A 243,793-nucleotide genomic window follows, 5' to 3' on the forward strand; every position below is an offset into this window, starting at 1 on the left:
GTTTGTGAAGTGAATAAACTGTTCAACCTTCTCATGGGAGCACAAGGTAGCGTCGATACAGTTATCGATGTAGCAGAGGAACAGGTGGGGAATGGTGCCGGTGTAACTGTGCAAGATGGACTGTCCCACGTACCTGACAAACAGGCAGGCATAGCTGGGGCCCATGTGCGTGCCCATGGCTACCCCTTTGGTTTGGAGGAAGTGGGAGGATTGGAAGGAGAAGTTGTTGAGGGTGAGGACCAGTTCAGCCAGGGGGATAAGGGTGTCAGTGGAAGGGTACTGGTTGGGATGGTGTGTGAGGAAGAACTGGAGGCTTTCAGCATGGCGGATGGATGGGCATACAGACTGGATTTCCATGGTGAAGATGAGGTGTTGGGGGCCAGGGAAATGAAAATCTTGGAGGAGGTGAAGGGTGTGGGTGGTGTCCCGAAATGTAGGTAGGGAGTTCCTGGACCAAGGATGATGTCAAGGTATGCAGAGTTCAGTGGGACAGGAGCAGGCTGAGACAATGGGTCGACTTGGGAAGTCAAGTTTGTGAGTCTTTGGTAGGAGGTAGAATCGGGCAGGGCGGGGTTCATGGACAATAATGTTGGATGCTGTGGATGGGAGATCCCCAGAAGTGATGAGGTTTTGGATAGTCTAGGTGAGGTCATGGTCGAGGGGGCAGTAGGAGGTGATGTCTGTGAGTAAATAGAGTCATAGAGATGTACAGCACAGAAACTGACCCCTTCGGTCCAACTTGTCCATGCTGACCAGATATCCCAACCCAATCTAGTCCCACCTGCCAGCACCCGAACCATATCCCTCCAAACCCTTCCTATTCATATACCCATCCAGATGCCTTTTAAATTTTGCAATTGTACCAACCTCCATCACTTCCTCTGGCAGCTCATTCCATACATGTACCACCCTCTGTGTGAAAAAGTTGTCCCTTAGGTCTCTTTTATATCTTTCCCTTCTCACCCTAAACCTATGCTCTCTAGTCCTGGACTTCCCCCAACCGAGGGAAAAGACTTTCTCTATTTACCCTATCCATGCCCCTCATGATTTTATGAACCACTATAAGGTCACCCCTCAGCCTCCGATGCTCCAGGGAAAACAGCCCCAGCCTGTTCAGCCTCTCCCCGTAGCTCAAATCCTCCAACTCTGGCAACATCCTTGTAAATCTTTTCTGAACCCTTTCAAGTTTCACACCATCTTTCTTGATAATGGTCTGATTGGGCAGAGTCAGCACAATTTGTAAATGGAAAATTGGGTCGGATAACTGTGGATGTTTTGAGGATGTTACTTGCAGAATTCCAAAAGAGGGGTCTGTGGATGTAGTGTGCTTGGAGTTTCAGACGGTGTTTGGTAAAGTCTCCCGCAGAGGCTGGTTAGAAAAATTAAAATCAATGGGATCAGAGGTAATGCGTCAGAAATGGGTTAACAATTGGCCAACAGGCAGAAAACAGAGAGTAGGAAAAAATGGGTGATTCTCACATTGACAGGCTGTGACTAGTGGGGGACTACAAGGATCAATACTTGGACCCAGCTGTTCTCAATATCCTTCAATAAGTTGGAGGTGGGGTCAAATCTAATGTTTCCAAATGTGTGGATGACACAAGGTTAAGTGGGAATGTGTGATGCAAAGACAATGTAAAGCAGCCATGAAATGTTTTGGATGGGTTTAGAGCGTGGACAAGAACAGTGAAGATGGAATATCATGTAGAAAAATGTGAGGTTATTCACTTTAGTAGGAGAAACAGACATGCAGAATATTTCTTAAAGGAAAGAGGTTGGAAAATGTAGATCTACAAAGGGACCAGTGTGTGTCATCAATAATTCACTCAGGCAAATGTGCAGGGACAGCAAACCATGGGGAAGGGAAATGGAATGTGAGTCTTTACCAGAGGGAGCTCTGAATCCAGGGGCAAAATCTTGCTTCAATTGTCTCGGAGTTTGGTTCAACCACAGCTGGAGAACAATGTGCGGTTCTGACCTTCTTATCTCAAAAAAGATATTATTGCCATTGAGAAAGTGCAATTAAGTTGTGGGAATCCCAGATTGGTTCCTGGGTTGGCGGGACTGTCCTATGAAGAGAGATTGAGCAAACCAGGTCTGGATTCTCGAGGAACTCTGAAGAATGAGAGCTGATGTCATTGAAATCTTTCTGAAAACTGAAAGAGTTAAAAAAAACCTGGGGCAGATTTTCAGAATAAGGTGGAAACGATGTAGGACTGACACATGGCTCTCAACAGCTGTCACTGAAGAGGTGGCAGGAGACAGAGACTGCTGTGAGTAACAGTCTGTTACAGGGAAAGTGGATGGGGCAATATTGGATCAGCCACAATCCTGCAGAATGGTGGAGCAGGCTCGAGGGTCTGAATGGCCTCCTCCTGTTCCCATTCCTTCTGGTCTTCTGAGAGGTGACCTCACAAACTTATGAAGATTGAGAAGGGGTGGAGACCAAACAGAACAGTTCCAGTGATGAGAATGGATTGAAGAAGTTGGGACTATTCTCCTTGGAGAGAAGACAGCAAAGAGGGGATTTGATAAAAGTGCTGAAAAGCGTGAGCCGGCTGGGTATAGCAGAAAGGGAGGAGCTGTTCCTGCTCGTAAAAGAGAAAAGAATGGGAAGGCAAAGGTTGAAGGTGACGTTCAAACAAAGCAAGGGTGATGTGAGAAACTACATTGTCACTCAGGGGTTTGAGAGGGTCGAGAGGGTAGAGAGGGTATGGAATCCGCTGCTTGGAAATGTGCTGGAGGAAGACAAACCTCAGTGCAGCAATCATCCTAATGAATGGTACTGCAGGCTCAAAGGGCCAAATGGCCTACTCCTGCTCTTGGTTTCCATATTTCTAGGACAAAGCCAAAAGCTGTAGATGGAACATATATCTCCCTAAGGGCACGGTCCTCAGTGCTTTGCACGGCTTTCCCTGGGATATGTGAAAGCTTCATGGGAACAATCAAATAGAGTTGGGTTCACTGCATTGTTATAGCGCCCGGCATTGTCTGCAGAGACTTGTAGAGCAAGCATCCCATTTCATGTCATTCCCCTGCCTACTCCCCATGACCCATACACATCCTTCCTTTTCAGATCATAAGCCAGTTCACTCTAGAAAGGCTTTGAACATGCCTCCACCATACTCTCAGGCAGCACATTCCATAGAACATGGAACATTACAGCGCAGTACAGGCTCTTCAGCCCTCGATGTTGCGCCAATCTAAAGCCCAACTAACCTACACTATTCCATTTTCATCCATAGATTTATCCAATGACCATTTAAATGCCCTTAAAGTTGGCAAGTCTACTACTTTTGAAGGCAGTGTGTTTCACGCCCCAACTACTCTCTGCATAAAGAAACTGTCTCTGACATCTGTCCTATATCTATCACCCCTCAATTTAAAGCTATATCCCCTCATGCTAGCCATCATCATCTAAGGAAAAAGGCTCTCACTGTCCATCCTATCTAACCCTCTGATTATCTTGTATGTCTCAATTAAGTCACTTCTCATCCTTCTTCTCTCTCACAAAAACAGCCTCAAGACCTTCCCTTCATAACAGGCAATATCCTGGTAAATATCCTCTGCACGCTTTCCAAAGCTTCCACATCCTTCCTATAATGGGGCAACCAGAACTGTACGCAATACTCCAAGTGCAGCCACACCAGAGTTTTGTACAGCTACAATATAAGCTCATGGCTCCAAAACTCAATCCCTCTCCTAGTAAAAATTAACACGCAGTACGTCTTCTTAACAACCCTATCAACGTGGGTGGCAACTTTCAGGGATCTATGCACATGGATACTGGGATATCTCTGCTCATCCACACTACCAAGAATCTTACCATTAGCCCAGTACTCTGTATTCCTGTTACTCCTTCCAAAGTGAATCACCTCACACTTTTCCTCATTAAACTCCATTTGCCACCTCTAAGCCCAGCTCTGCAGCTTATGAATGTCCCTCTGTAACCTACAACATCCTTCTGCACTGTCCACAACTCCACCGACCTTAGTGTCATCTGCAAATTTACTAACCCATCCTTCTACGCCCTCATCCAGGTCATTTATAAAAATGACAAACAGCCGTGACCCCAAAACAGATCCTTGTGGTACATCACTAGTAACTGAACTCCAGGATGAGCATTTCCCACCAACCACCATCCTCTGTCGTCTTACAGTTAGCCAATTTCTGATCCAAACACTAAGTCACCCTCAATCCCATGCCTCCGTATTATCTGCGATAGCCTACTGTGGGGAACCGTATCAACCACTATACTGAAATCCATATACACCACATCAACCACTTTACCCTCATCCACCTGTTTGGTCACCATCTTAAAGAACTCACTAAGGTTTGTGAGACACAACCTACCCTTCACAAAACCGTGTTGACTATCCTTAATCAACTTATTCCTTTCTAGGTGATTATAAATCCTCTCTCTTATAATCCTTTCCAACACTTTATCCATAACCGAAGTAAAGCTCACTGGTCTATAATTACTGGGGTTGTCTCTACTCCCCTTCTTGAACAAGGGAACAACATTTGCTATTCTCCAGTCTTCTGGCACTATTCCTGTAGGCAATGATTATATCAAGATCAAAGCCAAGGGCTTTGCAATCTCCTTCCTGGCTTCCCAGAGAGTCCTAGGATAAACCTCATCCGGTCCAGGGAACTTATCGATATTCACATTTCCCAGAATTGCTCACATCACTTCCTCAGGAACCTCAATCCCGGCTAGTCTAACAGCCTGTATCTCAGTACTCTCCTCAATATTCGCTGCATGAAAAACTTTGACCGTGTCTCAACGTGGCTTCTTTCAGTTAGCACTGTAAATCTGTGTGCTCTCACTCCCTGCACAGCACACAGCAGTTTGTTCCTCTCTGGCCAGATTCCTCACCATTTTGAGTAGCTCGATCGCATCTTCTCTCAGCTTTCCCTTCTTTAATGAGAAAGTTTGCAACTTCTCCAATCAATCTTCCAAATGGAACCCTCCTCAGAACCATTCCCGTAGATCTTCTCTGCTCTCTCTCGCTCTCTCTGATACCTTCGCATACTTTCTAAAGGGTGACACCTCGAACCATACATGTCAGAGAAATTTGCCCAATAGGTTAGAGATCACAAAACACAGCTCAAGGTGAAAATGACAAAGTTTATTGCAAGCGTTATCGCTGGAGGAGAAACTGACCTCGAGAAATTGACCCAGACTGACACAGAACTGACAGTCTGTACAGATGGATTAGATATCTCCTCCCAGAGCTGAGGATGAGACCAGTTTTATAATAATGCTGCACAATGACATTGGTTAAGAAATGGGAAACTACAATGTTTCTGGAAATGGAGTAATTTAGTTACAAGGATGCTAATTGGAAAACAGTTTATCATATGAATGTTCTGTTCCTTCACACAATGCAACATCCTGACAGTATCATGATTCCATTCATCTTCACAGGGAGGTGTTAAAGTCTTTTTTGGAGTGGTGAGGTGCTTCCATTGTCCTGTGGTGCCTGTCTGTCTGTCTGTCCTGCTCTTTGTGTTGCTTTGGTATTGCTGGGTTGTGAAACTGCCTTTGGGGCTTTGAGATCTCTGTCGTCTCCAGGGGAGCTTAAAGCGTATTCCATTGTCTGCGTGCCGTCTGACCCCCGTTTGTGAGCTGCCCAGGGCGGCACGGTGGCACAGTGGTTAGCACTGCTGCCTCACAGCGCCAGAGACCTGGGTTCAATTCCCGCCTCAGGCAACTGTCTGTGTGGAGTTTGCACGTTCTCCCCGTGTCTGCGTGGGTTTCCTCCGGGTGCTCCGGTTTCCTCCCACAGTCCAAAGATGTGCGGGTCAGGTGAATTGGCCATGCTAAATTGCCCATAGTGTTAGGTAAGGAGTATGGCTGGGTTGCGCGTCGGTGTGGACTTGTTGGGCCAAAGGGCCTGTTTCCACACTGTAAGTAATCTAATCTAATCTAAATTCTTGGTGTCCTGGTACAATTTGGCCAATTTGCTTTTGTGGGCCTATCGTGGGTTAGCAAATCTTTTCCCACAGTACACAATACTCCAATTATAAGACACTTGCTTAATCTTAAAAGTTCAATATAACCTCCTTGTCCCTGCAATTTATGGTCCTCTGAGATATTCCTCTCCCACATGGTACACCTCACCCTCAGGTCTACAGCAGCTTCAAGATGTGAAAGGTTATTTTCCCACTTCCCACATGTTAAAATCCTGACCTTGACATCTCTTTCTGATTATTTTCTCAATTGCCTTCGGTCAGCGTCTTTTGAAAGGTAACAAATGAGAAGTTAATTGAACTTTCTAAACAGTTCAGTGGTCAGCGATATCATGATTATGACTGAAAGCAAGATCTCCCTTCTAATTGGGAGAAGGAATGGGCAGACTCTGGAGAAGAAACATCAAGGATTTGAGTGGGCTAACTGGTCTTGAATTTGTGCTACTTGGGTCTAGTAAAGCCCACCAGGATAACAGAGTGTCCTTTCTTCCCTGTGCTTTTCAAATCACCTCAGGGACTGAGAATAGAGCAGAAAGAAGTGATAGCCACACAGCCCCTGTTTGTGAAAGCTTAGCTGTAGGCCAGAGAGTGAGCTGTGAAATGAGGGAAATACATGAAAGAGTATAAGAAATAGAAACAGGAGATGGCCATTCAGCTCCTCAAGCTTATTCTACCATTCAATGGATCACAACTCATCAACATTTCTTGTGTCCACCATTCTGCCCTTTCCCCGTAACCCTGAAATCTCCGATCAACAATCTATCAAGAGAAAGCAAATCCTCGTAGCTGTCAGCTGGGAAGATTCTTAAAGGGGATAGGAATCCTTTCTGAATTCACACATCATGAAGAAGGTGTTTAGCACACTTGCCTTCATTGAGTATAGGAGCTGGGATATTATGTCGAGGTTGTATAGGATATTGGTGAGGCCTCTTCTGGAATACTGTGCCAGTTCTGGTCAAAGTTGAAACTTTATTGCTGGAACAGCACAGCAGGTCAGGCAGCATCCAGGGAACAGGAGATTCGACGTTTCGGGCACAGGCCCTTCTTCAGGAATGAGCAGAGAGTGTTCAGCAGGAGAAGATAAAAGGTAGGGAGGAGGGACTTGGAGGAGGGGCGTTGGAAATGTGATAGGTGGAAAGAGGTCAAGGTGAGGGTGATAGGTCGGAGTAGGATGGAGGCGGAGAGGTCAAGAAGAAGACTGCAGGTCAGGAAGGCGGTGCCGGGCTGGAGGGATTCGGCTGAGACAAGGTGGGGGGAGAGGGGATGAAGAAACTGGTGAAGTCCAAGTTCATCCCCTGCGGTTGGAGGGTTCCCAGTCGGAAGATAAGACGCTCCTCCTCCGACCGTCGGGTTGTTGTGGTTTGGCGGTGGATGAGTCCAATGACCTGCATATCCTCGGTGGAGTGGGAGGGGGAGTTGAAATGCTGTGCTACAGGGTGGTTGGGTTGGTTCGTCCGGGTGGCCCAGAGGTGCTCTCTGAATCGCTCCGCAAGTAGGCGGCCTGTCTCCCCAATATAGAGGAGGCCACACTGGCTGCAGCGGATGCAGTAGATGATGTGGGTGGAGGTGCAGGTGAATCTGTGGCGGATATGGAAGTTTCCTTTGGGGCCTTGGAGAGAAGTGAGGGGGGAGGTGTGGGCGCAAGTGTTGCACCTCCTGCGGTTGCAAGGGAAGGTGCCGGGAGTGGAGGTTGGGTCGGTGGGGGGTGTGGATCTGACAAGGGAGTCGCGGAGGGAGTGGTCTCTACGGAAAGCTGATGGGGGAGCAACACAGATGGCCTCCTTCTTCAAGGACCGCAATTTCCCCCCCGACGTGGTCGACGGTGCCCTCCACCGCATCTCCTCCACTTCCCGCTCCTCCGCCCTTGAGCCCCGCCCCTCCAACCGCCACCAGGACAGAACCCCACTGGTCCTCACCTACCACCCCACCAATCTCCATGTACAGCGCATCATCCGCCGTCACTTCCGCCACCTCCAAACAGACCCCAGCACCAAGGATATATTTCCCTCCCTCCCCTATCAGCTTTCCGTAGAGACCACTCCCTCCGCGACTCCCTTGTCAGATCCACACCCCCCACCGACCCAACCTCCACTCCCGGCACCTTCCCTTGCAACCGCAGGAGGTGCAACACTTGCGCCCACACCTCCCCCCTCACTTCTCTCCAAGGCCCCAAAGGAAACTTCCATATCCGCCACAGATTCACCTGCACCTCCACCCACATCATCTACTGCATCCGCTGCAGCCGGTGTGGCCTCCTCTATATTGGGGAGACAGGCCGCCTACTTGCGGAGCGATTCAGAGAGCACCTCTGGGCCACCCGGACGAACCAACCCAACCACCCTGTAGCACAGCATTTCAACTCCCCCTCCCACTCCACCGAGGATATGCAGGTCATTGGACTCATCCACCGCCAAACCACAACAACCCGACGGTCGGAGGAGGAGCGTCTTATCTTCCGACTGGGAACCCTCCAACCACAGGGGATGAACTTGGACTTCACCAGTTTCTTCATCCCCCCTCCCCCCACCTTGTCTCAGCCGGATCCCTCCAGCCCGGCACCGCCTTCCTGACCTGCAGTCTTCTTCTTGACCTCTCCGCCTCCATCCTACTCCGACCTATCACCCTCACCTTGACCTCTTTCCACCTATCACATTTCCAACGCCCCTCCTCCAAGTCCCTCCTCCCTACCTTTTATCTTCTCCTGCTGAACACTCTCTGCTCATTCCTGAAGAAGGGCCTGTGCCCGAAACGTCGAATCTCCTGTTCCCTGGATGCTGCCTGACCTGCTGTGCTGTTCCAGCAATAAAGTTTCAACTTTGATCTCCAGCATCTGCAGACCTCACTTTCTCCTCGCCAGTTCTGGTCACCCTGTTATGGCAAGGATATTATTAAGCTGGGGAGGGGTTCCGAAGATATTTATCAGGATATTGCTGGGAATGGAGGTTTTGAGTTATAAGGTGAGGCTGGATAAGTTGGGGCTTTTTTTCACTGGAGCATAGAAGGTTGAGGGGCGATCTTGTTAAGGTTTATAAGATCATGTGGGGCATAAATAAGGTGAATGGCTGGTACCTTTTTCCTACAGTGGGGGATTTAAAGATGAGGGGGCATATTTTTAAGGTGGGAGGAGAAAGCTTTAAAAAGGACGAGTAACTTTTTTTTAAACATAGAATGGTTTGTGTGTGGAGTGAAATACCAGAAGGAAGTGGTGAATGTGGGTACAGTTATAATGTTTAAAAGATATTTGGATAAGTTCATGAGTAAGAAAGGTTTGGAGGGATATGGACAAAGTGCAGGCGGGTGGGGCAGGTTTAGTTTGGGATGTGGTTGGCACGGACTGGTTAGGCTGAAGGGTCTGTTTCCGTGCTGGATGACTCAAGTCCAACAGGTGGCACTCTCTTTCCTGACGTGAAATATTGCACATTTGAGCCACTCTTTAGCACTGGAGCACAAAATTTGCTGTAGCGCCAAGGGAGGTTCCCTCTTTCAGATAACCCTCTGTGCCCTCCCTCTGGTGGAACTACAAGTTTACCCAGACGTACTCTGAAGAAAAGCATCGAAATTTACACTAGTGTCTGGGTCAGTGTTATCCCTGAATCAACATCACACACACAAATACGAACAGTTCAGCTGTTTGACTGGGTGAGTGTCGCGCTGCTCCTTGTGGGAGCTGACGGTGTGTAAACGGGCTGCCACACCTCTTACATTCCCCCCCTTTGTGGTGCAGCAGGTGGTATACCTACTTCTGGTTCACATCCCATCCCAGGACACAATGGCACAGACTGGATGCCATGATGCATTCAAACAGGTTGATACTCGATCTGTAAATGCACCTGTGATGATGAAGATGAGTAGGGAGAGCTGGATAGTTTCCTGGCCAGCCTGAGACACACACTAGCTACAGCGTAACAACTTCCCCATGTGACAAGGCTCTTTACAGAAGCATCGCCCACACGTGAGGAAGTAACATACACGCACTGTGGTGATTATTGGCCATAAAGTGCTTTAGACTGTCTGCAGGTTGTGAAAGGTGCTATACAAACGCAAGTCATAGACTCAGAGATGTACAGCACAGAAACATACCCTTCGGTCCAACCCATCCATGCCAACCAGATATCCCAACCCAATCTAGTCCCACCTGCCAGCACCCAGCCCATATCCCTCCAAACCCTTCCTATTCATATACCCATCCAAATGCCTCTTAAATGTTGCAATTGTACCAGCCTCCACCACTTCCTCTGGCAGCTCATTCCATACACGCACCACCCTCTGTGTGAAAAGGTTGCCCCTTTAGGTCCCTTTTAAATCTTGCCCCTCTCATCCTAAACCTATGCCCTCTAGTTCTGGACTCCCCACCCCAGGGAAAAGACCTTGTCTATTTACCCTATCTGTGCCCCTCATGATTTTATAAACTTCCCCTTTATTTATCATTTTTTTTGATTGGATACTGTAGGCTCTTTAGTGTGGCAGGAAATTGTTTCTTTCCCGACACACTCCTCAATCATCACCACCCCATCACCAGCCGTTACCTGTGACTTATGTTCATTGGGATAATCTCAGGTCATTAGGGTAACAGCCAAGAGGGCAGAGCTGATGAAATGCAACTTAGTGTAGCAGATGGATTAAACCATCTGAAGAAAAATAGACTGAAAGCAAAGCAAAATAAAATGTTATCGAGGGAGCGGGGATAACCTCAATCTGAATGAGCAATTCTGAAGAAAGCTCAGTGTAAGAGCAGGGTGGGGGATGGCTCTTGTGGTGCAGTGGTAGTGTCCCTACCTCTAAACCAGGAGGTCAAAGTTCAAATCTCACCTCAGAGATTTGAAATTTCACGGTGCAGCATCCATAGCCTCCTGGGGGGGGGGGGCAGGGTCAGAGGTCACACGACACCAGGTTATTGTCCAAGAGCACTGCTCCAAAAGTTTGTGATTTCAAATATAACCTATAACCTGGAGTTGTGTGACTTCTGACCTTGCCCAGCTCAGTCCAACACCTCCCCATTCTCGGGAGCAGATATAGATTATGTTGCTCTGCTCTTTGTAAAGAAATGCTTCCTGACCTGATAGCAGGAGGAGGTCATTCAGCCCGTCCAACCCATACCATAATTCCATTCAATTGTCACTGAGAAAGTTAAAAAAGAAATGAAAAGGCAGAAGTTGTCAGATGATGGGGAGGTGACGGGCTAATGGTGTTATCACTAGATTATTAATCCAGAGACCCAGACAATGCTCTGGGGACTGTGTACAAACACCTACTGCGGCAGATGGTAGAAATTGAATTCAATAAAAATCTGGAATTAAGAGTCTAACGATAACCAAAAAGCAGTTCTCAACTGTTGTGAAACCCATCACCAATGTCCTTTACCTGGATTTGCCTACATGTGACTCCAGACCCATAGAATCATAAAGACGTACAGCATGGAAACAGACCCTTTGGTCCAACTTGTCTCTGCTGACCAGATGGCGAAAGTGAGGACTGCAGATGCTGGAGATCAGAGTCTAGATTAGAGTGATGCTGGAAAAGCACAGCAGGTCAGGCAGCATCCGAGGAGCAGGAGAATTGACGTTTTGGGCAGGAGCCCTTCATCAGGAATGAGGTGAAGTGTGGAAATGTCGATTTTCCTGCTCCCCGGATGCTGCCTGACCTGCTGTGCTTTTCCAGCACCACTCTAATCTATGCTGACAAGATATCCTAAACTAATCTAGTCCCATTTGCCAGCACCTGGCCCATATCCCTGTCGGATTCTATGAATTCCCTGCAATTTCTCAAGGATTTCTCCAGGACACAGCAATATCACAAGCAGCTGTTCCTGAGAGGGTTCAGGTGAGAGACATGGTTCTCAACGTTCCCCAACCAATGGCCCAAGACGGAGCCCTCAGTGGTTTTCTCTTCCATTGCCGCAGCTTTGTGTCGTGATATGGCAACAGTTGGGTGTTGCCATGGGAACAGAAAGTTAATAGAGTTGGTGCTGACCCTTTTCCCTTTTTAATGGGTGCTGCTTCATTTGACGGCAGCTGTAATTGGATTACTGACCTGCCAGGTTAACCTGGTCAATGGGTTAATTTTCCAGCATGCAAAACAAGCCGTAGGGACCAATAAACAGGTCCATGTGACAAAGGTGAGAGGTCAGGTACTTTTGGTATTTAACAGGAGGATTTGGGACGATTAACTGTTTTGCTCCTGATGTAACTCACTTCACGAGTGAAACAAAAACACTTGATCAACTATTACATACTCACAGAGGTAAATTCTGTTGAAGCAAAAAAAATTTGTTTAGTTTGAAGATTTAATGGGCTTTTTTTCGATTAGATTCCCTACAGTGTGGAAACAGGCCTCTCAGCCCAACTAGTCCACACCGACCCTCTGAGGAGTAATCCATCCAGGCCCATTTCCCTCTGACTAATGCACCTAACACTATGGGGCAATTTAGCATGGCCAATTCACCTGACCTGCACATCCTTGGACTGTGGGAGGAAACTGGAGCACCCGGAGGAAACCCACGCAGACATGGGGAGAATGTGCAAACTCCACACAGACAGTCACCTGAGGCTGGCATCAAATCTGGGACCCTGGTGCTGGGAGGCAGCAGTGCTAACACTGAGCCACCGTGACAACTTAAAATGACCATTAAACATGGTCAGTATTTTGGATACTTGGTCTCCAACACAGGGCAGATTGGGAAACTGTGATTTTCATTTCAAACTTGAATCTCTGTGGGACTGACTGCATCAATTTAATTTGTTATCCTTCTATCACTTAACACTTTAATGCACAGGGCTGGGGGTATGGCTCCATTCATTCTGCACAATCCTGAAGCAATCTGAGTGTTAGGTTCCTCACTGTAACTGTGTAAAGAAACAGGACTAATGCCCAGATGAAACCAACTGGAACATGAGGAGATGTACTGAGGCAGTGTTTGGTTTAAGGTCAAATAGCCCTTTGCTGGCTCAGCCAAATCAATTTGCTTCATAGAACCAGGTCTGAAAATTAAATTGAGCTGGGAATGGGAGGGAGGTGACTGAAAGGTCATTTCAGTTTAACTTAACTGGACCAGAGGCTGATGAGACCATCGCAGGAATACTGCGAGCAGTTTTCATCCCCTTATTTAAGGAAATAAATTTAGGCAGTACGGCAGCTCACTGCTGCTTCACAGTTCTCGGGACCCGGGTTCGAATCCATCCGTGGGTGGCTGTCTGTGTGGAGTCATACAGCACAGAAATAGACCCTTTGGTCCAACTAGTCTACGCCGAACATAATTCCAAACTCAACCAGTTCTACTGGGGCCCATGTTCCTCCAAACCTTTCCCATTCATGCACTTATCCAAATACGTTTTAAATGTTGTAATTGTACCCAAATCCACCACTTCCTCAGGAAGTTCATTCCACACATGAACAACTCACTAAAAATCTCTCTCCTCTCATTTTAGAAACGTGTCCCCAGGTCTTGAAACCCTTATCCTCGGGAGAAGATAACACCATTAACTCTATCTATACCCCTCAGTTTGCACATTCTCCCCGTGTCTGCATGGGTGCTCCAGTTTCCTGCCACAGTCCAAAGATGTGCAGGTTAGGGTGGATGTGCCATGGTAAATGACCCCATAGTGTCCAGGCTAGGTAAATGTGGGTTTATGGGGTTAGGGTGGTTCTGGGTGGAACGCTTTTTGGAAGTCTGTGCAGACTCGATGGGCCAAATGGTCTCTTTCTGCAATGGGGGGATTCTGTTTTTCTTGCTGCCACCTCCCTTCAGAAACACAAAATGGTTAAAAATTAGAGTTTAAAAAGTCTTTTCCCGTGTAAAATGGGGGTACACAGTCCCTGTCACTCATATCGCTCACTCCCTCCAAGGCAAGAGAATACAACCAGAGGAACAAACTGACTTCAACTGAAGCATTGCTCATAAATTTGGGGAATTGCAAATAGTGTGTGCTCCGTTTCCTCCACAGGATGGACAGCTGCAGTGTAGCATGGTGAGAGGAGTTTATATCGATTTCCTTTTAATAAAACTCTGCTCGACAATCAGTCAGTTTTCACAGCTCTCACCTTTCACCAGAACCACTGACACTGCTTTATTTTTAGCATCTGGTGTGTTTGAAATGGGGGAGGGATGGGCTCTTAGACCGTTTCCTTAGTTAGAAATAAACACTACCACAGAGTCCTGGTTTATCATTCAACTCGGGTCATAGATAGGGTGTGTGTGTGTGTGTGTGGGTATGGGGGTGTGTGAAGGTAGAGGGAGAGTGGTTGCGGTGAGGCACGCATGATGGTGATGTGTGTGAGGGAGTGGAGAGGGTGAGGTACGGAGGTGGGGGCAAGGTGTGTGGGTGGGACGGAGGGTTTGTGACAGTGAGTGTGTGGGGGTGGAGGTGGGGAGGGCGAGGTGTGTGGTGTGGGGGGATGTAGATCTGTGTGTGTGTGTGTGTGTGTGTAGGTGGGGAGGTGGGGAGGGTGAGGTGTGTAAGGGGGATGTAGATCTGTGTGTGTGTGTGTGTGTGGAGGTGGGGAGGGTGAGGTGTGTAAGGGGGATGTAGATCTCTGTGTGTGTGTGTGTGTGTGTGGAGGTGGGGAGGGTGAGGTGTGTAAGGGGGATGCAGATCTCTGTGTGTGTGTGTGGAGGTGGGGAGGGTGAGGTGTATGTGGGGGATGTAGATCTGTGTGTGTGTGGAGGTGGTGAGGGTGAGGTGTGTGGGGGGATGTAGATCTGTGTGTGTGTGGAGGTGGGGAGGGTGAGCTGTGTGTGGGGAATGTAGATCTGTGTGTGTGGGAGGGGAGGTGGGGAGGGTGAGGTGTGTGTGGGGGATGTAGGTGTGCGTGTGGAGGTGGGGAGGGTGAGGTATGTAAGGGGGAGGAGTGTGTGGGAGGGGAACATTGGAGCAGGGTGGGTGCAGGGCAGGGGTATGGAGTGGAGTGTGGGGCCTAGGAAGGTGTGAAAACGGTGGGGTATTTGGAGGGTTGAGTATGGGTGGGTGGGCATGGACAGTAGGGGTGTGGGGGGATGGGAGGGATGTGCACGCATGGAGCGGGGGGGGGGGGGCGGGGGGGGGCGCATGGTGGGGAGGCAGGGGTTTGGGAAGTTATGGAAGAAGTTCAAGGGGTCATTAAAATTTCCAGAACAAGGAATAGGACAGAGTATGGAATGGGTCAAGAAGCTAACATCAGACACAGTAGGCAAGGGGACAACTATGAGAAGGGACAGTCCAACACAAGAATGAGGCTTATAGTGTCATACAGAGTGGAGGCAGACCCTACAGTCCAACCCATCCATTCTGACCAGATTTACTGAACTGAATTAGTCCCATTTGCCTGTGTTTGTTCAATAGACAATAGACAATAGGTGCAGGAGTAGGCCTTCGAGCCTGTACCGCCATTCAATATGATTATGGCTGATCATTCCTAATGAGTATCCTGTTCCTGCCTTGTCTCCATAACCCTTGATTCCACTATCCTTGAGAGGTCTATCCAACTCTTTCTTAAATGAATCCAGAGACTGGGCCTCCACTGCCTTCTGGGGCAGAGCATTCCACACAGCCACCACTCTCTGGGTGAAGAAGTTTCTCCTCATCTCTGTCCTAAATGGTGTACCCCGTATTTTTAAGCTGTGTCCTCTGGTTCAGCACTCACCCATCAGCGGAAACATGTTTCCTACCTCCAGAGTGTCCAATCCTTTAATAATCTTATATGTCTCAATCAGATCCCCTCTCAATCTTCTAAGTATAGAAGCCCAGTCGCTCCAGTCTTTCAGCGTAAGGTAGTCCTGCCATTCCAGGAATTGACCTCGTGAACCTACTCTGCACTCCCACAATAGCCAGAATGTCTTCCTCAAATTTGGAGACCAGAACTGCACACAATACTCCAGGTGTGGTCTCACCAGGGGCCTGTACAGCTGCAGAAGAACCTCTTTGCTTCTATACTCAATCTCTCTTGTTATGAAGGCCAGTACGCTATTAGCCTTCTTCACTACCTGCTGTACCTGCATGCTTACCTTCATTGACTGGTGTACAAGAACACCCAGATCTCTTTGTACTGCCCCTTTGCCTAACTTGACTCCATTTAGGTAGTAATCTGCCTTCCTGTTCTTGCCACCAAAGTGGATAACCATACATTTATCCACATTAAACTGCATCTGCCCTGCATCTGACCACTCACCTAACCTGTCCAGGTCACCCTGTAATCTCCTAGCATCCTCCTATTTCACCCTGTTACCCAGCTTAGTATCATCAGCAAATTTGCGAATGTTATTGCTAATACCATCTTCTACATCATTAGTATATATTGTAAAAAGCTGCGGTCCTAGCACTGATCCCTGCGGTATCCCACTGGTCACTGCCTGCCATTCCGAAATGGAGCCATTTATCACTACTCTTTGTTTCCTATCAGCCAACCAACTTTCAATCCAAGTTAGTACTTTGCCCCAGTACCATGCGCCCTAATTTTGCTCACTAACCTCCTATGTGGGACTTTATCAAAAGCTTTCTGAAAGTCCAGGTACACTACATCCACTGGATGTCCCTCGTCCATCTTCAGAGTTACATCCTCAAAAAATTCCAGAAGATTAGTCAAGCATGATTTCCCCTTCATAAATCCATGCTGACTCTGACCTATCCTGTTACTACTATCCAGATGTGTCATAATTTCATCCTTTATAATAGACTCCAGCAGCTTTCCCACCACTAAGATCAGACTAACTGGTCTATAATTTCCTGCTTTCTCTCTCGCTCCTTTCTTAAAAAGTGGTACAACATTAGCCACCCTCCAATCCGCAGGAAATGATCCCGAATCTATCAAACTCTGGAAAATAATCACCAATGTATCCACAATTTCTCGAGCCACCTCCTTCAGTACCCTGGGATGTAGACCATCAGGCCCAGGGGGACTTATCAACCTTCAGACCTAACAGTCTCTCCAACACCAATTCCTGGCAAATATAAATTCCCTTCAGGTTCTTCAGCCACTGTTACCTCAGGGAGATTGCTTGTGTCTTCCCCAGTGAAGACAGATCTGAAGTACCAATTCAACTCTTCAGCCATTTCTTTGTTCCCCGTAATATATTCCCCTGTTTCTGTCTTCAAGGGCCCAATTTTAGTCTTAACCATTTTTTTGCCTTTCACATACCTAAAAAAGCTTTTACTAACCTCCTTTATATTATTGGCCAGTTTACCTTCGTACCTCATTTTTTCTCTGTGTATTTCCTTCTTAGTAATCCTCTGTTGTTCTTTAAAAGCTTCCCAGTGCTCCGTTTTCCCACTCATCTTTGCTATGTTATACTTTTTCTCTTTTAACTTTATATGTTTCTTAACTTCCTTCGTCAGCCACGGCCACCCATGCCTCCTCATAGGATCTTTCTTCCTTTTTGGAATGAACTGATCCTGCATCCTCTGCATTATAACCAGAAATATCTGCCACTGTCATCCCTGCTAAGGTATTGCACCATTGAACTTTGGCCAGCTCCTCCCTCATAGCTCCATAGTTTCCTTTATTCAACTGAATAAAATTCAGTTTATATCCCCTCTTGCAGTTTAATTCATCGGTCTTCCCTCATTCCATGCCATACACTTGCCTGCCTTGGCTTTTTAATTTCTGTACCAGCCTCAACCTTCTCTCTTGATTCACTGTGCTTAGCATTCCCGACCCTCCACACCTCCGTGATACTGGTTTAAACCCTCCCGTGCAGCTCGAGTAAATCTTCCTGCCATAATATTGATTCCCCGCCAGTTTCAGGTGCAACCCATCCCTCTTGTACAGATCTCTTCTGTGCCAGAAGAGATCCCAATGATGCAAAAATCTGAATCCTTGCCCCCTGCCTCAACTCCTCAGCCACACGTTTGTCTGCCTCATCTTCCTATTCCTACTCTCACTCACACATGGTACCAGGACTAATCCAGAGACAATGACCCTTGAGGTTCTGCTTTTTAGCCTCCTGCCTAACTCCCTATATTCCCTCCACACAACCTCATCCCTTTCCCTCCCAATGTTGTTGGTACGGAGTGTACAATGACCTCCGGCTGCTCACGCTCCCCTTTCAGAATTTGCTGCAACCACACAGAGATATCCTTGGTCCTGGCATCAGGAAAGCAACACACCGTCCTGGAATCTTACTCCCTGTGTCTGCGTGGGTTTCCTCTGGGTGCTCCAGTTTCCTCCCACAGTCCAAAGATATGCAGGTTAGGTGAATTAGCCATGGGAAACACAGAGTTGTAGCATGGGTCTGAGTGGGATGCTTTTAAGTTTCTTCTCACAGTCCAAAGATGTACAGGTCAGGTGAATTGGCCATGTTAAATTGCCCATAGTGTTAGGTGCAGTAGTCAGGGGTAAATGAAGGGAAATGAAGGGTGGGTTACTCTTCGGAGGGTCGGTGTGGACTTGTTGGGCCAAAGGGAATCCTTTGGCCACACTGTTGGGAATCTAATGTAAACAAAAAGGGTCACAAGGTATAGAATCTGTGTGGGTAGAGTTGAGAAACCACAAAGACCCTGACAGGAGCTATGTACAGGCCTCCTAGCAGTGGTCAGGATTTGGAGAGGAAAATAAATCAGGAGGTGGAAAAGGCACTTTTACAATAATCATGGAGACTTCAATATGCAGGTGGACTGGGATAATCAGATTGCTAGCAGATTCCAAAAGAAGGAATTCATGGAACGTCTCTGAGATTTTTGTTTTGGAGCAGTTTGTGGTAGAACCATCCAGGAACATGCCATTCTGGATTTGGTGACGTGTGATGAGGCGGACATAGAGTCATCGAGATGTACAGCATGGAAACAGACCCTTCAGTCCAACCTATCCATGCCACCAGATATCCCAACCCAATCTAGTCCCACCTGCCAGCACCCGGCCCATATCCCTCCAAACCCTTCCTATTCATATACCCATCCAAATGCCTCTTAAACTTTTTAGATTAGATTAGATTACTTACAGTATGGAAACAGGCCCTTCGGCCAACAAGTCCACACCGACCCACCGAAGCGCAACCCACCCAGACCCATTCCCCTACATTTACCCCTTCACCTAACACTAGGGGCAATTTAGCATGGCCAATTCACCTAACCTGCACATTTTTGGACTGTGGGAGGAAACCGGAGCACCCAGAGGAAACCCACGCAGATACAGGGAGAATGTGCAAATTCTACACAGACAGTTGCCTGAGGCGGGAATTGAACCCGGGTCTCTGGCGCTGTGAGGCAGCAGTGCTAACCACTGTGCCACCATGCCGCCCGTAATGTTGCAACTGTACCAACCTCCACCACATCCTCTGGCAGCTCATTCCATACACGTACCACCCTCTGCGGGAAAAGGTTGCCCCTTAGGTTTCTTTTATATCTTTCCCCTCTCACCCTAAACCTATGCCCTCTAGTTCTGGACTCCCCGATCCCAGGGAACAGAATGTCTATTTATCCTATCCATGTCCCTCATAATTTTGTTGTTGTCCCTGGGGGCAATGATCATAATATGACAGAATTAACCCTGCAGTTTGAGAGGGAGAAGCTGGAATCAGATGTAACGGTGTTACGATTGAGTAAAGGCAACTACAAAGACATGAGAGAGGACACGGCCAGAGTTGTTTGGAAGGGGAGCCGAGCAGGAAAGATGGTGGAGCAACAATGGCAGGGGTTTCTGGGAGTAACTCAGGAGGCGCAGCAGAAACTCATCCCGAGGAAGAAGAAACATACTACGGGGGAGGATGAGGCAACAATGGCTGACAAAGGAAGTCAGGGACAGCAAAAAGCCAAAAGAAAAAGCAGACAATGTGGTGAAGATTAGTGGGAAGCCTTAGGATTGGGAAGCCTTTAAAACCCAGCAGAGGACACTGGAAATGCAACAAAAGGGGAGAAAATGAAACTATGAGAGTAAATTGGCTCATAATAAAAAACATGAAGATTGCAATTTCTTTGATATTTAGAAAAGTTAAGAGAGAGATAGGAGTGGACATTGGACATTGAAAAATGAGGTTGTACAAGTAGAAATAGGGAGCAAAGAAACAGCAGACGAACTGAATCAGGACTTTGCATCCATTTTCACAACAGCATACAAGAACTTCAAGAGAGTCAGGGTGTGACGACGCTGTCACTTAGACAAGGTTATTTTGTTCTTGGGTTTTTTTTAGAAAGAGAGGTTGTAAATGCAGAGGTGCTGAGGGGCCTCGGAAGAGCCGAGTTGAACAGTGGCAGGGGAGTGGCTAGTTCTCCCAGCTCAGGTTTTCTCGAGTTTGCTTCCGGCTTTGGCAGTCACAAGATGCTGGAGTCCGGGAAGTTGCAACTTTCAGCAGAAGTTTCCCGAGTGACTTCCTCTCGGAAATCTCTTTGGATGTTGTTCCCTCCTGCCTGTAAGAATCTGTGTTTCAATTTACCATTTTGCCAATGGGTGTGTTTATGGGATGTTACTGGATTGGAACAGCTCCTTAGTTAAGTTGCTGTATTGGGTTGGTTGAGTTTTCCAACAGTTCACTTGTTCTAAATTCCATTTCCTTTTGTTTGTGTTTCAACCGTAGTGTGGAAATAAATTCTGTTTTGCTTAAAGCTGGGTGGTTTGACCAGCTACACCACCCCTGGAATATCCACTTCACATCTGCCTTTAAAAATAAGAAAAAGTTTGGGTCTAAGCTACCTTCTTAAAATGCTTTGTGGGAGTCTGGCCTGGCACATAACAGTGGGCAGAGATGAGTGTGGTGGCTATCACTAAGGAGAAGGTGCTAGGGAAGCTGAAAGGTCTGAAAGGGGATAACTCATCCAGACTAATTGGACTGCACCCCAGAGTCCTGAAGGAGAGAGCTGATGAGATTGTCAAGGTATCAGTGATACCTTGAAGGTTCCTGAAGAAGGGCTTATGCCCGAAACGTCGATTCTCCTGTTCCCTGGATGCTGCCTGACCTGCTGCGCTTTTCCAGCAACACATTTTCGGCTTCATCAGTGATGACTCCTCAGAGATCACTGGGGTGAGAGAGGGTCTCAGAGGACTGGAAAATAGCTAATGTAACACCCATGTTTAAGAAGGGAGGGAGGCAGAAGACAGGAAACTATAGACCAGTTAGCCTGACCTCAGATATTGGTAAGGTTTTACAGTCCAGTAGTAAGGATGAGTTTGTGGAGTACTTGAAAGGCATGGTAAAATAGGGCTGACACAGCATGGCTTCATCAAGGAAAGGTCATGCCTGAGAAATCTGTTAGAATCCTTTTCTGATTGGCACAATATCCAGGCTTGGCTGATTCGTGATCATTAATATTTATGTCAGACAATGACCATCTTCAATAAGAGAATTTCACCACCTCCCCTTGATGCTCAGTCATGTTAATGTCAAATGAACAACATCCTAGGGGTTACCGTTGACCAGAAATTGAACTGGCCTTGCAAAATAAACACAATGGCTACAATAGTAGGTTACAGCTGGGAATACTGTGGCAAGTGACTCCCCAGCGCATATCAGCCACCTTCAAGGCACCAGTCAGGAGTGAGGTGGATTATCCCCAACTACCTAGATAAGAAAACTCTAGCCACAGTGAAGTCGTTCAACACCATCCAGGACAAAGCAGCCTGCTTGGTTTGCACCAAATCTATAAACAGTCAGTCCCTCCACCACTGACACTCAGGGACAGCATTTATATTATTCTCAGGATGCACAACAGAAAATCCCCAACACTCCTTAGGTAGCACCTTCTAAACCCATGACTCTCACTATCTCGAAGGATAAGGGCAGCATATACATGGGAATACCACTACCTACAGGTTCCCCTCCAAGCCAGTCACTATCCTGATTGTATGTCCAATCACCGTCCCTTCTGTTTCTGGGTCAAAATCCTGAATTGCCTCCCTAAGGGCATCGTGGATGTCCTTCCACCGTATGTTGAAGACAGCAACTCACCCTGACAGCAATAAGTACCAAATGCTGGATTTGCCAGCAATGCTTACATCTCACGACGAAACAAAAAATCTAATGACCATTTTGTAACAAATATGTAAATATCACAATTTCCCAAAAGATAAATAATATCCTCATATGGCGCAAGTGGGAGCCGGAGAGAGAGAGAGATCGAGAGGCAAATAGAACATTACAGCACAGTAGAGGCCTTTTGACTCTCGATGTTATGTCGACCTGCGGAACCAATCTGAAGCCCATCTATCCGACACTATTCCATTTTCATCCAATGTCTATCCAATCACCATTTAAATGCCTTAAAGTTGGCGAGTCAATTACTGTTGCAGGCAGTGCGTTCCACACCCCTACTATTGAGTAAAGAAACTCTCTGACATCTGTCCTATATCTATCACCCCTCAATTTAAAGCTATGTCCCTTCATGCTAGCCATCACCATCCGAGGAAAAAGGCTCTCACTATCCACCCTATCTAACCCTCTGATTATCTTATATGTCTCAATGAAGTCACCTCTTAACCTTCTTCTTCTCTAATAAAAATAGCCTCAAAGCCCTCAGCCTTTCCTCATATGACCTTCACTCCATACCAGGCAACATCCTCGTAAACCATCTCTGAACTCAAAGCTTCCACATCCTTCCTATAATGCAGTGACCAGAACTGCACGCAATACTCCAAGTGCGGCCGCACCAGTGTCTTGTACAGCTGAAGAATGACCTTGTGGCTCCGAAACTCAATCCCTCTACCAATAAAAGCCAACAGTCCATATGCCTTCTTAACAACCCTATCAACCTGGGTGGCAACATTCAGGGATTTAGGTACATGGGCACAGAGATCTCTCTGCTCTTCACACTACCAAGAATCTTATCATAAACAGATTATATACACTGGGATAAAGTTCAGGATGGGATGGTCAGTGGCTGCCCAATGCTAAATCTTCTGACATCGTTCAAAACTGTGCATTGGAGCAGAACGCAATTTTCCCTCTTCATCTGAAGTCTACTTCTTATGCCAACATCAATAGGTCAAGAAACTTACACATTCTCGAAATAAAATTAATTTCTGGATTGGAGACACGACATTGATATCAGTTCAGAATACCACTTCATAGTGCAATAATTGCAACACAATAAAATGTTGATAAATAGATGCCAATAAAATCACTGGTGATTTGATGAAGCATTGAAGTCTTCACAACTCTTCGATACTCAGGCAGAAGTTACAACTTACTGCCCTTTATCTCTCGAGATTAATGCAGCATGCCTTTGGGAATACAGCCATCATCCACTCAATTCATCTGACAACTAACAAAGTCACTTCTACCTTGGGAGGGGGAACATATTCAGAATTTCTACACTGTCCCATTACCGTATTCAGCGCTCTGTCTGGCGTTGGGGGGATGGAGGTGGGGAGACACCACCCGATATTTGCCCGAGTCAAAGGAGGTGCATGCAGTTCAATCTCTAAGCTCTATTACAAGCTTCCTACAGCCACGAGATAAACAGTTTCATAATAGGCAATATGAGAATGTCTGAAATTGAGACTTCAAGTCAGCTGAAATGGGAGTCAATGCACAGGATGTGAGATAGTCAGAGGGCAGGAAGAGAAATCCCAAAGATAAACTGTTCTTGCTTCTCCAAAGTCTGTGTTTATATCCAGTTTCTCCTAAAAATTGGAAACCTTGGTGGAATTGTAAAATGGCTGAAGATGGTCACATGATTGTATTTCCAGAAGCTTCTGAACCCCCCTGCATTGTATAGGTATTCCAGCTAAAAATGGCACAAAGGGCTTGGAAGTGAGCCAACTGCTTCCAACCAGCTTTGATAAAGTATACCTCAAAAACCAAGTGTGGAAAACTTTTAGTTTATGTTAATGCTTTTAGTTACCTCGCCATTTTGCAATAGAAAATCTGATAGGGAAGAAAAAGCTCTAGTTAGCTTAACCACCTCCCAATCCACACACTGAGATGAGCTCTCAGCATCTCAGACTGAAACCTGAACTGGTTAAGTTGATCAAACGTACAATTCTGGGATTCTTGGTCAGTTGCTGTTTGGGATTCTGGGAAAGGTACAGCTCCTGACTGACAGGTGGAAGAGGCTGCCCAGTCACCTCCAACCCCCACGTGACAACTGGTAAACTTACCCACACTTTGCCTGAAGAGAAAAGGCACCAGCCCCAGCTCACTGCAGAAACTATTACTGGAAACCCACCTCCAGGAGGTTGTAGTTTATGTGAACTAATTTTTAAAATACCTTTGGTATTTAACAAAACCTGGAGCTTCCAAAATGTGTCCTCTCCTGTCATCTTTAATTTCTTCTTGCGTGAGTGTATTAAATAATTTACCGATGTTCGCAACGTTTGTCAATAAACTCTACCTTCAATTTCATTTTAAAAAATTTTACCATGGGGTTTATTTCAAACTTTGTAATCCAAACAGCAGGAGTGGGGATATGCCTTGGCCTATCTCATCAAGGCTTGGGAGTGAAAAGGAAAAGGAGGAATTCAAACACTCTGGGGCTCAAGAGAAGAAAGCAGACATAATTCACATTCACAGTTACTCCCCCCCCCTCTGTAAGTGGCAGACGTCTCAATTGTTGACTAGAATATCTGCAAGTGAGCAGGCAGGCAGAATGTGGTAAAAGCAGACGAGAAGCAGAAATGACCAGATGATGGAACAGATGCCAGCTGGAAGGAAGAATAAGATCAGGCGACCGGATTCAGACGTCCTCGCTGCAAGACAGACGGTTACTCACATTCAGCCTTCACATCCCTAACAGAATGATTCAATCCCAAAGTCAGAAGTCACAATGACACCAGGTTGTAGGTCAACAGGTTTATTTGAAATCAAAAGCTTGCAAAGAGCTGCCCCGTCATCAGCACTTCACCTGATGAAGGGGAGGCACTCCGAAAGCTTGAGATTTCAATTAAACCTGTTGGACTATAACCTGGTGCTGTGTGACTTCTGACTTTGTCCAACCCAGTCCAGCACTGGCTCCTCCACAATCCAGAAGTGAGTGATATGCCCCTGGGTACAGTCAAGGTGGATGGCTGCCTGTACGGTACATCACAACACTGAGGCTGCAAGGACTTGCAATAGAAAATCTTTGGCAGCCATTCACCTCACAAGAAGGCTGGCTGTACCATGGGTGGGGGTCAGCTGTGTGTTAAAACCTACCAGAAGTTGCTGAGGAACCCTGCTCAGACACGTCACTCCAGAGGAAGACCGCGGATTGAGAAGGTGCAGCTGAGCTTTGTTTTCTGTTTCACCCTGTTCCAATGCCCTTGGAAACACAGTCAGGCTCCTGAACCTGTGGACTGTCACAGCCGTCAAATTAATAACTACCATATTTAGTTGATACTTTATGCATGGTTAAAACAAAACTAACATTTGAGAAATAGGCTTGAAGGAGTGTCTTATTTCATTCAATCTTAAATGTAAAAGTCGTCTAGGAAAAGAATGCCCTTTCTCTAGGAACGGGCACAGACATGATGGGCTAATGGCTTAACTCGCAGCTGTTGAACTTTAATAACTGACATAACGTAAGCTAATTCTAAGTTTGTGGAAATTAACTTACCTTCCCTGTTGTAAATGGTATCAAATTTTGGTCTGACGGCCAGATTTATTCAATGGTCTGACCCAGGTTTTTTGTCCCAGTGGTGTGGAGCAGTTGTGCTGTCAGCCGCGCACTCTTGCATTATCTTAACAGTGTGTGCTCAGAGCAACACCTTGCAGGGGCTCAGTGTGGGACTCCGTATGAAATATGTTGATAGTTGCACACAGTGACTGCCCAAGAGAAGTGATCATTTGAAGTTGGCAGTTGCAAGCCCCACCAATAAAGGGCGTTTAATCGTCAGGTTGTTACAAAATGTCTGCTTTGGGTGCGTCAGTTACCCCAAGAGTTGACTGCATTCTTTTAATCTCCAATCAGAGCTCAACCTACACAACTTCTCTTCATATGAAGACTGCTTTGTCTGGTATCCCCTCTCTGGACTGCCTCCAAAGCCCATACACCTTTCTTTCGGTAAGGGGGTCAAAACCATTCACAACAGTGAAGGACTAACTAGCGCCTTTTCCAGTTTGAGCAAGACTTCATTATTTTTTAAGTCAAATCTCTTTGACATTCATGGTCCACATAGGCACCAATGACATAGATCCCCACCTTTCTTCTTGCCCAAGGCAGAAATTCACGGAGCTAGGATGGAAGCTTAGAGCTAGAACAAACAGTTATTTCTGGTTCATTGCCCGTACCACGTACTAGTGAAGCAAGGAACAGGGAAAGAGTGGAGCTGAACACATGGCTGCAGGGATGTTGCAGGAGGAAGGATTTTGGATTCTTGGATAATTGAAGCTCTTTCTGGGGAAGGAAGGTGGGACCTCTACAAATAGGATGGTCTTCACCTGAACCAGAGGGGAACCAATAAATTGGGGGTTGGGGGGGGGGGTGGAAGTTATGCCAATGCTCTTCAGACAGGTTTAAACTAATGCAGCAGGGGGATGGGAACCTGAATGGTAGTTTCAGTGAACAGGAGGTTGAGAGTAGTGAGGTCAGGGATAGGTTTACAAGGTTGCGAGGGGGCACTGGCAATCAGGATGTTGGTGTGAAATGTGTGTACTTCAAGGCCAGGAGCATCTGGAATAAGGTGGGTGAACTTGCAGCATGGGGTGGTACCTGGGATTTCGATGTTGTGGCCATTTCAGAGACATAGACAAAGCAGGGACAGGAATGGTTGTTCCAGATTCTGGGATTTAGATGTTTCAAGAAGAACAGAGAAGATGGGAAAAGAGGGGAAGGTGTGGTGTTGTTAATCAAGGGTAGTATTACAGCAGCTGAGATAACGCTGGAGGACTCATCCAAAGTGGTAGTTTGGGCTGAGGTTAGAAACAGGAAAGGAGAGGCCACCCTGTTGGGAGTTTTCTATAGGCCTCTGAATAGTTCCAGGAATGTAGAGGAAAGGATAGCAAAGACAATTTATGGGGGGCACGGTGGCACAGTGGTTAGCACTACTGCCTCACAGTGCCAGAGACCCGGTTCAATTCCCGGCTCAGGCGACTGACTGTGTGGAGTTTGCACGTTCTCCCCGTGTCTGCGTGGGTTTCCTCCGGGTGCTCCGGTTTCCTCCCACAGTCCAAAAATGTGCAGGTTAGATGAATTGGCCATGCTAAATTGCCCCTAGTGTTAGGTGAAGGGGTAAATGTAGGGGTGTGGGTCTGGGTGGGTTGCGCTTTGGCGGGTCGGTGTGGACTTGTTGGACCAAAGGGCCTGTTTCCACACTGTAAGTAATCTAAATCATGATTCTTGATAGGAGCGAGAGAGACAGGATAGTTGTTATGGGGACTTTAACTTTCCATATTGACTGGGAATACTATACATGATTCGGAGATGCCGGTGATGGACTGGGGTGTACAAAGTTAAAAATCACACAACACCGGGTTATAGTCCAACAGGTTTAATTGGAAGCACACTAGCTTTCGGAGTGACGCTCCTTCATCAGGTGATTGTGGAGGGCTCGATCATAACACAGAATTTATAGCAAAAATTTGCAGTGTGATGTAACTGAAATTATACATTGAAGAATTGATGAAATTGAAGAAATCAATTCTTCAATGTATAATTTCAGTTACATCACACTGCAAATTTTTGCTATAAATTCTGTGTTACGATCGAGCCCTCCACAATCATCTGATGGAGCGTCGCTCCGAAAGCTAGTGTGCTTCCAAATAAACCTGCTGGACTATAACCTGATGTCGTGTGATTTTTAACTGGGAATACTATAGTTCAAGTAGTTTAGATGAGTCAGTTTATGTTCAATGTGTGCAGGAGGGTTTTCTGACACCATATGTAGACAGGGCAACAAAAGGTGGTGTCAAATTGGATTTGGTACAGGGGAATGAACCTGATCAGGTGTTAGGGGAAGGAAACTGCAGAAGATGGACACACTTGAAATGTGGAGCTTGTTTGAGGAACAGTTACTGTGCGTCCTTGATAAATATATACCTATCAGCAGGGAGGTAGTTGTCGAGAGAGGGAGCCATGGTTTACTAAAGAAGCTGAAGCTCTTGTTAAGGGCAGCACGATGGCTCAGTGGTTAGAACTGCAGCCTCACAGCACCAGGGATCCAGGTTCGATTCCAGCCTTGGGTGACTGTCTGTGTGGAGTTTGCACATTCTCCCCGTGTCTGCATGGGTTTCCTCCGGGTGCTCTGGTTTCCTCCCACAGTCCAAAGATGTGCAGGTTAGGTGGATTGACCATGCTAAATTGCCCATAGTGTTAGGTGCTTTTGTTGGACGGAAATGGGTCTGGGAGGGTCGGTGTGGACTGGTTGAGCCAAAGCACTATTTCCAGACTGTAGGGAATCTAATAAATAAAGAGAAAGGCAGTGGTTTATGCGAGGATGAGGCATGAAGGCTCAGTTAGGGAACTTGACAGTTATAAGTTAGCCAGAAAAGATCTAAAGAGCGAGCTAAGAAGAGCCAGGAGGAAATATGAGAAATTTTTGGCAGATTGGATCAAGGAAAACCCTAAGGCCTTCTATATCAGGAATAAAAAAATGACTATGGTAAGATTAGGGCCAATCACTGTACAGAGGTTCATCCCCAAGAAAAGAAAGATTATCCGGGAGGGATTAGACAATCATGGCTGACAAAGGAAGTCAGGAAATGTATTAAAGAAAAAGAGAGATCATATAAAGTGGCCAATACCACTGGGAAATCAGAAGATTGGGAAGGCTACAAAAACAAACAGAGGATAACAAAGAGAGAAATAAGGAAGGAGAGGATCAAATATAAGGTAGACTAGCCAGTTAATATTAGAAATGATTATAAAAGTTTCTTTCAAAACATAAGAAACAAACGACAGACAAAAGTAGACATTGGGCCACTTCAAACTGATGCTGGAAGCCTAGTGATGGGAGATAAGGAAATAGCTGGAGAAATTAATAAGTACTTTGCATCAGTCTTCACAGTGGAAGACATGAGTAATATCCCAACAATTAAAGGGAGTCAGGGGGCTGAGTTGAGTTTGGTTCCCATTGCAAAAGAGAAAGTGCTAGAAAAGCTAAAAGGTCTTAAAATTGATAAATCTCCTGGCCCTGATGGGCTACATCCTAGAGTTCTGAGGGAGTGGCTGAGGAAATAGTGGAAGCGTTGGTTGAGATCTTTCAAAAGTCACTGGAGTCAGGGAAAGTCCCGGATGATTGGAAGATCGCTATTGTAACCCCCTTGTTTAAAAAAGGATCAAGACAAAAGATGGAAAATTATAGGCCAATTAGCCTAACGTCGGTTGTTGGTAAAATTCTAGAATCCATCATTAAGGATGAGGATTCTAAATTCTTGGAAGAACAGGGTCAGATTAGAACAAGTCAACATGGATTTAGTAAGGGGAGGTCATGCCTGACAAACTTGTTGGAATTCTTTGAAGAGGTGACAAGTAGGTTAGACCAGGGAAACCCAGTGGATGTTATCTACTTAGACTTCCAAAAGGCCTTTGATAAGGTGCGTCATGGGAGGCTGCTGAGCAAGGTGAGGGCCCATAGTGTTCGAGGTGAGCTCCTGGTATAGATTGAGGATTGGCTGTCTGACAGAAGGCAGAGAGTTGGGATAAAAGGTCCTTTTTCAGAATGGCAGCCGGTGACAAGTGGTGTCCCGCAGGGTTCAGTGTTGGGGCTGCAGCTGTTCACGTTATATATTAATGATCTGGATGAAGGGACTGGGGGCATTCTAGCGAAGTTTGCCGATGATACGAAGTTAGGTGGACAGGCAGGTAGTACTGAGGAAGTGGGGAGGCTGCAGAAGGGCTTATGCCCGAAACGTCGATTCTCCTGTTCCTTGGATGCTGCCTGACCTGCTGTGCTTTTCCAACAACACATTTTCAGCTGCAGAAGGATCTAGACAGTTTGGGAGAGTGGTCCAGGAAATGGCTGATGGAATTCAATGTGAGCAAATGCGAGGTCTTGCACTTTGGGAAAAAAGAATACAAGCATGGATTACTTTCTAAACTGAGAAAATTCATAAAGCCAAGGTACAAAGGGATCTGGGAGTGCTAGTCGAGGATTCTCTAAAGGTAAACATGCAGGTTGAGTCCGTGATTAAGAAAGCGAATGCAATGTTGTCATTTATCTCAAGAGGGTTGGAATATACAAGCACCATTGTGCTACTGAGACTTTATAAAGCTCTGGTTAGGCCCCATTTGGAGTACTGTGTCCAGTTTTGGTCCCCACACCTCAGGAAGGACATACTGGCACTGGAGCGTGTCCAGCGGAGATTCACATGGATGATCCCTGGATTGGTATGAGGAACGGCTGAGGATCCTGGGATTGTATTCATTGGCATTTAGAAGATTAAGGGGAGATCTAATAGAAACTTACAAGATAATACATGGCTTGGAAAGGGTGGACACTAGGAAATTGTTTCCGTTAGGCGAGGAGTTTAGGACCCGTGGACACAGCCTTAGAATTAGAGGGGGTAAATTCAGAAATGCGGAGACATGTCTTCAGCCAGAGAGTGGTGGGCCTGTGGAATTCATTGCCACAGAGTGCAGTGGAGGCTGGGACGCTAAATGTCTTCAAGGCAGAGATTGACAAATTCTTGATGTCACAAGGAATTAAGGGCTACGGGGAGAATCCGGGTAAGTGGAGTTGAAATGCCCATCCGCCATGATTGAATGGCGGAGTGGACTTGATGGGTCAAATGGCCTTACTTCCGCTCCTATGTCTTATGGTCTAATCAAAGACAGTAGTGGGTGGGATCTGAGGATATAGGGGAAGCACTTAATGAATATTTTTCTTTAGTATTCACATTGGAAAAGGGCAATGTTAGTGACAATACGGAGATACAGGCTACTAGATTAGATGGGATTGCAGTTGACAAAGAGGAGATTTTAGCAATTTTGGAAGGTCTGAAAATAGATAAGTCCCCTGGGCTAGGTGGGATTTATCCTCTGACTCTCTGGGAAGCCAGGGAGGAGACTGCAGAGCCTTTGACTTTGATCTTTATGTCATCATTGTCGACAGGAGTAGTACCAGAAGATTGGAGGACAGCAAATGTTGTTCCCTTGTTCAAGAAAGGGAGTCGGGACAACCCTGGTAATTATAGACCAGCGAGCCTTACTTAGGTTGTGGGTAAAGTGTTAGAAAAGATTATAAGAGATAGATTAGATTACGATTAGATTAGATTACATTACAGTGTAGAAACAGGCCCTTCGGCCCAACAAGTCCACACCGACCCGCCGAAGCGAAACCCACCCATACCCCTACATTTACCCCTTACCTAACACTACGGGCAATTTAGCATGGCCAATTCACCTGACCCTGCACATCTTTTGGACTGTGGGAGGAAACCGGAGCACCCGGAGGAAACCCACGCAGACACGGGGAGAACGTGCAAACTCCACACAGTCAGTCGCCTGAGGTGGGAATTGAACCCGGGTCTCAGGCGCTGTGAGGCAGCAGTGCTAACCACTGTGCCACCGTGCCGCCCACTAATAGGATTTATAATCATCTGGAAAGGAATAATCTGATTAGGGATAGTCAACATGGTTTTGTGAAGAGTAGGTCATGCTTCACTAACTTTATTGAGTTCTTCAAGAAGGTGACAAAACAGGTGGATGAAGGTACAGCAGTTGATGTGGTGTATTATAGACGTCAGTAAGGTTCCACATGGTAGGCTATTGCACAAAATATGGAGTTTTGGAATTGAAGGTGATTTAGTGGTTTGGATCAGAAACTGGCTAGCTGAAGGAAGACAGAGGGTGGTGGTTGATGGGAAATATTCATCCTGGAGCTCAGTTACCAGTGCTATGCCACAAGGATCTGTTTTGAGGCCATGCGGTTTGTCATTTTTATAAATGATGTGGATGTGGGCATAGGAGGATAGGTTAGTAAATTTGCGGATGATACTAAGACAGGCGGAGTCATGGATGCTGCCGAAGGATGTTGTGGGTTACAGAGGGACATAAATAAGATGTAGAGCTGGGCTGAGAAGTGGCAAATGGAGTTTAATGTGGAAAAGTGTGAGGTAGTTCACTTTGGAAGTAACAGGAACACAGTACTGGGCTAATGATAAAATTCTTGGCAGTATGGATGAACAGAGATATCTGTGTGTCCAGGTGCATAAATCCCTGAAAGTTGCCACCCAAGTTGATTGGGTTGTTAAGAAAGCATATGGTGTGTTGGCTAGGCAAAAGTGAGGGCTGCAGATGCTGGAAACTCTGATCTAAACATATGGTGTGTTGCCGTTTATTGGTAGAAGGATTGAGTTTCAGAGCCATGAGGTCATGTTTCAGCTCTACAAGACACTGGTAAAACCGCACCTGTAATATTGCTCACAGTTCTGGTCACCGCATTATAGGAAGGATGGGGATGCTTGGGAGAGGGTTCAGAGATTTACCAGGATGTTGTCTGGTTTGGAAGGAAGGTCTTATGAGGAAAGGCCGAGGGAACTGAGGCTGTTTTTGTTGGAGAGAAGGTGGTTAAGAAGTGACTTAATCGAGACACAAGATAATCAGAGGGTTAGACAGGGTGGACAGTGAGAGCCTTTTTCCTCGGATGGTGATGGCTAGCATGAGGGGACACAGTTTTAAATTGAAGGGTGATAGATTTAGGACAGATATTAGGGGGCTAGTTTCTTTACTCAGACTAGTAGGGGCATGGAACAACCTGCTTGCAACAGTAATAGACTCGCCAACATTAAAGGTATTTAAATGGGTATTAGATATACATATGGATAATAATGGAACAGTGTAAGTTAATGGGTATCAGATTAATTTCACAGGTCGGAAGGGCATGTATTGCGCTGTAACGTTCCATGTTCTGACATAAAAATTCCATTAACTTCTCAATAACCCACTAGTTTAATTTATGCACAGGGATTCCCAAATCTCTCTGCAGTCTGTATTTAAATAATATTCAGTTTCTCTATTTTTACAGTCCAAATGTTTAACATCTCATTTTTCCATTTCATAATCCACTTAACTTGTTGCTTACTCATTTAAAACTATCTACATCTCTGCAGCCTCTGTGTCCCTCTCACAGCTCATCTTTCCATCTCATGTTAGATCAAGGTAGACAATATTGTGTCTCTTCATCTAAGTTATTAATGCAGATTCTAAGTAGCTCAGGCCACAGCACTTTCCCTTGTGGCACTTCACAATTCATTGTCCACCAACCTGAAAATGCTGCACTACACTCTCGACTCTTGAGCTCCAGCATCTGCAGTCCTCACTTCCTCCAAATATATTACCCTCAACTCTGAGCCCTTCTCTTGCCTATTAATGTTGTGTGCCACATAATCAAATGCCTTTTGGAAACCCAGGTTTTATCATTTATACAGGTTCCCCTCAGATTTGTAGTAAGTTTGTCAGGCATGATTTCTCCTTTATAAGCCACGGTAAGCCTGCTTCATATTTCTAAGCGTTTTGCTATAGCACTCTTCATGATACACTTCAGCATTTTCCAAATGACAGATGTTAAAGCTAACTAGTCTACAGTAATTTTTTTTGGTTGCCTCCCCTTTTGAATAATGGCATTACATTGGCAGTCTTGTAAACCTCTGGGACCTTTCCAGGATTTAAGGATTCTGGGCAGACTACCACCAGGGTATCCACTACCTCAAACTGCTAATTTAAATGTCCAAAGATGCAACCCATCATGTCCAGTGTCTTTCGTCCCATTTGTTTTCTTGGTACTTCTCTAATGATAGTTCAGAGTCAGAGATATACAGCATGGAAACAGACCCTTTGGTCCAACTTGTCCAAACCAACCAGATATCCTAAATTAATCTCATCCCATTTCCTAGCACCTGGCCCATATCCCTTTAAACTCCCTATTTGTATGCCCTCTTGTTTAGGAATTTCCTACCCTGGGGAAAAGTCCTTGGATATTCACCCTATCCATACCCCTCATGATTCTTAAACTTCTATAAGGTCACCCCTCAGCCTCCAATGTTCTGGAGAGGCACGGTGGCTCAGTGGTTAGCACTGCTGCCTCGCAGCACCAGGGACCTGGGTTTGATTGTCTGTGTGGAGTTTGCATTCTCCCCGTGGATGTGTGGGTTTACTCCGGTTTCCTCCTACAACCCAAAGATGTGCAGGTCAGGTGGATTGGCCGTACTAAATGGCCCATAGTGTTAGGTGCATTAGTCAGGGGTAAATGTAGGGTAGGGGAATAGGTCTAGGTGGGTTACTCTTCGGAGGGTCAGTCTGAACTTGTTGGGCCAAAATGACCTGTTTCTACACTGCAGGGAATCTAATCTAAAAAATATAGCTCCAGGCTAGTCAGCCTCTCCCTAATAGCTCATACCCACCAACATCCTTCTAAATCTTTTCTGAACCCTTTCAAGTTTCAAAACCTCTTTCCTATGACAGGGAGACCAGAACAGAACACAGTGGCCTAACCAATGTACTGCACGACGTGATCTCCCAACTCCTATACTCAATGCACTGAACAATGAAAGCAAGTGCACAAAATGCCTTCACCACCCTATGTGCGACTTCACTTTCAAGGAACCATGAACATGCACCCCAATGTCTTTTTGTTCAGCAACACTCCTCAGAACCAGATGTCCTAAATTAATCTAGTCTTTTTTGCCAGTATTAGGCCCATATCCCTCAAAGCCCTTCCTATTCGTGTACCCATCCAGATGCCTTTTAAATCTTGTATTATTGTGTTTATTTTCACTCCACTATTGAATACTTAGCATTTTTGGAAACGGCTAAGTGTCTTCTGTTGTGTAGAATCAGTGAATAATGGAATCCCATGAACAAATTTAGCAGTGAGCTTACAACATGAAGTAATTCTGAGTGTTCAAAAGACAATAGGTGCAGGAGGAGGTCATTCTGCCCTTCGAGCCTGCACCACCATTCAATGAGATCATGGCTGATCATCCTTAATCTGTATCCTGTTCCTGCCTTATTTCCATAACCCTTGATTCCACTATCCTTGAGAGCTCTATCCAACTCTTTCTTAAAATGAATCCAGAGACTAGGCCTCCACTGCCCTCTGGGGCAGAGCATTCCACACAGCCACCACTCTCTGGGTGAAGAAGTTTCTCCTCATCTCTGTCCTAAATGATCTACCCCGTATTTTTAAGCTGTGTCCTCTGGTTCGGCACTCACCCATAAGCGGAAACATGTTTCCTGCCTCCAGAGTGTCCAATCCTTTAATAATCTTATATGTCTCAATCAGATCCACTTTCAGTCTTCTAAACTCAAGGGTATACAAGCCTAGTCGCTCCAGTCTTTCAGTGTAGGGTAATCCCGCCATTCCAGGAATTCACCTCGTGAACCTACGCTGCACTCCCTCAATAGCCAGAATGTCTTTCCTCAAATTTGGAGACCAGAACTGCACACAGTACTCCAGGTGTGGTCTCACCAGGGCCCCGTACAGCTGCAGAAGAACCTCTTTGCTTCTATACTCAATCCCTCTTGTTATGAAGGCCAGCATGCTATTAGCCTTCTTCACTACCTGCTGTACCTTCATGCTTACCTTCATTGACTGGTGTACAAGAACTGAAAATGTGTTGCTGGAAAAGCGCAGCAGGTCAGGCAGCATCCAAGGAACAGGAGAATCGACGTTTCGGGCATAAGCCGTTCTTCAGGAAGAAGGGCTTATGCCCGAAACGTCGATTCTCCTGTTCCCTGGATGCTGCCTGACCTGCTGCGCTTTTCCAGCAACACATTTTCAGCCCTGATCTCCAGCATCTGCAGCCCTCACTTTCTCCTCATGGTGTACAAGAACACCCAGATCTCTCTGTACTGTCCCTTTACCTAAATTGATTCCATTTAGGTAGTAATCTGCCTTCCTGTTCTTGCCACCAAAGTGGATAACCATACATTTATCCACATTAAACCGCATCTGCCATGCATCTAACCACTCACCTAACCTGTTCAGGTCACCCTGTAATCTCCTAACATCCTCATCACATTTCACCCTGCCACCCAGCTTAGCATCATCAGCAAATTTGCGAATGTTATTGCTAATACCATCTTCTATATCATTAATATATATTGTAAAAAGCTGCGGTCCCAGTACTGATCCCTGCGGTACCCCACTGGTCACTGCCTGCCATTCTGAAAGGGAGCCGTTTATCACTACTCTTTGTTTCCTGTCAGCCAACCAACTTTCAATCCAAGTTAGTACTTTGCCCCCAATACCATGCGCCCTAATTTTGCTCACTAACCTATGTGGGACTTTATCAAAAGCTTTCTGAAAGTCCAGGTACACTACATCCACTGGATGTCCCTTGTCCATCTTCAGAGTTACATCCTCAAAAAATTCCAGAAGATTAGTCAAGCATGATTTCCCCTTCATAAATCCATGCTGACTCTGACCTATCCTGTTACTACTATCCAGATGTGTCATAATTTCATCCTTTATAATAGACTCCAGCATCTTTCCCACCACGGAGGTCAGACTAACTGGTCTATAATTTCCTGCTTTCTCTCTCCCACCTTTCTTAAAAAGTGGTACATTAGCCACCCTCCAGTCCGCAGGAACTGATCCCGAATCTATCGAACTCTGGAAAATAATCACCAACACATCCACGATTTCTCGAGCCACCTCCTTCAGTACCCTGGGATGTAGACCATTAGGCCTGGGGGACTTATCAACCTTCAGACCTAACAGTCTCTCCAACACTAATTCCTGGCAAATATAAATTCTCTTCAGTTCAGGTCCTTCAGCCACTGTTACCTCAGGGAGATTGCTTGTGTCTTCCCCAGTGAACACAGATCTGAAGTACCAATTCAATTCTTCTGCCATTTCTTTGTTCCCTGTAATATATTCCCCTGTTTCTGTCTTCAAGGGCCCAATTTTAGTCTTAACCATTTTTTTTGCCTTTCACATACCTAAAAAAACTTTTACTATCCTCCTTTATATTATTGGCCAGTTTCCCTTTGTACCTCATTTTTTCTCTGGCCAAGTGAAGGTGGGGGGACAACTCTGGCATCAGTGCCCCTAGCTACAAATAGTCAGATCTTGAATTGAAAATTAGCCAATAATGTTGTTGAGATATCATTAAAACATGCAAAACTTCAACAGCAGATCCTTTCAAAGATATATGTAAATATGATACTTTCAGATTATGAGTGACTAAAAGCTATGCAACATACTGTAAGTTAGGAATTCTTTAACAGCTGCTACTTTGACCAAGTGTTTGGTCACATGCCTTCACATATGACTCACTGCCAAAATTTGCTTGATAGGTCTCCTGCAAAATGCCTTGGAATGTTTCATTGCATTGAGGATGCAATAAGTTGTTGACAACAAATTGTTGTCCAGATTAGATAGATATCACCAATTTTCACAATGACAATGGAAAATACAGAACATACAAAATTTTTGATTCAGGAGTTGGAAATCAAATGTCGTAGTATTCTTGTTACCAATTTGTGTGCCTACCAGCAGGAACACAATCGTTAAAAATTAGACTTAAAAATGTCTTTTCCCATGTAAAATGGGAATATGCAGTCCTTATCACTTATATTCACCATAAACTGGTTTTGAAGTAGTAACAAAGAGAATCGATGAGGGCAGAACAGTGGACGTGATCTTTCTGAACTTCAGTAAGGCATTAGACAAGGTTTCCCATGGGAGACTGGTTAGCAAGGTTAGATCTCATGGAATACAAGGAGAACTAGCCATGTGGATACAGAACTGGCTGAAAGATAGAAGACAGAGGGTGGTGGTGGAGGGTTGTTTTTCAGACTGGAGGCCTGTGACCAGTGGAGTGCCACAAGGATCGGTGCTGGGTCCACTAGTTTTCATCATTTACATAAATGATTTGGATGTGAGAATAAGAGGTAAGTAAGTAAGTTTGCAGATGGCACCAAAATTGGAGGTGTAGTGGACAGCGAAGAGGGTTATCTCAGATTACAACAGGATCTTGATCAGATGGGCCAATGGGCTAAGTGGCAGATAGAGTTCAATTCAGATAAATGGTGAGTTGCTGCACTTTGGGAAAGCAAATCTTAGCAGGACTTAGGGTCCTCGGGTGTGTTGCTGAATAAAGAGACCATTGAGTGCAGGTTCATAGCTCCTTGAAAGTGGAGTCGCAGGTAGGTAAGACAGTGAAGGCGGCGTTTGGTATGCTTTCCTTTATTGGTCAGAGTATTGAGTACAGGAGTTGGGAGGTCATGTTGCAGCTGTACAGGATATTGGTTAGGCCATTGTTGGAATATTGTGTGCAATTCTGGTCTCCTTCCTATCGGAGATATGTTGTGAAACCTGAAAAGGTTCAGAACAGATTTACAAGGATATTGCTAGGGTTGGAGGATTTAAGCTATATAGGGAGAGGTTAAATAGGCTGGGGCTGTTTTCCCTGGAGAGTTGGAGGCTGAGGGGTGACGTTATCGAGGTTTACAAAATCATGAGGGGCGTGGATAGGATAAATAGACAAAGTCTTTTCCCTGGGATCAGGGAGCCCAGAACTAGATGGCTTAGGGTGGGAGGGGAAAGATATAAAAGAGACTTTAGGGGCAATTGTTTCCACACAGAGGGTGGTACGTGTATGGAATCAGCTGCCAGAGGAAGTGGTGGAGGCTGGTACAATTACAACATTTAAAAGGCATCTGGATGGGTATATGAACAGGAGGGATTCTGAAAAAGAATTACCAGGAACGCTGTGTGCAAGATGAAGTATTTTTTAAAAAATCAAAAATGCCCTTTGCTCAGCAACCTTAAAAGTTGTGTCACCAATTTGAATGCTAAAAGATAAATGATCACTGCTGTCAACTAGTGTAGGAAATTTGGCTTAAATAGAACATCCTAGAAAATCTCAGGTCAGGCAGCATATTGTGGAGAGAGAAAAAAAACAAAGTTATTTTGAGTCGAATATGACTTTTTTCTGCTCAGCCAGCTGGACAAACAGAGTTTTTCCACCACATTATTCTTATTTCAGATTTCCAGCATCCACAGTATATTAGCAGCTAACTCACTACCACTTTGCTTTCAGGAATGCCTGACTTGCAGTAGTTCTGCTCTTTTTGTCGACAGGATTGGTCAGTCACTTTCACTCTGCTTTCATTGCTTCTCACTTCTCTCTTGTGGTTTGAGAAAGGTGTTTACCCTGACTCACTTTCGCAGCCTCAATGTCCTCCTCAGAGATTGTGTCAGCTCCATCTCTAACGTGAGTTTTGTCAGGACTCAATATTAACTACTTCTTTTTTGGCAGGCCTGCTGAGTTTTTCCATAGCTTTCGGTTCATATTTTGATTTTCCAACATCCACAGTACTTTGCTCTCAGTTGATTTTGTTGATGTAATTTCCTATCTGACTGGTTTAGAGTCATAGAACCATATTGCACGGATAGAGACCTTTTGGTCCAACTAGTCCACGCCAACCATAATCCCAAACTAAACTAGTACCACCTGCCTGAACTTGGCCCATATTCCTCCAAACATTTCTTATTCATGTAATAACTATAAGCAATCCAGAAGTAAATCTAGAAATAAACCTGAATCTCAGGAGCAGCTGCAAGATCCATGCTTCTCAGTCCACCAGTTTAGAGAATAAGGCGCAGTTGGACAAAAGTATAGCCATCAGTGGTAGAGCAGTTAAAATCGGGGATATGGCAAGCAAACATTTCATCCCATCTTTCATGATTTTGAGTGAAGTTTCTGGCTATGCAGTAGCGAGTTGCCAAATAAGGGGGATTACCTCATCAGCCCAGCTTTCCTCATTAATATTTGGCTTCCAATCTTACCAAAATGTTGAACAACTAGATGGTGAGAACTTGACATGGAAGTCAAAGCAGATACCTGGAGACACCAGGTCACCACTTGCAGCTAAGGGCCTCCTAGATGCATAGGAGCAGGTAGTATCTCAGGACATGATCCGCAGACATTAGCCACACACAACCCTTGTCCACGGACATTGTCAACTAGCATGTTAAAGACAATAAGATAGACAGTCACATGCATCTTAGCACTGGGAATAAATCAGCCTTCGTTGAACAAGTTACCTTGGAAGAAACAAGCACTTGAACGAAGTTGCCGTGTGGATCAGCAATGATTTAATTCAATGCTTGAGGGACTAAATGGCCTATAGCCATTGACAAAATGCTTGGAAATTATTTACCACTGCCACTGGGCTGCCCTTCGACATTTCTCAGAATCAAAACCACATGACTATTCATAACTGTCAGCATATTCACACATTTACTTATGGAAAGATGGCATTCTGACCTGCAGAGAAGATTAAATAAAAAGTTACACTCCAGAGGAAGTGCAATATAGCTCTTCATGGATTGACAAGTTAGCAATATAATACAAGATTGAGTTTGACCAGAATTGACAAAGTTTTATCACGACAAATACAGCTGTAACTAGTGTCACAAATTGGAATTTCCTACTTGAATGAAGCTTCATGTGTTATGAATTCATTGGGGGGAGAAAAGTACCTCAATTGACCTTCAGTGGCAACACATTTGTAGCTAAGCAAGATATTTTCACAAGGTGGTCAGATTGCCAAGGTGCCTCTCTAGGTTCTGGATCAGTGGTGATCAGAATCTGGATCAGATTCTGGATCAGTGGTGCTGGAAGAGCACAGCAATTCAGGCAGCATCCGAAAAGCTTCGAAATCGACGTTTCGGGCAAAAGCCCTTCATCAGGAATAGAGGCAGGGTGCCTGCAGAGTGGAGAGATAAATGAGACGGGGGTGGGGAGAAAGTAGCATAGAGTAAGAGCTTCAGGGCAGAGGAAATGACCTGGGAGTTGCAGTGGGAGAGAGACTCCCTGAGATTCTTGTAGAGAGAGGAGGAAAACTTCTTCAATCCTTGCAAGAGGATTCGCAGTAGGGTTAAAATCACCCCCACCCCCGTCTCATTTATCTCTCCACGCTGCAGGCACCCTGCCTCTATTCCTGATGAAGGGCTTTTGCCCGAAACGTCGATTTCGAAGCTTTTCGGATGCTGCCTGAATTGCTGTGCCCTTCCAGCACCACTGATCCAGAATCTGGTTTCCAGCATCTGCAGTCATTGTTTTTACCAAGGTGCCTCTCTAACCTTCCTAATGTCCCTGTTGTGAATGATATGAACTGCATAGTATTAACCCGTTCATTTTCAACTGTGTAACATTAAAGCAAGGTTCTGGCATTCATCTATTTAGACATAGTGTCAGTTGTAGTGCACAAAAAAGGTGAGGGGTTCACAGTTTTAGACAGTGAAAGTAATCACCAGCATTATTAGTTGTCTCCAAGTCCCATGAGCGTTCATTCCAAACCAGGTATGCCTCATTTAGAGATGCCATTACTCCCCCATTTGAAAAAAATACCACATAGAAACAGCGCAGAATTGAACCAAAGTTACCCCAGCATATCCACACATTTGATGATGGAAAGATGACATTCCGGCTTCCAGAGAAGTTTATTTAACAAAACGTTACACGAGAAGAAATGTAACAGCTTCTCATGGATTTACAAGATGACAATACTATACAACATTGAATCAGACCAGAAACTACAAAATTCTAGCAAAAATAAAGCAAAGGAAAAGTATTTCACAGGTGCATTGTAAAAATATATACCTCGTGCTATTTACAATCCAAATTGCTAAATGATTACATTCTGTGTAGAGATGCATGAAAGAAATTGGAAGCCTTTGAAAAGTGAATGTTAAGACATAAGCCAAAAATTCCACACACAGAATATAACACAAATGAAGAAACGGCCGAGGGACAGAAATCTAAAACAAGTGACATTCAGAAAAGAAAATGCCAGTATTATGGCCATTTGATCAGAGCTGAAAAGCTAAGGAGATTTCTTTTAGAGGGCAGAATTGGAGGGCAGCAGAGGGAGAGATTGACCTGGGGTCTGTTGCAGATGAGCTACTATGATGTGCAAGGATGGCACAAGGCAGAAGTGCATGACATACCATGACAGAAGGACTCCTGGGCAGATAAGCTACAAGCAGCAGCAGTCAGCTCACACAGCAACAGTGCTAATGAACAGAGGAAGAGCCTCAGTGAAAAAAAGTCTAACTATTACAAATGCCAGTGGTACAGTTGTGAACAGCAAACAACCAACAAAAAAGACAAATTAAACTACAGCTTCAAAAGTCCTAGCATTATTTAAATTTAATGTAAAATTAGCCATGGAGAACAAAACTCAATTTTACTTCTTTCATTTGTGGAATGTGGGCAACGATGTCACAATGGGATGTTTTTGAGCCACTTCACAGGACAGTTAAGAATCAATCCTGTTCATGTGGGACAAGAATTTCACATAGCTGCCCTTACCCACTCAAGCTTAAATTCTCTTCCAATTTGACACGCAATTCTAGGGAGAGAAAGAGACCCAATAATTAAATGTTAAGTTTTAACAATTTGAAGCAGTGCTTTCCAAACTTTTCACCAATCTGACTCTACTTTGAAACCTCAGAATTGGGCGACCTTTTTCACGGTGGGCTTCAGAATTGGAAGGTCTGCCCGTTAGGCCACGGCCTTCATATGAATGAGTTAAAGGTGACTGACAGCAGTCATCCTTCTTTCTGAACTCAATATCAGCATTTGTTGCCTGGGAGATTGCAACCTGGCTACAGAGGTTGGGGGGGGGGTGTTGCGACCCACAGTCTGGGAGGTTCTGATTTAAAGCCTTGCATATGATCTGTCACTCAAGATCACGTGATCTGTTCATGGCTCAAATTCCACATTCCCATCTCTACCAAATAATCTTTATTCTCCTGATCAATAAAAATCAATCCACCTCGGTCTAAACAATGATAGTAGATTCCAATGGGTTTGTTCTTGCAGCAGTGTCCAGTACCGGAGGACATAATCGCAGAATAAGGGCTCACGCATTTAAGGCAGATGATGGGGTATTCTGCTGAGGGGGCAGTGAACCGGTGGAATTCTTTACTGCAGAGGGCTGTTGAGGCTGGGTCAGTTCAGTATATTCAAGGCTGAGACATACAGATTTTAAATCAGAGAGTTGATCGTGGGTTATGAGAAAAAGGCAGGAAAGTGGAATTGAGGGTTATCAGATTAGCCATGATCTCATTGAATGGCGAAGCAGTCTCGATGGGTGGAATGGGCGAAAGTGAGGACTGCAGATGCTGGAGATTAGAGTGCTGCTGGAAAAGCACAGCAGGTCAGGAAGCATCTGAGGAGCAGGAATATCAACGTCTGGGGCAAAAGCCCTTCATCAAGACTCAATGGATGGAATAGCCTACTTCTGCTTCTATGTCTTCTGAATGCTCCCTCCACGACATTTGGAGACAAAGTTCTACAGCTTCACAACCCTTGGAAAAAATTTACTCTCAGCTCTGACGTAAAAGGGTGACACCTAATTTTAGAATAGCACGTCCTTTGCCCCAGGCCTACCTCCAACAGGAAAGATCCTTTCCACATCTACTTTGTCAAGACCATTCAGAATCCTATCCCCTTCTAAAAAGACACTCCTGACTCTTCCAGACTCCAATGGAAAGAAGCCCGGTCAGTGCGATCTAACCTCAAGGCAATGCCCTCATTGCAGGTATCAATATAGCAAAGCTCCTTTGAACTGCCTCCAACGTATTCAAATCCTTCCTTAAATAAGGAGATCAAAACTGCACACAGTATTCAAAATGTGGTCTCCGTAATGCTCCTTATAACTGAAGGAAAACATGCTTACGTTTATTTCCAATTCCTCTAGAATCACGGACAGCATCTCATTAGGCTTCTTGACTACTTTAGTACTTGCAATAATAACTTGAGTGTCATGGACTAGGATACCTAGTTATAACATGGGGGTTTAGATTAGAGTGGTGCTGGAAAAGCAGCATCTGAGGAGCAGTAAAATCAATGTTTTGGGCAAAAGCCCTTCATCAGGAATACAGGCAGAGAGCCTGAAGGGTGGAGAGATAAATGAGGGGAGAGTGGGGGTGGGGAGAAAGTAGCATAAATGGTTATAACATACCTAGTTATAACATAAATGACCCATACATAAATCCTGCATTTAATCTTTTAAAAAGTGCTCCTAAAGTCATTTCTAGATCTAATTTGTGAATTAACTGATCCAAATAGATACCACTACAGGAATTGGTAGCATATGTTTCATTCATTTTTTTTTAACTTCATTCAAGGGATGAGTGTATTGCTGGTAAGGCAGCATTTAATGCCCATCCCTAATTGTCCAGAGCAGTTGACAGTCAACCACATTGCTGTGGGTCTGGAATCACATGTAGGCCAGACCAAATAAGGATGGCAGATTTCATTCCCTAGAAGGACATTAGTGAACGAGATGAGGTTTTCCGACAATTGACAATGGACTTATAGCAGTCATTAGATTTTCAATTCCAGATTTTTATTGAATTCAAATTCCACCATCTGCCATGGAACGATTTGAACCCAGGATCCCAGAACATTATCTGGGTCTCTGAATTAACAATCCAGCGATAATACCACTAGGCTGAAGGGCATTACAGGATTCACAAGGTGGGAGCACCACCCATGAAGCAAACACTATCAATGGATGGAGGTGTGCTAACTAACAAGAAAAAAAATCCACTCTCTTTAGGCACACCAAATTCTCAAAGACACCTTGTTAATACAAGAAAGTCCAGCATGAGGAAATCCTGTGCCCTCTCGTTGTCACTTTCACTGCATTATCCACAAACAGTGCTACAACCACTTCTTACTTTAAAAAATATAAATAGCAAATCAAAGCTGATGTAAAACAGTGCTCATCAGACATCTACACAATGCTGATCAAAACTGATCTATTATAGAAATAAAATACCATGCTCCCCAGAAAAGAATGTAGTCATAGCAAGTAAAAACATTCTAATTTTAGACGTTTTCCCATGAACACAGTCTTCCAAAGGCTGGAGCACTACAAACATAGTAGCTGATTGTCCAAGCTTTAATAACATAAGCCAGTCAGTAATGTGATCTTCAGCGTTTATTAAAACCTTTAAGTCCATAAACGACAACAAAGTTACTGTAGAATTTATCGCATACAGCTAGCATACAACAGCATGTCCTCAGTCTAAATGAAATACAAAAAGATTTTAACATTTTCATACAAAGGAACTTTTAAATTTATTAATGTGACCTTACATTTCTTTAGTTACATAAAATCTGCTACAGCAAAGTATCTTATACTTCCCTTGCACATACAGGTAAATATGGGTGGATGAAAAAAACTGCTGTCAATGTCAGCCTCATAATGGACACTGGTGTGCAAATGTTTTGACAGCCAAGACGACAAACAGAATGTTTGATATTACAGCTCATACTGGTAATGCAAATGTCTAAAGGCCTTACTTCCATGAGTTCCCTTCAGGTTAAGAGGACATTGTGTCAATGTTTCCTTAGTGCTAACTCAAGCAAATACTCTGGTTCTAAGCCAAATCAAGTTGGTTTATTAAAATTCATTGCTTTCCTTTCCTGTATTTATCTGAACCAATCTGAATTCAGCCTGCTTCAGTACATAAGAAACCGTTTCAATTTAAACTGTTAGAGAGGTTTATTTCATATACATACATAAATATATAAATATATATAGATATATATATATGTGCGAGAGAAAGGAATCAGAATTGTGTGCTGTAAGTGTACAAATAAAACTAATCTGATTAAAATGAATTGGTTAAAAAAATGTTAGCGTGTACAGATCCACTGAATCCATAACCCATGATTTAACAACACTGAAATACATGAGGAAAAGTGCTTCAACGAGGATGTGAAAGCACTAGCCCTTTCCTGTAGCAACAGATTATGTCATTATATGACAATGCATCTACCTAGTAGCTGAGCCTAACACCTGCAAACTCTTAAGTTCTGTTCCCAGGGAGACAAACAAATATATATAAAAAATGGTAAAGATAGTGGAAACATGGCAGTTGTTACCTGTGTTAAGTATTTTGCAATGCATGTACCAAAGCACTAAAAATTATTAGTCTGAAAAGCTAATTATGGAGTGATTAATCTTTTAGCATTTGCCCAGATATCATTTCAGCATCACAACACTGTGCCTCAGAATCAAACACAATCCTGGCAGTGACCTTCTTTACTTATGCAGCATCTTAAAACAAAAATGGAGGACTGCAGCCCCACTGCATGCTCATATATAGTGCATTTGCTCACTATACTGTATACAGCTAACGACTGAATCCGTGCATAAAACCATTTACCTTGCCCTTTTAGAGTTTCTGATGTCAAATCATTACGATTAAAATAATTTCACGTCTCTAATCCCTGATAGAATCTGATGCCGCTATTTTTCTTCCTTTCAAAGCATACCACCTGTAACAGGAATCCTTCCTCCTTCCACTGTCCATCATCTAATAAGAACACGCAATGAAATTCGAGTTGTGTAGGATGGTTACCCCAACAACTGACTACGCTTTGACATGCTGGCGCAACACAGTTACGAATGATAGGGAGACAAAGCTAGTCTGAAGATTACCTGCTGGTAGCTTTACTCAGATGGTGTTCAGCAGACTGCAGCATCCGGTGAGTGTCAGGCCTGGATCCTGCCCAGATGAATACAAAAGAAATTGGGAAGGGCAGCTGAATTTGATAGTACAGGAGTATTCAAGGCACAGGCTCTGCATACCCTGCTCCAATCGTCCAATCAATTCTACCTTATTTTGGTCATGTCCGGGAGAACTTGCTTTTGTTCAGTCTATTTATAAATACACAGAGAACAAGTACTACTTCCAAAAAAAAAAATGCCAAAAATGCTGTCTAGGTTCTAGGAGTCTGCTTCTTAATTTCTACAAGGTAAGGTGTTCTAACAACTGTGACCTCTCAGACATGACAGACAGGAATTGTGGCTGCGAACACTAGAAGCAACGTTCAGCTTTCACTTTGGGCTAAGTCACACCAAGTGCAAAAAAATCCTGAAACACTTGCTCTAACTTTACACTTAAACAAAATGTTTCACTCTCTGCAAATTGCCGTTTTCAAAGGGGGGGGAAAAAACAAACTACATGACACAAAGGCAACTGCTGGAGAACAAAGGAAGGAAGGAAGGAAGGAAACAATAAGAAAGTGGTCTAGTTTTTGTGTCGTAGCACAGGTAGTGCTTTGCGTAAATGTGCCTGTGTATGAGGGCTGTGCTAACTGCACACATGAATTATGGCAAGAAGGACCTCAGCCTTGTGGAATGAAGAAACTAAGTAATTGTTTCGACGAATAAGATGGTTTCCGCTCCACCCCATCTGTTAGCAGAGTGCAAAGATCCCAAATACAAGCCCTGACGGTCTCTTTCTCTCTAAAAATCAGCAAATTCCTTAGCACATTTTTCGGTTAAAGAGACACGGATGTCTTCTTCTTCATAATCATCAAAATTGCTGGTGTCGCCTGGGCCTCTGCACTTTGGTATGAATGGAGCTTCCACCTGAAACAATATCAAAGTGTAAGAGGATGAGATAGACAAAGGTCACTGGAATGATAGCTCTGGAACAACAGTTCTACTGAGGCACACGTAAACCCACTGCAGTCACCAGACAAATTGTCTCCATCTACCAAACTGAAAAGCAAACACTAAAACAAAGCCACTCACCAACTGCATTGTTTACAGCCACAAATGGAAAGAACAAAGATAACATTTGTTAACAAAATTTTAAAATGTGCATGGTAGTATGCAAATGAACAATTCAGTTTGCCGGTGCTGGACTTGAGGATAAAACCTCAGTGAGAGGCAGTTGCAGCTCTTTCCATCTAACTCCTCAATTTCAGCATCCACCATGTGGTTTATTAATGTGAAGAAAGATTTCAGATTCCTGCGTCAGCTTCACTGTTGTGCCTTTGACTGTCTTTACCAGAATTAAAAATAATCTGTGAATTGGGACAATGTAAACCCATTACATGCAAGCAGCCAAGAGGAACAAGTCGTAGAAATTGGAAGGAGAGGGAATCAAATGTGTTGCAGAGGTGGTCAGGCATTTCAGACCTTTGGTTGCAATTCAGATAATGTGAAAAATACCCAGAAGCTTTTTCTATTTCATTGAAAATCTCTTCTTGCTCTAATTTCTGCAGTGTTCTACTGAGACCAAACACAAGTTGGAGGGACTGCATCGCTTTTTCTGAGGTATTTGACAACCTTCTTGTCTCAACATGGAGTTTGACACTTTCAGACCATGAAGTCAGCGCTACATTTTGATACAGGTTTGCCCTGTGTCTCTCATTTTCATGTTTTTGCTTTCAGTCAGAGTTTATCTTTATTCTGCTACTAACACTTATTCTGATTCTTTTTCTTTCTTTCTTCTCATCTCTCATGACCTTTTGTTCTGTAATAACTCTGATCAACTCTGATCTGTAATCTCCCTTGCTTCTACTTTTTTTGTTCTATTCTTGTTCCTCCCTACCTCCCCTTTTCAATTGGATAAACCACATCCGTTTCTATGTTTCCCTTCAGAGTCATACCGGACTCAAAATGTTAACTGTTTCTCTCTCTGTAGATACTGCCAGATCTGTGTTTCCCTAGCACTTTTTTTATTTCCGATGTCCCAAAACCAGCAAAATTTTGCCTTTGCTTATTTCTTTAAAATTAGATTTGAAGAATCCTGAACTGACAAAATAGCCCCCAGTATGTACCATCAAATCTGCTTTCTATGGTTCACATGATTTGTGGACCTGGATAAAACTGGAACTGCAAAATCACCTCACTGAATGCCAGATCATGGGCTCCAAATGAAAAACAAAAGGGTTGTCAATTTTGGGAAATTAGTTTGAGTATTCCTTGTGGAATGGAATCAAAAAGAATCTGCAATATGTCAGACTTTCCCAGTGACAAACTTATGACTTCTTCCAATTCCTGAGATTGCTTGCCCGACTGCCTGGAGTCTGAAGCGAAATGGGCTCCCACTCACCTAGCTACCTTAAGCAGTAAAGAAAATACATGGTGCACAGTCAGATCAGACTCCTTTTATGATCTACTTATACTTTTGAAAAAAGTGGTTTTGTGCAAAATATGCATGGTATGGGCTTGTGGGAAGGGAAGGGGTGGTCACTGTAAGTAAGTTAAACCAAAGTGTAAGAGGATGAAGTAAGACTGATAAATAAACTGCATTTTCTTCAATATAAGAGGCCTGACAGAAGGGTAGATGAACATGGGACTGGGATATCAGCTCTATTACAGAAATGTGGTTCAGGGAGGGGCAGGACTGGCACCTTAATAACCCAGGGTACAGATACTATAAGAAGGAATAGAAAGGGGAGAGGGGGCAAGGGAGGAAGGGGAGTGGCGTTTTTGGTTAAGCACAACATTACAGTTGTATTTAGGAAGAATATTCCTGGGAGAATGCCCAGTGAAGTCATATGGGTGGAACTGAGAAATAAGAAAGGGATGACCTTACTTTCAGTCCCCCAATAGTCAGCCGGAAATTGAGGAGTAAACATGTCAGGAGATCTCAGATAAGTTTGTAATGGTAAGGATTTTAACTTCCCAAACATAGATTGGGACTGCAATAGTGTTAATGGAGAGGAATTTATTAAGTATGTAATTTTAAGAATTAAGAATTTTCTTATTCAATATGGACGTATCTCTGGATGTAAGTTTGCTCACTGAGCTCAGTGAGCAAATTTGCATCCAGACCCTCAGCCTGAACTACAAATGGATGTACCTACTAGAGAAGGAGCAAAACTTGATCTTCTCTTGGGAAATAAGACAGGGCAGGTGACTAAGATGTCAATGGGGGAGCACTTTGGGACAAGTGATCATAATTCTATTAGTTCTAAAATAGTTATGGAAAGGAATAGACCTGATCTAAAAGCTGAAGTTGTAAATTGACGATATTAAGCAGGAAACTTCAAAAGTTGATTGGGGGAGGCGTGCACAGGTAAAGGGATGGTTGAAAAGTGGCAGGCCTTCAAGAATGAGATTATGAGACAGTATGTTCCTGTTAGTGCAAAGGGCAGGATTGGCAGGTGTAGGGAATGCTGGATGACTACTTAAATTAAGGCTCTGGTTAAGAAAAATGAAGCGGCACATGTCAGATATAGACAGCTGTGACTAAGTGAATCCCAAGAAGAGTATAAGGGCAGTAGGAGTACATTTCAGAGTGAAATCAGGAGGGCAAAAAGGGGACAGGAGATACCTTTAGCAAACAGGGTTAAGGAGAACCTGAAGAAATTCTACAAATATATGAAGAGAATAGGCCACTTAAAGACCATGAGGCTGTCTATGTGTGGAACAGCAGGAGATTGAGGGGTGGCATGGTGACTCAGTGGTTAGCACTGCTGCCTCAGCGCCAGGGACCCAGGTTTGATTCCAGCCTTGGGTGACTGTGTGGAGTTTGCACATTCTCCCAGTGTCTGCATGGGTTTCTTCCAGGTGCTCCAGTTTCCTCTCACTATCTAAAGATGTGCAGATCAGGTGCATTGGCCATGCTAAATTGCCTGTAGTGTTATGTGCATTAGTCAGGGGTAAATATAGGATAGGGGAATGATTCTGGGTGGGTTACTCTTCGGAGGGTTGTGTGGACTTGTTGGGCTGAAGGACCTGTTTCCATACTGTAGGGAATCTAATCTAATCTAATCATTGGTGAGATACTAAACAAATATTTTGCTTCAGTATTTATTGTGGAGCAGGACATGGAAGTTAGGGAACTTGAGAAGATAAATAGTGATGTCTTGAAAAGTGTCCATATTACAGAAGAGGTGGTGCTGTAGGTCTTAAAATGCATAAAATAGATAAAGCCTGGGACCTGATCGAGTATATCCCAGAAAGTTGCGGGGAGCTAGGGAAGAGATTGCTGGGCCCTTGCTAAGATATTTGTATCAGTGATAGTCACAACTGCTGGAAGACTGTAAGGTGACTCATGTTGTACCATTATTTAAGAAATGCTGTAAAGAAAAACCAGGGAACTACAGACCGGTGAGCCTGACGATAGTGGTAAGTAGTTGGAGAGAATTCCAAGGAACAGGATTTACATGCATTTTGAAAGGCAAGGACTGATTAGGGATAGTCAACATGGCTTTGTGTGGGGGAGAAGGTGTCTCACTAACTTGGCAACCGAGAAGATTGATGCAGACAGAATGGTAGATGTTGTCCAAATGGAGTTCAGCGTGGCATCCAATAAGATTCTGCATGGTACACTACTTAGCAAGGTTAGATCACATGCAATCTAGGACAACTAGCCAATAGGACTGGCTTGAAGGTAGGAGACAGAGGATGGTGGTAGAGGACTGTTTTTAGACTGGAGATCGGTCATCGTGAATGATTATGATGTGGTAGGCATCACCGAGACGTGGTTGCAGGGGGTTCAGGACTGGCAGTTAAACACCCAAGGATTTACAACCTATTGCAAAGACAGGGAGGTAGGCAGAAGGGGCGGGGTTGCCTTGTTAGTTAAGAATGAAATTAAATCTATGGCACTGAATGACATAGGGTCTGAGGATGTGTGGATGGAGTTGAGGAACCACGAAGGCAAAAAAAACCATAATGGGAGTTATGTACAGACCTGACAACAGTCAGGACCAGGGGTGCAAAATGTATTGGGAAATAGATAGGGCATGTCAGAAAGGCAAGGTCACAGTGATCATGAGGGACTTCAATATGCAGGCGGACTGGGTGAATAACGTTGCCGTGAATTCAAAGAAAGGGAATTGATGAAATGCTTACAGGATGGCTTTTTGGAACAGTTTCTGATGGAGCCCAAAAGGGACCAGGCTATTCTGAACTTAGTGCTATGTAATGAGCCAAACATTATGCAAGATCTTAAAGTAAGGAGCACTTAGGGGGCAGCGGTCATGATATAGTCGAGTTCAGTCTGCAGTTTGAAAGAGAGAAGGAAAATTGGATGTAACGGTTTACAGTTAAATAAAGGTAATTACAGGGACACGAGAGAGGAACTGACTAAAATTAACTGGAAGCAGAGCCTAGCGGGGAAGACAGGGCAGCAATGGCAAGAGTTTCATGGCTGACAAAAGTAGTAAGGAAATGTATCAAATAAAAAGAGAGAGGCTATAAAGTGGCCAAGAGCACTGGGAAACCAGAAGATTGGGAAGGCTACAAAAACAAACAGGACAACAAAGAGAGAAATAAGGAAGGAGAGGATCAAATATGAAGGTAGGTAGCCAACAATATCAGAAATGATAGCAAAATTTTCTTTCAATAAATAAGAAATAAATGAGGGGCAGAAGTAGAAATTCGGCTGGACCAAATTGATGCAGGAAGGCTGGTGATGGGAGATAAGGAAATGGCTGAAGAACTTAATAAGCACTTTATGTCAGTCTTCACATTGGAAAACATGAATAATATCTCAACAATTATGGGGAGTCAAGAGGCACAGTTGAGTATGGTAGCCATTACAAAAGAGAAAGTGCTAGAAAAGCTAAAAGGTCTAAAAATTGATAAATCTCCTGGCCCTGATGGGCTACATCCTCGAGTTAGAGTCATAGAGATGTACAGCATGGAAACAGATCCTTCGGTCCAACCCGTCCATGCCGACCAGATATCTCAACCCAATCTAGTCCCACCTGCCAGTACCCGGCCCCTATCCTTCCAAACCTTTCCTATTCATATACCCATCCAAATGCCTCTTAAATGTTGCAATTGTACCAGCCTCCACCACATCCTCTGGCAGCTCATTCCATACTCATACCACCCTGCGTGTGAAAGTTGCCCCCTAGGTCTCTTATATCTTTGCCCTCCCCATCCCAGGGAAAAGGCTTTGCCTATTTACCCTATCTCTGTCCCTCATAATTTGGTAAAACTTCATAAGGTCACCCCTCAGCCTCCGACACTCCAGGGAAAACAGCCCCAGCCTGTTCAGCCTCTCCCTGTAGCTCAAATCCTCCAACCCTGGCAACAACCTTGTAAATCTTTTCTGAACCCTTTCAAGTTTCACAACATCTTTCCGATAGGAAGGAGACCAGAATTGCAAGCAATATTCCAACAGTGGATGAACCAATGTCCTGTACAGCCACAACATGACCTCCCAATTCCTGTACTCAATACTCTGACCACTAAAAGAAAGCATACCAAACACCACCTTCACTATCCTATCTACCTGCGACTCCACTTTCAAGGAGCTATGAACCTGTAAGCCAAGGTCTCTTTGTTCAGCAACACTCCTTAGGACCTTACCATTAAGTGTATAAGTTCTGCTAAGATTTGCTTTCCCAAATTGCAGCACCTCACATTTATCTGAATTAAACTCCATCTGCCACTTCTCAGCCCATTGGCCCATCTGGTCAAGATCCTGTTGTAATCTGAGGTGACCCTCTTCGCTGTCCAATACACCTCCAATTTTGGTGTCATCTGTAATCTTACTAACTATACCTCTTATGCTCACATCCAAATCATTTATGTAAATGACAAAAAGTCGAGGACCCAGCACCGATCCTTGTGGCACTCCACTGGTCACAGGCCTCCAGTCTGAAAAACAACCTTCCACCACCACCCTCTGTCTTCTACCTTTGAGCCAGTTTTGTATCCAAATGGCTAGTTTTCTTGTATTCCATGAGATCTAACCTTGCTAACCAGTCTCCCATGGGGAACTTTATCAAATGTCTTACTGAAGTCCATATAGATCACATCTACCACTCTGCCCTCATCAATCCTCTTTGTTACTTCTTCAGAGGAAATAGCAGAGGCATTGATTGTGATCTTTCAAAAGTCTCTGGAGTCAGGGCAAGTCCAAGATGATTGGAAAATCGCTGTTGTAACCATCTTGTTCAAGAAAGGATCAAGACAAAAGATGGAAAATTATAGGCCATTTAGCCTAACCTCAGTTGTTGGTAAAAGTCTAGAATCCATCGTCCAGGATGAGATTTCTAAATTCCTGGAAGAGCAGGGTCAAATTAAAACAAGTTAGCAATATCTAGATATTATCTATCTAGACTTCCAAAAGGCCTTCGATGAGGTGCCTCACAGGAGGCTATTAAGTAATGTGAGGGATCATGGTGTTGGAGGTGAGCTACTGGCATGGATTGAAGGTTGGCTGTCTGACAGAAGGCAGAGATTTGGGATAAAAGGTTCTTTTTTTGGAATGGCAGTTAGTGACAAATGGTGTCCCGCAGAGTTCAGTGTTGGGGCCGCAGCTGTTTGCGTTATACATTAATGATCTGGAAGTAGGGACTGGGGGCATTCTGGCGAAGTTTGCCAATGGTACGAAGTTAGGTGGACAGGCAGGTAGTTCTGAGGTGGGAAGGCTGCAGAAAGATTTAGACAGTTTAGGAGAGTGGTCCAGGAAATGGCTGATGATATTCAACGTAACCAAACACAAGGTGTTGCACTTCAGCAAAAAAGAATACAGGCATGAACTATTTTCTAAATGGTGAGAAAATCCATAAAGCCAAAGTATAAAGGGATCCGGGAGTGTTGCCCAGGATTCTCTCAAGGTTGACTTGCAGGTTGAGTCCGTGATTAAGAAAGCGAATGTAATGTTGTTATTTAACTCAAGAGGGTTAAAATATAAAAGTAGCGATGTGCTTCTCAGACTTTATAAAACTCAGGTTAGGCCCCATTTAGAATACAGTGTCCAATTCTGGGCCCCACACCTCGAAGGACATACCGGCACCGGAGCGTGTCCAGCGGAGATTCTCACGGATGATTCCTGGAATGTTAGGCCTAACATACAATGAATGGCTGAGGATCCTGAGATTGTATTCATTAGAGTTTAGAAGGTTGAGGGGAGATCGAATAGAAACTTACAAGATAATGCAGGGTGGACGCTGGGAAGTTGTTTCTGTTAGGTGGGGAGACTAGGACTGGTAGGCACAACCTTAAAATTAGAGGGGGTCAATTTACAACGCAAATGAGGAGACATTTCTTCAGCCAGAGTGTGATGTGCCTGTGGAATTCATTGCCACAAAGCGCAGTGGAAGCCGGGATGTTGAATGTCTTCAAGCCAGAGATTGATGAATTCTTAATCTCACAAGTAATTAAGGGCTACGGGAAGAGTGCGGGTAAGTGGAGTTGAAATGCCCAACAGCCATGATTAAATGGCGGAGTGGACTTAATGGGCCGAATGATCTTACTTCCACTCCTATATCTATGGTCTTATAAACAGTGTGTCACAAGGACAGGTGCTGGGTTCACTGTCACTTATATAAATGATTTGGATGTGAAAAAAGGAGGTACATTTAGCAAGTTTGCAGATGACACCAAAATTGGCGGTATAGCAGACAGTGAAGAGTACAATGTGTACTTGATCAGATGGGCCAATGGGCTGAGGAGTGGCAGTTGGAGGTTAAGTTGGATAATTGTGTGATGTTACACTTTGACAAGGAAAATCAGGGCAGGCCTTATACACTCAATGGTAAGGTCCTGGGGAGTGTTGCCAAACAAAGAGACCCTGGAGTGCAGGTGCATAGTTCCTTCAAAGTGGATTCATCAGTAAATAGGGTATTGACGGCAACATTTGGCATGCTTGCCTTTATTGGTCAATGCATTGAATTGGGATGTCATATTGTGGTTGTACAGGACATTGGTGAGGCCACTTTTGGAATATTGCATTGAATTCTGGTCTCCCTGCTATAGGAAAGATGTGAAACTTGAAAAGGTTCAGAAAAGACTTAGAGGAATGTTGCTGAATTTGGAGGGTTTGAGCTATAGGGTGAGGCTGAATGGGCTGGGGCTATTTTCACTGGTGCAGAGGTTGAGGGGTGATCTTATAGAGGTTTATAAAATCATAGGGTGAATAACCAAGGTCTTTTTCCCCAGGGTAGGAGAGTCCAAAATTCAAAGGCATAGGTTTCAGGTGAGAGGGGAAAGATTTAAAAGGCACTTAAGGGGTAACTTTTTCACACAGGGTGGTGCATGTCTGGAACAACCTGCCAGAGGAAATGGTGGAGGCTGGTACAATTACAATACTTAAGAAGCATATGGATGGGTACATGAGTAGGAAGGGTTTGGAGGGATATGGGCCAAGTGCTGATAAATGGGACGAGATCAGTTTCGGATATCCGGATGGAACAGACAAGTTGGACTGAAGGCTCTGTTTCTGTGCTGTACGTCTCTATGATCTGAAACCCACTGCCCTGGAGGGTGATTGAAACAGGGGTGATGAATAATTTCAAATGGAAATTGGATAGGCATTTGAAGTAAATAAATTTGCAGCCTTCAGGGATCGGACAGGTAAAAGAGGATGGGTGCACAATGAGAATTAATGCACAAGTCATACTTGTGGCCCAAGCATCTGCTAGATTTACTAATTTAGTCGAACATTTTTAAAAAGAAAATCAGGACACCTACCTTCCTCTGGTAAATAGCAATCCAATCTGTAGTGGCAAACCACTTGTGGTTCTTAATGTCATTCACACCGTTTTTGAGGTTCCCATATCGTTTGGTCAGATCTACCTGAAGCAAATTTCGCAACAGGTCTTTCAGGTCTGAACTGAAGTGAGAAGGGAACCGCACCTGAATAAACAAAGCAAGCCAGTCAGTATTTTGAGAGTAGAAGTAATAATATAAGACCACAAGACATAGGAGTGGAAGTAAGGCCATTCGGCCCATTGAGTCCACTCCGCCATTCAATCATGGCTGATGGGCACTTCAACTCCACTTCCCCACATTCTCCCTGTAGCCCTTAATTCCTTGTGACATCAATATGATTCAAACCACTATAAATGCCGAGGAAAGATCACAAAAGCACTTCACAGGAGGCTCCCAAGCACTAAGGATGTCACCTAGACAGGGGACGAAACGTCTGCAACACAAATTCCCAGCTCGGCGAACAGAACCACAACAACGAGCACCCGAGCTACAAACCTTCGCACAAACTTTGAAGTAATAATATGACTTTAAAACAGCGCATCTCAATACATTCCTTGGAATTTTAGGTGACCAGTTACAACGCAGTTTTCACAAATAGGAAAACTGCAACTTTCATTCACCTCACAGCAGGAAAGTCCAGCTGGAATTTAAGTCCGTTTTTAAAAAATACATTTGAATCTTTGAGAATCAAAGTAACCTTGCCTTGCCCATGTGTACAAAAGATTAGTCCTGGGAGTGCCTTCAGATCTCTATCCAATGGTTGAAGCAGAGACTTTCAGCATCAGCAGTGATGAAACACAGACTATGGTATAACACTGTAAAACTATACCAATATGCAGGTAGCAGCATTTTGTTTACTGAAATTCAGATTCCAGGCCTGCTGCATGTTTCAAAGCATTATTAGTTGAAAAAATGATAAGTTACTTGGGCAAATATGGACTGATTAAAGAAAATGGCAGATATTAAGGGAATTTGTGTTTAACCGAGCTGTTTGTGATTTTTGATGAGAGGATTGACGATAGCAATGTTGCTGATGTGCACCATGGATTTCATAAAGGCATTTGATAATGTGCCACACAACAGCAGGGTTTGTTGAAGGGTGAATGCCAGGCCAGGATACTGGAGAAGTTTTTGAGAGTCTTTAAATAGAGCTGCAGATCTGATGTCCATCTGAACTGAGACATGAGACTTGGTTTTGCAATTCGTTTGCAAGATTACAATGGAGACAATGTACCAGATGCTCAGCAGGGTCATAATGCTGTGGAATGAAGCCTGATCGTACTAAGTTAGGTGACAGTGCTGCTAACTGAGTTAAGCTGACCCTCAATGGACCTGGACACTTTGTAAAATTACACTCAATATCCTCAAAACTATTTGTAAATGGGGATCCAGAGGATAGAAGGCAATATATTTCCAAGTAAATTTCATAGTTGAGAAACTTCTCAGGAGCTAAATTACTACCCCAGACACCAACTTCTGAAAGAAGCCACTTAAAGGTGAATTTACTGACCTTAGTAAATTAGGGCCAGTGAGTACAGCAATTGGCAGATTTTGGGATGAGGGTGTCACAGACGGAACATTTCCTCGCATGGCCAAGTGAATCTTTATTTCCCCCCTTCCCTTCCATGTGTAATCCAGGATAGAGAGTGCTGACAAATAAATCACTGGCGTCAGTGAGGAGCAAGAAGCTTCCTTCACCTGAACACTTTCCAGTAGGAACTATTGAACGGCTATTAGGAGCTATCATGGTAGCCAACTGTCACATCCACTTCAGTGTACCCATTCAACCACTAGGGGGATTAAGAGAACACTTCTGAAGGTTAATTGGTATTAGTGAGAGAGACACGAAAAAGACAAAGTGACACATGAGTACCCCAAAGACAAATTCCTGCTAAACCAACAATACAAAATGGAAGAATGAGAGGTATTCTACAAAATATGCATTCTTTTGCATATTTGTTAAGTTCATCAAACTTTACCTTTCCAGAGACAATCTTTTCATAGATCTGTATAGGCTGGTCTGCAAAGAATGGAGGGTACCCAGCTGCCATTTCATAGATGAGAACTCCCAGTGCCCACCAATCCACTGCTTTGTTGTAGCCCTACAAAATGAAAATAAGCACATTCCAGTATACAACACAAAGAACTTGGTCTACAGCACCAATATAATTTCCCCCAAATAGATAAACACTTTGAAAGTTCAACTGTGATTACACTGTGCCAAAGACACACTCAGGAATTCCTGGAGGCCTGGCATTCAAACCAGAACTCCATTAACAAACATATCGATTTGGACCCCATTTACCAACCTCTCAGAAATAGAACCGGAAGCAATATCACCCACCAAACAGATATAAATAGCAAGCGGGGCAGAACACCAGTACTTCATCAGAGGCTTACTGATGATGTTACCTAGCACGGTGACAAAACATCTGAGAACTAATCTAACCAGCTCAGCGAGCAAACTCACAACCTGATCCACAAGCTGAGCTACAAATCTTCTCCGAAATTGCAGAGAGAAACATGCCTAGATGAAGAAAAGCTTATAAAAGAAAAGCTTAAACTAACACTGGGGCACATCACCTCACTCAAACGTGCTCAGGCACCTCAAACAGAATTTCTTATTGAAACTTTATTGCACTGGTGCTGTATTCAATGCCAATACTGTAAGGAAGGTTTATTGATATTCAAAGATCCATCTTATCACAGGTTTACCTTGCTGAGAATAATCTCTGGAGCCAAATATTCTGGGGTTCCACAAAGTGTCCAAGTTCTTCCCTTTACCCTTTTCGCGAAACCAAAATCTGTGACCTATAAAAGATTAAAATTATATTGTTTTTATTTTAGATTAGATTAGATTCCCTACAGTGTGGAAACAGACCCTTTGGCCCAACCAGTCCACACGACCCTCCGAAGAGTAACCCACCCAAACCCATTTCCCTCTGACTAATGCACCTAACACTATGGGGCAATTTAGCATGGCCAATTCACCTGACCTGCACATCTTTGGACAGTGGGAGGAAACCGGAGCACCCGGAGGAAACCTACGCAGACATGGAGGGAATGTGCAAACTCCACACAGACAGTCACCCGAGACTGGAATTGAGCCTGGGTCCCTGGTGTTGTGAGGCAGCAGTGCTAACCACTGAACCACTGCGCTACCCCAAAATTCATTCATGGGTTAAGGACATCGCTGGCTACGTCAGCATTTGTTGCCCATTCCTAATTGCCCAGAGGCTCATTGAGAGTCAACTACAGAGGAACCTTGATTATCCGGGTATCAGATTATCCAAAGGAGATCTCGAGGTCCCAACAGAACATTACATCAAAGAGCTGTTTCAGCCCTGACGCATCTTTTATTTACAGGTACAATGATTAAAAATCTCGGCTCACTGAAATGCTGCCGAGAACAGTCCTGGACATCAATGGGAGCCCAGGCACCGTCTCCAAATGACTGACCTCCTGCCCTCTCTCTCTCTCTCTCTCCCCCCCCCACACACTTCCCCTGGACCTTTACATAGGGGTGCACCCTAACCCCCAGGAAATGAAGGGGAAGAAATAGAGCACAGAACAAGTGCAGGGAAATGGGGTTAACGTGGATGGATGTTTTGGTTGGCATGGACCAGTTTGGTCCAAAGGGCCTGTGTCTGTGCTGTAGGACTCCATGAGAACACATTCCTTGGATCACATCATAAAAAATCTGTTTAAAATGGAGACCTGTAATCTTTATTTTGTTGTGCACAGCAACATGACAAAAATCAGAATAAAGGCAGTTTCACTTTACCATTGAGATAATTGTGGCAATTAGCAGTTGGCTGAAGATAGAAGCCAGAGACCTAAATTATATCTTTAATGTAAATAAGTTGGTAATATGAAGATCCAAAAATGGAAATGGGGAGTATCGTAATACAATATTAGAGGGCATAGATTTAAGGTCATTGGCAAAAGGTTTAGAGACGTGAGGCTAAACTTTTTTGCCCAGAGGGTGGTGGGAACCTGAAACACACTGCCTATACGAGTGGTTGACGCAGAAATCCTTGTAACTTTTTTGTAGTATTTAGATGTAGATTAGATTAGATTAGATTACATTACAGTGTGGAAACAGGCCCTTCGGTCCAACAAGTCCACACCGACCCGCCGAAGCGCAACCCACCCATACCCTTACATTTACCCCTTACCTAACACTATGGGCAATTTAGCATGGCCAATTCACCTGACCTGCACATCTTTGGACTGTGGGAGGAAACCGGAGCACCCGGAGGAAACCCACGCAGACACGGGGAGAACGTGCAGACTCCACACAGTTAGTCGCCTGAGGCGGGAATTGAACCCGGGTCTCAGGCGCTGTGAGGCAGCAGTGCTAACCACTGTGCCACCGTGCCACCCACCACTTGCAATGTCAAAGCATACCCAGCTATGGGGCCAGTGCTGGAAAATGGGATTAAAATAGTGGGTTGTTTTTGACTAGCGTGGACATGATAAGCCTTTTTCTGTACTGTAGTTGACACTACAATACAAATTCCAAGAATGCATATCAGATCCTTTTTAGTGTTCTAACATTAAAATAATCTTCCTACTTAATTGGGCAAATTTATTTCTATGTTATGAAGTGTACAATTTGGTCACCAGCTTGTAGAAATCATGTTTAAATCACTCAGTATTGCAGGGTCATTCCTGATCTCTGGAAGTGCCCCAGCCCCAGGAAAGTGTTCCAGTGCGGGCTGAAAGAAGAAATTCTTAGTGATGATGGTGGGAGAGTTATTGGAATATAATGGCTGATTGCAGGTGGAGAATGTGTAAGAAACGTTCTTGCGTGTTTCCTTTAAGTATGCCAATAAGACAACCAGAAACCACAAGTATCATTTCCTGATCATGTTGATCATTGAAATCAAACAAGAGGGCAACTGAAAAGAAAATTGCAAGACTTTGAGGGGTGGAGAAACAAACAGTGGATCTTCCATTGGGCAGAGAAAGATATAAATATACATGTTAGAATCTTAAGCCAGTACATATTGCTTGTCAAAACATCGAAGGGTGACCAAAGTCATGTCTAACCTAGAAGCTTTCTAATTTAACACTTACATCTATATGGAAACAGTTGCCTATAACAATTTAGATATAATTTCACTCCCAACTCCAACACAGATGTATTCATCAACCGGTCACAGACCAATGTCCCTGAAAAATTACTGATTTTTAAATAGAAATATAAAGACCAAAGTTCAAATCCCAAGTCAGGGTCAGGATTCTTCTTTAGAGCCAGCAGATACTGCAGAGCTGTCACACATTCTCAAATGAATCAATTTAATAAACTGCATAAAGACAGGTTCAATAAAAAAAAACATTCTTCAGAGGTTGGAGGAGGGTAGTTCAGAGGCTGCTATAGTGCGATGGGGTGACACTAATTAAGTTAGCTTTAAAAATTAAATTGCAGACACAAAAATTCTTTCCCCATTAAGGCGTAAATGATTATCCAAGATAACTGAAATTCTTGGAATTTGTTTGAAACTCAAAATTGGCAAAGATCATTCCTCAATACAAACACTATACCTGGATATACCCTTGTTGGTCAATTAAAAGATTTTCAGGCTTCAGGTCTCTGTAGATGAGGTCTAGTGAATGGAGGTACTCAAAGGTCAGGACTATCTGAGCTGCATAAAACCGTGCATGAGGTTCACTATGAAGAAAAATCAATTAGCTTAAATTATACATTCAGTAATCAATTTAACAAAAACTAATAATACAATTAACAGGCTAATACCAAAATATACAACATATGAATACTAGATTACAAGATACATAAAGATCAAAGCATTGCAATTAATCAGTTACTACATTACAAATCTGACTAACCAAAGGAGTTAAAAATTTCAATTTATCCACTGACTATGCATAAAACCTTTTAAAAGATTTTTCAAGAAATTGTATATTAGTGAGACAAGAATGGGAATCTACACACTTTCACAACGGATATCCACCATTACAAAATTTATAATTTTGCATGTTACAGTTCTTCAGCTCAGATGGAGGAGAATTATTCATACAAGTGCCCCTTCAAGAAGTGTCATTGTGCAGGGTCATACTTTAAAACCTTAAGTGCACACTAGGCAAATGTTGACAATTCACCCTGCTGAGTGTCATCATTTGAGAATACAGTTAGAATTGGGTTTGGACCCATCTTTACAAAGAGAAAGGCCAACTGAGGCTGTGGCATTTTTTCTTCTCGATCTCAGAAGTCTTAGCAAACGTTCAGTGAGGAGGTATTTTTTTCTTGCACCTCATTCTTTTATGGATCAGGATATTGGTTGACAGACAGTAAATCTGGTTCAGTGTGTGACATTAATGATTCAGTGCAGGCAGGATGCATTTGCTCTCAATCATTCTATTCTGGTCTTGTAAATAACAGATAGAGTACCTTCAAGGAATTCAATCGATGGTATTTACACCATGGATACCTTGGAAATACTACCAGCACTTATGGACTCAGTACTGAAAAAAGGAATTATAGTGGATAAAAGCACACTAATTCACCCCATAATTTCCTAAACTCTGTATAATCTAAACTCAACACAATCAAAGTAATTCATCACGATGTAAAGGAAAATACTGCACTCTCCAAAAGGAGAAACTAACTTGTCAGATTTAAATTGACAAATAATTTGTTTTTGAGCTCAGTATATTAAAACCAGAACTTGTATAAAACAGTGTACGCCAATAGTTTATAGACAAACAAACTTCAACTGACAGGGTTTTGCTTATAGAGGTTGCTAAATCAGAGCCGGTAATCAAAACACACAAATTAAATTTCAGATTCAAATACCAAAAATGTATTCAATACAATTTGGGTTATCAGATCAAAACAAGACAAATTATTGATGATGCATTTCCCTTGCGATATGGAAGGCTGCAAACCTGTGTGGTTGTTGCTGATGACAAATGAAAAATAGGCTGACTAGAAAGAGAATGCTGCTATAGCACAAAAAGGATGGATCTGCCCTCAGTTCATAACTATCCCAAATAACCTTTCACTCCCTTGCTTATCAATAATCTTACCACCACAGCCTTCAAAATATTCAAGGACTCTACTTGCATCGCTTTTCGAAGAGCAGTGTTCCAAAGACTTAACTCTCAAAAAAAAAGCCCATTTTGCGTTTTACTTTGCTGAAACCTTATTTTGAAATAGAAGCCCCACATCCAAGATTCTCTCAAGAGGAAACAGCTTCTTCTAACCCACCCTGCCAAGACCCTTTGGGATCTTCTATGTTTCAATCACATTGCCTGCTAATCTTTTAAACTCCAACATATGCAAGTCTAACCTGTCAATCTTTTCCTTAGGAGATAATATTTATTAAAATGATTTGGATGAAAATTTAAGAGGTATGATTTGTAGGTCTGTGGATGACACAAAGGTTGATGGTATGATGGACAGTGAAGGTGGTTACCTGGGAAAGCAACCAAGATCTTGATCAACTGGGGCCAATGGGCTGAGGATTGGCAGATGGAGTTTTAATTTAGATAAGTACAAGTTGTTGTATTTTAGTCAGGCAAACCAGGACAGAATGTACACAGTGAATAGTAGGGCCCTGGGGAGTGTTATAGAACAAAGATCTGGGGGTATAGGTTCATAGCTCCTTGAAAATGGAATCACAGGTAGACAGTGCAGTGAAGACAGGGCATTGGTCAGAGCATCAAGGGTATGGAAGTTGGGTCATCTTATTGCAGCTGTACAAGACGTTGGTGAGGCCACATTTAGAGTACTGCGTGCAGTTTGTCCTCCTATAGAAAGGATATCAAACTACAAAGAGTGCAGAAAAGAATTATTAGGATGCTACCTGGACTGGAAGGTTTGAGTTATATGGAATATTGGATAGGCTGGGACTCTTTTTCCTGGAGCATAGGAGACTGAGAGGTGGCCTTATAGAGGTTTATAAAATCATGAGAGGCATAAATAAGGTAGATAGTCGACAGCTTTTCTCCATGTTAGAGGAGTCTAAAACTTGAGGGCATAGGTTTAGGTGAAAGGAAGGGATATAAAATGATTTGGAGGGGCAATTTTTTCATGTACAGCATGGTGAGTGCCTGGAACAGGCTGCCAGAGGTATTGGTGGAAGTATAATTTTCTAATTTATGAAATATTTAAAAACAAGTACTTGGATGGGATAGGTATGAGGGATATTGAATAAACACAGATACGTGGAACGAGTTTAAATTGTGAAAATTCGGTGGCATGGGCAAGTCAGGCGAAAGGGCCTGTTCCCGTGCTGTAGACCACCATGATTATGACTATAACTAGCCCATTCCAGGTTAGTCTTGTAATCCTTCTCTGAAGTGCTTCCAATGCATTTACAACTTTCCTTAAATAAGGAGAGCAATACTGCACACACTATGCCTAATGTAATCTTAATGTCATTACAATAAAGCAAGTGTCTACTTATGTATTAAATTCTCCTCGCGATAAGTAATACTATTCTATTAGCTGACTTATTTAATTGCTGTACCTGCATACTAACCTTCTGTGATAAATACACTAGGGCATCAAAGTCCCTGTGCATTTAAACTCTACAGTCTATCATTTAGATGACACACACCTTTTCCATTCATCCTGCCAAAATGGACAACTTCACATCTTGCCACATTATATTCCATTTGCTCATTCATGACCTGTATCCCTTTGCAGCATCTATTTCATTCTAACTTACTCTCCTATCTTTGGGATCATCAGGAAAGTGAGCAACCATACCTCATTGATAGCCACATCCAAATCATTAAATAACCAAATAGATGCAAACCTTACCTGAACCTTCCAATTCTTCTAAGATGTGAAAACATTTCACCACCTGGCACATACTCCATCACCATATACAAGTTAGAGTTGTCCTGAAACACAGTGAAGGTATTTTATATACAAGTTAGTGTACATGAACAGTCATACAATCAGTTAATCACACCCATTAAGCTCACGGTAAGTTACCTTAGCTATACAGTAAGCCAACTCCCACAATGATTTATTTTAAAAAGGTTGACACTTTGTAGAGAAAAAAAAAATATTCTTCCATACTTTTGTATTGTTCTGATTTCTTAAAGGTTAAGCAAAGCAGTGAGGTAAGATTAAAGTCGGAACCCTTTCAAGCAAGGTGATCTTATGAATAATTTAACAGAAATGATCAGTGCCAACTTCAAGAGTAGTGCTGGTGGTTGGATTAGTTTTAGCAGTAAGCAGACCTTAAACACAATCAATTAGCAACCAGAAAGTGTCAACGCACTTGAGTAACAGTTATCAAGTCGTTCAAAGTGAAACCAAAGCTCAAAAGTAATTACATTTTATGGAATACTTCAGAAGTATTAATTGGACAGTTATAAAAAGTCTTCTAGAAAATATTTAAATAGAGGAAGAAATTGCAGAAAATATAATATTTAAACATTCTAATGCTCATGGAGTAGTGGGCACTACAAACAGTAACAAGGTATTTGAAGAAAATATACTGTTAGATTCTTAGACTGATATGCCATAAAAATATTTGGATAAAACAAGACAAACAGGCTTCATTAAAGACCAGCAAGATAAGCAATAAAAATTGAAAGTACAATCTCAGCAGGTCTGGCAGCATCTGTGGAGAGAAAACTGAATGAAACAATAACTGTTCTTCTCTCCACAGACGTGGCCAGACCTGTTGAGTTTCTCCAGCACTTTGTCTCTGTTTCAGATTTCCAGCATCTACAGTTGTTTGTTTTTATTACAGCAAGATGAGCAAGCAGCTATGGCAACAATTTAGGAGGGGGTATGCAAGTTCAAACAAAAGATGTCAATATTTAAAACAAAACTACCATTGGACTGTGAATTACAGATCAAATGGGCTAAAACCAATCCTGGGGAAAATGTTTGTGCACTGCAAAGAATGCTAACACTGATCAACTAGTAAGACACAGCCTATTTGGTTCTCTTCACTACTCTCACTATTCACATAGTGCACGGAGGAGCTTTTGGTCAAGTTGTGAAAATTGTTGACACCAAACTTGCAGAAGAACAAAGGAAATCGGAGCAGGAGTAGGCCATCTGACCCCTCGAGCCTGCTCCGACATTCAATAAAATCATGGCTGATCTTTTCATGGACTCAGTTCCACTTACCCTCCCACTCACTATAACCCAAATTCCTTCAGTGTTCCAAAAATTCGATCTTTATTTTGAAAACTAGACATCAATTGCTCCACTGGGCAGGACTTGTGCTCAAATGATTATTTTTTAAAACAGATTTCAAATCACTCAAAAGCTGGGGTGGGGGAGGGATGTGTGGAGACAGAGTCTGATGGTGGATAAATTTAATCTGCATTCACAAATGTTGCGCATAATAAAACAGGACATAGACCATCTACACATGATTACAGAAATTACATCAGAGAAACAGCCAGTTAATCCATGTGGTCAATGCTGGATGAACAGATGTGCAAAAACAAGAGATTTCAGTTTATTAACCAAAACAGTCAGTCAATTCAAAACTGCGATAAATAAAGTTGTTCACGCACTGGAATGATCTCAAGCATGCTTGAAGTGATCCAGAGAAAAACAGATGTTTGAATGCAATCTAACTCGCAAACACTGACCAATTTGGCCATATAAGGGGAAAATCCTGAATGATACTGGTGGCGTACACAGGACCCTGCAGCTAAACAAGGCATTCTTCTTAAACCACTCCCTCCCTCTCAACTCAGTATTAAATCCCTCCTTCCTCTGTTATGCTGTATATATTCCTACATGGTGCACTGCAGAAACTCAGCAGTCCAAAAGCACATTCCCACCGCAAGGATTCCAGGATTGAGAAGCGTAATAAGAACAGAACACCATAACCTGCAAATTTGGTTCTCAGAGTTAATATCTGGGAATTCTCATCTATACTTTGCAACACAACATCAGCACAGAGACTGAAGGAGATCTGAAGAACAGTCACATTGGAATCAAAACATTAACTCGGTTTCTCTCGCCACAGATGCTGCCAGGCCTAAATTTCTTCAGCACTTTGTTTTTGTAACACTAGGAGAACTGCAGCTGTACAAAGAAGGTCTACTACTCAGACCAACTAGAAACAGGCAATAAATTTGGCCTAGAAAGTTTAAAAGAGTCCAAAGTTACTTGGCATAACTTTCTTTAGAAAAAGAAACATATCTTGGAAATCTAAATTCTATTATGGTAAATCAACAAATCAAGCAGAAGGCTCACTTACAATTAGCAATACAAGAGTAGATGGAAAGTAGAGCACTGAATATATTCAAGGTTGAGAGAATCAGACAGACCTTACATCTGCAAGGAAATCAAGGGTTACGTGGGATGTGCAAGGAAATCAAGGGTTACGTGGGATGTGGCAAATGGAGGGAGTTGAAGGCACCATCAGATCAGTCACGATCTTAGTGAATGGCAGGATAAATTGAAAGAGGCCAAATCACCTACTAATCATAATCTGAAGTAGTTTCATACCCCTCAAATGCCATGTTCATTTCGGTCACCAAGATACAATGGAAATAAGATAGAACTGGATTGCCAAGCATATCCCTTCCACTCACATCTCCCCCACTATCACCAAAACACAGGCCAAACAATGAGTACACGAAAATGACTGCCAGCCAAAACTACTGATGATACATCAATACCATAAAAAGGGCTTGGCTGAGATATTCATCGGAGGATTAAATCTGCAGCTGACATGAACTATATATGGTCTCTCATAGGATGATTTGATTTACTTTTGCTCATTTCTAATTCTGTGCAATATATTCATACTATACAGAATGTCATACTTCTAAACCAGGCACTAGTCAGACCACACCTGGAATATTATGAACCATTTCAGATTCCTTATCGAAGGAAAGGTATATTGACATTGAAGGCAGCCTAGAGGTGGTTTGCTAGGTTGATCCTGTGTATGGTTGGACTACTTTATATGAGGAGTTTGAGTAGGTTGGGCCTGTACTCATTGGAGTTGAGCAGAATGAGAGATGACCTTATTGAAACATTCAGGATTCTTAGTAGGCTTGACAATCAAGCCTACTACAAACCGACCGACTCCCACAGCTATCTGGACTACACCTCCTCCCATCCTGCTCCCTGTAAAAACGCCATCCCATTCTCCCAATTCCTTCGACTCCGCCGCATCTGCTCCCAGGAGGACCAGTTCCAAAAACGCACAACCCAGATGGCCTCCTTCTTCAAGGACCGCAATTTCCCCCCCGACGTGGTCGACGATGCCCTCCACCGCATCTCTTCCACTTCCCGCTCCTCCGCCCTTGAACCCCGCCCCTCCAACCGCCACCAGGACAGAACCCCACTGGTCCTCACCTACCACCCCACCAATCTCCATGTACAGCGCATCATCCGCCGTCATTTCCGCTACCTCCAAACGGACCCCACCACCAAGGATATATATCCCTCCCCTCCCCTATCAGCATTCCGTAAAGACCACTCCCTCCGTGACTCCCTCGTCAGATCCACACCCCCCACCAACCCAACCTCCACTCCCAGCACCTTCCCCTGCAACCGCAGGAGGTGCAAGACTTGCGCCCACACCTCCCCCCTCACCTCCCTCCAAGGCCCCAAAGGAAACTTCCATATCCGCCACAGATTCACCTGCACCTCCACACATATCATCTATTGCATCCTCTGCACCCGATGTGGCCTCCTCTATATTGGGGAGACAGGCCGGCTACTTGCGGAGCGTTTCAGAGAACACCTCTGGGACACCCGGACCAACCAACCCAACCACTCTGTAGCTCAACATTTCAATTCCCCCTCCCACTCCATCAAGGATATGCAGGTCTTTGGACTCCTCCATCGTCAGACCACAACAAAACGACGGTTGGAGGAAGAACGCCTCATCTTCCGGCTAGGAACCCTCCAACCACAAGGGATGAACTCGGATTTCACCAGTTTCCTCATTTCCCCTCCCCCCACCCTGTCTCAGTCAAATCCATCAAATTCAGCACCGCCTTCCTAACCGGAGATCTTCTTCCCGACCTCTCCGCCCCCACCCCAGTCTGACCTATCACCCTCACCTTGACCTCTTTCCACCTGTCACATTTCCGACGCCCCTCCCCCAAGTCCCTCCTCCCTACCTTTTATCTTAGCCTGCTGGACAAACTTTCCCCATTCCTAAAGAAGGGCTTATGCCCGAAACGTCGATTCTCCTGTTCCCTGGATGCTGCCTGACCTGCTGCGCTTTTCCAGCAACACATTTCCAGCTCTGATCTCCAGCATCTGCAGACCTCACTTTCTCCTCGAAGGGTAGGTCTTGCCTTACAAGTCATATTGAATTCTTTGAGAGGTGACCAAGCATGTGGATGAGGGTAGAGCAGTGGAAGTAGTATACATGGATTTTAGTAAGGCATTTGATAAGGTTCCCCATGGGAGGCTTATGCGGAAAGTTAGGAGGCATGGGATAGAGGGAAATTTGACCAGTTGGATAGAGTACTGGCTAACCAGTCGAAGTCAGAGAGTGGTGGTAGATGGTAAATATTCAGCCTGGAGTCCAGTTACAAGTGGAGTTCCGCAGGGATCAGTTCTGGGTCCTCTGCTGTTTGTAATTTTTATTAATGACTTGGAAGAGGGAGTCGAAGGGTGGGTCAGTAAATTTGCAGATGATACGAAGATTGGTGGAGTTGTGGATAGTGAGGAGGACTGTTGTCGGCTGCAAAGGGACTTAGATATGATGCAGAGCTGGGCTGAGGAGTGGCAGATGGAGTTCAACCCTGTCAAGTGTGAGGTTGTCCATTTTGGAAGGACAAATAAGAATGCGGAATACAGGGTTAACGGTACGGTTTATAGTAAGGTGGAGGAGCAGAGGGATCTTGGGGTCTATGTTCATAGATCTTTGAAAGTTGCCACTCAGGTGGATAGAACTTGTAAGAAGGCCTATGGTGTATTAGCGTTCATTAGCAGAGGGATTGAATTCAAGAGTCGTGAGGTGATGTTGCAGTGTACAGGACTTTGGTTAGGCCACATTTGGAGTACTGTGTGCAGTTCTGATCCCCTCACTTTAGGAAAGATGTGGAAGCTTTGGAGAGGGTGCAGAGAAGATTTACCAGGATGTTGCCTGGAATGGAGAATAGGTCGTACGAGGATAGGTTGAGCGTGCTAGGCCTTTTCTCATTGGAACCGAGAAGGATGAGGGGTGACTTGACAGAGGTGTATAAGATGATCAGGGGAATAGATAGAGTAGACAATCAGAAACTTTTCCCCCCGGGTACAACAGAGTGTTACAAGGGGACATAAATTTAAGGTGAAGGGTGGAAGGTATAGGGGAGATGTCAGGGGTAGGTTCTTTACCCAGAGAGTGGTGGGGGCATGGAATGCGCTGCCTGTGGGAGTGGCAGAATCAGAATCATTGGCGAACTTTAAGCGGCAATTGGATAGGTACATGGATAGATGCTTAAGCTAGGACAAATGTTCGGCACAACATCGTGGGCCGAAGGGCCTGTTCTGTGCTGTATTGTTCTATGTTCTACGCAGAGAGTTGTGAATGCATGGAATGTGTTGCCAGCAGTGGTGTTGGAAGCAGAGTCATTAGGGACACTTAAGCAACTGCTGGATATGCACATGGGTAGCAGTAAGTTGAGGGGTGCATAGGTTAAGTTATATTATTTTACATTAGGATTAAACCTTAGCACAACATCGTGGGCCAAAAGACCTGTTCTGTGCTGTACCTTTTTATGTTCTATACTCTATGGGCAAGGAAACTTCCTGCTGATTACCATGTACTGTCCTCCTTCAGCTGATGAATCAGTACTCCTCCATGTTGAACAACACTTGAAGGAAACATTGAGGGTGATCAGGGCACAAAATATACTTTGGGTGGGGAATTTCAAAATTCACCATCAAATGTGTCTTGGTAGCAGTCCTACAGATCGAGCTGGTTGAGTCCAAAAGGACATATCTGCTAGACTGGGTCAGAGACAGGTGTGAGCATCTGTGAGCAACCAACAAGCATCCTTACCAATCTGCTCAGTACTGACCCTTTGACAGTGCGAGATTCCCTCAGTACTCACCCTCTTAGAGTGTGGCAATCCCTCAGTACTGATCCTCCAACAGTGTGGCACTCCCTCATTACTGATCCTCCAACAGTGTGGCACTCCCTCATTACTGAGCTTTCAACAGTGTGGCACTCCCTCAGTATTTGTCCTCTGACAGTGTGATTACAAATAGATTACTGATAGTGACCTCATGATGTTGACTCAAAGGTAATTTTATATTCATTCACTCCTCCCTACCTTTTATCTTAGCCTGCTGGACAAACTTTCCTCATTCCTGAAGAAGGGCTTATGCCCGAAACATCGATTCTCCTGTTCCCTGGATGCTGCCTGACCTGCTGCGCTTTTCCAGCAACACATTTCCAGGCTTGACAATCAGGAAGGGAATCAAGGTTTACAGGCAAAAAAAAAAGTAGGAAAGGGAGTAGAAAATTATCAGTTCAGTTATGATCTCATTGAATGGCTGGGCAGACTCAAATGGTACAAATGACCTATTTTGTTCTCCTACGTCTAATGATGCTTGATGCAACTGCAATTAATTTGAGACAGCAAAAAAAAGAGTTTTGCTGCTGTAGTACAACCTTTTTGTGACCACAAGGCTCTACTGTTTGAGTAACAATTTAAAATATTTTGGCAAGTACATGGGATCCAGTTCTGCCAATCAATTAGATCATGGTTGATTGGTACGGAAATGCTATTTACTTCTGCTTGTTCCATGTCCCCTGATAAGCTTACCACAGAGAAACGATGGAATTTCTCAATTAGATTATCCCTCAGCTTTTCAAACATAAGGGAATGCAAGTGGCTCAGTGGTTAGCACTGCTGCCTCACAGCGCAAGGGTCCTGGGTTCGATTCCGGCCTTGGGTGACTGTCTGTGTGGAGTTTGCACATTCTCCCAGTGTCTGCATGGGTTTCCTCTGAGTGCTCCGGTTTCCTCCCACAATCCAAAGATGTGCAGGTTAGGTGAATTGGCCATGCTAAATTGCCCATAGTGTTCAGGGATGTGTAGATTAGATGCATTAGTCAGGGGTAAATGTAGAATAGTAGGGTGAGGGAATAGGTTAGGGTGGGTTACTTTTTGGAGGGTCAGTGTGGACGTGTTGGGTCTAATGGCCTGTTTTCACACTATAGGGACTCTATGATACTTTGGTAATGCTCAAAAGCTCTGTCATTCTGTATTTGTACTGTCGACAAGGTCAATATCTCTGTCCAAGTGCCCAAAATGCAATTGTTACTTTCTGGTTTCACAAATCAGACCCAGGTTCAAGCAGAAAACCATGAACATTGCATCTATTTCAATTAGCACAGCTCTGCAGCCATCTAACATACGAAATATTGAAGTACAGTCAAATTATTTTCTCTCAGACCTGCATGTCATTTCAACTCTATCCAGTGCTACGTCTGATGTAACAGCAGCCAAGCTCTCAATGTGTTGTCAGGTTAGAATTCAAAGACTAGCTTCATAGCCTATAATGCAACTGACAAACTCAACTTTTAACTCCAGAAACATCCAAGTTGTAGGGACCTTAATAGAAACCAGTCTCTGTACTCAGTGTGCTTTCAGGGAGCGGTGAGGTATAATTTTTTTTGAGTGTGAGTGGTCATTTAATAAAATTAAGATAGGTGTGTGCTGGGGTTGAAGAGAACACCAGAAGCTGCAGGAAACAAGGAAAAAGAAATCCAAGTTCTCTCAACACAACAACAGAAACTCTAACAGGTCAAATCAACTGGTTTTAGCTGTCTCCAAGCAGAATGCCACACATGCAATGCATTAAAAATGCACGCGTCACAAGGCACACCATATGTTGACCAAATTATGGCAACAGAAAATCACTATGAGCTTCACTCCAGGCAGTCCCCAGGTTGTGAAAAGATTGCTCTCGAGTCTATTCGCAAGTCAGTTTGCACTCAAGTCAGAACTTGATGTAGAACAATATAAAATAGCCATTTCTAAGTATAGGAAACGTTCAGATGTGGAATCTTTAAAATTACACCACGTTTGGGATCAAATTTGTAAGTACAAGCGGTCATAAAGGACTTTGCTTTTTCTTAAAACAGCACAATGGAGATGTCCCCACCGCTACAGTTTGCAAAACTTGCAGTTGGAAGCTGTATTTGTGGCATGCTGTGTAGAAATTGAGAATTAACAGGCTGATTTCAATCAACATGAAGGAGGGGGGGGGGGGGGAGGAGGTTGCCACCTGCTGGAGGCTGCCGAAGTCCGACAGTCAAAAGGGAAGAAAAGAAGGAGAAGACGACAAAAAGGAACACTTGGAGGAAGAAAATGACAAAGAAGGGAAAGAGGAGGAGCAGGCAGAGAGGACGAAATCCGGCTGGAGTGTCCTACTCCACTGCATTTGTGGCCTGTAACATCTTTAATTACCTTGTAGTTTCCAGAATCTGCATATCCTTCACAAAGCATGGTGAATATTGACATTTTACCACAGAACCACGAATGGTGGTTGCCAGTGGAACCTGTTACCTAAGAAAAGATGGATCTCTGCCTGAAAGGTCTTCTTAATACTTGTCTGCACCCCTTTCATTTTCTGGACAGCTACATTTTTCAATGATGGGCATCACAATAAAATGTTACTGATTAGAAAGGCACAATTACATTTAGTGTCACCTCTAAGACTGAGACAAATTGCAGTGTCAGCCCATGTTATCAACCTGCTACACTAGATGAATTTGGATACTGTGGAACAATGCAAATCAAACAAATTACATACGTATTACTCAAGAGATAAGTTAAGTAATGAAATTAATTGTAGTGAAAGCCTTGAGAAACTGCATTAATTCTTAAGGTCAGTTAGGAACAGCAACAAATGCAAGCTTTGCCTGCGATGCTCACACCTCATGAAAATTAAAAAAACGAGCGTTAGTATACTCATTGTACAGAGTTAAAAATCACAACACCAGGTTATAGCCCAATAGGTATATTTGGAAGCACGAGGCTTTTGGAGCACTGCTCCTCCATCAGATCTCACAATTGGTGTCATTAAAGTTCACTTGAGAATGTAACTCTAAAAACGTTTTGCGATTTACATGTGAAAGAACTGAAACCAACATGTTCATTTTAAAAGATGAAAGACTTAAACAATCCAGGTCTTTTTCAATATATAATTTCAGTTACATCACACTGTAAACTGTTGCTAAAATTCTGTGTCTTACAATCTTATAGTTTCCCCCCCCCCCCCACCTCACCTCACACATATCCTCACATATGGATGAGGAAGGATAACACTTCGAATGGGACAACACATCCATCCTAGGACAAGCCAAACAAAGTCACGTACGAGAATTCCTAGAAGCATGGCATTCCAACAGGAACTCTAACAATAAACACACTGAGTTAGACCCCATCTTCCACCCCCACCCTTTGAGAAAAGGAACAGGAATTGACTTCACCACAGGAAATATCATCACCACAGGAAATATCATCACCACAGGAAATGACATCACCAACCCAAAGAAACCCAAAAATATAAATAGAAAGCAGAAATTTTCAGTATTGCTTCACCTGAGGCCCACTGAAGATGTTACCTAGTAGGGAACGAAACATCTGGAAATGAACCTTCCAGCTCAGCAAGCAAACCTACATCCAAAACCTCAAAATGAGCTACAAATCTTCTCAAAACTCACTAATCATACTCATTGTATGTACAGAGGGGAAAAGGAAAGTGGTCTTTTTTGTAGATGGGCCTTTCTTCATGCATTGCACTGTAATAAGAAGGGTCACAATCCAATGTCATTAAAGCACTGTCAAGGGCGGTGTTGCTTTTCTCCTGCAAAGAAACTTACTTGCCAATGCTGATATGAAAGACCATGCGGACAATGCCCAAAATAATGAAAGCCAAAGTCATTATAAACACATCCACCTGCACTAGTTGTACCATGAAAATCTAACTGGGCAAGTAACATCATGTCTTCTGTAAAGTGAACAATGCCTTTTAAAGCTATGGAAATTAGTATGCTTTCAGTTTGTGATTAGGTGATAATTTGTGGAATATGTCAAACACCAATTTATGTTGAATACAACAGCTTTATTTCAGCATCAACGATATCTTATGCTATTATCAAAACACTACTTGCAAACAGAAAGGAATGGAGTTGTGCACAAGGGGATTAATATGCAGCTTTTGTTAATAGCCCATAAGCAACTGATTAAAGTGTAATGAAGGGATTAGTTAATATTTATAAGTAAAACGATTATTGAAATATAATTCACAGATTTAACAATAGAGGGGAGGCAACAAATGTCTAAACTGTTAAAGCCTAATGAAGCATCAATAGTCGAAGTCATTTGTTAATAGATTACAAATAGCCACACTAGAGCCTCCATAATTAAAATCAATATATTACAGATTTCCAAACACATCAGGAATGCATCAAAATTGCAATAATGAAAAAACATGAACAATCCATGACTTGCCAAATCTCACGACCTTCCACTGAACAGAAGTTGAAATCAGGTTTTATAAAATTGAACACAAGTTTGTAACTCTACAGCAGCATCTATATAGAGTTCCTTTAGTTTACCATCAAACAACTAGTGGGAAAAATTCAGTTTTTACAGCAGAGTTTCAAAGAACGATCTTTTCCAAACCTCTTCCAGTGCATTACAGGCTTCACAATTCTCCCAGCTGAGCAAATAGCTAATAAGTTTAAAGGTTTTAAAATAAACATTTCAACCTAAATGAAAACAGAATGAGAATAGATGTACAACATTGTTCTTCTGATGTCGGAAATGAATATTTACCTTGAAGGAATACTCCAATTTCACAAGAAATGGGAAGTTCACAGCCTGCAATATTCTTTTCTCATTGAGTGTGTGTTCTATTTGCTTCAGTTTGACAACCTAAAGAAAAATAATATTACAGAACATTTCTGAAGGGATCACCATGCAAGTTTAATTCATAGGAGGATATAGTTAAGGCTCAACCATTTAAACATGAAATGAAGTTCAGGTTAACCGATGAATCTGTATTCAATGATCATACTCAAAGAATTCTGCTCAAAATTTGATATCCGGCCTTCTAGAAGGGTGGAGAAGGGAAATGAGTCTTGTCTGTGGGTTTCAATTTGAGTCAAATTAGCATGCAGAGATAGGCAAAATATTGCAAAATTTGTTCACACCAGTTTTTTTCTTTCCTCTATTGCTCTTTGGGGCACAGGGTAAGGTGTAATATTGTTGAAAACAAGACTCATCACACTGTCTCCTACTCTAGCTCGCTCTTTCACAGGATCTGAAAACTGTGAAACTCCTTACCTTTCAGTGTTCCCTTCCTCCTATAATCTACAGGCTTTTTAAAACGTGATCCTGGCATCACCTAATCACTGCGTGGCAAGTTAGCTCATCTTCTCTACTACTCTTTTCAACTTTTGGTCCTGCATAGTGTCCTGCACTATGAGCCCTGGCCTCTCACATTTCACCTAAGTTCTCAATAAAAAAAAGACAAGAAATAAATAAGAACATTAAGTAGACAAACATTAACTCTGAAGATTCACTATCAAAGTTTGTTTCATAAAAGCCCCATACAAGTCATTCTCAAAAGTGACTGGATTAGTAGACAGTCTCATTGTTTGCTGTTTTTCAGGGCGATAAATATTAGACAGAGCCACATTTCAAAAATCCTTACTGGAAAATGCATGTATAATAAAACAAAGAGAAAGTGCATATGTCAAAATAGGGTTGACCTTGACTATAGCAAGGCCCACACATTGAATCGGTATGTGAAAATGGCAGCTGAAAAATGTGGGGCTGGAAAAGTGCAGCAGGTCAGGCAGCATCCAAGGAGCAGGAGAATCGACGTTTCGGGCATAAGCCCCTGAAGAAGGGCTTATGCCTGAAACGTCGATTCTAATGTTCCTTGGATGCTGATTGACCTGCTGCGCTTTTCCAGCAACACATTTTTCAGCTCTGATCTCCAGCATCTGCAGTCCCCACTTTCTCCTATGTGAAAATGGCAACCTGGGATGAGTATGAAAGGGTTCACTTGATCAGAACACCATCCCATCATGTATTAGAACCATTTGGAGATTGGAGGAAAGCCAAAACTAAATTTATATCCTATATTTAATATGCCTAGTACCTTGGAAAGGTTACACAAGCAATGTAGAGTTTTAAATTGAGCCACACTTAATAGAGCAGTTAGTAGTCGGTTTGTTCTACAGCAGACCACAAAGTGTCTACTTTTAATTCATTTTCCTTCCTGTATTTAGCATACTAATCATGCCACTGATAACAGGAGGGAGCAGGGACATTAGTGAGATTGCTGTTCACTTTGCATGGATACATTGTTTCAATTTAATCCCACTAGTATTAGCAAGTTAGTTTATAAGAAAACTAATATTGCTCTTGATTGGCATCGAGCACATTAGTGTTCAGTTGTGCGGCGCAAAGGCTTAGCTCAGTGTGAAGTGAATGTTTAGCACATGGCCTTCACTGCTTTTTACATTGGGTCCCCACTCCACTAACTGCATCCTTGTGGTTAAGCTTACTTAGCACATTGGTGAAAAAAATTACATTTATGGCACTGTGTTTTAATGCACAAATGAAATCAGTGTTTTTTTGTCTTAATTTATCACCTCAAATTGCTCTGGTCAAAGTGGTAGGTTTATGCTCGGCAGGATGTCAAACTATGGATACGGGCCTGAAAATAACTTTTTCCAAACACAATCCAAGTTTGCAAAGACAGAAATGTAGCACAGCCAGGCTCCGTGTTCTTCAGTAGGAAAATGGCTACCATCCACCATTGCACTGCACTGAATAACTATGTCATTTCATATAATAATCTTTAAACCCACCACAAAAGGAACAAACATCATTCATTTGAATTGTAATAGGAGACTTAGTCAAGATCCTGCAGCCACTGTGTTTGTTTGCAACAAAATGGAATAAAAATCCTCTGTACCTACAGAGCACGCAAAGCTAGATATGATGGTCTGAAATTCAAACATGTACATTAGCAAGAAGAATAGGCCATTCAGCTCCTTCAGCCTGTTCTACTTTCTTCTTTATTTAAGTATTCCTGCAACCAGAATATTGCAAAATCTTGAATTAAGTATTTTCAACTTGATCTTGGAAAAGAATTCTAACCTGTGCTCACTTTGGTTTATGATACTCACCATCTGTTTCATTGGAAGTCACTGATCTGAATCACATCAAAATATGTTGTTGTGGTTCTGTTCGCCGAGCTGAGAATTTGTGTTGCAGACGTTTCGTCCCCTGTCTAGGTGACATCCTCAGTGCTTGGGAGCCTCCTGTGAAGCACTTCTGTGATGTTTCCTCTGGCATTTATAGTGATTTGTACCTGCTGCTTCCAGTTGTCAGTTCCAGCTGTCCGCATGGAGAATTCAACACAAAGGTACACAGGAAAGCCACACACACAGACCAAGTCCTGAACTACGAAAGTAACCACCCCAATACACACAAAAGAAGTTGCATCAAGACACTGTTCAAAAGGGCCACAACACACTACAGTACACCAGAACTGCAAAAAGAGGAAGAAGAACACCTATAAAATGTATTCGCCAAAAACGGATACCCGCGCAATTTCATCAACAGATGCCCAAGGGAAAGTCAACGGAATGAGGACATGCCACAACCCAAAGGACTAGCCACACTACCATACATCAAAAACATTTCTGAACTGACAGCCAGACTACTGCAACCACTAGGACTCATAACAGCACACAAACCAACAGCCACTCTCAGACAACAACTCACCAGGACAAAGGACCCAATACCCAGCATGAGCAAAACCAATGTAGTATTCAAAATCCCATGCAAGGACTGCACAAAACACTACATAGGACAAACAGGAAGACAGCTAACGATCTGCATCCATGAACACCAACTAGCCACGAAACAACTAGCCACGTGTGGGCGGCACGGTGGCACAGTGGTTAGCACTGCTGCCTCACAGCGCCAGATACCCGGGTTCAATTCCCGCCTCAGGCGACTGACTGTGTGGAGTTTGCACGTTCTCCCCGTGTCTGTTGTGGTTTCCTCCCACAACACAAAGATGTGCAAGTCAGGTGAATTGGCCATGCTAAATTGCCCGTAGTGTTAGGTAAGGGGTAAATGTAGGGGTATGGGTGGGTTGCGCTTCGGTGGGGCGGTGTGGAGGTGTTGGGCCGAAAGGCCTGTTTCCACACTAAGTAATCTAATCTAATCTAATCTAAACACGACCAGCTATCCTTAGTAGCCACACACACAGATGACAAGCAACATGAGTTCGACTGGGACAACACTATTATAGGACAAGCCAAACAGAGAACAACCAGGGAATTCCTAGAGGCATGGCACTCATCCACAGATTCAATCAATAAGCACATCAACCTGGACCCAATATACCAGCCACTGCAGCGGACAGCTGGAACTGACAACCGGAAGCGGCAGGTACAAACCACTATAAATGCCGGAGGAAACTTCACAGAAGCGCTTCACAGGAGACTCCCAAGCTGTAGTTCTTCACTTTACACCCTTTTTCAGGTTGCCTCACTCAATGAAACTCCACATTAATATTGCGAATATAGCTAGGCCAGTATGCATTCTTAGCAAGAGGACTGCCATTTGGTATGTTACGATTTAAAGGAGTTTAGTAAAGCACTTGAGATAAGAAATCAAAAGATGTGGGAGAAGGGGAAAAGGGGAGGAGAGAAGCATGGGGAGGAGCCATATAATAATGGAGGAGGAGGGGAGTCAGAAGGCTGAATGGCCTATTCTTGGTTCTATTTTGTGGAGGTGCTGATGTTGGGCTGGGGTGGACAAAATCAGAAGTCATGGAAACCAGGTTATAGTCCAACAGGTTTATTAGAAATCACAAGCTTTCAGAGCGTTGACCCTTTGTCAGGTGAAACTTCAGCATGCCGAAAGCTTATAGAGGCATAGAGATGAACAGCATGGAAACAGACCCTTTGGTCCATCCCTGTCCATGCCGACCAGATATCCCAACCCAATCTAATCCCACCTGCCAGCATCCGGCCCATATCCCTCCAAACCCCTCCTATTCATATATCCATACAAATGCCTCTTAAATGTTGCAATTGTACCAGCCTCCACCACATTCTCTGGCAGCTCATTCCATACACGTACCACTCTCTGCGTGAAAACGTTGCCTCTTAAGTCTCTTTTACATCTTTCCCCTCTCACCCTAAACCTATGCCCTCTAGTTCTGCACACCCCGACCCCAGGGAAAAGACTTTGTCTATTTATCCTATCCATGTCCCTCAATTTTGTAAAACTCTATAAGGTCACCCCTCAGCCTGCAACGCTCCAGGGAAAACAGTCCCAGTCTGTTCAGCATGTCCCTGTAGCTCAGATCCTCCAACCCTGACAACATCTTTGTAAATCTTTTCTGAACCCTTTCAAATTTCACAACATCTTTCCAATAGGAAGGAGACCAGAATTGCATGCAATATTCCAACAGTGGCCTAACCAATGTCCTCTACAGACGCAACATGACCTCCCAACTCCTGTACTCAATTCTCTGACCAATAAAGGAAAGCATACCAAGCACCTTCTTCACTATCCTATCTACCTGCGACTCCACTTTCAAACAGCTATGAACCTGCAAGCCAAGGTCTCTTTGTTTAGCAACACTCCCTAGGACCTTACCATTAAGTGTATAAGTCCTGCTAAGATTTGCTCTCCCAAAATGCAGCACCTCGCATTTATCTGAATTAAACTCCATCTGCCACTTCTCGGCCCATCTGGTCCAAATCCTATTGTAATCTGAGGTAACTCTCTTCGCTGTCCAATACACCTCCAATTTTGGTGTCATCTGCAAACTTACTTACTTACCTCTTATGCTCGCATCCAAATTATTTATGTAAATGACAAAAAGTAGAGGGCCCAGCACCGATCCTTGTGGCACTCCACTGGTCACAGGCCTCCAGGCTGAAAAACAACCCACCACCACCACCCTCTGTCTTCTACCTTTGAGCCAGTTCTGTATCCAAATGTCTCGTTCTCCCTGTATTCCAAGAGATCTAACCTTGCTAATCAGTCTCCCATGGGGAACCTTGTCAAATGCCTTACTGAAGTCCATATAGATCACATCTATTGCTCTGCCCTCATCAATCTTCTTTGTTACTTCTTCAAAAAACTCAATCAAGTTTGTGAGACATGATTTCCCACGCACAAAGCCATGTTGACTATTCCGAATCAGTACTTGCCTTTCCAAATACATGTACATCCTGACCCTCAGGATTCCCTCCAACAACTTGCCCACCACCGAGGTCAGGCTCACCGGTCTATAGTTCCCTGGCTTGTCTTTACTGCCCTTCTTAAATAGTGACACCACGTTTGCCAACCTCCAGTCTTCCGGCACCTCACCTGTGACTATCGATGACACAAATATCTCAGCAAGAGGCCCAGCAATCACTTTTCTAGCTTCCCAGAGTTCTAGGGTACACCTGATCAGGTCCTATAAACCTGCTGGACTATAACCTGGTGTCATCTGACTCTACTTTCTATGTTTTGTACCTGCAATGTCAATGTAGGATTGAGTGACCAGATTGATGCAACGTTTGCAGCCAACAGGAAAACAGTACTGAATAGGTAACAGTTTCCACACACTCCAAGCAACATTGACATTTTCTTAAAACTTGACAATTTTTAATTGTATGTGCAAAGTGTCTTAGAAGCCCTTTCCAAACAGCATCTTCGCACCATGTGCTGCATCAGATGAAGGCAGCAGCACTCCACCATCTTCTTGTGAGCAATTCAGAATGGGTAATAATTTACAGTCGAGCTAGCGATGCCCAAAACCCACGAACGAATAAAGTTTCAGCTTTATTCACTTAGCAGACTGCACTTCTCTTTTCTGAATCTGGCTCACAATCCTTTGCCTGCTGCTTTGGTTTTATTCACTTGAAGGACATGGGCATTGTTGGCTGACCAGCATTTATTGACTGTCCTAAGCTGCCCTGGAGAAGGTAGTGGTGAGCTGCCTCCTTGAACTGCTGCAGTCCACTTGTGAGTTGACTGACAATGCTGTTAGAGAAGGAATTCCAGGATTTTGATTCAGTGACAGTGAAGGAACGGCAATACATTTCCAAGTTAGGATGGTGAGTGACTTGGAGGGGACCTTGAAGGGGTGGCGTTCCACGTACCTGCTGCCCTTGTCCTTTTAGATAGTAATAGTCATGGGTTTGGAAGGTGCTGTTTAAGGATGTTTGCTGAATTCCTGCAGTGCATTGTGTAGATTGCACACATTGATGTAACTGAGCAACAGTGGTGGAGGGAGATGATGTTTTTGGATGTGGTGCCAATCAAGTGGACTGCTGTGTTCTGGATAGTGTCAAGCTTCTTGATTGTTGTTGGAGCTGCACCCATCCAGGCAAGTGGGAAATACACGTAGACAACCCTTTATCCAAAATCCGAAAAGCTCCAAAATCCAAAGTTTTTCTGGTGAAGTTTTTCTCATTAGGAAGGTTGTTTGGCATGCAAACAGTTAACACAATTCCACACCCACTCAATGTGTGTCACTCAGATGAGAAATGTGGGGATCATGGCCCAGCACTGGCCAACCTCAATTCTGTCTCAGGCCCATTACTCAGTCAGTCTGCTGTTCAGTAAGATCTTTTAAAATTTCATCGTTGAACTGTCACTTATTCTGAAATTCGAAAAATTCTGAAAACCAGTTGGTCTCAAGCATTTCGGATAAAGGATTGTGTACCTGTATCCCATCACGGTGTTGACTTGTGCATTGTAGATGATGGATCGGCTTTGGGGAGTCATGAGGTAAATTATTCGCTGCAGCATTCCTAGCCTCTGACCTACTCTTGTAGCTGCTCTGTTTATGTGGCGATTCCAGTCAATGGTAACCCCCAGGATTTTGACAGTGGGTAATTCAGTGATGGCAACTTCATTGAATGTCAAGGGTTAGTGGTTAGATTGTTTCTTATTAAAAATGGTCACTGCCTGGCATTTATGTGGCTACGTGTCAGCCAAGCCTGGATATTGACCAGGTTTTGCTACATTTGAACATAGACTATTTCAGTTTCTAAAGAGTCAAGATTGGTGCTGAACATTGTGTACTCAGTGAACATCTCCACCTCTGGCCTTATGATGGAGGGAAGGTCATTGATGAAGTAGCTGAAAATGGTTGGGCCTAGGACAATACCTTGAGGAACTCCTGCAGAGATGTCCTGGAGCAGGGATGTCTGATGCCCAATAACCACAACAACGCTCCGGTGTGTCAGGTATGATTTTGGAGTGTTTGAGCCCGGTAGCCACTGATTCCAGTTTAGCTAGGGCTCTTTGATGCTACATTCAGTCAAATGTGGCCTTGAGGTCAAGGGTTGTCACTTTTCCATCGCCTCTGGGATTTAGCTCTTTTGTTCAAGTTTGACCCAAGGTTATAATGAGGTCAGGAGCTGATTGGCCCTGGCAGAACCCAAACTGGGCATCACTGAGCAGGTGCTTCTTAATGACACCTTTCATCACTTTACTAATGAATGAGAGTAGACTGATGGAATGGTAACTGGATAGTTTGGATTTGTCCTGCTTTGTGTGTATAGGCCATACCAAAAGAATTTCCCACATTGTCGGGTAATGCCAGCTTTGTGACTGTACTGGAACAGCTTGGCTAGGGAATTGGCAAGTTCTGGAACACAAGTTTTCAGTACTATTGCTGCAATGTTATCAGGGCCCATGGCCTTTGCTGCATCCAGTGTCGCATTTTCTTGACATCATGCAGAGTAAATTGAATTGGTTGAAGAATGGTATCTGTGATGCATGGGACTGGAGGAGGCTGAGATGGTCATCTACTTGGCACTTCTGGCTTAAGATTGCTGCAATGTTTCAGCCTTATGTTTTGCACTAATATTTCTCCCAGCATAGAAGATAAGGGTATTTGCGGATCCTCTTCCTCCAGTGAGTTAATTGCCTACTACCATTCACAACAGGATGTAGCAAGACTGCTTAGAGCTGATCCATTGATTGTGGGATCATTTAGCTCAGTCTATAACTTGCTTTCAGCATACCAGTAATTCTGCTTGGTAACTTCATCAAATTGACATCTCATTTAGGTATGCCTGGTGCTGCTCCTGCACTCTCCACTGAACCTGGGTTGATCCCCTAGCTTGATTGTAATGGTTGAGTGGAGGATATGCCAGGTCATGAGGTTGCAGTTTGTGGAATACAGTTCTGCTGCTGACATGTGGGTCACGGATGCCCAGTCTTGAATTGCTAGTTCGAACTTTGTCCCATTTGGGGCATGGTGAGAGTGCCACACAACACGATGGGGACATTCTCAAAGTGAAGGTGGGACACAAGGTCCGCAGAGTTCCCTCTTACTAATTGATAAGGATGAGGTCAAGTATCTTTTTCCCTGTTGGCTCTGCCACCACCTGCTGCAGACCTGGTCAAGCAGCTAACTTTTTTTTTGGATGCTATCAGCTTGATAAATAGTGCTGCCATTGAGTCACTCTCAGTAGTGTTATGAACTTGAAAGCATGTACTATACCTTTAAGAGACTGAATGCTGTTCTGCACTGAGAGCACCTGCTACATGACTAGCTTGCAGTCTCAGTGTACCGGAAAATTAAAAATATATTGGAAGAACAAATATTTTGGAAGAACAAATAAGAATGCGGAATACAGGGTTAATGGTAGGGTTCTTAGTCAGGTGGAGGAACAGAGGGATCTTGGGGTCTATGTACATAGATCTTTGAAGGTTGCCACTCAGGTGGATAGAGTTTGTAAGAAGGCCTATGGAGTATTATCGTTCATTAGCAGAGGGATTGAATTCAAGAGTCGTGAAGTGATGTTGCAACTGTACAGGACTTTGGTTAGGCCACAGTTGGAGTACTGTGTGCAGTTCTGGTCGCCTCACTTTAGGAAAGATGTGGAAGCTTTGGAGAGGGTGCAGAGAAGATTTACCAGGATGTTGCCTGGAATGGAGAGGAAGTCATACGAGGATAGGTTGAGAGTTCTCGGCCTTTTCTCGTTGGAACGGCGAAGGATGAGGGGTGACTTGATAGAGGTTTATAAGATGATCAGAGGAATAGATAGAGTAGACAGTCAGAAACTTTTTCCCCGGGTACAACAGAGTGTTACAAGGGGACATAAATTTAAGGTGAAGGGTGGAAGGTATAGGGGAGATGTCAGAGGTGGGTTCTTTACCCAGAGAGTGGTGGGGGCATGGAATGCGCTGCCCGTGAGAGTGGTAGAGTCGGAATCATTGGTGACCTTTAAGCGGCATTTGGATAGGTACATGGATGGGTACTTAATCTAGGTTAGAAGTTCGGCACAACATCGTGGGCCGAAGGGCCTGTTCTGTGCTGTATTGTTCTATGTTCTATGTTCTATATAACATTTGGCTGTGAAATGAATACCCGAGTTGGTTGCTGTTTTGACAACAATTTGAATTTAACCCATTTAAATTATGCCCCAGAATACTAAAACCCAATTGAACTTGAATTAATTGTTTTGCAAACCTCAAACCAATGGGACGATCCAATGTTGGAGGTATAAGAGAGGAAGGCAGTTTGAAAGTCAGACAGAGAGTAACTGCCATTGAGAAAGACCAAGATACTGAAACACTTTCTATCAAAAGTACCTTTTCATATGAAACATATTCGCAGTAAAAGAAAGGCAATGACTCAGGGAGATCTTCAGCTGAAGGAAGACAGATACTGCGGATGACAGCCGCTGTATGGTTTTGAAATCAAGTTGATAGAATTTTAATAAGTATTTTATCAGAACAGTGTATTGTTATACAATTGGAGGTAGATAATAAGCAGCTAAGAGAATGAGGAGCTTAGAGTTGTGAATTGTTGTTGTTTAATGTTCACTTTTACAGTTCAAGAATAAATTGATATTTTCTTTAAATAGTGGAACTTGAGAGATTTTAACAGATTACAAGGCAAGGTGAGCTTTTCTGGGTGTCTGGTTTAATTAACAGAAGGGTTCACCTCTGTGGCGTAACAGTAATGAATATTGAAATCCCCCACCCTGAATACACTTTGCTCCCTTGCAACCCTCAGTATTTTCTCCAGGTGTTGTTCAACGTGGAGGAACACTCACTCATCAACTGAGGGAGGACATTACGTATCTTGTTTTACTGCCTTGCCAATCCTCCTCTGTGCAGCACCTATTGCTTCCTTGCTCAGCTTTTCGCCTCTCCAAGCTATTGCTCACAATGAGTGTGTGTTCAGGAGAAGGAAGCAGCAGGGGAACAGAGGGATCAGTAAGCAGGAGGGAAGTAGAAGGAGCACATTTCTTTCATTTTTAAAAACGTACTTGAAGTCCACATACAAATGGAGGAATTTAGGAATATACAAAATATTTCAGTTTGCAGGGTTTGCTCCCTCCCCCACCACCCAAGACAAGTCTTACAGATCTTAACTATAGGTTTTACATTGCTGGCATCGGGAAAATCCGGTGTGCTTCATGATGTCAATGTCAATGTCAAAACATGTGGCGCTGGAAAAGCACAGCAGGTCAGGCAGCATCCGGGGAGCAGGAGAGTCGACATTGTAGACACAAGCCCTTCACCGTGAGTGAGAGAGTGCGAGAGAGAGAGTGCGATTGGGGGGCAGGGGAGCTGAGAGATAAATAGAGGGTCGAAGAGGAGCTGGGGCAAGGTAGCTGGGAAGTCAATAGGTAGATGCCGGTAGAGGGGTAACAGTGATAAGTTGGTAAGTAAGGTGCAGTGGATAAGTGGGAAGGAAGATGGACAGGTAGAACAGGTCAAGTGGGCAGTGCTGAGTTGGAGGGTTGGATCTGGGTTGAAGTGGAAAGAGGGGAGATTTGGAAACTGGTGAAATCGACGTTGATGCACTGTGGTTGAAGGGTCCCAAGTTCACTCTCCTGCTGAAGGGCCTATGCCCGAAATGGTGACTCTCCTGCTCCTCAGATGCTGCCTGACCATTTCTTTTCCAATGCTACACTTTTAGATTCTGACTCTCCAGCATCTGCAGTCCTTATTTTCTCCTTCATGCTGTTACACTTAAAGTTGCACTCTTCCGGAGTGCAAATTGAACATTAAATGAGGATTTTTTAAAAATTCTTTATAGTCGTGACATCAGGAAACACTGATCAGCAGAGATCTGATTCAGGGTGGGAATGGTTTTGTTTGCTGGCTTGGTTTCAGCTTTCACATTATTTGCCTCGGAGATTGAGAGTAAGGGTCAGAGTGGAAAGGCCATATTAGTCAGTTAAGTTGTACCTTGTGCAGCTGTTTTGAGTTGTTCTGGTGGGTCAGACTGCATTGTTGTTTGAGATGTGAATTCCATAGTATTTGCAAGTTGAAACATTTATTTTGTGTAAAAATAAGCTTTTTCTTGAAACGAGCTGTTATATTTAATTTGCAGAGAATTCAAACTGCATCAAATGGCTCAATTAATTAAAAAATGCTTAGCTTACAAATCTGGAGTGAATAGTTTGATATTATTAAACCATGCAGTTAAGACAGCTGAGCTAGTTCAAGCTTTAAAAGGAAATGGTCTTTGAAGCTTTGTTGTATTTTTGACGTATTAGAGGCTGACCTTTTCACCATCGCCTTGTACTTAAGTTGGCAAAAAGCCAAAAGCCAGAATTCACGAAAGGCACCTCTACATTAACTAACATTACATCCCTCTGAAAATTAAACCACATTGCAACAGGGCAAATCCTTACAAGGAGTGGTTTCAGAAAGGAATGACAAAAGGTACAGAAGAAAGCATAGCTTAGTTATCATACTATCACCAAAATTACCACGAAGTGACCTAGTATTCCCTCCATACTTCCACAAAAATATGTGTCAGTACAAAGATGTTCAGAAGCTTTAATCTACATTTGTATTTCTTTTGTTTATTTATCATGGGGCAGCATACTTACTTTCTGTTTGTCCAGTATTTTCATGGCATAGTACTGTTCTGTTCCTTTATGTTTCACCAACATAACTCTTCCAAAAGAACCCGTTCCAAGTGTTTTTTGCCTTTCAAAGTCATCTAGGCCTGCAGTGTTCTGAAAGATATGGAAAAACAATTTGACTTGCTTTTAATGTTGTTCACTGCTACTTCATACTGGAATTGCCATTCAACATCCACATGGCCCAGTTTAGGTCCTAACCTACAGATTTTGTGAGGTGACTCCTCCTTTGAGTAGATGTGCACTGGAGGTAGAGAGGGAGGGAAAGACAGAAAAAACATCCCCTCACAACTAAAGCAAAAAATCAGATGTTTTCTTCCCCTCAATTTACATTCCAAGCCCCTCCTCTTCATTTAATTCCTTGCCAGAATACAATTCTCATAGTACACCAAGCATGTTACTCATATGTACAGCTTTTCAGTGGCATATTATTCAGTTATGCATAGCTGGATCTGATCTGGTCTCTGCTTTGTGCTCATGCAGAGGAGTGGGAATTTCGTTAATGTTTTGCCAACAAATTTTATTTTCTATTCGTTCACAGTATAAGGATATCATTGAAGACTTCAGCATTTATTGGCTACCCCTAATTGGCAAGAGGTTAGTTGAGAGTCAACCACATTACTGTCGGTCTGAGTCACAAAGATCACACAAGATTGGCAGTTTCCTTCCCTAACCATCATTAGTGAACCAGGTGAGTTTTTTTCCCCAACAATCTTAATCGCAGATTTTGTTTTTATTGAATTCAAATACCATCATCCGCCATGGCAGGATTCGAACCCGAATCCCCAGATCATTTACTGGGTCTCGAGTTAACAGGTCAGCAATAATACCACAAGGCCATCACCTCCCCTTGATGTAGTTTGACCTGTTTGCTTACTGTAGGGCAATAGGGCAATCAAGACTAGTCTTGCACGGCATCCAAAATGGTTTTAAGATATATTCCAAATATTCTAACAGCAATATCATTAAAAGGAATAATTTCTCCTTCATAATCAAGACATGTGGAGGCCAGTTTTAGCACTTTCATAATCTAGGCTACCATCTGTAATTAAAATCTCTCTTTACCCATCTTTGCCTTTGCTTACGCTTCTGATTTCTATATGTATCAGAGTATGCCAGTACTGAACATGCCTAATGAGGTACAGAGAAGTGTCAAATAAATTTTCTTCTACCTCTGGCATGAACATGAACAAACATCAGAGTATGTGAATTAAGAGCAGGAATACGCTTTTTGGACCTTCAAGATTGTTCCACCATTTGATAACATCACAGCTAATCTGAATGCATTGTCAATCGCACTTTCCTGACTTTCTTGACACCTTTTGTTCGTCAAGGATTTATTGACCACTGCCATAAAAATTTTCAATGACCAGCCTCTTGCCAGATATTACTTCATGCCCGTGAGAGAATCCATAAAATAGAACCCCTACCGTGTGGAAACAGGCCATTCCGCCCATCAACTCTACACCGACTCTCTGAAGAGCATCCCACCAAACCCATCCCCCTGACCCTGTAACCCTGCATTTCCCATGGCTAATCTACCTAGCCTGCACATCCCTGGAGATTGTGTACAACTTAGCGTGGCCAATCCTCCTAACGCAACAACTTTGATGATGGGTGGAAACCGGAGCACCCAGAGGAAACCCATTCAGACACTGAAGAATGTACAAATTCCATACAGTCATCCAAGGGTGAATTTGAACCCAGGTCCCTTGATTCCATGAGGCAGCAATGCAAACCACATGCCGCCCAGAGATTATAAATTTATCTCTATCAAATATGGTGTAGATTCCAATTCTGGAAAGTACTTCAGCATTGTACTTAATGTCCATAAAGCAGCCGTGATGCCCAAATTTAACATGCACAACTTTCATTTACATTGAACAGGTTTTCACACTTTCATTCAGTCTGTAGGAATCATCCCAATATGCCAGTGAACCACCTTGCTCTCATGCCAACGGTTCTGTCCTGAGCCTGCTGCAATGCTCCAATGAAGCACAATGCAAGCTCAAGATACATCGCGTTTTCCACTAAGGCACTCTGAAGATTCATGGTCTGAACATTGAATTCAACAACTTCAGAAACTGACTTCATATCTGGTCTCCATTTTTCTAAATTTGTCTCCACCACCATCACCTCCTTCCCCCTAAAAAAGAGTCCTGCTTATGTCTTACTTTGCACTTAGAAACAAGAACTAATTCTCTCCCTTTCACCCTCCTTATATCTCTATTCTCTCCTCTATTAACATCCCCTTTGTCTTTTGCAATGGGTCTCGAAAGCATCCGACCCGTAGTTCCTCCTCTACCTCGGTCAGACGTATAAAAAAGAACTATTTTCCAACACCTTTCAGTTCTGAATTCATACCAGGCTCAAAACCCTCTTCCCACAGATGCTGTCAGGCCTAAGTTTCGAACATTCTGTGCTTATTTCAGATTTCCAGCACCTACAGAATTTATTTCACATTATCAAGATTAATTTAAACAGAAGAATCCAAAAATTAAAAGGGTAAAGTCTGACCTACTATGAGAATGTAAGATGGAGATCAGAGTCGAATCCAGGATGGGGGGTTGGGGGGGTGCGGCGGGGAAGGTGGGTGCGAGTAGGGAAGGCAGCTGGGAAGGCGATAGGTAGGGGGTTGACGCTGATAGGTCGGGAGGGGAGGGTGGAGTGGATAGGTGGGAAGGAAGATGGAGAGGTAGGACAGTTCAAAAGCGTCAAGTTGAAGGATTGGATCTGGGATGGGGTAGGGGGAGAGGAGGGGAAATGAGGAAATTGGTGAAATCAACATTGATACCATATGGTCGGAGGGTCCCAAAGCGAAAGATGAAGCATTCTTTTTCCAGGCATTAGGTGGATTGGATTTGGCGGTGGAGGGGCTCCAGGACATGCATGTCTTTGGCAGAGTGGGAGGGCGACTTGAAGTGGTTGGCCAAAGAGTGGTGGGATTGTTTGGTGAGTCTGTCCCAGAGATATTTCCCGAGACGTTCCCTGAGATGGCGTCCTGTCTCCCCAGTGTAAAGGATACCACAACAAGAGCAACAGACACAGTAGATGAGGTCTTTGGATGTGCAGGAAAATCTTTGCTGGATGTGGAAGGATCTTCTGGGGCCTTGGACAGAGGTGTGGACACAAGTTTTACACCTCTTGCGGTGGCAAGGGAAGGTGCTGGGAGGGGAGGGCGGGTTGGTGGAATGTGTGCACCTAACAAGGGAGTAATGGAGGGAATGGTTTCTGTGGAATGCTGATGGGGTGCGGAGGGAAATATATCTCTGCTTCTGGGATTTGATTGTAGGTGGCAAAAATGGTTAAGGATAATGCATTAATCTGGAGATTAGTGGGGTAGAAGGTGAGGACTAGGGGGTTCCTATCCTTGTCACGATTGGAGATGGGGTTCAAGGGTGGAGATGCGGGAAGTGAAGGAGATGCACTGGAGGGCATTGTTGATCACATGGGAGGGGAAATTGCAGTCTTTGAAGTAGCAGGCTATCTGGGATGTTCTGGAGTGGAATTGTTCCTCCTGGGAGCTTATAGGAGTGAGGAGAGAAATATATCTCTGGTGCTGGGGTCTGATTGTTGGTGGCAGAAATGGCAGAGGATAACATGCTGTATCCGGAGATTAGTGGGGTGGAAGGTGAGGATGAGGGGGTGCAAATCTGCACCCACACCTCCCCCCTCACTTCTGCCCAAGGCCCCAAAGGATCCTTCCACATCTGGCAAAGACTTTCCTGCACAACCAAACACCTTATCTACTGTGTCCGTTGCTCTCGATGTGGTGTGCTCTACATTGAGGAGACAGGATGCCAACTCGTGGAACATCTCTGGGACACAGGCACCAAACAACCTCACCACCTGTGGCTGACCACTTCAACTTCCCTTCCCATTCCTCAAGTCCTGAGCCGCCTCCACTGCCAAATCCAACCCACCTGACGCCAGGAGGAAGAATGCCTCATCGTCCACTTTGGGACCCTCCAATCACACGACATCAATGCCGATTTCACCATTTTCCTCATCTCCCCATCCCAGATTCAAGCTGGCACTACCCTCTTGAACTGTCCTACCTGTTCATCTTCCTTTCCACCTATCCGTCCACTCACCCCTCCGACCTATCAGCATCACCCCCAACCTGTATCTACCTATTGTCTTTCCAACTACCTTCCCCCACCCTCACCCGATTTATCTCTCAGCCTCTTTCCCCACATTCCTGATAAAGGGCTTATGCCTGAAATGTTGATTCTCGTGCTCCTCAGATGCTGCCCGACCTGCTGTGTACTTCCAGTACCACACTTTTCAACTCTGTCCAGTTTACCATTGGAAGGTGTCAGAGCAATGTCAGGAGACATATGACTGGCAGCTTAACATTCCTAGCTATCGCTGTTTTAAATGGGACAGTAAGGGAAACAAAAGGGGTGGGGGAGTCGCAATGCTGTTTAGGGATCACATCACAGCTGTGTTCAGGGAGGACACATTGGAAGGATCTTTCAGTGAGGCATTATGGATGTAGCTCAGGAATAGAAAAGGGTCACAATATTGGGAGTTGTCTATAGACCTCCCAACAGGCCAAGGATGACGGAGGAGCACATATGCAGTCAGATACTTGAAAGGAGTGGTAAAAAGCAGGGTGGTTATGGTGGGTAACTTCAACTTTCCACATTATTGGCTGAGAATCCCGTACAGCCAGGGGCGAAGATGGAGAGCAGTTTGTTAGGTGTGTCCACCAAATTTGTAAAAAACTAAAATCACATGGGATTCAGAGTAGGCTGGCTAGCCGGATACAAAACTGGCTTGGTCATAGAAGATAGGAAGGTAGCAATGGAAGGGTGTTTTTCAGAATGGAGACCGGGTAATTAGTAGTATTTCACAGGGATCAGTCTTAGATCCTCTGTTGTTTGTAATATATATATAAATGTTCTGGAAGAAAATGTGGGTGAACTGATTCGGATAGCGCAGATGATTGTGAAAGGATAAAAGCGGATATAGATAGATAGAACAGTAAGCACAATACAGACCCTTCAGCCCACGATGTTGTACCGAGTATTTATCTTAATCTAAGATCAACCTAGCCGACACACCCCTCAATTTACTGCCGTCCATGTGCTTGTCCAGTAGTTGCTTAAATGTCCCTAATATCTCTGACTCTACCACCACCACCACTCGCAGTGCATTCCACGCACCCAGTACTCTGTGCGTAAAGAACTTACCTGTGACATCTCCCCATATCTTCCTCCAATCACCTTAAGATTATGACCCCAGTTGATAGTCATTTTTGGCCTGGGGAAAGTCTCTGGGTTGAAACTTTATTGCTGGAACAGCACAGCAGGTTAGGCAGCATCCAGGGAACAGGAGATTCGACGTTTCGGGCACAGGCCCTTCTTCAGGAAGGGCCTGTGCCTAACCTGCTGTGCTGTTCCAGCAATAAAGTTTCAACTTTGATCTCCAGCATCTGCAGACCTCACTTTCTCCTCGAAAGTCTCTGGGTATCTACTCTGCCTCTCATTACCTTGTACACCTCTATCAAGTCACCTCTCTTCCTCCTCCTCGCCAGTGTGAAAAGTCCTAGCTCACTCAACCTCTCTTTCTAAGACAAGCCCTCCAATCCATTGATGTCTCGGGCACAGAAATGGCAGGATGGAGTTTAAGCTAGACAAATGAGAGATGATGAATTTTGGAGTATCAAGTTTAGGTGTGAATTATATTGTAAATGACAGAATCCTTGGAACAATAACATACAGGCGAATCTGGGTATGCAGGTCCACAGTTCTGTAAGAGTGGCCAAGGTAATTAAGAAGGCATATGGCATACTTGCCGTTATCAGCCAGGGCATAAAGTACAGAGTTGGCAAACCATGTTGCAGCTTTTTAAAACCCTTGTCAATCCGCATTTGGAGCATTGTGTGCAGTTTTGATCACCACACCTACCAGAAGGATGTGGAAGCTTTGGAGAGAGTACAGAGAAGGTTCACCATGATGTTGCCTGGTCTCGAAGGCATTGGCTATGAGGAAGGTTACAAAGACTAGGGTTGTTTTCACCGGGAAGATGACCGCTGAGAGGAGACCTGATAGAAGTCTACACAATTATGAGGCAGAGATAGAGTGGATAGTCAGAGGCTTTTTCTCAGGTTGCAGTTTCAATTACAAGAGGGTACAGGTTCAAGGTGAGAGTGGGGAAGTTTAAGGGAGATATGCGAGGAAAGCTTTTCAAGCAGAAAGTGGTAGGAGCCTGGAACGCATTGCTGGAAAAGGTGGTGCACATTGGCCACATTTAAGAGGCATCTGGATGTTTATATGAAGAGGGAGGGAAGACAGGGATACAGACTGAACAAGAGCAGGTTTGTTTTTTAGTGAGGACATAATGATCGGCACAGGCTTGGAGGGCCGAAGGGCCTGTTCCTGAGCTGTACTTCTCTTTTGTTCTTTATTTTAATCTTTGCAAAATGAGGTACATAGCTCCAACATAAAGTCAGAATTACAAATGTAGCTTGGAGCAGGTGCTGTGCTTTAGGATAACCGTAAAAAGCCATCCCACAAAGTTTCCAAGCCATTCCAAAGTGATACTCAGAGCATAAAAATAAATTAATAGCATAACTAGAAACTTATGAAAACACTACTTAGTGCTCACAGTCAGTCACCTTTACAAAATTGATTTCACAACTGTGTAATGTTAAAAGATTAAATGGGAATAGCTCTCTGGACATTAGAACATAGAACATAGAAGAATACAGCGCAGTACAGGCCCTTTGGCCCTCGATGTTGCGCCGATCCAAGCCCACCTAACCTATACTAACCCACTATCCTCCATATACCTATCCAATGCCCGCTTAAATGCCCATAAAGAGGGAGAGTCCACCACTGCTACTGGCAGGGCATTCCATGAACTTACGACTCGCTGAGTGAAGAACCTACCCCTAACTTCAGTCCTATATCTACCCCCCCTTAATTTAAAGTTATGCCCCCTTGTAATACCCGACTCCATACGCGGGAAAAGGTTCACACTGTCAACCCTATCTAACCCCCTAATCATCTTGTACACCTCAATCAAGTCACCCCTAAACCTTCTTTTCTCTAATGAAAACAGCCCCAAGTGTCTCAGTCTTTCCTCATACGATCTTCCTTCCATACCAGGCAACATCCTGGTAAACCTCCTCTGCACCCGTTCCAGTGCCTCCACATCCTTCCTATAGTATGGCGACCAAAACTGCACACAATATTCCAGATGCGGCCGCACCAGAGTCTTATACAACTGCATCATGACCTCAGGACTCCGGAACTCAATTCCTCTCCCAATAAAAGCCAGTACGCCATATGCCTTCCTCACCGCACTATTTACCTGGGTGGCAACTTTCAGAGATCTGTGTACATGGATACCAAGATCCCTCTGCTCATCCACACGACCAAGTATCCGACCATTAGCCCAGTACCCCATCTTTTTGTTATTCTCCCCAAAGTGAATCACCTCACACTTAGCTACATTGAATTCCATTTGCCACCTTTCTGCCCAGCTCTGCAGCTTCTCTACATCCTGCTGTAACCTGCCACATCCTTCCTCACTGTCAACAACTCCTCCGACTTTCGTATCATCCGCAAACTTGCTCACCCAACCTTCTAACCCCTCTTCCAGGTCATTTATAAAAATGACAAACAGCAATGGTCCCAAAACAGATCCTTGCGGAACACCGCTAGTGATGGCACTCCATGAAGAAACTTTGCCATCAACTACTACCCTCTGTCTTCTTCCATCCAGCCAATTCCTAATCCAAACCTCCAACTCACCCTCAATGCCATATCTCCGTATTTTCTGCAGTAGCCTACCATGGGGAACCTTATCAAACGCCTTACTAAAATCCATATATACCACATCTACCGCTTTCCCCTCATCAACCTCCTTCGTCACCTTTTCAAAGAATTCAATAAGGTTTGTGAGGCACGAACCTGCCCTTCACAAAACCATGCTGACTATCCTTGATCACATTATTCCTATCCAGATATGCATAAATCCTATCCCTTACAATTCTCTCTAAGACTTTGCCCACAACAGAAGTGAGACTCACCGGCCTATAGTTACTAGGGTTATCCCTACTCCCCTTTTTGAACAAGGGAACCACATTTGCTATCCTCCAGTCTTCTGGCACTACTCCTGTAGACAAAGAGGACATAAAAATCAAGGCCAATGGCTCTGCAATCTCCTCCCTTGATTCCCAGAGAATCCTAGGATAAATGCCATCAGGCCCAGGGGACTTATCTATTTTCACCTTTTCCAGGATTTCCAACACCTCTTCTCTACATACCTCAAAGCCATCCATTCTACTTATTTGTGACTCAGTATTCACATCGACGACAATGCCCTGTTCCTGAGTAAATACTGAAGAAAAGTATTCATTCAGTGTCTCCCCAATCTCTTCCGCCTCCACACGCAACTTCCCACTACTATCCTTGACTGGACCTATTCCTACCCTAGTCATTCTTTTATTCCTAACATACCTATAGAAAGCCTTAGGGTTTTCCCTAATCCTACCGACTAAGGACCTTTCATGTCCCCTCCTTGCTGCTCTTAGCTCTCTCTTCAGGTCCTTCCTGGCTACCCTATAACTCTCAATCGCCCCAATTGAACCTTCACGTCTCATCTTGAGATAGGCCGCCCTCTTCCATTTAACAAGGGATTCCAATTCCTTATTAAACCACGGCTCCCTCGCACGACCCTTTCCTCCCTGCCTGACAGGTACATAATTATCAAGGACACTCAATAGTTGCTCCTTGAACAAGCTCCACATATCATTTACACTCTTGCCTTGGAGGAGAAAGTGAGGTCTGCAGACGCTGGAGATCAAAGCTGAAACTTTATTGCTGGAACAGCACAGCAGGTCAGGCAGCATCTAGGGAACAGAAGATTCGACGTTTCGGGCACATGCCCTTCTTCAGGAAGGCCTAGACTCTTGCCTTGGAGTCTACTTTTCCAAGCCACACATCCTAAGTCATGCCTCACCGCATCATAATTTCCCTGACCCCAGCTATAACTCTTGCCCTGTTGTACACACTTATCCCTCTCCATCACGAGAGTAAAAATCACCGAATTATGGTCACTATCCCCAAAGTGCTCACCTACCTCTAATTCTAACACCTGGCCTGGTTCGTTACCCAGAACCAAATCCAGTATGGCCTCACCTCTTGTTGGCCTGTCTACATATTGTGTCAGGAAACTCTCCTGCACACATTGAACAAACACTGACCCATCTAACGAACTTGAGCTATAGCTTTCCCAATCAATATCAGGAAAGTTAAAGTCCCCCATAACAACCACCCTATTACTGTCACTCATCTCCTGAATCACCTTCCCTATCCTTTCTTCAATGATTCTAGGACTATTAGGAGGCCTGTAAAAGACTCCTAACAGGGTGACCTCACCTTTCCTATTCCTAACCTCAGCCCAAACTACCTCAGATGGCAAGTCCTCATCCATCGTCCTTTCCACCACTGTAATACTATCTTTGACAAGCAATGCCACACCTCCCCCTCTTTTACCCCCACCTCTGACCCTACTAAAACATTTAAATCCTGGAACCTGCAACAGCCAATCCTGTCCCTGTTCTAGCCATGTCTCCGTAATAGCCACAACATCGAAGTCCCTGGTACCAACCCACGCTGCAAGTTCACCTACCTTATTTCGTATACTTCTTGCATTGAAGTATACACACTTCAAGCCACTTTCCTGTTTACAGGCACCCTCCTTTGAAATTGATGCCATGTTCCTAACCTCCCTACACTCCAGGCCCTGCACCCTGAAGCTACAATCTGGGTTCCCATGCCCCTGCAGAGTTAGTTTAAACCCCCCCCCAAGAGCACTAGCAAACCTCCCCCCAAGGACACTGGTGCCCCTCAGATTCAGGTGTAGACCATCCTGTTTATAGAGGTCCCACTGTCCCAGAAAGAACCCCAGTTATCCAAAAACCGGAATCCCTCCCTCCTGAACCATCCCTGTAGCCACGCATTTAAGTGTTCTCTTTCCCTATTCCTCGAATCTCTATCACGTGGCACGGGTAACAAACCAGAGACAACAACTCTGTTCGTTCTAACTCTGAGCTTCCAACCTAGCTCCCTGAAAGCCTGTCTAACATCCTCGGCACTCCTCCTACCTATGTCGTTGGTGCCAATATGGACCCCCTCCAGGACACGGAAAACACGATCAGAGACATCACGTACCCTTGCACCTGGGAGGCAACATACCAAACGTGAGTCCCTCTCGTTCCCACAAAACCGCCTATCTGTGCCCCGAACTATCGAGTCCCCAATTACTACTGCTCTGCTCTTCTTATATTAAATCTAATATTAAAGGGTTAAACTGCACGGTCTTTGAGTGGGGACCACAAACATGAAAGAATACAGATGACCATCCATTGTAATTCACACTTCATTTAGACACAGTCATTTGCTGCTTGCTAATGGCAAGTTAAACTATCATTCAATCTCTTCCATCCAGAAATGCTTTCTGGCCATCCCTTGAAGCTTGTTATGTGGCATGTGCATTGTCTTGGGTAATCACTGAGTCAGGAAATAGTCTGCATATCGATTCCCCAGGATAAGGGTATTAGCATTTCCATTATCTCAGAGGATGATCTCATCCTGCCATTGTACCTGGGGTAACATGAGACCGGGAGTAACTGGGGTCTGTCTATAGTGGCATGTGACTGTGGGGGAGCAGCCAGAGCATCTGTAGACATGGCCAACTAATCTGTATAAAGGGGATATGTTTTCTTTGTTCAGGGCCTCACTTTGACTCAACCTTGCAGCCTGCGATGGGGTCAACTAGCTTGTACAAGCTTTAATAAACTTTAACTGTTTGCAGAAGTTGGTGTGCGCGAATTGCATCTCATGTGCGAAACCTCAGGAAAAGAACCCAACAACCGGGCATTCAAAAGTAAAGAGCACAAACAAAACAATTCGAAGGTTACTAGACTCAAAACAATAACTCTGCTTTCTCTCTACAGATAACACCAAACCTTCCGATTTTCTCCAGCATTCCCTGCTTTTGTTTTACAACAGAAAAGGCAGTAGTGTGCAATGCTAGAATTCATTTTGAGAGGGCTATAATACAACAGCAGAGATACACCACTGAGATTGTGTAAGGCTCTGATCAGCGCAGCAGGTCAGGCAGCATCCAAGGAGCAGGAGAATCGACGTTTCGGGCATGATCCCTTCTTCAGGAATTCGGGCTCATGCCCGAAACATCGATTCTCCTGCTCCTCGGATGCTGCCTGACCTGCTGCGCTTTTCCAGCAACACATTTTCAGCTCTGATCTCCAGCATCTGCAGTCCTCACTTTCTCCTAAGGCTCTGGTCAGACTGCATTTGGAATATTGAGAGTGCCCCGTCTCGAAGGAAGAATGTACTGGTGTTAGAGGCTGCAATGAGGTCTGCAGATGCTGAAGATCAGAGTGGAGTGTGTGTTGCTGGAAAAGCACAGCAGGTCAGGCAGTATCCAAGGGAGCAGGAAAAACTATGTTCCGGGCCGGAGCCTTTCCTAAAGGAAATTGGTGTTGGAGGGGGCCCAGTGGAGGTTTACAAGAATGATCCTGGGGATGAAGGGCATGTCATATGAGAAGCAGTTGAAGACTCTGGGTCTGTACTTGGAGTTTGTGAGGATGGGGTGAGGGGATCTGATTGAAACTTACAGAATACAAGAGGGTTGGATCGAACAGACACTGAAAAGACAATTCCACTTGTAGGACAGACTAGGACCTGAGGACCCAGCCTCAGAGTGAAAGGACAACCCTTTAGAATGGAGATAAGGAGGAATTTCTTCAGCCAGAAAGTGGTGAATCCATTGCGGTCACTGAGTGAATTTAAGATAGAGATAGATAGATTCCTGATTGGCAAAGAGGTCAAAGGTGACAGGGAGATGGCAGGAGAATGGGCTTGAATAACATTAGGAGAAAGTGAGGACTGCAGATGCTGGAGATCAGAGCTGAAACTGTGTTGCTGGAAAGGCGCAGCAGGTCAGGCAGCATCCAAGGAGCAGGGGAATCGCCGTTTTGGGCATGAGCCCTTCTTCAGGAATTCGGGCTCATGCCAGAAACATCGATTCTCCTGCTCCTTGGTTGCTTCCTGACCTGCTGCACCATTAGCCATAATCAAATGGTGCAGCAGTCTCAATCAGCCAAATGGTCTAAATCTTCTGACCTAATCTCACGAATCATCAAAATAGATGCATCAATGCTTCTACAAAGTACTGATTAATAAATGTCCAATGATAGACATTTTGCCCACTAGTTCGTCAGATAATATATATTGAATGACAGCAATAAATCAACTGGTCTAATTTCAATGCCATTTAACTTTGGAAAAATCAGAGTATGAGTAGCCTGCAAAGGCATTAACAAGCCAGTGAAGATTACAGACCCACATACTTAAATTCTAAAAGGGCTGAAACCATCAGCTACCACTGTGCCAAGTCAATTTTGCTGATTACATATCGAATAGCACTAATTTGGTTGTTTAGATCTATTTTAGATCTAAGTAAGGAAAAAGTCAGATGCCTGCGCCTAATTGCGGTTAGCTTCCTCTGAACATTGCAGCACGTGTGACTGTAAGTTCATAAGATGCAGGAGTTGGCCATTTGGCCCATCAAATATGCTCTTTGTTCAATAAATGCTGATTATCGGAAGAACTTGGCTTGGTTTTAATAGTTTCTCTTCGGTGTTTTGCCTGAAAAATAGCTACGTGACCAATGTAGCCAGGTGACAGTTGGTACCACATACCAGCAAGTGCTATCAGGTGTATAAAAAGAAAAGAGTGGGTAAAAAACTGGGTGAAAACCTCACAGGAGAAGTTTAAAGAAATTACAACTTAACATTTGGAGCTGTTGCTCGAAAAACCCAGTTACCAATGATTAAAATGTGAGGAAATGCTCTGCTAAATCTACTTGTACGGTACCCAAAGTAAAAGCTAACCACATCCGAAGGTTCTCATGCTGTTATTATTGCAGCCCAAAGGTTCAAAAGAAAGAAAAAGTGCAAAAACCTGACCTTGATATTTTTAGTATTAGATTTTAGTGGGTCACCCAAGGTATGTTCCAACAGTAAATTCCTGCTTGGATATTTATTAAGTTCACAGCTCCCATTACTTTTAAACTTTCTACTCGAGTGAAGAATGCACCTCACATTTGAGCTCAAGGAAAACGTGTGGGCAATCATTTGCAAAGTAATAATCCCTTGACAACATCAGACTGCCTCAGTCTCAACTATTTTCCATTCTTTCTTGATCTGGTGAGGAAGTCTGCGTTTTTTTTTTACAGAGTAAAGTAGACAGGAAGCAGGCCGAAAGAACACCGCAGGCCAGGCAGCATCAGGAGATGCAGAAGTTGATGTTTTGGGTGTAACCATCCTGAAGGGATGGGGGTGGGAGGGGGTGGGGAAGTTGCAGATAAAGGGGAAGGTGGGGACAGGGTGATGAAGTGGGGATAGGTGAAGATAGGCAGAGGGCATGACCTGGTTGGTCAATGGAAGGAATTAATTCAGTTGGTGGCAGGGAGCAGTGGAAGGGAGGGAGAAGGGCTGGGAAGGGATTCAAGGAATGGGGAGGGACGTTATTTGAAATCGGAGAATTCTACGTTGAGTCCTCTGGTCTTTTACAGAGCAAAGACCACAGATGTAAGCCTGGTACTGTCCAAAACTTCATGTGCGATTTACTGCTAGAGACACTTCAATATAAACAAGAGATGGATTCAGTGTATACACAAACACCCAATGTTCTCAGTTCCCTCCCCTCTGATTTCATCCTACAAGTGGCCTTGAAGTCATTCCTGCACATCATTGATATTAGGCATTAATGTAGGAGCATAACAATCCAACACATACCTGTGGTGGACTTTCCCATTTTCTTAAGAAATCTTCTTTGGCTTTGGCTAAGAACTCTTTCACTATAAAACAAAGATAGATTTATGGTTAAAATAATAAAGGAGATGTTAGAAGCATAGCTTATGAAAACGACAATTACAGTATCAAGTGTATAAGTAGTATATCATAGCAAATATAAATATTTAAAATCAAATCTTCTTAAAGATCACCAGACATGTAAAACTACTTATACACAAGATATCAAACTATATTTTTTAACATTTCTTTTGCACACATTTTAAGCTTCTCAGTTGAGTATTTTAATCAGAACTTGTAGCGAGTGCTACTAGTTCGCAACACACAACTTTTAAAAAAACAAAACCCAAAGCAGCAGCTAGGCAAGCAAGTTTTAATGTTAACAGCTATTCAGCAATGAATTGGAATGCATAATGACCACAGGCAAAGACACACAATAGCTATGAAACAATGCAAAACAAAGCTGCTCATAGTCACAGAAGGTTGAATTTTTGATTTCTGTAAAGACAATTTGTGAAAGGTCAATCTGACTTTCTTCTGATCTGTTGCAACTTTTAGATCTCAAATCAAATCACCATTGAAAAGTGATCCCTTTTCTTGTTTAGGTCAAGCATGGTTAGGGTCGCTGCACAGATCCTGAGAAAGTAGATGACTTTTATAGTAATGCCAATAAATGTTCAGCAGGAAATATAAAATTGATGCATTTTTTGCATGATTTACATTTCAAAAATCAGAAGTTTATATGCATGGTTTTCTCTAAACTATGTGGGACCATTTTGACATTTAATTGTAGATGAAATATACGCTATGCAAATGAAAACTTGTAATTTCTTTAGTGCTCGTCTTTCATTTAATTCTAACTAATATTTTCGCTAAGGCACTTCATTTTAATGTTTTCAAAAAATTGACTTTCTATGACTTTGGGCTTCTTACGAAATAACACGCATACCAAAGGTCTCTACAGTTCATCAAAGGTTTTCAGGACAATTCACCCCAAGTAACCAAAGGGATGAGATGACGAGAAGAAAAGGAGAGAAAAAAGTTCATGAATTTAACCACAGTAGAAAGGATGAATTACAAATACAACACATAGTACATTTCACACTACCAAAATTAAGATCATCATTTAAACGTTTTCTACACTTAAGTTAGTAAACCACCATAGCCAACAAGGTAGTGGAAAAAGTGAGGATCAGGGAATGAAGTTCTAACTTCTCTAACTACTGCAGAGCCAATTAATCCCTGTAAGTCTTAATATAGAACCTTGAAGGGAACTTCTAGCTTTTAATCGCTTTTTGTTTTTCTGCCCTCAAGTGTTCTCAAGATAACATTGTGAACTTCACCTTAGGAATGATTTGATGCTACATTAGCATAATGGTTAAGTCAATGAATTTAACTAAGAGAAGTATTTGTTGCAAGGTGGAAGGAGATTGAAAAAAGGAGAACACAAAGTATCTGATCGTGAACAAATACATTTAATCTTAAAAATTGTCTTGTGAATTGTCCGGCATCAGGAATGTGACATAGCAAGCTCTCTCAGTTCCAAATCTGTATACACTGGAATAATAGTTGGAAGGGTCATAAACATTTGTCCAATTAGAACACATGTCTGGATATCAAATTTGCAGCCCTTTTTTCTAACCTACCACCTAGCTCTTAAAAATCCAACTAATGGAGATGGCTCTACAGAGTTAATTCCCAGAACAATTTTTCCACCCCTGCACTAAACAAGTTACGAATGAAATTCCAGAAAAAGAGCACCTGCACAAATAAACACAAAAGAAGATACTTTTACAACACCAAACACAAGACTTTTGCAAGGTACTTTCAGGGCAGATTTGCAGAAGCAGACTAATAATTTACTTTAATTCACAACAGTACAACAAATTTCAAATAGTTGTGTTGCATTTTTCCATTTTCACATGCTGATCATGACAAAAGCGTGCATGTGCGGACATTTCTGTTTATTTAATTATCAAGCAGAAGTCTGCACGTGGGTCCAAAGCAGGTTTCTTTTCATTCCATGAACTCTCTTGCTCCCAACAAAATATCACTCAGTGCACTGAGCAGTCAGGTTTACTCAGACATTAACAAGTAGAAAGATTCAAAATTTCAATTTCATTAAAACTTTGATAATTCTTTACAGATAGAGGTGTAAAGAATTGGAAGCACTAACAAAGAAAATCCAATTTTTTAAATTATAAAATTAGATAACGGAAGTATATCAGTAAAAAGTGTGTATCATTCTGCATTTGAATAATTTAAATATTTGGTATTTTATTTTAAGATTTAGATGACGAGTGTGTGTATTTTAGGTCTGTACATTTTTTGAAATACATTCACGGGATATTGGCATTGCTTGTGGCCCAGCTTTATATGCTGAGAGTAGGTAAGAGTCCATACATTTCAATGGGTCTGGAGTCACATGCAGGTCTGACCAGGTAAGGATGGGAGATTGCTTTTCTGAAAGGATATCAGAGAACCAGATGGTGCTTTTCAATGACAGGCTTACTGAGTCTAGCTTTTTACCAGATTTTTCATTTCAATAATTCAAAGTGAAGCTTGATTTTCTTATTCTCCTGGAATCAAGACAAAGTTATTTTCCACACAATGGGCTGTTTCCTTTCTCCTTCCCCAACCATTTAATTTCTATACCAGCCTGATTTTCAGTGAGGATTAGCCTGAGGTACCCTCTAAATTAGTCAGACCAGGGCATGTTTGATGCCTCATTCACGTACAGATATCTGATATAAGTTAGGGTTTAAGTCAGTTAAAGGGCTCCTGTGGTACATATTGGTAGCGCCCCTAAGCCCTGGGTTCAAGTCCCATCTGGTCTAGAGAGGCGTTGATTCAAAACATCTATATAATGGGGTCTTGTGGCAGTGTCTCTCCCTGTGAGCCAGGAGATCTGGCTCAAGTCCAACCTGCTCCAGAGATGTGGCATAACAGGATGATTAAAAATATCTATAAGTGGGTTAATACAACTGCAGTAGTCTGGAACTAGGGAAACAGAAAAAAATGCTGTAGGTGGTGTTGATAATGATCACTATCCAGTAACTCTCCCCTTAAGGTTGTGAATATACGATTATTAGAAGAGCAAATTCCACTTTTGTTAAGCTACCTGCATTATTTGCTCCAATTCTGTTGTGAAAGAATGAGAATTTGTCATTATAAGTATTTAGCTGACTATAAATAGGTGTATAAAATCAAGAGGCTTCATGCTGGGTTTAGCAAAGCTGTCTTTAGCATCAAATGACAAATCTTTTCAGTGCAAAAATTAAAAGTCGCTGAGTACTAACCATAGCCATAACATTATAGAGTCATAGTCATTCTAGATTAGCTGAACGTTGAATTTTTCACCGTATCTCTCCCATATATATTTCAAACATCTTTAAAAATTTAAGAGAAAACTACAAGTAATATAGAATTCGGTAGGATAATCAAAGAAACGCAACAATGGAAATATCATACTTTGTTTTATATCTACTTGAACTGTTAAGATGATCCAGCCGTACAATTTCAGATTGCAATGGAGTTGGTTTTAAGGCCTTTACCACTAGGGTGAAGTACTACTTGGTGAGAGCTCTGTCAAAGTCATTATACTGAAAGCAGCAACTTGAATAATTGAATTAAACAAAAGATCAGTAGTTTAAAAACAGGACTTCTCCTTAAAGTGATAGCACATCTGTTTGATAAATGATAATGATGGGTATCTTAACCTATAAATCTGGTAATCAACTTTGAGAACTGAAAATCCTCTTTTAAAGCCTACCACTATTAAAGAGACACAAGTCCTATAAAACTGCAGATTGCGTGGGTGCAAAGTTGATTAACACTTATTACTGAGAAAGAGTAAAAAATTTGACTTCTTTTACCAACATAAGAACGTATGGACAAATGACCAGAGTCTAGCTTGACTGTGATAGCTCCCATGATCGAACAGCCTACCACTCAGGCACAATGCCAGGGACTCAGACAGGTTGTGGTAACGGCATTACCAACAAGCGATCATGTAACGATTAACTCTGTACAAACAGTCAATTCCTGTACAATAGGTCCTAGCAGATCTTGAGCCAAGAGAAGGCCAACACTAACTAAATCTGAAACTATAAGGCCAACAGCTAGATTTAAACTGAAAAGAAATTTTACTGTTAAGTGGAATTTATTAAATGCAACACAGGGATTGGTTGATATATTCACATTGCAGTTACTTTTCAGGAATCAACAGCATAACTAATTTCAGCTGGGTCATAACTGGTTTATACTGCCTATGTCCAAAGCAAATCAAGGCAGAAGACTATGTTATGATTTAGGTCGAAGTAATGATTTGGAGGTGCAGGTGTTGGACTGGGGTGGACAAGGTTAAAAATCTCAACACCAGGTTACCTGTTGGACGATAACCTGGTGTTGAGATTTTTAACTCTATCTCAGTTATTTAGCCCACAAATCCTAGTAGAATTTAAGAAATTTGCTCGTACACAGGAGATTCTGAATTCGAATTGCAGCAGTGCCTTTCCTTCAAAGTCAGCCTCTTAACGAAGGTGACAGGAGGAAATAGCCACATCACCATGGTCATTTTACAGGAAAGGGCTAATCATTGGGCTGAGAGCCCTATTTGCAGTGGTAGTCTCCTTATCTCTGGAAGGACTAGAAGGTCCAAGTTGGAGTTCCACCTACTTCAGAGGTCTGTCAGAACCTCAAACTCTGTAACCGATATGGCAGCAGACTTCAGCAGTACAAGCCAGACTCCACCAAGTCACCTTTTGCATAGCGTTCTGTGCAGCAATACAGACATGACACTATAACCTGACCTTGAAGAAAGGCTTGCAATGCTACATACAGAATCTCTATCAATTAAAACTAATGAATGAATAAGAAACAAAACTGTCAGTTGTTCAACATGGGAGAGCTGCTTCCTGTACATTAAACTGGATGCTACAGTTATATTTTGATGCTACATTCTGCTCAAATCATCTTTTTCTGCAGGTTTTTGACTTAATCTTCTTAGATATGAGATTGCCTGATGATGAAAACTTCTCTGTTTGGGTCCAGCCAGAAACATTTCCACTGAGCTAGGCTTTTGGAATGTCATTGGATTGAATGTTATGATGTCCAATAACAGAGATTCTATGCTTTCCTGCTGCAATATCCTATCTTTATTGGTAGGAGGACTTCATGTGGTGGTTAGGAGGATTGGTCGTGCTAAATTGTCCACTGCGTCCAAGCACGTGCAGGCTAGGTGGATAAGCCATGGGAAATGTAGGGTTACAGTAGGCGGAAGGGCCTTGGGAGGGATGGTGTGAACCTGTTGGGCCAAATAGCCTGCTTCCATACTGTACAGATTCTATGATTCTATTCTATGAATCTATGTGAATTACATGGTCAAAACCAATAAAGCTGAACCCCGATGAGCTTGTTCTCACAATCATGTATGTGGCAAACTGTCAAAAACTTCGGTGTTAGAATATTTTTCCCTGCCAATTGATGTTGCAGACTGATATGAAGCAGTGAAGCTGGAATACATTGTAAATTGTAATGTCAGTAGATTGTCCATATCTGAAGCCATAGAAAACTGACTTGAGAATCCCTGTCTGGTAGATTTCACAATATTGCAGAGCTGTTATGATGCAGAAGGAGGCCATTTGGCTCATTGCGTCAGCACTAATTCTTTGAATGAGCATGGTAACCAAGTGTCATTCTCTCTGCCTTTCCCCGTGACCCTGCATATTACATTTATTCAAGCAATCATCCAACACCCTCTGAATACCTTGATTGAACCTGCCTCCAGCACACTTTCTGGCTGCACTTTCCAGATCAGAATCATTTGCTGTGAGAGTTTTCTCCCATCACATTATTTTTTGCAAATCACTGAAATCACCGCCCTCGCATTCTTACTCTTTTTTTTGAGCAGGAACAGCTTCTCATTGTCTGCCCTGCCCACAGATCTCTTTCGAAAAAGTCTATACAATTTCCTCTTAACTTTCTCCTCCCCAAGGAAACAGTCCCAACTGCTCCAATTTATTTTCATAACTGAACTTTCTCATCTCTGGTGACATTTTTGTAAACCTTTTCTGGACTCTCTCTAATGTGTTCGTATCCTTGAGTGTGGCACCCATAACTTCAGGTGAGGTCTAATATCTTATCTAGGCTCAAGATATCCTCCTACTCTTGTACTTTACACTCCTTGTAATAAATCACACAATGCTGTCAGCTTTGTTAGCCATTCTTTCCATCTGTAATGACTTATGCATATATAAACGAAGGCCTCTCTTTTCCTGTACATCCTTCATGGGGGAGAAAAACTTGCATGTTCTCCAAAGCCTCTGGATAAACCTGCCAAATGTTTAGACTACTTTTGTCAGGGCATGCAGATGGGAGATTTCATCATCAAGCATGGTGTTATTAGAGAGATGGCAGAATGATTGAACTGGGGGGGGGGGGGGGGGTGTACTATTAATTGTGCATGTGATTTTGAAGATTATGGTCACAGGATAGGTGGGAAAAGATCTATTTTCATTTTGAAGACTGAAAATGAAGTGTTCTAAAGCTTAGGCAAAGTGGTTAACAAGCTGCTCTGTGCATTCCTTATACCACAGAACTTTGATTTTTTGCTACAAAAGCAAAGCCAGTGTAACAAAAATAGTTTATTAGTTCAAAATTACTTTGGCTGAAATTTTCACTTTGTTGAAACATAACCTTATTGTAATTCAGGTGATACGTCTCCATTTTATAAAGCAAATATGGCTAAAAGTTTAATTTATGATGCCTGTGGGCCACAAGTTTTCATTTGTTAACCTCATCCCTCTCCTAATTGCAAAAATAACTCAGATTCATCTATAACCTAAAAGCCAGAAAATGTAGAAGTTTCTCTTTCATTAACTTTTCTTACTACTAACATTTATACAAAAAGGACCCTTCAATCTGTATGCTAAAACCTTTAAAGCAGCCGAAAAAGCTGACCAGGTCATAAATAATTGACATCAAAAAACTTTCTTTCACAGTCAAATCACATTTTCCATTCCAAGCTGCAAAATGTTGGTTCTGAATCAATGCACTTTATGAGTCAGTTTGCAAGCATTACCAAAGCAAACTTGTTCAATACTTTATCAATTATTTATGTGATCAATTTCAAATGTTGAAATGTCTATTTCAACTGGACATCCATTTGAAATAAATATTCAAGAAACTACTACTTGTCAAACTTGACTTTCACTTGGGAAATAAGGCAGGAAGTGACTGATGTGTTTAAATTAGATTACTTACACTGTGGAAACAGGCCCTTCGGCACAAAAAGTTCACACTGACCCTCCGAACAGCAATCCACCCAGATCCATTCTCCTACATTTACCCCTTCACCTAACACTACGGGCAATTTACAGAGTCAGAGAGATGTACAGGATGGAAACAGATCCTTCGGTCCAACCTGTCCATGCCAACCAGATATCCCAACCTAATCTAATCCCACCTGCCAGCACCTGGCCCATATCCCTCCAAACCCTTCCTGTTCATATACCCATCCAAATGCCTCTTAAATGTTGCAATTGTACCAGCCTCCACCACTTCCTCTGGCAGCTCATTCCATACACGTACCACCCTCTGCGTGAAAAAGTTGCCCCTTAGGTCTCTTTTATATCTTTCCCTCTCACCCTAACCTATGCACTCTAGTTCTGGACTCCCCGACCCCAGGGAAAAGACTTTGTCTATTTATCCTATCCATGTCCCTCATAATTTTGTAAAACTCTATAAGGTCACCCCTCAGCCTCGATGCTCCAGGGAAAACAGCCCCAGCCTTTTCAGCCTCTCCCTATAGCTCAAATCCTCCAACCCTGGCAACATCCTTGTAAATCTTTTTTGAACCCTTTCAAGTTTTGCAACATCTTTCCGATAGGAAGGAGAACAAAATTGCATGCAATATTCCAACAGTGGCCTAACCAATGTCCTCTACAGACGCAACATGACCTCCAAACTCCTGTACTCAATATTCTGACCAATAAAGGAAAGCATACCAAACGCCTTCTTCACTATCCTGTCTACCTGCGACTCCATTTTCAAGGAGCTATGAACCTGCACTCCAAGATCTCTTTGTTCAGCAACACTCCCTCGGACCTTACCATTAAGTGTATAAGTCCTGCTAAGATTTAGCACGGCCAATTCACCTAATCTGCACATTTTTGGACTGTGGGACGAAACCGGAGCACCCGGAGGAAACGCAGACACGGGGAGAATGTGCAAACTCCACACAGACAGGCAGGAATTGAACCCAGGTCTTTGGCCCGGTGAGGCAACAGTGCTAATCACTGTGCCACCGTGTCGCTCTTAGTAGGGGAATACTTTGGGACTAAGTTAAAAATCACACAACACCAGGTTATAGTCCAACAGGTTTAATTGGAAGCACAACGAGCTTTCGGAGCGATGCTCCTTCGTCAGGTGATAGTGGAGGGCTCAATCCTAACACAGAATTTATAGTAAAAATTTACAGTTCCGACATGCCACAGCGAGAAACTGTAATGACCTCCTCAGGAGACAGACACGAACTGCAATCATTAGGGTACCCTTCGTTGTCTAGTACTTCCCAGGAACTGAAAAACTACGCCCTGTTTGATTAGATTAGATTAGATTACATTACATTACATTACAGTGTGGAAACAGGCCCTTCGGCCCAACAAGTCCACACCGACCCGCCGAAGCGCAACCCACCCATACCCCGACATTTACCCCTTACCTAACACTACGGGCAATTTAGCATGGCCAATTCACCTGACCTGCACATCTTTTGGATTGTGGGAGGAAACCGGAGCACCCGGAGGAAACCCACGCAGACACGGGGAGAACGTGCAAACTCCACACAGTCGCCTGAGGCAGGAATTGAACCCAGGTCTCCGGCGCTGTGAGGCAGCAGTGCTAACCACTGTGCCACCGTGCCGCCCATCGGTGTTGCAGACCGTGTTCTTCACGATCTGCAACACATTATCAATGAGTATGAGCACCTCACCAAGACCTTCCTCACACCTCCATTTCTCACCTTTAAATAGCCACCAAACCTCAAACTGGTCATTGTTTGTCGCAAACTGCCCGGCTTTCAGGACAACACCATACAACCCTGTCACAGTAGGCGCTGCAAGACATGTCAGAGAGTCAACATGGATATCAACATTACATGTGGGGACACCTCCCATCATGATTGTGGCAGGTACTCATGCGACTCAGTCAACGTTGTCTAATCTCATATGCTGCAGGCAAGGATACCCTGAGACATGGTACATTTGAGAGACCAAGCAGAGGCTACGGCAACAGATGAATTGACACTGGACAACAATCAACAGACAGGAGTGTTCCCTCCCAGTCAGAGAACACTTCAGCGTTCTGGGACATTCGACCTCAGACCTTCAGATGACCACCCTCCGAGGCAGACTTCAGGACAGGCAACAATGAAGAGTGGCCGAGCAGAGGCTGATAGCCAAGTTCAGTCCCCATGGGGATGGCCTCAACCGGGACTTTGGGTTTATGTCACACTACAGGTTACCCTATTGCACTATTCTCTCACACACAACCTCTCTCATACACTCCCACACTCTCACATGCACCCACTTAAACTTATACCCTTTACACTTTCTCTCTCACACACACACACACACACACACACACACACACACACACACACACACATGCCCGGCCCTCACCCCCACTCCCACACATGCACAAGTTTGTGGGGTGAACTTGTACTTGCAGAATTACATTTTACTTAGCTCAAAACTGCATGAATCGATGTAAGATTCTGTAAATCAGTTTTTTACATTAGAACCAGTCGGACTATTGTGGCACAGACAGTCTCACCCTGGGCAGCTCACACCTTCAATGCATTAGCTGGGCCGACATGACTCCAATTGTTAAAGTTCACTTGAAAATGTAACTTTTAAATGTTCTGCGATTTACATGTGAAAGAACTGAAACCAGCATGATCATTTTAAAAGATGAAAGACTTAAACAATCCAGGTCTTTTTCAATATATAATTTCAGTTACATCACACTGTAAACGTTTGCTATAAATTCTGTGTCTTACGATCTTATTCTCCATAACCATCTGATGAAGGTGCAGCGCTCCGAAAGCTAGTGCTTCCAAATAAATTTGTTGGACTATAACCTGGTGTTGTGATTTTTAACTTTATAAAAGTTCAAGTTCTTAACTGGAGTACAGCAAATTTTGAGGATATAAACAAGAATGCTCAAAACAAAAACAGAAGTTGCTGGTTCAGTGACCCTCGAACCCAACACGTTAACTTTGATTTCTGTTCTCAGATGCTGCCAAACCTGCTGAGCTTTTCCAGCAACTTCTGTTTTTGTTTCTGATTTACAGCATCTGCACTTCTTTCAGTTTTTATTAAGAACTTTCAAAAGTTGATTGGATTACACTGTTCACAGGTCAAGAGATGATTGACAAGTAGGAGGCCTTCAAAAATATAATTACAAGAGCTCAGAAGCATTATGTTTCTGTTCACGTGAAAGGCAAGACTGGTAAGCTTAGGGAACAATGAATGAATAAAAACATTGAAGCTCTAGTCAAGAATAAATAAAGAATCATTATTGGATACAGACAACTGGATCAACCGAAATTCTTGAAGAGTATAGTATAGGGGCATTCTTAAGAAGAAAATCAGGATGGCAAAAGGGTGTTGAGGTAGCCTTGGCAGATAAGATAATACAAAAAGATCCTAGACTATATTAAGAGCAAGACAGCAACCAATGAGAGAGAGAGTAAGATCCTTGAAAGATCAACAAGGTTTCTTTGTGTTGAACCTCAGGAGGTGAGAGAAATTAAATTAATATTTCACGTCAGTTTTTCCTGTGGAGAGAACCGGAGGTGAGAGAACTTAGAGAAATAAATATTGATGTATTGAAAACAGTTCACATTACAGAAGAGGAAATGCTGGAGGTCTTAAAAAACTAAGATAGATAAATCTCCAGGACCTGATTAAGTGTATCCCAGTTTTGTATGCCTTGGCATCATAAGTGCACATCTAAAAATAATTTTTAAGTGTTGAGGGTTTCTGTCTCTACCACCCTTCCAGGCGAGTTCCAGATTCCCAACATCCTCTGGGTGAAAAATTTCATCTCCTCTATAACCTTCTGCCCCTTCCTTGAAGTCAATGCCCTCTGGTTACTGACCCTGCCATTAAGGGGAAAATGTTTCTTCCTGTCTACCTTCTCTTTGTGAAAAACAAATTTCACTGCCCATCGTCACAAAAGCACGCAGATTATTTGTCATTGTGGAAAGTCAGGGATGAAATTGCAGGGCCTTAGCAGAAATATTTGTACCTGTATACGAGGATTGGAGGGTGGCTAATGTTGCGTCATTGTTTAAGGCAGGCTGTAAGGAAAAACCTGGAAAATATACAACTTTGAGTCTGGCATCTGTGTTGGGTAAGTTGTTGGAGATGAGTCTGACAGGTAGGATTTACATGCATTTGGATAGGCAAGGACTAATTAGGGATAGTCAGCATAGTTTTGGATGAGGAAAATAGTTTCTCACTAACAATTTTTAATCAGGTAACCAAAAAGACTGAGGGCTGAGTGGTAGATGTTGTTTACTTGGACTTTAGTAAAGCTTTGTCTCGATTAGAGTGGTGCTGGAAAAGCACAGGTCAGGCAGCACGGTGGCACAGTGGTTAGCACTGCTGCCTCACAGCGCCAGAGACCCGGGTTCAATTCCCGCCTCAGGCGACTGACTGTGTGGAGTTTGCATATTCTCCCCGTGTCTGCGTGGGTTTCCTCCGGGTGCTCCGGTTTCCTCCCACAGTCCAAAGACATGCAGGTCAGGTGAATTGGCCATATTAAATTGCCCGTAGTGTTAGGTAAGGGGTAGATGTAGGGGTATGGGTGGGTTGCGCTTCGGCGGGGCGGTGTGAACTTGTTGGGCCGAAGGGTCTGTTTCCACACTAAGTAATCTAACCTAATCTAATCTAGACTCTGGTTTCCATTATCTGCAGTACTCACTTTTGCCTAGTTTAGTAAAGCTTTGACAAGGCTCCAAATGGTAGAGTAATTAGTAAAGTTAGATCACACGGGATTCAGGGTGAGCTTGTCAATTGGATACAAAATTGGCTTGACAGTAGGACAGGGTAGTGGTGGAAGGTGGTTTTTGGACTAGAAGCTTGTGGCCAGCAGTGTTCCACAGGGATTGGTACTGGGTCTACTTTTGTTTTTTTGTATAAATGGATTTGGATGACAATACAGGAGGAATAATTAGTAAGTTTGTGGATGACACCAAAATTGGTGGTACAATTGACAATGACGAAGGCTAACATTACAAAGAGATCTTGATCAAGTGGGTCGATGGGCTGAGAAGTGGCAAGTGGAATTTACTTTGGATAGTGCAAGGTATTGCATTTTGGTAATCCAAACAAGGATATGACTTATACAGTTAATGTAGGGCCTTGGGTAGTGTTGCAGAACAGAGTTAGGGGTTCAGGTAATAATTCTTTGAAATTTTTGTCACAGATAGATAGAGTGGTTAAGAAGCATTTAGCATGCTAGCCTTCATTACTTAGACTTTTAAATATGGAGTTGGGACATTATGTTGAGGTTGTACATGATGCTGGTGAGGCCTCTTCTGGAGCACTGTGCGCAGTTCTGGTCGCCTGTTAAATATACTATTAAATTGGAGGGGGTTCAGAAAAGGTTTACCAGGATATTGCTGGAAATGGAGGATTTGAGATATAAAAATAGACTGGCGCCTTTTTCACTAGATTGTAGGAGATTAAGGGTGACCTTATTGAGGTTTATAAAATCATGAGGGGCATAGATAAGGTGAATGACATGTGTCTTTTCCTTATAGTGAGTGAGTACAAAATTCACAGCATATGTTTAAGGTGACATGAGAAAGATTTAAAAAGGAGATGAGGGGCAACTTTTTTTTTACACCAAGTAATTTGTGTGTGGAATGAACTGCCAGATAAAGTGATGGATACAGGTACAGTTACACGTTTAAGTCATTTGGATAAGTTCATGACCAGGAAAGGTTGAAGGGATATGGGCTAGGCACAGGCAGGTGGGACTAGTTGAATCTGGAACTAGTTGAATTTAGAACTATGGTTGGTGTGGACTGGTTGAACTGTTTCCATGTTGTATGACTCAGATTGCAAAGCTAGGAGAAAGTGAGGACTGCAGATGCTGGAGATCAGAATTGAAAAATGTGGTGCTGGAAAAACACAGCAGGCCAGACAGCATCCGAGGAGCAGAAGAATCGACGTTTCGGGCACAAGCCCTTGAAGAAGGGCTAATGCCCGAAACGTCGATTCTCCTGCTCCTTGGATGCTGCCTGGCCTGCTGTGTTTTTCCAGCATCACATTTTTCAACTCCGATTGCAAAACTCCTAACCTTAATTAGGGAGCAGTCAGGCAACGTACTATTAGAAATATGCAAAGCTGTTACTATCATCCAGTAACATCACAAAAGACAAATGTTTTTTCAAGATCAATTTTGTTGAAACCCTTAGCTCCCTTTCAGCAACACTAATGAACTCTGATATAAATATTTAAATAGAATTTAGCTAGAAAATTGATTCTTAATATGTTTAGTAAACAAGAGCAGTATTTAAGATGCTGCTTATATCTAAAGCTTTACTCACCATCCGTGCTTACTCAAAGCAAGTCAAAAGACTCATACTTCTCTCAGCTGAGAAATGACAATGGCTCTTGATCAACAAAAAGTGACTAGATGCAAGATGATGTGTGCTCCCAGTTGCAATTTCCAATGTTCTCTGCTTTACAAAATGTCTGTTCACTAGTGCATATGGGTAGCTATTCATATTTTAGCAAGGGCACTTCTATAACTACCACTCAGTATATTTTCTGGGAAGTACCAATATGAATACTAAATAAAATTTAGTGCAATGGAATGTCACTATTCTTTTAAGCTACCCCAATGATAGTCTAGGAGCTAAGACTCCAGAGGCAAACACTAGAAAGGAACAAATGCCATTACTTGAGGATACAGTGGAGCATTTTCTTTTTAACATCAAACATGGTGCTACCACAGCAACATTACTGATGATGATGATGAATTCACTACAGGCATTCTCCAATATAATCACACCCACGCTGGTCCAAAACAACAAACAAACTATTCCAATACCATTTACCAGCACTTAAACCATAGTTTTGTATGCCTTGGCATCATAAGTACACATCTAAAAATAATTTTTAAGTGTTGAGGGTTTCTGTCTCTACCACCCTTACAGGCGAGTTCCAGATTCCCAACATCCTCTGGGTGAAAAATTTCATCTCCTCTATAACCTTCTGCCCCTTCCTTGAAGTCAATGCCCTCTGGTTACTGACCCTGCCATTAAGGGGAAAATGTTTCTTCCTGTCTACCTTCTCTTTGTGAAGAATAAATTTTACTGCCCACCGTCACAAAATCTCACAGACTAATTTGTCATCATTGAAATGAATCTGACTATTGTTACAGATATTGGCAATTTGGGCAATTATGTCTGTGGTGGCACATCAACACCTAGTGTCAATGTGCTGTACCATACCTCTACCCCGCCACCTCCCCCCCAAAAAAAACCCTGTGCATTATTTTTATCCAAATAATCAACCAAAGCCTCCTGAACACCTTCATTGACCCTGTTTCTCCCACAGTTCCAGGCAGTGTTTTACATACCTCAATAACTTCCTGTGTGTGAAAATGTTTTTTTCCACACTTCACCTTTGCAGATCACTAAAATATATGGCCTCTTCTTATTCCTTTGCAAGCGGGTATAGCTTTTTCTAATCTGCACTATTCAGCCTACTTATAATTTTTAAAACCTTGATTAGATCTCTTAGCCTTCTTCTCTCCAAGGAGAACAGTCCCAAACTTCCTCAATCTATCCCTCAAAGATTAAGTTCCTCATTTCTGGAACCATTCTTATAAACCTTCTGCACTCTCTCAAATGCATTTACATCCTTCCCACAATGCAACGCCATAAAACGCCAGCTGAGGTCTAACAGGAGTCTTCTTCCGCCTCGGAACACTTCAACTCCAGGGCATCAATGTGGACTTCAACAGCTTCCTCATTTCCCCTTCCCCCACCTCATCCTAGTTTCTAACCTCCAGCTCAACACTGTCCCCTTGACTTGTCCGGACTTGTCCGACCTGCTCCTTTTCCACCTATCCACTCCACCCTCTCCTCCCTGACCTATCACCTTCATCTCCTCCCCCACTGACCTACTGTACTCTATGCTACTCTCTCCCCACCCCCACCCTCCTCTAGCTTATCTCTCCTCGCTTCAGGCTCTCTGCCTTTATTCCTGATGAAGGGCTTTTGCCCGAAATGTCGATTTTGCCTGTCCTCGGATGCTGCCTGAATTGCTGTGCTCTTCCAGCACCACTAATCCAGAATCTGGTTTCCAGCATCTGCAGTCATTGTTTTTACCGTCTTGTACATGTTCAACATCAGCTCTTTGCGTTTGTACTCTACGCCCCATTAGTAGAACTGAGGAAACAGCATGTTGCATTTACTGCTCTTTCTACCTCTCCTGCCATTTTCAATGATTGCACACATATGCATCCAGGTCTCTCTACTGCTACACCCCTCTTTAGAACTGCACCCTGATTTTATATTGTCTTTCAATGTTCTTTCAGCCAAAATGCATCATCTCACACTTCTTAGCATTGAAACTCATCTCCAAGTATTTGCCCAATTCACCAACTTGCCTATATCCCCCTAGAGTTCAAAAGGTCTTCAGAGTTTATAATTCTTATAAGTTCTATGTGCTGCCACCTTCAAAGATGTTTGTACTAGGTTCCTGCACCCCCTTTAAACTTATAATACCGCTTCCCATCTTTTCTATAATTACTTCACACTTCTCTGCATTAAATTGCACCTGCCCATTTCAATCTTGCTTGCCTGGCTCTCTATGATGCTATTGCCTCACCTATGGCCTTTAGCTTTTCCATTTGTCATTTTGTTCATCATCTTTTACATGCTTCATGCAAATGTCATGTGTGTTGTACAAGGGCTTTAGAACCCTGGTGCAACCTTGGGGCGATGTTAGAGTTGCTCTTAACTGGTCTTAAAAAGCATAGGATGGTGGCGTTAGTACACCAGCCAGTCACAGGCAGCAACATTGAATATAATCTTTCAACAATGTAACACAAGATTAGAGACTGAAGAAGGGTTCATGCCCGAAACATCGATTCTCCTGCTCCTTGGATGCTGCCTGACCTGCGCTTTTCCAGCAACACATTTTTAGCTCTGATCTCCAGCATCTGCAGTCCTCACTTTCTCCTACAGACTGGTACATATCAGCATACTAGACATCATATTTAATTTTCATATGCAATAAACTATTTATAAAGAAGTCCAAGCCCGAAGACAATTCTTCATATTGCTTTCTTCTATACCAGTCTATCATGAATCTACACTCAGATAAGACCATAATACATTAGAGGGGTAGGCCATTCAGCCAATCATGTCTGCTCTGCGATTCAATGAGAACATGACTGATCTGATAAACCATTTTCCTATCTTTAACCCTTACCTCTTACTGATCAAAGAATTTATCTCTCTCACAGAATATACTTAATGACTCAGCCTTGATTGTCCTACACAACCCTATCCCACAGATTCACTGTACTCAGAAGAAATTATTCAACTGACTTAAATGTGTAACCCTTTGTTCTGAGATTATGGTCTCTGGTCCTAAACTCTCCCTAAAGATACAAATAACCTTTCCACATCTACACCAGCAAGTCCCATAAGAATCCTGTGTGCTTTGATAAGGTCATTTCTCATACTTCTAAGTTCCAAACAGTATTTCCCAATCTTTCTAACCTGTCCTCAGGTTACAGTTTATCCACATCCAGTCAGCCTCGTGAACCTTCCCTGGACTGCATCGAATGCAAGTATGTCTTTCCTTAGGTAAGGAGCCAAAAATAGTTCACAGATCCCTATCATCCAACTAGTGCTTTGCACAGCTTTAGCAAAACTGCACTAAGTTTACACTCAATTTGCACTATTATACACTGAGCATAGTCATCAGCTTTTTGTGATTTATGGATGAGTGCTCCTAAATTATCATATCATGTATTTCTAAATTCTTGATTATATCCTTTGTAATAGACTAACATAATTCCAATAACTGATTAGCCCATAGTCACTTCTTTTTTTGATCTCCTCCCATTTTTAAATTGGCAGTTTTCCAATCCTCTGGGACTTTTGCCAGAATTTAAGGATTCCTAGAAGATTACTATCTCTGTAACTCCTTCCTTGAATATCCTAGGTTGTAACCCATCAGGTTCAGGAGACTTGGTGGCTTTCAGCCTCATTCCCAAGCACATTTTCTCTTGTATTGAAGTATTATTTCCTCTCTTCCTTTTGTCCCTTGATTATTTAATGATTTTGGAATTCTATTTGTGTCTTACTGTGAAGATAGAGTACTTATTCAACACTTCTGCCATTTCCTGGTTCATCATTATGATTTCGCCAGCCTCTAAAGGGACCCATGTTCACTTGGTCTTCTCTCTTCCTTTTTATACAAGAAAAAATACTCTTGTGGTCTACTTTGATATTTTGCATTTCCTACTTTTTTGTTTTTGGTCATCTTTTGTTGGTTTTTGAAACTTTCCCAATCCTCTGACTTGTCACTAATCTTTGTAACTTTTTTTGTTTTTTTTTAATTTCAATTTTACTATGCTTTCTATCTTATTGTCCTAACCTTCTCTGATTAACAATAGTGGGCTCAACATCCCTAGAATTCTTTTCCTCACTGGGATAGATCTTCGCTATGAGCCACAAACTATTTTCTTAAACATTTGCCATTGTTCCTCAACTGCCTTTGCAACTAAACATTTCCCAGTTCTAGCTCTATCCAGATCCCTTTGGAATTACCCATATCGTGGTCTAGCACATTTGGATTCTGCTTTCTGTGCAAGATCATTTCTTGCTATCCTACCTTTTCCAGCCCATACCAATAATGCTACCCTATCATTCTTTACCTCCTGCCTGTCCTTTCAAAAAGTCACATGCCCCTGAATATTTTTGTTTCCAACTTTGAACTCCTTGTAACCATATGTCCAAAAGGGCTATAAGATCACACCATCAACTTGTACTTGTTCAGAACACTGTGTGTTCAATGAAAGAGCTAATGACAGTGCCTTTTTAACCATTTTCCCCCTTTTTGACACTATTTATTGCTGTTCTTGTTTGCACACTGTGCCCTTTCCTGTCCCAGTTATCCAAATAGCTGCCCTGCAATGATGCCATATCCTCTTGCTTTGCAAGCCAGCAATTCCCCTCTCCAAAATCCACCTGATTCAGAGGGCCACTCAACCCAAAAATGTTAACTGATCTCTTTTCACAGATGCTGCCAAACATGTTGAGCTTTTCCAGCAATTTCTGTTTTTGTTGCCTCTTTCCACTACAGTCCCATTTGTGCCTGCACAGCTTGCAAGAATCACATAACTATTGGACAATGCAGGGACCAAGGTTCCTCAGTTGTAAGCCCCTGGGGTTCTCATACCTGTCCCAACTGCAATCACATCTTCCCATTCCTGATCACAGACTAATTTTCAAATACCTAGTCTGACGGGTGTCAACATATTCTAGAACAAAGTGTCCAGTTAACTGTTCATTTCCCTGATGTGGCCAAATCTGCAGGTGACTCAAGCTCAAGTTGAATCCAAAATGTTTCAAACTGCAAACACCTATAGAATATGTATTTACTCTGGATCATGATGGTGCCCAGCAGCTTCCACACATTGCAGCAGGAACAGAGCAATCAAGCTGCTATTACTACCACATTTGATTTAACTTAAATTAGTTTTGAGAGTTCTGTGCTTTAAGTATGACTGCAATGACATTTCACTATCATGAATTGAAAAGCTAAAAAGTCATCAGTATTAATCAAACACTTAAGCAGTTATTTTTAAAAGATATGGGCATAAAGCCACACAACAAATTACATGGGAAAATTAAAATCAAAAACAAAAGCACTCAAATCAGGCTTTAGTTTTTTTTGACAACTAAACTTTGAGGAAGATCAAATGTACTTTGGAATTGCATTTGCATTTTTAAAAATGCTACAGTTTTTTTAAGCACGTACTCAACAGGGGAGGTCTCATCCATTTTTAATGCATCCTTATATTTAGAAACAGTGATAGTACATAATTCTCTTTGTAAAGGAGTCAATTAATATTACCATGGATCATTGAACAAGGCTCTGAATGACAACGAAAACAAAAGAATCCCAAGGCAGAATTGTACAGCTATTTTTTAAAGACAGTTCCTTGGAACAAAAAAAAGTATGCCCTTTCACAAAGTAATTATAATGTGTTTTTCTCTTGCATCATAATTCTTACCTACTACAGAAGCTTAGAGTCAAAAAGTGTGATGCTGGAAAAGCACAGCAGGTCAAGCAGCATCCAAGTAGTAAGAAAGTTGCTAGGAACATTTGCTAGGACAAATGTTCGGCACAACATTGTGGGCCGAAGGGCCTGTTCTGTGCTGTATTGTTCTATGTCTATGTTCCATGTTCTAAAGTTGATGTTTCGGGTATAAACATTCCTGAGGAAGGGCTTATGCCCAAAACGTTGACGGTCTTGTTTCTTGGATGCTGCCTGGACCTGCTGTACTTTTCCAGTGCCATAATTTGATTACTCACTTTCTCCTACTACAGAAGCTTACCAACTCACTTCACTAATTTCCAAATGAACATGCTTATTTGAAAGGCAGAAATTAACAATGGGTAAATTAATAAAGAATCAAAAATAAATTTGAACAAATCATTTTTTCCTGTAATCTAGCTCCACCTTCTACACACTACATGAAAACAGTACAACAAAATACATTACACTAACTCAAGTGCTTTGTCCAGTTCTGGTCACCACATTTCAAAGATATGGGAGTCCGAGAGGATGCAGAAAAGATTTGCCAAAATAATTCTGTCCATGGAAGAATTTTAGTTCCAATGTTAGGTTGGAAAAACTCGTATTCATTAAAGTAAGAGAAATTGAGTGGAGATTTGATCGAGATATACAAGACCAGTACAAGGCAGAATTAGTCCAGCTGATTATCAAATCTGCTTTGCCATTGTTTCTCAACCCTCATTCTCCTGCAATCCTTGATTCCTTTATTAATCAAGAAGCTGTTTTAAATATTTTCAATGACTTGACCCCCACAGCCTTCAATTACAATGTTCCACAGATTAACCACCCTCTGGCAGAAAATCCTCAATTTTAAAGGGTCATCCCTTCACTGAAGCTGTACTCCCAGGTCCTCCTACAAGTGCAAACATCTTTTCCACATCCACTCGATCCAGGCCTGTCAGTATTCTCCAAGTTTCAATGAGAACCTTCTGAACTCTGAGCACAGATCCAGAGTCCTCAACTATTCCTCATATGACACGCTTTTGATTGCTGGGATCATTCTTGTAACCCTCCTTTGGACTCTCTGCAATGTCAGCACATCATTCTGTAGATACAGGATTCAAACCTGCTCACTATATTCCAAATGTGAACTGCCCACAGCCTTACACAGCAGTACAACACTGCTTTTGTATTCTATTCCTTGCAAAATGAATGCGAACATTGAATCTGCCACGCTAAATGACAAGTGAACCTGCAAGTTAGCCTCAAGAGAATCCGGAATTAAAACTTTAAGTCCCACTGTACTTCAGATTTCTGATGCCTCGCTCATTCAGAAATTAGTCTAGACCTCCATTTTTCCAACCAAAATATATAAGCCCTCATTTTCCCCACACTGTACAGTGGAACCTCGATTATCCGAATATTGGATTATCCAAAGGAGATCTCTAGGTCCCGATAGAAACATTACATCAAAGATGTGTTTCCAATAGTGATCGCGTCTTTTGTTTACAACAATTAAACAGGTACCGTCTCCAAATGACTGACCTCCCACCCTCCCCACACTTTTTCCTGGAGATCTACAGAGGGGGTACCCTAAACCCCCCTTCCCCAGATAATCTCTCCAACATTGTCCTGTACAGGGCAAAGGTGGAACCTGTCAAAAAGTTGCAGTAAAAAGTGTGTGTGTTTTTTTTTCCTGTTTGGAGACTTACCCCATAAAACGCGGCTGCAGCAGCAGTCTTGTTGTTGGTGTCCAGTCTGGCTGCCCCAGAGAAGGAGCGGGAGAGGGGCAGTGTTGGACAGGGTGGGGGGGGGGGGGGGGGGGAGAGCGGGGTTGGCAAGGGGCACACGTGCAGTGTGCTGCTGCCTCGTCTCCTGAATGGGGAGCAGACATAAAAAAAAACTCCAAGCCCCAGAGGAAAGGTATTTAAACCGATTAACCAAACAAAATAGTGCCCGCCCATTTCATTCGGATAATCAAGGTTCCTCTGTATTCCATCTGTCATTTCTTTGCCCCAGCCTGTTCAAGTCCTTCAGCAGCCTCTTTGCTTCATCACTACCTGCCCCTACACCTATGCTCTCAGTTCTTTCATCCACATCATTAATGTATAGTGTGAATAGTTGCGGTTCCAACTCCCCTAATTACAGGTTGCCATCCTGAACAAGATCCCCTTCTCCCCACTGTCAGCCTCTGCTATTGGCGAATCCTCTACCCAGGCTAGTATCATGTCCATATTCAGCAGCTTTCTGTGCGGCACCTTGTCAATGGCCTCCTGAAAGGCAAAATAGATTACTTCCACTGGCTCTCCATGTAACTTGCTCAATACCTCCTCAAAACATTGTCAGATTTATCAGGCATGATCTCCCTTTGACGAAGCCATGCTGACTAAAACCCATGCTCTTCCAAGAACTCTGCAATTCATCCTCAAAAATGCACAAAAATCTTAACAACTGAAGTCAGGCTAATCGGCCTAGTGCCTCGTCTTCTGCCTCCCTCCCTCAGACAGGACGGCTACTTTAGCAGTTTTCCTGAAAAATAACCACCAATGCCTCTGCAATCTCCTCAGCTAATTCCTTCAGAACTCTGGGATGTAGTCCATCTGGTTGGAGCAATTTATCCACCTTCAGAATTTTCAGCTTCCCCAGCATCTTCTCCTTACAACGGTCTCTACATTCATCTCTGCATCCTGACTCTAAGTTCTGATATGCTGCTGGTGTGTTCTACCATGAAGACTGATGTAAAGTACCCAATTCAGTTCCTCTGCCATTTCTTTGTTCCCCATTAGTATTTCTCATTTTCTAGTGGTCCAAAGTCCACTCTTGCCTCTCACTTATCTTTTAGATATCTAAACAAAACTCTTACAATCTTCTTTTACATTACTAGCCAGCATTCCCTCATATTTCATCTTCTACCTCACTGACTGCTTTCTTAATTATCCTCTGCTGAATTTTTAAAAGGCTTCCCAATAATCTTCACCAGATTGAACTGTCCCCGACTTCCCTTGTCAAATAGTTGCTTCTGGGAAGGGCTCTTGTGGCAGTGACAGTGTCCCTAACTTTGAGCCAGAGGGCCAGGTTCAAGTCCCACCTGTTTCAGAGATGAGTCATGAGATCTCTGAACAGGCTAATTGGAAAATACCTCTAAGAACTAAGGACACAGACCTAAAATCTTGTGCAAGAGATGTAGGGAAAAATCGAGGATGGCATTTTTTAAAATGCAGGGGAGTGGCAATGACCTGGAACTCTCCATGCATACGGGTGGACGTTACAGAAACAATCAAGGCAGATGGGATTAGTTTAGAACAGTATCATGATCGGCAGAGACCTGGTAGGACAAAGGGTCTGTTCCTGAGCTGTTCTATGTTCTAATGATTTCAACAGGGTGCTTGAGGGAAATAAACTTGCAGGGCTAGAGATCAGGCAGAGTGAGAAACTGACTAGATTCGTCCACAAAGAGCTGGTACAGACTCCCTTCTGTGCCCTAACTGGCTGACTCAGACAAAACCCATACAAGTATTAAATGTAAATGCAAAGTTAAACACAATGCCAAGTTAAACAGGAATTTCTGCTGTTTAAATGTGTACAAAATTCCTATGGCAATACTTGAACTCCCAGGACAACATCACCCCTTTAACCCAAATCAACTCACTGGTCACATACCTAATTTGCTGATACCAAATGGAACAATGCCATGTGAAGTATTAGCTTTGAACTATCCTTTAGGCAAGGTGTAATTTTAAAAGTTAACCTTATCCCTGATATTATTTTCCTGCAGAAGTTAGTTAAACTTAGCTCTCAGGACTTAATTTGGAGATTGACAGGAAAGACAACTGGCAGGTTTCCCCAGCTTTTTAACTAATTTATGCCAAGGCCACACAAGGTGAACCATTGTGCACACTTGGCCAATATTATACTGAGCATTGTGTTGCACTTCCATTCATATAGATGAACTATCTGCAGTATAGAAACGTCTTGTATTTCCTGTTGACAAAAACTTACTTCCTATTTTTACGTGAGAGATAATCCTGCGGAAGTTATCTATTTAATTGGTATTCTGAACATTTCTTTGCTAATATGCAATTCTGAGAAACTTGCAAATAGGATCAGGACAGCACAGTCAAAAGTTTGTTTCACCTGACAACCCCATTGACAAACAATTAACGATTAAAGGCAACTTTTTCTTTTTAGCCCGAGGTTTTGGGTTGATTTGCAAAGCTGTCCCCAATATTAACTAGCAGCATCTGCCTATGGAAAGGTCAGTGAATTTGACCTTTCCATAGGCCAATTGACCATTTCCTGGACACCTCAAATCAATCTCCTGGTCAAGGTATAGGTGCCAGAACATCTTCCTTTTGAACATAAGCAACCTGCTTGTGACCAGCTAACGGATCTCCTGATTACACTTTGTGCTAGTCAAGCTAATGAATTTATCAGAGCTCTGTCTACACTGGCAGAGCTCCAACGCATCTCGTACACATCCCGCACCTCCGCCCTCAGACCCCACCCCTCCAACCGTAACAAGGACAGAACTGCCCTGGTGCTCACCTTCCACCCTACCAACCTTCGCATAAACCAAATCATCTGCCGACATTTCCGCCACCAGGGATATATTTCCCTCCCCACTCCTTTCTGCCTTCTGCAAAGACCGTTCCCTCCGTGACTACCTGGTCAGGTCCATGCCCCCCGACAACCCACCCTCCCATCCTGGCACCTTCCCCTGCCACCGCAGGAATTGCAAAACCTGCGCTCACACCTCCTTCCTCACCTCCATCCAAGGCCCTAAAGGAGCCTTCCACATCCAAAGTTATACCTGCACATCCACCAATATCATTTATTGTATCCATTGCTCCCGATGCGGTCTCCTCTACATTGGGGAGACTAGACGCTTCCGAGCAGAGCGCTTTAGGGAACATCTCCAGGACACCCACACCAATCAACCACACCGCCCTGTGGCCCAACATTTCAACTCCCCCTCCCACTCTGCTGAGGACATGGAGACCCTGGGCCTCCTTCACCGCTGCTCCCTCACCACCAGACGCCTGGAGGAAGAACGCCTCATCTTCCGCCTCGGAACACTTCAACCCCAGGGCATCAATGTGGACTTCAACAGTTTCCTCATTTCCCCTTCCCCCACCTCACCCTAGTTCCAAACTTCCAGCTCAGCACTGTCCCCATGACTTGTCCTACCTGCCTATCTTCTTTTCCACCTATTCACTCCACCCTCCCCCCCCCACGTATCACCTTCATCCCCTCCCCCACTCACCTATTGTACTCTATGCTACTTTATCCCCACCCCCACCCTCCTCTCACTTCTCTCTCCACCTTTCAGACTCTCTGCCTGTATTCCTGATGAAGGGCTTTTGCCCGAAACATCGATTTTACTGCTCCTCGGATGCTGCCTGAACTGCTGTGCTATTCCAGCACCACTAATCCAGAATCTGGTTTCCAGCATCTACAGTCATTGTTTTTATCCATCATAAATATAGTGTCTTCCACCTGCACAGTGACAGTACATTTAAAGGTACTGTCTTAAATGAGCATTAATTCAAATAGAATGTCACAGATACCATCTTTATGATCATTAACCTGCAAAATCCATCCAAAGAAAGTTGTTGAGAAACCTAAAATTCGAAATAACATAATTGCTAAACTTTGTGGCACACTAAGGAAGCAGCAACTTCATTTTAAACAGAAGTGCCTTCAGGCATTGTTACTCAAGCACACAACTGTATTCCCATCTGAGCTTCTACCCTGGACTCTAATCTGATGTATACTCATCGAAATAGCACTATTCATTTTATGATGGGGATTGCCCCTCACCTCCCTCCCAAAGTCCTATGCACTAGAGCTCCTATATATCATTTGAGATCTATAAGAAAAAATTATGCAACCACGTATGATTGAATTGTTCGATCCACAAATTTAGCAGTTTTTATTTAGAAATCCAATAAAACCAAGCTCTGGAGTCATTAGACTTTTCCGCTATGGTTCAATGGTAGATCCTCTTGCAGTCAGGAGGTTTGAGCTCAAGACTCATCCCAGGGATTACTATATCAAAGTTCCAGTTTGTAATGAGAGACTGCTGCAATGTTTACAGTTGGCATCTTTCTGACATGAAATCATCCAGAATTTGCCTGCCCCTTCTGGTTTACACACAAAATGTCATTGTACTATCTGAAGCAGATCAGGATGGTTTTCTTGGTCATCTGGCCAATATCTGTACCCGATATATCCAAAACAGATTATGCAGTTATGTCACTAAGACAAAGTGGAGAAACCCAGCAATTCTGGCACCTGTGGATACAAAACACATCAGTCAGAACTGATGGAGTCACTGGATCAACACATTGAATGTTCTTTTCTCTCCACAGATGCCATTAGACCTGTCGAGTTTCTGCAGCACTTGTTTTCATTTCAAATCTCCAGCATCTGCAGTTATTTGTTTACTTTTGTACTATTACATATCTCATTATCATATAATCTGCACACTGTCATACTCCCAGCAATACAACAACAATCTTACTTCGAAATACATGATTGACTGAAGGATGAAACTGGGACAGTTAAAACTGAGACACACTACATATGCACTGATAGTAGTAGTTACAGTCCAAACTGACTACTAAAAATGCCAGGAATATAACTTGAACTCAACAAAATTCTGATTTTGTATTTTTCCCCTTTGCCGGTTTGATGTCCTGAAGAACGGACAAATATTTCCACACCATTACTCCCAATTTGACAGACTATCAGGATTCAATTGACTATAATGTGGTTGGGCTAAAACTGGGTAGAAACAGCATAGGAGTCCACAGATCTCTTTTGCAATTATGAACCAAAATGGAAATTAGACGGCTGTAACAGAAATGCTAGGAGAGTTTTACAACTTCAAAATTAAGTGCAAGGTATTGCTGAGCTGTGAGAGAAGTCAAGACAGAGGGGCACAGAATATTAAAAAGATACTAAGTGCCAGGGACGGCAGAGACCAGACCCAGAACCTGACAATACAAAGCATCAGTCTCTTCTTCTCTGGCTGTAAACCAAAGAAAGCTTATAAAAAATTCCAAAACACCACCAAGCTATGGCTAAACAAAGTCCATAACCAGAGGTAAAATTTCTTTTAAGGATGAGGATGAATAAGTGTTTAACATGTTTGAAATCAGATAGTCATTGACATGTAGAGCACAGATAAAAACCTTTCAGTCTAACTCATCCATGCCAACCAGATACCCTATAGAGTCCCAACTGCCATCATTTGGCCCACATCCCTCTAAATCCTTCCTGTTCACGTACCTATCCAGATGCCTTTTAAACATTGTAATTGCACCAGCCTCCACCACTTCCTCTGGCAGCTCATTCCATATATGCACTACACTTTGCGTGAAAACGTTGCCCCTCAGGTCTCTTTTAAATCTGGAGTTAATCAAGTTTATACAGTCAGATCACACTGAAGCTGAGGTTGAAGGAGTTCCAGAGTATTATTAGATTTTAAAAATCAATTCTGATAAGGAAGAGAAGACATCTTCTTAGACTTACAGACAAGAAACGGTCAATAGTTCAACACTGTGGTCTCAATAGGAGTTATTGCAAGTAGCACATTAAATTCCTATGGCAGGAATATGGAAAACTCCGTTGTCGATAAACAGGCAATTCATCAGGCAAAAACTTCATAAGGACACATCTCAACTTTAACACACATTCTAGTCTTTGATGAAACAGGAGTTAGATTGTGTAGGCTCATGACCAAGAACGAAGGAGAGACTCCAACAATATCCTTCACAATTATGGATATGACAACCCAATGTACAGAATCTATACTGAAAATGTGTTGCTGGAAAAGTGCAGCAGGTCAGGCAGCATCCAAGGAGCAGGAAAATCGACGTTTTGGGCATAAGCCCTTCTTCATGTACTATGTTTGACATGGAAGATGGCGAAAATGCAGAGGAATCAGTAACTTAAGACAGCATCCTTATTTGTCAAGTCCAGATTAAAAAAAAGCTCATACGGAATTCATCAGTGGCTTCTATGCCAGATGGGTCTACTAGGCTTATGCCCGAAACGTCGATTCTCCTGTTCCTTGGATGCTGCCTGACCTGCTGCGCTTTTCCAGCAACACATTTTCAGCTCTGATCTCCAGCATCTGCAGCCCTCACTTCCTCTCAGAATCTATACTTCAAGGACAATTATAACAGAAGTGGTAGTGGAACAGTTCACTTTTACTCTGCGCATTACTAGGTCAGACAAGATTTTAATACATCTAAAATTTTTCAGGACATATTATGCAGCGTGGGCATTAAACATTTGAAGTCTACTGCCAACCATCCACAAACATAGGGAGTTTTGGAGAGATAACGTCAGCCTCTCAAAACCATGATTATAGCATACTGGCATGAACATTCTCAGAATTCTTATAAAGCATTAGACTTCTTACTCTTTCCAGCAGAGATCTCACAAATGATTCTAATAGATTTAGTCCATTCAAAATGATGGCCATGAGATGACAGGTCAAATAAATTGATTAGACAGACTTAAGATAAAAAGATGAATTTTCAAGATTGGATTGTGTCTGTGTTTCTTGAGGGACTCAAGAGAATAGAAAAAAATTCACAAAGGAAGAATGGCAGACAGACTGGCAAAATCTGTATCATTACCTTCACAAGACCAACTTTTGAGTGTGAAGTTTAGTGGAAGGTCTAAGATAGTTAGGAGGGTTAGTACAGCGACTTATCTGATTGCAGGAAGAATTCTGGGTTGAGTCATGTGCATATGCTAAAGCAATGTCATTATAGGGAAGGAGATAATTTAAAACAAGTATGCCATTTAGTCAGAGGAGGGGAGCATGGCAGACACAAAATGTGATAAAAGGAGAGGCAAACAGCTTGTATAATTCAATTATTCAATAATGAAATACTAGGACATTTAGATACCATTTTCATACTTAAAGGACAACTTATGATCTGGTAAACTTAAGAAATTAACAATCCATACAGATTCACCAGGATGTACTATGTTTGACATGGAAGATGGCGAAAATGCAGAGGAATCAGTAACTTAAGACAGCATCCTTATTTGTCAAGTCCAGATTAAAAAAAGCTCATACGGAATTCATCAGTGGCTTCTATGCCAGATGGGTCTACTAGGATCATAGAAAAGGGAGTGTAGTGGAGTGGAGGGACCTTGGAGTTCAGGTGCACAGATCCCTGAAAGTGGAGTTACAAGTAGACAGGGCAGTGAGGGCGGCTTTCAGCACACTGGCCTTCATCAGTCAGGGGCATTGAGTATAGAAGTTGGGAAAATTATGTTGCAGTTGTACAGGATATTGGTGAGGCCATACTTGAAGTACTGTGTTCAGTTTTGGTCACCTTGCTGTGGGAAGGATGTTATTAAACTGGAAAGACTGCAGAAGAAATTTACAAGTATGTTGCCAGGACTCAAAGGTTTGAGGTACAGGGAGAGGTTGGACAAACTCTGACTTTTTTTTTTGAAGAGCATAGGAGACTGAAGGGGCAATCTTACAGAAGTGTATAAGATAGAGTCATAGAGATGTACAGCATGGAAACAGACCCTTCGGTTCAACCCGTCCATGCCGACCAGATATCCCAACCCAATCTAGTGCCACCTGCCAGTACCCAGCCCATATCCCTCCAAACCCTTCCTATTCATATACCCATCCAAATGCCTCTTAAATATTGCAATTGTACCAGCCTCCACCACTTCTTCTGGCAGCTCATTCCATATGTGTACCACCCTCTGTGAAAGAGTTGCCCCTTAGGTCTCTTTCATATCTTCATGAGAAGCATGTGTAGGGTGAATGCAGTCTTTTTCTCAGGGTTGGGGAATCAAGGACTAGAGGGCATCAGTTTAAGGTTCGAGGGGAAAAGATTAAAAGGGAACCTGAGGGGTAACATTTTTACATAGAGGGTAGTACACATGTGGAATCAGCTGCCAGCAGAAATGCTTGAGGCGGTACATTAACAAAATTTAAAAGGCATTTGGATAAATACATGGATAGGAAAGGTTTACAAGGATACGGGCCAAGTTCAGGGAAATGCGGTTAATGTTGATTGACATTTTGGTCAGCATGGATCAGTTTGGGCTGTAGGACTCAGTCTCTAAATGAGTGTAATAACAAAAACAGATGCATGCCCAATTTCTGTGAGAAAACAAAATCGACAGGGTTGGTAGCACTTCATTTCTTTCTAAAATTGATACATTGAAGGGGTATTGGTAAGTACCATTAACATCAAAAGGTTCAGAGGCACCAGCCTTCATTACACCAAATGGGATAAATCAAAGTTGAGTAATCCCAAGAGTTTAAGAATGCCCAGCTACAATCCAAAGTCTGATTAAGAAGAAATAAGCTGAAGTGCCTAACTGTGTAGTTTAGACAATATTGAAATACGAAGTACAAGTAACAAGACTTGTTTATGCAACAATAGTTATCTGGTTCAGTAACACATCTCTCCAACAGAAAATGTTCAAATGTGGGGACAACGTACCGAGGAAATTTCAATGAATTGAAACTTCCCCTCCCCCTGCCACCACTTATACAAAGTCTCACTCGAGTTGGGTGGAATTTTATATAGATTTATAACAGCGTTTTGGCAGTGGTACAAGGCCAAATTAGTTTGCAATGACATGAGAACTCCAGTGTAATTACAGTCTGAAGCAAACTGTACAACTGTTGTCCATAATAAAATGATGCTCATTACTGAAGCAGATACAGAAGAAAGCATGGCAAGTGATAGATTTACATTTTTATCAATGTGAAGAAACATAAAAAAACTAGGAAGTTTTGATCATTCAGTTTTTCAAGCCAACTTCACCATTCAATTAGATCATCTACTTCAACATCATTTTCCTGCACTATCCCTATATGTTTTTAAGATGTCAAGATATATTAATTTCAGACTCCAACATATTCAGTGATTGAGCTTCTGTGGTCCTCTGGGATACAGAACTTTATTATCCAGATTTCAGTTCATACCTGCTGTAAATGTAATAAATCAGGCTTATTATATTCAGTGTTAACATGCAACACTCCCAGAATCTATTTAGAAATCAGTGTTGGGCCTTCTCAAAATGTATTCATGCAACATGGTCTCACATCACAATCTTTTGAGGTACAGAATCCAAACACAAACTAGTATGCAGGCATTATGCACGTACCAAAATTCACTGCATGTTGAGCTTAATTCAATTCTTCTATTCGTGGTTAGGAGCAAACTTCTTGGATACAAGTTTAATTTTTAAAACATAACTGGAGAATAATGCTATTTGGCTATATCATTTTTCAAATACAATTCCTGGCCTTTCACACTGAACATTGGCCCAAAATCAGTACACTCAATTAATTATGAAAAAGATTTCATAAACTAAACCTCAAAGTGGTTTGCACATACCCCAACATGCATTTCTATAAGTTCTTGTATATAGCAAAGTAATCCAGGACCTTTCATGACCCATGCTAAAAAATGTACATGACCAAGCAAACGAGATCAACAAAGCACAGTTTAAAATAAAGGGTGTAATATTGAAAATGGTGGTAAGGACTTTCTTTTCTCTTAGAGGGTGATAAGTTCTTGGTAATTTCGACTGCAAGCCATTAAATAAAGACAGAGATAGGTTGACTCTCTTGTTAGGTAAAAACAATGACTGTAGATGCTGGAAACCAGATTTTGGATTAGTGGTGCTGGAAGAGCACAGCAGTTCAGGCAGCATCCGAGGAGGCAGTGAGGTCTGCAGATGCTGGAGATCAGAGTTGAGTGTGTGTTGCTGGATGAAGGGCTCCGGCCCAAAACATCGACTCTCCTGCTCCTTCGATGCTGCCCGACCTGCTGTGCTTTTCCAGCAACACACTCAACTCTGATTCTCTTGTTAGTCAAGGACCTGGGATTATTAGGGGTACAGAAGAATGAGTGTTAAAGTCATCATCAGATCAGCCATAGTCTTGTCAGAGCTGACTCAACAGGCCAAATAACACAATTCGGTGATCAAAAGTAAAGCAAAAGCAAGTTACTACATATTTTGAAAACCTGAAATAAAAATAGAATGCTTGAAATGCTGGTCAGGCAGAATACGTGAAGAAAAAGCAGAATATTATTTCAAGTCTGTGTCCCTTCACTCAGGTCAGTCACAAAACAAATTTTTCATTCTGTGGAACTGCTGAATATTTCCAGCATTTTTGGTTTATTTTGTAGGCTAAACAATCTAGGATTGTCTTGAGAAGATAGCGCAATGTAACTGTAGGGGTGTTAATCCATCATGTTATCTTGAATACAGCATGCAAATTCAGACGTGACATGCAAAAATTTTGAATAGTAAAAATTGCATGCGACACACGAATGTTAGATTAAATGAGCTTCATATTTCATACTCAGCATCTCAAATTCAACTCTTAAAAGTCATAACTAATGGTTCACTGCTTTCAGTCAGTAAATAACTAAACTACACAGTCTACAAGGTCCCAAGTTCAACTTGAGCACGAACTGTTAGTTGATCACATTTGAGGGGCATTGAGTCTTGAGCCCAATAAAATATCTCTGATTACACAGAATACTGGAAAGCATTTAATGCCTGACACAAGTAATGCAAATGCCTTGAGGAGAAGAAATGCATTAATATGATACAGAAAGTATAGCTACAATAATGGATTGTAGTGAATTGGCCACTTCGACATAATAGATACTAGGTGGCGATGACAATAGGTTCCAACACAGTGAATCATTTCCTAACACAAATCTCCTGCAATAAAGAAAGCTAGCCAAATGGAAAAACCGATCTTTTGTAAGAACTGAAAATATGTTTAGACATCCCAAATTGGACTCAGCAGAAGATTATTGACTGGTACCAATCGATATGTTATTTTTGTTCAATACTGAAAGATCTTGCGTTGTAGGTCATAGTACATTATAATTTCAAATGTTCCCCTGAATGGTACTGTAACTAACATGTATAGTGATTAATTGTATTAACTTATAATAGTGTTGCCCTGAAAACCAAGCCGAAGGTAGTTCTTGACTTTGTCTTCTCAACTAGTTTACCTTGAATCCAATTTAGTGTGGGATCAAACCACACAATAAAAGTTATGAACTTCATACGGCATTAAAAAAGTTACATTTCATTTCATTATTTTAAGACTAATAGCATAAAAGGCAAGTCCTTATTATAAAAATAACATACACCAGGAGTAGGCCATTTGGCCCCTCAAGACTGGCCCACCATTCAACAAGATTGTGGCTAATCTGCTTCAGGCCTCAAATCCTCTTTCCTGCCAACTCAGCAGGTTCTAACGGACTAGAAATTGAGAGTTTACCTACTACACGTGGAATGCAGTGGTTCAATATGGCAGCTCATCACCATCTTCTCAAGGGCAACCTGGGACAGGCAATAAATGTTAGTCTAAGAGTGAATTAAAAAAAAACTTCGGGATTGGGGAACTTCAACAGAGCACACAATGGAGCAATACTTCCTCTATTTTTTCTTAACCCCTGCTATGCACAGACTTCCAAGGCCTGGGTCTGACAGCAACTTCTGAAACTGGAAGTCAATGTGTTGACATGCTGACTGGCATGTGTGGAACCTCTGAGCAGCTGTAAAGTTCTGCAAAAATATTGCTATGGATTAGTACTGCATCACTGACAGCAACCTCTCTGTCTATAGATAACTGCACATGTGCAGACACCAAAACTGCTCAGTCTCAAGAGTAATCACAGCAAATACTGCCAGTTTCACTATCATTGCTAATGCAAAACCCAGACCACAGCTGCAGCAATAGGAACCCTGACTAAATTTCACCATCACTACTTCCACCAATATTTATCCTAATTGCCAGACCCTCAAACACTGCCGTGTGATCTCAGTGTAGATCAGTATTTTAATGGTCACCAAAACAAAATGTCACATGCCACCACAATCAGGAAATGTATAAAAAGTTACAAGAAAACTGGTACACATGCATTCTATGATTTGCAAAACAGATCATATTCACGCTGCTGTTTAAACTCTAATGATTTGACAGTTTAAAGGAGTAGGTCCAATCTTTAAACACAGCCATGCACAATTCAAACTCTAAGTCTTGCCCCAAGTAATTTTCAGCAATTCCATTAATCGTAATTCTTTTTCTAACTAAAAATAACTGCAGCACTGCACTAAATCAATGCTGAAGTACCCTGGCATTTCGCTGTGGGGATGAGTTATTCTGCTTGCCATGTACATTAGTATTGTAAACAAATGTAGGAATATTTTCCATTACAGTTGCTTAAAATATTGAACTGACCAGGGAAAGCTTTTCACTTTTATGGATGCTATCACAATACAATGAAAAGGAATATATTCCAGAATAGTTTCCCAGCAGACACTCTGGGGTCAGCCATAATCTGTCCTTTCGCATCTGTACTCTTTTGTAGAGCTTCTATCACCACATCACAACTGCGTGAGTTCAAGCCCCAATGCAGAAAGATTGAAGAGTGTTATCTTCCTTGGAAAAGAGGCTGAGGGGCAACATCATTGCGATGTACAAAATTGAGGGGGTCCTGGCTAAAGTGTCATGGAAAGGACCTATTTATCTTGGCAAAGAGGCCATAGGGGACAGATTTAGAGGGGAAAGAGAAGAAAAATAATTTCAGACTGGAGGACAGTTGGTGTCTAGCACATTGTCTGAAAGATTAGTGAAAGTCAGAAATGCTTGACGTGTTTAAATGGCATCTGGAGATATGGTGCCAGAACTGCAGGGATGTGGCCAAATACTAGCAAGTATTTCAACACAGGATTTAGAGGTGCCAGTGTTGCACTGGGGTGTACAAAGTTAAAAACCACACAACACGAGATTATAGTCCAACAGGTTTATTTGGAAGCACTAGCTTTTGGAGTGCTGCCCACACCTGATGAAGGAGCAGTGCTCCGAAAGCTAGTGCTTCCAAATAAACCAGTTGGACTATAACGTGGTGTTGTGAGATTTTTCACTTTGCACAAAACAGGAGGCCATTTGTTGTTAGCAGGTATGGAGTGACTCTAAAAATGACCATTATAATACCATTCTCTTGCATTTTCCCCATACTCTTGCACACTGAATGTTATTTAAATAGGAACAATCCCTTCTTGAATGCCTCAATTGAATCTGTCTCCACCACATCAGGTAGCTCATTCCAGCCTCGAACCACTTGCAAGAAAATGCTTTTCTCACATCACATTTTCAAATCATTTCTAATGTGTGCCTCTCGTTCTTACTTCATAGGGAGAATCCCTACAATGTGGAAGCAGACCATTTGGAGAAAGTAAGTGCAGATGCTGGAAAAGCACAGCAGGGCAGGCAGCATCTGAGCAGCGGCAGACCATTTAGCCCATCGAGTCCACACTGACACTCTGCAGAGCCTCCTACCCAAACCCACCCTTTAAACCCTGCATTTCCCCAGGCTAATCCATCCAACCTGTGCATCCGCTGGAACACATTGGGCAACTTAGCATAGCCAATCCACCTAATCTGCACATCTTTGGACAGTGGGAGGAAACCAGAGCACCCAGAGGAAACACATGCAGACATGGGGAGAATGTGCAAACTACAGTCAGCCAAGGGTGGAACCGAACCCAGGTACCTGGCTCTGTGGAACAGTACTGCTAACTAACCACTGAGCCATCATGTAAGCCCCCAAGTGAGAATTCTTACAGGTGAGAACAGTCTTTCCCCGTCTATTCCATCTAGCTCAACAGTAATTTTGAAAATTCCCAACAGGTCTCCTCTTAGCCTCTTTCTCTCTAAAGTTGGGATGTTCACTTTTGACTGGCACAGTCACAATGGGCAAAGTAGCCTCTTTCTGAACTTAAACCTTCTAATGATTTATAAAACAATTGGATAGATGCCCAACTGGTCTGGTTTTTGATGGTGCTTCTTAAAGGTTAAATATCAAGCAAGACATGGAGAACTCTGCAACATTGTTTTAAATATTGAGACAGCATCTTTTACATCAATCTGAACCCAACACAAATGGACTTTTATTTTAATGTTCCATCAGAAATTTCGTACTTCCAATAATGGAGAACTCCCTTAGTATAATAAACCAATTTCAGAAAAGAATGTCAATCTTTAGCCTCAAAGCAAGTGCAAAGTAATGAGATAACAGATGAGTCAACTGAAAGTTTCTTGAATTTTGCCTTCTTGGGCATCTTTCATTAAGATTACTAGAACACCTTCAACCACCTTGGTCTGCTTTCTGAAATCACCACACTAAACCCTTTCTATTACACTCTATCTCAAAACCCATCTTTTAGTCAAATCTATAATAACGTGACTCCTCCTATTTCATTTCTGTGAAGCCTCTTGGAAAGATTTTCCTACTTTAAATGTGCTATATAAACACAAGCAGCTGCTGTTGTGCCTTTCATCCATCCCCAGAGATGGGAGTCCTTCCGTTCCCAGAACTGACCCTCCCAGCTTTAATCAGTCAGTCACTTGGTACATAGCACACAATCAAGTTCCAAGAGTCATGGGACTTTCATCTCTTCCAGGTGGTGGCAATTCCAGTGCTTCAACTTCGTGTGTGGAATTCCACTTTGCTTTTGTTTTAAAACCCCAAGTGATGCTCAGAAGTCTGCTCAATTACCAGGTTTCCATCAAATCCACTTTATTATTTTGAGCAGCTGAATTATCATGTATTTTGTCCTGTCTGTATTGCAATTAATCACTTTGGAATTAAAGACAATGTTTCAATCTGCACTGGAAATTTGTTACTTTCTTTAAACTTTATTGCAGTAACAAAAAAGGAGGAAAATAATGAGATTGTTGTATATAAATCAGGGATTCTGTCAGGATGACAAATGTGGTCACAGTGATAGTGTCCAAAACTAATGCAATAACCAATGACGCTTTACATCTCTGATTTAACATTATATTTCTTGGAAAAAGTGTGATCGTGAAAACTCCTCAGTTGATACAAATTCTCAATTTATTACACAGCACTCGTGGCATAGACAAAAATTATTTTGAGTGCTCTTAAAACGCGTTATCAAATATTAAACACTTTTCAAATACAGCATTAAGTCACAACGATCTTTCTCTCATCCTCTCAGCCCATGCTGATCCTTGAAGGTGCAAATGGCTCATTGCATTTCACATGAACCAAAAGAATTCACTGAAGGGATGTATCAACTCCACGATGGAGTGAAAAACTAGGATCTACCAATATGCTAGCAGCTGTTTTCCCATTAAAATAACTGCAAATTCAAATTTAGTCCTAAAAATCTAAATCTGCTTAGCAGTGCTTTTTTTGCTCTTGAAGTGGCTTAGAGAAATCTAAATTGTAGAAGGCATTGTTACTGCCTTGAAAGGCATTAGAAGTGGAGACCATAAGGAAATAAATTATAGCTGCAATAAACATCCTAATGAGCGAGCTAGGCATTAAACAGTGACTTGTTAAACATTAATTCTTGGGATATGGGTGTCACTGACATTTACTGACACATTCTGAGAAAGTGTATTCTTGAAATAGTACAATGTGTAAGGTTGCAAGATTTTGATCAGCAACCAAAAATGAATGGGGACAAGGCAGGAGAATGGGGCTGCGAAACATAGCAGCCACGATCAAATGGATGAGCAGACTTAATCGGCCAAATAGCTATTTCTGCTCAGATATCTTATGGTCTAATATCTAGCCCTGGCTAAAATGTGGCAAGTGATGTTCGCTTCACACAAATTCCCAGCAACGATCATCTCCATCAAGAGAATCCAATCACCCTTGACATCAATGGCATTACCATCACTGAATCCCTGACTAACAACATCCTGGAGGTTGCTACCAACAAGACACCGAACCAAAGTAGCCATGTAAATACTGTGACTAACAGCACACATCAGAAGCTAGGAATCGCGAAGTAATTCACCTCACAACTCCCCACAGCTTGTACACTAACTCCAAGGCATAAATCATGAGCATGGAGGACTACTCTCCAGTTCCTTGATGAGTGCAGCTCCAACAATATTCGAGGCTTGGCACCATCCAAGACGGAATAGCCCACTTGATCAGCACTACACTCACAATCACTCTGTCTTCCACCACCAAATGTTCAGCAGCAGCACAATGTACTGTATAGAAGGTGAAGTGCTCCTTAGCCAGCACTTCCCAAACCCATGACCAGTAAAAGGACAAGACCAATAGATATAAAGGAATAGGACCACCTGCAGTTTTGACCTCCAAGCAATCTTGACTTAGATAAATATATCATTGTTCCTTCACCAAAATCCAGGAATTCCCTCCCAACTGCATTGTGGGCCTACCTAAATCAAACAGACTTTGGAATTCAAAACAGCATGTTTATAAATGGTCACACTACAGCTTACGAGGGGAAACAAGAAAGCACCAGACAGCCAGAATGGAATAGAATAGTAGCATGGTAACCTCCAGTAAAAGTGTGATTGAGAAGCAGATATATAGCTGAAAATGTGTTGCTGGAAAAGCACAGTAGGTCAGGCAGCATCCAAGGAGCAGGAGAATCGACGTTTTGGGCATGAGCCCTTCTTCAGGAAAGGAGCACTTTCCTGAAGAAGGGCTCATGCCCGAAACGTCAATTCTCCTGCTCCTTGGATGCTGCCTGACCTGCTGCGCTTTTCCAGCAACACATTTTCAGCTCTGATCTCCAGCATCTGCAGTCTTCACTTTCTCCAAGCAGATATATAGGCAAATTTGAGAAGTACAAAGACAATAGAGCAGTCATAATAGGGGATTCAATAGCACTTGGGGTAGTTTTAGTGTAAAGAAATTGAGGCAGAACTTTTGACATGCATTCAGAAAAGTTTTGTTGACTAGTACATATATAAGATGGCCACTTTGAATTTAGTTTCAGGAAATGAAGTTATGTGAGCATTTTGCTACAAAATAAATCATTATCATAGTTCAATAAAGCTCTAACAGAACTTGAGTAAGGTCAAAAGATAGAAAAGTTCTATATTGGCGCAAGGCCAATTTTGCTCAGCTGAGGAATGATTTAGCAAACATGGATTGGAAGTTACTGTTTGAAAGCAAATCAATACAAGAGCAATTGGAAGGAAGGGGAAAACTCAGAGTTAACATGCTCCCATAAAGAAAATGGGTGGAATGGACAAATCTAGTGTCCTTGGATGTCAAGGGCTAAGAGTTTATACCGAACACTAACTCAATACTACAGAAAGTTGAGAAGAGTAGAGAAAATGGAGGAATAAACTCAAAAACGAAATTAGGAAAGCAAAGAATAGTGGCAAATAAAATCAAGGAAAAATTAAAGATGTTTCATCAACATATTAACAGTAAAAAGAATAGAGAAGGTCTTTTCCCTGAGATGGGAGAGTCTGGAACTAGAGGGCATAGGTTTGGGGTGAAAGGGGAAAGATTTAAAAAGGGACCTAAGGTGCATGCATGGAATGAGCTGCCAGAGGAGGTGGAGGAGTTTGGTAAAATTAGAACATTTAAAAAGGCATCTGGATGGGTATGTGAATATATGCAGAGAGCAGAACACATAAAAAGGCTTAAAAAGTTAACCTGTGTCAAGGAAGGTGTTGATATGGTTAATTAATATTATTTCGAGTCTATCTGCACAAAGAGGGGACATTGCAGATGGTGCAGTTGAGGAGGAGGAGGAGAGTGAAGCATTGGATGCAAATGGCATGCAGAGGTAGCATTAATAGGATTATCATCCCAGGCTATTAAAACAAAACAAGGTGGAAACAGTATAAGGTCTAAAGGTCACTTCTCAATCCTCACAGGTGTGAAGCAGTGGAAGATTTGAGGACTGCAAACATTGTACCTTTGTAAACAAAGGGAATAAGGAACAGACCAAATAATTACAGGTCAGATAGTCTAACCCCAGTAGTCCACAAATTATTGAAATCAATTCAGAGGATAAACAGTCATTAAGGAATGCAAGGGTTCATCAAGAAAAGTCAGCATGGATTTATAAAGCAGAGTGAGACTAACTTGATTGAATTTTCAGAGAAATTGCCAATGAGATTAATGGAGGTGACATGGTTTATGGCTTTTGACCAGGTCTCTCAGAGTCAGAGACATACAGCATAGAAACTTGTCCCTGCTGACCAGATATCCTAAATTAATCTGGACCCATTAGCCAGCACTTGAATTGAATTGAATTTATTGTACCAAGGCACAATGAAAAGCTTTGTTTTGTGAGGATGTAGCACAGATGAGTAAATAATAGGTAAACAGTGGCAAAACCAAAACACAGGTTCAGGTGAGTGTTAAGAGTTTGAGTCCATTCAGTATTCTAACAACAGTAGGGTAGAAACTGTTTCAAAACCGGCTAGTGCATATGTTTAGGTTTCTGTACCTTCTTCCCGATGATAGAGGTTGTAGAAAAACATTGCCAGGGTGGGATGGATCTTTGAGAATGCTGGCGGCCTTTCCTCGACAGTGGGCCTGGTAGATGGATTCTATAGATGGGAGGTTGGCCTTTGTGTCCAGGCCGAGTTCACTACTCTCTGTAACTGTCTCCGATCTTGAATGGTACAGTTGTCATATCAGGCAGTGATACATCCAGACAGAATGCTCTTGATAGCGCACCTATAAAAGTTGGCAAGGGTATTCGCTGTCATGCCAAATTTCCTCAGCTGTCTGAGGAAGAGGAGACGTTGTTGGGCCTTTGTAACCAGTGCTTCCACATGAAGAATCCAAGAAACCTTGTTGTGGATGACCACTCCCAGGAGCTTGACACTCTCCACTTGTTCCACCTCTGTGCTGTTAATGTGTAGGGAGGCATGAGTAACATCCTGCCGAAAGTCAATGAACTCCTTGGTTTTGCCGGCATTAAGAGCTAGGTTGTTCTCAATGCACCATTTTTCCAGGTCTTCCACCTCCTGTTGTAGTCTGTTTCGTTGCCATCTGAGATTCAACCAACTATGGTGGTGTCAACAGTGAACTTGCAAATGGCATTAGTCTGGTATTTGATGATGCAGTCATGGGTGTACAGTGAGTACAGTAGGGGGCTGAGTATACACCACAGGGGGAGGGACAGTGTTGAGTGTTAGCGATGATGAACTATTGCACCCAATCTTCACTGATTGTGGTCCACATCCCTCTTATTCATTCCTATTCATATACCCATTCAGATGCCTTTTAAATTCTGTAATTGTACCAACCTCCACCACTTCCTCTGGCAGCTCATTCCATACACGTACCACCCTCTGCATGAAAAAGTTGTCTTTAGGTCCCTTTTAAATCTTTCCCCTCTCCCCTCTTGTTCTGGACTCGCCCATCTCAGGGAAAAGACCTTCTCTATATACCCTAACCATGCCCCACATGATTTTATAAACCTCTATAAGGTCACCCCTCAGCCTCCGATACTCCAGGGAAAACAGCCCAGCCTTTTCAACCCCACCCTATAGCTCAAAACCTCCAACCCTGGCAATATCCTTGTAAATTGGAGAGGATTCTGAGAGACAGGATTTATGATTATTTGGAAAAGCATAGTTTGATTAGAGATAACATGGCTTTGAGAGGAGTAGGTCATGCCTCACACGCCTTAATGAATTCTTCGAGGATGTGACAAAACACATTAATGAAGATAGACCAGTGGATGTGGTGTATCTGAATTTTAGCAAGGTGTTTGATAAGGTTCCACATGGTAGACTCATTCAGAAAGTAAGCAGACATGGGATACAGGGAAATCTGGCTGTCCAGATACAGAACTGGCTGGCCCACAGAAGACAGAGTATTAGTAGATGAAGTATTCAGCTTGGAGCTCAGTGACCAGTGGTCTTCCACAGGGATCTGTTCTGGGACTTGTGCTCTTTGATTTTTATAAATGACTTGGATGAGGAAATGGATGGGTGGGTTCGTAAGTTTGCCGATGACATGAAAGTTGGTGGAGTGGTGAATAGCGTGGAGGGCTGTTGGAAGTTGCAACTGGACATTGACAGGAAGCAGAGTTGGGCTGATAAGCAGTGGACCGTGCACCGATCCTTGTGGCACACCAATAGTCAAAGGTCTCCTATCTGAAAGGCTACCCTCCACCACAGCCTCTGTTTTCTACCTTTGAGCTACCAAATGGCTAGTTCTGCATATATTTCATGCAATCTAACCTTGCTAACCCATATACCATAAAAAATCCTTGTCAAACACCTTACTGAAGTACATATAAATCACATCCATCATTCTGCCCTCATCAATCCTCTTCGTTACTTCCAAACGCTCAATCAAGTTAGTGAGACATGCATGGCAGATTTGATTAAAAAAAGTCTCTTGGGATTCATGGGAATATTGCAAGCTGGATACAGAACTTGCTTAGTGGAAGGTAACAAAGGAGTAAACATTGGTAGTTGTATTTGAGACTGGAAGGTTTTCTCCAGCAGGGTTCCACAAGGCTCACTACGAGGTCTGATATTTTCTATGATATACATTAACGATTTAGACATTTAGGTCAGGGGCACAATCAAGAAGTCTGCAAACAAAGCAAAAATAATGGCCCTAAGGTTGATAGGGAGCATAACTGTTGACCACATGAGAATGTCAATGGATTGATCAGATGGGCACACAAATGCCAACTGGCATTCAGTAGTCGAACAAGGCAAAAGAACACAATAAATGGGAGATACTAGGATATGTGGAGGAAGTGAGGGGCCTTGGAAATCCCTGAAGGTAGCAGGGCTGTTTGATAAGGTGGTGTATGACATCTCTCTTTATTCACCAAGGTCTAGAATACAAAAGAAGGGAGGTTATGCTGAGACTGCATATACCATTAGTTATGTCACAAAGTGTTGTGTGCACAGTTCTAGTTGTCTCATTGCAGTGAAGATGGAATTGCACGAGAGGATACAAGATAAACATTTTGATGATGTAGCTGGGTCTGGACAAAAACAACTTTGTGGAAAGATTCAATGGGTGGGGTTGGTCTCTTTGAAGGAGGTTTCTTTGAGACATACAAAATTATGAAGAGCTGTGGATAAAATAGAAGGGCCTATTTACTTCAGCAAAACGTTCAGCGACTTGTGGGCATAGATTGCCAGAATGATTAGAGGGGAGATGAGGGAATATTTTCATCCAGAGAGATGCAAGTATCAGGAACACACTGCTTGAAAGGGTAGTAGAGGCAGAAATTCTCAACTTACTAGAAAGATATTTGAACATGCATCCCATGTGCTAAACACTGTAGAGCTATGGAGCAAACATTGGAAAGTGGGATCAGCTCATTGGCTTGTTTTTCTGTTGGCACTAACACAATGGGCCATATGGCTTTTATCTGTGTAAATTTTCTACAATTCAATGAATTGGATACTTCAAATACTTTGTAACTCGTCAAGTACTTTTAAAGTGTAGACACTGTTGTAATATGGGAAATGCAGCAGCGGATTTGCACATTATATCGTTTTGTGGGATATTGCAATGACCAGTTAAAATGGTTGTTGTGATGTTTGAGGGACAAATATTAAATCAGGTCATTTGGGATAACTCCCTCAATCTTGTCCAAAACAAAAGTATTTAATAATTCGGTTAAGTGTTTGTTGGGTAAGTGCAACTTGACAAAATATCAATGGATGTGGAGATAGTGGAAACAACAGATAATATGAAATACCCTAAAAAGAGTGGTGACAGTAGAAGCCTTGCTATACTCATGGTGATTAAATTATCTGGCCCAAATGGCTTGTATCCCAGGTTAAGGGAATTGTGGGTTGAAGTAGCAGAAGATGAGAGAGAGGTGCCAGTGGATTAGAAAATGGCAAATGTAACACCTTTATTCATGGAAGGATAAAAGGATAGTGTTAGTAACTACAACCTGGTCAGTTTAACATCAGTGATGGGTAAGATTTTACAATTCATGATCAGGGGAAAAAATATAAAGCATCTGGATAAGTTTTAGATAATTTAGGACAGATCATAACTGATCTAAATTTGGTTGAGGAATAAGAGAATATTAAAGAATAGAATGCAGTGGATTTTAAGAAAACATTTCACCAGGTACTGTATAAAAGCCTGATTAACAAAATTTGGGCTTATGGAAGAGGAGGGTCAGTGTTCAATTCGATACAAGATTGGCTTAAGGACAGAAATTAGTGAGCCATGGTAGTTTTCTTTCCCCCCACTCAGGATAACAATAGACCTTTTTTTGGCCATATATAAATGACTTGGATTAGCAAACATGGAGGAGACGCAAACTATGAGATAGAGTATTAGCACTGGCAGACAAGTATCAGTGAGAATTTGAAATACAATCCAGAAAAGAGAGAGGTAATGTATTTTAGCAAAAGGAACAGAAAGAGGCAAAGGCAGGGTAAGTTATGCTAAATCTTACAAAGCTCTGGTCAAGCCCCAACCAGAGTACTGCATTCAATCTGGTCACCACACTTTAGTAAAGATATAAAGGCTATTGAGACAGCTCAGAAGTGATTTACCAGAATAGCTTCATGGTTGGAGAGTTTGTGTTACACATTTAGGGTGGAAAAACTGGAGCAAAGGAAAATGAGAAACAACTTGATGAGAGTTAAAAGATTATGACAGCCTTGATAAGGTAAACAACTGGGGAAAAAGCTCTTCCCATTAGTTGAAGATACAAAGATGAGGGAACAGAGATTTAAGATTTTGGGTATGAGATGGAAGAGCAATAGGAAATGAATTTTGTCCTCATTGGTAATAACCTGGAAACGCTGCCCATGAAAGTAGCAGTAGTGGAGACAACGAATGATTTCAAAGAAAACTGGACAGGCACTTGAAACTGAATTTGCAGAGCTATGGGACTCAAACGGTGGAATGGGATTGACTGGATTACTCCACTGGGAGCAGGCATCAGTTCAAAAGGCTGAAGGATCTCTCTTATAAATGCTTTATGACCAACTGCAAAGACAAATAGAACTTCTGTCTAATGTCTCATGAGAAATGAAAGCTCTGACTGTTCAGCAGTATTGCACTGGAATGTCAACCTAGACTTTTGTGCTCAAATCCTGGTGTCGGCCGAGAATCTGTAACTACCTGCCTCAGGGTCAGGTGTGTGCCTAACTAAGCCACAGCTTTCACAGGTGAGACAAGAGTTTACATCCACTTGATTAACAGTCATTTCCTGAAACTGTGTACACAGAGAAAGGCTTCAACTTTACTTTGACGCTCCTTGCAGTTGATTAGTTATCCAATTATCAAACAAACATACTTCCAGCTGAACCAACTGGCCATCTCGGAAGAGGTTAAGGTTAAGAGGAGGGGTTTACTTAGTAGACTATGGGACTTTAAGACCTTCCTTGTACAGAAACTGTTCTTTCCTTAACAAAAAATAAATCTAAGATTGCTGAGTAATTTTGCTCACAAAACAAATCCAGACGACAATTTACTAAGAGCCTTAGTCACTGCTAGGTAGTATATTTTTTGTAATTTTGCACAAAAATGACATTGGACTGAAATGTACAGTAAACTTACTACAATCATCCCAAGTGAGAGTGTATCCAGAAACAAAGACACCTTCAGTTTCCAGAAGCAGATTTTGCTCATTAGCAGCCACTTTTGGTTGTCTGTGAAAAATTCTATTCGCTAAGACTTCCAGTTTAACCAGAGCTGAAGAGGTTTTTGATGGTTCTGGCCCTGTGGACTGGTAACCGAATTGATCCTTTTGTTGGGCCATCTGCTGCTTTGAGTCACATTAAATACTTTTATAGCTATTAACAAGGGTTGCAAACGTGTAGCACAGTGATCTTCTTAGAGCAGCTATGGCCTGTAGGCTGAACAAACTTCCTGTTTGCAACCAAAAGGCTGTTACCCCAATCAGCACTTCAACCACGGATTGTAAGCGAGTACTGTAGTTTCCTGTCGACATGAACAGCACATTTCACAACCCTCCTTTTTAAAATAATTTAAAAGTCAGTATTTTACAAAGCATCAAAATCTTAAAATTTTAAAACTGCTCTGGCAATTTCATTCTGAGCAGTTCAACAGCTTAAACAAACGTAGAAAGGTTTATACCAAAATAGCATTTCCTGTAAGTGAGCCTGTACGAGACCACAAAACTGTCTGAAAATAGTTTAAATATTTAGAGTCCATGTATTTTTCACAAGTCAAAGGTTACATAGTGTTAGTTCCTTTTTTTGCTAGTTTTCACCACACCAAAGACACTAATTCCCGATTGGGGGCTAAGAACCCTTTTGTACCACCTCTCACCCAGATCTTAACATGAGTATGGAGGGACTGCATAAGCAAGCTTCAAAGCAGAACCCGAACCTCGCTCCATCTGTGAAAGCATGCAAGTGAAAGCTGAGGTCAATGAATAGCAATGAGAAACAAGAACCCTGGCTCATCTTCCACACAAATAAGAGGACATACTTTACATGTGTTTGCTCATACAGATGTGGAGCTTCAATATTTTGTTTTTTTTTGCAATTGCCCCCTCATACTTTTGTTTGAGAAGACTCTGTCTAGCAAGAATGAATCAATTCCTCTGCTCAGATCTTGATTCACACTAAGTCCCGTTCACTCACCACCCCTTTTCTTGTTGACCTACAATGGCTCCCTGTTATGTCAAACTTCCATTTTAAAATTTGGATCCTTGGCTTCCAATTCTTCCATGGCCTCGCACAGTGTGTGCCCTCTATTCCCACATTTGCGCTATAATTTTAGCACTAATCATTCCAGATTTCATTAGAATTCAGCTGTATGGCCCCAAGCTTGGAAATTTTCTTTCTAACCTTTCTAGCTCTCTATATGTCATTCGTCATTTAGCATTGTTTAAAACACTTCTTAACGAAGCTTTCGACCATTTACCTGAAAGTCACTTCACGTGTCTGTCAAATTTTGTTTTGAGAAACTCCTGAAGCACCTCAGGACATTTTGTTTTGGAAAAGTTGTATGGCAATGTAAATTATTGTTGGATTAACTGGCAATAGGGAAATGGAAGCGACTATATACTTGGTTTTAATCATGGAACTAGAGGGTTTTAAAAATACATCCTCTGACCTTCCCCTTCCTTTTATTAACAAAATACTTGTAACAGATATTTTTAGTTCTTTTGCCACCAGAGGGATAAAAGTCAACATGGAACTTGACAGCTTTGCAACACTGAAATGAAACTTCAAAGAGCTTGTGTTTAAACAGTATCTTGTATTTCATCAGGAGATATCAAACTACTTCACAAAGTTAAAACTCTCACTACTTCACAGACTCCACTGTAGGCTCCAGCAAATACAATGCGAAAGAATCATAATTGGAACCACACACAAACTTGTCTTTAAACTTATTTGATCAGACTATGACTTTTGTTTGCAGATCAGGAGTGTGAACTACTTATGCTGTCTAAAAAAAAACAAAACTTGGCTTTTTGTTAACCAAGTATAATTTTCGACAATATTTTATTTAGAGCTATTTGCATGACTATATGGTGAAATAAGTGCGAGCTAAAAAAGTCCATTGTGATAAAGTTTAGTTCAGCCTTAAGGGTGCCTCGCTTATGGAATTGTAACAGATAGATATGCATAGATGTTCCGACAAAGAAACCACTAATGTGCCTTTTCTCATGCGTGCATACAATAGCTAAGGATTTGTTTAAAAACAGCCAGTTGAATTTTCGTTGATTTAAGTTGTAATCCAAACTAAGGATAGTATTTTAACACAGAGATATCAGAAAGTTTCTGCATAACTACACAGCCCTTTCCTCTGTTGAATTTAACAGATGGAACAATTACAATAAGCAGTTTGTGACAATTTGCAGTTTGTCTTTGAATTGGTGCTGCCATAGAACTTACTTCAGGGGTGGAGTTGTTTATAACAGCACCTGTTCAGAGTGAGACTAAGGTGATTTTACGCCAGCACAACTATCCCAGCAAATGAACAATCTGGAAGACATGCTGCTGTTTTTGGCTCTCACATCAAACTTCAGTGAGAGGATTCACAGCAGACAAACTAATGAGTTCGAGACCCATGTGATTCTGTGGATTTCAATTTGAAAACTTCATAACATCTAAAAATCAGAGCATCATACAGAATTCACAGCAGACAAACAGGACAATCCTGTCTAACTAATGCATTGTAATTATTTTCTGTTTGAACCTCCTCCCACATATCATTTAACTGAGTAAAACGCTTCATTTTATCTCAGTTTCTCATAATATAGCAAGTTATGATGCCTAGGAAAGCCAGAGAATAAAAGCAAAAGGAGGCATAAAGAGATTTGAATGAAAGAACACAAATTTTAAATTGGAGTTGTTGCTAAGTTAATAACACAAAGAATTGGGGAGAGTAGGGCATGCAGTCCACGAAGTCTCCTCTGTCAAGGCTGATCTTGGGCTTCAATTCCACTTTCCTACCCACTCCCATATTCTTTAACTTCCCAAGACGCTAAAAATCGGTCTTTTCCAGCCTTTTATGTATTCAACAATGGCAACTTCACAACCTTTTGGGATACAGAATTCCAAAAATTCACAACATTCAGTCAAGAAATTTCCCATCTCAGTCCCAAATGACTGGCCTCTTACACGGAGGATTACGCACATGCTTTAGATTCCCTGGTCAGAGGAAATAATCTTTTAGCATCTATTCTATGAAGCCTTTCAGAATTTTATTACATTTCAATCAGATCACCTCTCATTCTTTTACTCTTCAATGTCCATAGGTCCAATTTGCCCAGCCTCTCAACAGGACAATCCCTCATTCCCAGGAACTAATTTAGCGAATCTTCTTTATTGCCTCCAATACAAGTATGTCTATTCTTAAACGTGGACAGCAAAACTGCACAATATTCAAGGTTTCAGCAAGGTCTTTGACAAGATCTCACATAGGAAACTGAAAGAGAGCTCATGGGATCCAAGCTAACATGACACGTTGGATCCAAAGCTTAAAAATGTGTTGCTGGAAAAGCGCAGCAGATCAGGCAGCATCCAAGGAGAAGGAGAATCGACGTTTCGGGCATAAGCCCTTCTTCTCCTTGGATGTTGCCTGACCTGCTGCGCTTTTCCAGCAACACATTTTTAAGCTCTGATCTCCAGCATCTGCAGTCCTCACTTTCTCCCCGTTGGATCCAAAATTGGCTTAGTGACAGGAGACAGAGTGGGTGGCAGACGGTGACTCAGTGGTTAGCATTGCCGCCTCACAGCACCAGGGACCCAGGTTCGATCACAGCCTCGGGCGACTGTCTGTTTGGAGTTTGCACATTCTCCTAGTGTCTGCGCGACTTTTCTCTGGGTGCTCCAGTTTCCCCCCACAGTCCAAAGATACGCAGGTCAGGTGAATTGGTCACGCTAAATTGCCCATAGTGTTAGGTGCATTAGCCTGAGAGAAATGGGTCTGGGTAGGTTACTCTTCGGAGGGTCGGTGTGGACTAGTTGGGCCGAAGGGCCTGTTTCCACACTGTAGGGAATCTAATTGAAAAGTGGAGCTCTGTGTAGAGGTGTATCACAGGGATCAGTGTTGGGTCGCTTATTGGTTGTGATATTCATACATGATATAGATGAGGATGTGCAGGGGATGATAAGTTATTTTGTGAATGACACAAAGAATGGTTGGTGATGCAGTGATAAGGAAGGTAGTCGGCAACAAGAGGATATAAATGGATTGGTCAGATGGGCAGATCAGTAGCACTTGGAATGTAACTCCAAGAATGTATGAGGTGACACACTTTGGAAGGAAGACAAGACAGTATCCAAAATGGCAAGACATTAGGAAGCCTCAGAGGGAGAAAGGAATCTAAGCTTGTTTATAGATCCCTAAAGATGGTTAAGATGGCACAGAGGGTGCTTACCTTTATCAGTCATGGCACAGATTATAACAGGGAGAAAGTGAGGACTGCAGATGCTGGAGATCAGAGCTGAAAAATGTGTTGCTGGAAAAGCGCAGCAAGTCAGGCAGCAACCAAGGAGCAGGAGAATCGACGTTTGAAGAAGGGCTTATGCCTGAAACGTCAATTCTCCTACTCCTTGGATGCTGCCTGACCTGCTGCGCTTTTCCAGCAACACATTTTTCAGCATAGATTATAACAGCAGGGAGATCATGTTGGAGCTGTACCAAAATTTGGTTAGACCACAGCTGGAAAATACTGTGCGCAGTTCTGGTCACCACACAACAGGAAGACTGAGACTACAAAAGAGGTTCACCAGGATATTGCCTGGGATGAAGCATTTCAGATTTGAAAAGAGACTGGATAAATCCAGATTGTTTTCTTGGGAGAATAGAAGATTGAGAGGCATGGACATGGTGATAGAAAGCTGTTGTTCCCTGTAGTCAGAGGGGTGATAACAAAGGGGGCATAATCTTAAAGTGAAAAGCAGGAGGTTTGAGAGGATTTGAGGAAAAACCTTTTCATCCAGACACTGGATGGGGTCTGGAATGCATTTGCTGGGAGCGCAGCTGAGGCATGAAACCGCACAACCTTTAAAGTACTTGGCTGAGCACATAGAACATAGAACAATACAGCACAGAACAGGCCTATCGGCCCACGATGTTGTGCCGAACATTTGTCCTAGCTTAAGCACCCATCCATGTACCTATCCAATTGCCGCTTAAAGGTCACCAATGAACTATCATTCAAAGTTACTGGTGTAGTGTGGGACAGTAGGACTAATGTAGGTAGTAGTACATCTTTGGCAGTACAGAATTGATAGGTCAAAGAGTTTTGACTTAGTTATTTATATGTGGTATCACTAAAACTCTGCACAATTGTAAGATAATTTCTTTATTTTTGCACTCACATCCCCTTTCAATAGAGGCCCAATATGGAATCTGCCTGACTGCTTTATCTGTAAGCTACAGCTGTGTACTTTGTATGAGCATACCCAAGTCTCTTTAAATATAAACACTGATGAGTTTCATACCTTTTAAAAATCTTGTCCTTGTTTTCTTGCAAAGTGACTAAGTTATCACTTTTCTACAAAGCAATCCATCAGCCATTTTGTTGCCACACTCACTTAAACCTATCTATTTCTCTTTGAAGCCACTGCATTCTTCTCGCAGTTCACCTTTCCACCTAGCTTTCTCTCGTCAAGTTTAGGCATTACTCTGCCTCTTCATCTAAGTACTTAATGCAGATTGCAAATAGGTCCCAACACTGGTCCTCGTGATACTTCATTATTCACTGTCTGCCAACTTGAAAGTTCTCAGAAAGGCCAATAAACCTGTCAAGGAAGGCTTTCATTAGTAAAACTCTATAAACTTGTTCTAACCAAATTATACTTTTTGACGTACATTGTTAAAACTTTCTTAATAACAGTCACTAATATTTACCCCAAAACTGATGTAAGGCTAACTGGTCTATAGCTTATTTGTTTCTTTATCCTTTAAAAATTATATAACATTTACCAACTTCTAATCTGTTCAGGCCTCTCCAGAATCTAAGGAACTTTGGAACATCATAGTTAGCACATTCACTGTCTCTGCATTTATCTCTTGCAAAACCCTCATGTGTAGACCATTAAATCCAAGTGATGTCAGATTTTAGTCCCCTCGGTTTCTCCTATATTTGTTCTCCATTAGTATGTATTTGCTCACTTTTTAAGCCATTAGGGTATGATCTATTGCTTGAATGAAACTTGTATTTTCTGAAATGAATATCTTGCAGAAGATGCATCAGTGATGAGGAGCAAGACTTGCTGCAGCATAGTAAAGATTTGGACGAACCAAAATTTCAAGGATGAAAGTTGACTGAGATACTTTGGAAGTGGAATACATGCTTTGTAATGGACAGTATATGGGGCTGAGAACTCAGTTTAAAGACAAATAATAGAGAGATTGGGAAAAGTGCAGTTCAATCGGAGATACTGCTTTTGTGAATTTGAACATCATTGAGGCTAGTTTATATCTTCAGGTGAAATAATACTCTGAACATCCTTGCAAGCAGGGGAGATATTACTCCCCCTAGCAAGAAAGCTTGAAGTTTAAACCAGCCCAGTTTATTCGGATCCCAGAGTGATTCATAATAACTTTCACAGAAGAATAAAGAACAGTTGAGAGTTTTGAATACTATCTTGCCATCTCAGTGAAATGTGCAGTAAATATTTTTACTCTTTTACCACAGTTGGAACTATAGTACTTTGTATCATGAATAGCAAGATTACAGAGCACAATATTATTTTACATGCCAAAGGATGAATTTTCCAAATCAATCATTAAAGGAACAAAACGATCCTTAATACTTTTCATATTTACAACGTAATGTCATTTTCTTTCCCTTCAGTTCTACCCTGCATTGTTAGAAGATTCGAAGTACAGGTGGTGATTCAGACTAAGCCACAAATCATTCTAAGAAATAAAAAGTATAACTAGCTATTTCTCTTCACTCTTTTTGAATTTATTAAGGAAGAGAATAATTATTGCTCCACTCTGGTGTCCTCATTTTCTCTATTTCAAACTTATTTTACAGTATAAAAATTTCAAGCAAAAGACTCTGGTCCACCCACCCAGTTTTGGTCAACTTCTAACAAGGCAAAACCACTAATAAAAGCAAAATACTGATGCTGGAGATCTGAAATAAAGACTAGCATTGGAAAAACTCAACAGTTCTGGAAACATTTGTTGAGAGAGAAACTAAGTTAATGTTTTGAGTCAAATAGGATTCTCTTTTTGAACTCAACTGGTTTAAATGCAAAATCCTATTTGTTGACAAGAATCTTACTTGCTTCCTTAATGTAACTTTGTGTTTAGTATGTACATAGTCATGGAGCCAAGCAATAGTCTCAACAGCGACTAGAAGGAATTCTTTTAGCCTGCTTTCAAGTTCAGTGAGCAGACACAGTGAATCATTGTTTGGACTGTACCACAGCTGCAGCTAGTCTTAGCAACTTAAGTTGAGTGGCTGCACCGACAGCTTGGACAGTCCAGAAACAAGTTAAAATGGCCCACTAACGCTATGGGAGATTAAAACAAAAGATGAGAGATTCCTTTGCATGTTCTCTCCTACCAATGCTCCTCAAGCTGTTACTCCTTGGTCTTCGAGAGTTCTACCACCCCCTGAGAAAAGGAACAGGAAGTGACTTCACCACAAGAAATGACATCAACCCAAAGAAACCCAAATATATAAAGAGAAAGGAATTTTCAGCATTGCTTCACCTGAGGCCCACTGAAGATGTTACCTCGTAGGGTGACATCGGGAAATGAACGAGCAAACCTACATTCATCCACTCCTTGGTCTGCTGGGTTTAACCATATTTGATGGCATGAAGAAAGGCATACTATTGATGGTTTGAGATCAGTGAATAAGGGCAGGTTTGGGTTAAAAGGTAGCCACTCTCCAAAAGCTTGCCTGTTTCTAAGGTCCCCCTCATTTAGAAGCAGGCTGATTGGGGATTGGGAAGCAAAATTGCTCAAGACGAGATGAGTTGTTTGAGCAATTGCTCAATGATGCATGCTGGTGTTGAATTGCACATTAATAAGCTGGGTGTTGCAGATTGGTCACAATGAGGCAGTGTTTTCTGAAGTTGAATATATGATGGCAATAGCAGAGATCCTTAAGATTTTGTCCTGCGATCAAAATAAATCATAGAATCATTGACTCCCTTTCGTGTGAAAAGCAGCCATTTGGCCCATTGAGTCTGCACCATCCCTCTGAAAAGCATCCCACCCTATCCCCATAATGCAGCATTACCATGATCAACGCACCTATCTGGCACATCATTGGACTGTGGGAGGATATGTAAATCAGTAACTGCATTGAGACAGTTATTGCGTGTTTTAATTTTTTCTGCAGTCTTGATGAAGAATTGTCTTTACACACAAGCTTGTACATGACAATGGATCATTGTGCTACCTGTCAATACCTGGCCAACACCAAAGTAGCCAAAGATCCTTGGAGCAAACCAAATCTGCATTTGAAATTCAACACAGCTGGAGTTTCAGGTTAATCTATTTTGACTCAGATTTCACTGCAACTTTAAATTGCAACAAAAGTAATATTTAAGTATTTGTGTAAATATAAACTGAATGCAATTTAATTCTACTGCAGGAGCAAGAAATGTGAAGTGATGCAGACATTGAAGCAATGAGAAGCGATGGTAGAGAGGATGTAAAAACAACAGACACACCTGGGATTTCACATGTACAAATCTGTGAAGGTGACATGTCAAATTGACAAGGATGCTACAAAATAAAACATATGGGATGGGAGATTTCAAAAATTGCTGCACAGTATGAAAGGGAAGTTACAGTAAAACTTCTTTCCTCAGCTGGAGTTTGACCTCAGCTGGAGTGAATGTTCCAGTTACAGGCTCAAAAGAAAAGATGTCAAGGTGGCCAAGATGCTGCAGGGGATGCAATATTGGTACCAGAGATGAACACTTCAGGCATATGGAAAGGTGAAGGGATTGGGATTTATCAGCTTAAAGCAGAAAAGGTTATGAAGAGATATTTGTTGGATGATTGAATCTGATTCTATTATAACTTCCTAAAGATAACTGGATTAAAAAAATTACAGCTGCAAAAGGGGAACAACTGACTGAATTTCCCAAGCTCCGCAGACCTGATCTCTAAGTTAAAAATCACAACACCAGGTTATAATCCAACAAGTTTATTTGGAAGCACTGCTCCTTCATCAGGTGGTTATGGACAGCCACCTGATGAAGGAGCAGTGCTCCGAAAGCTAGTGCTTCCAAATAAACCTGCGGACTGTAACCTGGTGTTATGTGATTTTTAACTTTGTCCACCCCAGTCCAATACCAGCACCACCAACATCATGACTACCATCAACACCTCTAATAGGCAAGCATCAAAATATTTAAATGAGGGCCAAGTCTCTTGGGAGTTGTTCTGTTGCCTCCCCTGGACATTCTTCCTCCATTAAAGCTGCATGTGACTGAGTTTTAGAACATTTTTTTAAAAACATTTTAAATACCCACCTGACTCAAAATGACTTTTTTGGCAGTAAAATTATATCCAAGAATCTAAAGTTCAGCTTCTGGGGGTAGAACAGAATTAAACCAGTTACTTGCTCCCACAGACTAGCATTTTTGTAGCGCTGAAAATGTTAAGTCACTAGAAGCACTTCAATAAGGGTAAGCAAACATCAAGGAAGACTTTTTCCTGCAGAAATTGTGCACAGGGACAGGATGTCCTTCCAGTGGGAGTGTATATTAATGCTGATATGTCACCCTACATGCCCAAAATATTTCACTATAAACACACAATATTTCAATTTCACACCAATAAGAATAATGCCTTTTGGCTCCATTAATAAAAGTTATGGCTACAGTGCAGAGCTCACTTATTTCTAAACACTTCTTTCTACATGGCAATCTTTCACATCTATGATAAATGATCAATTCCATTTCTGGCAATGTTTTGGTAGCGAATGCCAATTTGTAAGAAGGAACCATGTTTAATTTTGGCAGCAAACATCAGGGAAAAAAACCCCGAGAGGGAAGCAGACTTAAAGACTGATGCAAAACTATTTGCACAATGTATTTTTCATTAAGGTTGGTAGATGTTCTTTGGAAGGTCAGTGCAGACATGGGCCAAATGGTCTGCTTCCGCATTGTAGGGATGCTATGATTCAATGAAAATGAGAGGCCATATTTGATTTGTTGTGTTTTGGACCCAGTATAATACAAGGAGAAATGCAAAGTAAAGTGACTGTGTGGCATTGAAAATGGACATGACAGTTCAGATACAATTTCCTGCTCTTAGGAGTTAAAAGAAAAACACCTTTAACATATTGCAATGGTTCAAGAAGGCAGGTCACCAACATTTTCTCAAGGGCAATCAGTGACACTCATGTGCTATGAATGAACATAAAAAGAATTTAGAAACACAGATGCAAGAAAACAGATTTAAAAGTAGTGAAATCAAAACAGGTGTTTTGCAGAAAATAACAAAGTATCTCAAGTACCAAATGACAAACTGAAAGCGATACCTTCATATGTAAAATCAAAGAAACTGAGTAAGAACAAAAGAAACTGAGCAGAAAACAAAAGTGAGGGAAGAGAATTTAAGGATTATACTATCATTACTTTTACATTTCTTTCACCCCTCATGTGTTTATGAAATACTTTTAAACTGACCAGTCAAAAATTAATTTAAGGCACATGATGAGGGCTCCATTTTCTATTGCTCCCTCCAGCTGGTCATGTTAATTTTCACTTTCACAAAAGCAAAATATATTTGCTGGACATCTGAAACCAAAGGGGTCTGACGGAAGATACTCATGAGCCCAAAATTTCAAATCTACTTCCTGAGCTGAACACTTCCAGCATTTTGCTTTCTTTGTAAAGGAGAAAAACTTTCCTGGGATGATGGGCATTGCTGCCAAGGCCACCATATGATGCCCATCTCCAACTGCCCTCTAACAGAGTGGTTTGCAAGTCTTTATCAGGCAGCAACTATGAAGCATCCACATTTTTGTGGGCTGGAGTCATACACGCCAGACTGGGTAATAAGGAGAGAGCTCCTTTACTAAAAGGAATTAGTGATTCAAATGAGATTTTACAATGGTTAATGACAGGTGGTCACCATTACTGCAACTGGTTACCATCACAGATTTATCAATCGATTTTAAATTCCACAAGCTGTTTAAATTTCAACACCCCACAAGATGCATTGCAGCGACTTGCCCAGGTTTCTTTGCAAGTGCTTCCTGTGCTTACCAAATGAAAAGATAGGGGGCAGCAGTTGTACAGAATCATCACAACTGCAACTGTGCCACCCATTGTTTTTTAGACTCCACATTCTTCTCACTACAAAAAACTGTTTCTTGGCTTCATATTTTAACTAAGTGATCAGGAAATTGATACAGGTTTATGAAAAATACACAATTAGTTACAAAGGTGTCTGTTTTAAACTTAGACATTCATGAGCAACAGTAACAAATGTAACGCATCTAAGCTAAATAAGCAGAGCGAAGAGGAGCTGCAACAGAACTTTTGTTTTGTTCATGTGTGTCCTGGGGTGTTATTGAAGGAGGGTTATACCCGAAACGTTGACTTCTTCACCTCCTGATGCTGCCTGGCTTGCAATGTTCTTCCAGCCCCCTGCCTGTCTACCTGGGGTGTCGTTGGCAAGACGAGCACCTAACATCAGTTGCCAAACACCCTCAAGAAAAATTGCATGCCATCTTAAATCACTGCAATCCATATGAAGGACTTCCATAGTGCAGTTAGTTAAGGAGTTCCAGGATTTTAACCAAGCAACAAGAAATTAGGATGTTGCATAACTTGGACAACATTGATGAGGCCTCATTTAGAACACTAATTCTGGTCGCCCTTCGAAAGGAGGGATGCTGTTAAACTTGAGAGGGTGCTGAAAAGATTTGCAAGAATGTTGTTGGGACTGGAGGGTTTGAGTTTAGGGAGAGGCTGAATAGGCTGGAGCATCAGAACCCAAGGAGTGACATTATATAAATTTATAAAATCATGAGAGGTACGAACAAGATGAATAGCCATAGTCTTTTTCCTAGTGTCGGGGAGTTCAAAACTAAAGGGCATAGGTTTAAGGTGAGAGGGAAAAGATTTAAAAAAGGACCTGAGGGGTAACTTTTGCAGCAGAGGGCGGGTTACGTGTATGGAAAAAGCTACTGTAGAAAATGGTGGAAGCTGGTACAATTACAAGATTTAAAAAGCATTTGGATTGGTGTACGAATGGGAAGAGTTTAGAGGGATATGGGCCAAATGCTGGCAAATGGACTAAATCACATTGGAATGTCTGATCAGCCCAGATAAGTTGGACTGCAGGGTCTGTTTCTGCGCTGTATAACTCTGAACAAATATGCAATTGTGGTCATCTGTTGTCCCCTAGTCCTTTGCATTGGAAGTGTAACCTTCATCTACCAAAACACTTGGGCAAGTGGGTGCAGTGCATCTTGCAGATAGCATAAACTATGAATATGCTGCACTGGTGATGACGAGAGTGAATGCTGATCGGGTCCATTCAAATGGACTGCTCTGTTCTGAATGATCAATCTCAATTCTTATTAGAGCTGTAGTCAACCAGGAAAGTGGAGAATGTCAGAGCATTCTATCATAAACCTGACTTCGACCTTGCAGATGGTGAACAAGATTTGAGGAAGTGGCAAGTTACTCACAACAGAATTTTTGGCATCTAATCTGTTCTTGTAGCTACTTATACCTGGTTGGCCTAGTTCTGCTCAACTGTGATCCCCAAGATGTGGATGGTGGAGGATTCAATAAGGGTAATGTTGCTGAATATCAAGCAACAATGATTGGCTTCCATAATATTGGAAATAGTCATGACTTGGCATTGTGTGGTGTAACTGTTGCTCGCCACTAATCAGCCCAAGCTTAGACTTTGTAGCTTTTCTGTACGACAACACAGACTGCTTGATTATCCAAAGAGTGACGAACAGAACTGGGCATACTGTAATCATTTGTGAACCACCTCACTTCTGACCTTATGAAGGGAAAGCCACCGCAGAAACAAATGATGATGAATTGGTTTGAGACACTGTCGTTAAAAAAATGAGTATTTAACGGAGTCCAAAAATCAAAGCAGTGAATGATCACGAGTAGGGTTTCTTTTATCATTAGCTTTGATGCATATAGCACAGGAGGATGGTATTCAGCCTATTGTATCCATGCTTGTTGCAAGAGCAACACATTTAGTTTACCTGCTTACCCCCAACTGAACGAAAACATTGAAAACTAGTACAGTAAACCAATGAAGAGCACCAGATGATGATTTGAAACTGGAAGAAGTTTCGTGATTTTCAGATTTTTCAATGCATACAGTTCAATTGGTAGGTTTTATGATAGATTTGTGATTCCAAAAATATTAAAAGTGCCTCACACTAATGGTAGGGGAGAACTTGAAAAGTAAATTAGGAAAGTGAAGAGAGTGCATGTGTAAGTATTGGAAGGTAGAATAAAGCAAAACACAAATGAGTATATAAAGAACAAAAGAATAACTAGGGAAAGAGTAGAGCCATTAGAGTGCGGTCTACATGACAATATGGTGGCTCAGTGGATAGCACTGCTGCCTCACTGCACCAGGGACCTGGGTTCAATTCCAGCCTTTGACGACTGTCTGTCTGGAGTTGACATGTTCTCCCCGTGTCTGTGCGCTTCCTGCTGGTGCTCCAGTTTCCTTTAATACCCAAATGTGCACGTTAGGTGGATTAGGCATGGTAAAAGTAGGGTTACATGGATTGGGGGAGGGGGCTTGCTCTATGTGGGATGCTCTGGTTTGGGCCTGGAGTGGTGAGAGGAGGAATCGGTGCAGACAAAATGGGTTAAATGGCCTCTTCCACGCTTTAGGGACTCTACGACTCCATCAAGGCATTTGATAAGGTCCCTCTTGGCTGACTGGTTAAGAAAGTAACAGTTCATGGAACCTAAGGCAAATGTGCATGTTGGATGCAAAATTGGCTGAGTGACAGGAAGTCTAGGGTGACAGTAGAAGGAATTTCTGCAATTGGAAATTTGTTTCTAGTGTATTTCCAAAACACTGAGTACTGGGGCCCTTACTGTTTGCCATGTCCATTAATGATTTGGACTGAAATGTATAAGACCATTTGAAACAGGAACAGGTGAAGGCTGTTTGGCACCTTTAGCCTGATCCACCTTTCAAGATTATAGTGATCTGACATAGCTCTCACCCACTTGCCTGCCAATTACCCATTATCTTTGATTCACTGACTGATCAAGAATCTACCTCAGCCTTACGAGTTCAAGTTTCAGTGTGGCAAGTATATTCAGTATAAATGAATTCAGTAAAAAAAAAAGAGAGACATTTGTGGACTGTCACCAAAAAGCTCAATGGATTGCTATTGTCAGCTGATTGACACACCATGACGCCAAGGTAAAAACAATGACTGCAGATGCTGGAAACCAGATTCTGGATCAGTGGTGCTGGAAGAGCACAGCAATTCAGGCAGCATCCGAGGACAGGCACCTTGTTTTTTCTTTGCTATATCCTCATGTGTCTAGACAAAGTTAGGGAAATGTGATGATGTATCCGCAGCAAGGTCACTGTTTCAGGCAATTCAACCAATATATTCATTTGCAATACAATGAACATCAGCGTGCCCTTTAATATTTGCTGAATACACAGACACTGTCTATGGCTTTGGGATGAAGCATCTGGTTTGGACCAAATCACCTACTTACTCACTGCATGAATAATTCTGTGGCCTAAGAAACTGAGCCAAATTGAGTTAGCCAACAAGGATTAACATTTTACTGCTGACTGGAAGGCATCCAACAGCACTGTTGGCAAAGGCAAAAAGATTTTCAATCCAGGTGCTGATTTTGAACTCTGACAGCCTAACAGATCTAAAATGGTGCCAAATAAGGATTGCCTCAAAAAGCCTCTTTTACACTGACGCTTTAGGTCAGATTCCATGAGTCAGTTCCCTGCATTTAGATGACAAAATCCATCCTTGTTTATCTTGGTAGCATAAATATGAAGTTTTTTCCCCCTGAGTTTTTAATTCTGGCACTGATACAGAAACTGGATTTGAAAGCATCTATATTCTCAGATGTTTCTGAAATTCAAACTTGACATGGGCTTCTTTAAAAATTACATTCCTTACAACAACTCACATTTACATACTACAGAGGACACTTTACAGACTGGTAGTTACACAAAAATGAATGTCATGTGAGATAAATAAATACTAGTCGGAGTGACAAAAAGCCCAACTAAAGAAACAGGTTTTAAAAGGTCTGAAACGGAAAATAGGGATGCAGAGTAGTTTAGGGAGGGAACCTGAAAGGTGCGCTGTCAATTCTTGCCTCTCCCCATTTACGCAAGTGTCAAAAATCTATTTAGTCTGGGATTTGGACATCCTTCCCTTTTATGGCCAATTTGGTGGATGATGTTTTTGTGAAGCACATTTTCTTTTTCTTTACCAAATGTTATCATACAAACACAAATCTTTGTTGCTATCACTAAACTTACACAAAGATGACTACACGCTGAAGTTCTATTTGGTGTTGCTGTGACAAAGAAGTTCAGGATGTAAGTAGACCTATCTATGACTCTGGTGTCCCCAAGAGTTTTTTCCAATTCATTTCAAAGGATGCGGCTGTCATTAATTAGGCCAATATTTGTTGCCCATCCTTAATTGCCAGAGGTTAGTTAAGTGCAAGCCACAGTGGATCTGGTGTCACATATAGGCCAGATCAGATAAGGATGGCAGATTTAAAGCCCAAAATGAACATTAATGAACCAGATGGATTTTCCAACAATAATTGCAAATTGAATGCAAATTTCACCAACTACATGGTTAGTTTGAAGCCCCATGTCCCGAGAAATGGGTTTCTCAATGACTAGTCCAGTGGTATTATTACTGAAGTTCTACAATCTTATCTACACTAGGCTCCAGTGCCTTAAGTTCATTCTCAGTAAAATAAACAGCAAGATTAGAGTGGTGCTGGAAAAGCACAGCAGGTCAGGCAGGATCAGAGGAGTAGGAAAATCGATGTTTCGGGCAAAAGCCCTTCAGCTGGACTGAAGGCTCTGCAAGTTCAGCTAAGTTCATTCAGCTTCATTCTTGCAAACTGGGCACACATTCATACAATCTGCGACCCTACGAGACAACTGCGGAAAGTTGGACTGATGTGAAAAATATTTATAGAAGATAAGCAGGACACATCAATTGCCAAAATCTGGATTTATATCAACAGGTGGCCACATTGTCATGACAGCTGTTCTGGCGGGAGAACACTTAAATACAAGCTACTTTTACACTGAATGAAATCTATGCTGGCAACACCAGCTTTTTGTGCGTGACCATTGTCAATCCAAATGTAAACTTGCCAGGTTTTTCCAAGATAGGAGGAACTCATTTGCCACCAGCTCAGAGCACCAGTGTCAGAATCTGGCATGATTAATACTGTGTGTGCTCTTTATGAAGGCTTCCATATACCCATCATGTGGCTGCCAAGAGGGCTATGACTAAACAAGCCAATTTGGATTGTTGTTTTAGAGTGAAATGCTGACCAATAAAGTACTTTGCTTCATTTCAAGAGTATGACTGAAATAAAACAGTACTTCACAGCCACAGAGATACATTGTGCTATCTTCTTCAAACATTGAACTAGAGTGTAATCATTTTCAGGGATTTAACGGATTGGGTTGGAGTCCACAATATAGCAAATAAGATTTGCTTCTTGTGTTGTACTTTGTTCTTATACATCACTCCCTCAGTCACCTAAACATTTCATTAAAAACAAATTCAGAATTCAAAGAGATTTAACTTTGCCAGGTTATTTCCCTTAGATATTTTTACAATTTGAAATAATTAATTAGTATTACACATTCTGAAATGGGATCACACAAACCACGGTTACCTTTAAGTAAGGCGCACAGAGGCAGATTGGAAGAAACTCATCAACCCAAAGTCGTCATGGGAATTCAACAGAGACAGATGAGTGTGTTATCAGTATTAAGTTGTACCAAGCTAGAATCCTGATGAGATAATTAAGTGTTAAAAAAATTACCTCCATTTCAAAATAATGGCTTGATTCTTCTGATATTTACCTGAAGTTTTTTCAGCAATTAAGTATTAGTATTTATAAGTATTTGTATTCAATTTTTAAAAATCAGTTTTTAAAACAGTACTTTTTAATTGACTTGGATACCAGCACAAACCTTGCAGCTACATCCTTTTAGCAAATACTTGGTCTTTCTGATTATAAAACAAAACAAATTACTGGTCTCCATGAAAATAATAAAATTAGATTCAAATAACCCCTGAAAAAGGCAGCAAGAATAATGGTAAGTATACTTGTACCCACAGAATAGGTTTGGCCAAAGAACAACATTGGGAAATCCTAATTTTATAGTAGGCAGAAGATCAAAGCCACTGACTCATTACCTAACCATTCTATTCCTCTAACTTGGAATGCTTGATTCAAATTTGTACAAAATGGAATGTGTTCTACTCATCAGCATTCCCACCTAATAATCAGAACTCTGAGGAGTTAGAAAATAACTCAAGCCATTATAGACATCTAAGATTATTTTTTAAAACTATACAAGGCTAGCTTTAAACTCGTTGGCTTTACTTAATATACATTAGTAGATAATTAAAGTCTGGAGTAATTAAATGGCTTCTATCTTCAGTGGTGCAGTATGATCTATTTTTGTAATAACAGAAACTGTAGTTATAAATAGTTTTGACTTGCTGATTATATTCAATGTTAATTGTTAAATTATGTTAAAAATAGAAATGGACTGGGACAAGAGTTTGAAATAAACTTTGTCCGGGATAAATGCTTAAATCTTTAACAAATACATTAAGGACAAAAGAGTAACGAGGGAGACAATAGGGCGCCTCAAAGATCCGCCTGTGTGTTGAGCCAGAGGAGATAGGGTAGATACTAAACAAGTATTTTGCATCAGTGCTTATTGTGGAAAAGGACATAGAAGACGTAGAACGTAGGGAAATAGATGGTGACATCATGTAAAATTTCCATATTACAGAGGAAGTAGTGCTGGATTTCTTGAAACACAAAGGTGGATAAATTCCCAGGACCTAATCAGGTGTACCCTTGAACTCTGTGGGAAGCGATTGCTGGGCCTCTTGCTGAGATATTTGTATCATCGATAGTCACAGGTGAGGTGCCAGAAGATTGGAGGTTGGCAAACGTGGTGCTACTGTTTAAGAAAGGTGGTAAGGACAAGCCAGAGAACTATAGACCAGCGAGCCTGATGTCGGCAGTGGCCAAGTTGTTGGAGAGAATCCCGAGGGATAGGATGCACATGTATTTGGAAAGGCAAGGACTGATTAGGGATAGTCAAGATGGCTTTCTGTATGGGAAATCACGTCTCACAAACTTGATTGAGTTTTTTGAAGAAGTAACAAAGAAGATTGATGAGGGCAGAGCAGTAGATGTGACCTATGTGGACTTCAGTAAGGCATTCGACAATGTTCCCCATGGGAGACTGATTAGCAAGGTTAGATCTCATGGAATACAGGAAGAACTAGCCATTTGGATATAGAACTGGCTCAAAGGTAGAAGACAGAAGGTGGTGGTGCTGGAGGGTTCTTTTTCAGATTGGAGGCCTGTGAGCAGTGGAGTGCCACAAGGATCAGTGCGAGCTCCACTACTTTTCATCATTTGTATAAATGATTTGGATGTGAACCTAAAAGGTATAGTTAGTAGGTTTGCAGATGACACCAAATTTGGAGGTGTAGTGGACAGCGAAGAAGGTTACCTCAGATTACAATGGAATCTTAATCAGATGGGTTGAGAAGTAACAATTGGAGTTTTATTCAGATAAATGCGAGGTGCTGCATTTTGGGAAAGCAAATCTTAGCAGGGCTTATATACTTAATGGTAAGGTCCTAGGGAGTGTTGCTGAACAAAGGCACCTTGGAGTGCAGGTTCATAGCTCCTTGAAAGTGGAGTCGCAGGTAGATAGGATAGTGAAGGCGGCGTTTGGTATGCTTTCCTTTATTGGTCAGAGTATTAAGTACAGGAGTTGGGAGGTCATGTTGCGGCTGTACAGGACATTGGTTAGGCCACTTTTGGAATATTGCGTGCAGTTCTGATCGCCTTACTATCTTGAAAGGGTTCAGAAAAGATTTACATGAATGTTGTCAGGGTTGGAGGATTTGCAGTTGAATAGGCAGGGGCTGTTTTCTCTGGAGCGTTGGAGGCTGAGGGGTGATCTTATAGAGGTTTATAAAATCATGAGGAGCTTGGATAGGATAAAGAGACAAAGTATTTTCTCTGGGGTGGGGGAGTCCAGAGCTAGAGGACACAGGTTTAGGGTGAGAGGGGAAAGATATAGCAGATTAGTCACAGAAAATATTCAAAGCTGAGTTTGATTGATCATTGAACAACGAAGAGTGGAGGGACAGTTAGATTGGAGTTGAGGCTAACATGAGATCAGTCATGTTCTTACTGAATGATGGAGCAGACCTGAGGGACCAAATGGCCTACTCCAGCTCCTATTTATGATCTTCTTCTGAAAGGTTGAGTATAGTAGGGCTGAAAATGACAAAAGCAGAATTTGTGTGCAATTCTGGTCTCCCTTCTATTGGAAGGATGTTTTGAAACTTGAAAAAGAGTTCAGAAAAGATCTACAAGGGAGGTGCCATGCCAGGGTTGGAGGGTTTGAGCTATAGGGAAAGGTGGAATAGGCCGGGGCTATTTTCCCTGAAGCATCGGAGACTGAGGGTGACCTTATAGAGATTTTTAACATCATGAGGGGCATGGAGAGGATAAATAGACAAAGTCTTTTCCCTGGAGTTGAAGAGTCCAGATCTACAACGTAAACGTGTATTGCGACAGGGGAAAGATTTCAAAGGGCCCTAAGGGTTTTTTATGCAGAGGGTGGTGTCTGTATGGAATGAGTTGGCAAAGGAGATGGTGGAGGCTGGTACAACCACAACATTTAAAAGGAATCTGGATGAGTACATGATAGGAAGGGTTTAGGGGAACATGGGCCAGGTGGTGGCAAATGAGAATGGGACGAGATTAGGCTAGAATATCTGGTCGGCATTGACGAGTTGGACTGAAGGGTCTGTTTCCGTGCTGTACATTTCCAAGACTCCAAGATCTAAGGAGAGAAAATGAGGTCTGCAGATGCTGGAGATCAGAGATGGAAATGTGTTGCTGGAGAAGCGCAGCAGGTCAGGCAGCATCTAGGGAACAGGAGAATCGACGTTTCGGGCATTAGCCCTTCTTCAGGAATGGCTAATGCCTGAAACGTCGATTCTCCTGTTCCCTAGATGCTGCCTGACCTGCTGCGCTTCTCCAGCAACACATTTCCATCCAAGATCTAAGGGGCAACTTTTTCACGCAGAGGGTGGTATGTGTATGGAATGAGCTGCCAGAGGAAGTGGTCGAGGCTACAGTCATAGAAATGTACAGCATGGAAACAAACCCTTTGGTCCAACCTGTTCATGCCGACCAGATATCCCAACCCAATCTAGTCCCACCTGCCAGCACCCGGCCCATATCCCTCCAAATCCTTCCTATTCATATACCCATCCAAATGCCTTTTAAATTCTGTAACTGTACCAGCCTCCACCACTTCCTCTGGCCGCTCATTCCATACATGTACCACCCTCTGCGTGAAACAGTTGCCCCTTAGGTCTCTTTTATATCTTTCCCCTCGCACCCTAACCTATGCCCTCTAGTTCTGCAATCCCCGACCCCAGGGAAAAGACTTTGTCTATTTATCCTATCCATGTCCCTCATAATTTTGTAAACCTCTATAAGATCACCCCTCAGCCTCCGACGCTCCAGGAAAACAGTCCCAGCCTTTCAACCACTCCCAATAGCTCAAATCCTCCAACCCTGGCAACATCCTTGTAAATCTTTTCTGAATCCTTTCAAGTTTCACAACATCTTTCCGATAGGAAGGAGACCAGAATTGCACGCATTATTTCAACAGTGGCCTAACCAATGTCCTCTACAGATGCAACATGACCTCCCAACTCCTGTATTCAATACTCTGACCAATAAATGAAAGCATACCAAACACCACCTTCACTATCCTATCTACCTGCGACTCCACTTTCAAGGAGCTATGAACCTGCTTTCCAAGGTCTCTTTGTTCAGCAACACTCCCTAAGACCTTGCCATTAGGTGTACAAGTCCTGCTAAGATTTGCTTTCCCAAAATGCAGCACCTCACATCAATCGGAATTAAACTCCATCTGCCACTTCTCAGACCATTGGACCATCTGGTCTAGATCCTGTTGTAATCTGAGGTAATCCTCTTCGCTGTCCACTCCACCTCCAATTTTGGTGTCATCTGCAAACTTACTAACTATACCTCTTATGCTCACATCCAAATCATTTATGTAAATGATAAAAAGTAGAGGGCCCAGCACCGATCCTTGAGGCACTCCACTGGTCACAGGCCTCCAGTCTGAAAAACAACCCTCCACCACCACCCTCTGTCTTCTACCTTTGAGCCAGTTATGTATCCAAATGGCTAGTTTTCCTTGTATTCCATGAGATCTAACCTTGCTAATCAGTCTCCCATGGGGAACCTTGTCGAACGCCTTACTGAAGTCCATATAGATCACATCTACTGCTCTGCCCTCATCAATCTTCTTGTTACTTGTTCAAAAAACTCAATCAAGTTTGAGAGACATGATTTCCCACGAACAAAGCCATGTTGACTATCCCGAATCAGTACTTGCCTTTCCAAATACATGGACATCCTGTCCCTCAGGATTCTCTCCAACAACTTGGCCACTGCTGACATCAGGCTCGCCAGTCTATAGTTCCCTGGCTTGTCTTTACCACGTTTGTCAACCTCCAGTCTTCCGGCACCTCACCTGTGACTATCGATGATACAAATATCTCAGCAAGAGGCCCAGCAATCACTTCTCTAGCTTCCCAGAGTTCTAGGGTACACCTGATCAGGTCCTAGGGATTTATCCACCTTTACCCGTTTCAAGACATCCAGCACTTCCTGCTATGTAATCTTGACATTTTGCAAAATGTCACCATCTACTCCCTTTTCCACAGTAAATACTGATGCAAAATACTCATTTAGTATCTCCCCCATTTTCTGTGGCTCCACATAAAGGCCGCCTTGCTGATCTTTGAGGGGTCCTATTCTTTCCCGAGTTACCCTTTTCTCCTTAATGTATTTGTAAAAATTCTTTGGATTCTCCTTAATTCTATTTGCCAAAGCTATCTCATGTCCCCTTTTTGTCTTCCTGATTTCTCTCTTAAGTATGCTCCTACTTCAGAGAGAAATCAGGAGGGCAAAAAGAGGACATGAGATAGCTTTGGCAAATAGACATTTAAAAGGCATCTGGATAGGTATATGAAAAGGAAGGGTTTGGAGGGCTATAGGCCATGTGCTGGCAGGTGGGCCTAGATCGAGTTGGGATATCTGGTCAGCAGGACAAGTTGGATCGAAGGGTGTTCCTGTGCTATACATCTCTATGATTCTACATTATATTTAAACACAGTTACTAAATTGTTGGTAGGGAATTGCTATAGGCTTCTCAAATCATCTGAATGTTACCATTCCACTGCAATGCTTGTTTTTGTGTTTAGCACAGTAGTTAGCACAGTAGCGCAGTAGTTTAGAAGCGTAGTTCACATCCGATAATGAATTTACCTTAACTCATTTTTTCCTACTTGCATGCAATTGGGGGTCAGTTAGCAATGCAGAATAACACCAGAGTGGGTTCAATTCCTGGCATTACCATGAAGGGCTCTCCCTTTGATCCTCTCTTGCCAGAGAGGTGGTGACCCTCAGGTTAAACCATGATCAGTTGTCTCTCTTTAATGAGACAGCAGCCCTAAGGCAATTGCGTTTAAAACACACATCAGTATTAACTGAAAATATGTGACTCAAATTCACAAAGATAGTTATCAGATCCACCGTTTTTAGAATATAGATTGAATATCTCAAAACTGGCACCATTCAGAGCATGCTCAATTTTGGATCCTGGTTTTTGGACAACAAAAATGGAAATCTTAAAATCAATGAAAGGGAATACATGCAATTAAGAAAGCAAGTTCCTTTAGAGTAAAAAAGTGAATACTTCTTGATAAAATAAATTAACTAGATCACTAATTCTACTTGCAGGCAGTGCGGGATCTCAGTGTGTTCCTGAAGCTGCCAGAGAACTGCAGTTTCCAGTTTATGTGGAGAAAAACAAATTGGTCTGGGTTGGGTGAGATCAAGGGTTATGCTTGATGTGCAGGAGGAAAGGTGGGGAAATCTGTTAACTAGCAGGTCAGGCAGCATCCAGGGAACAGGAGAATCGACGTTTCGGGCATAAGCCCTTCTTCAGGAATGGCCATTCCTGAAGAAGGGCTCATGCCCGAAACGTCGATTCTCCTGTTCCTTGGATGCTGCCTGACCTGCTGCGCTTTTCCAGCAACACATTTCCAGCTCTGATCTCTAGCATCTGCAGACCTCACTTTCTCCTCAAATCTGTTAACTAGTCAGCATAGCCCTGCAGAATATACAGTGCCTGCTTCAAGAAAGTCAGAGTTTTTCCACTCATTTAACAGGAATTAAACTTCTTGCATGCTCACTTAAAAAAAAGAGTCCTGTCTTTCGGACAACCAGATGAAGTACTGTACCAGTATTTCAGTCAGGGACATGTTATTATCCTTGCACACAAACCATCCAGAACAAAACATGAATTGGCTATTTGCGAACTATTTTAAGTTATTCGTACAGTTAGCAGTAATATCTGGTTACAATGACTGGCTGCTTGCATTCAAAGTCAGGGATCCTCAAAAGTATATTTTATGCTTTCTTTCAAGCTCAACAACAAACTTTTGGACACCCTGTCTATTCCATGTACAATAGCAACTGACATTCTTCTCCTAGCTAGACTGAAAAGACAGACTGCAAATGAAAGTGTATTAAATAATTCCCAAACAAAGCCTCAAAAATACAAAGTGTCATCACACTAGATAGTCAGGAAGACAAACTAATGAGTATCAACTGTACTAATGCAGCATATAATGAAGATGCATTCAGTGTTTTTGGCTGATAGCCAGTGTGATTGCTGTCAGCCTAAGATTCCACCACTGAATCATACTAGACAAGGTTCACGGCCAGCAAACCAGGAAATTAAAAACCTTGGTTACTCTAGCCTTTACAGTAAAGCTTGTGTTTCATGCTGGATCGAAATAGGAACGGGATCCTCTTGAATATAAAATTAAGATTTAGAATTACCCAACATTAACAAATGGACTGCTTGAATTGTTCAGCTATGCCAACGTGCACTGTCAAGAGTCAGAATTTGATGCCTATGGGAAATTTACAGTAGTTGAGCCAAGGAACATAACCACCAATAAACACTGACTTTGATTCTGCATTTGAATGTATAGCAAAACTGTCAATATTTTTGGTCCTTGTTTTGCAAAACTGACTGCCATTTCTTGGTGGTCTCTGTTCTGAGGAAGGGTCACCAGACCTGAAATGTTAACTTTGATTTCTCTTCATAGATGCTGCCAGATTTGAGCTTTCTCAGCAATTTCTGTTTTTGTAGCCATTTATTTGCATCTGCTCACATACAATTAAATGGGAAAATCCAAAAGGTGGCTGCCAGTGATCTCTATTCACCCTGCAGGATGTGTTGTGGAGTTGCTTAATATGGAAATCAATAAACTGACAATACTTTCTGTACTACTAATCTTGCTTGACAAAGTAATGCCTTGTTGAAAGAGGTGTAAATAGGTTTTGCAATTGTCTAAATATAATTAATTCGCATTGGTCCTGACAACAGTAATTTTACATTTTTACAAGGCTATATTTCTATTATAAAAAGTTTTTTTTTAAAAATAAAATTATGATATTTCAGTTTCCACCTTGGCCCCAAGTGCACATTCCTATCTTTACTTCAATGTCTATGAAAGGAGTAAAAAGTGAAGCAGAATCAAGATTTTTAGTTTCCTGGTTCTCTGGTTGTGAACATATGATTTATTGCTCAACTCACTGATCATTTCTGAATACAAAGGCTCATCTTTAGTTGACATTAAAATGAAGATAATGTTGGGGAGACATGAAATCCTTTCTACAATGATCACTAGTTTCATCACTTTGTTATTGACAGCAAAATTCAGGCCATTAAATTGCAAACATTAGACTAATCAAAAAAAAGGTGACACATTAACACTGCAGGTCAAGATCCTGCAGGAGGTAATCAAAGAGATTCCAGCCAAACATAAACTTGCTTACTCTTTCAATAGTGTGTGCTTCTAATATTTTTTCAGTTATCAATGTGGATCAAAGACTATTCATGGGATCTCAAAGTAATTTGCCCACCATTTTGACACTGTCCGGGTAAGATTAATCAAGGACATAGAATGTACTTGGTCAAAATTTGTTACAGCCATGATGCATTAAAGGTGAAGGGGTAAAGGTTCAGATGACCAACTGATATTGGAGATAACAGCCACAACTCATTGTTAGAGAACAATCTCAATGATTTATAGAAATTGAGGATTTTACACATATCTAATTATAAAGTTTGATAGGCACACTTTCCAAAAAGAAATGAAACTATTTGAAATTAGTATTACAGGTCATTCTGTTGTCACGTGAATTCACTATAACGCAACTGACGAACCGGGGACACTTCCTAAAGTGCAAACCTTTCAGACATGTGTTGCCTGTAATGTGATTATATTGCCAACACTTTTAAGTGCTGTTTCTAAAGCACAACTTTTCTGTAACTCAGGATTGCACAAGAATGCAATCATTGCGTTATAGAAGAATTATCTATATTATAATCAAAATAACTTAAATCGATTTCACCAAACACACTAAACATTGGAAAACATCTCAGTGCTTCACAAACGGTTAGCGGGGACAAGGTAGTAAAAGTAGTTATTCAGGGTAGGAGACCCAAGGCTTGGCAAAACTGCTTGGTCTTGTGACCAAGAGTTAGAGGGGCTTCACGTAAGTGTGGATGGGCGTGCGTTTCGGAGGTATTGAAGACGTGATCACGGCAACTGAAGAGAAGACTGCCAATGGTAAAATGCAATGCTACATGAGGCTAGAGGAAGAAAATTCAGAGGGACGTTCTGGACCAGGGGCTTAAAGAGTATAAGAGGGGCAAAACTATGAAACAATTTAGGAGAATGAAACCATTAAAGTAGGCGTGGGGATAGAATTGGAGGGGGAAAAGAGTAATTCAATGAAGGAGAAGGAAGGTAAATACTGGTACAGAATAGGATACAGACAGCTAGATTAGAGGATAGGTTAAACTTTACAAAGAGTGGAGCACAGAAAGCCAACCAGGAGAATATGGTTAAATATGGAGTTTACCACTACATAGATTGCAATAGTCTAAATATAGATGGCCAGAGTTAAAAGAATTGGTCTGAGAAGATGTTCTGTAGGTCACACTAGGTAGTATTTGTGATGCACAGGATATGGCAGAGCAAGCTCAGCTCAGGAGCAAACATGACAAACTAATATCAAGAAATGGTGGAAAGGCAGAAATCAGGGACAAGGTTATGTGGAGCTGGGAAGAAAAGTTAATACTTTAAATGCTTGGGCTACAATCAGAAAGGAAAGTGTGAAACCAACCATACATATCTCAACAGCAAAAATGATAGCAAAGGATGAATTCTAGTTGTCATTGTTGGTAAAATAATTACTGTTAGATTAGTAGCTATCATAAATGCTGATTTCCTTTTCAGAAAAAGGAGAGATTATTGACTGGAATTTAGTGCAGTAAAAGAGTAGAAGGTAGACTCGGTGAAATATCATGCAAAATGTAGAAAATGAAGGATTTTCTTTAATAAAATGCAATTAGATGTAACCATAGGCTAAATTTCATTACAGTAGTAAATGGTTAATAATATTAGCATATCAGGTTTGTAAAAAATTAACTTCCTTTGATAATGGATCAAAAACTATTTGATTAAATTGGTGATACCTCAACTTTGTAGCTTGAGTCACCTTGCTCATTCAATGTATTTGGGTGCAGAGTTACAAACTAGCTTGATTGGTAACGTTTCTCCATATTATTCAAGAATCCTGAAAACTGTTATTCTGATTCAAAAGTAGATACAAAATTACTTTGGCTCAAATTTTAGTATGTGGTATAAAGAACACACAAAGGAAAGAAAGAGTGCTGTAAATGATTGATCAAGAGGTGTAGAAATCATGAACTTGATTGTTTGGCATTAGTGCCTGATCCTGGTTAAATGAGTAAGAAAGTATCAAATCATGCTCATCCATGTTATTGTACAATAACTCTTAAGAATGGTATTCCATTTGCTGCATCTTAGTTACTGGCAGGAATATTACTCAAGGAAATATGTTCCTTTAACTGAAACTGACCATAGATTTTTTTTTTAGATTAGATTACAGTGTGGAAACAGGCCCTTCGGCCCAACAAGTCCACACCGACCCGCCGAAGCGAAACCCACCCATACCCCTACATTTACCCCTTACCTAACACTACGGGCAATTTAGTATGGCCAATTCACCTAACCTGCACATCTTTGGACTGTGGGAGGAAACCGGAGCACCCGGAGGAAACCCACGCAGACACGGGGAGAACGTGCAAACTCCACACAGTCAGTCGCCTGAGGCGGGAATTGAACCCGGGTCTCTGGCGCTGCGAGGCAGCAGTGCTAACCACTGTGCCACCGTGCCGCCCACTAAAGAGCAGTAGTGTTTTGAAACCCTACTGCTCTTAATGTCAACCAAATTTAATTTCCTGTTTTTTTAAAGATGAAATTTCTTGAAAATTTGCAAGTATCATTATTATTTTGGAACATAAATTGAAAATAAATTAGAGTGTGAGACAACTTCAAAACATAGTTCACATGAACAGTGGTTGAAATAATGCACAACTAATAAGAATCTACATGGACAGAATAGATTGACAATTATGAATTCTTATTTTACAAAACTGATGGGCATATAAAAGTTCAGCAGCAACAAAAACAGAAAATTGTTGAAAAGACTCAGTTAATCTGGCAACATCTGTGCAGAGAAATCAGAGTTAACGTTTTGGGTCCAGTGACCTAAACAAGTTCCGAGGAAGAGCCACAGACCCGAAATATTAACTGATTTCTCTTCACAGATGCTGCCAGACATGCAGAGCTTTTCCAGCATTTTTTCTGTTTTTATTTGATTTACTGCATCCATGGTTCTTTTGGTTTGTTTTTTTTTGAAAAAAGATTCAGTAGGTCGAATAACCTAAATTTTTAACTGAATCATAAACTTGACTGTGCTTCAAGGTGGGGTGGGGGGGGGGTCTGTTAGTTGGTTTGTGATGGAGTGGCAATTCCTGCACTAGCTGAGGTTACTCTTGAAGACAACTTCTCAAACTCCCCCATCTGAGGTGTGATGACCCACAGGTTAGACCACCAGTCATCTGTCTAATGAGACAGCAACCCTAATGTTGACTACTTTACCTGCATTAAGACCACTGTCCTACCCCTAGCAGATCTGTTTTGAGAAACCATGCTTATCTGTCCTGTGGACCATCTCTCATCCACTGTAGCTTGCCCACAACCATTCTAGTGCCATTATCCAACCTATGTCAACCCTTCTGTTGCATTTGATAAGGTGCCAAATAAAATGTCATTGCACAAGAGCAAAGCTTATGTTATTAGATTAGATTAGATTCCCTACAGTATGGAAACAGGCCCTTTGGCCTAACAAGTCCAATGGGGTAATGTATTAGCATAGATTGAGGATTAGTTAACAAACAGAAAAAGAAGAGTCAGGACTAATGGGTATTTTTCAGATTGGTAATATTCAACTAATTGACTGGCACAAGAATCAGCCCTGGTGCTTCAATGATTTAATAACTATATCAATGATGAGGAGGAAGGAGCAAATATCTAAATCTGATGACAACACAAAAACAAGTGGGAGAACATGTATTGACGAGGACATAAAGAACTTTCAAGGGGACATAGATAGGTTGAACAAGTAGGCAAAAACCTGGCAGTTGAAGTTTAACGTCCGTAAGTATAAATATTACTTCCATAGGAAGAATCAAATGGCAGACTTATTTAAAATGCGGAGACACACCAATATTGTGCAACACAGAGGAATCGGAGTATTATGCATGAAACATAAATGTTAGCATGCAGGTAGAACAAGCACTTATGGTTTAAAAACCAGAAAAGTCTGGTTACAACTTTACATTGCATTGATAAGGCTGCACCTCGAATATTGCAGACAGCTTTGGGTCCCCATATTTAAAGAAAATGAGATATTGGCTCTGTAGACATTTCAAAAGAGATTGAATCAGCTGATTCCTGGAACGTAGGAGTAAGTTACTGCAGATACTGGAACCTGTACTGAAAAACAAAAAAAAAATGAAGATCGTTCAGTCATCTGGACTTGAAACGTTAGTTTGCTTTCACTCCATGGATGCAACCTGATCCAGCGATAGAGTCATAGAGATGTACAGCATGGAAACAGATCCTTCGTTCCAACCAGTCCATGCTGACCAGATATCCCAACCCAATCTAGTCCCACCTGCCAGCACCCAGCTCATATGCCTCCAAACCCTTCCTATTCATATACCCATCCAAATGCCTCTTAAATGTTGCAATTGTACCAGCCTCTACCACTTCCTCTGGCAGCTCATTCCATACACGTACCACCAGCATTTTTTTGTTTTTAGCCCTGGGATGTATGGGTTAACTTATGAAGACCTAGAACATAGAACTTTACTGAGGCCCTTGATGTTACGCCGACCTACGAACTTAATCTGATGCCCATCTAACCTACATCATCCATTTTTACCCGTATGTCCAATGTCCATTTCAATGTCCTTAATGTCAGTGAGTCTACTTCTGTTGCAGGCAGGCCGCTCCTGCACCTGCCTTGAAGAAACTACCGCTAATATCTGTCCTAAATCTATCACCCCTCACTTTAAAGCTATGTCCCCTCGTGTTAGCCTTCACCATCAGAGGAAAAAGGCTCTCACTGTCCACCCTGTCTAACCCTCTGATTATCTCCTATGTCTCGATTAAGTCACCTCTCAACCTTCTTCTCTCCAACAAAAAGAGCCTCAGTTCCCTCAGCCTTTCCTCGCCAGACCTTCCTTACCATACTGGCAACATCCTGTAAATCTCCTCTTAACCCTTTCTAAAGCTTCCACATCCTTCCTGTAATGCAGGACCAGAACTGTATGCAATACTCCAGGTGTGGACTTAACAGTTTCTTGTACAGCTGAAGCATGACCTCATGGCTCCGAAACCCAAATCCCCCCTACCAATAAACGCCAACACATTATATGCCTTCTTAACAACTCTATCAACCTGAGTGGCAACTTTAGGGATTTATACAACTGGACACAGATTTCTGTTCATCGACACTGCTGAGAATTTGACCATTAGCCCAGTACTCTGCATTCCTTTCACTTCTTCCGAAGTGAAGTACCTCATACTTTGCCGCATTAAACTCTTATTTGCCAGTTCTCAGCCAGCTCTGCATCTTATCCACGTCCCTCTGTAACCCACAACATCCTTCGGCACTGTCAACAACTCTACCTTAGCGTCATCTGCAAATTTACTAACCCATCCTTCTACGCCCACCTCCAGATCATTTATAAAAATGACCCCAAAACAGATCCTTGCAGCACACCACTGGTAACTGAGCTTCAGGATGAAATTTCTCATCAACTACTACCCTCTGTCTTCTTTCAGCGAGCCAATTTCTGACCCATACCGTCAAATCACCTTCAGTCCCAAAACTCTGTATACAGCGTAGTACAGGCCCTTTGGCCCTCGATGTTGCACCGATCCAAGCCCACCTAACCTACACTAACCCACTATCCTCCATATGCCTATCCATTGCCTGTTTAAATGCCCATAAAGAGGGAGAGTCCACCACTGCTACTGGCAGGGCATTCCATGAACACTCAACTCACTGAGTAAAGAATCTACCCCTAACATCTGTCCTATACCTACCACCCCTTAATTTAAAGCTATGCTCCCTCGTAATAGCTGACTCCATATGTGGAAAAAGGTTCTCATGGTTAACCCTATCTAAACCCCTAATCATTTTGTGCAAAAGCCTACCATGTGGGACCTTATCGAAGGTCTTACTGAAGGCCATATACACCATATCAACAGCTGAATCTTTATCCACCTGTACTGTCACCTTCTCGAAGAACTCAGTAAGGTTAGTGAGGCACGACTTACCTTTCACAAACCTGTGTTGACCTTCCCTAATCAAATTATTCCTCTCCAGATGACTATAAATCCCATCTCTTCTAACTTTTTCCAACACCTTACTCACAACTGAAGTAAGGTTCACTGGCCTATAATTATGATTTGGAGATGCCAGTGATGGACTGGGGTGTACAAAGTTAAAAATCACATAACACCAGGTTATAGACCAACAGATTTAATTGGAAGCACTAGCTTTTGAACTATAACCTGATGTTGTATGATTTGTAACTTTGACCTATAGTTAGCAGCGTTGTCTCGACTCCCCTTCTTAAACAAGAGTACAACAATTGCCATCTTTCAGTCTTCTGGTACTACTCCTGTCGACAACAATGACATAAAGATCAAAGCCAAAGGCTCTGCAATTTCCTCCCTGACTTCCGAGGATAAATCCCATCTGGCCCCAGGATCTTATCTATTTTCAGATATTCCAAAATTGCTAAAACCACCTCATTGTCAACCTTAATCCCATCTAATCTTGTAGCCTGTACCTCTATATTCTCAGTAACATTGCCCTTTTCCAATGGGAATACTGACGAAAAGCCTTCATTAAACGCTTTCATTATGTCCTCAGATTCCACACATAACTTCCTACTACTATCTTTGATTGGCCCTAATCTTACTCTAGTCATTCTTTTATTCCAGATATACCAATAGAAGGCCTTAGGGTTTTCCTTGAGCCTAGCCACCAACAACTTCTCATATCCCCGCATGGCTCTTCTTTAGATCTTTTCTGGCTACCTTTTACTGTCGAGCTCCCTAGCTGAGTCTTCACACCTCATCCTTACATAAGCCTTCCTCTTCTTTTTGACAACAGCTTCAAATTCTTTAGTGAACCATGGCACTCTCTCAACAACTACCTCCCTGCCTGGTAAATACATACTTATCAAGGACCTGCAGTAGCTGTTCCTTGAATAAGCTCCACAATTCAAGTGTGCCCATCCCCTGCAGTTTCCTTCCCCATCCTAAATCTTGCCTAATCACATCATAATTGCCTTTCACCCAATTACACCTCTTTTCCTGCAGTATATACCTATTCCCGCCCATTGCTATTGCAAACATAACCGAATTGTGGTCACTATCACCAAAGTACTCACCGACCACCAAATCCAACACCTGGGCGGGTTCATTCCTCTGTATCAAATCTAATTTGGCATCACCCCTTGTTGCCTTGTCTACATATGGCGTCAGAAAACCCTCCTGCACACACTGAACAAAAACTGACCCATCTAAACTACTTGAACTATAGTATTCCCAGTCAATACTGGGGAAGTTAAAGTCCCCCATAACAATAACCCTGTTACTCTCGCTCCCATCGAGAATCATCTTTGCTATCCTTTTCTCTACATCCCTGGAACTATTTGGAGGCCTATAGAAAATCCACAGGGTGACCTCTCCTTTCCTGTTTTTAACCTCAGCTCAAACTACCACTTTGGATGAGTCCTCAAGCGTTATCTCAACTGCTGTAATACTACCCTTGATTAACAATGCTACACCTTCTCCTCTTTTCCCATCTTCTCTGTTCTTCAGGAAACATCTAAATCCCGGACTCTGCAACAACCATTCCTGTCCCTTCTCTAGCCATGTCTCTGAAATGGCCACAACTTTGAAATCCCAGGTACTAACCCAAGCTACAAGTTCACCCACCTTATTCCAGATGCTCCTGGCATTGAAGTACACACATTTCAATGCAACATCCTGATTGCCAGTGCCCTCTTGCAACGTTGTAAACCAATCCCTGACCTTATTGCCCTGAACCTCCTGTACACTGGAACTACAATTCAGGGTCCCATCCCCATGCTGCATTAGTTTACAACACCCCCATCCTTGAAAAGCATTAGCAAATTAAGCCCCAGGATATTGGTACCCCTCTGGTTCCATCCTGTTTGTAGAGGTCCCACCTTCCCCAGAAAGGCAGGTTAGGCCTTTATTCATTAGAATTCAAAAAAATGAGTGGCAATCTAGGTACAAGATTCTGATAAGACTTGACAAGGTAGATGTTGAATTTCCCCACAAGCGGGGAAAATCTCAAAGTGGAGGACAAAATAAGGCAATGCTCAGTTAAAACTGGATGTGAAACTGTTTTTGTCTTACCAAGGTTAGTGAATGTCTAGAATTCTCTATCCCAGAGTGTTGTGGAAGTGAGATGACAAAGTGTTTAAAGTGGGAGATAGATTTTTGTAATATTAGTTAAATTAATAGCTATACTGAGCTTGCACCAAAGATGAGTTGAGGCCTGGGGCAGATCAGTTGTGGTTTTGTCTCATTGCAAGGCAGGCTTGACAGGTCGAATGGTTAGAAGTAAATATGTGCAACATTTGCTTAAACATTTTGTGTGTGTTTTTGGTCTCTCATTGAGTTAAAAGCAGAATATCAAGATGGAAATTGCTTCAAAGACAGGAACTTGGTCAGAACTAAAGAGAAGTTTAACTCACTGCATAGGGAATCCAACATGCTGAAAGGAACAAGTTCTCTGACCAGGTGAAACTGATCGAATCAGTCATGGTGGGAATCAGGATTTCTCTGGATAAGCTGCAAACTCTTCTGCTCAAACGAAAAGCACCACCAATAAGGGTTCTACACTCACTTTAAAGTTTCTCATCTGTTGTATCAATCAATCAAAATTTCAGCATTTGGAATTTTCTGTTTGATATTCTAAAGTATATCACATTGATATTCTTCAGTTGGTGACCCTCTGACCTGTTCAGCATTATACACCATTTGAAGAAAAAATGGTACTAAGACACGATACTGTAATAAATTGTTGACCTGACTATTACAAGTGATTAATTGCTAACCTATTGACTCTGCATCTCTCAGGGCAGAGGAATGATTCAGCTTCCTGACCATCAGGCAGAGGTATTTACATTCAGGAAAAAAAAATCTATAAAAACCCCAAGATGTAACCACAATGGTTTTGACCTGGTATAGCAAACTGATGAATTATTAAACAATTATAAAATATTTCTAAACATAACTTCTATTAACATTTAGCAGAGCCTATCTCACATCATTCTTTTGAATTTTAACTTCTATGGCCAAAGGTAGATCTCAAAGCTAAAGAACTACTTTGTAATTTCAAATTTGTATCCAGTCATACAAGGGTTTTTTTTGCATATTCAATCCAGTGTATCATAATTAAATGTGAGCAGCTGATTAACTTTACCTACCATTCTTCCTTGACAGAGAACGAATTTGGTTTACAACAATACAGTATTTAAAAACAAAGCTGCACTTACACTGTTCTGGTGTTTTTATATCATTAGCCTCTGAAGAGCAGCTTTTGGACAGCTGGTGGCAGTATTACAACAAATGCATTATACATGTATTTGCAGAGACAATGTTTTTCTCCCCCTCCCTAAAATAACCTCTGTAATGAAGCTTACTTTGGCAATGCCATCAAATTGTGTGCGACAGGTTTTAAAACACAGATACAAGCTATAGATGCAGGAAAAAAATCAAAATTGCAATTTGGAAAAATACACACTAGCAAAGCACCAGAAGTTTCATTTTCTGCGCAATATCTTGCATTTCTACTTGATCTAAAAAATTAAATTTAAAGAATGCAGGTATTAAAATACCCTTTTATACTTGCAGTTGGAAATTTGGTAAGACTGTCCAAAGGTTACACAGGTTTAGCCAGCACTGAGCTTAGATACACAACCAGATCATTGCAAATTCTAACTGAAGTCTTTGTTGTTGTAGCTGATCTTCATTAGGGTGGCTGCGGCTCCTTTACACAGAATGGGGGCAGCATCCAAGTGCTACCTAGAAACCTCACTTCAAGAACACATTTTGATGTTAGCAATGAAAGTATGCAGGCTCAGCTGTGTCACCACCTGTGATCAAAGAATCGGTTGAAAATCATAAATATTCCAGGCAGCTCACAGAAACACTATCAGACAAAAATAGCCACTTATGTTGAGAAGGAACCATTGGAAAGATGGAGCAAAATCATCAAGGATTTTCTTGGCAGGCCATGGAAGGAGGAAAGTAATGAGGTAGAAGATGTTTTGGGAGGGAATTTTCTAATTGCAATATGGGGTTGAAGGACTTAAAAACAGGCAAAATTGGAACTGAAGGGAACAACCCCAAAAACAGTAGACACTCAAGCAATGGTGTGTTATGGCCGAAGACAAATAATAGGATGCTTTTGTCAAGGTGGAAGATGCTACAAGTACAAGAGTAAAATTATAAAAACAGATCAGAATTCCAAACAAATAGTCAGCCAAGGGATGATGCCCTGAATGCTTCTTAATAGGAGTGGAGGTATGTTTGCATCCAGAGGACTGCAACTATTCAAGCTGGGAGTGAACAGCCACCTTCTGCAAAGCAATTCTGACCTGGCCAACGACACCCAAATCCCATGAATGAACACAAAAAAGATGATATGCAAAGGTGACTTGCTGTCAAATACGATACTGGCAAGTTTTGGAGACAGTTTAAATGAAAGAACAAGATGACAACCTGCAATGGTCACATCTGTCACACCACCAAATTCATTTCAATTTATCTGCAATATTTTGGTCTGTTACAATCCCAATCTTCTTAATCAGTTTCTGCGCAATCATGAAATTGTCAGCCAAGAACAGTTTCCCTTTACTACTGTTCTGGACAAGTTTCAATACAAAATTAGTAAAGAAGCTGTTTGAAATCTAAAATCCCAAATGATAGATACCAAGGGCAGTAAAATAACAATGAATAACTATGAAGTGAAGCATTGGATTGCAAACATTAAATAAAGGCAGTACATATGCATAAACTGGACTTCTGACTTGGTTCAGATTCTTTTGGGGTTGGGGGCAGGAGATGGTTGTGTTTGGCTATTTGATTTCAATGGGAATCCATACCCACCGTGCACAAAAACCTTATGGCTGCGATTTATGTTTTATTGAGGAATGATGTAGCACAAGTCGTTAAGTTCACTGTGCCTGCAATGGTTTAAAACCACAATTTTTCCAAAACTATTTCTGCTTTTTCTCAAGGCCCCCAAATTTTTTCCTCTTCAAGTATTTATCCAATTTCCTTTTCAATGTTATGACTGAATCAGTTTTTAAACCACTCTTTCTGGCAGTGAATTTCATAGAAAGTAGGAGTAGGCCATTCAACCCTTCGAGCCTGCTCTGCCATTCAATATGATCGTGGCTGATCATCTAACTGAATACTGTACTGTGTTCCCATTTCCTCACACTATATCTATAGTTATAACTAAGAACTCACCATTTCCTCATACTATAACTAAGAACTATAACTCCTTTTTGAAAACATTCAAGATTTTGGCCTCTACCGCTTTCTGTGGCAGACAGTTTGTTAGGCTCACCACTCTCTGTGTGAAGAAAATTTCTCATGTCAGCCCTGGATGACACATCCCATATCTTTGGACAGATCCCTGGTTCTGGACTGTCCAATCATCAGGAACATCCTGACTGCATTTATCGTGTCAAGTTCCGAGAGAATTTTATGGGCTTCTAAGAGGTTGTGAGAATTTTATACATTTGAGATCCTCCCTCATTCTTCTAAACTCCATTGAATATAATCTTAACTGATCCAGTCGCTCTTTCTACATCAGTTGGCAATAATAAATATTGCCTTGACTTTTTATCTTGCAAGAATAACAAACCCACTTTTTCTTCTCTTTCCATGCAAGAAATTCAACATCTTGGGCACCAGACTATAAATTTCCTCTGCACCCTAAGACCTTGCCCAACATCCTTCATAACTAAACATCAGCTGGAGTCAAAACCTACGTTGGAGGATAAGAGTTTGAGAAAGTCAGGATCGAGCTAACTGTTCATACCAAATTGTTCAATGTCCTTTCACAGGGTCAAGTAAGCCAAATGAGCTAGCTTTCACATGCAGAGTTAAGAGATTGGTCAGCCAAGTGTTCTGTTGGGCACATCATTAGGTATTAAAATCTTGCTCATCTCACTTGAATCCCTGATGAGGGGAAATTTCAGACTTTTATTCCGAGATGTAATGTTTTACGAAACAAACCACTGCAGAGGGAGATCTAAATGAAAGACAAATTGCTGGTGAAATTCAGCAAGTCTGGCAGCATCTGTGAGAAGAAAGCAGAGTTAACATTTAAAATCTAGTGACTCTATCAAAACTTCACCAGTCCTGAAGGACCACTGAATCCAAAAGATTAACTCTGCTTTCTTCCCACAGATGCTGCCAGACTTGCTGACTTTTGCCAGCAATTGTCTTTATAACATTTTATATAAGCTTAATAAAAATTCACATCAAGGTCAAAGGTCATTTACAATATAAAGAGACTTCTTTGGACAACACTGCAGAAAATTCTAACAGGCTGGATACATGAGAAGATTGTGATAAAGAAGCACTGATGTCATCAAGAGTTTCAACTGGATTTAAAGCTATGAAGTCATAATTCCCTCTATTTTACCAGGTCAAAATCGACAACTGCATCTGCAGAACTAAAAATCGCTTTCACATTTGACTACTTTGTGGCTTTGGTCTAAGATCTTTATGGGGCTCAGTGTCATTAAATATATAAAAAGGAAGCAAGAGGTTGAAGTAACAAACTGCTTCTAAAAAGAAACTGGGGAGGCAGTTTTGGGAAAAAAGGAAATGGCAGAGGAATTAAACATATTTTTCATTAGTCTTAATGGTGAAAGATACTTTGAACATTCCATTAATAAGAATGAATATGGGGGAGGAATTAAATACCACTAACATCACTAAAGAAGCAGCATTAGAAAAGTTAATGGGGCTAAAGGTAGATACCTCCCTGGCCTTGATGGCTTATATCCTAAGAGTTAGCTAGAGATGCATTGGCTGTAGTTTTCCAAAATCTTTGGACCCTGGAAAAGTACCAGAGAATTAGAAAAAGGCTGATTTAACACCTCCATCCAAAAAGGTAGGGATGCAAAAAAGGTAAGTTTAGACCAATTAATTTAACATCTATTATTAGAAAAAACATGAGAGACAGATATGGAATTAAATAATAGCAGAACATTTGGAAAATCAAGAAGAATTAGCGTGACTAACTTATTACAGTTTTGCAACAAAGGCTTAACCAGAGTGGATAAAGAAGTAGATGTGTTGTGTTTAGACAGAAGTCATGAGGTAAGGCACCTCACAAAAGGTTAAGTCATAAGACAAAAGCTCAGTGTTGGAGGTAGTGTTCCGGCATAAATAGAGAACTGGCTAATGGGCAGGAAATAGCCATTTGGGATAAGGGGTTCTTTTTCAAGTTGGTGACCCATGACAGTGGTGTTTCACAGGGATCAATGTACAATAACCAAAATTGCAGACACACAAATAGATGGAACAGCAGGTTGTGAGAGGGATATAAACAATATAGAGAGAAATATTCATAGGTTAATTAAATAGATAAAATGTTGAAAAATATAAGAAAGGAAAATGCAAGGTTATTCATTTTGGAAGGGAGAACAAAACAACAAATTATTATTTAAATGGAGCAAACTGCAGAAAGCTGCAACACAGAGACTTGGGGATATTTGTACACAAAAAATAGCAAGCCAGCACACAGATGCAGCAAGTAATCAGGCAGGTTGGGGAAAAAGTAGTAGGGAAGTCTTACTGCAATGTTACAAGGTGCTGGTGAGACCATACAGAGAATACTACGAGCAGTTCTGGTCCCCTTAAGAAAAGATAACATTTCATTGGAGGCAGATCAGGTAAATGTTCATTAGGGTGATCCCTGCTATGGAGGGATCTTTTGAGCAAAAACTAAACAGGTTGAGACTCTACTCATGAGTTTAGAAGAACGAGGGATGACCTCATTGAAACATGTAGGATTCTTAAGGGGCTTGACAGGTTAAATGCTGAGAGGATGCTTCCCCTCACGGGAGAGTATAGGACCAGAGGGCATTGGCTCAGCATAAAGGGGCACCTACTTTAAGAATCAGATCAGAAGGAATTTCATCCCTCGGAGGGTTAAGTGCCCCTGGAGCTCCTTGTCACACCAAACTGCGGGAGCTGAGTTAGACTCAGATGTACGGCACGGAAACAGACTCTTCGGTCCAATCTGCCCATGCCGACCAGACATCCCAACCCAATCTAGTCCCACCTGCCAGCACCCGGCCTATATCTCTCCAAACCCTTCCCATTCATATACCCATCTAAATGCCTCTTAAATGTTGCAATTGTACCAGCCTCCAACACATCCTCTGGCAGCTCATTCCATACACGTACCACCCTCTGTGTGAAAAAGTTGCCCCTTAGGTCCCTTTTATATCTTTCCCTTCTCACCCTAAACCTATGCCCTCTAGTTCTGCACCCCCCAACCCCAGGGAAAAGACTCTGCCTACTTACCCTATCCATGTCCCTCATAATTTTGTAAACCTCTATCAGGTCACCCCTCAGCCTCCAACACTCCAGGGAAAACAGCCCCAGCCTGTTCAACCTCTCCCTATAGCTCAGATCCTCCAACCCTGGCAACATCCTTGTAAATCTTTTCTGAACCCTTTCAAGTTTCACAACATCTTTCCGGTAGGAAAGAGACCAGAATTGCACGCAATATTCCAAAAGTGGCCTAACCAATGTCCTCTACAGACGCAACATGACCTCCCAACTCCAGTACCCAATACTCTGACCAATAAAGGAAAGCATACCAAATGCCTTCTTCACTATCCTATCTACCTGTGACTTCACTTTCAAGGAGTTATGAACCTGCACTTCAAGGTCTCTTTGTTCAGCAACACTCCCTAGGACCTTACCATTAAGTGTATAAGTCCTGCTAAGATTTGCTTTCCCAAAATGCAGCACCTTACATTTATCTGAATTAAACCCCATCTGCCACCTCTCAGCCTATTGGCCCATCTGGTCAAGATCCTGTTGTAATCCGAGGTAACCACCTTTGCTGTCCACTACACCTCCAATTTTGGTGTCATCTGCAAACTTACTTACTGTACCTCTTATGCTTGCATCCAAATCATTTATGTAAATGATCTGCGTTTATTTAAGGCTGAGATAGATAGATTCTTGATCACTTGGGGAAATCAAGGATTACGGGGTAAAAGGGCAGGAAACTGGACACATGTTGGATCAGTCATGATCCCATTGAACGGCAGAGCAGGCTTGAAAACTCCTGTTTCTTATGGTAGATTAAACTGTTTTGTTACGTTAAAGGTGAAATAGAAATATTAACTAAAACAGCTTCTGGGAGCCATCTTGGATGCAAAGTTGAAGAATAATACCTTGAAACATAATTTTCGAAACTGTTTGTTACAATCTAGTCCTAGTCGGCAGAAACAGGCCACAACTGCTTTGTCCAGAAAAAAAAAAGCAGTGTTTACTGGTAATGTAGAATATCCTGTAACCTAGATACATCGGAAAAATAATTTAAACAAGCAAGCCAAAAGATTATATTAATAACCAGCATACTAACGTTGCCAGGAGTCCCTGTTTAAAAATAGTGCCCTTGAGTGCATTTAAAAAACATAACATAATTAACTGACCTACACATTTGAAGGCTTAAAGTGTAGGGTAAACTGAAATGCCTGCATGTGGTATCTATGGTTATGAAATATTAACAATTCTACAATTCATGTTGTGTATCTTCACACTAACCCGCTGGAGCTTCAAATTCAGATTGGTTTCTCTTGATGAATAACTGGTGACTTGATCAGAAGAATGCCTAAATTCCAATTGCATTACCACGTACAAGGAAATATATACATTTTAAATTTGAGTACAGGTGACACACAAAAGAAAATATTCCTTTGTTAATGGTCATTATCATTAAATGAGCAGTAAAATTACTTGCAAACTGGAGATCTTCATTTTGAAGAGGATCTTTAAAAAACTTCCATAATGGAAGATTCGAACATCTTTCTCATAACTGCAAGCGAGATAGAAGATTGGAACATCTCTCATGGTATCCTGCCTCTTACTGATACAATACTCCTCCTAATAAAGCCTTCTTCTGCCTCTCATGTACATAACTTATTATTGTCTTACCAACAATGTTTCTGTTTTGAAATAATTATTAAATAATGGTCTCAAATTGAAGATTTCCTCTGCAGTATATATTAAGATTAAGTTAATAATGCTAGTTTGAAATAAATTTTCCTGATTCTGCCTTTCCTCAGCTTCCAAGCCCAGAACCACGTTGTACCCCTCTGAGGAGAGATTCAATTGACATCTGGGCCTAATATCAATTGCTTCTTTGTCAGATCCTGACTTGGACCTACGTCTAACTGCTTTAGTGGAACTCTTGAATCCTCACATTATGCTCTGTACCACTCCCCCAGTTTTTGGATGATACAAAAAAGCTGCTGTACCGCTAGGATTTATGCTGTCTCTGCTGCGAGAAGTGCTGGCTGGCTTCATGTTCCTGGTTTAATATAGTTACAGTCTTAAAGAGGTGGTTCTTTCTTTTATGCAGAATTTTATCCTCTTCAAATACATTGTACTGTTGAATCTGACATCTTCACCAGTCATCACTGCTGGCATTATGTTGTGGAAGATGTACACAACTGGCAATGGTCCTGCTGGGATGTTCTTTGGGTTGATTTGCTTTCGCCATCTCTCAATACTGGTAAAGCTTGAAGACTAATATTAAGTGAAGGGTTAACCACTGAAGTCTTAAGAGGCACAAACTTGAGAAGAAGAAATAATTTACTTTACATTACTTAGGCACCAGGTTACTTTAGCTTAAAACTGGTTAACTACATTAATATTAGGTAAGAGACATTGTTCTCTCCGAGTAGTAACAAAGTCTCTGCTACATGGTGTAGGCTGTAGAACTGACTAACTACTTAGATTCAACCAGCTCCTCGAGAGACAGTCATGTCATTTACACAGCAATGGACACAGCCATTCCAAAATCTTGTATGTTAACTTTTTCAGGTCAACTACCTTGTACAATAGTTGATATCATCTGGCAGATGTGAACATTTTACATTTATACAGCATTTTCAAGTTAAGCAGGTCCTACAACATTTTGCAAAGTTTGCTCAATGTAAGGCCACATCTGGAGTACTTTGTTCAGTTCTGGTCTCCACATATCAGAAGAGATGAGCAATGATTCAAAGTCCAAATGACAATTACATTGTCAATTCCTGAAGGGGCGGTGGTATAGACAATTCAAAACACAAAGGATGGATAAGAATTGAGGGCCGAAGTGTCTGTACTGGGTGACAAGGAATGGGTAGGAAAAAGCTGGTGAGACTGCTGAGGATTTTGGGGGAGGAGGGTGGCGATTGGACATACAAATGATCTGGCAATGGGTTGGAAGAGTTGGGAAAGAGAGGGTGCAAGGGGGTGAGAACACAGAAGGCTGCAAGGATGAAGAGGAGAAAGGAAAGTTGCAAGAGGGTGGAGGAGAAAGGAAGAGATAAAAGAGAGGGACTGAAAAGCAACCAGAACAATTCTTAAATCTACTGATAAAGAAAAACTGACCAGGAGGTTGAAAAACTTGAAATCACTGATATAGTGAAATCCTTGCAGATAAATGGGAATCTCTAACTTAAGGGTGCATTTATTCAGAAGCTACAATATGGGAAAACACAGCAGCAATTGTTAAATTTAAATGTGAGGTTGAGATTAGAGTTAAAAAGGTACAAACTGCCTGGTTAAAATCATCCAGCTTTGTAAAGATGGAATGAAAACGCATCAGCTGTGACCTCAATCTGAAATGTGCTTAAAGCAATAGCTTTTAAATATGTACTGGTTATTTTGAAAAATTAACTCATATCTGTTGGCTTATGCCAATTTATAAATATGGTGTCTCGAGAAAACCAATAATTTCCTTGCATAATGACTTTAAATTCAATGAACAGTTGATAATTGCAGAGGGGAATTTTTCTACCTAGTCCAAAATATACCTTTAAAAATCAACACAAATGAAGGAGGCAATGTATCCACATGACTGTATCCATAAAGCAGTTACCAAGAATGATAAATTAGCCCAAAAACAAAAATGAATCCGAAAACAGCGTTGTCAAATAAAACAAAATGGTGCCCTAACACCTTTCATTCCCAAGTGCTTTACAGCAAATGAAATACTTTTGGATGAAACACAAATTTTCAGTCCACTACATGGATGATACCTTGGTCATCACCAAATGAAACAAATCAGAGGAAACCCGTAACACCATCAATAATATCCTTACTGGCATAAAATTCACAAAAGAGGAGATCAAAAACAAACTGCCATTCCTATGTCACAGCAGAACAATCAACGGGGAACTTCAAACTTGCATCAACAGGAAACCACCACACATGGACCAAATACTTAACTACAGAAGCAATCATCCCAACACCCACAAATAAAGCTGCATTAAGACACTATTTCAATGATCCACCAGACTGCAGCACCAAGGAACTTTGAAGAGCATAAGAGAAATACCTAAACATCGTATTCATGAAGAATGGGTACCAAATAAACAGTCCACCGAATTCTCAGCAACAAACCCAAACAAGCAGACAACACGCCCAGAAACCCAACATTATCCTACAAAGACATCTCTGAAATGACTTCCAGACTACTCAGACCAACTGTAACAAATACTACATTGGACAGACAGGCAGAAAACTAGCTACCAGAATACATGAACATCAAACTAGCCACAAAAAGACATAGCCCACTTTCACTAGTATCCTTTCATACAGGCAAAGGACATCACTTTGCCTGGGACAACATTTCCAACCTTGGACAAGCCAAACAGAGACATGCACAAGAATTCCTTGAAATATGGCATTTCAAATGTAACTCCAACAATAAACACATTAACTTGGATCCTAACTACCATCCTCTGAGAAAAATGACCAGAAATGATATCACCCACCCAAAGAAACCAGAACACAAACAGAAAGCAGGACATACTGCCAGCGCTTCACTGGAGGCACACTGAGATGTTACCTAGGACGGTGATGGAACATCTGAAAACAAACCTTCCAGCTCAGCAAGCAAGCTTACATCCAGAACTGCAACCTGAGCTACAAACCTTTCCAAAAATCATTAACTCTTGAATTGTATTTACAGTTTTGAAACAGAAACCATGGCAGCCAATTTGTGTAAAGCAAAGTTTCCACAAGCTGCAATGAGATAATGACTGTTTTAAAACAACAAAATGATGGTCAAAAGACAACTACTGGCCCTGCACTTTTTAAAAAAAGTTCTCATTAAATCTTTGAGCGATTTGAAGGCAAACAGGATCTCAATTTAACATTAATTCAAAAGATAGCAGTCCTATAGGTAAGGCAGTGAAGTATCAGCTTAGATTTTGTAGTCATCTCTCAAATGGGGCTAAAACACAATCTCCTGACTCAGAGTGCTGCCCCCTGTGCAGCAGTGAAAAAGGTGAAGAATACAGCACATTGATCCAGCAGGAAACATGAAATTGGAGGGGCGGGGGCAAGGTCTGAAGATGAAATGCAATAGTCTTGGATACATACAACTGCTAGGCTTAAGATCAGAGAAAATGCAAAGAATAAAATTCTGCTGGCTCAGCACGGATGTCTATCCACGTGAATTGATGAGCATGTATCTAAGAATTTAAGTGTTAGTGTTCAGCTGAAATTAATAAGGGCAAAACTAACACCGGATGTCAAACCTGTATCTGAGAGGTTGGCTGTGGTGGTGGTGGGCAGATAGAGTTCAGAAACCAATATCATCAGAACATATGCAGAAACCAAATCCATGTTTGCTGATGCTGCGGGGTAGTGTGGTTATTTGGGGGAGTGAAGGGTTCTGGTTTGCTTAGTTGGCCAGGTGACTATCACTTCATTCAGAATCCCATCAGTGTGTTTGATCCCTATGAGGTAGACACAGGCTGCTTCTTCAACTTGCAGTAAAATCAAGACAAGTCTTCACTCAGCAACCCTTAAATATTTAGGGAGAGGGAGAGAGAAATGTTATGTGGAAAAGCAGCATCAAGCTGTCACACCGGGTAAGATTGTCTAAGACTGGAAATTGCAAGGATTGCACTGGACCATTTAGGGATGGAACCAAAAAAAGATAACTACAGTAAAGTCCTGCCATTCATGTCCTAACCATTTGTGAAGTCATTTCTCTGCATAAAGTACTTTTTCACTCACTACAACAGTGATCAATTATCTGAACATTTTAGGCACCCCAAAAATGTGAAGACAGTCAAGGAAACAAATCATTAAAAAAGTAATGAAAAAAATTACGAAACACATACAGCAACGACATATTGAGCTGGATTTTCAGAGAAGTGATTATCTTATAAACTTGACACACTACCCTCTTTTTTAATAAAGGGAAGGAGACGCCAATTGGAGCTCCTTCAGATATTTGAAGGCAGCGTTTGGTATGCTTTCCTTTATTGGTCAGAGTATTGAGTACAGGAGTTGGGAGGTCATGTTGCAGCTGTACAGGACATTGGTTAGGCCACTGTTGGAATATTGTGTGCAATTCTGGTCTCCTTCCTATCAGAAAGATGTTGTGAAACTTGAAAGGGTTCAGAAAAGATTTACAAGGATGTTGCCAGGGTTGGAGGAATTGAGCGAAAGGGAAAGGCTGGGGCTGTTTTCCCTGGAGTGTCGGAGGCTGAGGGGTGACCTTATAGAGGTTTACAAAATTATGAGGGGCATGGATAGGGTAAATAGACAAAGTCTTTTCCCTGGGGTCGGGGAGTCCAGAACTAGAGGGCATAGGTTTAGGGTGAGAGGGGAAAGATATAAAAGAGAGACTTAAAGGGCAACTTTTTCCACACAGAGGGTTGTACGTGTTTAGAATGAGCTGCCAGAGGAAGAGGTGGACGCTGGTACAACTGCAACATTTAAAAGACATTTGGATGGGTATATGAATGGGAAGGGTTTGGAGGGATATGGGCCAGGTGCTGGCAGATGGGACTACATTGGGTTGGGATATCTGGTTGGCACGGACAGGTTGGACCAAAGGGTCTGTTTCCATGCTGTACATCTCTATGACTCTATATGTGGAGCCATACGTCCATTCTGACCGCTCCCCCATAACAATAAACAGTCTACTGAAGGCAAATCACATCACCTTTTCACAGCAATCAGCTGCTGAACACTGAAATTTAAAGGTCTGGAATCACAGACAACTACTTTGACAGTTACCGTTAAACAAGTACGTTCGGCAACTTAGCAGGGTGCTGGAGGAACAGTGCACCATATGTGTCAGGTCATAGACTGATGGTCTTATATGGTCTGGTGGAGACATATATATTCGTGTACAGATTGATGTAAGCCGACCCCTTATTTTTGGCCAAAAAATCTTGTATTTTCCATATATCTCATGTATAGGTCAACCTTAATATATCACATTAAATCGCATTAATTGTGATAACGCTATTCTTGCTCTTTATTTACTATATTGCATCTCTATTCATTCATTACTCTACCTGGTTTACTACAGCATGTTTTGATTCATTCATTCATTCAGACCAGTACTAAGTCTAAGTCTATCAGTACTTATTGCACTTTGTTCACTATACATCCAAAAGTTAATATCATTAAAAAGTTAATCATTTTAATTGTGCCATTATATCCGAATAAAATGGAGATATATTAGCTACATACCAGCACATCTTTCATTCTTTTGACAAATGTGTTAATGTTGCTGAGGTTCATAACATATGAGTACAAATGGAAGGGAAATGGAAGAATTTGGTGGGCAAGTTCAAGATGCTTCCACACTGAATGTAATAAATGTTTCATTTTAAGTGTGCCATCATACCAGGCCACAACGGTGTCGAACAGTGTGATTTTCCAGGATTTCAATGAATCTTTGACATGTTAAATTTTCAAACCAGTCTCTTGCTTTTATCTGGTAATTACATTTACCATAATGCATTGCTTTTCTTCTTTATGTGGGATTAGTTGTGAGATCAAATCATTGTTTCTAATAATACAGTTTTTGAACTGCTGCATGAATTTCAGCCCCTCAAAACTTGTGCCCTTGTATTAGACGACTCCTTACTTGCACCTTAAAAAATAATCTTCAAAATTTGACCTATACATGAATATATATGGCAATCAGGGATGAGAGAGTCAAGTATGCAGCCAGTTGAAGAGTTACTCAAGAGTTATGCACTTTATTTCACAGTCTAATTTTTCCAAAGTAACTACAGCAAACTTTGTTTTCAGCAGCACCTTATCAACCAGGAGCACTCTTGATAAACTGGCAAAGTTTATCATAAAGTCAGAGTCAGAAAGATGTGCAGCACGCAAACAGACCCTTCAGTCCAACTCGTCTATGCTGACCAAATATCCCAACCTAATCTAGTCCCACCTGCCAGCACCCAATCCCTATCCCTCCAAACCCTTCCTATTCATATACCCATTCAGATGCCTTTTAAATGTTGCAACTGTACGAGTCTCCATCACATCTTCTGGCAGCTCATTCCATACACATACCACTCTCTGCGTGAAAAAGTTGCCCCTGAGGTCTCTTTTGTATCTTTCCCCCCTCACCTTAAATCTATGCCCTCTAGTTCTAGACTCCCCCACCCCAGGGAAGAAACTTTGTCTATTCATCCTTTCCATGCCCCTCATGATTTTATCCAATACTGCAATCTACCATGATGTTCAAGTAATTATGCTATAAATAAATAATAGCGGCGTGTGTACCCTCTTCATTAAGTTTCTATTACTTATTGTGTTGTCACATTGATTTTAGGTGTGATATTTTGTGCATAGATTTTTTGAGGGACGTTGATGGCTTGAAGCTTCACTTGGTCAGGGCTTGTACTGTGGTTATGTGTACCACTTTATTACCTGGAATGCTTGATTAACCGGCAGACTCCTGGTTCCATAGGTGCCAATTCATAAAAAGTTGCTGTATTTACATAATTTCATTGGAACCCTCTGAATTATCTGTTTAAATGGAGAGCTTTGAAGGGTTCCAGGTAAAACAATGACTGCAGATGCTGGGAACCAGATTCTGAGTTAGAGTGGTGCTGGAAGAGCACAGCAGTTCAGGGAGCATCCGAGAAGCAGGAAAATCAACGTTTCAGGCAAAAGCCCTTCATCAGGAATAGAGGCAGAGTGCCTGCAGAGTGGAAAGATAAATGAGAGGAGGGTGGGGGTGGGGAGAAAGTAGCATAGAGTACAATAGGTGAATGGGGGTGGGGATGAAGGTGATAGGTCAAAGAGGAGGGTGGAGTGGATAGGTGGAAAAGAAGATAGGTAGGTAGGACAAGTCATGGGGACAGTGCTGAACTGGAAGTTTGGAACTAGGGTGAGGTGGGGGAAAGAGAGGGTTCCAGGTGCAGTTCCCAGGCAGTTCCTTCAATTCTGCAGTGTGTCCACGCTCAACTCCCATCTATGTTGGAACAGCAACCAGTCATCAAAGTCTGGGCCAATTAACCTACCGCCAGGGCTAGAAAGCGTGTATTGATGGCAGTGTACAAGCTGTCATGTCACACATGACAAGATTTTTTGGAATCAAGATACAGTTTGTATTGATGATGTCAACATTTAAGGATGCCTTAGCTACCTGTTGGAAAACAGTTAAGTAGCATTTCGTAATCAACTTACTGTTTGCTACTTATTGTGCAACTGCTACCATAATTCTGTTAAAGATGAAGGTCTAACAAAGGTATGAAAACTTCATTCAACAGGTTCACTATATTGATTCCAGAGGTGAACGGCTTATCTTATGAAGAGAGGTTGAGTAGTTTAGGCATATTCTGACTGGAGTTAGAGAAATGAGAGGAAATCTAATTAAGACATACAAAGTGCAAAAGAGGATTGGCAAAGTAGACAGAGAAAAGAGGTCTTCTCACATGGGGCAATCTAGAACTAGATTTCAGGATAAGGGATAGGAGATTTAAAAGACTGGAGGAGAAATTAGTTCTCAAGTGGTCAAGTGGAATTCAGTAGACCAGCATGTACTGGATGTTGGGGTAAGTAGTAAATTTGAGGAGATCGACCAGGTGATCCATGATGGAGGATGGGAAAAATGTCTCGCTGTAACATGCAGCTCCTTTTTTGAACTACTTTAGATGTTGGAGGTGATTTCCCTGAGCTCCAGGATCAGCAATTACTGTTTTATATGCTGTTGCACTATTGTGGAACTTTGAGGAAAAAAAGTCAAAACAACAGCACCTTTAAAAGGGAGAGGAACAGACAAAGGCAGCACATGGTCTGTCAGTGCAGGGGAGAGAGCGAGTATGTGAAAGAAACCCACACTGCTAACTGAAAGCAGTGAACCTGTGCAGTTACAGTCTTTGCTGTTTGAATTAATATATCGCTGGACATCAGAGAGCATCTAGGATATGAAATTCACAACTGATCTTGGAGGAACCTGTTTGGGAGAGGTCACAGCACAGAAACAGGTAAGTGAAAAGTCTTAGATGTGGACACAGTGAAGTCTGCAGATGCTGGAGATCAGAGTTGAGTCTGTGGTGTTGGAAAGGTACAGCAGGTCAGGGAGCATCTGAGGAGGAAGAAAATCGACATTTCGGGCCAGAGCCCTTCATCAGGAATGGCCACCAGGAATTCCTGATAAAGGGCTCTGACCTGAAATGTCGATTATCCTGCTCCTTGAATGCTGCCTGACCTGCTGTGCTTTTCCAGCACCACACTCAGTTTTAAGTGAAGCCTTTCTGCAAGTCTGCAGTAGTGAGTAGAGTGGGTTCTCTCCTGATTAAATGTTTTATCGAGATACTTTTCTTAATTAAACTTAAAAATATAAGCCATAAGTATTAAGTTAGCCTGGAGCTGTGTTTGTAGATGAATAAGACAGTGCTATTTTCTGGGTCTAAGACTGAAAGCAGCAAAAATGGCCCTTAGTAGAGTGATATGCTCTTCTTGTTGGATGTGGGAATTTAGGGAGCGTTTACAGGTTACTGTGGATTATATCTGCAATAAATGCTGTTGGTTGTGAATCCTACCAGAGTGAAAGGATCAGTTGGAGCGTCAGCTAGAGACAACGAGGAATAGACAAAAGCAAGAGGGTGCGATGAACGGCAGTTATAGGAAGGAAGAAAAGCTGCAGATACAGTTACACAGATGAGGTAACTCGAAGAAAGATGAGAGGTAGGCAGGTAATGCACGAGTCTTCTGTGGCGATCCCAATTTCAAAACAGTATGCTGTTTTGGAAAATGTAGGAGGTGATGGATTCTCAGGGGAATGTAGCATGAACAGCCAAGTTTCTGGTATCAAGACTGTCTCCAATGTAATGAGGACTACGTCGGGTTCCAAGAGATCAATTGTGTTTGGGGACTCTAGTCCAAGACACAGGCAGATGTTTCTGTGGCCAGCAGCGAAAAATCAGAATGGTGTTGCTTCACTGGTGCCAGGATCAAGGATGTCTCAGAGAGGATGCAGAATGTTCTAGGGGGAAGAGGGTCCAGCAGGAGGCCATTGTACACATTGGAACCAACGACGTAGGAAGGGAAAAGAATGAAATTCTGATGATAGAAAAACAGTTAGGCAGGAATTTAAAAATGAGGTCCTGGAGAGTAGTAATATCTGGATTACTCTTGGTGCTATGAGCTAGTAAGGGTTGGAATAAGAGGATAGAGCAGATGAATGCATGGCTTAGGAGATGGTAAATGGGAGACGGATTCATATTTTTGGATCATTGGAATCTCTTCTAGGGTAGAAGTGACCTGTACAAGAAGGACGGATTGCATCTGACTTGGAAGGCGACTAATATACTGGCAGGGAGGAGAATTGCTGGACCTGCTCGAGAGGATTTAAATGAGTGGGGGGGATGGTAGAGAGGAGAGAGCGAGCGAGAGCGAGAGACACCCAGGGAGATAGTAAGGAAAAATCAATCGGAGACTGGTATAGTTGATAAAAGCAGCGAGTCAAAGAGTCAGGGCAGGCAAGGACAAATAGGGCTGAAAATGTGTTGCTGGAAAAGCGCAGCAGGTCAGGCAGCATCCAAGGAACAGGAGAATCGACGTTTCGGGCATAGCCCTTCGGCAGCATCCAAGGAACAGGATGCCCGAAACGTCGATTCTCCTGTTCCTTGGATGCTGCCTGACCTGCTACGCTTTTCCAGCAACACATTTTCAGCTCTGATCTCCAGCATCTGCAGTCCTCACTTTCTCCTCCAAAGACAAATAGGGAACAAGGTAGGACTGAAGAATTAAACAGCATTTATATCAATGAGAGGGGCTGAACAGGGAAGGCAAATGAACTCAGGGCATGGTTATAAACATGGGACATATCAGAACTATTACAGAAACGTGGCTCAGGGATGGACTGGACTGGCAGCTTAATGTTCTGGAAACAAATGTGACAGGAAGGACAGCAAGGGAGGCAAAGAGTAAGGGTGAATGGCTTTTTGATCAGGGTTGGCATTACAGCTGTACTGAGGGAAGATGTTCCCAGAAATATATCCAGGGAGGTTATTTGGGATGAACGGAGAAATAAGAAAGGAATGATCACTTTATTGGGATTGTATTATAGACCCCGGAATAGTCGGTGGGAAATTGAGAAACAAATTCATAAGGTGATGTCAGCTGTTTGTAAGAATAATAGGGTGGTTACAGTAGGGGATTTTAACCTTCCAAACATAGATTGGGACTGCCACAGTGTTAAGGGTTTAGACGGAGAGGAATTTGCTAAGTGCATACAAATACATTAAGGACAGAAGGGTAACTAGGGAGAGAATAGGGCCCCTCAAAGATCAGCAAGGCGGCCTTTGTGTGGAGGCACAGAAAATGGGGGAGATATTAAATCAGTATTTTGCATCAGTATTTACTGTGGAAAAGGACATGGAAGATATAGAATGGAGGGAAACAGATGGTGACACCTTGCAAAACTTCCATATTATGGAAGAGGAAGTGCTGGATGTCTTGAAACGCATAAAGGCGGATAAATCCCCAGGACCTGATCAGGTGCACCCCAGAGCTCTGTGGGAAGCTAGAGATGCGATTGCTGGACCTCGTGCTGAGGTATTTATATCATCGATAGTCACCGGTCAGGTGCCGGAAGACTGGAGGTTGGCTAACGTGGTGCCACTGTTTAAGAAGGGTGGAAGAAGGGTGGTAAGGACAAGCCAGGGAACTATAGACCAGTGAGCCTGACGTCGATGTTAGGCACGTTGTTGGAGGGAATCCTGAGGAACAGGATGTACATGTATTTGGAAAGGCAAGGACTGATTAGGAATAGTCAACATGGTTTTGTGCATGGGAAATCATGTCTCACAAACTTGATTGAGTTTTTTGAGGAAGTAACAGAGAATTGATGAGGGCAGAGCAGTAGATGCGATCAGTAAGGCGTTCGACAAGGTTCCCCATGGGAGATTGGTTAGCAAGGTTAGATCTCACGGAATAAAGAGGGAAGTAGCCATTTGGATCGAGAACTGGCTCAAAAAGGCAGAAGACAGAGGGTGGTGGTGGTGGAGGGCTGTTTATTAGACTAGAGGCCTGTGACCAGTCAAGTACCACAAAGATCGGTGCTGGATCCACTACTTTTTATCATTTATATAAATGATTTGGATGCGAGCATAAGTAGTACAGTTAGTAAGTTTGCAGATGACCCCAAAATTGGATGTGTAGTGGACAGCGAAGGTGGTTACTTCAGATTACAACAGGATCTTGACCAGATGGGCCAATAGCTGAGAGGTGGCAGATGGAGTTTAATTCAGATAAATGCGATGTGTTGCATTTTGGGAAAGCAAATCTTAGCAGAACTTATACACTTAATGGTAAGGTCCCAGGGAGCATTGTTGAACAAAGAGACCTTGGAGTGCAGGTTCATGGCTCCTTGAAAGTGGAGTCACAGGTACAGAATAGAATAGAATAGAAGAATACAGCACAGTACAGGCCCTTTGGCCCTCGATGTTGCGCCAATCCAAGCCCACCTAACCTACACTAGCCCACTATCCTCCATATGCCTATCAAATGCCCGCTTAAATGCCCATAAAGAGGGAGAGTCCACCACTGCTACTGGCAGGGCATTCCATGAACTCACGACTCACTGAGTAAAGAACCTACCCCTAACATCTGTCCTATACGTACCACCCCTTAATTTAAAGCTCGTAATAGCTGACTCCATACGTGGAAAAAGGTTCTCATGGTCAACCCTATCTAAACCCCTAATCATCTTGTACACTTCTGTCAAGTCACCCCTAAACCTTCTTTTCTCCAATGAAAACAACCCCAAGTGCCTCAGCCTTTCCTCATACGATCTTCCTACCGTACCAGGCAACATCCTGGTAAACCTCCTCTGCACCCTTTCCAGTGCCTCCACATCCTTCCTATAGTATGACGACCAAAACTGCACACAATACTCCAGATGCGGCCGCACCAGAGTCTGATACAACTGCAACATGACCTCAGGACTTGGGAACTCAATTCCTCTACCAATAAAAGCTAGTACGCCATATGCCTTCTTCACCGCACTATTTACCTGGGTGGCAACTTTCAAAGATCTGTGTACAAGATAGATAGGATAGTGAAGGTGACGTTTGGTATGCTTTCTTTTATTGGTCAGAGTATTGAGAACAGGAGTTGGGAGGTCATCTTGCAGCTGTACAGGATATTTGCTAGACCACTGTTGGAATACTATGTACAATTCTGGTCTCCTTCCTATCGGAAAGATGTTGTGAAACTTGAAAGGGTTTAGAAAAGATTTACAAGGATGTTGCCAGGGTTGGAGGATTTGAGCTATAGGGAGAGGCTGAACAGGCTGGGGCTGTTTTCCCTGGAGCGTCGGAGGCTGAGGGGTGACCTGATAGAGGTTTACAAAATTATGAGGGGCATGGATAGGATAAATAGACAAAGTCTTTTCCCTGGGGTTGGGGAGTGCAGAATTAGAGGGCTTAGGTTTAGGGCAAGAGGGGAAAGATATAAAAGAGACCTAAGGGCAACCTTTTCACACAGAGGGTAGTACATGTATGAAATGAATTGCCAGAGGAAGTGTTGGAGGCTGGTACAACTGCAACATTTCAAAGGCATTTGGATGGGTATATGAATAGGAAGGGTTTGGAGGAATATGGGCTGGGTGCTGGCAGGTGGGACTAGATTGGGTTGGGATATCTGGTTGGCACGGACGGGTTGGCTCAAAGGGTCTGTTTCCATGCTGTACAACTCTATGACTCTAAGTAAATTTTCTGAGTATGTGGATGTACCTACCAGAGAAGGTACAAAACGTGACCTACTCTTGGGAAATAAGCCAGAGCAGGTGACTGAGGTGTCAGTGGGCGAGTATGATGGGGCCAGCGACCATAATTCTACTAATTTTAAAATAGTGATGGAAAAGGATAGACCAGATCTAAATGTTGAACTTCTAAATTGGCGGAAGGCTAATTTTGATGGTATTAGCCAAGAACTTTCAAAAGCTGATTGGGGGTACACGTTCGAAGGTAAAGAGATGGTAGGAAAATGGGAAGCCTTCAGAAATGAGATAACGAGAGTTCAGAGACAAGATATTCCTGTTACGGTGCAAGAAAACACTGGTAGGTGTAGGGAACACTGGATAACTAAACAAGAAATTGAGGGTTTGGTTAAGAAAAACAACTGTAGTCAGAAAGAGACAGGATAGATCGAGTGAATCCTTAGAAGAGTATAAAGGCAGTAAGAGTATACTTAAGAGGGAGAATCAGGAGGACTAAAAGGGGGCATGAGGTAGCTTTTGCAAATAGAGTTAAGGAGGATCCAGGAGGGTTTATACAAAAACATTACAGACAAAAAGGGTAGCTAGGAAGAAAACAGGGTCCCTCAAAGATCAGCAAGGTGGCTTATGTGTGGAGCTACAGGAGATGGGGAAAGATACTAAATCAGTATTTTGCATCAGTGCTTATTGTGAAAAAGGACAAGAAAGATGTAGAGTGCAGGGAAATTGATCGTGACATCTTGAAAAGTGTCCATATTACAGAGGAGGAAGTGCTGGATGTCTCGAAGTGCATAAATGCTCAGGACCTGATCAGGTATACCAGAGAACTCTGGAAGCTAGGGAAGTGATTGCTGAGCCTCTTGCTGAGATATTTGATTAATTAGATTAGATTCCGCTACAGTGTGGAAACAGGCACTTTGGTCCAGCAAGTCCACACCGACCCTTCGAAGAGTAACCCACCCAGACCAATTTCCCTCTCACTAAGGCTCCTAACATTATGGGCAATTTAGCATGGCCAATTCACCTGACCTGCACATCTTTGTGACTGTGGGACGAAACCAGAGCACCCAGAGGAAACCCACGCAGATTCTGGGAGAATGTGCAAACTCCACATAGACAGTCGCCAGAGGCTGAAATAGAACCTGGGTCCCTGGCGCTGAGGCAGCAGTGTTAACCACTGAGCCACGGTGCCACCCATCATTTGTATCATCAATAGTCACAGGGGAGATGCCAGAAGATTGGAGGCAGGCTAACGTGGCGCCACTGTTTAAGAAAGGTGGTAATGACAACCTAGGGAACTATAGACCAGTGAGCCTGACATCGGCAGTGGGCACGTTGTTGGAGGGAATCCTGAGGGACAGGATGTACATGTATTTAGAAAGGCAAAGGCTGATAATGGATAGTCAACATGGCTTTGTGCATGGGACATTGTGTCTCACAAACTTGATTGAATTTTTGAAGAAGTGAGGAGGAAGACTGATGAGGGCAGAACAGAGGATGTGATCTATATGGACTTCAGTAAGGCGTTTGACAAGGTTCCTCATGGTAGACTGGTTAGCAAGGTTAGATATCATAAAATACAGGGAGAACTAGCCATTTGGATACAGAATTGTCTTAAAGGTAGAAAATAGAGGGTGGTGGTGGAGGGTTGTTTTTCAGACTGGAGACCTGTGACTAGTGGAGGGCCACAAAGATTGGTGTTGGGCCCACTACTTTTTGTCATTTATATAAATGATTTGGATTTGAACATAGGATGTATAGTTACTAAGTTTGCAGATGACACCAAATTGGAGGTCTGGTGGACAGCGAAAAAGGTTACTTCAGATTAAAACAGGACTTTGATCAGATGGCTAATAGGCTGAGAAGTGGCAGATGGGGTTTAATTCAGATAAAAGCGAGGTGCTGCATTTTGGGAAAGCAAATCTTAGCAGGTCTTATGCACTTAATGGTAAGGTCCTAGGGAGTGTTGCTGAATAAAGAGACCTTGGAGTGCAGGTTCATAGCTCCTTGAAAGTAGAGTCGCAGGTAGATAGGATAGTGAAGGCAGCATTTGGTATGTTTTTCTTTATTGGTCAGAATTTTGAGTCCAGGAATTGGGAGGCCATGTTGTGGCTGTACAGAACATTGGTGAGGCCAGTTTTGAAACATTGCATGCAATTCTGGTCTCCTTCCTTTCGGAAGGATGTTGTGAAACTTGAAGGGGTTCAGAAAAGATTTACAAGGATGCTGCCAGGGTTGGAGGAGTTGAGCAATAGGGAAGAGGTTGAAAAGGCTGGGGCTGCTTTCCCTTGAGCATCGGAGGCTGAGGAGTGACCTTACAGAGGTTTATAAAATCATGAGGGGCATGGATAGGATAAATGGACAAAGTCTTCTCCCTGGGGGCAGGGAGTCCAGAACTGGAGGGCATAGGTTTCAGGTGAGGGGGGAAAGATATAAGCGAGACCCAAGGGGTAATGTTTTCACACAGAAGGTGGTACATGTATGGAATGAGCTGCCAGAGGAAGTGGTGGAAGCTAGTATAATCACAACATTTAGAAAGGCATCTGGATGGGTATAGGAAGGGTTTAGAGGGATATGGGCCAGGTGCCGGTGGGTGGGACTAAATTGGGTTGGGATATCTGGTCAGCATGGACAAGTTGGACTGAATGGTCTGTTTCCATGCTGTTCATCTCTATGTCTCTATGACAGATTTTTGATTCATAATGGGTCGAAGGATTATAGGAAGCAGCAAGAAAGTGGAGTTGAGATCAGCCACGATCGCATTAAATAGCGGAGCAGGCTTGAGGGGCTGAATTGCCTACTCCCACTCAGAGTTATATTGACAGTTAAAGTTGTCAGTTACTTCTTCCTATGATCTGTTTACCTCATCACAGAAATGTCCATTCCGCTGATTAGTTATAGTGCAGAAAAGAGGAGTTTCAAGTGAGAAAAGAATTGGAAAGAAGGCAGGAAACTGTAGAAATATATCAATTTTGCATTGTTACTGACTAAAGTTTCTTACTGGCTGTTAAACAATAGCTCTCACTGAAATCTGAATTTCAAAATTGTTAGCATTATCATTTAGGCTAAAGTTACAGAAGAAAAAAATCTCATTTTGCAACGTGCAGTGAAATACATTGCCATCACGGCCTTTCAAACAATACCATTTCTGTTGGTACGGCGAGTGATTTCACTAAAGGAGCACTATATCTCTCAATATAAACTCCATTTTAACTAAACACGAAGACCAAACAACTTTAACAATTCTTACTTTAAACCACACTTTGAAATAGATCCGAAAACATAAGATGTAAGAAAACATGAGCTGCAGCATGAGTTACTTATCTTAAAGTATTTTTTATTACCAAGGAAAGAACTATAGAACCTTAACGTCTCTCATTTTCATATCTTACTCTCAGCAAATCCTCGCCTCATTTTCTCTGTTTGACCTGCTGTTGTATAAATAGCACTAGTCGTGTGCAGGTTCTCTGTAATGTCTTTCTGCACAATGCCTATTCTTCGAGTATTGCTAGTTTGGGTGCTGATGTCCTGTGCAAGTGTGTGCTGATTCACTCTTCCTGTGGCAAAGGCAGATTTTAGTAGGAGTACTTTCTCTGTTACCTTGTTCGACTGAGTGTAGAACAAATAAAATAAAGTTCCTTTGTGTTAAACACCTTTTAAGACCATATTGTCTCTCTTGATTCAAAAGTACTTTTCATTTTATTCTTATGAAGTATCAAGAGTTATTCACATTTTCATCGACACATTTGACAGATTCTACTTCTCACCTTCCATGAGAAAGATGAGCCCCCAAATCATGTTATCTAGTGGTTTTCACAACTTCCCAAAGCTCTACTCAATCAATGCAAGAGTTGCAATTTGTGTTGCAGAGAAACCAATTAACATTCAACAAACAGCAATGAGACAATGTAACCACAAACTGCTAATACTGATTGAAGAATAAGTATTAGCTAGGAGAACAGGATCTTTTAGGCTTACTCAAAGGTAGCAGAGCTTCAGTTTAATATTTTAACAACCCAAAAGACCTTATTTCTCAACAATGAAATCAACTTCTAAGGGTGAAAAATATTCCACAACCACTGCCTAAGGTCTGTTAATTTTTTCAACAATTCTCAAGGATGTTACAGAGACTGGAGAGTTTAAGGAGAGGCTGGATAAGCTGGGACAGTTTTGTCCTGGAGAGGACGCTGCGGGATGACATTAGGGGTTTATCAAATCATGAGGAGCATGGATAAAGGAAATAGCAAAGGTCTATTCCCCAGGGTAGAGGAGCCCAAACTAGATGGCATAGATTTAAGATGAGGGAAAAAGTTTAGAAGGGACCAGAAGGACAACTTTTGTTTTACAGAGGCTAGTGCATATATGGAATAAGCTGCCAGAGGAAATGGAGAAGACTGGTACAATTACAACATTTAAAGACATTTGGACAGGTACATGGTTAGGAAAGATTTAGAGGAATAGGGGTCAAATGCAGGCAAATGGGACTAGTTCAGTTTACAAAACCCAGTCAGTATGGACGAGTTGGGCTGAAGGGTCTGTTTCCCCAATGCTGTATGACTCAATGATTCTATTATTTCTACTTGTACCTCCTCCTGTCCCATTTCCTGATTTTTTTACATTCATCCCATTATCATCTCCTTTTACTTTGCACGAACATCCCATCTGCCATGTAATCCTTCCTGCCATCCACCTCAATCCAGCTGTGTTGAAAAGTCACCTAGGCAAAAACATCAACTCACTTCTCTCTATTTTTATGTTGCCTGATCATGGGAAAAAGAACACAGGCATGGGCTATTTCTAAACGGTGAGAAAATTCATAAAGCCAAAGTACAAAGGGATCTCAAAGTGCTCGTACAGAATTCTCAAAAGGTTGACTTGCAGGTTGAGTTCGTGGTTAAGAAAACAAATGTAACGTAGTCATTTATCTCAAGTGGGTTGGTATGTAAAAACAATGATGTGCTGAGACTTTATAAAGCTCTGGTTTGGCCCCATTTGGAATAATGTGTCCAATTTTAGGCCCCACACCTCAGGAAGGACGTACTGGCACTGGAGCGTGTCTAGCGGAGATTCACACGGATGATCCCTGGAATGGTAGGTCTAACATACAATGAACGGCTGAGGATCCTGGGATTTTATTCATTAGTTTAGAAGATTCAGGGGAGATCTAATAGAAACTTACAAGATAATTCATGGCTTAGAAAGGATAGATGCTGGGAAATGGTTTCCAAAAAACGGGGATACTAGGACCTGTGAGCACAGCCATAAAATCAGAGGGGGTCAATTTAAAATGGAAATGAGGAGACATTTCTTCAGCCAGAGAGTGGTGGGCCTGTGGAATTCATTGCCATGGAGTACAGTGGAGGCCAGGGCTTTAAATGTCTTCAAGACAGAGAGTGATAAATTCTTAATCTCGCAAGGAATTAAGGGATACAGGGAGAGTGCAGGTAAGTGGCCTTGAAATGCCCATCAGCCATGACTGAATGGCGGAGAGGATTCGATGGGCCGAATGGCCTTACTTCCATTCCTATTTCATACGGCCTTATGATCTGTTGACTGCTTACAGCATTTTCCTTTAATGATCTGATTTTCTTTGCCACATATGTTTTTAGATCTTACATTTTGAATTTATGTAGTGTTTTAGTATATCTAAATGAATGAGAAAACATTCAAATATAAATCGGTGAAGCATTAAAAGATTCAAATTTTTTTTAGTAGTTATATAGATTAGATTACTTAGTGTGGCAACAGGCCCTTCGGCCCAACAAGTCCACACCGACCCACCGAAGCGCAACCCACCCAGACCCCTACATTTACCCCTTCACCTAACACTACGGGCAATTTAGCATGGCCAATTCACCTGGCCTGCAGGAGGAAACCGGAGCACCCAGAGGAAACCCACGCAGACATGGGGAGAATGTGCAAACTCCACACAGTCAGTCGCCTGAGGCTGGAATTGAACCCGGCTCTCTGGCGCTGTGAGGCAGCAGTGCTAACCACTGTGCCACCTTGCCTCCTTTATAGAACTGAACAATAGAATGCACCATCACTTATAGCTACAATATCGATAGATACATGCATTAGCCATCAAAATAGATTAACTTGACCCATTACTGGAAATTAGTTTGAGAGACTTTGCTGTTTTGAGACTGGCAGACAGTTTCCTACATACATCATTGCACTTTGAACATAATCATTAATGATTTTGGAAATTTTCCAAAGATATGCAATAATGCATTATGCAAATGCAGAATTTTATTCCTAACTGTTGCTATTATCCATATCTCAAAGTCAGAATGAAAATTAACTCAACTGCGGAGTCCTGCCTGTGATGAAACAGCCAACCAAAACTTCAACTGACCACATGAAAAATTGCTACTTGCACTAAAGGTTTCTATGGAAGCGAAGCCAAAACATGAGCGACTGGCTTGCGAACAGGGTGAAGGAAAGTGGATATTGAAGGAAGAAGTCGGTGTCTGAAAGTGCTTTATGCCATTTATTTTAAAAACAGTTCAAGCAATATTGTTCCCTTAGTTGCGCTCTTTCATCCAGAAAATATTTAACACTTCACATGTCTGAGAAGACAGCCACACCATTTCCAGGATTATGTCATTGTTTTTGGATGTTGTTCAAGAGGTGACTCACCTTCCAGTAGGCAGCAATTTGCCTCTGCTCTGGATCTCCTCTGAAGACCTACTCTTACAGACAGAAGGTACTTCAGCACCCATTAACAAAATCTTTTGCTGGAATACAAAAATGTACAAAGACACAAAAGTAGCAACGTGCTGCTAGCACTCAGAAGGTCAATCAACACCTTAAGTGTTGTTTGACCTACTGACTGGTCCTAGTTATTCTCTCTTTGTTTGGGTTAAGGACAGAATTTGGAAGATTGTCTTTGTTTAAAAATAAAATTTGTGATTCACTTTCATTTATTAGCTAGAAAAATATTGGGGCTGAGGAAACAGACCTAATTAACAAAGTGTTGCAGTTAAAGATAAGCTATATGATGCACATCCTGGAGTATGTCCAACCAGGAGTTGGCAATTCTGCAGGCCCCATTTCATGTCACAATCAAAAAATCTCTGCAGTAAGACAACTTAAGAAAATGCAACTAATTTAGATGAAGGCCAGTTAAGAACAGTTACCATAATTCAAGCTGAGATTATTACACGTCACTTTTTAAGAAAATTATTTCATAGGATATGAGTGATGCTCACAAGGCCAGACTGTCTTCCATCTAATTGTCCTTGACAATACAGAGAAATTGCTCTTCTGAATTGTTGCAGACCATGTGGTGTAGGTAACAGGGCTGTTAGGGACTTGCAGGATTCTGATCCAATAAACAATAGTGATATATTTCCAATTCAAAATAGTGAGAGACTTGGAAGGGAACTTGCTATCCCATCTATCTGTATCCTGGTCTTTTAGATGCTGGAAATCATGGGTATGGAAGGTGCTGTTGAAGGAGTCTTGGAGAATTGCTGCATCTTGTCTATGGTAAATACTGCTATCACTAAACATTCACTCCCTTTACCAATGACAAAGTGATAAATTAGGTGTCAGTCAAGCAGGCTGCTTTGTCCTCGATGGTGTTGAATATCCCCAACGATTCATTCCTGATTAAAGGCTTTTTGCCCGAAATGTCTATTTTCCTGCTCCTTGGATGCTGCCTGACCTGCTATGCTTTTCCAGCACCACACTAATCTAGACTTGATCTCCAGCATCTGTAGTCCTCACTATTGCCTAACCCCAACGATTGCCTCTCATCCCCAGAACTTAAACATGCATCAAGACATAGCTTAGCTGATGCTGAGAAAGGCACTGCCCATAATCACTGCCCTGATGAAGGGCTTTTGCCCGAAACGTCGATTTCGCTGCTCCTTGGATGCTGCCTGAACTGCTGTGCTCTTCCAGCACCACTAATCCAGAATCTGCCTGGATAACCATCAACTTGGTGAAAGACACTCTTTGGTCTGCCTGAAACTTGTTCGCCTCCCAGTGTAAGAGTACTATGTGTTGCAGACTGGCATATTCCAAGGTCCAAGACAATGCGCTGAGAGCTATACGAAACCTTGGGGCCGTTGCCACCAAGGCATAGTGAAAGACCATTGTCGGAGGTATTTCTAAAGTTAAATGAGGGCCCCATTCAATCACTGGACCTTGCTAATGCATCAAAATGTATGTAAATTGTACCTTGACTAAATAAGAAATGCCTTGGGTTTGTTCGAACCATTGGGTGAGTCAAACACCACTACTTGTTTATTCTCAATATGCTAACATCGTACAGAACTGAACTGCTCTAGTAATTACATATTTAAGATTACTGTATATTTTTGAAATAAAAAAGGTTGTTGGAGCTACACCTTTCTGGAAAGTAGAGAATTTTCTGTCCTGCTCCTTCCTGATCTGTCTTTTCTGGATGGACAAGCTTCAGGGAGTAAAATGGTATTATGTTCTGCAGAGTTCCAGCTTCTAAATTTGCTTTTCAGCCACAGTACCTACATGCCTAGTCTAGTTTAGAAGAACACACAGGAAAGACGAGGCAGCAGAGGGTTGTAGTGGAGGGCTGCTTTTCAGACTGGAGGCCTGTGACCAGTGGTGTCATAACGACTGGTGTTGAACCCACTGCTTTTCATCATTTATATAAATGATTTGAATGCGAACATAGGAGATGTAGTTAGTAAGTTTGCAGCTGACACCAACATTGGAGGTGTAGTGGACAGCGAAGGTTACCTCGGAGTACAAAGGGATCTTGATCAGATGGGCCAATGGGCTAAGTGGCAGATGGAGTTTAATTTAGATAGCTGCGAGGTGCTGCAGTTTGGAAAAGCAAATCAGAGCAGGACTTATACACTTAATGATACGTTCAAGGGAGTGTTGCTAAACATCAGGACTTTGGTGTGCAGGTTCATAGCTCCTGGAAAATGGAGTCGCAGGTAGATAGGATAGTGAAGGTGGCGTTTCATATGCTTTCCTTTATTGGTCAGAGCATTGGATATAGGAGTTGGGAGGTCATGTTGCAGCTGTACAGGACATTGGTTAGGCCACTGTTGGAATATTGTGTGCAATTCTGGTCTCCTTCCTATCAGAAGGGTATTGTGAAACTTGAAAGGATTCATAAAAAGTCTACAAGGACATTGCTAAGGTTGTAGGATTTGGGCTATAGGGAGAGGCTGAATCAGGCTGGGCTGATTTCCGTGGAGCGTCAGAGGCTGAGGGATGACCTTATAGAAGTTTATCAAATCATGAGGTGCATGGATAGGATAAATAAACAAGTTGCTTTCCCTGTGGTGGGGGAGTCCAGAACTAGAGCGCATAGTTTTAAAGTGAAAGGGGAAAGATTTAAAAGGGATTTAGGGGTGATTTTTTCATGCAGAGGGTGCTGCATATACAAAATGAGCTGCCGGAGGAAGCTAGTACAATTACAGCATTTAAAAGGCATCAGGATGGGTATAGGGAATAGGGAGGGTTTAAAGGGGTATGGGCCAAGTGCTGGCAACTGGCACAAGATTAATTTAGGATATCAGGTCGGCATGCACAAATTGGACTGATGGGTCTATTTTGATGCTGTACATCTTTATGGCTCTGACTTACCTTTTAATTCTGTTCTTTTTATCGCCATAAGATGTTTTTTCTCCTATTTCTTCATTGGGTGCATCGGCCTCTTTTCCATAATCATCCTTAAATTGAGTGAATTGGGCAGCCATTTCAGAGACAGCTTGGAATCTACTACATTGAGAGAATCTGGAGCCACAAACTTACACCCCAGCAGGTAAATATGACAGAGCTCCTTTTCTAAAGTATATTTATGAATCTGATGGCCCTTTATTATTTAAAAAGAAAGAAAGACAAATGGTGCTAGCTTTTTGGTCATGACTAAAATTAGCTTTCAGTGTCATAGTTATGAACTGAATTTAAAATTCCATCAGCTGTCTTCATATTTGAACTAAGATTCTCAGAGCATTATCCAGGTCCGCTGGATTACTCCAGAGTCATTGTCACTGTACCAACAACTTTCCCAAAGATCCTTCCAAATAAACCCCTCTGATATGTACTTTTATTCAACACTGACTCCAGATGCAGAAAGATCATCTCAACAAGTGGGGTTCCCAGGGTCCTTCAATTTGAAACATGGCAGACTCCCATACAAGACAGAAATGTAGTTTTCATACCAGATGTTATCCACGAGGAACCAGAAACTGTTAACCTAATACGAACAAAGGTTTACACAAAATTATATGCAGTTATTCCTGTACTACAAATTCGAAGTACATGGTGCAAGCAGACCCAAATTCACAGTATCACCTTTACTGCAGAACCACTGATACTTGAAGCAGCCCAGCATTATTGAAGGTACCAAATGGCATTCAGATGACAACTCAGGTCAGAAGCAACTAGTTAACAGTCACCATCACATAGGTCAAGACTTCACTTCCCAGAGATTTAATGTTTCATCATTCAATCCTTTATAAACCATATTCTATAATTCTTGTTTAATTGGACTTTTATCTAGGTTGTCATATCAGTCCTTCATAAAATTACATGTTCTTCAGTTACCTTTCTCAAATTGGCAATGCACCATTGGTGAGAATGGACCTAGAGTACTGTGTACAGTTTTGGTCTCATTGCTTGTTGAGAAACACAAGTGCTTTCAAAGCATTCAGATATGCTTCAATAGATATTTCAAAAAAAGACGGGCTAAGACAAATGTGGACATTTTATGCAGAGACAAGAGAATTTATAATTGGGTATAAAGAAACTGTAGAGATGAAGAACAAGAGCTCGGTGTCTGACATACAGATGACGAGTTAAGGGGTTTCCCGGAAATTAGCTCGACCCATGGATACAAATTGAGCATGGAACTGATAATTTAACTAATTTCTAAGTATTGGAGAAATTAATGACCACTCAGTTGACAAACCCCCACGACGATCACCTTCACCCGAGTATTTTCAAATAAATGGCTACAGAAATAGGGAACACAACGATGATAACCTTGCAAAATTCCAATAATTCTGCAACGTCATATGGAATATTCCAATCACAGTTACATTGCTTAAAAGGGAGAAAGAAAACCAGGAACTACAGACTTATCAACATGACATTAGTGGGAGGGAAAATACTAGAATCTAATTTTAAAAGATGGGATAATTGGATACTTATAAATTTTATAATTCTCCAATTTGACAATCTACAGGGATTTATGAAGGTGAAATCATATTTGAAACACTTGCAGTTTTTGAGGATGTTACAAGCACATTCAATGGAGGAAACCAGTGAATGTGGTGTATTTTAATCTTCAGAAAATCGTTACGATAAAGTCCCATGCAAGAGGATAGTACATAAAATTGCACCCCGTGCAAAAAATAGCTGCACAGATTCAGGATTGGTTAACAGACAGAAAACAAAGGAGGAACAATGGGACTCTCTCAGTTGGAAGGCTGTGACTGATGGGGTACTGAAAGGAATGACAATAATCTATATCAATATTAATCACTGGCTATTAGATTGAAGGGGTGGGAAGTGCAAATAGGTAGACACGAAACTGCAATTAAGGTCATAAAAAGATGAAGCCAGACTGGAGTCAAATTGCCAACTGCTGCTTCTGATCTCAGCATATTTTGATATGATTATTGTTTGGTACATTTTTTAATCTCAGAAGGGGCATTCCAAAAGTGACAGAGTTAAATATATTTCTCAACATCTTGTTTGGTTTAATTATTGTGCCTTCATTTTCCAGAATATTCCTACATGCTGCAAAGTAATATTTCCTTTAAACTACACTGTTGTGTTGCCATACAGAGTGACGGAAGCAAGTGTGCATGACAGCTGGCATGTTGATGCACTGATTTTCAGTTTTGAAAGCCGTTGCCATGCACGGACCTGGCAGGAAAAACGAGAGGGAATTTATTTGGAAAAATGTGCAGAGTGGTGGGCAGAGTACTGGAAAGTTGCCAATTAGTGATATGACTTGAGATGCAACTTCTCCTTAACAGAATATATGGCGCAAAAGTGAAAGTCACATGAACACTTGAGCTGCTACAGTATTCAAACATGCATTGGCTCCTCCTCTCCCTAAGAGTGGGAAAATCGTACAGTCCTGTACAACAGTATACACAAATAATCATTAAATAACCATAAGAAATATGGTACTCAGGGTTCCTCAAGCATAATATGCAATACAAACATATCTACTCGCACATTATAGAGAAAGGCGCAATTTATCAATTATTTAAATGGATGACTTCTACCAACCAAATCCCCCTAGCTACTGATCAGCACCCTCTTCTCATGCTGTACAACTTTGCTGTTCCCTTTGAAATTTCGAATTCTTGAGATTCTGAACTGATGGGTTAATCTAACCCCAACTCTCTCTCAAGACCAAAAAAACTGACAGCATGTCTTTTTCCAGCCAAGTTCTGCCTTTCCTTAATAGTGTCATTGTTGTCACTAAAACTTTTTAAACAGAAAACAAAATCACCAATCAAATTCAGATGCCTCACCCAATAAGAATTTAGAACTTGTAGTTATTTAATATGACTGAGTATCCATCACATGTGATCAACTTGAATATTTGCTGTACATTTGCATTGTTTCCGTCAGAAACACTGCCATTTCAATTAGGTGATATAGAATTCATATCTTCTTCTGCTTCCTTGCATTTTCACAGCTTTCACTTTTCAAAAAGAAACTTATCAACTTTCGATGAATTTTCCAGTAAAGGTAACGTAAAATCATAGTCCCAGCTTTCTCATTAGAGAGGGATGTTTGCTGATGGTTTAACCTGAGGGTCTCAGGCGAGGTGAGAGGTTGAGGAGTCACCCTTTATGGTAACTGAATTGAACCCACTATTTCACATTATGCTGCAGAGCAAAACAGCCAGTCAGCTAATTAAGCAGATTCCCTGAATTTTCCAGTTGGCAAGAGATGACTTTTACACAGAACAGAGTGAAGGATATTCAAGAATGCTTTAAAAATACAACTTGCATTTATGTAGCATCCTTTTGTTGTAAGGATTGAATTCCTCTTTTAGTACATCACTGTAAATATGAAATCAATAGGGGGATTTCCCCAACTGTTCACAGCAGTGAGAAGCAAGTTACTCAAGCTAGACATCCCCAGGTTGGATATCTGGCGTGTCCTCAATTATTAGTTGGGTGTTACAACTAATCTAGTCACTCCCTTATTAAGGGAGGAAGAAGCCAGAAATCCTGGTTCTGATCATTAGCCAACAGCTCATAGCAGAAGTGAGAGAATGCTGGTTGATGACAATGCACAAAGCATCAACAAGCTGAAATAACAGTACAGAGGCACATAAAGAATAAAACTTGGGAAGGGATAAGGTGGCAGAATCATTCTGGCAAAGAAAGGAGGCAATCGCCTATTGGTATTATTAGATTCCCTACAGTGTGGAAACAGGCTCTTTGGCCCAACCAGTTCACACAGACCCTCCGAAGAGTAACCCACCCAGACCCATTTTCTTCTGACTAATGCACCTAACACTACGGGCAATTTAGCATGGCCAATTCACCTGACCTACACATCTTTGAACTGTGGGAGGAAACTGGAGGAAACCCACACAGACAGGGGAGAATGTGCAAACTCCACACAATCAACCGAGGCTGGAATCGAACCTGGGATCCTGGTGCTATGAGGCAGCAGTGCTAACCACTGAGCCACCGTGCCACCCCCATTGCTGGAAACTTCTTGCTCAACATGCAGTTCCCTAGTAACTATGGAAAAGCAACAGGTCCAAATGCTTCAACTCTTGAACTCAAAGTACAAGGCTGCAGATTCACTATTTAACTTAAAAATAACCTAACAGAAAAGGACAAAATCCACCATTACAGTGTTGTTTCATTTTAGAAATTTAAATAAAAGAAAACCTGTCAGTTGCCAACATAAACATTTCACATTACTCATGATAGTAACCACATCCAACCCATTTTCCTCCCACTTCAAATCTGGCTGCTTTTGAATTGATCAAAGAGGAGTTCTTTTTCCCCTTCAGTAACATTCTAAAAAGCAACAAAACATGCATTTGTTCAGTAGATTTCACAGGTATATTTTTAAATTGAAGTCTTAACACCTCAAGTTGCAAGGCTACGTATTGACACAAGAACTCTATCAATTCACTCCCAGCACATTTATGCAATTACAGTACTTGACCTTGTCGGAACTACGTATGAACAGTAAACAGTCAGATTTAATACATTATAGATTTTGTGTCAATTTGTTAAACAAAGTTGTCATTCTCCTTCTCAGATCATGACTTAAAAGAATTAGCACTACATAGGAGGCCAGAAAATCAGTACTGGAAGCAAGTAAACAAATCCTTAGCCCACAGTTGGTTAAATCAGTTGAGGGATGCAGTTAAGATAACATGCACTCAAACTGCTCCTGATTTGATTGGGATCATGATTAGGCAGCTCTGATGAGGATTACATATTTGAAACTTTGGGAACCCTGACCTCTTTCCATATAGAATCACTGAATAATACAGCATGGAAACAGACCCTTTGGTCCAAACTGATCTATGCTTACTGTTACTACATGCGGTAAACCCCTCTGCTAATTTAAACTAGCAACACAAAAGATTCACTCCGTGCTGTAACCTGTTAAAATTCAAGAGGCAAAGAGCTATCCCAGAAGTCACTATTTAAAGTAAAAATTAACAATTTTTATTCTTTAAGTCCAACAGAGAATATTAACCAAAAACTATTTACAACTCCCTTTTCTTAAACTTGCTACCTTCCACTCTACAATACTATTTGATAAAACAATCCAGATTAAGATTTACAAGAAAAAATTCACGTTTCAAAATCAATATCCTTTGTAGATTCTCTCCAGGTCAGCCTTGATGTTCTGCTGTGCAAACTCCTTCCCCAGATAGGTACCTTTCAGGAGAGCTCTTGAACTAGCAGTCTCTGTGGTAATTCTCTCTCAACTATTCAAAATGTTTGGTTATATACCCCAAAACATTTGATTGTTTCATTGGTTTTAATATTAGCAAAATACTAAATTCAAATTTGATTGGATTTTGGCATCTTGGGACATAATGTAAATTGATTGGCCAAATTTGAATTTGCTGAAAAGGTGTTGCTGGAAAAGCGCAGCAGGTCAGGCAGCATCCAAGGAGCAGGAGAATCGACGTTTCGGGCATAAGCCCTTCTTCCTGAAGAAGGGCTTATGCCCGAAACGTCGATTCTCCTGTTCCTTGGATGCTGCCTGACCTGCTGCGCTTTTCCAGCAACACATTTTCAGCTCTGATCTCCAGCATCTGCAGCCCTCACTTTCTCCTCAAATTTGAATTTGCTCGTGTCTCATGGCAACCCAGCTACTCTTTATGTCAACCATGTGTTACCTTGTTCAGAACACTGCGCTGTGACAGGCAGTTTTGCTAGCTTTTCAAATCTCTTAAAGGTACAGTACCTCTACACCTTCAAAACATTACCATTGTGCCTACTCAGCTAGTTCCAATTGCCCACATTTGGTCCATATGCTTTGTGTAGACTGGTGTTCTTTTTTTTTTTAAAAAGTATTTCAATCTTGAAAAATAAAATGTTATCTGTGTAAACCCCGATAGTAACTTATGAGGAAGGGTTAAGATGGGTTGGGCGTGTATCTACTCACATCTAAAAGGAGGGTGATCTTGTTAAAAGACAAAATCTTGAAGGGAAGTGACAACGAGGGCTGAGATGATATTTCCTATTATGGAAGGAGAGGAGGATTGGGAGACATTATTTAAAACTAAGGGATTTCCCACTTATGGCAAAGATAAGAATTTTAATTTCTTTCAGAGGGTCTTAGATCTGTGGAAGTGTCTTTCCCAAACAGCAGTGGAGACTGCGTCACTGAATATTTTTAAAGGCTGTGTCAATTAGATTCATACGAGGAAAGTGGAGTTCAGGCCACAGTCAGATCATGAATATTATCAATAGTGGAGCAGGCTCAAGATGATGTTTGGCCCACTCCTGCTTCTAACTTAGATATTCCTAAGTTGTCAATTTATGAAGCGGAGTCAAGAAAGGTGGTGAGATGAAATTGAGCCAAATGTCTTTGAGAATGTGTATAAGGTATGATCAGATATGGAAAGAGTTAAGATTAGGGTTGCTTGACAAAAGGCTCAGCTAGCATGACTTCAACCAGATAAGAACTTGCAGTAAACAATGAGGTGCTGGAGTCAAGAGTATGTTGCTGGAAAAGCACACCAGGTCAGGCAGCATCCGAGGAGCAGGAAAATCGACATTTCGGGCAAAAGCCCTTCAGCAGTACTTACTTTCGCCTGATGAGATGCTGGAGGAGAGAGTAGCATTTTAACAAGGTAAAGAACATCCATTGTGTAATGCCAGATGGCTTAATCTTTACTGTTGCTTGCTGCTTTCTGATTGTAATGTTCACCCAATCAATATAGATGTTGCCTTATTTGGATGCTGCTTCCAGTAAGTGATGATACAATTCTTCAAGAATCTGCTGTTCTTTGTGTACATGGGTGATTGCTCTCTCTCCATGGCTCAGAATAAAGGTAAAGAAGGTAGAGTCATACTGTATCTGAGTGTTTGCTTTGACTGAAATGGGGATATGGAAACTGCATGACAATCTTGAACATACACTGAACTGAATTTGAATGCTGTGCTTTCAGATGATGTTACCAAGAAGCAGCATGTAAGTGGAAAGAGGGATCACCAGATTCGGGATTGTGAAAATAGCAAGTTCACTTGATCCTCTGGTTAAATAAGAACAGAACCAAATGACAACACTACTCTAATGGGTGATAGTTGGAGGACAAAGGTGCAGTCAATTGGTAAAGATTAATTTTAGCTTGAGCATGATAAGAGGTTCATTGTCAAATTATGCCACAGGATTTTCCAAGTCCATCTCAACAGTGAATATAGGCATCAATTTAACAACCAAAAGATAACACTTATAACAATCCAGAGATCCTTCTACATTTAGTGAAGTATCCACCTTGATCAAAACTGCCCAAGAGATGTCCAAGTCAGGAGGCAGTACTGCTAGCTGATTCAAGTTCACACTGTGACTCAATTGATCTACACTAATAATCTCTTTACCTCTGCATACAGTGAACAATGAGAACTAAGTCTTCTACGTTAACTTTTCTAAAAACCAGTACTGTATACTAGCCCATTCGTCTGAATAAAACAGCTGTTTGATTTCTTTCCTCCAAAGTTTTCATTCAACACCTTGCAGTCATCGGCTCAAATTAAGTACCATCTGGAGAGGTCCATCATCATGCAACAGAAGCTTTTGCAATAATACTATCACAACTCTGAAATGTAGTGTTGCAGCTTTACACACACTACAGGTACTTAGGACAGAAGTCAGCTTTATCTGCTCTGAGAGCACTGACACTAGGGCTTTAGTTTCCAGCTGCTACCTACTATAACCTTGGCCCACTATTAAATTAGAATTAGCTGAGCATTGTAGCACAGTAATAGCATTCTTACCTCGGGGCTAGATGTTCTGGGTTCAAATCTAACTTTCCTCAGGAGTTGAGGTAACATGCTCGACTAGGGTGATTTAAAATAATTAAACTAGAATTAGTCTGAACCAAAGAATGTTGAAGCAGATTAAATTTCTCATGCAGAAGTGTTACTCAGTGCACTATTCAGTTATTTCAGATAGAATAGGAGTAGCCAAAAAGAACAGCCTAAATGTATTCAAGTGGAAGCTAGGTAAAAGTGATGGAGAAATGGCATTGAATGTTGCACTGGTAGGATGAAAAAAAGGATGGTAGGAGGTTCATGCATGGCTTAAATGCTAGCATATAACACTGCTGATAAACAGCTTTCTTTGTTGTACACAGATTGAAAAAGTCACAAATCCTTTGACAACCCTTAACAAATAAGTTACAACAAGTGTTCTTTAACAGTTTAATTGTTGCAGCAACATGAACAAATGACCAATAACCAACAAATAAAGCATATGCATACTGACAATTAGAAGAGAAATTAAGAGCAATTACGTCAAACCTTGCAAAGCTTATAATTATGCTTATCCTCTGACGGATATCTGATGACATGTCCCTATGTTCAATGACAAACAGGATACCACACAGACCCTGAAAACAGCACAGATTATCAGAATAAGAGGGGTTCAGTACTCTAATAACTGCAAAATTAAGATAAAATTAATTGATGAAATTGGTTGGATTTTGCCTGAGTGTATTTTAATTGCATTTCCTAGGGATAGGATAGCAATACTTTATTATTTGACATTGCACCCTGAAGAAATGGTTAGAGAAAATTTATCAACAGGTGTTAAACATCACACTACAGGCAGCTAAGTTCAACAAGGCAATTAAATTTTCCACTGCTGGGACTCACTGCTGCAGTTTTCCAAACATGACATTTCTGATCCATACTTGCCAAGGTCATAGAGATGTACAGCATGGAAACAGACCCTTCAGTCCAACCCATCCATACAGACCAGATATCCCAACCTAATCTCGGTCACCCCTCAACCTCAGTTAGCAGTCTTGAGCCAGCGTGGTGGTCTTGACCTGGCATGACTGCAGTCTTCGACAAGAGGCTTCTGGCCCAGTATTCCAGTGTGGCTGTCTCGTCCCGCAGTGGCGTTCCCAACCCACTATGTTCAGGGTATACTACTGCTCCTTAATCAGCTTTCCTGAATCCTGGAGCCATTAACTGAACTTTGAACTTTGTCTTAATTTTACTTTTTTAAAAATTACATATGACATTTGTCAATAATGTAGGTGCCGTGGTGTGGTGACTTCAAATGTTTCACTGTATTTTTCACGTAAACATATATGAGACATTAAATTTCTATTCCATTACTACCAAGCAATGTTACTGTATTTAACTTGGATAGTAATCAGTTACTTTTCATATTACTGGCAGTTATTAGTTTTTATAAAGACAAATAATAACGCATTAATTTTAAACTAAAGTTTTTAAATTTGCTTATAAATATTTACTGATTGTGCTCATATTTGCAGAGAGTTCTCTTCTTTGGAAGCCTTTTCTTCAGATACATCAAATTCTGAACGGTATGGAGAGAATTGACAGGACCAAAATATTTCTGTTTGCAAAGATGGAAGTAACTCGAAAACATAAGTCCAAAGTAACATGTAAAGGATTATAGAGGAGTTAAATACAGAACAGTTAAAACAATCTATTTTATTTAGAGATTCACAAAATCATAGAATTAGGAGGCAGCCATTTGGTCCAGCAAGTCTTCTCTGCCGTTCAATAAAACCAAGGCTAATTTAAATTCACCTTAACTCCTCTTTCCTGTCTGGAAGGAGAGGGGTGAGACCTGGAATTCATTGCCTGAGAAGGACAGGACAGAGACCTCATCACATTTAAACAGTACATGGATTTGCTCCTGAAATGCGAACCTAAAAGGCTACGGGACGAGTCACGATCAAATCATTTAGCAGCCAACAGGGATGCAATGAGCCAAATGACCTTCTTCTGTGCCATAAATCTTGATTTCTATGTGCAGAAGTCATAGTTGCCTGTTTTGTGGAGTTTTAATTCCCTGCTTCTGCAGTAACTAGGCAACCTCAAATAGAGGAATCCAAATAGAGGAATCAAAACATTCCTCTATACAATGGTCTTCAGCAACGTGGACAACTATTCCCCAAATCACATTCAATGACCTTTTGCTCTGGACAAACATTTAAAGTTCTACAGCCCAGTCTTCTACATTTTCTCAAAAAAAATGTTGTGCGTTTGTTAAATGTAATACATTATGGTTTCCAAACTAAGTGGGATTTGTATAAGTAAGTGACATTATTCTATGTTTTTTTTAAAATAGCCCAATAGTTAATAAAATATTTCTGCACAAAAAACACCCATCAGCTCACACCATGTATAGCTCAGCTTCAAACGCCTACAGAGCATTGCACCATGCAAGGGCAAACAATTTGAATTTGTTTTCTAAAATTCCTTTGCCAAATACCTGGTTAAGGATCTCATATGTATACTATAATTAAGAAGCAAGATCAAGTCCAGAGTAGCACATTCATTATTCAAACAAGTTTGAAAACAGGGAGGGAGATATTCTCATTAGTAAATTTCTTTAAGAGATCCATCAGATCAACTATACCTGGTTAACTTTCTACATCTTTCCACTCAGAAGCTAGTGTTTGACAAATACAAACACAAGTTAGCGTACAAACCAGTTGTTATCACCACACTCTCGTACTTCCTTTAACTAGTCCCTTCAGATCAAGGATGACAAGCTTCTACCTTACTTCAACAGGTTCTGAGATGAATGGCAAGTCTGAAGCATCTTGTGAAGGCAACACTGATGGTACTTTTCCAGGAGTTTTGGGATTTGTTGTAGGTTGCCCAATTCTCCAAAGCCAATAAGAAAACAAGGATCTCTGTTGCTTGGTACACTGTGAAGTCCTGGTCCTCAAATAATCTTTCCCTCAGTTGGTCAAAACTGTTTCTTTGAAGGTGATGAATTTTGTTGTCTATGACTGCCTTTGGCACTGACAGAAGGCCCCCAAAACGATACATGTTTTTTAGGATTTTGCTGTTGAGCTTAATTGACAGGAAGGTGCTTTGCTGTGCAGTTCAGTTTTCTGGGAGTTTTGTAAAAGGGCCATTTTCTTGTGTGCACAGAAAAGGTCAGCAGTGAGCTCAGTTTGAGTGAATGCACATACAAGCATGATTTACACAGTGAAGTGCTCTGAAAGCTCCTGTCTGGTCTGGAGATTATATCTATGCCTGTGGGTACTGCTAAAGGTGTACTACTGCAACATAAATGCAGAAGTGAGAGTTGATGTAATGACAGCTTCACTTAATGCCAATTTTTTGCTGAAATAGGGTGTATGGCAGTTCTGTTTGCATGCCATTGTGCAGTAGGTAGAGGTGGTGACAAATTTTTGACAGCAGCCACACAGGAAGAGAATGCTTTTAAGTCTTGTGGTTGACCCGATCAAAGGGTTTTAAGAGGTTAAAAAAAGATCACATAGCAGTTAGTACTATTGCGTGCATGTTTATCCTAAAATTTGCCATACAGTGAAGATAATGCCTGTGATATCTTATGATGGGTGATATCTTTACAATTCGAAACAAGTTGCAATGATTTTCCCTGTTGTCTCCCAGCACTTGTCATCCTTTTTAAATGTAGTGATAAGCAGTATTTTGGAACCCCTGGCTGTTTTTAAAAAGTATTCAGGGGATGTGGGTTTCACTGGCTTGGTCAGCATTTATTGCCCATTTCTAATTGCACTCGAGAAGGTAGCAATGTGCTGACTTGCTCTGTGCTTTCCCAGGTAAGGGATAGGAGGTTGTGCAGACATGTCAGGAGTGTATGTCGATTGTATTTCAGAATTTCAGTGGAGCTTCCACCTACTCCAGAGATTCTGTCAGTTTTCAGTTGTCAAATAGCTTTTCCAACTTCAGTCTGAACGAGCATAATTCAATGATCAAGCCAGATGAGCTAGTGAGGAATGGCACCGAGGAGGTTTGAATTGAAGAGTCTCACCTAAGCTTTTATTCAAAATGTTCCCTCCAGAAAGAAATGAAGCACTGGTTTACTCCCTCTTCAAACTTTCCTATATCCTTTACTCTCAGCAGGATGAATGTTTGAGTGCTTGGGCCATAGCTCACCTTGATAGAAGTGAAGAATTGTATGTTGATGGCAACCATGTGTCATTGGGTCCCACTCATACTTAGACAATAGGTGCAGGAGTAGGCCATTCTGCCCTTCGAGCCTGCACCACCATTCATTATGATCATGGCTGATCATCCTTTCTACATATTATTTATTCTTTGTCATCAGCTTTGTGTTCCACTGTTATTTTTCTCAAGCCATGGTAAAATGTAGTCAATAGAAGTTTTACATTTACCCTTAACTAGGTCCTGGCAGAGACACAGAGGACTTCTTCAGAGGCGCTTGTCGTTGTGGTCTTGAGGATCAACTAGACAGTAAGGCTGCATGGTAGCTCCTCATGGTTGGAGGTTTGAGTGGTTGGCAGTGAGACGCTGATTCTTCCCTTAAAAGGTAACCCTGTGTGGACAGCTCTCTGGGGACATCCTCACAATGCCACAAGCAAGACTTGACTTGTGCCCAGAAAAAGATTTTTCTTTTTTCCCAAGTAGCAACCTTTGAGAAAACCTAAAATCAACATATTTCAAGCTTGGTTTCCTGTACTGCAGCAGGTCCTGAACTGTGCATCAGCCAACCCAGATCACAAAGATTCCATCAGTGATAAACTTTGCTGCAACATCTGCATTCAATGGATGGACTGCTGAACAATTAGTGAAATCTTGAAGTCAATTCCATAAGCATTCAGGTAAACCCTTGCCAATTAACCTAACAGAAATGTGTCAGGATGAGCAAAACAGGTCCTGATTCCCAATATCATTTGAGAAACATTCCAGGGTTCAACAAAGAAAATACTTCGAGGAGAACATTGGAATGCCTATGAAGTATGGCAGCAATGGTGACTTGTGAATTACTGGGATGAGTTTGCTACTAACCATTAAAAATGACAATAACTTATACATCAAGTAAGCTGCATCACACCTTACTAATCAGGCAGAGCAGCAACAGAGAAGGAAAGATAAGGAAGCAAATTCCACACTCCAAATCGGAGTATCTTGCAGCACATCTTATTGTATCCACTCAAAGATACGTGACTCAAGAATGCGCCAATTTCAACACGAAGACTCACAGCATAAATGCACTTTGTTCCATTGCAATTTTCCATTAAATTCATGCTCATGTCCAACCTGGAGGAAGTCTTATTTTTAAAAGTATCAATATTTGCACCTCAGATTCCATGGTGCAGGCAGTTTCCATCTCTACAAACTAATGTCAATCCTGGCTGCAAAAGAGTTTTGGGAAGTTTATACCATTCATGACAATTTCTTTTACAAAATAAAGAGGTAACAGTTAGAAATGGTTTAAGTCAATGTAAATTATAAGGTCATCTAATTTAGTAAACTAAGCATTAAAACTTGGAAAGAGATTACTTTTATATTTTCCCCTTTTACATTACTTCGTACAAGGAAGATGGGCAAAAATCTGTATTCTGTAATCAAAATGCTCAAGATGAAAATGTTTCCCAACACCCATACCTAAAACGTGACTCGAAACACAGATGGCATATATTTGGCAAATGAGACAGAAAAGTCAGCCAGGATTCAGCTATTAGCACTCTTGCCTCAAGCTTCACTCCAGGACTTCAGCTCAAAGGTAAAAAAAATCTAATACTCCAATGAAGTATTGAGGGAGAGCTGCATTGTCATATATGTTGTACTGCAAATGCAATGCCAAACCTCTTCTGCCCTCCAAGATGGACATAAAAAAATGCCATAATATTTATTGAGAATGGTCAATAATCATTCTCAATCAACAAAAATTTCTCTGGTCATTACCGTTACTTTGAGGAATTTGCTATGTACAAATTCACTGCCACTTTTCCTTTGTTCTAACAGTGATTACAGTCTAATAATACAGGATGGCCATAAAGCATTTTGAGATACCTGGTCTTACAAATGCAAGCCTTTCAAAATGGCACATAGACAGAGGATAAAGGGCAATTTAGATAAAGGGGCAGTACAGAGAGATCTGGGTGTTCCTGTACACCAGTCAATGAAGGCAAGCATGCAGGAACGGCAGGTAGTGAAGGCAGCTAATAGCATGCTGGCCTTCATAACAAGAGGAATTGAGTATAGAAGCAAAGAGGTGCTTCTGCAGCTGTACAGGGCCATGGTGAGACCACACCTGGAGTTATGCATGCAGTTCTGGTCTCCAAGTTTGAGGAAAGACATTCTGGCTATTGAGGGATTGCTGCGTAGGTTCACGAGGTCAATTCCTGGAATGGCGGGATTACCTTACACTGAAAGACTGAAGCGACTGGGCTTGTATACCCTTGAGTTTAGAAGACTGAGAGGGGATCTGATTGAGACGTATAAGATTATGAAAGGATTGGACACTCTGGAGGCAGGAAGCATGTTTCTGCTGATGGGTGAGTGCCAAACCAGAGGACACAGCTTAAAAATACAGGGTAGACCATTTAGGACAGAGATGAGGAGAAACTTCTTCAACCAGAGAGTGGTGGCTGTGTGGAATGCTCTGCCCCAGAGGGCAGTGGAGGCCCAGTCTCTGGATTCATTTAAGAAAGAGTTGGACAGAGCTCTCAAAGATAGTGGAATCAAGAGTTATGGAGATAAGGCAGGAACAGGATACTCATTAGGAATGATCAGCCATGATCATATTGAATGGCGGTGCAGGCTCGAAGGGCTGAATAGCCTACTCCTGCACCTATTGTCTATTGTCTAATACCAAACTACATATAGTAAAGTGGGAGGAAGCACAGGTGAAACATTTTGTCCCCTGTACACTTATTTAAATCACACAGGAACAGGAGGAGTCGGATAGTCTATTCATTCCATTGAGCCAGCTCCACCATTTAATGCAATTACAGCTGATCAAGCACTTCAAAGTTCTTTGCAATTTTTGATAAGATTTGTAGCTCAGGATGAGGTTCAGGTTGTAAGTTTACTTGCTAAGCTGCAAGGTTTTTTCAGACGTTTCATCACCATGCAAGGTAACATCAGTGAGCCTCTGGTGAAGCACTGGTGTAATGTCCCACTTTCTATTTGTGTGTCTTGGTCTCTTAAGGTGTGCGACATCATTTCTGGTTCTTTTTCTCAGAGGTTGGTAAGTGGGATCCGAACTGATGCATTTATTGATGGAGTTCTGGTATGAATGCCAGGCCTTTAAGAATTGCCGTGCAAGTCTTTGTTTAGTCTGTCCGAGGATGGATGTGTTGTCCCAGTTAAAGTGGTGTTCTTCTTTGTCTGTACGTAAAGATACTAGTGATAATGGATCACATCTTTTGGTGCCTAATTTTCTGTGTGCCTGTCTGACGTGGTGTTTGATGCAGTCCTTGCAAAGTATTTTACAAATGACAATCATTTTGCTGGTTGTTCGCATGAGGTCCTTTAGGTTCATCAACTTCTGTGTAAGTGTTGGTAGGTCTGTGGGCTACCATGATGCCAAGGGGTCGGAGTAGTCGGATAGTCATCTCAGAGATGTCCTTGGTGTATGGTAACGTGGCTAGAGTTTCTGGGCGTGTTGTGTCTGCTTGTTTAGGTTTGTTGTTTAGGAATCTGCGGACTGTGTTCATTTGGTATCCGCTCTTCTTCCATCTCAGTGAGCAAACTTACAACCTGAATTTCAAAGTCCTTTTATCCACACTTTCCCCTCACCCTTTGCTGAGCTTCCAGAGCCCTAAGGGGATAGAGAACAGTCTTTCAGTTCAGTAATTTGCAGACCCACCGACTCAACACTGGGTTCTGTCAGTGTCTGAGTTGTTTCCACTATGACCATACTTTAAGACTTAAAAATTATCACAACTCTTAAGAAAAATCAGAGGGTGAAAAGAGAGAGATACTAAAGAGGACAGCGTTGAAGCTGGGTAAAGGCCAATGAGGAGAGAGATTCAGGAGTGCAGGGGTGGAGCTGAAAGGTGCCTATGAGTCTCATTTCCTGTTAGAGGTGATGCGTACCTGAATAACTTAGCCAGAGCATACAGCAATCATTGCTGACTCATAGCTCAGTTGGGATCAGAATTCCAATTACAGGAAACTCTATGCTATGTAATAAGATTCTCCAGCCTCAGAAGAAATTGTTAGAAAATACAAACACACGAGGACTAAAAATCCTCTTAAAAAATGTAATTTCTTCTCTATGTAACTACAACACAGAAATTCAGGCAAAACTTTACAAGTACAGGTGAACTTTGGTATGTTTGCTGGTTCAAAAATTTCTATAACCTCTGCAATTATCAGTTCACAGAACCTTCTCCAAATTATCACTTGACAATATTCATTTAATTCTATAATTATAAACACATGTTGTTGTACAAAGTTTGTTCCACTTCCTATGCAACAATGGACAATTAATGCTGGAAAACGGATCCTGCCACACAGTACACAGAGAATTTTGGAGAATATGTAGTCATCATATCACAGTAGCTTACAGCCAACAGTACAACCTCCAAACTGAAATATATCAGTCGTTCCATTTCACAATTATTGAAACTTAAACTAATGGACATTCACTAAAGTTTTAGGACCTCTAAATCCAAGTTAATGACATTTCATTGAGAAATCCAGAAGATTGAATGTTAATAGTGATTCTATCTTGTACTTTGCAATTTGGTTATCAGAAATTCAACTTTCATTCAGTGATCAATACAAAAGCCCTTGGACTGTTTCCTCTCCTGTGTATGTTTTGAAGTAGAATATCAAAATGCTTTGCATAATTATTACTAACATTTACACACCGACAATGCTGTTTCTTTTGGTCTCATCAAATGCTTTGCTGAAAAAAAAACTGTCTTCTACTGGAAGCATTTCCTCACCCAAATAGTCACTCTTCAAAATGACCCTGAGCAGTGAGTGCTTGCCATTACACAACAGAGGGCATCATAGCCAGGTCTACAAATCCTATCTGGCATAATATAGCAATCATGAAAAGTGGTGTGACATAGGAAGTCTGGCAAGGTTACTCCATCCCTAGCCATCAACATTACATTTAGTATTCCCTGACTAGTCACTAGGTTGATTTTAGTTAATTTTAACAGAGGCTTTGTATTTATTCAGTACTTGGCTATGTACACTAACAGTGAGGGAATTCCAAATAATAAAATTATTTCTTGAAGCCAACGGAACAAAATTGAGGAATCCTTCAACCACAACAGGCTTTGTATTATATTCACTAAATATTGCATCCTGGTTGAGTGAATAATATATTATGCACACTATTCTTTAACATTTTGCTTAATATCTCTAGGATATTTTGCTTTTGCTTTCCTTACATAGGAAATAAGGTGTTAGCAAATAAAAAACATCAAATTTAAGGGTGTTGGTATAAAGTGAAATATCATGCAAAGAAGTAATTCAAAAGGACAAAAATACAAATAATTGAAGCATAAATCTAGTAATCAATGCATGCAGAAAATTATGTGCAAGTCTGATGAAAATCATAAACCTGAAAACTTATTTTCCCTCTCCCAAGATGCTGCCAGATCTGTTGAGTGCTTCTTGTTTCATGTAGTAACCTGCGTCAACTAAGTGGGAAAGCTTAATAAACATGATGACTGCTTATCGGAATATATTAATCAAGGCGAGAAAAGAAAATACTAATAGAATTTAGTGCCCATTCCTATTCAAGTTTCCTCTCCTTTCTACTTTAAGATGTATCTTAAAACTTAAAGCTTTTGGTCATCTGCCTAGGATCTCTTAGGTGGCTTCACGTCAAATGCTACTATATGACACTCCAGTGAAGCGGTTTTAAATATATTTAAACACAACATTTAAAACATATTATAAATACAGGTGGTTGTTGGTGGAACCAGTTTTTAAGTACAGTATTAAGAAATACTTTCATATTCCTCTTTCATGACAGTCTTAGTGGCCAGCATACTTTAATGACATTTCATTCAGAAAGTAGAATCATGCAATTAGTCATTCTAACATGTCAATTACTATGAACGCAAATCATGTTCATTGGGTCTCAGTTTGACAAGCATTTGTAACATTTTATCATGATTCAAAACTTATATGAATAGAGCACTTACAAAAAAACTGCCCCAAAGTATTTTTTAGTGCTGAGATGAAAAGATGTGGAGGAGTCATTTTTGGACTGGAGTGGACAATTAAAAATCACACAACACCAGGTTATAGTCCAACAGGTTTATCTAGAAGCTCTCCAAAAGGTAGTGCTTCAAAATAAACCTGTTGGATTATAACGTGGTGTTGCGTGAGATGAAAAGAGACATTGGGAAGCAGGAGAACATTACAAGTGACAAGATCAAAGGGCTAACTGTTGAGAACGTCAATGAAAGCGAATGGCCAATCACGATGGAACGATTAAGATCTGAGTGTGATTACATGGTTTAAGTCCTCAATACAGTACCTATTGTAGGAATGGTGTATTGGTTTGCAATTCTCATTAATTGCCACTCTTAACATCCTACTCTTATCTGCTATTATGTCAGTCCATCTGTGTTAGTACATAACTGTTACATATTTGTACATTTTAAAACTAATTTTAAAAGCAGATACAACAGCAACATTTAAAAGGCACCTTGTCATACATGAACAGGCAGTGATCAAAGGGAGACAGATCAGGTAGGGGCAAAAAATATTTAGTTTAAAAAGCATTGTGTTGGTGCCGTCTTGATGGGACAAGGGGCCTGTTTCTGTGCTGTTCTTTGCTCATATGTTAACCTCTACATAAATATTGATGTGGGGTTCCAGTGTTGTATTGGGGTGGACGAAGTTAAAAATCTCACAACACCAGGTTAAATCCAACCTGCTTTCAGAGCGCTGCTCCTTCATCAGGTAGCTAATGGGGCATTAACTGACTACCTACAGTTTGCGTGCTTTCTGAACAAAATAGAACGTATCTGCAAATGCAAATTCATCCCTTAGACTTATATGCACGCTTGTTGTATGAGGGAGGGGGAAAGCGAAGGGGGAAGGGTGTGCGTGGCAGGGAGAGACAGAGGTGTGTATGTGGAGGTGGGAGAGAAGAATGAGAGTGAGAGCTGTGCGAGAATGCAAGTTTGATAGTGTGTGCGCGACTGTGATGCAGTATATGTGACAAGGTATGAGCGCTCTCTAAGCATCCACGAACATAGGTGGGAGGAGACAGCCAACTGATCTCCTAGTCCACTGCGCCAGCCTGAATGCAGGTAGAACCCCACTTTCCTTTATACACACTCATCCCCAACTGTGCATTGCCTTGAATATGTTCAATTACTACCTCCATCACTCTCTTAGGATGAGAATTCCAAAAAACTCACCTCAAATAAAAATCCCCTTCTAACCTTTATCTTTAAACTTTAGCCCCTTGTTCTAGATTCTACTCTGTCAATCCTCCCAGAATCTTATGTTTTAATAAGCTCACCTTTCTCTCCTTTAAAATGCAATGAGTATAAGCCCAACATGTCCATCTTTCCTCACAGAAATCAGTCCAATACAGGTACAGCTAGTAAACTATGCAACCTGTTAAGCTTGCTTCATCACTTAACATGATCACGGCTGATCAAACACTTGCATAACTTTTACTTTCAATATCCCCATTACTTACACCATTGAAAATCAAAAAAATGATCAACCTCTGCTTTAAATCTAATCAAAGATTGAGCTTCCTCAGTCTGTGAATGAGAAGATCAAAAGTTTTAACTCTGTGAAACAAATTTTCATCTTGGCCCCAATGGCACCAACCAGGGAAACATCTTACCTGAATCTACCTTGTCCGTCCTGTGTATTAAATTCACTTGCGTAATGTGGGCACTGCTGGGTGTTCCAGCATTTATTTTCCATCTCTAGTTGTCCCTGAGGGTGGTGGTGGTGAACTGCCTCTAGTGTTGTAGTCTATGTGCTGTAGATAGACTCACACTGCTATTGGAAAAAGACTTCCAGGATTATGACTGAGAGACAGTGAAAGAACAGTGATATATTTCCAAGTCAGGATAGTGAGTGGATTGGAGGGGGATTTGCAGGTGCTGGCGTGCCCATGTCTCTGCTGCCCTTGTCCTTCAGGATAGAAGTGGTTATGGCTTTGGAAAGTGCTGTTCAAAGACATTTGGCTAATTTCTGCAGTGTCTCTTGTAAATAGTACACACTGCTGCTAATAAGAGTCAGTGGTGGGGGAATGAATGTTTTTTTTGTGGATATAGTGCCAGTCAAGAGGGCTTCTTTGTCCTGGATGGTGTCAAACTTCTTAGGTGTTGGTGGAGCTGCACTCATTCAGGTAGTAAGCAGCATTCAATCACACTCCCAATTTGTACATGGCGAGTTTCTGGCCAATTGAACTTTTAGAATGTTGATAGTGGGGGGATTCAGTGACGGTAATGTTATTGAATATCAAAGGGCAGTGGCTAAATTGTGTATTATTGGAAATGGTCATTGCCTAGTATTTGTGTGGCTCCAATGTTATTTGCCATTTTTCAGTGAAGGCCTGCCCAGTCTGATCAGTCTGTCTTCATAGGACAGTCCAGCCATGACATGAACAAGTCTGGTGAACCATTGTTGCAATGAGTCTCTTCGTCCCGCACCCCAAGTTGCCCCACAAGATAAGGTGATTAAAACAGCATACAGTACTCTAGGTACTGTAAAACTAAGCTCAGATACAACTGAAGAAAAGCTTTAATGCTCCTGGACAGCATGGAGGAGTTGAGCTGAAGGGTCTGTTTCAATGGTGCATGACTTCATGACTTTAATACTTCTGTACTCAAATCCTGTGATTTCCATTAGCGTCCCAAAATGTTCGTTGCTGCTGCCTGTTAGCATTCAATGACTTATCTATTTTCAAATCTATACTTTCCAACCTACCACCTTTTCCGAATTACTGTTATTCCTATCAAAGTAAATAGCCTTACATTTTTCCACTTTATATTCCAGCTGCCATGTCCACAATCACCAAGCCTGTCCAAGTCTTCTTGACATTGTTTTGGTGTCAAAGAACAGGAACAGGTTCCAAGCCTGCGCCAATCCATATGCTCCATCAAAATTCAGCACCTATTTTCTAAGGATCTATATCAGTTTGCTCCCTGTCCATTCATGTGTCTGGCTACATAATCTTAAATGACGCTATCGTTCCCACCCCCACTGGCACTGCATTCCAGACACCCACCACCCTCTGTGTGAAGAACTTTCCACTTTAAACTTTTTCCCTCTCAGTGAACTCATGACCCCAGAGTAATTGGTCCTCCCGTCTGAAAAAAAGCTTCTTGCTATCCATCCTGTCTACACCCATCATGATTTTGTAGACCTCAATTAGGTACCCCCTCAACCCCCTCCTTTCCAATGACAACAATCCTAATCTACTCAACCTCTCCTCATAGCTAGCACCCTCCAGACCAAGCAACATCCTGTTTAACGTGCTCTGCACCCTCTCCAATGCATCCATATCTTTTTGGTAATGTGATGATCAGAACTGTACATAGTATTCCAAATGTGGTTGAACCAAAGTCTTATACAACTATGACATGACCTGCGAACTCTTGTACTCAATACCCCATCTGATGAAGGAAAGCATGACGTATGCCTTCTTGACTACTCTACTGACCTGTCTTGCCACCTTCAGGGAACAAGGAACCTGAACATCTAAATCGGTCTGTACATTAATTTTCCCCAGGACTTTTCCACCATATAGTCCACTCTTGAATTGCATCTTCCAAAATGCATCACCTTGCATTTGTCCAGATTGAACTACATTTGCCATTTCTCTACCCAGCTGTCCAATCTATCTATATTCTGCTGTATTCTGACCGTCCACTTCACTATCTGCTACTCCACCAATCTTAGTGACACCTACACACTTGCTAATGAGGCAACCTTCACCTTCCTCCAAATCATTTATGTATATCACAAACAGGTGGTCCCAGCACATATCCTGGTGGGACACCACTGGTCACAGGTCTCCATTGAGAGGTTCCCTTGCACTCCTACTGTCTCCTGCTGCCCAGCCAGTTCTCTATCCATCTAGCTAGAATACCCTGCACCCCGTGTGACTTCACCTTCTTCATCAGCCTACCATGAGGAACCTTATCAAATGCTGAAACTTTATTGCTGGAACAGCACAGCAGGTCAGGCAGCATCTAGGGAACAGAAGATTCGACGTTTCGGGCACATGCCCTTCTTCAGGAATGAGCAGAGAGTGTTCAGCAGGAGAAGATAAAAGGTAGGGAGGAAGGACTTGGAGGAGGGGCGTTGGAAATGTGATAGGTGGAAAGAGGTCAAGGTGAAGGTGATAGGTCGGAGTAGGGTGGAGGCGGAGAGGTCAAGAAGAAGACTGCAGGTCAGGAAGGCGGTGCCGGGCTGGAGGGATTCGGTTGAGACAAGGTGGGGGGAGGGGGGATGAAGAAACTGGTGAAGTCCAAGTTCATCCCCTGTGGTTGGAGGGTTCCCAGTCGGAAGATAAGACGCTCCTCCTCCGACCGTCGCGTTATTGTGGTTTGGCGGTGGATGAGTCCAATGACCTGCATATCCTCGGTGGAGTGGGAGGGGGAGTTGAAATGCTGTGCTACAGGGTGATTGGGTTGGTTCGTCCGGGTGGCCCAGAGGTGCTCTCTGAATCGCTCCGCAAGTAGGCGGCCTGTCTCGTCAATATAGAGGAGGCCACACCGGCTGCAGCGGATGCAGTAGATAATGTGGGTGGAGGTGCAGGTGAATCTGTGGCGGATATGGAAGTTTCCTTTGGGGCCTTGGAGAGAAATGAGGGGAGAGGTGTGGGCACAAGTGTTGCACCTCCTGCGGTTGCAAGGGAAGGTGCCGGGAGTGGAAGTTGGGTTGGTGGGGGGTATGGATCTGACAAGGGAGTCGCGGAGGGAGTGGTCTCTACGGAAAGCTGATAGAGGAGGGGAGGGAAATATATCCTTGGTGGTGGGGTCCATTTGGAGGTGGCGGAAGTGACGGCGGATGATGCGCTGTACATGGAGATTGGTGGGGTGGTAGGTGAGGACCAGTGGGGTTCTGTCCTGGTGGCGGTTGGAGGGGCGGGGCTCAAGGGCGGAGGAGCGGGAAGTGGAGGAGATGCGGTGGAGGGCATCGTCGATCACGTCGGGGGGGAAATTGCGGTCCTTGAAGAAGGAGGCCGTCTGTGTTGTGCGTATTTTGAACTGGTCCTCCTGGGAGCAGATGCGGCGGAGACGAAGGAATTGGGAGAATGGGATGGCGTTTTTACAGGGGGCGGGGTGGGAGGAGGTGTAGTCCAGGTAGCTGTGGGAGTCGGTCGGTTTGTAGTAGATGTCCGTGTTGATTCGGTCGTCTGAGATAGAAACAGAAAGGTCTAGGAAGGGGAGGGAGGAGTCCGAGACTGTCCAGGTGAATTTGAGGTCGGGGTGGAAGGTGTTAGTGTAGTGGATGAACTGTTCAACCTCCTCGTGGGAGCACGAGGTAGCGCCGATACAGTCATCAATGTAGCGGAGGAAAAGATGGGGGGTGGGGCCAGTGTAGTTGCGGAAGATGGATTGTTCCACATACCCTACGAAGAGGCAGGCATAGCTGGGGCCCATGCGGGTGCCCATGGCTACTCCTTTTGTTTGGAGAAAGTGGGAGGATTGGAAAGAAAAGTTGTTCAGGGTGAGGACCAGTTCAGTCAGTCGAAGGAGGGTGTCGGTGGAAGGGTACTGGGTGGTACGGCGGGAAAGGAAGAAGCGGAGTGCTTTGAGTCCTTCGTGATGGGGGATGGAGCTGCACAGGGACTGGATGTCCATGGTGAAGATGAGGCGTTGGGGACCGGGGAAGCGGAAATCCTGGAGGAGGTGGAGGGCGTGGGTGGTGTCACGGACGTAGGTGGGGAGTTCTTGGACTAATGGGGACAGGACCGTGTCGAGGTAGGAGGAGATGAGTTCGGTGGGGCAGGAGCAGGCGGAGACAATGGGTCGGCCGGGGTAGTCAGGTTTGTGGATTTTGGGCAGGAGGTAGAAACGGGCGGTTGCCTTACTAAAGTCCATGTATATGACATCTACCTCCCTTCCCACATCAATCAACTTTGTCACCTCTTCAAAGAATTCTCTTAGGTTTGTAAGACATGACCTTCCCTGCACAAAACCATGCTGCCTCTCACTGATAAGCCCATTTTCTTTCAAATGTGTACATATCCTATCATCAATATCTTCTCCAGTAGCTTCCCTACCACTGACATCAGCCTCAGAGGTCTGTAATTACCTGGATTATCTCTGCTACCCTTCTTATACAAGGGGACAACATTAGCAATTCTCCAGTCCTCTGGGATCTCACCCCTATTCAAGGATGCTGCAAAGATATCAGTTAAAGCCCCAGATATTTCCTCTCTCGCTTCCCTCAGTAACCTGGGATAGATCCCATCTGGACCAAGGGACTTGTCCACCTTAATGTCTTTAAAAATACAGAAAAATTCCTCCCTCCTTTTGCCGACTTGACCTGGAATAATCGAAGATCTATCACTATCTTCAACATCTGCCACGTCCGTCTCCTCAGTGAATATCAAAACTAAGTACTCATTAAGAATCTCACCCGTTTTCTCTGACTCCACACATACCTTTCCTCCTTTGTCCTTGAGTGGGCTAACACTTTCCCTAATTACCTTCTTGATCCTTATATATGAATAAAAAGCTTTGGGGGTTTTCTTAACTCTGCTCGCTAAGGACGACCCTTTACAGCCCTCTTAATTCCTCACTTCAGATTGGTCCTACATTCCTGATAATGTTCCAAAGCTTCATCAGTCTTCAGTCACCCAGACCTTCCCTACGCATCATTTTTTCTCTCAGCTAGTCTTATAATTTCACCTGTCATCCATGGTTCCCTAATCTTGCCATTTCTATCCCTCACTTTCACATTAAATCTCTCCTGAACTCTAAACAACCTCTTTTTAAAAGCCTCCCACATATCAAGTGTAGATTTCCCTTCTGACAGCTGTCCTCACAACACATATTCCTGCTCAGCTTTGTTCATCTACAAATTTGGAGACATTACATTTGACAGATTGAAAGTAGCTGGGGCCCCAAATGTGATGGTTGCAGAACCACAATAGTCAGTCTGCCAATTTGAGAATGACCCACTTGCCCCATTCTATTTTTTGTCTGTTAACCAATCCTTAATTTATGCTAGCATATTCCCCAACTACTGATCTCTAATGAACCTTCTATAAACTGCTTCTAAATGTGCACCTGCTTAAGGAGAGCAGAACTGTATACATTGGGTGTAGTTGCTCTGAAGCTTGTTGCAAGGCTTCTACACTTTTATATCCCAACTCCCTTGCAATAAAGATTAGTAGAGGCAATAAAAATCAGTTAATTGCTTTACCACTATTCAGGCAGACAGGAATGACAGCAAGACATCATAAAACCGCCTGCATTTCTTTGAAGAATGCTGTGAAATCCTTAGCCTCCACCCAAATGAAGAGATGGTATAGTCTCATCAGCCTATAGCTAGTAACATATTATAAACAATGAGCAAACGCAGGCAAATGGGACTAGTTCAGTTTAGGAATCCTGGTCAGCATGCATGAGTTGAGCTCCAGGGTCTGTTTCCATGACTCCCTATGACAATGGTGAATTACTTAAGATCTTTCAATGATTAAGACTTGCTGTTTGGTACAGATTACACATGCAAACCTTAGATTTTTAACATTGCTTCATGCATTTATGCTTTCTTAATTGCTGTTGTAAACCTTAAGAGTGGTTTTTAACAGAGTATACACTGACCTTTCATCTGAGCACCTTGCTGCGTCAGACTGATGAGACAAAAATCTTGTCTTCTATCTCTCCAACATCAACTTAAGGAAAACTCATGAGCCTTCTTGGACCTTCTCAACATTACACCTAATCGGGCAACTTCCTACTGTTGCCTCCTTACAGACACACAAAACATTTCCAGCAGGCAAAAAAACCAAGACAGAAGACCTTGTTGAAAGATGTGCATAAAACTATAAACCCTTCCAATTAACTTTCTTGCTTTTAAACCAGTTCCAAGCACCTTGAGTTCCCCTATGTAATTATGTAGAACAGGAAATACAAGGCAACCTCGATTATCCGAATGACACGGGCAGGCAGTATTTTGTTCAAATAATCAACTATTTGGATAATCAAATGTTCGTATAGTACAGCTTACCCAAGCATCGGGACCTTGAGATCTTGTTCAGATAATCCAAAATTCAGATAATCGACGTTTAGATAATCAAGGTTGCCCTGTAAGAGATTAAGCTGCAAAATGTAGCAAGGCAAGGTGATAGGCACACATCCATAAATTGGCCCTCAAACTGGGGTTTTCTGAGTTGGCAGAACAGGGCAAACATATATTGCTTTAATAGGTGACTAGCAACATTGCAGGTTTGGAAACTTAATGACATAAGTGTGTGAAAGCCTAACTACCATATCCTGTTTAATCTTCTGAAGCAACCGAACTATCAAAAACTCATTGCAATAAAAAAGACAAAGCTAAAAGTCTTGAGGCACAGTGCTAGTGTCCCTATCTCTGATTCAGTAGGTGAGTTCAATTCTCACCAGCCCCAGAAATGTGACATAACATGTGGAACAGGTTGATCAAAATAAAAAATAAGGCAAGCCAAACTACAATCATACACAAAACTGCACCTATCAAAGTGCGATAGACTACATTTCAGGCATCGTTACAATCCAGCAACTGTAATGAGTTATAAACTAGAGGTAGAGCTGTGCCACCATTTGTAAGAACATCTGCTGTCAATAAGCCATGTAGAGCTAGGATGCAACATATATAGTTTTTAAAGTACAGTGGTAATGTTCCTACCTCTGAAGGACCTGCAGGTTCATGTTATACTTGCTCTGGAGGTATGTGATGACATCTCTGACCAGGATGACTAGAAAATATCTACAATTGCAGTCAAATAGACCAAGGTAACATATGACCAAGTCCCCAAATTTGGTGTCAGTTTCTGTGGCGCAACTGGTCAGACCATTCAGCCCTTATCGAAAAGTTGGTGGTCAAGGTCCCATCTACTCCAGAGGTGTGTAACAACATCTCTGAACAGGATGATTAGAAAATATCTGGATAGAACACAGTACCAGTTGATCATAGCCACAACTGCCTCCTTTTTAGGAATGCTTCAATTAATTTGCCCACCTTCATACGTGCAATTTTATTTGTAGCCCCTTGTTAACATTCTAATTCTCTGCCTTTTTCCAATTCTGGGTCAAAAAGTCTTTGAGGTTCAGAATTTTTCTCACTGTCAACTGTATGTGAAAGTTTAGCTATTGCTATTCATATCTTCTCTACAATGTATAAAAACAAAGAGCTGATGATGTTGGAAATCCAAAACGAAAACAATGGTAACATTTTGAATTATAATTAGAATTCAAATCCCTGCAGCGTGGAAACCGGCCTTTCAGCCCAACAAGTCTGCACAATCCCTCCAAAGAATAACCCACGCAGACCTTTCCTTATCCGATATTTGCCCCTGATTAATGCACCTAGCCTACACATCCCTATGGACAATTTAGCATGGTCAACTGACCTAAGCTGCACATCTTTGGGCTGTGGGAGGAAACCAGAGTACCTGGAGGAAACCCACGCAGACACAGGGAGGAAACTCCACACAGACAGTTGTCAGAGGCTGGAATCAAACCTGGGCCCTTAGCGCTGTGAGGCAGCAGTGCTAACCACTCAGCCATCGTGCTGCCCAATATAACTCTTCTTTAGAATCAATAAGTCATTTTAATTTGGAAATGCTAACTCTGCTTTCTCTCCACAGATGCTGACAGACCTGCTGAATTCCGCCAGTGCTTTTCGTATTTTTTTTCTTCTTGACTCATCCTTTGTTTCTTTTCTTAATCCATTATCACCTCATTTTGTCATGTATCATCAAATATTTGCAATATAAAATCCCCTTATACACCTTTTTGGACCTCTCCTATTTTTCCTGCCTGGTGTTCAAAACCTCTGAAAAATCTCCTTCCCATATTATCAAAAGGCTGTGAATTGAAATTTTAACTCTGCCACTCTTCCCAGATGCTGTCTGACTTGCTGAGTAATTACTAAATTTTCTGTTTTTATTTCAAATTACCAGCATCCATAATATTTTGTTTTTAAACCATTTAACAATTTTGATCAAGCTTGAGGTCTTTTTTGATAGATGTACCAGTCACTCAATTTGCAAAACTGTTGTTTCTCTTTAATGTCACTTTTCTGAAGCCTTATATAATTCCAACGAACAGCATCTTCAGAAAAGCCTTGATCACACATGCAACCGAGTTGAGATACAATACAAGGATTTTAATCGGACTATAAATGTAAGGTAATACATGTTGGAAGAGCCAACAGCAAACTCTTTAATACTGAAAGGTTTTTATTTTGAGATTGGACAGGATGAAAAGGATTGGCAAGTGATTAATCATATCTTGAAAGCATCTGGTCAGAGGGAAGTAGTATTTAAGCTAAACAGTGTCCTGACAAATTCTTCTGGACAGCATATACATAGCGGATAGGCCTAAAATGAGACCAATTCCAGAGAATGCTTTGCAGATTTGGGTCCTACTTCAAAAAGGGACACCAATTTATTCAGAAGCATGCAGCAGGGCTGATTCCAGGCTACAGACAAGCTGTCACAAAGGAAGATTCAAGCAAATACACTTTTTTTTGCGCTGTAGAAAATAAAATTGAGGGAAACCATGACATGAAAGCTATAAATAGAGTTTTATTTGAAGTAAAACAAGTCCCATGAGCCAAAGTCTACAAGACAAGCTCCAACTTCAAAAGTCTCTCAGCAAGGTCAAAATTTCAAAAAAAACAAATTATCTCAACAGTGGACACAGGGATCAAACTCCAAGATAAGGTAACTAATGTCCAATCAGTCAACAACCTAAAGGATGCTGATAACTACTATATTTTTAATGCTGTTCAAGATCATGAGGTAAAAATGGTTCATCATCTGAGTGGAGCAGACCTGGTGGGTTGATTAGCCTAATTCCAGTCTTCAATCACAATGAATTTTACAGTCAGAAATATACAGCGTGGAAAGAGACCCTTCAGTCCAACTTGACCGTGCCAATCAAATATCCTCGATAAATCTATTCCCATTAATCAGCATTTAGCCCATATCCCTCTAAACTATTCCTATTCATATGGCCATGCCTTTTAAATGTTGCACCAGCCTCCAGCACCTCCTCTGGCAGCTCATTCCACACATACACCTTCTTTGGCATGAAAAAGTCGCCCTTTAGGTCCCCCCTCAAATCTCTTCCAATTAAACTTACGCCCTCTGGTCTTGGACTCCCCCATCCGAGGGAAAAGACCTTATCTGTTTACCCTAACCATTGTCTCTTTTCATGATTTTATAAAGTTCTATAAGGTCACTCCTCAGCTTCCGACTCTCCAGAGAAAAAAAAGTCCTAATCTATTCAGCGTCTCCCTATAGCTCATACCCTCCAACCCTGGCAACGTTTCTGTAAATATTTTTTCTGAATCCTTTTTGGCACTTCTCCCCATTGGCTACTGTAACTTCAGTATAAACTGATTCGATGTCTAAAATGGGTTTCTGCCAAGGTTACAGCAACCAATTGGTAAAACCTAAGAGGAAATTCCCACTATATATTCCTGCAGCTACAAATAACCAAGAAGCCCAGAAGGCGCAGCCACTATGCTATTATGATGCTATTCAGGAATACTACAGCTATTACTCATTCAATCATGCTCAGACCTATATATCTTTAAATCCTTGCATGTATTTACCAAATTTTGATTGGACGCAGAAATACAAATCGCTCCATGCAGAATAAAGAATAACTTAAAAAACCATAGATCACACCAAACCAAACCCCCTCCCCATTTTGTAACAGCTGAAATTCTATGAGAGCTTACTATCTGGGAATTACCATCTGCAATGTATTGTCTCAGTATAGTGGCAAATTGTCTTCATTTTGTTCTCATTGCATTGTTTGCCCATCAACAAAAATGGTGATGACAACCAACGGCTAGGATGCTCCATGCACTGTATGCATGATAATATCCTCACAAGCAGATCAATATCTCAGCCAGAATTACTGCTATTTTCAGTAAACAATCATAAATCAGCCAGTAAACAGCGCAAAACAAAAAGCTTGTTAAAAAAAAACTACAATGCGAGTTCTCTTTCAAAATACTGTTAATATGTCAATGAAATGTCAAACAGGTTGAAATTTTGAATACTTTTAGTAACAGAAGCATAAAAATTACAACCATGACTACTTTTCTGACCTCAAATATCACAATTTGTAATTTTGCAAATTTGTCATGAAATAGTTAATTAACAAGATTATACAAGAATAAAGCTGATAAACAAAATTAATTACTCCTCAAATCCTAACAATAAAACAAGTTATCATGAAAAATTTCAAAGATTACAACTAATCACCAAATTAAAGCCACAGACTGATGTCACAAAACCATACTCTGAAATTAGGTTGCCACTTTTAACAGCTACTCTCTTGCCTCTGGAATTAAGATTACTGCACAGATAACATGTAGCAAAAGGAAACTCAATGTTGTACCACAAATATTCTAAAAATGGCACTTCAGCAATTGTAACCTATTGCTCAAGATAAATTGTTACAAATATATTAAACACAATATATAGTTTCATCATAACTATTCAGTGTTAATAATCCAAACTTCACAAGCAAGTAATTAACTTCCAGGCAGAACAAGAAAATAAGCTTTCAGGTAACATCATTCAGAAAACCACTCTTTGAACATGGCTATTACCACCTCAAATAGTTTTGTAGTTTGCAAGTAACTGCTGACTTCCTAGCTGTCCGCAGGTGTCAAAAATAGGCTGACAGCAGTATGCTGACTTAATCTTGCCTAAATTGACAACTTACAGTGCAAAAATATAACCATCCCTGATCTCAAAATACTAGTAATATTTGAAAATCTGTATAAGTTCTTAAAAATTACATCCACTCCGGGGGGGGGGGGGGGGGGGAGAAGAGACGGGGAGGAGTAGAGGAGGGTGATAAATTACACAACTCGTATTGAACTCATGTCACATGCTTTTAACTGAACTGTTAAAAACAAAAAAAAACTTTGTCTACAAACGGGGGGGGGGGGGGGGGAGAGAGAAGGTACATGTTTCAACGAAATACCAGGTAAAACTCTTACAAGAGAAGGCCTCAGAACAAAACAAATAACTTTCGAAAACAGCAGGTTGTTATTTTTCTCATTCTGCAGCTCTGTTCCCTCCACACACACATACATAAACACACACACACAATCACAAGCTGAACGGGGCTCGGGAGGAAGAGGGAGAGTTTGTAAGTTAATTGTTTTAATGAGGCGGTATTAAGGCAGGACAAGGGGGTCTGGGAGGGAATCATGGTCACATCGGGGACTGTTTGAAAGGAAAAGGAAAAGGGGAGAGAACACACAGACAGGTCTACAGTGAGAAGCTGCAGGGGGGCACTAGGCCCGGAACTGGATGAATGAGCCTGAGGCTCTCCCGCTCCCCCACAACATCCCCCACAGTCTCCGCAATGACACTCACCGCTCTCGATCTCGTTGCCTTTTTTGGCGGTCGCAGCGTTTCCCATCCTTCGGAAGACACTGAGGGAGAGGGAGGGGAACTCGGTGGCTAAAGCTTTGTCCTGTCGGTCTGTGTGTGTGTGTGTCTGTGTGAGGGCTTTAGGGCCTGGGCCTTGGGGGGCTGCACTCTCGTGATTTTATTCCCCCCCTCCACTCCTCCTCCCTGATGTTCTCCTGCTTCTTCAGGAAGGAGTGAATCTCCCTCTCTCCGTCCGGGAGGAGGCGCCGCTCCGGCCGACCCCGGGCTCGCTCTCTCCCTCCCTCCCTCTCACACACACAGAGGCAGGCCTCCGCCTCCCGGCTGGCTGACAGACAGACAGACTGGATTGATGTTAATTCCCTGTCGGCATCTAGCGGCTGTGATTTCCCTGGGGGCCGCCCCCAACCTCGTCGTCGTCCTTCTCCTCCGCCGCCACCACCACCACCACCGTCTTCGGTTTCTCTCTGACGGCGGCAACGGCCACTTCAACCCACCGCAACCCAACTTGATGATGCCGGAAGTGACGAACAAAGCGGCCCCGCGCGCGCGCGCGCACACACACTTGATGGCTCTCTCTGGAGACGGCGTGCCGGGCGTGGTGATGTCAGACGTTTGGGGTGGTGGGGGCGGGACAAGTCCAGCACGTCGTGACGTCTTGAGCGGGTCGGTTTCAGGAGGGGGAGAGCTTGCAAAGGGGGAGAGCTTGCAAAGGGGAGGGTACAATACGCGTTGGGCGCCGTTACGTTAAGACGTCATGACGTCACGCAGCGGGACGGCCAAATCGCGTGCTAACGTCTCGACAGCGCGGAGGTCGTCGTGCTTTTAATAGGCATCGACGTCACGACGCGGTGTGCGCAGCTTGATGTCACAGGGAAGGCGGGAAACGGGGCGGAGCGTCACGCGACTGCTGGGTGGCTGAGGCGCGCGGCGACGACCCGTGCGTGAGCGGGGAAAGAGTGCATGGGATGGTATGATTTGGAGATGTTACGCATGCGTGTGTGGGCGGGGCGTCTGGTGTGACGTCACTAATGGGGCGAGGTAACGCGTCGGCCACGTGATCATCTATCCCGCCCGGGGCGGGACCTCTGGCGGTTACCCCGCCCCAATAAAAGCATAACAAACAAACCAACAATGAAGGTCACACAGTGATTGTGGATCAACATTGTTTACGTTCAGGTCAGTTTATTCCCGAGGGCTGAAAAGTTTTTATTTGTCTTTTTTTGTCAAGGTGGTTGCTGTTGTTATAGTTCGGGCTTCTGCTGAGGAGATTGTCGCACTATTTTATCTGTAATGAGACACGGAGTGCGGGCGAATCACTGTTGTTTCCACCTTAACGGTGGAACTACTTTCACCTATTCACCGCCTCGCGCGACTGGTGTGTAGGGGCCACTTCCGGTGTGTGAGTTGCCTGTGGGCCCCACCAGGTTCTCTTAAAGCGGCTCCTCACACAGTTCTCTGATGAAGTGTCATCTAGAATTGAAACGTTAGCTTTCTTTCTCCACGGATTCGCTCCAATCTCCTTCCACAGTGAACTTACACATTAATGCCTAGACAAAAATAAACTCGGGCAGTTCAAATTAAACCATTAAAGGGCACAGAAGGTGTTGTGAATAATAATAGATTTTATTAAAAAGTATAAAACATAGAAAATAGGAGTAGGAGTAAGGCATTCAACTGTTCCAAACTTGACTACTACACATTATAGTCAAGATGAGAGTGTGTTGCTGGAAAAGCACAGCAGGTCAGGGACCATGCAAGGAGCAGGAAAATTGACGTTTCGGGCAAAAGCCCTTCATCAGGAAAGGGTTACACATTATAATTATGATTAATCATCCAACTCAACAATCTGTTCCTACTTTTATCCAATATCATTTGATGTCCTGAGGACATTCAACAACGTGGATTCTGTGTTATGGGAGAGATTAGAAGTAGGAATTACTGTTTGGCATCTCATTTCAAAAGGAGACTTAGAGGTGTTTAGAGAGAGTTGTGATTCTTTGCAATTCATTTCCCCAAACTTCATTGTGACATGGAATTGATCCTCTCTCACTAGTATCCTTACAGATAACGAAGGAAACCACTTCGACTGGGACAACACATCCATCCTAGGACATGCCAAACAGAGACACGCATGAGAATTCCTAGAAGCATAAAGTTAAAAATCACACAACACCAGGTTATAGTCCAGCAGGTCTAATTGGAAGCACTAGCTTTCAGAGCGCTGCTCCTTCATCAGGTGGTTGTAG

General features: G+C 42.1%; 1 protein-coding gene across 3 annotated transcripts; it reads right to left on the bottom strand.

Annotated features, from left to right (window-relative positions):
• Nucleotides 1-44,678: 44,678 nt before the first annotated feature.
• Nucleotides 44,679-242,046, bottom strand: LOC122554117 (cAMP-dependent protein kinase catalytic subunit beta). Of its 3 annotated transcripts, XM_087990385.1 has the most exons (11): nt 241,530-242,045; nt 236,147-236,223; nt 101,684-101,745; nt 87,808-87,936; nt 75,734-75,832; nt 64,759-64,841; nt 61,515-61,641; nt 58,680-58,775; nt 57,944-58,066; nt 55,944-56,108; nt 44,679-47,138 (listed from the first exon to the last, which is right to left on the bottom strand). In XM_087990385.1, the coding sequence occupies exons 4-11, from the start codon at nt 87,868-87,870 to the stop codon at nt 47,013-47,015; spliced, it is 882 nt and encodes a 293-aa protein (XP_087846511.1). In that variant the 5' UTR covers nt 87,871-87,936; nt 101,684-101,745; nt 236,147-236,223; nt 241,530-242,045; the 3' UTR covers nt 44,679-47,012. The 3 variants fall into 3 exon arrangements, with proteins under 3 accessions (XP_087846511.1, XP_043554561.1, XP_043554559.1); XM_043698626.2 differs by lacking the exon at nt 236,147-236,223 and having other exon boundaries at nt 241,530-242,046; XM_043698624.2 differs by lacking the exons at nt 236,147-236,223; nt 241,530-242,045 and adding an exon at nt 146,422-146,675.
• Nucleotides 242,047-243,793: the final 1,747 nt, after the last annotated feature.

Source organism: Chiloscyllium plagiosum, unplaced genomic scaffold (assembly GCF_037043375.1).
Source record: "Chiloscyllium plagiosum isolate Xiang-an unplaced genomic scaffold, Cpla_swu_hap1 HiC_scaffold_9, whole genome shotgun sequence".
Lineage (NCBI taxonomy): Eukaryota > Metazoa > Chordata > Chondrichthyes > Orectolobiformes > Hemiscylliidae > Chiloscyllium > Chiloscyllium plagiosum.

Bases quoted from the DNA above. Each gene is read 5' to 3' on its own strand.
- LOC122554117 (XM_043698624.2), bottom strand. From the start codon at position 146,623: ATGGCCCAACAAAAGGATCAATTCGGTTACCAGTCCACAGGGCCAGAA. The intron at 58,067-58,679 runs GTAAACCTGTGA...TTCATTTTGTAG, and splicing joins CAGAGATTATTCTCAGCAAG to GGCTACAACAAAGCAGTGGA. The intron at 47,139-55,943 runs GTAGGTGTCCTG...ATATTGTTTCAG, and splicing joins TTGCTATTTACCAGAGGAAG to GTGGAAGCTCCATTCATACC.